The sequence below is a fragment of the Aythya ferina genome (assembly GCF_964211825.1).
Source record: "Aythya ferina genome assembly, chromosome: 14".
In the NCBI taxonomy this organism is placed as follows: Eukaryota; Metazoa; Chordata; class Aves; order Anseriformes; family Anatidae; genus Aythya; species Aythya ferina.
The window spans coordinates 1,902,760-2,120,311 of record NC_140312.1 but is presented as its reverse complement, the minus strand read 5'-3'; the positions used below and the strand labels follow the sequence as shown (position 1 = coordinate 2,120,311).

At 46.6% G+C, this 217,552-nt stretch overlaps 6 protein-coding genes and 5 long non-coding RNA genes across 20 annotated transcripts; 4 read left to right on the top strand and 7 right to left on the bottom strand.

Annotated features, from left to right (window-relative positions):
- Window positions 1-11,476: 11,476 nt before the first annotated feature.
- FNIP1 (folliculin interacting protein 1) lies at window positions 11,477-76,028 on the bottom strand. Of its 4 annotated transcripts, none has more exons than XM_084535851.1 (18): window positions 75,849-76,028; window positions 47,918-48,044; window positions 39,090-39,233; window positions 34,798-34,898; window positions 34,471-34,545; window positions 33,899-33,990; window positions 31,704-31,787; window positions 30,628-30,699; window positions 29,757-29,892; window positions 29,010-29,211; window positions 28,107-28,192; window positions 22,704-22,850; window positions 20,519-20,688; window positions 18,126-19,554; window positions 17,596-17,764; window positions 16,233-16,430; window positions 15,712-15,827; window positions 11,477-14,762 (listed from the first exon to the last, which is right to left on the bottom strand). In XM_084535851.1, the coding sequence occupies exons 1-18, from the start codon at window positions 75,935-75,937 to the stop codon at window positions 14,684-14,686; spliced, it is 3,516 nt and encodes a 1,171-aa protein (XP_084391977.1). In that variant the 5' UTR covers window positions 75,938-76,028; the 3' UTR covers window positions 11,477-14,683. The 4 variants fall into 4 exon arrangements, with proteins under 4 accessions (XP_084391977.1, XP_084391980.1, XP_084391979.1 ...); XM_084535854.1 differs by lacking the exon at window positions 75,849-76,028 and adding an exon at window positions 54,551-54,696; XM_084535853.1 differs by lacking the exon at window positions 75,849-76,028 and adding an exon at window positions 49,986-50,124.
- LOC311444593 lies at window positions 67,512-73,005 on the top strand. Its single transcript, XR_014697973.1, has 2 exons — window positions 67,512-70,021; window positions 72,711-73,005. It is a non-coding gene; the product is annotated as an uncharacterized lncRNA (long non-coding RNA).
- A 3,916-nt stretch (window positions 76,029-79,944) lies between the features above and the next one.
- On the bottom strand, window positions 79,945-90,634 carry MEIKIN (meiotic kinetochore factor). The gene is made up of 13 exons (XM_084535848.1): window positions 90,126-90,634; window positions 88,501-88,588; window positions 88,199-88,277; window positions 87,270-87,330; window positions 86,280-86,426; window positions 85,795-85,914; window positions 85,513-85,549; window positions 84,206-84,282; window positions 83,448-83,542; window positions 82,899-83,081; window positions 82,461-82,541; window positions 81,517-81,640; window positions 79,945-80,164 (listed from the first exon to the last, which is right to left on the bottom strand). Exons 1-13 carry the CDS (start codon window positions 90,286-90,288, stop codon window positions 80,121-80,123), a joined length of 1,299 nt encoding a protein of 432 aa, XP_084391974.1. The 5' UTR covers window positions 90,289-90,634; the 3' UTR covers window positions 79,945-80,120.
- A 472-nt stretch (window positions 90,635-91,106) lies between these two features.
- ACSL6 (acyl-CoA synthetase long chain family member 6) lies at window positions 91,107-138,796 on the bottom strand. Of its 2 annotated transcripts, none has more exons than XM_084535849.1 (21): window positions 138,705-138,796; window positions 118,951-119,171; window positions 117,264-117,378; window positions 116,331-116,395; window positions 116,004-116,105; window positions 115,762-115,861; window positions 115,060-115,238; window positions 114,534-114,566; window positions 113,285-113,336; window positions 109,565-109,638; window positions 106,708-106,785; window positions 104,265-104,399; window positions 103,321-103,455; window positions 101,847-101,942; window positions 101,029-101,101; window positions 100,779-100,867; window positions 100,080-100,196; window positions 99,682-99,825; window positions 98,760-98,861; window positions 98,055-98,126; window positions 91,107-95,925 (listed from the first exon to the last, which is right to left on the bottom strand). In XM_084535849.1, the coding sequence occupies exons 1-21, from the start codon at window positions 138,751-138,753 to the stop codon at window positions 95,785-95,787; spliced, it is 2,172 nt and encodes a 723-aa protein (XP_084391975.1). In that variant the 5' UTR covers window positions 138,754-138,796; the 3' UTR covers window positions 91,107-95,784. The 2 variants fall into 2 exon arrangements, with proteins under 2 accessions (XP_084391975.1, XP_084391976.1); XM_084535850.1 differs by lacking the exon at window positions 106,708-106,785 and adding an exon at window positions 106,574-106,651.
- On the bottom strand, window positions 131,721-138,057 carry LOC311444590. Its single transcript, XR_014697971.1, has 2 exons — window positions 136,513-138,057; window positions 131,721-136,341 (listed from the first exon to the last, which is right to left on the bottom strand). It is a non-coding gene; the product is annotated as an uncharacterized lncRNA (long non-coding RNA).
- A 4,789-nt stretch (window positions 138,797-143,585) lies between the features above and the next one.
- LOC311444591 lies at window positions 143,586-145,822 on the bottom strand. The gene is made up of 3 exons (XR_014697972.1): window positions 145,760-145,822; window positions 144,968-145,095; window positions 143,586-143,724 (listed from the first exon to the last, which is right to left on the bottom strand). It is a non-coding gene; the product is annotated as an uncharacterized lncRNA (long non-coding RNA).
- A 20,378-nt stretch (window positions 145,823-166,200) lies between these two features.
- Window positions 166,201-167,411, top strand: LOC311444384 (uncharacterized protein; the record flags this gene model as incomplete). The annotated part of the gene is made up of 4 exons (XM_084535502.1): window positions 166,201-166,335; window positions 166,427-166,450; window positions 166,702-166,863; window positions 167,125-167,411. 4 exons carry the CDS (start codon window positions 166,201-166,203, stop codon window positions 167,206-167,208), a joined length of 405 nt encoding a protein of 134 aa, XP_084391628.1. The 3' UTR covers window positions 167,209-167,411.
- A 4,170-nt stretch (window positions 167,412-171,581) lies between these two features.
- On the top strand, window positions 171,582-174,242 carry LOC311444805 (uncharacterized protein). The gene is made up of 4 exons (XM_084536188.1): window positions 171,582-171,800; window positions 171,887-171,916; window positions 172,736-172,864; window positions 173,904-174,242. Exons 1-4 carry the CDS (start codon window positions 171,648-171,650, stop codon window positions 174,096-174,098), a joined length of 507 nt encoding a protein of 168 aa, XP_084392314.1. The 5' UTR covers window positions 171,582-171,647; the 3' UTR covers window positions 174,099-174,242.
- Window positions 174,243-174,838: 596 nt separating this feature from the next.
- LOC311444407 lies at window positions 174,839-180,973 on the bottom strand. The gene is made up of 4 exons (XR_014697870.1): window positions 180,843-180,973; window positions 179,236-179,587; window positions 178,918-178,975; window positions 174,839-175,226 (listed from the first exon to the last, which is right to left on the bottom strand). It is a non-coding gene; the product is annotated as an uncharacterized lncRNA (long non-coding RNA).
- Window positions 180,974-181,091: 118 nt separating this feature from the next.
- LOC311444408 lies at window positions 181,092-182,733 on the top strand. Its single transcript, XR_014697871.1, has 2 exons — window positions 181,092-181,228; window positions 181,318-182,733. It is a non-coding gene; the product is annotated as an uncharacterized lncRNA (long non-coding RNA).
- A 6,039-nt stretch (window positions 182,734-188,772) lies between these two features.
- P4HA2 (prolyl 4-hydroxylase subunit alpha 2) lies at window positions 188,773-216,007 on the bottom strand. 6 transcript variants are annotated; one of them, XR_014697869.1, is made up of 16 exons: window positions 215,876-216,007; window positions 214,844-214,956; window positions 208,342-208,435; window positions 207,401-207,497; window positions 205,118-205,269; window positions 203,482-203,619; window positions 201,783-202,022; window positions 199,849-200,060; window positions 198,966-199,142; window positions 196,668-196,738; window positions 196,330-196,429; window positions 195,566-195,619; window positions 192,950-193,143; window positions 190,820-190,888; window positions 190,360-190,456; window positions 188,773-189,011 (listed from the first exon to the last, which is right to left on the bottom strand). XR_014697869.1 is itself a non-coding variant. In XM_084535524.1 (16 exons), the coding sequence occupies exons 3-16, from the start codon at window positions 208,415-208,417 to the stop codon at window positions 188,941-188,943; spliced, it is 1,614 nt and encodes a 537-aa protein (XP_084391650.1). In that variant the 5' UTR covers window positions 208,418-208,435; window positions 214,844-214,956; window positions 215,876-216,007; the 3' UTR covers window positions 188,773-188,940. The 6 variants fall into 6 exon arrangements, 5 of the variants coding, with proteins under 5 accessions (XP_084391650.1, XP_084391649.1, XP_084391651.1 ...); XM_084535524.1 differs by having other exon boundaries at window positions 193,084-193,143; XM_084535523.1 differs by having other exon boundaries at window positions 192,950-193,015.
- Window positions 216,008-217,552: the final 1,545 nt, after the last annotated feature.

Here is a 217,552-nt window from a genome sequence, read left to right as displayed (position 1 = left end):
GCATGGCCGCGTCGGGGTGCGCTCCCTGCGGCCGTTCCTGGCACCGTTTTCTGCGTTAATCCCGTTTGGGCGTCAAATAAAACACACTTCTCCCAGTCACGCAGCATTTCTGGGCAGGGGGCTTGTTCTTATCACTAGCATGATGTCTTCACTCCCATGGTCCTGCCCACAGTGTGTTCCACAACCACATTTAATAAAATACTTACACATTTAACAAAATAATGTCGATTGTCACCTTTATGGCTGTGGGTTCAGGTGCTGAGGGCTCAGGGCAGGCGTTGCACGACACCAGAGCCTCAAGCACTGCATGGCACAGGTTGGGCAGTGCCATGATGTGCACTCCCAGGATCCGGGTTTCAGCCCTAAAAAAGGCACTAAAATGGTTCAAAATGCCCCTGGGTTGGCAGCAGTGAGTAAAGGCCTGTTTCTGCATCCCCTGAAGGCCTGCATCTCCAGAAAGGGCTGCCCCTGGGGACCGCAGCCCTGGAAGACTTCCTTCCTCACGCCAAGTTTTATAAAGCCATGAGATGAAAGCCATGCAGGCACACAGCTTGTGTTTGTGCTTCAATGTCCTTTTTTTTTTCCTCTTTCCTTCCAAATAAACAAGAGTGTTCTTGTTTCTTCCCTTTCTCCAGTATTTCTTCCAGTTCTCTTTACCGCTTGCCCTTTATGGCACAATTGTCGTTGTTGTACTGAAGGACGTTAATGGCCATTCCACGCTGGTTCATAATATTTCTAGTGTTTCCTTCAAAGACAAATCTGAGGAAATTTGACATTTCCTTAACTGTAAACCTTTTTGGTGTTGTGCCTAGTACCATTGCAGGCACAACAACAGTTGAATGGATGGCCCTGGTCTTAAAAGCAACTATTCATCAGCTCACAAAGTCATTACACTGTTTCCGCTAGGGAGAAACGATATAAGATGCTCTATAGATTGACCATCAGGTAAGGAAAGAGTCTCGCTCCCATAAAGTCTACCACGACTATATTTTTTAGTTAATTTTGAACTGCAGTAATAAAATTACCATTCCTAAATACCATGCCTATTATTGTTCCAAAGGTCAGAAGTTTGTACAAGTCCTTTGGCAGAACATGTTATCCTTTTTCAACTTTAATAAATAAAATGTTATTTCCGGTAGTGTGGGAATCTTCCGAGATCCCCTGCCAGAAATCCAAATCGAGGAGAAGTGGAAAAGAATTGGAGCATGAAGCCTTCTTTATTAAATGATTATTGTTCATATTTTTTTTTCCTTCATGCTTTCTCTCTCTTTAACCAGAGATCTAAGAGCAAATCGAGCAATTTTTCTTTATCAGCTCAGTTTATAGTTAGGCATCATGTAAAAGATTAGTTAATAAGTCCCCAAGTGCAATTGGCTAGGAAAAAAACTTAATGGAAGACAGAACAAAACATGTAACCTGAAATCTACGCCATGGAAGTTCTCATGGATCTGTGATAATTTAAATCCTAATCCTGGCTGTTAGAAATTAACTCATTCTACCAGCTATTCTAGCTGTTTGGCATTTCTGCAACCAAAATAATGCAGAAATGGGTACTCGATTTGGGAATAAAATTAGTGGCCTAAGAATGCCTTTCTCTTTTTCCCACAAATTCTCTTACTTTTAGTACATCAGCCAGTGGACACGCATCGAGCAGTGTATATAGAGGTACCAACTAGGATCAAACGCTTCTATTCCCATTTAATTGCTCGGCTCAACTGGCTCGTGAAACAAGACTTTCCTCACTCCAAAAATACCTGAATTTGGATGTGTAATGGCTGTAATAGCTGCAATTATTCCAGGGGCTATTTCAGCTGTCAGGTTTATTTTCCCAAATATCTCGAGAACAATGGAAATGAGTGTCATGATCCTAACTGCTTACTGGTGTTACAGCTAATGTCTCCACATGGCGAAGCCTATGTATTTAAATACAATTAAGAGGCTTTCACAAGTGAGTAATTTCAGGGCTGGGATTAAAGGATGTGGTCAAGCAGGATGCCTGTTGTCTGTGTGGAAGGGAAAATCTACTTCCCTTTTGTCTGGATTGTATCACTACCCTAATTAAGCATCACCACATCATATTTTATTTATCAAAAAAACAATCATATGTGTAGCCGTACGTATAAGAAGCAAAGGTGTGCTGCTATTTATACAGATAGATCGCAGTCTAAGGAGATTAAATGTTTCTACTTCAAATGTCTGTGATTTTGGAAAGATCGGCTAAACTATGTAGTGCGTGGTCTCGTGCTGGTGTGTGCCTGCAGTCGTTCAGCATCACCGCCACTTGCAAACTTGCCTTTTCATCTCACACCTCTCACCATCATGCACACGTCCCCAGGTTCTTCAGGGTAAAAATCAATTTCCTCCCCTCTCCCAGTGGGAAAAATGCACAATCATCACACACCAAGATATTTTTTCTTGTATTTTCAAGTATTCTATACAATTCTCGTTCCCATGACATCTATTATAGTCTGCCAGTTTCCTTCTTTGCTCTCCAATATGGCTTTTAGGCTATCGGTTTTGATTTCTCAGCTTTAAAATAAATAAAGAAATAGATAGATAGATAAATAAATAAATAGATAAAAATCCCCTTCAGAGATTCATTCACATCATTGACAAAGGCTAGTTAAGGATGTGTTCACCACACCGCAAGGAAGGCACAAACTTATTCTCCGCCTGACTAGAGTAAAACAAAATGTTCTGGGGTCCCCCAATGGGAAGACACTGTTCAGACAGCTTTACCATGTTTGCTTATTCTGATGATTAATTTTCTGTGTTTGTTATGGCTCAGTAAAAGTGCCTGAAATGGTGAATGCACAGAGACAGTTGGGAATTTTGTGCAATTTTTCGCAGGGCAGTTACATTTCTGCAATGTTGCGACACCAACCGCCTACCCAGATAAGACTATTGACCTTCCTAAAACAGCCTTTTGCCACTCCAAATTTCAATTTCTGAAATTACATTCCAGAAATTGTAAGCTTGCACATCATTTTTGCAAAATGAGAAGTGAGTATGAAGCAGTCATTCCGTATCCTACCACTCACTTTGCCCCTTGCGAGGCACAGCTCCCCACTTTCAGTGCAAAGGGTCAAGGTAAAATGTCAGAATGCATTACAATTCTGAGATCTTTAACTTCATCTTTCTGCTGTATGATAACAAACATTTGAAACCTACAAACCCATCTTTCCTCTTCTCTTCAACTCAACACTAGCACAGGTTTCCTTTCCCACACACATTTTCCCCAAAGGCTGAAACTAGAGGACCGCTTACATGCCAGCAGCTATAGAGGTTGTCATCACAGCCAAACCTTTATTTTTCAGCCCTAATCATCGAGATGGGAACAAATGGGAAACCTAACGATTTTTAAATACAGGGCACATGATGTTTCTCTCCTTACACTTTGCCTCTGGTGACAATTTCCCTGGATTTTCATGCTCCCTGGTCCCTGCTGTTCCCCAGGAGCTGAGCGCTGGCGGTGGGCACGGGGACGGGGATGAGGAGCTGGAGCTGCTGTGGGTGAACGCATCCTGTGGAGACGGTGACCGGTCACTGCACCCTGGTTCTGGGCAGCTTTGGGCATTTTTTTCTTCTGAGGGCAGCCGGGGGCATCTCCATGGGCAGGGCTTCGTGGTGGGGATGGGAGCCAGCGAGCGGCCGCACTCCGGAGCCCCTCACACCAGGTGTTGTTTCGGGCAGTGCCTATGTGGCTGTGCCTTTGGGACCGCAGTCCCGTGCTAGGCACAGCCTGTAAAGCAAACAGCGAGTGAGGTTGTTTGCTGCTGGCTTGCTGACCTTGCTGTGAAAACAAAGATGCCCATTGACACGGAGCCTGAAACCTGCCAGCGAGGACGGGGAGCGCTGCTCGTATCAAAGCCCTACCGGCTGCCCCGTGGCCAGCAGCGCTTGCTAGCACACAGCTCCTCACCTGCCTCTGACATTTCCGTGTCCAAATGTGAAAAAGGCACCGTCGAGAGGTGCGTTGCCCTCTGGCGAGTCCCTCGAAAGGCTGGGCTGAAGTCAGAGGGGGACGGCTGGGTGCCCGCGGGGCTGCCAAAGGGCCGCGCGCCAAGGGCAGCAGCCAGGGCACCAGGCCCTGCTGTCTGCCCCGTAAAGCAGAGTAAGAACATACAAAACCATTCAAAATTGCTATAAAATACCGTCTGAAATAAAACCAGCTGATTTGCTCAGAGCCAGAAGTTTTTACCCCACCAGAGACACGCACCGTGGTGGAACAGCTCCGTTTCCTTCTGTCTGATCAGGCGCTTTTATCGAAGGGCTTGTCTTTCTCCTGCCATTTCACTCTTTGTGCACAAAACCTGGACGTATTTGATTCCAGCCTCAGCACTTTGCTGGCAAAAGCTAAAAGAGCATATGGACCTGTCTGGATATTTGAGGCATCCAGCAACAGCATACAGATGTCCAAGCTCTAGGCTGAAAAAAACGAAGACAGGGAGGGGGAGGAGGGGGAAAACCTGCCCTGACAGGAAGCAATCTGGAGCCAGTGACTCCACATTTGCATTTCCTTTGTTGTTGTAATCAAGTTAAAACCTTAGCTGAAAGATATTCCTCGTTTATAGGAAGCCCCGTGCCAAGAGCCACTAGAAAAGGAAGGGTGGGTGAGAGAATGGGTCTATAAAGCTGAACACCAAAAATCAAAAGAAGAACTGATTCTTTCCAGGGCTAACCCTGCACCAGCAATCAGTGGCCAATTTAACACATCTGATTCCAAAATCTGTCATTACTTCCTTAATTAATGAAAAATTACCGTAATTAATCTCTGGGTTCTGCTTAGAGTTGTACATTTAAAGGTTGCAAGATGATTTCACAAACGCTGGCGATTTCGCGACGGTGACCTGTTATAACCCGGAGAGAACAAGTAATGTTATTTGTATTTTTCTCCTGAGTAGTTATTTTCAGAGGCAAAAAGCCAAGCACTTGCATAACTCAATGTTATCCTTCCCTGCATCTCTGACATTTGCAAGTGGACAACGCTTTGGCTGACAACGCCGAGCCCACAGAAAACATGGTTTGCCTGCGGAGGGGAGCCAGTTCAAATATGATAAAGAGCAGAGTAAATAGGATTGCAGCCCTCCCCGCTTTTAAGCAAACGGAGTAATTCTCCGAGCATGTGGAAGAATAATAAACAACCCCCGCGCTGCCAAGCGCCAGGCCAGCAGTCTAGACTTTTTCTCAACTTGCAATCAACTCGATTAAGAAATTGCTAATAACTGCCTGACAAGCGATTTCTCCGCTTTGTGCAGCAGAAAACAGAAAATGTGCTCCCCGTCGGTGACACGCTACGAGAAGCACAACACCACTCGAACAGAGCCCAGGGCCGGGGAAGGCTGTCGGCATTTCCTCGCTGCTGGCATCAGCATCCGCGAACCCCTCGCAGCCACGGAGCCTTCTGTCTGTCACAAACGTCCGTAGGAAGAGACGTGGCCGGGTGTTTGTGTCCCTGCCCGTGTGTACAAACTATAATTTGATTACGAAGAAACCTTGCATAGTTGAGGAGGCTCAGAGCCGGCCTGGGAGCCAGGAATGCGCCGTGAACTCACTGCGAAGCTATGTAGGCCAAAATTCCCTCTATCATCCTCTGGTTTTAGTCACATCTCCATGCTGCTGGCCTGATTTCTCTGAGGAGCGGAGGCTTGAAAACAGCTCCCACTGACACGAGTGAGCTCGCAAGTTCTCAGCTCCTGCACGCTGCTAAATTTTGTCCCCAACACCGGGGCAGCCCTCGGCAGCTGCCTTTATCACCTCTCCACACGGTGACAGAGCTCCTCGTCATCCCCTCTGAGCTGCTCTCTGGTATTTAATGACCCCGTGGAGCTAATGAGGTGTTTGGTTCCCCCACGCAAGCACAACCACAGGGGTGCGATGGTATCAGGCGGCTCGGCGAAACCATTCGATCTCAGGCATGCAGAATATCCAGAAAGTTCCCATTTTTGGCATGGCGCTTTTGGCCTTCAATTGCAGAAGCGCGCAGCGTGCTCGCATGCCGTCAGCAGCACAGCAGAACAAACCGCCTTCTGCGAGCAAAATCCTGTTTATTTTTAACTCCGAGAAGACGTGCAGACGACTCTCCTTCCACTCGGTGTGGTTTTTCTGCCTTCCTCCCCTCGGCAAAGTCTCCCGGCAGTTCCGCCTCGCGGCAGATGCGGTGGCAGGAAGGCGACCAGCGGTGGCGGCCAGCGGTGGCCTCTGTCCCCATCCCTTGCAGCAGGCACCACGGGCTCCCTTCCACCTCCACCACCAAAGAGCCCTGACTATGTTTGTCCTTTCCCAGCTGCAGGGGGGATGCAGGAGGGTCAGGGCGCAGCACCAGCTCCCGGAGGAGCCGCTCACAGATCCTTCCAGCACACAGCATGGGCGCGATGCTCAACACAGACCCGGACATCCCACCCCAACCCCACAGAGGGAGCTGCCTCCCCAGGAGGCTTCACCCCAGGGGCAGAGCTGTGAGGGACAAGAGGCAGCGCCTGCAGCGTGCATCGCACCTGGGGGAAACAGGGGGGGAGAGGGAAGTGCTCCTCCGAGCTGCGCTTTCCAGGCAGCTCCCTCTGTGATTCTGCGATTCTGATTGCGCCCCTCGGGTTTTTGTGTGCTGCGACGCAGCCACTTGGGGGTCTCCTGGAACGAAAGGCAGCGCCGTGTGCGAGACACAGGAAGAGTTTCCCTGGCTGCAACCTGTAGGGAGCAAAGGACACCGAGGCGGAACAGAGGCTAGAGGAAGGGCAGGTGAACACATGAATCACGCGGTGACGCAAGGTCCTGAACGCACGGCTCCACCATGCACCATCCCTTGGAACTGGCTGCCACCTGAGCACAGAAATGCCCTCCTGTGGGCACCTGTGTGGAAGGGATTCCTCTTGCTGAGGGCAATACGGGCTGCCTTTCTCGCCTTTCTTTGCTTCGTGCTGCCATGCAGTGAATTGAGAAATTGGACAAGATCTATCGGGTGGGGCAGCAGTGATGACACCGAGGCAGAAGGAATTTATTTCCATTTTCAAGCACTCCACCTAGGAGAAAGCTGAGATGCAACCGTCCCCTGGCCTGAAATACTGAAGCAGCGATGGAGGCTGCCACCTGGGCGTCAGCAGAGCTACAGCTGCAGAGGTGTTTGGTGTTTCCATCAAAAGGGGAACGCAATGAAATTCGTGCAGAGCTCTGCCTGGCCTGGGGACACCCACTTCCAGAAGCACTGCGGCACCAAGAGTGGTATTGTCAAGGAAAGATGAATTTAATAATTGCATATGCAATGACTGCAATCAAACCAGCAAACTCTGACTCTCCTGGAGGAGCTGCCCTGCGAGCGCCCCAGGAAGGCTCAGCGGCATCCCAGCGAGCGGAGAGCCGGGGGTGTTACCAGCACGCATCTCAGCAGCTGAACTCTTCAAACCGTGCTAGTGACTAATGCTCTTCTCCGAGTCTTGGCCAGTGGGCAGATTCTTTCCACAGATGTCTGCCTTGCGTTTAAACAGTTGGGTTTCACTGCTGGCTTTGTCCAGGGCAGAGCTGCCTCTGCAGCAGAAGTGTTTTCTTTTACATAAACACTCGCAGTAGCAGTTGCTATTTTGTGAACTACTAATTGACTCTGTCTCCAGGAGGGAGTTACAAACGAGCTGCACTTTTTAAGAAGAGACCGAGAGAAATGGAAACAATTTGTGGGCTCGTAGTTAAAGAGACCTTGAGGTAGCAGGAACCACCCCGGAGATTTTTCCAGTTGCGGTCTCAAAGCGGGATGCACACAAATGGTAAAGGAGCTGCGACCGAGAGCAGCAGCGAGAGTAACTCAATAGGAAACTGAAGAAAGCAAAGCTCGACAGGAGCCTGCGCCCAGGAGGCAGAGGAGGGACGGGTGGGAAGCGCCAGCAGCACCAGGGCAGCTCCTGGGGCCTGGCACCGCCGGCGGTGAGCTGCCAGCAGCAGCACGAGGGGGAGGTGACAGCTCCACATCCCTCGGGGAAAAGTGGTCCAGAAATCCTTGGTGACACGGGCACGCTTCGGCAAGGAGGGGGCTGCAATCCTGCTGGAGAAAGTAATTTCCTCCCTGCGCCACCAAGACCGCCACACGCTGCAGTAATGACGCTCAGCTGCCTCCCCGCTTGATGGTCCAAAGGGGAAACAGCCGAGTCACAAATTAATTAGAGATGCCTAACGAGCTCCTGTGCTGACTGCAAGCGGTGAAAGCAGAGGGCAGACACCGCTGATGGAGGACGTTTCCCCTCCGACTGCCCCGGCTGAGCGTGTTACAAACCCGGGGCCTTCTCCCGTGCACACGCGGGCTCCCAGGAGCGCTGCCAAAAGCCGCGGCTCCTCGGCGGGGCGGGGGGCAACCTGCCCCAGGAAGCCGCATGCAGCGGGGTCAGCACTTTCCCAGCGAGCAAAGCCTGGGAAAACACAGGCGAGGATGTGACAGCCCATGACGACGTCTTTGAAAAGTTGTGTTTAGGTTAAGGACTGTTTCCCCTCCCAAAAGGGGAGTGGGAACGCACGGCTGCGAGGGGACGCAGTCGGCCAGAGGCAGCACGGAGCTCTCCAGCTGAGGATGGGGTCCCTGATTTTAATACCGAATCACTTCAGTTCTTAAAAAACTCTGTTTCCATGGGAAGAGCCGGGTTTATCCTAACCTATAATTTAAGGAATGGTTCGCAGATTTAAACCCTATTTTGCAAAATAAGAGGCTGATGGGTTTTGCAGCCTCACCAGTGTCAGAACAATGTCATGTGAAACGACAGAGATCAAGACCTTTATTAAACTGTTTGAGCTGCACAAGAAAAACAAGCCCGTGGAATAAAGTGCGGGATCATTAATTATTGCAGCACAAGGAGCACAGCTGTAATTATCTTGGTCGCCAAGAATATCTCCCTCCAGTTCTATCAGGCTTCCTGGCAATGCGTGCAAACAGGAGCCCTTGTTCTTTCTGCTCTTTTGGTAGTGATCAGAATTAGGCAGGATGTCTAGTTACAGCTGCTATTAATAAACCTACTCCTTGAAAACTTGGGGCTTAATTTCTTAGGATTCAGTGCGCCCAAGAAGCTGCTGGAAAACATAATTGCCTGTGGCTGTAATTCTGAAGTAATTGTGGAAGAATTACCATGTCTGTTCTTTTCGGAGGAATCTAAATTCTCCGAAGTGAGAAGTGGCTCTGGCAGGAAAAAAAATCAAGTGGGCAGCCCCTTTTGCACCCTGTTCCCCAGCTCACCCTTCGCAAGCACCTCGGTGGCGCGGTGCTGCCCACGCGGGGGCTGCTCAGCACCAAAGCTCGCGCCAGGGAGGTGAGGAGGGAAACGAGCCCCAGCTGAAAGGTCTGGTTACGGTGGTTGGAAACCAAACAAGAGCAGCCAAAGGCGGGCGGGCGGGGAAAGTTCCCCTCTCTCAGCGCTTCGGAAAGCGTGGGATGGGTGAAGCCTGGGAACAAAGCCCCCAGCACCGAGCATGGCCCTGCTGGTGGGGCCGGGGTGGGAGGTGCACCTCACCGGTAACATCTCCAAGCCCTGGGAGAGCTGCGTGCTGGCACTGCCTCTTTTCTGGACGTTTTTCTGGTGTGCAGTCCTTACGGGTGCTGGGAGCGCCCGGTGCCCTGCCGAGGCTGCCTGCCCCGGAGCGCAGCTGGAGCCGAAACGCGCGCGGTGACGCCCGCCCCGCAGAGCAGATGTCCTCAGCTCCAGCTGGGAACAAACAGCTGGAACAGGCGGAGGTTTAAAACACAGCTCTGCTGCTGTACAAATATTTTGGGTAATGAAAATAAACAAAGAAAGGAGCGTGACATGGGGCCGTGTGCTACTATGCTTCCAAGGCGGAGATGGGCTGCAAGAGAGCAGAGGACCCGTGCCAGACCCCAGAGGGTGGCACGAGGCCGAAGGCTCCCCGGGAGCAGCTCCTTTCCAGGGGCATTAACGCAGCCCGCGGGATGCACCCGGCCACGCGGGACACACAGCAGATGGTGCCCTGGCAGAAAATGCTGCCCAGACGTGGTACCTTGGGTCCTGCCAGGGCAAGGAGAGCTGCAGCACCTCCCCGACACGCTGCCCCTCACTGCTGCTCCCCGGCCCGTGTCCCAGGGGCACCCACGGCCCCTCGGGAGGCTCCGTGGTGGCAGAGCCCACGTTGCTGGGGAATCAGATGCTGTTCCAAAAGCCTGCAGAGATCCTACCAGGGTTTGTACTTTTGTTTCTTTGTCAAAGCTGAAAAAAGCAGCGATTCTGGGAAAACAGCATCTCCAGCAAGCTAGCGACACGTCCCAAATCCAAGCACTGATGCAGTTCGAATTGCCTGTAGCGATAGCAAAGATGATTTTGTTGTGCACAGGCAAGACAAGAAGAATACGCAGTTGGTGTACGAAGCCTGTAGCTGTTATTGTAGCACATGAAAAAAGTCAGGCGATGGCTGGAACAGAATGTGCACACTGCAGAGCATAAACAGAGGCGTTGCTTTCAGCACACAGCCTCGGAAAGACACGCGCATCCCCAGGGTGCGTGCTTGCATTTAACTCCAGTTACAAGGCCACTGTTTGGAATGGGAAATGTTCAAATCTGAGCATCACATTTGCAGAGACAACACAAGAGGGGTTCAGGACGAGCCGCCCAGCAGCACTGTGCTCGTGCAGACCTCAGCGAGGCCGCAAGCAGCCTCCCACCCTGTGCCCCCGGAGCGGTGCTGCTGTTATGGTGCCCTAAACTGCACAGGACAAAGCCACTGCTCCTCTGTGGAGCCGTGGGGAATTGCACAGGGTGTGCATGAAGGGTGCTGCAGCACTTGCACGCCTGCTTTTGGCCAGGCGGTGGTTAGTTAACTTCTCCTGTGCATCAGGAAAATCAAGGGAATTCCAGAAGAGGAGCAATACATGAAAAACCAGGGGCTAGTGAGTGCTGTATCCGTCTGGCTGGAGATCTAAGAGGGAAATCAGTTCTGGGCATTACCATCAGCATTTTCTGGATGCTGCAGCGATTCTATTGCTGAGTTTACTGCTAACAATCTCTGGCCAAACACCCACGTGGAGACACATGATCCGCGCTAACCTCGCGCATCCCCTGTCAGGAGGGCACCTCATGATCATTGCTCTGGTAACACCAAGTTCTCCGTGCAAAATTCTCTTCTCTTGTAGGGAAGTGATTACAAACACCCTGCTAGTGGGACACATTTTGGAGCGATGTGCAGCCCAGAGAGGAGCACTGCTTTATGCACACATCTCCTCCAGCATCAGCAAAGACGCTCGGGACCACCTTCCTATCTGATTGCCATTTTTTGCACCATCCCCATTCACAGCCAAGGGACAGCGAGCACAAACCTCCATCCGAAATGGCCAATTCCTTGATAGACCCCGAAGTAAACGGCTGCAGCACCACGAAGCAGACCCCAAAAGGGACGTGTCGGAAGAGGCGCACAGGTGTCAAGCTTGAGCTGCTTAAAGATTTTAGCATCACCAGCATGCTCTTACTGCAAGCATAAAAAAATACAGAAAATGTCCCAGGAATAAATTGACATACTGTATTTATTGCACAAATTTCCCCTAAAATTGGGAATGGTTATTATAATACAAGTGCACATCTTGGGAAATATATACAAAAACAGAAGAGAGAACAAGTATGTACATTTTACCCAGCATTTTACAAGTACCACCATCTAAATAATTTAGAGAAAGCAAAAAAATTGTCATAAAACATCTATAATATCTCATAGGGAAAACAGAGGCAAGGTGTAAAATCCTTTCTTTGAAATATTTTTTGTTCTTAGCAGCCCAGTGTTTGCCAATTGAAACAAAAAAAAAAACGTTTGCTAATTTTCGTGCCTAGTACACTTAGTTTTCAGCCAGAAAATTAAGACATGTTAATGGAGATTGATAATAGTGGAACAAAAGAAACCAAACGCATTAGTCGCCTATTCACATAAACAACTGTGATATACTTTTTAAAAGCCAACGCTACAGTCCTGTGAAAGATCCCTTTTTGTATTATTCACCCAATCGACACACGTACCACGTTGTTCACGTACCCGAGAAGTTCACTTCCAGAAAACCTCCCCAGCACACGACAGCTTCGTTCGCATTTTTCGCACGATGGCAATAAACAAACACCGCCGGCAGCCCCGGGCACACGGTGAGGAAGCCACATCCGTGGCCTCCTCTCCTCGGAGTGACCCAACAAATCATTGCAGTGATGGTAATGGGCTGCGTCAGGCAGAAGGCAGCAGAGGAGGATGCCACCGAGCACCAGCTCTCTTCTCAACGCCAATCTCAAGCTGTGCCAGGGCTTCTCGTGCTCCAGAGTCAAATCCGCTTCAAAGCACTACCCATGACTTGCCTACTGATGGTTACATGGAGAGCAGGATGCGTCCTGTCCCAGTGCACTGTAAGCACAACCGTGAGGTGGCAGGATGATGGTGCAGAGCTTCCCAACCAAGCCCTCAGGTTGAACAGATCCGAGCACATACCACAGGCAGCAGCAGCAGCCACCGGTGGCTCCGGCATCGGGACCACGGCACCAGCACCCGGCAGCACCAAGCCCGGCGGCTCCGCCACGATGAGGTTACGGCTGCAGATCCACGAACGACGTTCAGAATCAGAACTAGTGGCTACACCATGGCAAAGAGTTAAAAATTCGGATTCTGAGCTCAATCCTATATTTCATTAAAAACGTGTTTACACAACTGGGCCCCTGCATTCTGTGCTCATTCCAAAAGCCAGATGTAACACAATTGTGTGGCGAGGAGAGGACGCTTAAAGAATAGGGGAGAAACATTTCCTTAGATCACACAATAAACACAAGTTTCTTCCCTGCAGCAGTCAGCATTAGATTTTATATACAAAAGAGTTTTAAATGACACTGCCTGTATTGAAGTCGGGTTTGCTCGCTAACGTTGACTCAGTCCTGCACGGAAATTGGTGTGGGTTTGCCCATGTAGCTCTTCCCTGGAACAGAGTCTTGAGTTACAGATTTTAAATATCACTGAAAAAACACCCTGGGTGCAATCTGGCCCCAGCAAAGGAAGGAAGGAGAGTTTTGTCATTGACAGCAGCGGGGCAGGGATCTCTCCTATTGTTTTCAAGTTTATAAAATGGTTAAAATAGATTGTATGTAAAATAACTCTGCAAACAACAATAGAAGGCGTGCTATGCTATCGAAAATATGATTACAGAATGGCATATTTGTAGAATCACTTATGCAGTTCAGTGACCAAGTGAACGCGTATCTCCTACTCCTGTGGATAATCCATGAAGCTCAATATACTGAATGCAATCGATGAAAACAGAACCAAACATCAGCAACAGGAATTGGCTGCTAGGACAAATAAGCAAAGAAAAGCCCATAATGAAGTGTCCAGTTAAACTGAGGTAGTAGAGCCTTTGAAAACATAATCCACCTACCACTGGATATTTACATTACTTACACCAGATTGGTTCCATCAGCTATTCTTACAACTGTTGTATATACAGTGACAAAACGGTGATGGCTGAGTAAAGGAGAAATGCTGAGAATAAAATAAACAACATTTCCTGCTGGTAATTACACGAGTGAGTAGAAAAGGGATTAGAGCCATCTGCATCGAGAGTATACTTTGTCCAAAAATAATTTTGATATTACTACTCTATGGAGTAATCAATGTTCATTTTTTTTTTTGTAGAATGGTTTTAAAAAATATATCAATTAGTTACCTGAGCAATTAAGGGTAATAGTCTGTTCATTTTTTCCCCAATGCTTTGGTACAATTACTTCTAGCTCATTATTTCAATAGCTGGCTGACTGCTGTAAAAATAATATGATGTTGCAAGAACATTACAGACCGTAAAAAAGTTAGAGGTAATAGTCATGTCGTTCTGGGGGCCCCATGGGGAAACTTCAGCCAATGTTCTTTTTTTTTTTTTCCCTAACATTTTGATTATGTTGTCAAAAAAAGCATCACTTAATATAAAGCAACATTTAAACATTATAAACATTTAATACTGGTTACGACATCCAGCCAAGAAAGAGAATCTCCACCTTTAGCTCGCCCGTTGGCCTCTCCCTGCCTCCTCCCTGTCCCCCCACTATTCCCTCTCCTCAGGAGAAAGATCATAAATAGATTTTGGAGCTGAGTGTCATTCATTAATAAGCTTTTTACAAAACAAAACAGTCCCCCTCCAACCCTTGTTCTTCCTCTGGGAAGTCTCCAGAATTTGACTACCAGGTGAAAAAGTAGAAGCTGTTTACAAATCGTCGTAGCTTGAGAATTACAGATCTGAACACGATCCTCATCGATAGAAGCCGGTCTGAAGACAGCTGCTGCCTTCTCTTGGTAAGTTTATAATTGGCAATAGCATCAAATATTTCTCAAAGCAGTTCTTCCTTGCATTCCCCAGTATAAATTACAGTTAGCCATTGTGGCAGAAACTGATAAAAAAAATGCAGATCTTCAGCTTTCGCTAAAATCTTCACTTTTCCATGGTTGAAATCTTGGGCTTACTCAATTTCCTTTTTTTCCTTTCTTTATCCTTTTTTTTTTTTTTTTTTTTTTTTTTCCTACAAAAGACCAAGTGGGAGAGGAAAAGTCTCCAAGCGTTTGCACGATGTGCAGTCATATATGGAGATGGTGCAGCTCAGCGAGCAGGCTGTTTCGGCTGCTGCAAAGAGAAAGGATCCAGAACAAGTTGTCTTCCACTTTTGTTTCCAGGGGGAAGAGGTAAACGTCTGTGCCCTCTGGCATTTTAGAGCAGTATCTGGGCAACATACGGAGAGTGAGTGCTTGCTACAGCTGCCAGTAAAGGGAGGTCGCTGGATTCAATCCTGAAAGGAAGCAGAAGAGTCACATTTATCTGACCCAAAACACAGCTGGGCTGAGCAAGTGCCTTAGGAGCTCTGCTGCCTGCCCAAGCCCGAGTGTTTGTACCAGGGCTGTGAGCGTGCACAGCTCGGAGTGGCAGGACATCCCCCAGGTAGAATTAAAGCCAATCGTGCTCCTGTCCTAATGCAGTACTGCTGGCTGGGTTACAAATTCCAGCCACCGGGGTGTTTTAGCATCCAGCTGTGCCTGCTCAGACGGAGAGGTGACAGACCTGCACCGGCACCGCTGCGCTCTGCTCCTACCTGCCTCGCTTCTCACAGGGGCAACGAAGAGGTGAGGTGGCAGATGGAGGGAGGAGAACCAGCACATCCCCTCCTGCCCTCCAAGCAAGGGCTTGGGGAGCAAAGCACGGGAGCAGAGGGCCAGGCTCAACTCCTGCTGCCACCAGGGAGCCCTGGCACAGCGCTGCCGCTGCTCCCCGTCTCCAGCTCCGTGTGCCTTGCTGCTCACCCTGCTCTCCTGCACGGAGATATTCCGAGCCGTCCTATAAACACCCCATAAATAGCTCCTCTGCCTGCGCCCCACGCCCACGGAGACATATTATGTGCCTTACATGACACGGAGGGTGCTTTCTGCCATGCAGGGAAAGTCAACCTGGAGGACTCGGGTGCCCCCCGTTGCTCAGTGCTGACTGACCAACTGAGGGACGACTCCGATAAGCTCTGGAGTGCTGAGCCCAGCTTCCTGCCCGGAGGGAAGAGAGAGAGGCTGGGGGTTCCTCGGGATCAAGCAATGGCTAAGGAGAAGCCTGCAGCCATGGGTGATTTATGCCACACCACGGTTCCAGTCCCATTTAGGAATCCATTCTCTGTGCTTAGGACAAACCCAGGCGGAGGATTTGGCACCAGGAAACCCAGGGCAGCACTGCTCTGAGGAAGTTTGTGATCGTACCCCAGCACAACACCCAGCTCTTTGACGTGAACTCTCATCTGGCCCTTGAGATATTCAGACAGCATCTTGCTCTTGAAATAGAGCTCCTGCAGCCGATCTTCCAGGTGCATAACACACTAGAAAGCAAAGAAAGACGTCGTGTCAGGGACAGCACAGCGCCGTGGACAAACTGCACACAGCCCCAAAGCAGAACAGCCCAGACTCCACACATCTACTGCCTTCTCTCTGCCCGTGTCTAGGTGAATAATTAGTAACACATTAGCAGATATTTCTTTACTGGCAAGACTCCCACTTTTGAGCAGAAGTTTTTGATTGCTTTTTAAATCAGAATTAATGAGACAGCTGTCTTGGATACAGAGCAGGGTTTAAATAGACAGCTCAGGCAGCTACATCAGGGGATGTGCTGGCTACTAAAATTGTGGCTATGGACAACTGAACTACGCAACCTTACAACATCTTTAGCCTCTGAAGTGAAAGGATGTTTTAACAACATCACCCCCTCGATTTTCATTCATACTTACGAAGTTTGGAGACAAGTTATGCTTGTAAAGCTGCAGAGTGGAATGAAGCAGGTTAGAGACGAGGCTGGAGACTAACACTTCTTTTCCCAGCTTGTTATCGATCATCCGTCTCTGGCTACTGGCCACTTGCACCGTCCATTTGTCCGTGTCTGCAATAATGCAGACGGCTTCTGCAATCGGCTCATCCAGAACAGGGTGCTAGGAACAAAACAGAATAGCAGACCTCTGAGAACAGCAACTGGCAAGGTCTCCTCACAAAGCATCGCTACCCTGGACAGCAGGGGCAGCATCCCACACACTGCCTCACCTAAGGCACGGTAACGTGCTAAGGATTGTGCTCCATCCATTAAAAACAGAGCTTTATTGTAAGCAAGGCATGGTCTTGGAAGGACAGTTCTTATTAAACATTTTATTCCAGGCTTGAGAGCGTGGAACTGGCTGACAATTTTATCTTTTGGTATTTGATATAAAGAGTTCTGACTGAATGTAGGTAAAAATGAGGACGTTTAAAGCATATTTTCAAGTATATTGTTTGTATTTTGAACCCCTAAAACTGAAAGCACCAGAAACCCTACTTGCTTTTGAACACGGGTGTGTTCATGAGGTCAGCTCTGTTCCCACTTGGCACTGGTTTGCTGTGAGAGGAGGGCCAGCAGAGGGAGCACCCAGCTCAGCCTGCGCTCAGCTCGGCTCCCTCCAGCCTCCTCTTTGGAGGAGGAGCCAGGGAGGTTTTAAAAAGGGAGCTCCTGGAGCCCCAGTGCATCTTGTGGGCTCAACAAGCCCGCTCAGGACTCTCGTTTGATATCAATCTCTCCTCTCCCCACAAAGCCAGCACCCTCAGAAGCTGTGACAAGCCTGAAAGGAGCTGGTGTCCCTGCAGGACTGGGTGCTGCTGGTGGGCTCTCCGGGAGCAGCAGCAGGGTGGCCAGACGTGCACAGAAGGGGGATGTCCTGGGGGAGCACAGGGAGTTCAGCACTATTCTGCACAATTCCAAGGGAAACACAGCAGCCTCCATGTTTAATCTGGTTCAGCAGCATTGCATCCTGTGGGCACTCGGCTCTCAGCAGGCTGCAATGTCTGCAGGACTCCAATTTCTCTGTGGCTCAGCACAGAGATCCATCTTCCCAAAGCCAAAGGCCTCTCGGGTTTATTTAAGTTTTTGTGCTCCAGATTTGCAGGGCAATAACAATGTTTTTCAGATACATTAATTGAGAAACGAGAAAAAAAAATGGTGATCTGGGAGTGGAGACACCTGAAGAGAGCTGTGACTGTAAGCGTTTCCCCTTCCTGCAGATCTGTGGGTTTGAAAACATTTACCTTTCCTACTGCGACAAACACATTTACCAAATAGAGCTTAATTACCTGCACAGCGTGAGACAAATCTGACACCAAACAGTGCCTCAGCTTTTCATCACTTCCTATTCCTTGCAAAACAAAGTCTGGGACGTACGACGAACAGTAGCCACCTAGTAAGGATCTTCCAAAATTGGCGATACTGGGCTGGACAGAGTTCACTTCAACTAATTTTGACCTGCAAGGAAGGCATATCAGGGAGATGTACAATCGTATATACCAAATTCAGCTTTCAAAGAGGTTGCACTCGCACGTTTATCATACCTACTTTAACTTCCATTCAAGCACTTTTAAAAAACAAACATTTTAAAGTCAGCTTTTGCAGTCAGCCATTGTGGAAGAAAAGGATACGAGCCAAGATCACAAAGCACAATTAATATTTTTTTCCAGACCACTGATCTCTCCGTATTCTTTTACAACCAGCAAGCTCAAGAGATACTTTTCCAACCGCTGATGCCAAGTTAGCCTGCATTCCTCCCAACATGTGACATAAGAGGCTGCATCTTTTTTGGTCTCTGTTACTGCTGAATAGCACTTACCCGGGAAAAGGAATCTCATATTCTTCTGCCCAATCTTCCTGCTCTCCTCCGTAATAGTTACTGCTTGGCCTGGTTAGATCATGACCAGCATCCTCGCTTTCACTGTCACCCAGGGCACTATCCGAGCTCTCATTTCTTGGAATGTCCCAATCAATTCCCGGGGCGACCTTTTTCTCTGTGTTTTCTCTGTCCCCATGGGGGACACGAATAGAGATTTTCTCTCTTTGGTCCTGCTCAGCAAAGCAGATTTTGTACGTCTCCTGTTGAACAGAGTCCATAAATTTACAAAATTCGCTAGGTGGTTTGCTAGTCTTTGTACACAGGTTTTTAGAAAACTCTAAACTACTGTTGTGAGCAAGAAGGTCCGCAGCTGCTTGCCCTGGAATATCATCAATAGTCCGGGTTTCAATTGAACTGTCATCAGTAAAATATTCATCAAACAGACTCATGCTCTCAGCGTTGTATGGGTTTGGATTCCAGCTCTGATGCTCGTTAGCAACTTGAGGAAAGGGTTCAGTTGTCCCACAGTCTCTATTTTGGTCCTCACCAGTTTGTTTAGCTTCACAGTTCTGATCAGCAGACACTCCTCCTTCCTCCGCTGCTGGCGGGCTGTGATGCCTCGCAATTTGTTCCACTACTGCCTGACTTCTGAGCTCGATGTCTGAATCAGGTGACATGGAGTCTCCGATGAGGAAAGTCACCTTTGTCTGAGCTTCAGCAGCACTGCAAGGAAACGTATCGCAGAAGAGCTTATCCGGAGGCTTCTTTTCCACAGCTATACCGGGTGACCTTGTTGCACTGACTGCCTGGTTGCCCGATTCCAGCGGGTCTTCATCCCTCCACACGTTTACTGTTGGCTCCAAACCAGATTCTGTCGATACACGTTTTTCTGGTGAAGCCGCCCCTGCGCACACCACGCTGTCCAGGTTGGTGTCCAGGCAGGTTCTTGGTGGCTTAACATCAGCAGCATCTTCCTGGCAATCATCAGGAACAATAGTTCTGCTCTCGTCTGAAGACGTTTCCAGCTCTACCTTAGGAGTGTTTTGCGTGTCCTCTCTCTCTTGCTGTGAAACACCTTCTATGTTTTGTGCGAGGGAAATGGGACATTTGCAATATTTACAGCTACAGTTGGGAGTTCTCGTTTCTTCAGACTCCCTCGGCAGCAAGTTGCCCCTGTTCTTGTGCATTGTGACAAGCACGTACTCGGATTCTTCTACTTCTCCTTTCTCCAGCGTGGTCGTTATAACAGTTCCAGGCATGACTATGGCTTCATCTTCCCCATTTTCTAGAAGATGTGTCTCCTGAAGTTCTGAGCATCTGATGAAGTAAGTGAGGAAATAAAGCAATCTCTGTACCAGGTCATGCCTTTTGCCAACCACAACTGTTTTTGCTAATCTCACAGGTGATCCGATAGCCCCATACAAGTCACCTAGAACAGGAAATAAAACAGACAAATGTTTTGCATCTTTAAAACAAATGGTTCCTCTAACGGACAACTGTTGTCCATCTTTCAAAGGCCAAGCCCACAGCAGAAAAACACTGAATCAGAAGAGGACAGCTACACTAGTATTTTGGTTTTAATACAGAGAATTCTAACTAGGCTGCTGGTATGGTATGTAAGGTGACACGCTGGTAGGGAGACATCTGATCTCATCTATTAGGGAGCATTTGCACCACCTAACTTCGGTGCCTGGCTCTGGAGGCTGGTCTCCCAGGTTCCTTATATAGCTAGGGAAGAGAGGAGGCATCCGCTCTGAATTACCCTGGATAGTCTGGAAACTGGGCTGAACTTTTCCCTACCAAAAGCAAGCTGTCAGTAGACACAACCCTATGCCAAGAATGAAGGCAAAAAGTGTCAGTGGCAGGTGCCCAGCTGAAGCTGCCTTCTTTCCCTTCCCCTTGAGCCCTCCGATGGGTCATAAGGGTTTTTTGACAGCTTGGAAGACCGGGCTCCAGGTTCACCTTTGCCTGTTGTACTGACAGTATGGCCACTTTGAGGATGAATTTCTTCGATTTGTTCTTTCTAGAATCAGGCTTATTAATAGCAGCATCCCAAAATACCAAAACGGAGTTTCTTTATAGAGGGAGGAGAAGAGAACGACCAGGATCCTCCATCATCACCAGGGCAGGTGACCTTAAGAGACCTGGCTTAGACGACTAAAGAGGGCTTTACTTTTTGGGTGACATTTTATAGTTGCTAGTGCAAAAAAATAATACAGCATGTATAAAAAAATACAGTGAACACCTCTGAGCCTGAAATACACGCTCTTGTTTTGAGTGGGAAACCAAAAAGTTTGAACATGTGGGGGGAAAAGAAGCAAGGATCCATAAAATCACCCCACTCGTACCCACTTACACCGCGCTGTTACATGGTTTAGATGTTTGCCACGTACCGAGCTGTGCCCACAGCGGGTTGTAGGGGTGAGTTTTGGCCAGCATGTCCACGCTCTGGGAAGAATGCTTTTCCAGGAAGATTCGTATAGGTGGCTGGCCATTCGGCATGACCGTAGGGACCCAGGCCAGGTGGTTAGTCAGGACTGCAGTCAGTAAGGCTGGTAAGAACCTGAAAGAAAGATGTTCGACAGCATGTTTTCCAGGTGAACACTCAGCGTGTTAAACTGACAGCGCTTCCATGGTCTGCATGGATCCTGGATGGCAGAAACAGCCTAACAAAGGCAGAGGACTGAGCTTTGGTCCTCTCCCACACCTGCAGAGCTCTTTTTTAGAACACACATCTGAAGTAAAATGAAATAGTTTAAACTTGTGGCAACCCAGTTCCTCTCTTTGGCAATAATTATGAGACTTCCTATTTTGAAAGCTCTGTGTTGTAAAACACCTCAAAACCGACTTCTGCTGTTCACTGAAGACGACGGTGGCACTCTGTGGCCTCTGACATGACCGCTCCAAGCTGCAGGTCCCACATCCGTAAGGTCTGGGACTGTTAATGAGGAGGAAGGCTGTGATATTTGCTGTCATACCTGTAAAGCAGTTAGGTAATGTGTTGTTTCATAAAACTGTGATGCAATTTAAGCACGTATGGCTGCTCCTTTTCAGAACTACCACCCCCCAAGTTCTGTAACACCATCAGGAAAAGAAAGATAGCTCAGCCTGAAAGGCTCTGTCCTTAACCAGGCTAATCAGTTTTCACCAGCTAGACAAAAAACCTTTCTAAAAAGTGTTAATTATCTGATTTTCTGTACGGTAGAGCACAGTTTCTGCTGCCAAGGAGGACAGGACAGCCTTTCCCTCCCAGGCCCGCTTCCCTGCAGGACGAGCATGTGGCAGCTCAGCCCAAGATCCTCCCGCGCACCGACAGATGGTGCTGGCGGCTGCTGCAGCAGCTCCAGTGCCCAGGGAGGAAAACAGACAAACTTCACTGAGCCTCAAAATAACGCTGCTTGAATATTTTACAACTATCAGAATCCCTACGGCTTAAATTTAGCCCTGTTTCCTGAGCAGAGGCAGCCAGAAGAGGAAAGCAGACTTTTTTTTAAAATTAAAAAACCAGATTGCCAAGGATACAGGGCTTGATTTTCCTCTGGCTTCCATCAGTGTGAATCTTGCTATATTGAAAATAAACCAAACAAGCCCAAACAAATGGCCATTTAAATGTAAATAAGAAGCACAGAGCTCAGAGTGACAGGGACTGAAAGAGGCTAATCCTGGGGAAAAGCTTCCAGTGCAGTGGGAACTTGTTTTAGGAAGGTGCATTTGAACCCCCTCACAAATCCCTACACTTTCTCCCTCACACACTGCCCACTAACTGTGACCTCCCTGTCTGGGGGAGGGAAAAGATGACAAAATTACCCCTGGGTGGCGAAGCTGAAGGCCTCGAGGAGCAGCGGGTGCCACCTCCCCTGCAGCTGCACCTTCCCCACCGCACACCAGCACGTTCCCCTGAGCTAACAGCTGGGCTCTCTGCTCATCCCCACTCAGCTCCACATGTTTGTGCTCGTTTTAGGATTTTCAGTAGAGCCAAACACTTGAAAAACTTCCCCAATTCATGCCCTGGGGAAAAAAGATGAACTGTTGACAAAAGAGTAAATTTATCAGATTCTGCTGAGTTTACTGAGAGCATTCTCTCTCTCAGTTTTTAACAACTGCTCAGGGCTTTGTCCAGAGGGCAGAGAGGTGAATGCTAGCGAAGCAAACTATTTCTTTAGGGACATTTTACAGAAGTCAGGTTTAACAGCAATTTGCGGTCAGACAGCACTCCACACGTGGCTCTCTTTCTGAATGTCTAACCTTGCTCATCATATGATAACCGATTTTGAAAGGTAGATGAATGCATTTCACAAGGTATGTTCATCCCCTTCCAGACATACACACCCATCACGCGCTTCCTATGGACGCGTTTCAAATGTTTAGCCTTTACCAGGATTTAGAGGATTATGGAAGGAGGCATTTCATGGGGATACTTGCTTACTACACTTCTGTTTAAAAACTAAAGCATTTATGGATGGCCTTTTGGTTCTTTCTCACTTACTACCAAGATTTAAAAATTGATTTTAAAATTGTTTTTTTTTTTTTAAAAAAGACATAAACACATATACATGTAAAAACTGAAATCCACCATACTGGTTTTTAGCAGCATTTTCCATCAAGAAAGTGAATTCCTTCATGAAGCGATGGCACAGCTGGTTCTTCTCCGGTGTCCCCGACATCATAGTAAGCCAGACGGGCTCCCCGATCCGCGGCATCGTGTAGAGGTTGCAAATGGTCGTTCTAGGAAAAAAAGAATAAATCTGGAATTAAACCAAACAACAAAAGGCAGAGACGGAGATGGACGGAGATGAATGAGTTTTTGTTGTGGTTGCTTCCCTGCTTTCACTACGTTTCATTCAAAACACAGAACTCCTCCATAGCTGGTTTGTGACTAGTGTGAATTTATGTGCATCTGCTTTATAAAAATGCCTTATAAATGCTTTAAAAAAACTCCCCCCCTGCTCTAACAACCGGTGCATCTCCACCCCAAACCTACCAACGTGTGGCTTTGCAGGGAAGGGGCCCAGGTCCCTGCTTTAACTACAAACATATCAGCTACCCCACGGCTTCAAGGATTTTGCACCTACCCACATCCTTTTTGACTTCACAGAGACCAGTAAACGTATGGTTAAAACGCTGCCTTTGCAGTAAAAGGCCAGATTAAAACCCCTCAGATCACTGCCAAACTCCTGATCTAAACCAAACGATGGCTTTGCTCTGAGCACAACGCCTGTGTTACGACACTACACGGAGCTACATTTCCATCACACTAACAATATAAGCCTTAAAAAAAAAAAAAAAAAAAGAAAAAGAAAATCCAACAAAGGAAATGGCTGATCGATTCAGGTGTCTGCCCACCTCAGGTACTGCTTTTTCTAGAAGAGAGACTTTTGTGTTACAGGACACGGATTTACGTCTAGGAACGCCCCTGATTTATACAGATCCTCCTTGGACACGCTGGCCTGAAATTCACAGACACTTCCAGAACTGAGGCAATGGCTGAGCACGGCAGGCAGGCAAACGCTCTCGAGCAGCAGCTGCCAAACCTTCGGTGGCTGAGAGTTTAAAGTGAAAGCCTGCAGGAAGCAGAGCCCCGCGCGTGCTTGTGCACCGAGGCTGCGGCAGGACGGGACGGGGCGAGGAGGGCAGGTGGGAGAGAGGGGCTGGGCCCCTCTCTGCCTTAATTTTTTTCAGCATTTTTCATTAAAAACAACATCCATGCTACGTGCTGACAGCAGCCAAAATCAGCCCAGTCTTCCTTACAAGCCAGATTTTCTGACAGCTTCCCACTGGAGCAGGAGGAGAGGCAGGGACACCCCGGGGCTGGCTGGGGAGGGGGAAGCCGAGGCCAGGGTCGCATCCAGCAGCCCCCCAGCACCCGGCTCAGCATCGGGCACAGGCTGGGAACGCACAGCCTTGGTAGCAGAGAGCTGGGGCTGGAGGTGGGATTATTGAGAGAAAGCTTTCTGTTCACAGCCCATTAACTGGAGCGGAGGCTAAGGAGGCCCTAACAAAGGGAGAAACCCCAAGACTGGGAATTTCGGAGCTGGACGAGTTTCAAAGCCCAAGCCAAGTATCAAAATGTACAGCGCAGACGCAGCTGACCAGAGAAGCTGAAGATAAATGAACCAACTCAACCTAAAATAAAGCTGGTTTCTGCTTCCTATGCAAACTAACCGCGCCGAGCCTCTTGCAGCAGCTCCGCTGTTTGGAAAAAAGAAACTACTTCTAAACTAAACCCACCGTATTAAAATATTTGTTTTCGTTGAAAAGATAGACCGGGTCTTGTGATTCGTTATTTACTATTCTGGTAACCCTGGCTGCATCTGCAGCTGATAGTGTTTCCTCAGCGCGAGATCAGATTGCACTGGCGGGCGGCCAGCAGGCATGTGACTGCAGCGCAGGGAACCCTCGCTGCCGAGCAGCCTCGGCACACACCAAGGGCAAGGATTAATGCCTCCCAGCTCCGCGAGCAGGCGGGGAAACGCTCTCCTTCAGCTGCTAAAAAAAAAAAAAAAAAAGGAAAGAAAAAAAAAAAAAACAACAATAACAAACCAAAAGGAAAAATACCAAAAACCAGAACAATAAAAAAATGTAATAAAATAAAAAAAACACACTGCAGGAAGCTAACCAGATTAAAACCCACTAGGAATTAAAGCTGAAGTTGACCCCTCCCGACCATCTGCAGCAGCAGCCCCCTCCCCTCGCCGTGCTCCAGCACCCTGTCCCCATGCACACAGCAGACCCTGCTCTCATCGAGCTGCTGTGCATTCAAAATGGTTGAAATTTGGGAATGTTTCTTGGAGGCTGAACCCAGCATGGGCAGGAGCGAGGGCTGGTGGTGTGCAGGGGCTGGGGGGCTCCTCAGGAAGCACCTCTACACCTTGCACAGCTCAGCACCAACCAGCCGAATGAAAACAAGACCTGAACAACCTCCTCCCGGCAGCCCCCTGGGGTTTTGCCTGCCCCGCGGGTGCAGATGGCTGGGAGGAGAGCGGCACAGCCCAGCCCAGCCCTGCTGCCAGGCACGGGGCTGCTGCACTCAGCTTCCTGCTGCTGCGGGACGGATCTGCTGGTGCTGTAGGGCCCACGAGGCAGGAGCTGCTGGACAAGGGGCTGGGGACTCTCTGCAGCTCCCCGTCCCCACCAGCACAGCGCTGCTGCCCCCGGCGTGGTGCTGAGAGCTGCTCTGCTGCCCACCAGCTGCAATGTCATGACAAAGCCAAGCATCTCTTTGGGTATTGCTCCCAAAGTGAAAATACAACAGTGGTTTGTGACATAGACCAGCTGTGAATTTGCTCCCGACCCTCCTGCCCTCGATCTTTCCCCCCTTTTTTTTTTCTCCCCTTGAAAATAAGCTGCTTAAAAGTTACTGGCATAAAACAGGACCAAACGTGGCTGCCAGAAAGCGGAGAAAGGTGTTTCCCTAGGCCTGTGTTCAGGGCTTCCTTGCCAGTCTGCGTCTCTGCCACGCAGGTATGAGCCAGCTGCACACGCAGGGTTGTTGGTGTGCAGCACTGGCCTCGGGGACTGGGGCAGTCGCAATGTTTATTTCAGAAGTCATGTGTCTGCACATCTGACATCCAACGAGTTTTAAGCCTTTAAGTCAAGTGTTAATAGCTAAATCCATCGCTGCTTTACAGAGTGAGAAGTGTTGCAAAACGACTCATGGCGCAAGGGTGGGCCTGGGGCTGGGCACCGCGCTGATGGCAGACGTGGCGATAGCATCGGTTTGTGGAAGCAGTCTAAGCCTTTCAGGGAAAGCAGCTGTGTTTTCCTTTTTCCTTTGAAATTCCATTAAAAAAAAAAAAAGTCCTCCTTCCAAAGGGAAAAAAAAAAAAAAAGAACACCTGCAAGGAGTTAAAGCAGCACGGGATTATGTTTTAGAAACACCAGCCCACTGCAGTCAGCGCCCTTCTTCCCTCCAGCGGAATTTGCTTAAGAGGGTAGAAATCAACACAAGTCTCAGGTTCACCAAAGGACTCGAGCTCCTGACTTCCCCGTGACTTCAGTGGGAACGCAGACGCCTAAAGAGATAATAGTGGCCTAAATGGGTTTGCTGAACCCGTGCCAAAACAACTTTGCATCCAGCCTCTGGTATTTAAATACGCCTTTTTTTCTTACTATAGGCATATTGCTCTGCTTTGAAAGGCTCCTGCACGGTACAGGAAGGCTTTCCTTACGGTACAGAAAGGTTTTCCTATCATCACAAGACTTTCCTTTTGGTGAGCAGCCTGCAGTGCAGGGCTCGGGGCCGTGCCAGCCTGCAGGACCAGCCGGGGGCACGGGCTAGCGCTGCGTCAAAAAACGCAATCACCCAAGTCTGCCGCCCCGGGAAAACCATTTATACAAAATTAAACTGGGTTTAATTTACCTCGCTATGCTATTAAAGAGTAATATTTGTATCGCCATGGAAACCTCTGCACCAAGTGGCAGTTACACGCGTGCTCCCGGCGCGGGTTACGCAACAGCCGGGTCATGCGCGGGACCGCATCCTACAACGCTCGGCGAGACGAGACCAGACAGCCGACCCTGGAGGGGATGGATGGGACAGGACACGGGACGTTACCTCCCTGCCCTGCAGGGCACAGCCCCGTGAACCTCCCTTCGAGGAGGAAAAAGCCAGCACGGTGTTTTCAGGCTCATTTTTCCTGCTTTTGACTCTGGACACAGTGCCCCTCTCCACCGCCCCGAGAGCGTTTAGCTGGGGAGGAAAAGAAGGGACAAAGTCCACCGAATGTATCTGCGGGGGGGGAACGATCTGGGGGAAGTTTTGGGAAAACAGCTGGGCAGATGGTGTTATCAGGGGATGGGAATGCAAAGAAATTGCTCGGGGTGAGAAGGGGGAGGAGAGGAAGAGGGGGAGCAGAGAAGCCTGTGGCTGCTCAGAGTTGCTTAACCCGTCCCAGGCCCCCTGGGCAGAGTCTGCGGCTCTCAAAAGTTTCGTGCTCCCTCAGCTCCAGTTCTTGGCACAGCTCATCCCATCTCGTTCTTGCTGCGGGCCCACGTGCTCTCTGCCTTGCCTCCTGTCCCTGCCGAACACATCCTGTGCCCTCCCTCGACACTTCCCTGGGGAGAGGTTCTAAAAATAAAATAAAAAATACTGTGCCTTCCTCCTGCAACACCACCTAGTTCATGGCATCCAGGTAGCACGCAGAACTACAGAAAAATGGGTGAGAACGTGAAGTAAAATGCATCCTGATGACAATTTTCTTTGTAAAGCATCAGAGCCTTGTCTTGTGTAACGTCTTTAAGAAGTAGCTCGATGCTGGTTGTAAAAGGAAGCACGCTGCCACTCCCATCTGAGAGGAGATGAATCACTTGAAACAGACGGATTTCATTTTATTTCCCTCCCCATTACTTAAACTATGGAAAGAACACACGGTTAAATGCCAGGGATGTGCTTATCTGTGTTACTTCGTATAGTAACTGCTGAACAGAGACTCTCTGCAGGTACTGATAGCAAGAGATTACAGCAGTGCATTTTTCTGTGTGAAGACGATAGTCCTCCTTCTTAGTAGCTGGTTATCTGAAACTCATTTAGAGCAAAACTTAGAGCAGGGTAAAGGTCTTGTTTTGTTCATACATCAAGAAAATACCAACTAGAGGAGGATTTCCCTAACGTGGATTTGCAGTTCTTATCCCCCTCTCACTGGGTCTCAGTTTAAGAGGTGGCTGGGGGCTTCGTTACCACCTAACGCACAGAAAACCTTGGTCACTTACACCCTGCTCAGGCTCAACCCTTATGGATACAAGCACTTGACCAAATCTAAAACCACAAACAGAATAGACTGGCTTGCTATCACCAATACATTTATGGCACTTAAGTTTAACAGAAGACATTGGACATCGTACTTTTCTAGGTGTCAAGAGCATTTTCCTTTTCAGATAAGAACTCTAAGGGCTGAAAAATCCTGCACTGCGGAGGAGGTCCTTCTAAACCACTTCAGTGCTTTTGAAGAAACAGGCGTAAAAGACACAAGACAAACTGCTCACCTGAATTCATTCAGGGCATCAACAATTCTGTTATACGCCAAACTCCGCTGACTGGCATCAGCTGATCTACGACTCATTTTCATAGCCTTGAAAACAATCATTAAACAGATAAGTAACACCAGACATAGTTATAGAAGCACAGAAAATGGAAAACAAAGTCATGTGTTTGACTTTATCTTTCATGGAACCAGTCATGCAAATAATTTTTTTTTTTAAGTGATAAAATGATGGTAAAAGTGCCAACTTTCATATCTGAGGGAAGATAGGTGAGGCACATGCATTTGCAGCCTCTGATTCTTCAGTGCTTTTCATCATTCAAGGCATAAAAGAGGTCAAAGTTTTTATTGCAGTGGTGAAGTAACCACTAAGTATTTCCTAGAAGAGAGATTTGAAGCAAATCTAACCACATGTTTGAAAGTTTCCTACACATCAGAATCAGGGGCTTAAAACAAAAGGGGAAAAAAAAAAAAAACATAGGGAAAGTGAGAACTTGATACTTATTTACACTCTGGAATATCCTAGAGATAGGCTCTTATCCTGCAATCCACAATGTTCAGATATAGCTGAAGCAGGGAGGCAAAGGTGGCCTTAAAAGCACCTTTCCCAATGGCTGATCCTGGGCTTGCTGGGAACCAACGCAGCCTACTGACTGTTGTAGCTTTCAGCAATCCCTGCAGCACAATGCAACATGTCCTGTCCTCACCCCAAGCTTTGCTTCTGCTCGCAATAAGAAACATCAAAGATGTTGTGGAGCAAAGTTCCTTTCTGGTGCAGTTCCAATAGCAGGCAGCAAATTGATCTCTCTTTTGTAAACCAGTAACAAGAGTCAGAAATTAAATCTGAAAGGGCTGAGGGGGAACGTATAGCAACACAAGTGCAAGAATCAAGAGAGATTGCATTTACCTGTTCTATTGCACTCTTCAGTTTGTTCATGTGACTCTCAAAGAGTGGAAAATGTGAGAAGAAGAATTCATTAAATTTGTTGTTCTCATCTTCATCTCTTGAGAGTGAAAAAATAACTCCAATTGCTATCTTTTTCTTCCTAACAATTCCTGGGCTAGGACCAGAGCTGTCATCTGACAAGTTAAAGCTTTCATCCATGGACCTTGAAGCATAGAAAAAATAGAAAGTTAATGTAATCCACTGTTTAAAGTTGTACCTTGGTTTCCTGTGCAATTAAATTCTAGAACATTTAACTTCAATGAACACCATTTGTTTGCACGTGTTGTCAAAGCAGTAACACCCTTCAATAGCACCCATTTTGCAATTCTTTAAAAGCAATCATTAATTAATCCTGCAATCACAAAATCTGGAACCAGGTTCAAAGCATTTGTGGGATTAGAATATGGCATCCTACTTCTCCCTTACCTCTGCCAAGAATTTGAGTAGGATTTTAGGGCTTCTCATCCTCAAAAGTACAGCCTACAGGTTTATGTTTTGCTAAAGGTTTTCCCGTTAGTGCAAAACAGTGACTGGCATGAAGAAAATGGACACTGAAAAGATCAGGTATGGAACTGCAGCCTGACTTACACCTTTGTAAATACCTCACAGAAGTAACAGCAAGAAGAGGTGTACATATGCAAGAGCAGAATCAAGCTGACAATGGTGGGAAATTATGGGAAGCAACCCGCAGTATCACTCCCAGCTCACCATCGAGGGAAGACCCCGTTCTCCAAGCTGGTGGTCTGACTGCGACGCCACCGCCGCTGGTAGCTGCTGGCACAGCTCTTGTTAAACGAAGAGCCCGGAGATGGAAACGGAGTGATGAGCAGACTGCTCAGAGACGCTGCAATAACAAAAGCAGTAAATAAAAACCTCTCCAGGAGAAAGAATATTTGGAAAATAATACCAGCAACTTAACTATGACCCTGAACATAAACTGGTGTTGCTCATGAAGAGCCTTCTCTTTTGCTTATCAATGCTCCTTATCTAAAAACAACCGGTTTATAACAACATTAACAAGCTATACAAGCACTACAAGGGTGGGACAGTCCCGCAGTTGTATATAATAGCCAACTTACAGGCTGCACCTTGCTCATCAACCCCAAGCAGCGGGAAATAAATTCTTTGTAGATAGGAGTAACATTAATCACATCTTTTAAAGGTCTTTCCACCCCCAGTGCCCAATACCCTGAATGAGGGAGGGAGGGAGGGGTTCTTTGAAGGCAAACTCATGTTTTAGCATCAGTACCCTCCTCAATTTGGTAAAGACATAACAAGTGTTGTATAGAAATACTGCAAACTCATTTCAATATTTAATCTGGCTTGTTTATTTGCAGTATGCTTTAATAGACCGCACTGCTGTTCAGATTAGCTCTGTGACGTTCCTAATGGAATACCCTGGACGCCTAAGGTATTTGTCCATACGTATTATGTACACATTAAAGCTTATATATAACAAAAAAGAATGGTCACATTTCAGGAAAGCTATTTGATGATGTCTAGATGCCTCAGTAACAAGACAGATGACTACCTTAATATTTTCAGAGTCTATAGGGTTAATGCACAGAACTGACATTACCAGATCTCGCTATACCACTGTCTCTGTCCTCATTCTGCTCCCTCCCAGGCATATCCATAGGGTTGCTGTGAACTGTAAAACAAGGAGCACCAATTAGCAGGGGAATATACAGTTCCTTTCTTGTTTGCAGATCTCCGTGTAATTATTGAAACAAAAACATGCTCATTAATTCAGATCAACAGCACTGCACAAGGCCATCACCAAGAAAGGCTGCTTAGCTGAACAAGCCAAGGCACTTATTCGAAAAGCTCACATGTAATTTTCTGCAGTCCATACACCTACTTCAGTACAAACTGAACCAGGCTCACTTTCACTATTTCTTTACGTGGGTATTTTTTGATAAAATTTTAGTCTACCAAAAGGATGTTAGCCACATAGGTAATATTCAGTGTATACGCCAAAAAAAAACCCACACAAACCAGTATCAACAAGATTTCATTCATATACTGGCCTTTTCAGCTCCTATGTATATAATTTTAAAAGGATTTTACAATGATGTCTTGAAGAAAATAAATACTTTGAAATGGTGAGCAGTGTATTGGCTGTTCAGCTAAGCCATAAGCTATCCAGATTCACAATCTGCATATGCAGAAGATCAAAAGTGTATCAGGCTTAACAGACTAAAACGTGATGTATTTTACAAATGTGCCTGTGAAATAAAAGCTACTCAGCCATGGAAATAAGACCCAGACACTTAAAGCAAGAAAAATCCATTTTGTATCAAGCTAGGTTACTTTTAGATTTTAGTTGGTTTGAAACAAGTCCAGATCAAAATAGCTTGACGCTATTGCGAAATATTATTTCTAGAAAGATGAAATCCTGTATTAAATCTGTGTAAGTTTTTCAAACAAAACGAAGCAAAAAAGCAACCAAGCAGTCCCCAAAGAGGACTATTTAAATTCCTGCTGTCCTCTGGGGATTTAAAGCATGTACCCAAACAGTTAAGAGAGCAGAAATCACTGTCCCTTTTTGTATTAAATAAATAATAATCTTATTTCCAGGGCTGCACTACAAATCCACGTTTTGTCACCCCAGCTAGACTAGCCACACAGCACAGCACACAGCAAACTGCAAACCTGCAAAGAAAGAGGCGCTCCGGATCAGGCGGAGCGGACCTTGTTCAGAGAATGCCCGCCTAGGGCTGCAAAGCTGTGAAAGACCTACATGGCAAAACGTAAAATACACATGAAAGAATGAGGTTAGTAAAGCAGAACAGTCTGTAGGGAGGGGGCCAAGGGCAGGGAGAAGATATAAGCCAACATAAATGCAGACTAACGTACGCAGGAAAATAGCTCTTACACTTAACAAGAACGTTGAGTCAAGGAGTATGGCTTATAGCTGAAATCCACAGTACGTATAGAATAAAAATTATAGAGCCAGCTTTACACCGTCTCCCATATAAGGATGGGCTTCTGTCCACGGGCTTTTATTTATTTTATTTTTCTCTGTTGAAAATGATTAATTTATGCAGGCTCGAAGCCGAACTTGATCACAAACAGGAGATTCATCTCGGAGCACAATGTTTGTTTTAACATCCACACTGGGGGGGTGTCTGAGGAACGCCGTCGCTGAAGGCGATGGGGGAGGAAGGGAGGGAAGGCAGGAATAATTCGTCTTGGTGGAACCAAGAGAAAATTACAGGCCGAAGTAGCTGTTCTGAGAAGTACATCGGGGTAGTGAAATCGTATAGAAAATAAAACGTTAGCAGCCCTAGCGGTTTGGATTAAAAGTAACACGGGGGCATAGATCTACAAGGGGCAGAGTGTATTTACTGGACACAGAGCTGGAAAAAATAAACGGGTAGTTTTAATGAGTTAATTGCCAGTCCCTCTCCCAGATTCGAAGCTCCTGCTCCAAGTTTACTGACTGCAGAAAACGTGAAGGCTGCAGTGCCACAAAGCTCCCTTCCGTCCTCCTGGGTCTTCGCTCCTCATTAGAGGAAAGGCCATGACTAGCCCTTTTTTTTTTTTTAAACCAGCATAGCTAAAAAAAGCAGCTTGTAAATAGTTCCCAACCAAAACACATAGAGCCTTCTCCTATCACAGCCTGGCAAGAGTCGGCGAGTCAGGAGCAGCCTCTGGTATTTAGCAGAGTTGTCAGAAACGCTGCAGTTACAGATTAACCTCTGTGCCTGCCTTACCCAAGGTTCCCTCCGCGCCGAAATGGGAACTGTAAACAAACGCCCTCCGACAGCCTGAGAACCACAGGGCTCAGTTACAGACATTTCAGCATCCTCCTCCAGCAGCCCCCTCGCCGCTTCTCGTAGGTGCCCAGCAGTGCTCCTCCTGGGAGCACGCAGCTGGCACCCAGACCAGCTTTGGTCTGTGCCTGAGCTGCAGAAGAGCATTTAAGCTCAGGCTTAGCTTCAAGAATTCTACACCGTGAGTAGAAGTCAATGGGAAAGAGAGAAGTGGACGCTTGCATCCAACAAGAATTAGGACCATGGAAGAGCCAGAGACCCAGTTGGGGTAACAAAGTCATCAAATTCACTCCATACCTCCAACCCTAGAAAGGTAGATTTTACAGACAGCAATATTCTGTAATGTGTAAAAAGAAGTCCTTTATTCCACCTACTACAAAAGACACTTTGTTTGGAAAGCAGACCATCTAAGCCAAGGGAAAGGGAAGACGTGCTTCCACCTGAGCACTGAAGTACAGAATCTTTACTCTCAGCTCTACTGCCTGCATGGGGAAAAGCCAACATCTTTCACTCTGTTACCTAAAGCTTGTGAAGCTTCCACCTACAGCAATTCCACAACAGCTGAGAATCAAAGACTCCAAATCATTTTTCAAGACTGCTTAACTTCAAAGATCAGACCAAAAAAAACCAAAACACCACCATCCATCTAATCTGATCAAAAACTAAAGTGCAACTGTGCAAGGTTAACTTTGTACGGAATATGCAACCACATGTGCTAAGGTGGCCAGAGTACAGAAGGGAATGGAAATTATTAACAAAAACAAAATTGGGGAACTAAGCCAGGAAGAATCAGTCCTGCCTCATCTGAGATGTGCTGCTTAGAAGTTCTACAGATTGTTATTTTCCAACATATTTCTCTATGTATTTTCACATACACGTGCATAGCTGCATATATTAATCCTCTGTCAATTCCTTGAACTAATTTATTCTCCTCCTAATCTCATCAACATTAACTTTCTGTAAAGTTCTTATCTTCCCTGTTTTTTTATTTGATTCTACTTAGAAGACTTTCATATTCTAGAACCTGTGATTACTCAATGATAATAGGAAATAAAATCATTTTATAATTACCTATATTCCCGAGAAGTCCATTCATAATCGTACTGTGGTCAGGCTTTAACGTATTGCTGTCTTGATTAATGAACTCAAGACTGTCCTGCAACCTAAAAAATCCAGAAAATAAAACATACAGCAAAACCTGTGATTTGTGTTTCAGTTTAATACAGCATCACTTCATCATAGCTCAAATGGAACAGACAAGGTAAGAATGCAGACTTACACTAGAACAAGCCACATTCTGGGGTGGGTCAATTAACACACAGAAAGCAAAATATCAAACAGTCCAAAGCCTGATGTTTTTGTAACATCTTTTTCTTCATCTTGGACTGAATTCCCCAACTCCACTGTTCTGTTCTCATCCCGTTCTGTTCTCATCCCGTCTCCTCTGTACCTCACAATACCAAGCTCCAAAGGAATGGCTCATTCATTCGCTTAAAGCAAACTGAGGTGAAGACAACCACAAGGGAAAGGTGAGGAGACCCGTGGCAGGATATAACAGATGGCTATTTTTCCAAAAAGAGGTCTTCCATGTTTTTTACATTCATCTGGTCATAAGCAATAGATAGGATTTCTAACAGACTCACGTATTCAGACTTCCATAGATGCTGCTTCCAGTGCGAGCTGTGAAAACTTTGCTGAGCATGAGCTGAGGAGGTGAGCTAGAGGTCAAAACGGAAGATGTCAGTCAGAAGCAGTGCCACGACAGGCTTTTCATCTCCATTTCACAACCTTCCAGATTTTATAGACCTAAACACAACTTAACAACCTTTTGTGTACGAAGTGACATCAGAATAGCTTTAAAGCAAACCAGAAATTCCTTTTCATCTACACTTGCAGCATTCAGTTTATTCTAAATTGGCACTGAGGATTAAATCTGCTGAAATGACCAGCAGTAAAAAAATGCAACTTACCGGATCTGGTGAATTTTCAATGTGGAGCCCTTATAGCTCATGGCCACAGAGCCAAACATCATCTCTCCAAGCATGTTAGCATCTGAAGAGCACCGAGAACCCTGAAAAAAAATCCACTTGTTTTTAGGCATTTTAGAAGCACATTTCCATTTAAGGCAACATAAACAGAAGGAAAATAGACCTCATGTAAAAGATGAACATGCAAAATCTCTCTCTCTATAACACTGTCAAACACACTAAGTTGAACAGTTCAGTAAAGATAACGCTAGAACAGAAAGTGATCTTCAAATGGGCTGTGCAGCAAACCACTAAAATCATCCAACACACCTAACCCATCCAGGGCAGGGGGGCAGATTCAGGCTGCACTGAGCCAGGGGACCAAGAAGTGTAAAGGGTGTGATTACACACTTGGATGAAACAGAAGCAGTAAGCCCAAACCTCGTAACTGGCGGACAAGAGGCAGCACAAGTTCACTGATGATCTTACGCAGATTGCCCACTGGAGCCATGCTGGACCTGTGGTTTCTCAACAAATATTGATTTGTAACTTAGCCACGGATGGTGTTTTGTGCTTGATACATCTTTCTCTCTTGTTTCCTGGTGCTTTCTCCTGCGAAGGCACCAGGGAAGAGCTGCAGCTCTCCGAGCTGCATGCCGTGCTGGAGATGAGCATTTCCTGCTAGCTGGCTGGCCAGAGCCTGCTGTAAGGCACGCTGCCCAACTACAAAGGAGGAACGCCACTGCTCAGGATCACAGGCTAGATCAAACGCTGCAAACAAAACCCTAAAATTACAAGGTTACTCAGGGCAATCAACTGCAGACGACTGCTCAGATGACAGTCATCTAATTTGTATGCTGTCAATGCCTGAGATTACCGTCCCTTTATGCAGGGCTGTTTCTTCTCTAGGCTAGCAGCATGCTAGCACTGGCTCTCCATTTGTGCCTTGCCCTGATTAATTTGAAATGCTGTGGTCCTGCACTCACAGAGCTCAAGCAGCTCATACATGAGATACTTTGGTACTATGCAAGAGAGCAATACACCTCCTCTGAGGTGAGTGATAACTCAGATCACTGCCTCAGAGCAATCCTTCCAAAAAACGTTCCTAAAACCAGCCATGGAAATAACCTTGTTCTTGGAAAATGCTAGGTGACGTATCCCCGTACCCCTTATCAAAGCCCTGAACGCGCAGGATCCCCACTCGGATTCCTAAATAGGCTTGGAATATATCTCGATGTTTGCCCAGCGTCAGGCAGTGAGCTCATAGCACAATCAAGGACAGGGTGTCCACACCACGGATTCCTACCAGGAATAAGGAGTGATACGGAGACGACCACTCAATGCTAGCCCGCAGAACAAGGGCAAGAAGAAGGAAATGCTGATCGACCAAAAGGCAGCACACTTGTAACGCTCCCTAATTTCCAGCTCTTCTCAAGCACTCTCAATTAAGATGACAGTCCTTTAACAGACATCCTATTAACCTCTGAAGTCTGCTATCACTGCAAGAAAGATAGGGGAGAACTAAAAGGAGCAATCAGAGTTATAATAATGAGGATGTAATTGCAAGGTTTGCTCGTGTTCATATGACAAGGCAAAATCTGGTCGTCAGCTGAGTCACACAGAAATTTCCACCCTTACTTTCCAAGATACCTCCCTGCCTAACTGTCTGGGTGCACTGTAGGTAGGACTGGAAAAACTAGACTTGAATCAGTCAGCAGGACCCAGAAGCTCCAGGGAAGTGCAAGAATGAAATTTAATGGCTCTGGGAAACGATGGCTCTGTCAGCATCACGAAACCTCGACGCGAGGAAACTACCAATTATTACAGCCAAATATTCTGATTGCTATTTTTTACATCTGTCGCAGATCTCCAATTGAAGGCCTTGTTCTGAATAAATGTCGAGCCCTTGATGGTCAGTTTTGGTTTCTGCTTTCTGCTAGTGTGAAAATCTATTTCTACAGCTGAGGAAATAAATGCTTGAAAGTAAAATATTGATTTTCCTTGTCAAGAAACCAAATTAAAAAAAGCAAGTGAAAATCAGCTGCTTTCAAATTTAATTATAGGGGTTTCCCTTCCCTCTGAGAGACAGAGACAAGCAATGCTGAAGGCAAAGAGCGTGGTAAGATGCACCCATGGTCTCTTTCAGTCTCTTTTCATCTACACTTCATGGCAACTATTAAGCTATGCATAACAGAAGACGCACATCTTTAATGCACTCAATATGGAAACACTGCTGCAGCTCAACTCCTTGCCTTTAAATCTGCAAAATAAAGGTCACTTGAGACCAAAGTAGAGTGCAATCAGCTGAGGAAAGAGGTTAAATATTAAAAACTCAAATGAAAAATAGCCAAGGAGCATCTGGTAAAAAGGGCAGAACCTCCAGCATTGACAGCTTGGACACGAACCAATTCCCTAGGTCATATTTACAAGCTCACATTAAAAAAGATCATAAACCACCAGTAAGTGTTTGTTACTGCACATTACCATATTGGAGCTAGTAACATTTGCATTATTTGGAAATTACTTTTCTTAATATAACACCTCAAGCATTTACTATTCCATATGCTGTACATATTGTCCTATTAATAGCTAAGTACGTATATAAATCAAAAAGGCAATATGGAGATAATCTCAAATGTTGTGATCAACAGTTCTGGAAGACTTTCAGTCTTGAAAACATCAACAAGTAGGTACAGAAGAGGTAACGCTAGGGTAATAACGTCCAAAACCTTGGATTTCACCTTCCAAAGAACAATTAGAATTGCCCATCTCTTGTCAAAGTGTACTGAAACGAGGAAACAAAGAACTACGTAACCGTCCTATTAACATCGTATTACGTGGATTTCCATTTTATACCATTTAAAAAAGCAACAGAAGAACTTATAAATACTGCAAACCCATTAAGTAGCTTCTGAAGGTACAAAACAGAGCAGTTAGAAGACAGGAAATACCAGGCTGACGGACGCCTGGACAAACTTACTAGGGCCCTTTCATATCCATGATAAATTACGATACAGATTTTATCATGCAGTAAAAAACTCCTGTATTTATGGATCTCTGCTCACTTGCTGAGGAGGCCTGGAAGGAATACTGGCCTTGCAGTAAATAATTTACAGCAAATACTCTGCGGAAGACCAATTTAAGCTGGAAGATTCTCGCACACTTTCCGAGCCAGACACACGGCCATGCATCAGTTCACTTCGGTGAGATTTTGACTGGGAGATATGCATGAGGAAGTGAGGACTTAAAAGGGAAAACTTTCCACAACTTTAAAATACGCTGCCGTGCTAACCACTAAAATTAATTTCCTTTAATAATGTTGGACGTTGTTTGTAGAGAGGCTGCCCAGCAGGAGAGATTTCTGGCTAGTGGGGGGACGTCACTTTTCTTGGTCACACAATGCACAAAGGGGGTCACCCCGTGCTGGAAGAAAGTTCTTCCTTCCATCACCATGGCTAAATGCCCTTCCAGGAAGGGAGGAATGGAAAACAGACCTTCAGCCACCTTTTGAAACTGTAGAGAAGCATGTGATGTGAAAGAGAAAACAAGAAGAATCTGCAGCTCACCAAACACAGCGAGAGCTAGCAGGACAGTGGGAAAGTCAGCACCGAAAGCTTCTTCGTTTCTATCTACAGTAGATGAAGACATCAGTAGTACTGTACTTCAGAATACGTCGTGGAGATAGCAGCCTCCCTCAAACACACAATTACTTCATTACAAAGAGTGGAAGGGCTTAGTTCTATTTCAGGATGGCTTAATATAAAACACTTGTGATCCATGGAAGGGGAGATGACAGAAATATATCCGTGTCAGATGACTCTAGCTACTCCCAGAGCCAAAATCTCTTATGTAAAATGTAACTCAAGTGTGCTGAAACCCTCGTTATAAAGCTGTTACCCAGACTATCCTTTCACACCGCATATTTCTGTGTTGCTTCCCTGGCATTTAGCTATCAAGTAAAATACACTACCCCACTGGTACCCAGATGGGATATTTGCGCCAAGTCTGCTCGCACTGACTAAGCGTTATCACCCAGGTCACAGGAAAGAACAAACGTCCTGAAGAACCTTCTGCTATTGAAGAACCATCTGAGAGTCCCAGCTGGTTGGTTTTAAACTTGTTCAAACCCAAGGCTATAGAATTAAATAAGGATCAGCCAGAATCAAGTCTGATTTTGACTAGAAATTGCTCTCCCCAGCCAGCATTTAATTCCAAGTGTTTTAAAACATTCGGTACCTCACCTGTTGTACGTATTTGGCATTGTTATATAAAAAAAAAAAAGGAAGAGAACTCACCTGATATTTTGGGCATTGTTCTTTTGCATCAGAGAACGAGGAGGATGAATTGATTGAACTATCCAAGGAAGAAGAGCTGTCTCCTCCGGGCTTCAGTTGGCAACATTTCCCAAAAACTCGCACCTGAGCATCGCTGCAGAGTTTCTGAAACACACAACGTATGTGCCACACTGAGACCCCCAGCCACAAAATCACTGATTAGTGTGATGTTTATTGCACTTACCTGTCTGGGTAAAACATTTAAAGACATTTAACAGCTGAATGGGTTATGCACCAAGAAAATAGTTATCAGTATTTATTAGCATCTCTTGTAGCCTGGCTGTAGGAAAGAAAGCTGAGCTGGTTTACTTCCAGTTAGCCAGGAGCCAGCCCATCACTCCAACCCCATTTTCCCAAGCAGACATCCCTCTCTGAAGCTTTACCCATCTCTTTTTTAGGCCCAGGATTACGGGAAAGGAGGGCATCAAAGTGCTCAGAGGACAGCAACAATAGGCTCCACCTGTTGTCACCCCACTGCCTGTGCCCACTGGGGCAGAGGTGGCAGTGGTGTGACATGCACAGCCAGACCACGCCACAACACAGCTCCTGATGTACAGAAAAACACCCAGACTGGGAACGGTCGAGCCAGGGCAACACAGAATTTGGGAGAGATTCATGTGACTGGGCTAAGTGGGAAGAGAAGGCATTACTTTACGGATCTCTTCCTAGCTGTGTCCACGTCCCCGTGTCTTTCAGAGCAGTGGCACGGAGGAGACGCGTTCCTTTCCTTCTGTTTTCAGTATGAGCGCACCGTGAGGCTGAACACGACAGCTGAAAACCACAGCTGGTGTTACAGAGAAGCCAGAGGAGTTCCACAAAAGGAGGGAGAAATGGTCCAAGGGTGATTTCTGATGCGTGATTCAGACAGAAAGCACAGCAAAAAAGGGAGCTAGAAGGGCTCGGATGGAGCTGGAACTGAAATGTGGGATCACCTGGGTGTAGGAGTGCGACCCTACACACACATTACCATCAATACTGGCACTGGAGATGCTCCACCAATATTTTGTTTGAGATTCAAAAACCTTTGTGACTTCACCTGTGAATCCCAGCAGCCCGAGCAGGATCAGCCCACGTCCATGCCATTTACACCGGTATCAGGCAGCCCTCTGCACCTAGAGATCTCAAAGGACTTCTCGTATACTCATTAAACTTGGAAACACCCACGCAAGGTTGACATTATTTACATTTGCTAGTGCGCAGCACGGAGAGACAGAAATAGTCTACACGGCTTAAAACTACATAGTAACGCTGCCCTGAGACTTTCTCAATTAACATTTCCGATACAATCTCCCAACCAGGGAGAGCAAGCTGGAAGCAAAGAACACCGCAAGCAAGGTTCAAAGGAGAGATGGAAGCACCGACGTGCCATTACGGGGCACAGCTTCATCTCCGGGCTCACGGGTTTTCATCACGAGCTCCCACTTCAGGCAAGATCATAAGCATGTCTCAATTTTTAATAGCTAGAGAAAAAAAGGGCGGAATAGGGAAAGTGTGAAATACCCAGCTCGTAAGGGTGGTAACTTCATGTCTCCGCTGCACAGTCAGCCACACGTGGACAAGAAGGCTGCCCTGAGTGCTGGGGAGGGCTGGCAGATTTTGGTCAGGGACAGGATGGGGACCCCACGTGTCCATCCCGCGCTGTGCAGGTTGTTGGTTTGTCCGTTTGTCTTTTCCCCTGCTGTGTGGAACACCTTAGACACCAGGTGGCTTTTCCTTGGCCCTAACTATGGGAAGATTTAAGCAAAGCAGCAGAAATGTCAGGGATTATCGAGCTCCCCACTGAGCTGCTGCTGCAGTTATAGAGCTGCTGCCACAGAGAGCCCGGAGGAGAAATGTGCAGGCAGGTCAGCAGATCGGTGGCAGAGGGGAAGGAAGCATTCACCAGCCACCAAGTTCTGTGTTTTACTGCCTTGTGCACCCTCCACAGTAGGACCCTCTCATTACGACACGCTGCGAGGACGTTGGATTCCTGCAATACGTGGATTTGCTCATGGCAAGTATCTGTGGCTCGAGCACAGTGCACAATGGCTGGAACATGTGAATGATCATCATATGACTGCAGTAGGAACTCGTGAACTAGAATTGCATTTTATCTCTGACACAAACAACAATGTCCTAGGCTAGGCAAGCATCATGTGATAAAACCACATAAGATCCACAGGGTTACAGAAGCTTTTGCAGGCAAACCACATTTCAGCTTGCATTTTCCATCAGATGTTGAAAGTTCCCTCTAAAAAGCTCCTATTGTGAGCGAGCTTCCTTGAGACTGCAAAGCCAGTAAGTGCATTTCTACAAGTGACAAATGTCCTGTGCGCCTAAAGAACAGGCTTAGTTTGCAAATTACTGACATTTAACTAATTTCTTTTCCTTTCCACTGCATTTTTCTGCACAGCAGCTTTCCCCAGACCCACTGCTGGGTCTGGTATCTTGAGGTAAGAGTTGCCTAATCTGAATAGGAACCAGGAAAATAGTCACTTGGTATCTGCAGTGGCATTTAATGAACCAAGACTCCTGTGAGGCGTCTGTAAAGGTCAGGATCTTTCAGATACCCAACTTTTTGGAACCTCACAAACAGTAGATCCCTCCTAAAACACAAACCACTGGCAAACTTTGGTTGTTGTGCTGTTAAAAACTTACCACGTGCTCAAGAGTTACCTGCTGGACAGTGAGATCAAGTACCTGCAATGCCCCTCTCCTCCACAGTCACTGACTCCAAAGGTCAACGCAACGTTAGGTGCAACCACTCTCGAGCTAGTACGCCCCAAAGGAGTGGGGTTACTTGCATTCAGTATAACAGCTGAAACATATTCAAGCCAGGTTTCCAAAACTAAAACGGTAACCAAATTATTTAAGAACTGCATAAGGACAAATTTCAAAACTCTGCATTTTCTTTCCAAATATACAGTTGCAGCTCTCTAGGCACGGTGCTCCTGGAGTGCTCCGAAATGCACATTTTGCTGGAGAGCAGCACATCTGCTGGAAGGATGCTGCGGGCAGCTGCCGCTCCCGGCTGCCACGCTGCCTTCCCCGCTGCGGCCGTGTTCTTTGTTCCTTCTCTGCCAACCCTCTGCAGATACCCACAGCTCCAAAGACTTCCCGGCAGGCACAGTTCTTATATTAGAGGTCATAATTTGCTGCGAGTCTTGGAGACCTACCAGGTAGTACTGAAGGTAACGTACAGCAAATTGCCTTCATAGTAAGGCAGGGTACAAAATAGGTCTCTGCCACGGTTCTGCTTCTGGAATCTCTTTTCTGCACCTCTATCAGCAAAGACCTTTAACTCTTTGCCACCGTGTCTATAAATTCCCCAGTGAGTGGAAAGAACATGCACGGTGCTGTGCACAGGAGGAGGAGGCAGAGGAATTTCCACTGAGCAAGTTCTGGTTCGGGGATAACAAGACAGTGAAAAGGAGCCTGGTGCACTGAACTAAACCCAGTCTGCATGTGTGTGTGTGTTAGGGGCTGTGAGTGACAGAAGGAAAGAGAAATGTCATCGTATGTTTTATATTCCTCTACCTCTCTGCAGCAGCCGGTGCTCAAATACCACTGTGGCAGTGGCGACAGAGAAATCCATCTATTCAGATAAAGCCACCATTCTTCAGGAACTCTGTACCCCATTTCCAGAGCACATTATTCAGCAAAGGGAACTTCACAAAGCTGAAAAATTCCTCCAAAATTGATAAGTTAACTCCTTTGCTTTATTTTTTGGTCTAAATGTGTAGTTAAATGTGTGTTTCTGTCAAGGACAAGAGAGTAGCCTGAACAGGCACTCACTCTTTCCCTTTGAGTCCTGCTGTAAAAATCCAGGTATCTTTCTATCAGGGGCTGCTTTCTCACTGTTTCCAGAGTTGCCAAGTTCCTCTATTTGTCATCGGCGAGTGAAAGAAGTAAAAGGACAAGCTGCTGCTCCCCCACTGGCGTGCTGTTTCTGTAGAGAACAGGCAGAGCTCGGAAGGCAGGGCTCCTGCTCTCACAGCTGGGGGCTTTGTCTGCTGGCCCTGGCTCGCTGGAAACCTGTCCACTGGGAGCGAGATAGAGCCCAGAGTCTTGATTTCACACAACTCACCTAAAAGCAAAGGGCTCGCTATCCGATTACTAATCCCTCAAAGCAATTTACTGCTCACCATTTATCCAGTGCTGGAGTGTATTAGAACACGTGGCTAATCCCCGCTTGTTTAAATCAGCATGCCATTTTTCTGCTTTGGGATAAATGTGACATTTGGAGTGAAAGAAATTGCCGCAGTAGGAGATCAAATATCATCTGACCTTTCGGTTATGTTATCCCAAAGATAAAGACAACTAGGTTACATGGCAAAATGAACTTTTTGCTCTCCAAATCCAAACCCACTCTTTTTTTTTTTTTTTTTTTTAAGGCTGTACCTCCAGATCTCAAAGCGTGCACCCCTGGCCCTCTCTCTCGCTTTCACTTCTTCCAAACAAACAGCTTCTGAAAATCGTCTTCTGTCTCTGCATCCTGGAAACAAGCCACGGCCCTTTTCCGATTCATTGTCTTTCCCCCTTCCCAGCCAAACCACTCCAGCTCTGGATGTGAGCTCAGCACAGTGCACAGCTTGCCTCTTGCTTTCTTTTCTCCCTCCTCTTCCCCATTCTCATGGTCCCTCTGAACCCTTTCTTCCACACTTTCCTCTAGGCTGATCTTTAGACGTAGGAAATCTTCTAGCTCCTTACATGTCAACCAGCACCTCTCTTCAGTCAAATCCCTGGCAGTACACATCGCCTTGTTGTGGACAACACAAAAAGAAAACAAGCAGTTAAACCAGACAGCTAGAAACCAAACTTGTCCTCAAACTCATTCAGTTTAAGGAAAACACCAAGGCAAACTCCTCTCTCAGCTTCTTTATTTACTCCACACCTTGTGGACCACTCCTGGGGCATCCTTATCCTGTCTTAAGATCCCAGTTAACATCCCGGCCCAACCCAGTACAGACTGGCAGCCCTTTCTGTTTCAGCGGGTCCTTGCACCATTTCTGTGACATAACCTGTGCACACAGCAGCAGTGCAGTGAAGTACGCTCACAGTCTTTGCAAGGGTTCACATGAGCAGTGGTTGGCTTCGTGGTTGAGAAGCCAAGCACTCAGGCAAGGGCCAGGAAACGCAGGGTGAGGGCTGAAAGCTGGCCCAGCTGGTGCCTGCACCCCGAAGGAGCTGCCTGTCACGCCTGGCCTGCAATTCAGCCCTCAGAGGACCTGTGGGCTGAAAAGTGGGCAGGGAGCTCTGGGCTGGACCTTGCATGGACACGGCGAAACGAGCAGGGAGGTGAGATGGGTGAGGTGGTACGTGTGAGCAGGAGGCAGGCGGGGGGAAGTCACAGGAAAAAGAACAGACAGAAGTGAGTCTACCAGCAGAGATCTGTCACAGGCTGCAATACTGTCACCTGCGAATCAAGGAATCCAGCCTCACTAGGAACCAGACGCCTATCAGCACGAGGAACAGCCTCAGACTTTGTTCCCTAGCAGAGGATTTGGAAGAAACCCACCAGAGTGCAGCAGAGCTGCATCCCCATCCAGAGAGGCAGCCCCGGGGACGCGGCTGTCTGGGTGGGGACCACGGCGGTGAGCAAGGGCGGCAGCGGTGCCCACTTCTCCTGTCACATGCTGCCCTCGTACACCCAACATGCAAACGCCTGTGCTGAGACATCTGCTCATGATCTGGTGTCACAGGGCTGAAAAAGGCAGGCGAGCTCTTACGGGATCCCCTGACAAAGCTAAAAGAGGAGAGTTAGCTAATTTTCGGGTGTTTGCGGGGAAAGAGGCAGCTGTCCAGGCGCTGCAACCAGGTATCTGCTTGCAGAGCCCGGCTCATCATTGGCCATCCCCCGAAAAGTGGGGGAAGAACCTCTCGTGCTTCGGACCAAAAAAGGTGTGGGGCTCGCAGAGGGGAATCTGCCTCCCTCCACAAGCCAAGTGCCCACAGCTGCCGAGCGCGGCTCCGTCTGGGTGGAAATGCCTGGCACAGCCCGGGGCCAACATTCCCGGTGCCGAGTCACCCGGCGGCTTCGCAGCTTTGCTCGTGAAGCTTAACTCTATCGGGACCCGGGGAAAACACGGCGTCTCTGCAGCGTGTGGCAGGGCACGGGCACCTGCCGTATCAGCGTCCCCGAAATTAGAAGTGTGCTTAACGAGCCCACTGGGAAGCAGGGTTATTTACCAGTCATTCTCTCCTCAGTCCTGAAGTCCTGGGAAAAAAAGATGTATTTTACCATTGCTACAGAGACTCTAGAATTAAATCTCCAGCAAATTTACCACCTTTTAGCACAATTAAAATATTGTAACAGCAATACCAGCAACCTCTCGGCTGCCTTCTGTCTGCCTCTGCACAATAAGCTCTCTCCAAATTCTTGTTTACCTAATATTTAGCTTTATTGAAGACAAGAAGAGGCTGATTTAATGTCCAACGAAAACACAAAATCCTTATTTGTGTTATAATCACATGTCCCTCACAGAAAATATAGACTCGGTAATGCTTTATTAATTAAAGCCTAGCTTGGCGTGAGCACAAACTCTGTGGTTTTTACTCACCAAAAAGTTGAAGGCTAGTTTTATTTCTTTAAACATCTGCCTCTGGACAAGTTTGCCCTAATGCTCCTTGAGTTTTATAACTTTCCCTTATGGAATTCAAGCGACTGAGCCTTGGTGCTCTGCACGCACCTCCTGACATACACCGAGTTTAGATATGTAAAATATAAAATAGAGAAAAATGTATCAGATGTTGCTGCAGGCATACAACCCAAATTATAATTGCTTTCAATCAGACACTTGTTACACATCTCAGAAAAAACACAGGACAGGAACTGAAGAGCACAGCTGCCAGCACAGAGCAGACTGGCACGTGCTCGGCTCTCTGAGCTACACAAACTGCTCAGACTTTAAGCAGAACAGCCTGGCCACCGCTGGGCACTCTCACAACCTGCCCCTCGGTGTGTCTGTAAATCCAGAGGTATAAATCATGGTAGGAAATGGGGGGCGGGGGGAGAAGATGCAGAAAGCGCTGCCCTTTGTGGGCCACTAACAGATAGCCTTTCACAAGGGAGAGCGCCCGGCCCACACACACGTCTCGCTGCAAAAGGGCAAGAGTGCCTTGGAATGTGCTTAGAGCCAAGATCTGGCTTTGTACAGGCAGGGTGTGTCTTTGCTAATGAAAATCATGATAAAGAACGAGGAAAATAAACAATGTGATTCCTTGAAAATGGCCAGTGTGTACTGCTAGCTGTGCAAGGCTGTGCTCGGCTTGCAGCGAGCTGAGCCCAGGACTTGTGCACATTTTCACCTGCTTAATGTTTCTACTAATGCTAAGTTTTGTTTTATGAGGGAAGAATTGCCTGACATTACATTATCTGAGTGCTGCAGAAGGCAGATACCGTAGCAAGAAAAGGTTTTCGATATACTCTCTTTCCAAGTCTCTTAGTAGCACAAAGAAGAATGAAAATGTACCGACTTACCAGACACAATTAGGGGCACTTCAAATACTCTGGGAACAGTCTTTCTCCACCAGCCTCACATACTCGTATCAAAGGGAATGTGATCATAATTTATTCCCCCCCCCCCCCCGCCTTCCCCTTAATGAAGAAAATAAAGAGGAGATAATACGGAACCGTATTAGCCTCATTATCTGCTGTTTGTTCTGTTGCTACTGAGCTGCCACAGACAACTGGCTGTGAAATAACCCGAAACAATGAAGTTTGCAAGCTAACTGTGCAAGTACAGATCTATCTTAAAGAGGCTTTGGGCTCTCAAGAAATCAATTGAAATATAGCAAGCGGGTTCATGCTGCACAATGCCTTTCCTATTAATGAAGAAATGGTAATAAGCAAAGCCAGCAATTAATCACAATGAACCTCTTTAAGGATCTTCTTGAACATTTGTTCAACTTGCCTTACGTCACACATTCTCAAAAAGAACTAGGAAATCAGGCCCTCAATTCATAATATAACTGTGCTAGCACAGGCACGGTGCAAGCCTGGAAGCTGGTGCCTGATGACACACAAATCGGCTCCCCGAGGTTAGGAGATGTGGAAGAAGAGCTCAGAATCACGATGGGAAGCACCAGGCTGGCAGCATCCAGCAATGCGCTGGGGGAGTTTACAAAGCAGATGAAGAGCCTTCTTCTGGCTGCAATCCAATACCCAACACGAAAACCAGGGCTTGCAGGTAATGTATTATTTCGTGTTCTCCTGCTCACAGAACCCAGGAGGTCTTAGGGTTAAAAGCAGCTGTGATCATAAATGCCATTTCACGCAGTGCTTTCTGCTTGCAGAACTTAAAATGCTTTGCAAATGTTTGCAGAGATGGTGAAAGGGAAGTTCAAAGCAGTGAAATAAGTTGTCCAACCTCACACAACCACTTACAATAGCACTGTGGCTAGAAATTAATCTTCTGGCCAGAGCCCTTAGAAGGAAGTATCCTCCTCTGACTGCATCCATTACAGTTTCAATTAATAGATTACCATGCAAACCATGCCAAAAAAAAAAAAAAAAAGAAGTTTTCAAGTAACTTTGTGTGAGAGCCGTCAGCAAAGCATGGGAACAACAGTTGGCAAAAGCCAACCAAACAGGACATGAGAGGACATGGGACTGGGAGCACTTTCTGACTCAGAACACAGGTCCCGCAGCGGGAAGCGTCCATGTCATAAAAGCTTGTCAATAAACGTCAGATTATGCCCTGCCTCTGCCTCCTAGCATTTACATTAATATGGCTAATCCAGAACGTTTGTACTTTATCAGTCTTATATTAAAAAATACAGAATACAGCCACGTAAATCGCAATACTCACCGACACCGAAACGTCCTCGATTTTCCTTTTAGCGCTGGAGTCAAACAAGACATTCCGTCCTCTTCTCTCGCAGTCCTGATACACAATCAGTCGGATCTGACTTGGGTCAAACTCCGGCAAAGGCCAGCTTTAATTAAAAAACAGGACACCAAAGAGATCAAATTACTACAACTCTGTAATACACTGCTCTTTCTACATTATTTCTATATCCAACTTTATTAAAGCATAAAATCCAGCAAGTGCAATGTCATTTCATCAAACGCTTTGATCCTGTAGCCAGAATTGTGTCTTTTTGATTTTTTTTTTCCTACACTTGCAAGTAGCCAAATTACAGTGGCATGAAGGGCACCAGTCTGCTACAGCCATTGCACAAGGATGTGTGCGGTGTTACAGCTCTTGTGCTCTGTCTTGTGGTACTTAACGTTTTCCTCAAGTTCCAGGTTCCTGAAATCAAAGCCATAGGAGAACTGCAGTAACACACACGTACAGAGCTAACTGCAGCGTTATGAACGACATTGAGACCAGGATATATCTGTCACGATGCATGAGCAGACAACCACGCATAGCTTGGACCTGACTACACTCAGGTCCTTGCTATATTCAGAGCCAGAAATAATCTCCACTTAAGCCACCGTGATTCAAGGCCGTGTTCCTGCCCGGGTCAGCAGAACGCCCATGGCAGCCCTCTTCTAACACACCTATTCCCAAATTGCTCCGCAGGTGGTAAAATGCAGCAGGGCTCTCCCAAGTTTCTGCCTTCCCTCGTGCCGCTGACCTCGGAGGAGCTCTGCATCATCTTCAATTCCCAAGGCCCAGAACAAATGGCTTTCTATTCTAAGCAGAATGGAAAAGGACACGCGTTGTGACACCACAGGGTGTGTTTACAAACAAACAACAAAAACAATAATAGTAAAAAAAAAAAAAATAATCATCAAATATTGCCAACCAGCCCAGCAAGGGTTATTACCCTTGGGCCTGGGAATTCATTTTCGCTGCTACCTGCTCAGCGCTTGGCAGACAGGCAACAAGACGCCTGCTCTGTCCACGAAGCCAGGCGGAATCACCTTTCAGCTACTTACGAGCCATTTCCTAGATCAAGTGAAATTCTATCTTGCTTATCCCTGGCTTTTAGGCAAGCAGCATTAGCACGAAACACCAAGAAGTGAGAAATGAGAACCTGGAAATTTCCAGCCGCTAACGGAGGATAGCGGCTCCAAGTTTACGAGAAGGAGCAAAAGACTTTGAGCAAAAAGGCTCCTGTTAATGAGAATACAGAGTAAAGTAATCTTGGCATGCCAGACTCCAAGACCATGGTCAATTTTACTCTCCTCTGTCCTTCTAATTCACCAAGCAAAGTCGTGTTCTGTGTGCCCGTGCCTCAAGTCACCAGTAAGCTGTTGATGATTGTAGCCAACAACTTCTACAACAGGTCACAGCAGAGAATCAGTTTGATTGCCAAAGCCACGGATGCCCATCAGAAGTTTTTAAGACTGCCCAAGATAAATTCACAGGCCTTACAACTAGAGTAGTCCCAGCTAGGTCAAACTAAGCACCACTACATACAGTTACTCAGCCTCGAGAGAGGAAATCCATTTCCCAATCCTCTCAGCCCCACCATTTAGCAACCGAAGAGAAAAAACAGAAGCTGCAGAGGAGATAGTGTGCAACAAACGTCCAAAGCAACTTATTACAAGAAAAATGCTTGAGCAACTTGAAACTGAAATAACTTGGTTTAGCTTTGGGGGCAAAGAGCCCTGCACCCTCTCTGCTAGGGCACCGAAAGCAGTGTCCGCAGAGGGACACGGCCACGCGAAGAGCTGACTGCCACAATCCGAGCAAACCGTACCAAAACCCAAGCACGATGGCATGCTCAGAGCAGAGTTCACATTAGCAGGGGCCCCTGCTAACGAGCCCCATCTTGCAATTCAGAAAACGTAAGAAAACCAGCAGAGTTTGGGAGGGCTCCTCAGAGAGCCTGAGATGGAGGCGCATGAGGCTGCCGGCTATCCTGGCTTTCCGGGGAGCCATCTCCTCCTATTCTGAAATTACCAGAGGGCTGGAAACTCACCGCTCGAGGTAAGCCACTGGGGGTCCCATAAAGAAGCGGGATGTGACAGTAACAGCAAGCTGCTTGCCAAAAAGGTACTGCCACTTGCTCCACCCTTGCAGCACGTTTGAGTTTCCTTCACGCTGGGACAAAGGCCTGCCTTCCATTACCTCGTACTTCTGATATTTGACTTTGAAATTACTGGCAAAGAAGGGCAGTAGCTGTTCCAGATCTTAGGAAAGTCTACTTATAAAAAGCTCCAAGAGCAGATTACACACTAAGAGGAGAGAAAGCTAAATATAAAACCCTTGCTGTATTCGGAAACATATTTGATCAAGGTAACAAGAGCTTGTTTACTTCTCAGCTTCTTCACATGACATTTCCACTTTCTCTAGACAAGCATTTAGCAGATATTTCAAATCATAATTTGTGATAATTCCAAATCACCGCTATCTCTGTTACATAACGCGGTCCTCAAGCACGTCGCAGCCTTGCAAAAACATTCCCTGGCAATAGCGGGCCGCTTCCCAAAGCAGCAGAAACTTTGAGAGAGCTGGGGGAAAGTTCATTCAGACAGACAGTAAACACGGGCAGCCTGGCACCTCCGACTCGCCCCGACCACCTCCCACATTTGGGGAGGAAACGGAACACGGAGAGGCTTTGCTTTGGCTGTTGGCAGCTTGAAAGCAGCGTTAAGCTGGCTATCTGGATAGATTATCCCCAGAAACGCACAGATTCCTGCGTGCAATACGCAGGGCACGTTCTCAAAACAAATAGAACAGGGCAAAACTCCAGCGCCGCTCTTCAGCCGGATGAAAACTGACCTACATCTTCTGAACATAATTAGTTCTGCTTATAAATGGAAACTAACTTTGACATTTAGCTGGTGTTTTCTCGAGATTCTTGCAGAAATCTAGGAGATGGAGAGTCAAGTGCTCCAGTAACGCTAAGGAGAGGTGAGCCTCCACCTCCTGTGCTGTTCTGGCTCTAACAGCTGTCCTAACGAGGAGCTTCTCCTGCATCACCTGTCTGCTGTTGCACGGTCTTTCCTTGGAACTAATTACATCCAAAAAAATAAATTGCACCCTTTTCACCAGTGCCTTTGCCACGGTTAGCACTGTGAGGGCAGAAACAGCAATAAATGGTTTCTGAGCAGGATACTGGTCTTGTGGTGATCTCTACCAAACAGACAATAATTTGGCTGCTGGAGACCCCGAGGAGGAGACCCCGGCACCTCTCTGGGTACTGTGCCAGGGCAAAGCATTGCCTGGTGTTCGGGGAACTAATGATAATGAAAACAAGGCCTGGTGAATGCTATTTTAATGCATGTTCACACTTACACCCTACTATTGGTCAGCTCTTCTCTCTCTTTTGCCCCACTTTGTTCTGTCTTTTTGCACCTAACCTCCAGGAGTATCTGCAGTTTACACGAGCAGATCCTTTACGTGCTCTGCGACATCTCCACGAGTCGCCTGGCAAGCCAACTCCCAGTTCTCCCCAAGGATGGATTTTCTCATGCATCCAATTCCTGCAATTTATTACTGCCATGGCCATTTGTCAGCAAGAGGAAACTGAATGGCTTTAAACTGATACTACTACACTCCGGGCAAGTTTTAATAGTTGAAAAAGCAGACACAGAAATCCCTCGTTACCACGCCACCAATTAAAACACGAGGTTTTCGCCTGTAATGGAAAACAAATACATTCCTTCCTCCTTGCTTCCACTACAACACGAACAGCGCTTTTTCATTAAAATAAGGGTGTAGTTTAATACTATTTTTCCTTCTGCTCAAGACTTAACTTTTCAAACTATTTCACATTAACGCAACTTAGGTAGTGACTGATTACTTTTTAAACAATTAACAAATACTGTAGAATGCTAAACGAAGAACAACTGAAGCAAACTGATCAAAATATTAATCAGACAGGAATTGTGGAAGAGTTTTCTAAAAAGTAAAATTGCTCAAAACAAGACCCTGACTAATCATTGGAAAAGTAAGTTGCAACTATCTAACTATTGTTTTCCTACATCATGGTACCCATAGTTATAAAAATTGCCTGGTGATGAATCACTTCAAACTATTTTTAAATGCATCTACGCAGATGATATTTATAGTTTATGCTAGCTTATCTGTTCTGCATGTTTTTCATGTTAGCACCTTTTTAAAAGGCTGACAGGGACAGCCATGGCAGAGCAGACTGCAGGTCTACCTCGTCCGCGCCCCCCTCGTGGGCTGGGCTCAGCAAACCAGCAATAGTAAAACTGTGTGGAAGGAAATGCTTTCCTTCACTCCTCTCTGATGAGCAGCCGAAGAGAGGTCCAGGGATCCCGAGAGCTTATCTGGAACACCTGCACATGATGTTCTTCACCTCTGCTGTTACGGTGGTGCTTAGACTCAGGCAACTTCCACATAAGCATCCTTGTGTTGAAGAGCTTGAAACACGAGCCTGCTCCAAGTTGTTGCACTGGGACACTTCAGATGCCGATTATCCACGAGTTCCCCAGATGTTTACACTCACACAGAAGCACAATCACTCGCACATATATGTCCCAGTAGTATATAGGATCCTGCAGCTGCTTTGTTAAAGGGAAGGGTGAATGGAAGCACAAGGCAAACAGTCCTTGTCTAGCCCAACCACTGTACCATACAACCCTCACCTCCGAGATGCCTTCTGCAAGGGATTCCCTTCTTCTGCCCAAATTCCTCCACACATTTCTAATATCTGCTACTGGAATTTTTTCTTTGAGAAGACACAGTGAAAGTTGAGTCTACAGGACACGCAGGGAGGGTATTCTATACAATTTAATACCTTCTTATGCAGTTCAATAATTCCCTTATTATTTGACCACCATTAAACAAAGACAACAGTGTAAATCTTTCTGAAAGAGCACAACTAAATTGAAAACAGAGAAAACAGCAATGTATGGCAAGTTAACGATGCTTCCAGCTTTGGAAGACCATTCATTAACTGAGCATTTTTTTTAAAGAGGCATGGGCAAGTTATTTAATTTTTCATAGGAACACCTGAAATGCAAAAAAACATTATCAGGATTCACATGATAAGGACGATCCAGACTGCATCACTAATTTGCAGAGTTGGCATTTTCAGTGAGAGATTCCATGTAACTGCTAGTGACATGACATGGCCGTAAGGCTGGGAGGAGGAAGGAGATCCCTACGCTAGAGAAACCGCGGGCGTATACTTAGAAAAAAAATTTTGCGAGATAATTGTCTTTATAAGAGCTGAGGTCACTCCAGGGTGTTGTGGTGAATGCCTGCTGATTCTGCAGGGAAAGCTGGTGTTTGTGACTTGACCAAGGCCACCGCGGGAGCCTGTGACAACTGATTGCGAAGGAGCTTACCGAGCACTTCGGGTGACGCTGCCCTCTATCACTCTGACCTTAGCTGGGGTTTCGCAAAAGGCAAAGGATCTGTCTCTGGGTAGCCTGGAAGAGCTGACCGAGAGCGGATCGCCTCAGGGACAACCGCTCACCACGAGTGCCTGGTTCAGTGAGGATGTTTTTAAGGTTTAGCACGAGGAAATAATGTTGCTATGAAAATTTAAAAAAAGAATCCAAGCCACCTCCTTGCCATTTCTTGAAGGACGGATGAGGTGCCCACAGGCATCGCCACGCTGCAGAGGTCAGCTCTATGCTAACATCTATAAATCTGCCTCATTCAGTTACCAGCTTAGCAATCCTCACCTTGAATAGCTGCACTGCTTGAGATCCAGGAAACTTTTGCTGCTTGTGCTAAGCACCCTTTGTACACTAGGCACAGTCACTCAGATATTTCACACACGGTGTAAGAAACTTGGACCTAAACGTCAACTGCCTTCCACGGTCCCTGGCTCTGTCCAGTCCTGTAGCTGTATATGAAGCTGACTTTAGTTTGTTTTTATTTTTTCTCCCCCTCTACTAAGTCACTCGGCTCTCATTGAGATGCCTAATTTATTAAAGTCTAATACACGAGCCAGCTGCCGTTCCACAAGCAAAAAGGCGTAATTCATACAGGTTAGGTGCAGTCTAGTCAACACATTAATCATAACCTGCAGCGTGATATCAAAAATAAGTAGGCTGGAGGTTTTGTTAAAGGCGTGTAACACGTTCAGGAACTTTGCAACCTGCACGGCTTCGGGACTGGCAGTCAATTTTAGTAACTTGATAAAGTATTTTGGGGACTATTCCATGCGTGTCACTCAAAAAGCACCTGTTCGGTGTCTAGATGATTTAGGCACATATGTGGGTGCAAATATACGCGTGTATGCACACGCACAGGCTCCTGCTCTTACAAAATTCAGTAAAAATTTCTGTAAATTAATTTCACCAGAAGACAAACGAGAAACACCTCTTTTCGGTTAAATGCCCTAGTGCTACACACCGGCTTTCACATTATCCATCGCGCTCCCTTTTGCAAAATTACAAGGCAAGAACCCACCGAGGGCGATCCCTTTGCCGATACCCCCCTGGGGGCGGTGGGCACGGAGCTGTGGCAGGACCCTCAAACCCCTGAGGCAGCCGCAGCCTCGCTGGGCTCCCTCACGAACCCCTCTGAAGGGCTGCAGGAGCCGCGCGGCGCCCGTACCTGGGAAGCATCGCTGGACCCCCTGGCTCCCCGCCGCTCGGGGCAGTGCCGTGCCGAGCCGATCCGTGCCGATCCCAGCGGATCCCAGCCGATCTGAGCCGTGCCGAGCCCGGCCAGCAGCGGCCGCCAGCCCCGGCCGGGCTCCCGGAGCCGCGGGGCCGACGGCCCTGAGGCAGCCTCCCGGCAGCCGCCCCGCCCCGGCCCGCCCCGCCCGGCCCCTCAGGGGGCCAAAGGGGGGGGATCGGAGAGCTGAGGGAGCGGGGAGATGGCGCCCATCGGGGGCTCCCGGCCCTCTGAGGGTGTACATGGGGCTCTCTCCCCCACCCCGGGCCTGCCGCCAGCTGGAGGGCTTCCTGCTCGCGGTGTGGGAGACGTGATGTGCCTCACAGCGGTCTTGCCCAGCTTGGGTGTCTGTGGGGCTAACCGCCCGCCTCACGCTCTGTGTCCTCTTGGGACATCAGGCAGCAAATGGATACAGGCAGGGGAACAGCCCCACAGCTCCTGCTTCCCTTCTTTCATCTGACAGCCCACCACTGGCTTCGCCAGCACTGCAGCCACAGAAGGAGGGGGAGACCCACGGCTCTCCTGTCCACAACACAAAGCACGGGGCTATGGGCACACAACAGCTGAGCTCTGCCCCAAAATCCAGCAATGCTGGCACCCAGGTGCTGTCCCCCAGGCACTGAGCTCCTCTCCTGCACATCCCCTGGACTCAGCCTGTGAGAGGTCCCTAACCTACCTGCACCACAGGAGTTTTGCCATGGCCTTTTCTGTGGAAAAAATGTCTTCGTCTTTGGTGCTTTGCAAGGGTTTTGATGCAAAAGCAGTGAAACTATGACACAGAGACTTGGTTTCAAAGCCAGAACTATGATCTGCTGCGAGCACAGGTGTTTCAGGGGAAATTTCTCGTCGTTGAGGCCTTGATCCCACAAGGACGGACACCACAGGCTTGGCTTTTCGTGTGCGAGCAGTGCCAGGGAATTCAATGGGATTACTCACATGAGTAGGGCTAAGCATGTGCGTGACTGCAGGACCCATGCCTTAAAGCCAAGCCTTGCCTTTAAAGCTTAAAATGCCACCCCTTGGGACCTGGAAGCAGCAACGTTTGACCTCTGTCTGCTACCTTCGTGGTGCAGCGAAAGGAATGTGCCGTACACAGAAACCTCCTTTACCTGTGTGGCAAGCGCACTGCTCTCTAAAGGTTACTGATGTCAAAAGTGACCTTTTTCTTAGAGATGCAATAGTGAGAAGTTCAGTGTGATGTATTATGTAAACATTTATTTACAGGAGTAACATCTAAAGTTTCCATTTTACCTCAGGGTAACCCGATGCGCACTGAAGACAAGTGCTTTGAAAGCAGACCCAGCCTCCATCCAACAACTGACCAAGAAAAATTGTTGGAAGGAATTCCTGCTCAAACCCAGCCGCAAAGCCGATGGGCTGCGGGCTTCAGCCTCAGCCACACAACCAAACATTTATCGCTGGGGGAAGGACTGGTGCTGCTTGGAGCTGCTCCACCCCCAGACCCAAAAAATAGGCAGCCCTTTTTAAGACCAGATGCGCACCACGTGCTCCTCCAGGTGAGCACCCAGGCAGAGTGAACCTCCTGGTCAGAGCTGGACCAGGGGAGAGACCTGCTCAGAAATACCTGATGCTAAGTCTCTGAGGACAGGGAGATTTTCTGGGCACACCTGGAGGAACGTGGGGTATTTCAAAGCTGAGTCCAAGCCTGCACTCAGGTCCTAGGCTAGGATCTGAGATGGTGGCTCCTTATTAAACATAAGCCCAAATCCTCAAAACAGCACAGGAAAAGAAAAAAAAAATGTTACTTTCTTCATTTTATCCACAGGCACTTCTGAAAACTTAATTTAAAAGTACAGCAAAGGCTCATATGCAACTTTTGGGTATAAATCAACTGTTTTTAAAGTCAGCAGGCAACAGTTTGCTCCGACCACAGGCTAAAAAAGTAATGAAATGATTCATTTTTGTTCTCTGCTGCCTTAACAAGTTTTCTTAGTCTTTCTCCTGAAAGAAGGCTTCCCTCACACATGTTGTAAAAGCACACAACAAAGAACCAGTAACTAAGCCAAGAAATGTTTATTGCTTAGTAATGCATGAAGATAGGAGCTGGAAGCCACACCAGACAAAAAGAGAGAAAACCAATTAGGAGTTTATTTGAAATCTGACTAGAAATACTTGGATACCATTTCTCTACAAATATTTGCCTTAGTAGAATTACCACTGAGCTAGGCTTTAAAAAAATGTGCTTTCTGTGCATTTTTGTATCCCTGCAAGAAAAAATAAAATTCCACTGAATTCCTCAGTGCTGGAGAAGAAGAGTGGACAGCATTAAAAAAATAAAATAAAAAATAAAGCAGAAGCCCTCTGTATACAGGGAGCACATACCTGCACATACCACAGACAGGCACACACAAACACAAGCCCAGGCAAAGGTCAGTAAGAGCCAATACGACACGAAAGAGCACTGCACGTAGTCCATAGGTTTTTCAAAATCTAGGCACAATTTCCTTTAAAGCAAATCAGATTTTAAGGAAACGAGGTGCTTCTGATAAGCAATTTAGAAACAAGCAAACAAGCACGCGCTTAACACCGGAGCAAAGCTTATAAACTCTCTACCCGCAGGATTCTCACTAGCATCAGGTCTCATGACTGGGATAAACTGTCTTTACAGGAGGCTGAAAGGAGCATCAGCATAAATACAGATCTGTCTCGGAGCATTCCTGGAGGGTGTGATAGGGAACATTTATTTCTTGTAAGAATGTGGATACTGAGACCTCAGCAGCTCGACCGTCCCTTTACTGTTATAATTGTTCAAGTCCTGATAAAAGCTGCTTAAAATAAAAATAACCAGCAGAGTAAAAACCTGGTGCACGGTTAAGCTACTGGAACATTGGTGTTTGTTTTGTATCACATTTCCAATTGCGATCTCCTATAAATAAGCCACCAAACAAACCTCCATAATACCAACTGGTACTGCAAGACAAGAGGGCATTTTCCCCCCGCCAAACAGTTCTGGTATTGTGCACCCTCGGGTGTGCAGAGCAGAATAATCTTTCACTGCAGCTATTAAAAATAAATAGCTCAGCATTGTGCGTGTCTAATGAAAAGCTGGGGAGAAAATAGAGGCAGTGCACATTTCTCCTGATGCACACAAGTAGTTGCTGGAAATAAATAATTTGCTGAAAGCTCCCAGCATTGCCCATGCTAGCAGAGGAGGGCTCTGGGGGAAGTCCCCCTTCCTCCCCTAGCTGTGCTGTGGGATTCTGGAGATGTCAAAATAGGTTTTTCAATCTTTAAATCCAGATATAGAACTAACTTTTGTTTTCCACCCCCTCTTCAAAACACAGATGACACACGGCACGGGGGGACACGCAGCACCTAGCCTTGCCTGACACGTGGGAGTTTCCAGTAGACAACGAGGCGCGCTTCACACAAAAAACCCATCTCTATGCCACATGAGACACCTGATGCAACAGGAGTACTTGGTGAACAATCCTAAGATTCTCATCTTTAATACACAAACATTGAATTCTCTGAATTTGTCTTCAGCTTCAAGTCTTTAAGGCTTGTATTTTTCTTCCTATCAACTGTAAGGACCACGGCAGATTTTGTTTCTTTTTACACAACCGAAAACTCGAGGTTCTCACTGCGTTATTTCAGAATGAGGCACCGCACAAAGCTCTAAGGTGCACACACAAATCAGATGTGCTCCAGCTACGCCCAACACACCACGCGATTTCTGCTCCAACACCGAGTAATTTAACATGTTCAGATGGCCATTTCTAAAATCAGGCAGATGTCTCAAGAAATGAGCACCTTCTGCGTTCTAGCTTTTGAGCCTTCAAATGGCTGCTTTTTATTTTATTTTCTTGATGCTTTTCAAACCAGAAGCTGGGCAGCTGTGCACAGGAGGTCGAGCGGGGCTGGGTGCTGCTGTGCCTGTGCACCCCAGAGCAGCTCCCGGCCCCTGCTGGCCCCAGCACAGCCCCGAGCCCCCCGGCCTCGCAGGCCAGGATGACCCCTGGTGGATAGCTTCAGCTGGGAACACTGCACCCCGCAAACACCCAAGCAGCCACCGCTGCCAGGGCACGATGGCAATAACTCCGCTGAGGACCAGGGTGTGGGTGGCACGGCCCAGCCAGCCCCATACAATGCCCAGGAGCCCACCACGGTGTCGGGGTGGTGGGGGCACCCTGCTCATGGTGCTTAGGGCACCCTGCTGCACTCGTGGGAGCTTTTATGGGAAAGCATCGCCTCGGTGGTGAAAGTAATAGAGGCTGAACAGGCAGCTTGGAGCGCTCCTTGGCGGTAGTCCACCTCCATGTAATTGATTAAGGCGGCTGCACTTGTGACTGAGTGAGAACTGAGAGCCCAATAAATCTCCAGATAAGTATTTGCTGCTCAGATGTGGAAAGGGACTCTTAAGGACCCTTTGTAACTTGCTGCAACAGATGTTGAGAACATCCAGAGATCTCCCCGACCACTCGGGACAGCTTACTGTGCTCCCTCACCCAGCAGTTGCATTTTCAGATACAGCATCAAACGTGCAAGGACCTCAATTTCAAGACTTCAGCTCAGCCACCCCCTGCCCAAACTCGAATCATTCGCATTTCCCACAAATTTTGCCCAGTGTTTCCAGAAGTGTTCTCTTTCCCCATAGCCTGCTCTCATTTATCTGCACAGACAGCGCTGCTTTCTCTAAGGTTTATGTGAGCTTTTTTTTCTTTAAAAACAAGAAAAAAATGAAAGAAAAAAGCTGCAGCTGTTCAGGGTTCCTCAGAGAAGAAGGCAGACAGATGTAAGTAGTTTATTCTCCACGGATTCACGACGATCAGTGCATGAGCAGCATTTTACTCTGTCCCTCATGTGACTGTTTAATTAGGTGTTGATTCACTCAGTCATGAGACACAAGGAAACAGGGCTGCAAGCCCTAACGTCAAAGGAAAAGTAATGCCTGTTCTGCCAGTTTCTGTATTAGCAAAGCACAAAGGGGACATCCAGTTCTGAAAAGCAAAACTCATGTTTCCTTGCCCATAAGCCAAACCATCGGATCACTTCAACCCTTCCGCATGAAAAAGAAAACACCCTGAGCGACGCTGGAGGCGGCTGCTTGCAGAGCCCCCATTTTTCCCCCCCCAGGAGAGCTGAGACCAGGCTGAACGCCGTCCCTGCAGGCTTGGAGCTGAGCAAGCCCTGCAAGCAGGGTGCGCCCTTGTCTGGTGATCCAGGTCCAAGCTTCGGGACACAATGCCTGCCTTTTTGTTGTTGATTTATTTATTTTTTTTTTTAAAGGAATACTAGCCCTGCTGCTGTGCCTTCCTTCCTGGCTGTAACACCATTCCTTATTACCAAAGAGCTTTTCTGTTATGGGGTCCCGTTGCCACAGCAACAGGCTCTTAAAAATATCACAGAAATTTTCTGCACATGGTAAACCGATTTCCCAAACTCTGTGTATTTGTAATAGGAAAAGCTGGAGGACAATTATTTATATGAACTCGGTCCAGCCGAAGCTTGATGTACGGATAATCCCCAAATGCTGCTTGTAGCCTAAAGCCTGGGTTTGCACGCTGGACTTCAGCTTGTTATGTTACCAGGTCACTACCAGAGTCACACAAAATCATCAAAGATGATCATTTCTCCAGCAAAGGCTACCTTTAAATTCAGCGTGCCACCAAAATGCACTAAATGCCAAAAGCTTTTCTCCCACAGAACGTGACGTTAACCCTTCAGCAACATTTTCGATGTGTTTGCAGTCTCACCCTCACTTGGGTAGATCTTTCTCAAAAAAAAAAAAAAAAAAAAAAAAACAGCATTAGGCCCTGGATCAGCAACTTATTTAAAACACATGCCTAATGCTAAGCACATGAGCGGCTGCGTTGGGAGCAATGAGGCTCCTCACGTACTTAAAGCAAAGCACATGGCTGGGGCTGAGTGCTGACTCAGTCCCATTCCCCCCTCGGATTTCACCAAAACCCCGTCTCGGTTACAGGGGAACAACTGCAAAATGCGGGCAGAGGGTAACAGTACAAGGCAGTGTGAGGACCTAGCGCTTGTGGAACGAGATCCCGGCGTGTGTACGAGGTGCAGCACTACCTACAGCTGGGTAAAGCCACCGGTGCTAGCGTGGGGCACTCCCAGGAGCCAGCCACAGGGACACCACCGGGACAGCCCTGCTGCTTGTGACCCAGGCATCCTCCAACACCCATGTAAAGCCCATCACGATGCCCAGCCCAGGCCCTACAGCTCCAGTTTCTTGCTCCAGGGACAGCTCTGCACCGGGGAGCCCTCAGCCAGCCTCCTCTGCCAACCCCGCTGCACTTCAAGGCGAGTGCCAGGCCGACCCAGAGGCAACCACGCAGGACAGCAAAACTCCTCCACAGCCAGGAGGAGCAGGGAGCAGCCACGCGGAGGGCATCGTCCTGCAGGAGATGGGCTGCTCTCCAGGAGAGGAGCCTGCTCTGGCTCGGCTCCCGCTCGTGGCCGGAGCACCGCTCCCCTGCTGGCTCTGTGAGCCGAGTCGAGCCTGCTGTGCTCGTGGAAGGGCTGAGATCTCAGTTTGTGGAGCTACTGCAAGAGCCCTAAGACGGCTGCGAGGAGGCGAGACTGCTCAGCTCTCCAAGGCGAGAGTCATGCTGCTGGGTTGTTTTCCAAATTAAGCAGGCAAAGGTGACCTGAAACTATTTCAGGTAGATCTATATAGAGCAGACAGACACTGAAGGCACCGCTCGACTTCACTTTTATGTAACTCGTGAGGACATGAGGACAAATATAAAGCAGATGCTCAGACAAGCCACCCAGCCACACAACTTCATTTAACATTAGCTAAAAAAACAGCCTGGCACCCAGCACACACGCCAGGACCAGGAGGTTTTGGTGCCCCACCAGTGGGGGTCCCGCTGGTTTTCCAGGAGCTGCTCCATCACAAACCGAGCTGAACAAAGTCCCCTGCTGGGTCTGCAGCACTCGCCGCCGCTCACAGTTCTGCACCCTACTTTCCCGGTGTCCCCTTTGGTTTTCTAGGTCTTACTCCATGCTCACAGCCTTGGGTTTCTAAGAACAGTAGGACAGTGAAGGACTGCCCGCTGTCTCGTGATTCTTAAAGAAAAAAGAAAGGAAGAATTACAGCCTCGAGCACGTCAGGAGGTGGGACCAGCTCAGGGCTTCTCAGCCCTACCTCTGCCTTTTGGTAATTACTCACAGCTTAGGAGGGACACAGCAACTTCCAGATTAGCTACTCATACAGGATCCGCTGTTCTACCAGCCCTAAGACAAGCCCTTCAAGTTAAGGGACTGAAGCATTTAGAGGAGATAGATTACATACAAAATACATTGTCACTCTTTTTTGGATAGCATTTATTCAGAACAGATAAAGGGCCTAATTTTCATGATGAAACAGACAGCGAGTTTTTAAACTCGGGAGGTTCCTTCAGGGCAAAAATTGCAAAAGAACTCACATGAGATTCCAGGGCTATTTATCCCAAACCCTAATCCAAATCTAATCCAGATCCAGGCTCTTCAGGTCAGTACTATACAAAAATAGCCTTGAATGTCAGACATGCTGAGCAAGAGCGGAGCATGGCCAGAATGGGCTTTGCGCAACGTGTTTTAAGGAATCCCACTGCTGCCCCCATCCACTCCGAGGCATTCAGCGGCTCTTTTGTCCCCTGCATGTGATCCGTGCGCTTGGCTGGGGTCAATGAAAAGTCCAACAGGAGAGCGCTAGACCTGGAAAACAGCAGGGTTGGATCGCTGCTTTCTGCCTTGAACTTCTGATGGTGCTCTGCACACCGCCACGGTGCAAGGAAGACTATGCAAAGAACACGTGTTATGCTTTAAAATAGTTTAAGAGATCAAAACCAGAGAAAAATGGACTTGAAAAAAATACCGTGAGACAAGATTTTCAAAAACTTGGTAAACCTGAGACACCTGAGTAAAGGCTGATAGCCGGTGTCAGCCAGCCGAGCACCCAGCCTCCCAACTAAATTAACCTCCTTTAAAGGTGCCTTGAATCGAAGGCACAGCACGATTTTATAAACCAGGCTGGTGTGTAGCACTTACGCATGTATCAAAAGCACTTTTGTTGGTTGGATGCCTGTTCTGTATTTCTTCATGAGAAAGAGCCTCCAGTGATATTTTAATAGTCTCCAATGGGCAGGAATTTCTGGGTATTTGAGGCCTTCCAACACACACCTGTCCATCCAGGGGGACTTCCTGGTGCAGAACAGCTCAACTGGCCAAGTCTTACAGAAAATTCCACCTGACAGATCCATGCAAGCTCTGGGCATCTTTTGGGACCAGCCCACAAGGCTTTTCTTACTCCTAAAGCCTTGTTCTGTCTGCGATAAAGAAATGGCAGGTTCGGATCCACGTGCCCTCGCTGGGTATCGGCACCGAGGCCGAGCACACCCCTTCCTCGTCACGGGATCCTGCTGTGCGCAGCCTCCGACCCAGCTCTGCCTCACAGAGTCAACAGCAACACCTGATAAAGCCAGCACTGCCACCGGGAGAGGCTGCACTTCATCAACACCTACACTAAACGCATTTTTGGGAACCCTCTTTTTGACAGCTTTGGGGAGAACGGGGTGCGAGGCACTCCGGGACGGCACGGCCAGCCAGCAGGCACGGGGGGAGCAGCTCCAGCCTCCCAGAGGGGCTCCCCTGGGGCTGCAGCACTCCAAAAAGCCCTTCCCAGGCGAGCTGCGATCAGCTCAACATCACCACGTGCATCTTCTGCGGCTCACATACCGCAGCCTGACATGAGCAAAACCAGCAATTCCCTCCCCTCATCCCTACAGAGCGGCACGTCCACTCTGCGCCCTCACCCAAAAGCGTTTTCTGGCCTCATTTCTGCTCTCCCGACTCTGCCCGTCCACACGAGCATCTGTAAGATGTGGGGACTGGAAGAAACCTGGCGCTGCGGGTACCCCGCTGCGAAGCAGTACCCAGCCCCGCGGGAGGCTATTTATTCTGCTGCAGCAACAGGAAAGAAAGATCACGTGCAGGACAGCAAGAGCTGTCAGTGCCACCGGGATATTTCAGCCCGGGTTGGTTTTTTGTTTTGGAAAGGAGCTGTTGGCAAAGTAATCGCTCACTTGGCTCTTCCTTTCTCTTTTCCCTTCTCATTGCAGTGCATGTCATTTAAAGTGACACAGCAGTGACCCCAAACAGGATGCGCCCAACTGCTTGTGGCAGGAGGAGGAGGGGACACAACAGTGCCCTGGGGAAACCTCTAGAGAAGAGAGGCAGCACTGCAGGTCTCGGACAGGACAAAACTAAGAAAAGAAAAGAAAAAAGGAAAGGAAAGAGACCTGGCCTTTAACCCTTTTATTCCTCTGCATGTGCATACCAGTTTCCAAAGCAGAGGACCCAAGAGGGTCAGTGACAGGGTCAGGGAGAGCACCACAAGGCTCAGGGAATACCAAGCCCATCAAACACGTGCCCCGAGTCATGGCAGCACCCCTGGCTGCTTCCAGCTGCACTCACCTCCTGAGCACAGGGCAACTCCGAAACGCCACCACTTCATACTCCTTACACCCAGCTCAGCATTTCCAGCCTGAGTTTTCTCTGCTAAACACAGCAGCTGCTGTTGCTCATGTCACACCTTCCCCCATGCCCCCTGCACCTCTCGGTGCTGCTGCCCAGATGGGGAAGGAGCCCGGCCCATGGCCAGCAGCCGCCGGGCCCCTTTCCATCAGCAGAGCCCCACGGTGGGCTCCAGCTGCTCCCGGGCAGCGAGCGCTGCACCGAGCAGGCAGAGCACCATCACTTCTTGGCTGGTGGACAAGAGAAAGCGATCGAAAATAAAGATTAGTTTTCAAAAAAGTCTTCCCATCTCTTCCGCTGCCAACATCTCCGCTTATGTTTATTCAGCACCTATTAGCGCCATCAATCCTCACGCTGAAGGCTCACAACAATACTCCTCTGATCAAGGAGGGGAACGAGTCCATCCAGCATGATATTAGACAATTTCGGCCTACCTGCTGTGTACACACACACCCAATTTGGCTCTCTCACCGCCTGGGGGAACACACAAGGCCTTTCTACAAAGCAGCGGGCACTGTGCTGGCCGAGGCTCTCACTGCTCAGCCCTCTGCCTCGTGTCGCTGTGGCCGCACGCACGCTCTGGCCGCGGGCAGAAAGCGAAGATAGCAGGGAATGTTCTGAAGCACACACGGGTACGTACACACACGAGACAGAGATCTGAGGACAGGGTCCTTCTTGCTCTCTGGGACCTCTTTCCTTCCAGCCTACATCTCCTCTTGCTGAGCTCAAGGCTGAGACACCGAAAGCCTTCAAACCTCACCGAGTTATGCCGAAAGTGAGGACGCTCACCCCTTAGAGGACTGGGTCTTTTTGTATTTGTGTTAATTTCCATTTGTTTCTCTTTTAAAAATGTTAAATAGAGACAATCTCTTGTCAAACAAAGTGCCTATTCCCTCTCCGTCTGAGAACAACTCCACTCATGAAGTCCCTTCCCCTGGCACGGCTTTTCCTCCAGCATGGGCGTCACCGGTGTCACCTCCTAAGTGCAGTTTAGCTGATTTCTCTGGTGGCTACCTACAGAAAAGACCAGTCTTTAAACAAGCTTACACCAAATCCAAGTAAATAACTAAATAAAAATTACTTAGGAGGTGGTGTTAAAGGGAAAACGGCATTTAGCACATGCTCAGCTCCTGAAACCTTACCTTCTGACCCCAGCGTGGAAAAAAGGCTTACACAACACCCAGCCAGAAGCCACCTAGCAGCTCTGTGACTGCTTTCACCGACAAGGTAATGTGATGACACGTTTTAAATAGATATGCTTTCAGACTAACCAAAATAACCAATTTGGAGACAGCTGTAAATAGGATACTATGAAAAAAACACTAGAATTTGAAGCAGGTAAATTAAAGTCAGCCTTATACCAAATTGGTATTTCTGCTTATCTGAAAAAGGAAGCTTACTAAACATTTTGTTCACATAAAATATAATTTTGTTATAATCTCATAAAAATCTATCTTAATCTGTTTTGATTTTTTGCTCTATCAATTCCATACTTTGCCACTATGTCTGTTTTTGAGGGGAAAAAAAGAGACCATCAGTTCATGACCGGTGCCTCCTGCATGCCCGGGAGATGCACGCAGTTCAGAAACCAACGTGCTTGTTTTCACAGCTTCTTAACCCTCCACGCTGTCAGTGGAACAATTTCCTTTTCTACCAAGAAAGTAATTTCCAGTAACTCATAGCAACTGAAATATGTTTAGGTACTGAAGGGAAAAAAAAACACACACACACACAAACCAACACAGCACCTTTCTCTGCTTCAGTTTTGTGTCAGAGCTGGGACTGCCTTGCAATAGTAAGCCAGGCAGCACTGGAAGCCAATTCACTGTCCGAAGACTTGACGTGTTTCTTTCTGTCTGTCTTTAAGGGGGTAATGTTGCTCTTTTTCCTGTAGCAACAGGAAAATTCTGGCAGAAAAACTGCCTTACAGATTCTGATGTTCAGATAACGTCATTCAACGAGAACAAGCTTCTGAGGAGAGAGCGCTCACCCTGTGTTTTGCAACTTACGTTCCCCGTGCACACAACCACCCACAGTTCATCAGCTGTACCTACTTTTCATTAACACCTGAAGTAATACCACTTTCCTACCAATTCCTAGTAGACCAAGAGTAAATAAACCATTCAGCTGAACTCTCCCAATTGAAAGAACATCTTCTAGGTAGGTATTCCTGGGGGACATCACAGCCAATAAAATTTTTAACAATAATCTCATTTCCACCGGATAATTCATTCGTTTGCTAAATGCTCAAATGCTTTCTTATGACTTACCATCCTCTCTCACAGCTGCCCAAATCACAGCACACCGTGCTGAGCCCACAGCCTCTGGAGGCCTGTTTTTGCCTTGGGATAAAGCTGTGCAAGGAAGGCGTAGCAGGCAAGAGAAATCTGGGCAGACAGTGTGTATTTTAGTTCTAGATAGAAAGCAGAACCACCCAGCAAATGGAGATCTTGATATTCCAGTGCTCACAGTAACCCGGGAGTGGCCTTTCTGGTGGCTGTCCACAAAGCCACACAGCGGGTGTCACCTCCCAAGCCGCCCAGACTCTGCCTGTCCCCACATCCCTCCCAACGTGCCCGCCACAGTGCGTCGCCCGCCGGAGCACTGTGGCCACCAGGTGCCCGAGGGGACACCCAACAGCACCCGCACGATTTTCAGTACAGGTACAGAAACCGAGCTGGCTCACACTTCTGTTCTCACAACCTCCATCACACATGACCGAAAGCGACCAAAAGGTTCCGAAATTGCTAAGAGGGCAGCAGCAGCACTGCATAAGCCACCGCTTCCATAAGCACCGAGGCTAAAAACAAAAACAACACAAGCATACAGCAAGGCGACAGCTCCTGGGGGCAATGCTCAGACAAGACGCTTTCTCTGTTAAAACGGAAAATGACACAGGAATTTGGGCAAAGATACTGCTCTGGCTTGAACAGGCACAATGCCAGGATCTTAAGTAAGGGCTGAACCGAGCTCGAAGTTTCTTCATTTATCTACTAAAACAGATGGCAGAGAACTGCAACTTGGCTCCTGTTTCTTTCCAGTTATATATCACGCAAGCTGAAAGGGTAGAGGCTTTGTGATATAATAAAAAGTGTTAAGTTTTGTTGACATTTTAGCTGGGCCAAGGGAAAGACGCTGCTAACGAAGAACACATCTGGATTTGCGTCAAATACCACGAAGGGGCAGGGCACAAACAGTACCTGTGTTACAAGAAGTAAGACCATTTCTCTGATGGATTTTACTCATTTCAGGTCAAAATCGCCAGTGACGATGTTGTGGAAATATCCAGAGCTGATCAGTGGGGTGCAAGGATCATTTCCATGTGTCAAGACAGCTCCTTTCAGCAGCCCAGCGCTCCAGCTACCAATGTGGGGCTGCTGCTGGTTCACTCACCTGCTCAGGCTGGAGTGGACAGGAGGTGTCTGCAGCACAGCTTGCTGCAACTAAAGGCCATGGGCAGCACTGCAAAGAGCCCCTCACCTGTACAGAGGGAGGGTTTCTTCCAAGGCCGTAGTTTCAAAGAGCGAGAATGCACAAAAGGCTGAGGTTACCTAGGCTATTGCCCCAAAGCCATCAGGCAAGGCTGTTTAAAATAAAGAGCTTTTGGTGTAGTCAAGCTACTTAAGTCTCAAAGCTTAACCATTTGATATCAGTTACAAAATTACTTCTTTCGGAAAAGACAGAAAAATTCCAAAGTAAAAATTCCACTGTACTCGTGGCCACGTGCTGCACACACACACTGTTAAGATCCTATATGCAGTTTGTGTAGCATTTTTCTATAATTCACATGTTTGAACAAGTTTCTCTGTAGTGCATTGTGTTCTGAATAATAATATCTACAGAAGCTATCAGTTTCAGAAGAGGAAAAGGTGGAACTTCTTACGTAAAGGTGCAGAATTACCTCCATTAAAAGCTTTGGTAGAGCACCAAGCACCAGCACAATGCATTGTTGCAAAAATAAATAAATCATTTTTTGATACAAAGACTACATAGTAACCGTTCACACTTCCACCGGAGCAGAACACATCTGAGCAGGTATTTTTAGAAATAAGCGAGTAACCCTGCGGAAAGGACTGCCCCTCTTGAATGGGATCTTTATGGAGAAATTCCTTAAGCACAGCAACGCCGCGTGCATTTTGTGCGAGTTTCTCCAGAGTATTTCCCCTTCGTGAATCTGTTACTGCTCGGTGTAAGGTGGAGCAGCTGGTGCATTAGCAAGTCATTTACAAACGACTAAAATTACTTCCTGTTTTTAATGGGCACAACTTTTTTCCCCCCTCCAGCAAACAGTACACACAGGAAGGTTTTCTACGCGCACCACCCGCTCAGACTTTTTGTCAAGTGCTCGGAGAGGAGCTGTGCTCTCAGCTGATCCTGGAAGTCCACCGCAGCCACCCTGGATGTGCTAGCGAGACCGAGCTCTGCATTTTTCCTGCCGTTACTCACAAACATGTGATCTTGCAGACATTCTGCTCCAGATGTAGCAAGAGGAGAGCGCACAGCCACCGAGCACGAAACCACCGCGCGCGTTACTTTCCACTTGTACAGCACGTCTCTAAAGCGGTCGCTTCTTGCATTAAGCCAAAATTACAGCAGAAGTTTCAGGCTCCGAGTCACATTGGGCCAGTTTATTCCAGAACATAAGCCTGAATTTGTCCAAGCTGTCACTAGGAGTGTATGCTTACTCTGAAGTGTGCACCCACCAAAGGATAAACCCCTCTGAAAACACACGGAGGGCAACCTCTCAGTCACCAAAGCATCCGATCACTGTAGGAGAGCAAGGACTGGGACCTAGGTCAGGTAAAAACACCTTCAGTCACCAGAAGACAAATGGTGGAACTGCTTCAGAAGAGAAGGAAGAGCTCGCAGTGGACAAACCAGCACAGACACCTCTTTGTGCCCCTGCGACCTCGTCTAGAGGAGGAAGGAAAAATCGGCACCTGTAGCTCTGCAGAAACACCTCCTTTCAGTGCTTGCCAAGTCTTCTGTAAAGCACACATAAAGGAGCATTTTCATTCCAGCACAGCTACACGTACGCACAGGGACCGTGACCAGAAGCCTCCCACCGTGGCGATCAGGTGCCAGCTCACCTCGGCTCCACAGGAGCAGAGCCCGCCTCACGAGACCTCTATTTTATTTAATTTTTGGCAGCAGGGCCCCCTTCAGATGACAGGGGCATGGCCCAACCCATGGAGATCCCACTGCTGGAAGGCACCGCAGGGCCCACCCGCTGCAGCCTCTCCTCAGAACCATTTCTCCCTCAGAGGAAGGAGCTGAGGCGCTGGAAGGGGAACAGAGAACGCTGCCGCCCCGGGAGCAGCACGGCCGGCCGGCCTCTGGCACCTCGTGCCATCCGTGGCGAGGAAGCGGCCATGTTGCCTCACAGGGCTCTGAAGGCACCACCAGGGCCTTGTCAGCACATGAGGAACCGACATGAAGGGCGCTAAGGCGAGCTCAGGCAGGGCCTGGCACCCGACCGTCCCCAAAGCGTTTGGTCCCTGCGAGTTCTGCGGTCACACACCCCTCACACCACGGGGTTGCTGCTCCAAATTAACTCCTGGCATCACACAGTAACACAAGGACAGCCATCACGGCCAGCCTGCTGAAAACCTGCCTCATGGGGCAACGCTGCTCCTCCAGGCACCATAGCCCCGGCTCCAGGCCTGACGGACGTTTCTGACAGACTTTTCTGACAGACTTTTCTGACAGACTTTTCTCCAGGACACGCTGGATTCGGCAGCCTGTGCCCACCTGGAGAAGCACTGGGAGACCTCCAGACCTCCTTCTGGCTTGGAGATCTTCACCAGAAAGCGTCAAAAACCCTCCTGTCTCCAGAGGAGCTTACTGGCAGCGATTCATTTGCATCTTTCTCCTTCCTTGATGAAACTCGACTGAAAGCACTGGAAGGTATGTAAAAGCCCAGATGACAGGAAATGCAAAAACAGAATTTGGCAACACGAAGTCCTCTGGAAAACAGTGATATATTTCAAAACACAGGCCAAAGTCATCGTAGCAAGAGAGAAAACTGCACATAAATCAAACATCTATCAAAAACTGGCTGCACTCAAGCTAATGAACACAACCAAAAAGCCAAAAACTCTTCCAGAGATATTACAGAAGAGACAGACATAAAAAAAAAAAAAAAAAAAAAAAAACTTAAGGGACATTAAAAGGCAAAAATGGGCTTAATAAAAACACAAGAAAATTTCTGGATTTCTTAAAAATGATGGGACAACAGCTTTTAAGATTCATCAGATAACTGGAAATGATGAAAAGCAGGAGCTATTATAAAGCAAAGTCCAGCTAAAGCTCTTTTTGGAGGTGTTAAGGCTGTGAGGTGGTAATATTTCAGTAATTTTACAGCCCCGGTGAACAATTTGTGGAATGGCAGAAGTGAACAAATATCAACACACAGCATTTCACTAACAGCAGTTGTTGGCCAGACTGGCTGCCACGGAATAGCCTGAAAAAGCCTCGTGAGGTGCTGTTAGGCTAAGAAATTTGTAGCCTGTGCAGGATTAACGTGGCTGCATAAGAGACTTGACTCCCTGGGCTTGGGCAGGCTCTGGTGCAGCAGAAAAGCCCCTCACTGGGTGGACTGGGATACCTGGTTTGCTGCAGGTAAATCCAGTCGGAGCTCTGGCAGTGGTTTTACCAAGCCAAATCTCCGAGCTCCCTCAGACTTTGGGTCTGATGACACCACGGTGTCCACATGCTGCTAGTTCTGAACTCCTGAGGCTTCTAATAAAGCTGTACCTAAAAACTGCAGAGCAACACAGTAACCTTTGCTGGTTACCCCTGCTCTGAGCACAGGAGGAACAAACGCAAAATAGTCCCTGCAACGATACCACACCATTTACGTCAGCGCTAGCTACCTTCAGAAATAATGCGAGCGCTTACCAAGAAGTTCTGTGGGTAAAACTTTGACTGGAAAAAGAACGTAAAGACAACTTTCATGTTCCTCCTTTACCTTACTCCAGCCTCCTTCACAAAAAGTCCACCATAACGTGTTGCCAGCTGTCTCCAAATCCCTTTGCAGTTTAGATCACTCTAGAAGAAAGCAGCTCCTGGCTCAACAAGCAGTTATGCTGGTGTAAGAAAGCGCACAGCATTCATACCGTGCAAGGCCACCAGCTCTGCAGAGGAGCTGCCTGGTGAGGCACCCTTGTATCCCACTACCCACTTCCAACTCTAGGTTTATTGCAATTCCCTTGATGAATCCAGCTGCCAAAAGCTACGTGAAATGAAACAATTCTCAGGATACCACTTAAAGTCACTGCCACAGCGAAATAAAAGGAGTCTGGCCTGATGGGGGATACTTGCCTAGACAGACCCCAGGAAACACCACCTTGCAGCCAGCCTCAGGCCCTTCATATCTTGGGAAATGGCAAAACACCCATAAAGGAACAGCCCCTCTTACAGAAAGACCCCCAGAAAGCATTATTCTAGAATGACTGGAAATGGCCTTCTCCATGTAGAAAGTAACATTTAAAGTTACTTACTCCTGTATCTTCCCACTTGGAAAGCTGCTCTTGTCCTCAGAAATACCCAGAAACCCAAAGCAAGCCCCTAAAGGAAGAACGTGCCCAAAAAACCTCCATACGGTTGGTAAGACTCGAAACTAGAAGGGGTTCTTTCAAGCTTGAACAATTACCACACAGCTGTACCTCTACAACAGGTGCTTTAACAAGAGCAAAACAGAGTTTGCAAACATCAGTGGAATGCCCCTCGGGGTGAGATGGTTCTTTAGAGCTCCCTAGGTTAAAAAAAAAAAAAAAAGACACTGAAACTTTTATTGAGGTTCAGTGTAAAAAGAACTCCTAATTGATAATCCCGCTAACCTCTCGCTCGGTGGGAAGGATGTCTAGATATCCAAGAGAACAAGCACTGAAACTTGATGCACAGGATGGAAAGAAGCACTGACTTTCCACCCATAACCCCAAAACGTTCCAATACTGTAATTCCATACTACAGGAGCATCCCTCTCCCTCTGCAAGAGGTTAAGAGTGCTGCAACCCCAATTACTGTCTCAACAGACTCACCCTCACACAAAGATTCTGCTGCAGCCCTTACAGCTCTATTTACCATCAGAAATACTGTCCACAAATTTAACAAGTTAGGAAGAAATGTTTCTTAACAACAAAGACATAAACTGAGACCTCGCAGCAACTTCCTGAGCTTTGGGCTCATTCTATGGAGTGAATTTTGAAGAACAAAAGGATGGCCAAGGTCTCAGTGCTTTCACAGCTCCCTCCCCTCCAAAGCACTGAAGTGCACAGCGAGGAAGCCAAAAAAGAAATACCAGCTTGTAAGCAGCTTCTGTGGCAGTCGGGAATCCAAGAGCACGGTGGAACACCGTGTGAGCACGCACAACACTCAGCAGAAACCTGGGGCTGCTTCTGCTTAGCTTAAGGAAGGTTTTGAAAGATTGTGTCCACCTTACTGGGGAGATTGATCAGAAACAGGGTTTCTAATAGGGTTCATTTCATTGGTATTTAAAAATGTATCTACATTTTAGACACTTGCACAGCACACGATTCGTACAAACAGCTTTGTGTATTTTTATAACAGGAATACTTTGCCTCTGAAATTCTAGAGAAGAGCATACCTGGAATCTCATGTTCCTAATGACCGTAACAGCCCAAGCCTGGGCTCGGCTAGTCCCGTCTCCTGTCACCAGCAGCGGCCACTGCCAGATGCTACAACGCGGCCAGGGGATCCTATTTATAGCTGAAGTTGCCCTCGGGGAAAATCCACTCACGTGAGTATTATTTGCAGTAGACAGCTGGTACTCTACACCTTACAGCTTAAGGGGTTGTCTCTTCTCTAGAACACTTGCAGGTGTTCCTTGTAAACAGATTTTACTATTAAAACTTTGAATGTTTTTGCTCTTCCTGTGAGTGCCTCGCTGTGCAGAGACATTTCAGTGTAAGGACCCAGCCTGCCAACTGTCCTCAACCAAGCTGAAGGGCTGAACTACCAACATGTAGTGGATCTGTCGTGACTTCCTGACAGTGCTTCCATAACATAAATGGCTCCTGTATGTGGGGAGAAAAGATGGCAAACTGGGACATCAGCAAATGCTTTACAGCTGCTAACTCACTGGTCCCATCCCAGAGCTGTTAACTGCTCCAGCACCTAGCTCTGAAGGACCTCTGGTTTGGCTGGAGTCACTCTCAGCACCCAGAGCAGACAGAAAAATTCTAGGCAGGAAGAAAAAATACTAAAGAAAATACTTCGCGCCTAAAAAGCATTGTGTTATTTTTGAAATAACGTAAGCTCAGATAAGTAGAATTTATGCCCTAGTAAATTTTCACAATAAGCCTGAATGAAATGCAAAGTATATTCACAGACCAAAAAAAAGAAAAAAAGAATAAGCATCAAAATCATCCTGATATGTTTTGTTATACTGATATCGTTGCCAAAGTAGCTAGACTTTTAAACATATTAATCTCTAAATATATTAAGTGAATTCGTGTTTTTTATGGGTGTTCTAGAGCCTCCTCAATAAACGGACCACGCTTTCGCAGTGAAGGCAAACAACAATAACAGAGTTCACAATATTTGGAAAAAAAAAAAAAAAAGTTTTGTTATTTAGAACATAAGCAATAATAATATATGAACACAATTTTGTACCACTGAAACTGTTGAGAGTGTTGCCCTCATGTTTGCTGGAAACAGACTAAAAATCCAGAGCACTTGTTTGCAGTCTCTAAATTCACAGCCGTACTAAGTAATGGTCTGTGTTTTGTGCATTATCCAAAAGTTTCACCAGTAACTGATAAGGCCATATATAGTGAGGATTAACTCCAGACTTATCCCCATTTGGAAAACAAAAGAAGCCATTAGGCACCATGCCTAGAGGGCATCTGTATTAGTCCTCGAAATATAATACTTGGCCCTCGTAAGAAAGAGCCAGGTCTCGCACACCCCCCAGTCTCCGCCAGGAGAACCTTCAGCCTCCTCTTGGGATTTTACACAGGTCTGCCAAAAAATAACTAACAACTGCAAATTCGCTGGTTACTGGTTGACAGATCACATCACAAAGAGAAACGGCTCTGCGCAGGCGGAGGAGGGTAAGGCAGACGGCGTGACATATCTTTCTGAAAATTCACATCCAGTTTGGCACAGAATGATGCTTGTTGAGAGGGAAAAAGAGCCGCCTCCTTGCAGAGTACTCACTTTCGCTTCTTTCAACACAGGCGTGATCCCCACACTTCTGCCCCAGGGTCTGCATTGCAGCTGTTGAATTAACCGCCAGTCTCCACGCAAATTCATCCTTACCAGAAGTCTTAACAGGGTGGAAAAGGCACGGCAGTTATAGAGACCAGCCCTAGCCACCCTCCCCATCAAGGGTCCTGAGCCAAGTGTTAAGCTGGTTTCAAAAATTGGATGACATGGACGCAATTGTGAAGTTTTGTCTCTTAAAAAATAATACAAAAAAAGAAAAAAAAAAAAGGGGACCACCTTCCAGTAAGTGGCAGGGAGGCACAGGAGCAGCTGTGACCAGTGTCTGTGGAAGGCACGCTGCACCAGACCTCAGGCAGCGTCCAGCCACGTTTCCTGCCTGTGTGAGGACACCACGGACCCGTCGACAGCGGGATGCCTCGGATACTGAAGTTATGCTCCTGACCACCTGAACTGCTGTCTGAAATTCTACCAGGGCACTTAAGCATGCCACCACGCAAGCTGAGCGCGTCAGCCAGGTATCTCCCCTTACAGGGCAACCCAAGGGCTGGTCGTTTCTGAGCTTGTTGGGTAAGAAATGTCAGGACGAGCTGGAGGAGTGCTTTATGACATTGGCAGAAGGCTTTCAAGAAGCTCGCAACTCTTAGTAGCGAAGCGCGTTTGATTTGCATTCGAGTTGCAAACTTTGCACTTTTAAACGATTTTGCAGGCTACCTTTTGGCCACTCCAGCCAAGCCTGGGACCGCGTCGCCTTCCAGCGGAGCAATTATCTGGCTGGGCAACAGCAGCACCTCGTTTCGCAGCCGCAAAACGCTCCCGTCCCTACCCTCACCTCCGCACCCAGCCCTGGGCGACGTCTAGGCCCCGGTGCAGGGGTGCCGAGGGAAACGTCCCCCTGCACAGCAGGAATTTGGGGGGACCCCCAGAGCCCAGCGTGTCCCCAGCGAGGCCACCAAGGCGCAGGATGCTAAGACGGGGGCAGACCCCAAGCAGCCCCTGGGGCTCGGGACGGGCTCTCCTGGAGAAAATATTCCCTTTTTTAACGCCTGCCAGTGTCGTGCTTGGCACCTTTCGGTGGATCCCGTCGCGCTGCGGTTAAATCGCGACAAACCTCGCGGGTAAACCCCAATTTCGGCTCGGCTGCGGGGGCAAACTCGGCGTTTCCGAGCCCTCCCCTCCTTGCCCCCCTTTTTGAAGGCTGCTCCCTGCGGATCACGAGCCCGTGACAAGCGGCATGGCCGCCTCCTCGCCTCCACCCCCGAGAGCCCCGAGCATCCCCCGGGGCCCCACAGCGACCCCGGGGGCCTCACAGCGGGGTCTGGGGGGGCTCCAGCCCACGGCGTTGGGGGACCGAGCCCCGGGGCGAGGCTGAGGGGAAGCGGCGCCAGGAGGGGCCCGGAGAGGGCTGCGGGGGAAGGGGCGCTGCCGCCCTTCTTCCTCCCCTCCTCCTCTTCCTCCTCTTCCTCCTCAGCCCCTCAGCGGGTGCAGAAGTTCAGGGCTGTGGGTGAGGTGGGTGGGTAGGGGGGGGAAGCCCCGGCCCTCTCACCTGAAGACGCAATCGTCCCTCGCGTCCCTGGCGGGGGAGACGAGCCCGTGCTTCTTGTTGAAGAGCTTCTGGAACAGGGTGGGCGGCATCTTGGGGCCGCTGCCCCCCGGCCGTCGTCGCCGTCGCCACCGCCACCGCCCGCTGCTGCTGCTGCCGCTGCCCTCAACACCGCCCAACGCCGCCGCCGAGCTGCGCCGAGCTCCGTCCCCTCCCGGCGCCTGGTTCCGCCCGCCCGCCTCCATTCGGTGTCACAGTCATATGACGGCCATTAGTCACCCGCCGCGGCCAACAGGGGCGGGACGGGGAAGGAGCCGCGGCCCCCCGAGCCCGGCGGCAGCGCCCAGCGAGGCGAGGGGAACGCGGAGCCCCCGGCCGGGGGGTTGAGGGGAGAGCCCCGGGGATCCGCCGGGAGCAGGGCGAGGAGCGGCCCCGCTGCCTGCTGCCCGGGGAGAGGCGGTCGGAGCCCCCTTCAGAGCCTCTCGCAGCCCCGCTGAGGCTCCCCTGCCTTTCCCTCTTCTCCCTTAAAGCCTGGAGCTGCACGACCCCCGGTTTTGGACCTGCAGCTGCCCCACAAACGCGGTTTCTGCCCCCTTTTCTTCTCGCCCGGCTGGGGGCAGCTCGCAGCGGCTTCTCCCTTCCCGCAGCCTCAGCCCCAGCCCTCCCCGAGTCAAAGCGCCGGGCAGGAAGGCGGCCCGCAGGCATTTGCATGCAGAGGAAGCCATCATAACAAACACAACAGCCGGCTGGGCTGCAGAACGGCCCCGGGGACGCGGTGCGCTGCGGCTGGCTCCAGAACACCTAGAAGCCCCCAAAAAAGTTCATTAGCTTTTATAAAATCAAAAGGAACTGCAGATTTTTTTAATTATTATTATTTTTCGCAGAACTGTTTATTAATACAGCTTTAAACGAAAATGGCAACACTGGGTACAGTTAACAGTCTCCTTCACTGTCTCCCTCTGTAGACACAAGACCAGCAGAAAGTTAATTAATTAAGAACTGGGTAAACAGAAGCGATTCATTGCTTTCCCCTAGTTTAATTCCATTTTCTAAGGCAGCGTATGATGTAACATTAAATTAAAACACTTTTAAACAAGGATAGTTTAGTGGGTAACACGTGCAGGGGATCACTCTATAGATAGATGTAACCAGCCACCTGGAGGAACTCGGGCTGCTCACCTGCTAGAAGTTGATGATGATTATAACAGAAACCAGGAATTAACGTTCAGATGCATCTTTTCCCCTGTGCTCTGTATGCAGGATACACCTGCCTGCTGCAGATACACAGACGATTGATCTTCAGGCTTTCATATGGTGAAAGAATATAATACCTTCAAAGTCAGCACAGAAATGCAGTTTCAAATAAACCCTTCAAGTAGGGAATAATACAAAATCAAAGAATTTGGCCAGGAAATGCAACTGAGCTTTCAACAGTTCCATAATTTACAGCATTGAAGACAGAGCTAATCTCAAGTGCATTAAAATTCAAGTTGACAGCGTCTCTTTAAAATATTAATCTGTTCCCAAAGCTCCTAAATTAACAGCAAGGGATTCTGAGGCTTGGTTAACATACCTTCATCAAGGTAGCAGAGATGATGGACAGTAAGAGAAAATGAGATGAATATGATTAACCATCCATTTTCCTGTAAAAACCTCCCCACAGATAAATCCTTATACCTACACAAAAAACATGAATTTCTATTTATCTGTCCAGTCTGCATAGCCTTGGGCATTGGGCCTGGCCTGTCTTTAGAGATTACGGACCAAGATACGGAGCCTCTTGTGTATAAGGGCTTTACACTCCGACAGCAGCACACATACCCTGTAGCATTTCAGTGAAGGAGAAGAACCATCCTTCATCATCTCCAAGCACTTTGTCTCCCATAAGTACCATTTGGATCAAAAGTAACCGAAAAGTATTAATGAAAACCTTCTTAGAGTTTTTTTTGTATAATACATTTCCGAAACATTTGTCTACAATGCTGATTTTCCAGTGACAAAGCACTATCACAGCTCTTGCACAAACTGACTCACTGCGATTCCTTTCAAGCCATTAAGACTTCATCATGTCTAGGTCTGTGACAGAGCAGCCCTATTGATATCGAGCGGACTTCTTTCCTGAATCACTGCATAAATAAGCTCTTACCATCCATTAGCTGGCTGTGACCCGTAACTTTTATCCACTAACATGGAAGAGCCAGTTCCCACTGTGAATGAAATTTTATGTAGTCATTCTTCAGTTTGAAACCAAAACATGGGAAAATGCCTACCCTTTCAGAAAAGGGGAACAAGAGGGGATATTGTCGTAGCCTCAAAATGATGAAAATTTCCTTCCCTCGGGCAGAGTGCTAGCCTTGCAATTAATTATACTTTCTCTAAGAGTCAGACAAAAGATGAAAATAAGAAGCAGCACTTTCGTAACTGAAGGGAAGGACAAGATCGTGGTTCATGGTATTTCTGTCATCCTACATAACCCCATCACACTGAGAAAAAACAAAAGCAAAATTCGTCAGTTTTCAGGCTGTTCCAGCCAACCCCACATTTACAGAGTTGCTTTTTCCTCTTGCACTCTCCAATTAGTTTGTCAGCCTATTTCCTGAACAGAAACTAAAAATGCTTTGGAGACAAAATAAGTTTTTTCCTACGACTCCAAGAATAACCCTTACAATAGACACCTCCTTTATTCTGGATCATCCTTTACTTTGAACAATCATCTTAATCACAACTAATTAGATACGTAACTTAATTTTCCTTAAAGCTGTATCAGGGAGCTAACCTGCATCTCCTAGGAGCTCTACATTCTTGCATACCTAATTATCAGCAGCTTAGCATTTGTAAGAACAAGGATATCGATAATTAGAAGCTTTCCTGAGAGGGCTTCAACAAGTTACTGGCAAGTTACTTCCCTCTGCTAATGCTTAAAGGAAAAATAATGTAATGGCATCGTTTTTAACCTTGAGCCATACAATATATTTATACTGTATTTGTTTATAGACTAAACCTATAATGATAATACTGAGAAACAGATTTCACAGTGTCTAGAAATATAAACTTATTTTAAAACATGAAAAATCTTCCTTTATTTCTACAAAAGAGCCTGAGCAAGGGGTGTTGTTAGTGAGAACTTTGTAGGGACCCAAATTACTTTAACTTGCAGAAAATGCAAGTGGAGAATAGCTGAATGACATCTACAGATTAACAATCCACAAACTGAACGGGAAGCACTGGGAATCTAACCTATGTGCCATGGAGCACGAGCATAACTGCAAAATCCAGAACACCACCAGCCAGTGCTTGACACAATTCATCTAATTCATCTATGAAGGTGTTTTTTGTTTTTTGTTTTTTTGAATTCTTGTATTCATGTAAGGCACCTACTTGCTCTGCACAAGTCTGAAGCTACAAAAAGACACAAGCAGCTGGTCAGCTTTGGCTATCAGATAGGCCTTCTGAGCCTTTATCCACAGCTCATATCGCTCCTTATCCACAGGGCATCAGATCAACCTCTCTGCCAAGAAATTACATGGTATCACAGCATAAATTCAGTGTTGAGATTTCCCATCACACAAACAAGGCTCAACAGACTTATGAAGTTATTGCTTCACTGGGGAAATCCATCAGTATCAGCCCCAAATTTGCACCACAAAATAAAGGATCAGGTCCACTGATACCTGATATAAAGCAGTTCCAGCCTGCAGATACAATACAAAGTTAAGCCAAGAGCATAAAGAACTGCCATCATGGGAGACGTGCTTTCTCTACTTCTTGATGGAAAAAAAAAAAAAAAAAGAAAAGTAGGGAAGTAGAGAGCAACCTGGGAACATGATGGGGACAGGAGCCAAGAAATTGTAAGCTACAAATGATTGCTGTAAGCACCCCAAAACTGGGTATTCCTATCTCAAGCAGAGGTCACATCTTTAAATGCCAATAGCACTAAAAAAAAAATGTATCTATAAGTCTTGGCACAACAAGAGCCAAAAATAGATCCATTAATGCAATTTGGTCTGCTGTCCTTGAGTCACGCTTTTTAAAAATCTAAATGAACTGAAGAATCATCTTTATGGAGTTTTTAAAGAACAATGCCCAGAACAAGATCTAGTTGCTTGTACAAAAAATTTAATATTAAAGTGTACAAGTAAGGGATTTACAGACTTACTGCAAACAGTAGTTTCAGATAATGTATATGCCAAAAAATATGGCCATTAATTACTCATTAGTACTTCCGTTTCACCTCCCTTTGCTTCTTCTGTTGACTCCTGCTGAAACCCAGAAGCCTCATCTGCGTTTACATATCCAATTTTTGGTACTTGTAATAATATCTGGGAACAAAAACGACAAGTTAAATGATATTTTCAAGTGTAAGAGAAAGCTTATTACTCTGACAAGCTGTTGAAATGTTTAAGAAAGTTTATTTATTACTTGTTTGGAGTAACCTAAATCTTCTAAGTCAGTTGCCAGTGAGAAGAGAAAAACAGTTTTGAGCACACGTCCATTCCTAATGAAAAAAGAGTTATCACCCAAAAGACTCCTCAAGTAGAGATGGAAAGAACCAGCATACAGAAATCTCCTCACCCTTAAACAGTCGAAGTTAATTCTTGACTCCCAGATTCTTCTAGAGAAGTAGTAACAAAAGAACAACTTCTGTTCTGATAAAAACACTTTCTAAGATCCACTCGCCTCCCAAGTATGACCTATGGTCAGTATTGCCACAATTCTCTCAGGCACATGACCTTACATCCTTGTCACGCTGAGTTCCCTGATCTGTGCGGAAGCATCACATGATGGCCATTAGTTAACACACACACTTACAGCACTTCCCTGCATTCTAGATGCTGCACACACTCAAGCTGTGTTAAAGCAGGAGAATATCTGGAGCTAGGAACCTGCAACTCCATCGAAAACTTGTGCATATTCAGCATTTCTGAACGCTATTATGCTTATACAGCATCACTACTCTGAATTAAAACAGCATACGTGACTAATACAGCTTGCAGACACTGTCTGTAAAGAACAGTTTCAAATTTAGGAAGACATATGCCATCCAGTGGCGCACTGAGAAACTTCAAGAGAGATCAGAAAGGGAGGGAATTTTAACTCTGTGGTAGCAATGAGACAATTCTGTACACAGTTCTCATTCTTGTTTTAAAAAAATCTGGGAAGTGAAGAAAGGAGCTTCCCCCTGCGCTGAGGGTCTCAGAGAAGAGAACAGAAACCTTTAGGGAGAAATAGACAATCTTTAAAGAAAAACATAGCCTATTACATGAACTACTTTCAGAGGAAAAATGTGGATGCTGAAGAGCTCAGTTTAGCTAAGAAAGACATAAAATCTGCCAGCAGCTGAATGCTAAAGTCAGACATCTTCACCTTAGAAATAAGATAAAGGATAACAACTTACTAAACAAATTAATTTCTTTTCTAGGGAGTCTCCATATGAAGCTCAAAGCAATGAAGCTCAAAGTTGTGTTTAGGAGCAACTTGAAGATGAGCAGAAAGTGTTAGTGTAGTTTGTTTGTAAGTACTACTGTGGGTAAACAGCGTTAAGTCAGGATTTGAAGTTTTCATGGCGTTTTAACCTTTAATGCTGTGATTCTTCCAAATATTCAGATTTTTAAAAAAGCCTTTGAACACAAATAGTTATCATTTACAGTCAATCAATTCAATATTCCATTACCTTCAGGCACTCCTTTAGGAACGCAGAATGGTTTTCTGTTAACTGGAATTTGGTGACACCTGGAAGACCTGTGGCCTGGTGAAGTTCTCACAATGGAGCAGATTTCTTTTCCGTAACACAAAGGCTGAAAAAATCGTGACATTTCATTCACACAACTATTTAATAGTATTGTACACACTGGCACGTAGAGACTGGATTTAAGGAGTGCCATAACATTAGAACTCTTTTCTTCTGGACTCTGAAGATTATTTTCTTTTTCTGAGCTCAGAGATGCACAAACAATTTCTTCTGAATTTACATATGGACAGGTGCTATTCAGGAATAAGTTTTCCCCTGATGAGGCCGGTGACAAGCTAAGCTATAGCTCCATCAAAATACAAAACATGCAGCAATAACTGTCCAATGAAAGAACAGACAACAATTCAAATTAGATAACATTTGTTGGCTCATGTGAAAGATGTGCTATTGCTTCAAAAATGTGATTTAGGACTCCAGCCTCCTACTTTTTGTTTTCAGCCTAACAAGACCCTGATCTTCTCTATTTGTTAATCTAGTGCTCAAAAACTGAAGCTTGTTTGCATCAGTATATTAAGTTCTACAACTTAAATCCTTCCAAATCACCTGGTGCAAAATAAATTTATCTTTTTATTTAAAGTTTCCCTTTTTCTACAAAAATCACAGTTTGCTGACTTGTTGGGAGCTATGGCATGAAAGTAACAGAGACATTACTTCTACTCCCATACTGACAGAAGTGGTAGTACTACTTTTACTGACAGAAAATCCAAACTGGCATTTAAATAGCAAGGTTTTTTTTGGAAAGAAGAGGTAATGCAAGTAAGGCTAAGTGCTGCTTTTCCATTAGAAGATGTCATAAAAATGCAAAAAAAAAATCTAAGATTTTTGTTTTTAATCACTAAAAAAGGTATAGCAGGATACACACTCACATCTAGCTTTGCACGCTGAACATAATCAATGTTTTCCAGGGCTTTATTTTTCTCCATGATCAGCACAGTAGAATTCATTTGCTAAACAAAAACAGAGAAGAATTAAATACAAAATTCTTGTCTACTCATTATTATTCCTACAGTATTCCCTTAGTAGACTATACTGCTTTATAGCAGCCACATTAAAAATTACTAACAGTTCTTAGCACTTAAGTACTGAATTCCAGCTGTTTGCTTTTTGTCTCAGGCACTCCCAAATTAAGACGGAGAACCAGTTCATTGCAGCCCAGAAAAAATACTTTTGAGTTCCCCTTAAAAGTAGGGGATAAACCACTTCCTAACACTTTTCCTATTTAATTGCTACTTTTGCCGTGATTCAGAATTCTCACTTCAATTTTATGCCTTTATTCATCAGCAGAGCACAATGGAAATACTTACCACCACAGCATCTGTCTGTCTGGATGGCAGTGCTTCTGCTGGCATCCTCACTGATTTGGCTGAAACATTTGCTGGGACAGATTCAAGCTGACTGAGTGATGATGCATCATCTTCTAACGGATTAGAAAACTCTTCATTTCTCTTGCACTTCACCCCTTTGGGTTCAGCAGTCTGAATGTCAGGCTAAAGGATGAAACGATTATATTTCACATTCTAAAGCAAATCTTTACAGCCTGGTAAGCACTAACAAAAAGAATCTTAGTGTCATATTTGAGCTCTGCACAACTGGGTTGGTAGCAGTGACACAATCAGTCTGAAAAAACAGTGAGCCCAGGGAAACAGTGAGCCCAGGGGCACTACTGGAGCTATCCAGAAGTACAGGCAAGCCACAAGCTATGTCCTCACTCTGTGCCACTGCCTGCAAGCACTCCTTGCACGGGAACTACACTTGAATGCACATCAACAATTTTAGGTGGGGACTTCCACCTGTACAAGCAACAGGCAAGTCGTTTGTGTTATAACCTAGCTGCTTTACTGAACATCTTTCACCTTTCTTTCCGGTCCTATTCGTGAAGAACAGCGCATACCAGTTTTTAGGTCTGGAGTTCTCTCTCTTGCAGTTGTAATTTTACAGGCTTTTTTACCTGTGATAAATTTCCAACAAACAAATTAATTTTGAAACAAAGACCACAGCTACTCTTCAATCCATGTCTTACAGGATAGTTTTTAAATAGGGATTGTTCCAAAGCCACCCATACAAATACCTACTTCAACATAATTCTTATTCAACATAATTCTTTCTCCCTCCCCCCAACAGGGCAGCTTTACTCCTTTACTCTCCCTTTCCTTGAGGAAATAAGGTTGCTTATTAATTATATGCTCACGTGGTTATTTACTGCTACACACACATACTATGGGAGCAGAGGAATTGCATAATCACAGCAGTCTTTGCCAGTGGCAACTTCTGCTGCTATTATAGGCCAAATTAAGCAGAGGAAAATTATGTGGTGCCTGGGCCAGAGCCAGAACTGCATCAGTCACCTTTCTGAACTGTAGTTACAGGAGGGACTCCTCATACTGTTTGTGAAGGCTGATAGAAGCTCAGTTAAAGTAAGTAGTATGACTCTGAGAGTTTTGTTGTTGGGTAAGTTAAATAAGAAAATGAAGTTTCACTGAGCATCACAGGTGATTAAATATAACAATGCAGTTTTATTTTTTGGCATCCCCTAACGAGTTAGTTAGAACCAAGTCTTATCTGCATGAGATTTTCAACTCACACTTTCCCTTCTAGCTATCGTTGAGCTTACCTCGTGATACTTCACCCGCCAGAGTAGTTGAAACACTTAATTCTGAAGAACTATCAATGCATTTTGATGATCTCTTTCTAGGGGAAGAGAAAAAAAACAGTGAACTGTTCTGGATGAATGTTAATGTTCATAAAACAACATACACGGAAATCACAGGAAAATACAGAATGAGTGAAAGGGGTCTTTAAAATTACTAAACACACTTCACGGTTACTTGATAGGTTATGATCTATCATCAAGTAACAGCTTATTCTGAAGATACTTGCTATTTAAAAGCTACAAAAGACGGTCACTGAAGAAAAGTTCTCAGCATTGTAACATGCAAGGACAGGACATATTTAAGGAGGATGCAGGGGAAAACTTAGGATCACAATAAAATTCAGATTGAGTTGTGTAGAGATGTGTAACATAGTAAGATTGTATCAAGATCATTTACACGACATATGAACGGAAATGTGTGTGTGTAAAACTGAAAACAGCAGCACAAGCGTTGTAAGAAAGGATATCATTCCAAGAAACAAATATGAGGAACGTGAGTCTATGCCAGAAGCACAAGGCCTGCACTGTGACAAAGCCAGCATATAGAAGGTCATGCATTGTGATAAAACCACAGCACAGCTGATTTGCCAAAAGAAAACCTGGCATCCTAACGATGGGAGGACAGCAACAGGGTTGCAGCACATCACATATACCGTTCCTGTTAGGGAAAAATACAACCCCAATAAAACAAACAAAACAAAAATAACGGGCAGCAACCTGGCCTAAGATTTATGAAAGCTGAACTCAGCAAGATCCTGAAGCAAAGGTGGGCCCCCACGTTAGCTAATGACTCCCACAGAAAATAAAAGATCTACAAAAAGCTGATTTTGTCCTGAGCAAGCACTGAAAATAAGGAGCTGATAACAGGTGCTCCTCTCAGTCTGTACTTCACGGGTAATCCTGACCAGACCACCTGGGCATACACACCTCGTGTTTTCAACTGAATGAAATCTGACAAATGGAGTACAAGTGGATAAAAGCAACTTATTCAGGGATTATGCAGATAAACATCAACTTCCATAAAGTCCTGTGCTGAGTTTTCTTTCACCAATTTCCCTACAGTTGCAGTACTCAAAGAGAAGTCCATAAAGCAAACTCATACCTGCTTGTCTTAATGCATCAATTTGAAAGTTAGTGGGGACACAGGCAGTTGAAACTCACCAGAAGTGTTTGCAGGATCACATGCTTATTCATACTGTCCAAAATATCATTTAAAAGAGGAAAAACCTAAGAATTCAGGTGCATCAAAAGTCTGCTTTGCAGATTACCTTGTGTATTGGTCTTGAAAATCTTCCAATACAGGTTCTGAAAAACACAAAATCTAAACTTTAAAAGAAAAAGCTAAGCAAGCCAGACAGTGTGTATGCTAATAAATTGTAAGTTATAAAGCAAAATATTAAAAGCAAACATAGAACTCCAGCAAGAAGCTATTCCCCATTACTCAGGCATGTCTTAATAAAATGATAAATACACATTTCATACAAGTCCCTTGTATTACAGTGAAATTTGTTTATGGATATATATTATTTAGTATTGTAGAAAATAATTACCTAATATTGCTGAAAGATTTGAGATCTGTGGTATCTTATCTATGGCCACTGCTTTGCTGGAGTCCAGGAGCGTGGAGTTCTTGTATATAATGAAGTCCTCAAAGTAAGGATTACTTCTCCCTGGACATAGAAGATATAAATGCAAGCTTCCCATACTAAAATTGAGTGAGTTACTAAAATTTTGACCAAACTGACAGAAATCTCATTTGCAAGACAACCTTATTAGCTGGTCATTACCTTCAAACAGCTTGTCTTAACAGCAAATACTTTAAGCTTACAGTACAATTCAAATTAGATCAGGTCCCAATTCACTCTGGATTGGAAGATCAGATGTACAGTTTCCACATTAAGCACAGTTTGGCTCATGGCAAAAATCTGTCCTGGTGCATCACACCAACAGAGACCACTAGTCTTTCTATTGTAGATAGTTCCCTGATTTTTTTTTGGCATCAAACAATTCAGAAAAAAAACAACAGAAGTCTCACCTAAACCTTCCTCATCTCTGAAAGTTTCAGGGGATGGACAACTGTTCAGGCTTTCACTTGCACCTGTGTTATAATCTTCATTTGAATCTGTATCTAAACACTCCAGGAGAAATGTTGAAACGCCTGTGGGAAGAGTCATTCCTGTATCTGTAGAGAGAGGCAAAAAAAAAGGATTCCAGATCTTGTGCAAACCATCATGACTTCCTTAGCTAAATTCCACTCCCGTGACAAGTTAAATATTACCAATTCAATGTTTTTATACTGATTCATAATACAGTTAAAAACAAAGGACATCCTGATACCTGTTTTATATTACCATAAGCTATCAGAAGACACCTTCCTTATCCAAGGCTCACTAGAAATACCTGAAGAATTTAGCCTCTGTTAAACCTCAGCCAGATTTATCTTCTGAAGAACCATTTAGAAACAAGCTTTTAAAAATGAGTGTTTGAGTAAATTGAAGAACTCATGTCAACAAGTAGTTCTGTCAACAACGAAACCGAGATCATGTGGTTTCACCAGGCTGGACTCAAGACAGTCTCAGGTGTTGTAGCCTTCCCCTCAGCAGGTAATATTAATAGCCTCTTCCCCATTCCTCCCCCCTTTTTTCCTAATGAATAAGCTAGACAGTTCTCTCAGAAGATTTTAAAATAAACACAGGCACAGGAAGTTTGAGATCAGTAGCTTTTTGAATTGCTAGAAGTATGCTGGCCATGCAAAAGACCTTAAAAACAAGGTACACTCACCTGCTTGGAATATTTCCTGTGCTTTTTGGCTGCCTACAGCCAAGTCATGTGAACCAAGCACATGCTGAAATAAGAGGCAGAAGTCTAGCCAAAGATCACAACACCTCTACTGTTTCATAACATACAAGAACAGCACACCAATACTTTTCTAGAAATACCATTACAATTCAATGATGATTTTTTACATTTAGTTTTATACAGATACAAGGTATTCTGTAATAAAACATAGCATCACCATACTCACCCGAAGTAACATCAGCATTTTTCAGACTGTCTCTACTTTCAAAGTTGATTATCAGAGATTCCTGAAATTAAATGACCAATACAAACAACTTAAGAAAACTGGACAAACAAATGCAGTTACACGTATTCCTGCATTAACAGACACTAAGAAACTTCCTGTCTGGTACTTTATCGCCTAAACTCACTCTTCAGAGCATAATTTGCAGCACTGTTTTCATGTGCCATCAATGAATCTGCAAGCTGACTTACAGTTCTAAAATCCATACCCAATACCCATTAATTTGATCCTACAGTCTTTGCTGGGTGAGAATTCCAGTGACATACTGACATCAGCTGAAGTTATACGTAAGAACAGTGGAGTTATGACTTTCCTTGTCTTGATTTTTAGTTAGGCACAACTCATGTTTTCAGCATCCCAGACTGGTCCTACAAACACAGACAACTATACATGGTTTACACAACGTATTCTATGAAACATTTGCAGGACGTGGAAATTGGCAGACTCTAAGTGAAAGCTATTATTTTTTTTTTTTTGAAGAAAAATACTTTAATCACTATTGCTTAAGTCCCTTGTAGAAGATTTCAGTTCAAACACATGTGATGACCTATTTTTTATGCAACTGCAGCATTAACTGTCCTGGAACAGTTCTGCTCAGTCGAAATTCTTTGTTCCAGTTGTACAAATGTGGGGAATAGCACAACAGTGGCTTGCCAAAGACAATTTGTGTTGCTGTTCTGCCATGCTACCAATAGCACCAACAGCTTCTATGCTGGCAAAACCACAGGAAAATGCCACCAAACTAGAGGACCACATTATGGCTGGGAAATGTGTGCACGCATGTATGTAACTCACAAGAAGCTCTGCTTGAGTAGAGAAAGAATTTAACGTCACTTTTCAGTGTTAGGTAAATACCAAAGCAGCTTTCTCACCTCCGGCAGTACAGTGCTGTCTTCTATATTCTCCTCATTTTTTTCCAAGCCTGGTATTTCTTTGACATTCACTTGTATGCTGCATTTGAGAAAGCAGAACAGAGTTCAGCTCAATACATGGAGCTAGAGGAAGCTGACATAAACTAAAAAATGTGTTTATGAGCTGTCAACAACTAGCCTGAGAAGTATCAGTTTGCCAGGAATTCAGACTGTGCATCTCCAAGAGGCATCTCATAGAGGCAAAACAATATAAATTATTAGGTAGCGTTAATTATGGTGCATTTAAACATATTCTAACAGACCTTTGGTTGGATGAATGGCTCACTTCGGTGGCTTCAAGACCTTCTTTAATTTTTGGTAAGGTTTTCACACTGGATTTTCCTTTCAGGCCTAGGGAACGAGAAGTATTTAGTTTGGCAGTTTGAGTTTTAATGTTAGAATTTAACTGAATATTTCTAATTACAACACCTTTAAGTATCTTAATCTCTCTTGTCCATGCTCACAACAGTTTTTGACCCTATTTTTTCACAAATATAGCAAAGTCTAGAATTGGTTTATTATTTCTACCCAAGCTTTTTTTTCATCAGCCTATCAACAAGACCAAAAAACAGCAGCAGGTGTTTTAGAAATCTGTTAATTGAAAGGAAAACAGACCACCTTGGAAGTGACCTTTGCTATACCAAGCCCAAAAGAACTTTGAGTCTAAACTGGCTTTAAATGGAGTTTATTAGTAGCATCATAATCTACATACTTCTACATAAAAATTGGTCCTCACTGTATATAACCCAAAGGTGATGACAAAATTACTTAAGAAACAGCAAATTACTTAAGAAGCAGGCCAGGCTGGATGGGGCTTTGAGCAACCTGGGCTAGCGGGAGGTATCCCTGACAGTGACAGGGGGGTTGAATTAGATGATCTTTGAGGTCCCTTCCAACCCAAGCCATTCTGTAATTCTCTGATACGTATCAGAGACACATTTTAGTATCTTCAAGCTAATTTTAGAGGTTTCAGAGCTTTATGCTTTATTTTCAGTAGCCTAGAGTTCGAAATAGCCTACCTAGAGTCGCACATTTAGGACAGCAAGTTAACAAAGCATCTCCATGCTAAGAAACACATCTGAGCGCTGCATTGCCCTAGCATCGTACAGGACCCTTCAGCTAAAACTCCCTGGGTTTCAGGGCTGGACAATGTATGCTCAGGACTCACCCCTTCCCCTCTTTCTTCCACATACACCCAAGTATAAGCAAACAGACCCCAGCAGCTGCCTGCTGTACAAGAGAACCACACACGGCCACGAGCACATGCCAGCAGAGCATGGCCAAGACCAGAAGCGATGCTCACTGCACCCTTTAAACTCTGTAAATTCCTTTAAACTCTTACCCATAGACCACGGAGACATCCCACACTGACCTTCCCCATTTATGTTAGCAAGTCCCAAGACTCCTGTCAGTTTTTAATCCCGTTCTGACCACATTTTTTTCCTTAAAGCCTCCAAATCCTAACGGGAGATGGGCAAACTTCTACACTACTGTGAGGCCGCTCCTTTCGAGGAACAGCTTTACGCAAATTTTTAAAGCCTCTTTCCAGAGGTGGGCAAGGGCTTTGTCATGCTGTCTCCAGAGGAAGTGGTTCGCTGGCCAAAAATAGAGAAAGAAGTCCCTTCAGAAACAGAAAACTCCTTTTTATTGCTCACTAATGGCTAGGACAGAGCAGAGGGCCATGCCTCCTGCCCTGCTCCTCCCAAGCCGTGAGGCAGAGGCAGCACCAACCTGCTCGGCCCACAACGAGCACAATAAACCCAAACCAAGCGACCCCAGCGCCCCAACCTGCCTCCCAAACTGCCCCAAAACCCTCAATTTTGGGCCAAACCCCGCGCCCCCCCCCCGCCCCCGCCATGGCGGCGGGGAAGGAGCCGGCGCCGCTTACAGCCGGGCTGCGGCCCGCGGGGCGCCGCGCTCCCGAACAGCCGCCGCCGGCAGGGCTGCAGCGGCCCGGGCCGCCTCAGGGCAGCCGCCCCGCCGGGCAGCGGGGACGAGCAGCGCTTCTTCCGCGGAGCCTTGCCGCCGCCCGGCCTCCGGTACCGCTCCATTCCCCTCAGGGGAGCACCGGGGCCGCCCTCTCCACAGCCACCCGGCCACCTCCAACCGCCCCCGGGCGTCGTTGGGCTGGGACAGTCGGAGCCCGGGTCGCATGCGCGGAGCCCGGAGCCCCCCCGGTCCCTCTCGGTCCCTCTCGGTCCCCTCCGTGAGGGCAGCAGCCCCCGGGGGTGCTCGGTGTGGGGTCAGGGGGGCGCCCGGCTCGGCTCCACCGGGGCTGAGGTGGCTGCGGAGGAGCGGGGAGGGGTGAATTTTCCTGGGCGTTGCATCAATAAACGTGGGGCCTGAGGGGGATTTGTGCCGGCAGGGGGAGAAATCAACGGCCCGGGGGGGTGTGAGGGAGAAATGGAAGCTGAGGGGAGCTGCCCCCGGCTGGGCGCGCCCCTAGGCTCAGCCCTGGGTTCCTCAGGCTACGGCCGGCTGGGAGGTGCTGGCAGGCTGCAGCTGTAAAGCCAGCGCCAGGCGCTGGTTTCTGGCGAAAAGTGAATCACCAAAAAGTACCATTTCCCATGAAACTTCCCGCCCCGTCCCACTCTTCCGTCTGGTGGCTTTGGCTTGAGGGCTCTGACCGTGACTAACAAACCTGCAGGTGGATTTAGGTCGGCGACATGCCCCGCAGGCAGAATCCTTACCTTATATTCCCTTTGGTGATCAGACCAGATGCTTCAGTTTGTGGTTACAGAGCAGAGGAATCTCGTTCCTTCTTTAACAAGGCACAATAAAATAATAAAGGCACAATAATAAAATAATCCCTTGGCATTGCTGGGTGAGCAGCGAAGGGATAGGATGGAACTGCACGTAAAAACTGGAATGGAGACTGAATGCTTTTAAAGTTTATTGTTTTAGACACATAGTCTGAAAAAATACTATGCATTCCCAATTGTCAATTCATATTAAACAAGCATATACATTTTGTTATATTATTATTGATTTAAAATAATAAAAAAAAAAAAGAAACCATTACAGAAAGACTGCTGCATCTTCAGAGGACTTTGCAACTATTTTTTTTGTAGAAGATTGCTAAAATCAATCTCAGGTTCCAATATTCCTTTGGTCGTTATTTTATTATTTTTTTTTACAACGCGTTTCGTATAGGCACACATTCTGAATTACTTCATACAGAGGACAGAGTGCTGGAGTAACAACAGATTTTAAAAAAGAGATTTTATTGTATGTCAGTCAATGAGAAAATCTTAGGAGCAGTTCTGAGAAATGTGACAGTTTAATTCTTTACAAAAGTTTCCATAGCTGACTTTTTGATATACATGCTAATATACCAAAACGGAAAAATTTACAGTTAATTATTTTTTTTTTTACACAAATGTATATGTTCTATTTTGATCCCTTCACTTTCAGTCAAAAATAGAATAGGCAACACTTAGGAAAGTGCCTCATTTGTTTGCTGCTTGTACTTTGCTAAAATATATAACAAAAGCTGAAATGAAGTGAAGGGCTTAAAGGGGCTCTAGATGCCTCAGAAAACATTTTATTTTGGAACAATTCCACAGATCTGAAGTTGTATTCCTCCCAGTTACTACAGGTATCCAGATCTCTCCTCCAAAAAGAATAGGTTCAGCTTCATCATTTAACAGGAGAAAGTACAGAGTAGAAACCATTAAATGTGCAAAGTACTGAAGAATGTTAATTCCAAGAAGAAACAAAAATCTAATTCTGGTATCAACTTTTTTTCCCCCCCACAGACAAAACCAAAATGAGATATAGAAACAAAGAGTATGCAGATAGAATTGCCTCTAAATAAAATGCTTTGCCAAATTTTACATAAGGCATCAAGAGATCTTTAAGTAATCCATTACCATGCAAAAATAGTATATTATTTCCCAGTTTACATTCATCTTGTAGCAATTTATTTACATATAGATCACCAGTTTGTGCTTTTAACACATGGAAAATAATAATAATAATAATAACATTAGTTGATTTGTTTCATTCCAGAAGATTGTGTAAGTCAGATTATTTTGTTATAAGCAAAAAAAAATAAAAAAAATCATATCCATGGCAAAAAATGACATTGGACTTTACTGATGCGGATACATACTTACTAATAGTGATGATAGATTACAAAATAGTACTTTATCAATAAACAACTCACCATTTCTCTCTTACCTGATTTATATCAACTATTTTAACCTGGAAATGTGCCTTTCAGGACAGAATAATTCTGTGCATTTCTGCCAACGTGGCATTAAGACCATTAAGACTGTCTCATGGTTTCTGTGCACACTTGTGTGTGTCTTTGACCATTTCTGTGGCAGAATGGTATTTTGTCTGTGCAATATATTGAGCAAAGAACATACAAAATATATAACGAAGCAATATTCTCTTCCTGGAAACAGTATGTTACTCTGATTTTCATATACAAGCACTGGAGGCAGTCTTCCAGTGATTTCACAGGCATAGCACCAGGCCCAGGAAGAACCTCCCATTTTTAACAAGTAAGAGAATACAGAAAGTCGCAATCTGCAGCACACATACTACCAAGCCTTCTGGGGAAAGGGGCTGTAAAATTACTTTGTCACACTTGACTGCTCAAGGCAAAGGTGTTTTTGCACAAATCCCACCTGCAGTACCAGAGCAGAGCTGTGCTGATTTCAGCGGGCTGGTTGTATTTTCTCATGTACTTGGTTGCAGAATAAATGCCGTAACGACAGTAGTTAAAAACAGTCATCTTTAAGCCATCAAGAGTAGAGCTGTTTACAGAGAAGCGTAACATGCATTGCTGTTTGTGCAATGGCTCTTGAGTCTCAACTCCTTAAATAAGAAGTGTATTAGAAATTAATTTTGTAATTGGTTATCTTGAGGAAAAAAAAAAAAATAAACTGGTTCCTGGACAACCCTGGGGGTTTCCTTGGTGGTCACAAGAAGTAGATCAGTTCAAGAGAGCTCAAAGAAAAACAAACATTCCTGGAATTTGAAGAGAAGCATGTTTATGCCTAGCACATGCCTTGTGCATGTACTCATGGCAAGTTTTAATCTCTTGCAAAATTTGTTATGGTTATGGTGAGAGAGTCATCGGCAGAGGAAAATCTGATTACACAAGAAAGTAATAGAGACAGCTCTTAGTTTATTCGAACAGCTTTCCACAAGCTCTGAAAATAATCACACTTCAGAAGTGAATTTCTCTCAAATTTCTCTCAAATTTTGCTTCATCCTATTGTGGTCCATATTTTTCCTTTTATTATCGAGTAACAAAGCAGCATTACACGCTTACAGATAACAGCCATCCAAGCCTTAAGTAAACTCGTGCTGGGAGCTTCCCTTCTTGTACAGAGTTCAGTGGTCCAGAAAAGTCTGGTAAACTGAAATCACCTTAGGAGAAAAGTGAATTCAATTCAGGTGGTAGAAAAAGGTCAGTGGAAAACAGCTTTTCTATACTTTCTTTGATGCCTAGTTACCTTTATTTTAACTCAAGGGAGGGAATTGTACTGAGTCTAGGTCTTCCTTGCTTTGAAGCTTGTGACTGCGGTCTTTTGGCTGACACAGACAGGAGACGGACTAGACTCCTCAGAGATTAAACTCCTATGTGACCTGACCTAAAGAGCCAGATTCTGTACAGTTATTCATGCCACACACCCAAACTCCCCAGAAATGCTGTTGCTGTGTATATTGGAAAAAAAATGAACGTACAATACCATCTGGTCACAGCAGTGATATTTCTGACTTGCCTTGGACTGATATGAATCATTACACTGGAATCAAATGAGGAATCGGGCACAAAAGGGACTCAGACAAACACTTCCACATTTGATAGTTCAGATTGCCTTGTTCTGTGAGTGATTATGCTAACAGATACAATTTCCTTCGTACCACTTTGTTCTGAAATTACTGCAATAAATCAGTCTTTGTGTAAAACTAACTCATTAACTCAATTTATTTAATTTTTAAAGCATGCAATGGAATTTCAGAGGGAAAATGAGAGATAATTCAGATTAATAATTTAATCTTTTAGCTTCAAAAGCCTACAATGGATTCCAGTCTAAGAGAAAAAAATGTGTGCTCTCATTGTCCTAGCAAGGAAGATTTAGCAGGCACAGCTCCATGCCAGCACGCTCTGGTGCAACAAACAGCAGCTATTAACATACACGGATATGCGCAGGACCCTGTTCACAGGAGGAAGCCACCAACAGTCCCAGTATTCACAGTACCTGACATTACACTTTCCTGTTTGCTTTGTACTGTGCTTTACATCAGGAGAGAGCTCCAGCATCTGTTCCTGTTCCACTGGGGACTCGACCCCTTCCAACGGCTGCGGCTGGTTGTGAATCCAAGGCTTCATCCCGAAGTTTGCTGCTTTTCCCAGAGAGGCCACTGGCAGTGATGTCAGTGGGAACCAAGGCATCAGAATGTGGGGATGTTTCCCTAGCAGCCCTTTCTGCAGCCATGTCCAGGGCTCTACCATGCCATGTCACCTTGCAACCGAAATGGCTCTCACAGCCCGTCCGGAGCAGTGTTTCTTTGCCATCCCAATGTGCCCGAGGATATGCTCCATCTCCATAGTGCTGTTCTGAAAGGGAGCTGGCCCGACCGGACTATGCATTATTAGCAGCATGTAAAGTAATAAATTAGGGACCGAGAGCACATGGGTTAATGCAAGCTCAACTGCACTGGCTCTCGTGCAGGCTTTTTTGCTTTGCTCAGCTCCACAGAGCCAGCAGCACTCCAGCAGCCTTTGAGTCGCTGGGATGCCCACGAGGGCTGTGCTGGAGGAGGCCCTGGGGAGAAGTCAGCATGCCGTGGGTGGGCTGGGTTTGGATGGAGAGGAATAGGGGGACTTCTACCCTACTGCTTGCTAGAGTGTTCTTATAACCTCAAGGTAATACTAATCCCTTAGGTGCAGTATACTACTAGGCCTGTTAAGTACAAATACCAGGAGATTTGTTCCTATTTCTATTCTGGTTGTTAGGTCATTAATGATTAAATCAAATCGATGTAATTTACGTCCTGGAAAATATAAAAACTATCACTTAATATATAAACCAATATCCAGCTTGAAGTTCCAGATCAGGGAAAATAGGCTTTCACCATCAATCACTGATAGCTTGAGGTAGACCACATTATTGAATTATGCACAATTTTAGTCTCTAACATGTTAGGTTATATACAATCAAATATCAACAGACATACCTGAAGTTTTCCCTAGTTTAATTTGAAATATTTGTAGTTGTTAATAAGATAAGTTTCCATAATTTACTTGGTCATGGATTGAAATTGCTGTATATTTCGTGGCAACTTAGCATAATTCTTGGTAGTGCCCTACTGTGTACATAGAGTAAAAATTGTATCACACCTGATGAAAAAAAAAAAAAAAGGAAAAGGGAAAACATGGTTAGTGGTGAAATCCTAAAACAAAAGGCTCAAATGTAAGATTCAGATGCTTATCCGTTTCAGCTGTGTCATTCTGGCTCTGTACTTTTGAGTATTACTCTAATATTGCTACAAAGTCCATTATTCAGAAGATTCTTCCTATGGTTTCAGATGGAGATGCTGGAATATAGCTCTTCTATTTGTTTTTTGAAGTAATCTCTCAGTTCTGGTCTCTTAGCCTTTAACGTTGGTGTCAACAAACCGTTTTGTACTGAGAACATATCAGAGTGAATGTAAATGGCTTTTACCTGGAATGAAAAAAGGGATATATTTGTAGCAGAGATCACAGGCACCACACTCTGTGAGCATGACTTCGTACAGCACCTTGTCCCTCCTGAATTCCTGGGACCCTTCGACAGGCCCCCAGGATTTCCCTCAAGTGCCCAGGTGGTGACACCAAATCCTGCCACCACAGCTGGCCTGTTCCTGCACTGGCCTGCCCCCTGGAAGGGACACACCGAAAAATGGAGAACACAAATCTCTTCTCTGCATGAAACCAAAGCCAAAACCTGGGGAGGCAGAGCACCAGGGACAGCATTGCCACATGTGATATCGTGACAGCAGCTTCACACAGCTGAAAAACGACACAAGAGAGGAGAGGGGAGGAGAAGAAACATCATGCTAAGGAACATCACCTTTCTGAAGAGCAAATCAAACTGCAAAGAAAGCAAGCACCACTGATTTGGTCTTGCAAAATTACCACGCAGCTTTGCAGGCACAAGGAATGTGCAGGAGGATCGTCTCTAAAAGAAAAGAATTGATGGTGTCCTACGGGCTAATTAAAACGATGTGAAATCTCCTGTCCCGGGCAAACAATGCCACAGGGCTGCCCTCAGTGGCTGTAGTGTCAGAGCCCACCAGGGAGCCTGCAGCGCCGGTAGGAGCCAGCTCATGGGAACAAGCAGAAAGCTGCTGCGTGGCTGGTCACAGGCCACCGAGTTCAGGCAAATTCCCCAGCCATCTGCTGCTTTGTTGATTTCCCAAACCAGGCTGTCTAGCATATTGGTAGCTTGGGAGTTGCAGGAATATAGGTTGAGGATCAGTTTTAAAATCCCTTTTATGTTATGTGATTCATTTTTTCCCCTGTAAGCTTTGTTGACCAGTGCCTTCCCCAGGGGACATCCTTCCCAAAATCAGCATTGATAAAAATCAGTGCTTCCTCCGCTTTCTGCAACCAATTTCAGAGAGTCTGCTCCCTGGAAACAGCTGGCTACAGAAGCCAGAGCTGTCTTTTCACAGCCCAAGGTCCCAGCTCAGGACCCTGGTGCTGTGGACAAGGACAGAGACAAGAGAGTGGCCCTTCTATGTGTAAGGGATCCCCTCCTACAAAATCACTGGCCATATGATCTGGCTCAAGGGTGGGTTTTAAGATTACCTATTGCGACAAAGATCTAATTTTGAAGCCCTTTAGTTCTGAAGTGCAAAACATTTCTTCTTAATTGTAAGATGGCAAGGCTTTCCTCACTACTTTATGAGCTGCAAAATGCTGATAGAGTAGATGGATTGAGAATATTTCATACTGTGAATGCCACAGCAGGAGCAAACCAGACTTATTACCACAAATGTGCGCTGTAAGCCATGCTTATATTGAATTTCCTTTTAAAATTAATTTCTTTTTAATATCATTTCATTTTCATGTATAACAGGGAAATGAAGAATAACAAGTTTATGTTTAATGTTGCTTCTGCTCCACTCAGATATGGTGAATTACTCATTGGAGTTACCACCCAGAAACAGACTACACAAAAGCAAAAAGCCCCTTGCTACTTATATGTATTGATTAAGATGTTCATTATTTTAACAGAAATATGTTATTTACATGTTTTTTACTGTATTTTTAATGCTATATATTTCATTATTGATTTCACATCTCTCCTTCTGAAGTGTTTGTTGCTCTTTTGCAGGAATATTTACACAAGCATCAGAAAAGGATTAGTGCACAGGCTGAAAATAAACAAAACAGCAGCATTTCCTATGGCAATTATAAAAAGAAAAAAAAAAAGGCAATTACAGCCCCATTTTCTTACGGTGGGAGAAGAATCAGAGTCCTCCAGGTATTCATCTTGAGCCCTGCCTATCAGACTGGAGACATGACCCCATGCACCTGGGTTGGATTTTTACCTCTGCACCCACAACTTCCACTAAATTTAATTCAAATGTCAAGCATGACTGGAAGGCGAAATCATGGCATGTATATTTTTCAAGGGAACAAATTGAGCTTGTCAGTGTTAAACCTCTTTTTTTACAAGACCTTGTATGCCAGCTACAGGAAGAATATGCAATAACACAACAAATGCTACAAATCTGTTCAACATACACAGACCAATCCATCGCCCGTCTGACCACAGTGAACAATGTATTAATTATTTCCTTTTACCTGCTCAAAGGAGTGAAGTCCGCTCTCCTTACCTAACCGTACCATGTCTTCCATTATTGCTTTCTTCAGTTCCTGGGTTAAAACACACAAATTCCCCATGAGATATCAGAAACAACCTCACATGCAGTTAATACCACTGGTCATCATTAAACGTGTTTCTGAGGAAAGTTCAAGTGCCTTATTGACAGCACATAATTAGTGAATACTCTAATAAAGCAAGGTACAAACATTAAAACAAAGTGTGGTGACGTTAACTCTTTCCTCAGTAGGAAATGTACAGTTAGTACATCCACACAGCGAAGGGCTGAGGGGTGGATGTTAAATCTGCAATCCTACAGCCACTTGCCAGACTCAGAGGCAGAATTACTCCCCACAGACACCCATGGGGGGACCCAGCAGCACCGGTGTTTGGTGCTGTGATCCGGCTCAGTGAGCCAGTGTTGGAGCAAGGCTGGGATCCTTCATTAACACCTACACGAGCACAGCCTCTCCTGCTGCTGTACTGTTCCCTGCCGGGCAGACACCAAGACCCCAAGGCCCACAGCACCGCGCCCCAGTCAGCCCTGCCTAGAAGATGGCTCCTCAGGGCTGGCTTCCCGTGACAGGACAGTTCGTGCTACTGCGACCACCAGTAGCAGAGACCACCTCTGACGAGGTTACACACAATGACACAAGGCCGGACTGCCGACAGATACAAAAACAAACCTTGTTTTTACAGAGTTCTGAGTATGTTCCATCAAACCCTCTTTTCTTTGCCCAGCCTGGCATAACTTCGGAGTCTGGCACCACAATTCCCACCAGGAAGGCCTGCAGGTGAAAGAGAGCAGCAGTTTCAGGCAAAGGCTGAGCCACATTTAAGGCACCATGCTGAAGTGAATGCGTAAGTGGGTTGAATTTGCTGTTTATCCCTTCTTGCCCAATTACATCAGTATTTGCTGTCGTGTTGTAGTGAGGTTCACTTTGGTGTCTGTGCCTTTTTCTCAGATGAAATGGTTCTCCATGAGCGTTCCTGTATTTGCCAAAATTTTTTAATGCCTTCGTTTGGGTTTGTGTTCTGCTTGGGCACTAGTTAAATTACTTACATTTTTCACACATAAGTCAAAGCAGAAGATTGCCTGTGCCATTTGTACACAGGCACTTAGTGGGCCTGGGAGTCTCAGGCAAGCCGTGAGGCCAAGGGAGGCCTCACCTCTGAGGGCAATCTGCCTGGAGGGATGAGTTGTGATGGTTTCAGGAGCTGTACATGTTTGTACAAATACACAAATAAACCATCGTTGCTGCATATGCAGCTGTAAGCAGTCTTGGGATGAGATCAGTGAAAACAGGCAGGCAGTGGTCATGGAGCAGCAGTGGCTTAGTCTTCATCTGGTTTACCAATGCTAGCATGGCAAAGGAAGGCTTTAGAGACCCAAAAGGTGACACCAAAGCTAATTTTAAGGTGTGAATTTTGGCCACAACATCCCTCAAGCTGCTTAGGGTCACGGCAGCAGCTCAGCTCCAGAACTGGAGAGATGTTGGGGCACAAGTGTGGCATGACCCACCCACACTGTCCCCCCCATTCACGCCCAGCCCTCTGACTAATAATTACAAGGAACAAAAAAAGATTTTCTGAAAACCTCATTTTTACCTGCAGGCTGTCTCCATGGACATAGATCTGGGCAACAGGATCACTACGGATATAGATATTCTCTATCTTCTCTGGTGCAATATATTCTCCCTGAGCAAGTTTAAATATATGCTTTTTCCGGTCAATAATTTTAAGAGTCCCATTCTGTTAGGAGAAAAGAAAGAAATGACAGTTCCCAGAGAAGTTATTTAATCACAGAGGCTTGGTAAACAGTATGCTCTAAACAGCGCTGTTTAAATTGTCAGAAAATGCTTCACTGATGCATTGAAATTATTCTGAAAAAAAGAAAAAATAGCTTAATCCTTTGTAAACATATATCTACTTGGAAACTTCAATACTTGAAAATTTATGTGGGATAATAAGATTGACATGAGAATGAGCAGGTGGTCAGTACGCACAGGTAACCATTTCCCAATGTCTCCAGTGTGAAGCCAGCCCTCCTGGTCCAGTGCCTCAGTCGTCTTCTCCTCATCTTTCAGATAACCCTTGAAAACATTCGGTCCTTTCACACATATCTGCAAAACAGTCAGAGTTGCTAATAAATTATTTTATTATTCTGCTGTAATTGCTGACAAGCTAAGTAGTAATTCACTGATACTGAAATATGTTAAAGGTTGATTTAATGACTGCGCTCCATGAAACTAAAATATATGGAGTTATAAAATTACCTGTGGATGTTTTTCAGACTAGTGGATATATGTACTAGGGAATGAAAAAGTGACTTATTTAAAGATGATTTTCATTCATTTTGCAGTTAAAACCAAAAAAGTTATATCAATAAATTTAATTTCTATGCGATATTTAAAAACAAAAGTAATGTAGAAATCATAGAAATTTGGGTCCTTCTGGCTGGACTAATTAATTCAGTCTTAGCTTTTAAAGTAATCAGCCATGACATTGGCTGAAGGTACTGTTGTGGCCCTCTGCTAATGAATGCTTCGCTGCTCTGTTGGTGAATTGATGTTTTCCTTCTAGGATGTAACATGCAATAAATCTGCAACTGTACACCTTGAAAAGGTAAAATGCTTCCATAACTACATTGTGACTTAGTAAGGGTTTAACTAGTGTGAATTTTATATTATAATATGCATTGCTACCTCTCCTTCTCCTTTGGAAGCAAAATAATTCAGCTCTTCCACATCCTTCAGTCTGATTAAGTTGCAGGGCAAAGGGGCTCCTACATGACCTGGAAATCAAAGACTGCAAGTCACTTGTCAGCTCTCTCACAGACATTTTATCAGCATTTCATTAGTAGTTGCTTGCATGGTTGTAGATACACTTGATTTTCTTGCAGGAATTGCGTCTGTGTGCAGAAATAATTTGGAAAAGGTGGAAGAAAATAGCTACCTGATGTCCAGTCACCTGGGGTGGTGAAGGTGCACCCAGCTGTGCACTCTGTTTGGCCGTAACCTTCATAGACCTGGCAAAGAAACAGGCACCTCTGAAGCAGCGCGTGTGGTTGCACCGCTGCAGAACACAGTGCTGGGAACTGTCCTGCAAACTAACCCTGCCTGCTGCAATGCACAGCAACAGCTTTAACACACAGGTGCTTTCCCTGGCCCCTACTGTATACAAAATTACCTCTACCTTGCTATTAATCACTGTTGCTGTGTAGAGCTGAAAATAGTGTGAAGACAAGTTCAGCAATTAGTTTTAAAGCCAAGAAGTATGTTACTCTGCAAAAGGGAGGTGTTGGTGGGGAAAAAAAGTGTTATTTTTCTGGGACATTTTGAAAACACACCTTTTAATGTTTTTACACTTCATTTTAGGCTCTTGAATGAGGCCTTTTAGTTGCTTGGTGCTTCCCAATCAGAGAGAAATAACGCAGAGGAGATCTGAACCGGGTTACATGGCCACCTGAAGATTACCATTCCCCATTTATATATAGAACAAACCTCATGAAGTTCCTAGCACATGCACAGGCCTGCTTAATTGCACAGTCAACCAAATGCTGGGACAGGTGGGATGACTTGATGCTTTGTGCTGGCAGCTGCCCGCAGCGACAGAAGCGCCTGCCTGCCCAAGGCCACCGGCTGTCCCCTGCTGCCCCGCCGCCGCGGGGACACCAGGCTGTTGTGGCCACAAACCCTGCTGTCACGACAGATGCTGGCAGTCCTGAGGTCCCAGCCCAGCTCCCCATCTCCCCACGGGCACCCCCGGCTCACCTGGCACCCGAGGGCTGCCCGCAGGAAGCCCAGGACGGTGGGAGAGGCAGGGGCAGCGCCGGTCACTATCATGCGGACACAGCCGCCGAGGCTCGCCTGCTCAAACACCAGAAAATGAAATCAGAAATACATCACGGATCAGGACAGATGGCAAAAACCAGGCGTATTTCTCATGCAGAGCTTGCACAAAATGGCCCCGCGTCTGCTCCCTCTAGAGCAGATTCAGCCGTGCTGTGGAAATGTGAACTGACCCTGAACCTTGCCTCAGGAATAAAAAGCCAGCTAAATTTTAAAAGCAGTAACTCTGCCCTTCAGGCAGAACTAATGCCAAAGACACAGCTCTTGCTCTGTCAGATCCTTCCTGTGCTGGGGGCGAGCATCCAACGCTCTCCCTTTTTAAGGGAAATGACTTTCCAATACTTGTGAAAGTTACCACACCCATTCCCATGCCAACTTTTACTTCTCCCCCCCACTTCATTTCCTTTTTCTAAGAGTAAAACGAAGCAAGCACAAGACAAAACAGCTCCTGACTGGCACGTGGGCTCCCCAGCTTCCAGAGCACCCTGTGGCCCCGCTGCCCTCAGCACCACGAGCCCTGCTCTCTGCACACTGCGGTCATCTAATCCACAGATGAAAGACACGGTCAGTTTCTGCAGTTAAAAATAAAGTGGCGTGTCTTCAGATAAGTTATCCAATTAAAAAGTGAAGTAATCAGAGCCTCCTACAGCAGTACAGCGCCTGGAAAACCTGGTTTAAAGCTATTTTATTTTATTTTAATTACCAAGGGGATGTATGGCACGCAGCAGGGCACTCTGATTTCTTTCCCCTGTTGTTAAATAAAGATTTACACATGCATTTTTCTCTACATCCTTATTCTTGTTTTCCTAGGAAAACAAGCAGTTTTCAATATGCCCAGCTGAAACCCATCCCTAAATCCAATCGTTATCTGTAGAGAATTTGCAGGGAGCTTTGGAGCCACATCCCTTCGATCAGTCACTCCTCCTTCCCCCTCCTGACCACCTTCCTGAGTTTCATCCCCTCCGGGAGGACACAGGAGCTGCTGAATGCCCTCATCTCCCCCACCCCTTGGCAGGGTGTGAGAGGGGAGAAACCCTTCACCTGTGGGGCATGGGCAGAGCCCAGGTTACAGAGGAAGAGCAAAACACCCTGAGAGCAATGCTGCTGAGTCCATCACCTATCCAAATGCAGCCTCTGGCATCGTGCTGTGCCTTAAACACAGCTTCAGACCTCAGAACGAATATATAAACAAAAACAGAAACGTAGCAAAAGTTAATGGAATGACAAACTGCGCTTCATTTCCTTTTTCTATTCAATTTTCACTCTGCAATTTGCCAGTGAGCAGCAATTGGCCCCAGCTCGCTGCAGACAAGCAGATCACACCAACTTCAAGGAAAACCAGTCGTTACTAGAAAAAATGACAGTTCTTTGACTTTTGACTTCAGAAATTCCTTACCTGTATTTTATTAAAGAACAGCTTGTCCCACAGGCTGTCGTTTCTGATGATCCCATTTCGGACTTCTGCTTTTTTCCTCTTGGCGGCAAACTCCAGAATCCAGCGCTTCAGGGAGGTGTCTGCCTGGCTGAAGATCTGGGCGGTGGGAGGGAGAAAGCATCACAGACTCAGTGCCACCATCTCCTGCTTGTACAGTTACAGCTACACGGCTCTGCTGGTGCCAGCAGGGTGCAGGAACAGCAGAAATACGGTTAAATAAGATGGCACTGTGGCTTTGCTGGGGTAAGGAAGGGGGAACCTGAACCCTGACTTTACACACTTAACTGCGGGGGAAAGTCAGCCCAGTAGCTTGTGCTTTAAGCCCATCTTTAAAGGATAAATCTTCTGAGGAAGAAATATTCATTCCCTGCTGCTCAAACAGAGAAGACAATGACCAGACATCTTTCTAACATAGTTTTCAAAACCATCTTTTTGTTTAAAAAAAATATCTAGATGCAGAAGCCAACCTCACATTTACACTGCCTAAATCTTTCTCATCGTTTTGCAGGTCCCAGTTTTGAGCTGTCATTGCCAACAGAAAGATCCCAGTTCCAAAGCCTGTCGAAGGGCACGAAGCATCTCAGTGCGTGCAGGTTTGACTGGTGTTGCCCTGCCGAGAAAATGCCTCTTCTCCAGCAGTGCCACTGGCAACCTCAGAGAGAGCAGGGCAAGGGTCTAGCACAGCGGGGTTCCTTATAGCCACGTCTGCTCTCTGTGCCACACCACATAACACAGCCCCACAGATCGGAGCAGCTCTATCACTTACACAGGGTAAGAACGTGTTTGCAATAAGGCAGGAACAGTATCACCTGCCAGGGAAATCCCCAGGACCGAGGGAACCCTTTCAGATATGCACTCGAGGGACATAAACGTCACTATTACAAGAAGAACAAAATGAAGCTCACCTTGTCGTACATCCTGTTTAACAGCCGCGGCACGACGGGGAAGATGGTGGGACGCAGAGCCTTCATGTCGTCGGATAAGAGGCGGATGTCTCCTTGGAAGAACCCAATCCGCCCCCCGTGGCAGTACACTACGGACTGTGACGGGAAGAAAAAAGACCCCGTGTAACCTCTTTGCTTCTAATTCCCGTGGTTCAGCATCCCTCCCAAACGCAGAAACGCCCTTCCTGAAATCCTGCTCTCCAGCATGGCAAAAATGGTGCTTTAGAAGTATATATATAAAATTCACAGACAATTTTGCACTGAATGGAAACGTACACGTAGTTCTGGGCACTTATCAGAATTTCAGCACCCACCAAATTTGCCACTGTCTGGAAAAGCAAGGAGCCGAAGCTTTGGGAAGGGGTTTTCCCTGAGGTAGGGTCAGACCCGGGTCCAGACTTCACCCCTGAAGCCTGGACCTACCCCTGCAGCTCACGGCATGAAGACTTAAGGTTGGTAAAGAAACGCATATTAAGAAACGTTGTGAAACACAGTGAGCAGCAGAAGGTTTTTAGATGTTAATACTTTAGTTTTGTTTAAACATACCGATACAGACTACGTTAGCAATACAGTGCCTGATCCTGTATCCCAGAAATAGGCGCCTGCTTCTTAAAAGGTGCTTTGCTCGCACAGATCCAGAAGTTTCATATTTGGCAAGAAAAGAGGCCACTTGTTCATCAGATGAGAAAAGAGCTGGACGGGCAGTAGAGCTGTGATGAGCCAGCTGGCAGCGGAAGGGCAGCCCTGGTAGCCGGTTACTACCTTGCTAAAACTGGAAGGATGTGGTTTGTGCACCCACTTGAGTGCGTTTAGGGATGAGCATCCCTGTCCAGCTTGGACAGGGAGTGTGTCCTCGGCCAGGCACCCACGGTGCTGGGAGCTGAGCCCAGCCCCACTGAGCTGTGTGCTATCCCACAAGGCTGGAAGATGGTGAAAGCATCAGCTCCTGCTGGAGCACTCTGCTCCCCCAGCAGCCAAAACGGCTGAACATGCCTTAAGAGACACCTAAGTTTTTCTGTGCTGCGCCCAAAAGCCTGCCACAGCAACCGGAGCGCTCTCCCTGCGTTGTCAGCCAGCGAGAGGCTCCCTGTCCGTGGGCCGAAACCACAGGAATTTCATATGTGTGATGTGGGTTTAACAGGCATCGCACTGCCAAATCGTGTGCTACACTGCACAGGCATGTGAAGAAAAAGAAAACAAAAAGGAAAATAACATCACTGCGGGCTCACTGGGAATTGCGAGTGACTAGCAGAAAGCTTTAACGAACTGATCCAAGTTTAACTGTAAGTTCCAGGAACTAAGAATGCCAGCTAAAACCAGGGAAGTTGATATGGTCTTTGCTGTGCAGAATAATTCTGGGAACAATTTCTTAGCCCTTTTGAAAAATCTCTATATTAATGAGCTTTTTCAGGAAAGGGTAAACCTTCCTTAACCTTTGAACTGCCTGCTTTTGGAGGGCTGCTCCTGTCCGTCTGGCAGCATCCTGTGAAAGGAGGTGATTTCAAAGGCTTCTATTTTTTTACCCCATCAGATGACTTTTTAATAATTACATTCTTATTAGCTAGCAACGAGGTTTGCCTGAGCAGCGGTGGCATACTGACCAACTTGCCTCTTAAAATTAGGCTTTCAAGCAAAAATATGCCGGCTGCAATTCCCCAAATCTTTCATGGGCTTTCAGCTCCAATTTGCAAATGTTTTAACGTGGCAGAATGTATTATTTCTGGCACATTACTGAGAAGCGGAAGGCTCGTATTGGGATGCCTGTCTGACTAGAAAGCACGCTTCCAGCCCAGAACAGCCCTCCCTGAGAAAACACAGAGCCATAGCTGAATCCAGACCCACTGCTCACACACTGAATCGGTTTCCAGCCCCCAGCTTTTCGGGCTGTAGAGCTGATGTGCTCCTCTCACCTGACCTGCACAGCACGCCAACCACAGCACGAATTTTCACCTGTCTTTTCAGACAGAGATGCAAAAAGGCAGCTCTGCAGGCTGGCGAGAACAATGGTGCAGAATTGGGTTTGCTCCCACGATCGCTGACCCTAGAGGGCTTTGCGAGGCTGCAGGTGACTCCTGCCCGCTGACCAGGGGCCGTTTCCCAAACCCACAGCTTGGGAAACGCTCCCGGCACTGCTCCGGCCCCGGTGTTACCACGTGGCACTTCTGGAGTACAAGCTTTTTTAGTGCTACGAGATATCGCTGGTTATTTAGTATTTTATTTATTTTTTTTGGTGTGGAAAAAGGCGATTTCCACTGACGCTAGGACCTTACCTGTACCATTCTCTCAAACATGTGTGCTAAAGGCAAATAGGAAATGTGTACATCCTCACAAGTAGGAGACCACTGACTCTGGAAGAAAGCACAAGGAGCCCCACGAGGCCTCGTCAGTTCAGGCAGTTTCTTACCTGTATAACTCGTTCAAACATGTGAGCCAGAGGCAGGAAGGAGATGAGCACATCGTCCTGTCTCGGAAAGATCACTTTCTGCAGGTGGAGGGCATGGGAGACAGAAAGGAAAGAAACACTGACAGGAAGACAACAAGAAAGTCATAAAACGGTAAAAAGAAAAATGGCACCAGAGGAGCAAAAAGGGGAGAGATCATCGAGAGAGGAAGGGAGCAGCGCACGAAGTGAAGCGTTAAAGCCACAGCGTCAATGAGCTACGTTAGCAGGAGGAGTACAGAGCACGGAGATGGACACACAGGGCAGCGGAGAGGCTCTCCACGGCGAAGGCACGCCGTGTCCACACAGCTCGTGCTGGAAACAGGCGCTCACCCCGACAGACAGCCCTGCTGTCTGCCACGAGGTGCTCAGGCCACGCTTTGCACTCTCGGATTCGTGCAGACCTGCTGGAGCCTCCCCGAAATCAGCAGGGCTCCGTGGACGCATCATTTTTCCAGAGCCCGTCAGAGATTCCCAGCATTATTTCAGTCAAAGAGAAAAGATTTCTCCTCCCCCCCCCCCCTTAGGTTAATCATTGATTTGAGGCAGGGTATGTTGGATCACTTAGCTGCAGAAATTAACGATTTCTGTTAGTGTTTCTCATCATTTTATCGATTCGAATGCGATTTTAAGTGCATTATCACTGCCCCACAGACGGGTGCAGCAGGGAAAAGGAAGGCAAAAAAGTTATGCAAAAAAAATACGTAACCAAAGACTTCGGTTTGCCAAGGTTTTAATTCTGTCTCTGAGGCTGGACTTAGCAGTGGCCCCAAGAGCCTTACTTGGTCCATGCCCCGAAGGAAAGCAACCTGTCTGCCTGCATTTCCAAGGCTAAGGCTTGCCACAACATTATGGATTAGAAAAACTGAAAGCTTCATTACCCACTGACTTGCACCAAGGCCAGTGGTTAGTGGAAAATGGGTATAAAAGCTCTGGGCTCCTGGTATTAGCAGTTTATACCCACTTTGCATCTCCACTGCTGTGACGGAATCGGTACTCCGTGGCCTGGGACACGGCGGTGGACGGAGGAGCACCACGTCCTTCCTCGGGAGATGTTTTACTGGGGTTAAATCTGGGCAAGTCAGCTTTGGGCACGCTCTCCCGACCATTACCTAGTGAAGTCAAACAGGATTGACCACCCAGGTGTTTTCAGCATCCCGATCCTTATTATGTGTCAATCTGATCTGCAGATCTATTTATATATTATTCCAAATTGGCCTCGTTTTCTGCACGCGCCGTAACGTAAAACCATTAGCATCACTAGCTACGCTGCTCTTTTTGCACTGCTTTCAGTGCCCAGACAATAAATGGCTTGTTTTGAAACTGGAGCAAAACGCTGCCATTTGCTAATATTTCACAGTTGGCACAGCTGTCCAGTTAAACAGATAAAATGAAAACAGCTTCTTGGCTTTTGAGAGTAATGTTGTAATAAAGCTCTAAGTTCACGTATTTTTTTCCGTTTATGGAAATCACTGCACTAAGGAAAACTGTCACAGAAGTATGTAAGCCCCTCAGATTTCGGTATCTGTATTTCACTACCTGATACTGCTGTCAAGTGTTTTGCACTTTGCTTGACTTTATTGCCGCAGTCAGACATTGCCCTTCCCGTGCAGGTTGGCTGCAGACGTTTGCACCGTGGCCAGCAGTGCCCTGGTGCCCGAAGCTTTGGGTTGACAGCCACACACACCAGACTTACGTCTGAATCTGATCCCTTGGAGATTAATCAAAGAATCCCATTGCCGTCACTGAACACTGAATCCATCTCTGTGGGCCAGTCCTGGAAGACGCCACGTTCCCTCAGCTCCCTGCAAAGTGGTTATCTTCCAAAATAAACGCTCCTGCCCTTTGAGTCTCAGAGACATCCAGGCATCAGCTTCCCTTTGCGCGTCTCGCTGCCTCCGAAGCCAGAAAAGCTCCGCACCACGAACCCTGAGGGCTTGCTGTGGTGAACACAGTGACATTTCCTACGGCAAGTTACCGGAGTCACCTCCCTACGAGCGCTCGAACAGAGGAGCTCAGGGGGTTTCATGTCATGTGTCCACATTTCTTTACAACGGTGTCCTGGAAATCTCAGAAAACTTGAGGATTGAGATAATAAGGCTGCAGTATCTCCAGCACCAACCATAAAACAAACAAGGGATTTGCTGTAATAAATTGTGCATCCCATGTGTATGCTGCTGCTTTACAGAATTGCCCATTTACTATGAAAAACTACATTATTTGTATTTGATAAGCGCAAGCTGCATATAATTCTTTATATGATTTGCTAAAGCAAATGTGCTTCCTATACTATTTCTAAACAGAACTTTACATGTTGCATGAACCATATTATACATCTATTTGACCAGTGCTGTGTTTTTTTTTCTTTTTAAATGTATATCCAAAACTAAAGTATACTTTATATTAAATTGACCATTCTGTTAAAAATAAATAAATAAATAAATAAATATTTAAGTAAGTTCCCATATACATACACACTTAACATGCAGAAAGCTTTCAAATAAAGGTTGGGATGTTGCACGGGCATCCCCAGGAGCGGGCACTACTCTCTCAGGCACCAGTCACAGCTGTGCAGGATTTGCAGGAGCCAGCATTGCTCCTCTGCAGCACTTTGCACCCTGCAGCCCCAGGGAGCCCGTGCTGGTAGCATGGGGATGTGATGCCCACCAGCACTGCAAACTCGGACCTCCTCCCACTGCTGTGAATTTGGCCCCGAGTAAGAGAAATCTGGGCTGTTATCCAGAGGGGCACATCCCCAGCCCTTGCAGGGACACCGCTCAACCCCACACTCCGCACACATTCTCTACGTCAGGGTATTCACCTCCGTCACTTTCAAAAAGCCTGAAAAATCGGCCACCACGTTCCCATGAGTCAGCATAGCACCTTTGGGGTTTCCTGAAAGGAAATAGAGAGGGTGATTTTAAAAGCCAGCAGGTCATTTCCAAAAGCTTTAAAAAAACAAAAAAAAAAAAAAAGGAAATTGTTAAAATGTTAATTTTAAATGGATTTTAAAGCCTGTGTAATTTTCAGTCATTCATGTGCAGTAACATTTACCAAAGACACTTATTGCAATGTTCAGAAATTAGTAAAATACTGCAAACACACTATAACATGAATATTTTTCTGTGGGAGACACTGAACAAGGGTTTCCACCAGAAGCGAGGTGCACACACAAGGCAGGGCTCCATCCACAACGCCCTGCCCGAAGCGCTGCATCCTCCTGTCCCAGCACTGTCACTTTGCATCACCCTCAAAGGGTTTATTTCAGAAAAGAAGGTGTAGCTCAGCTTAAATAATGATTACAGAATCACCCTCCCCCTGCAGCGTGTTTTTAAGCAGATTGCATTAATTTGGTCACGCTGCTGCAGCGCTGCACCGGGTGGAGGCAGAGCGAGGAGCTTCAGCTGCAGGCACCCTGCGTGGCCCCGGTACGGTGCGCACGGGGACACGTGCCAGGAGCTTTGTGATGCTGCTAATGACAGATGCAGCAGCCTCAGAAAAACTGTAAGTCAGCCAGATTTTGAGGCTTTTGGCAGTGCTGAGCCCTGTGCCCTGCAGCCTCGCTGACACTGCTTCACTCCTGGCGCTCCAATGGTTAAATAAAGACGCAAGTGAAAATAATGATTACTGCACACGTTTATTGCAGGGCGTTTTGAACACAACACAGTTTACAAAAAAAATCCGTACTCGGTGTTCCAAGTGCCTTTGAATAACTCAGTCCCGGATCCTTAGAGCTGAACGCAGTGCACAGGAGGCTGTTTGGTCTCGCGTACATCCGTCTTCCTCCAACGCTCCCAGGAGGAGCTGGAGCTGGCATCTCTGCCAACAGCTCACGCCCCAGCACCTTGCACACAGGCTCACCAGGTTGAGATTTGAGGCACTTATTTTCACAGCTAGGTGCAAATCCAGCCACTTTTTTTCCAGCCCCCAAAGCTCGAGCCAAGGCCCGTTGTTTGTACATGCACGCTGACCACCCAGAAATTGCTCGTGGTGTTCTGGCTGCGTCTGGCCACGGGTGTTTGCTCAGCCTCAGTGGGTGTGAGCATCTCTTTGCCTGCAGGCACGCTCAGCGCTGCTGTGGGAATTTCTCTGGCTTTGCTAATGGGATATCACAAATTGCAACTCTGTCAGCTCGGCCGTCCTGCGCCCTGACACAGCTCCACAGGCTCCTTGGGAGGTTCCTCGGGTGCTTTGAGACCCCGGGCTCTTCATCAGGAGAAATCCAGAGCAGACCGTGCTGCCACCAGGGAGGGGAAACCTTCAGGGCCGGAGGATTCCTGTGAATTTTCACCCTCTTTAGTTCCTCTGGCTGTTTAGGAGTTAAAGGAATAAGTGCCCCTTGCCACGAGCCGTTTCCCAGAATGACCACTTCTGGAAGAAAAGACTTCATGGCACTGCTTGTTCTTTCTTAAAAGTCCATGCCACATCTCTGACACTGCTCTTAAGCTTGAGTTTCCTCATAAAGACACAGCTTGTCCAGCCTGCGATGGAAACGGGAGCACGGCGATCCCGGTCGGGTAATGGTCGGTATGGCAGCTTCTCTTTATCTCAGTGCCAAGCTGCTTTGTCAATTTGACAATGAAGAAACTTTTTCCACATTACTAAATGGGTCTTTCCAATAGCACCTCCAGCGCTGTCCTGGTGCTGTGCTCTGTCAGTATGTCGGGACACAGACACCTTCCACCCCCAGGGACCCTCCACTGCCAGGCTGTGCAGCTGGGAAGCATTTTTTATCCAACCAGTTACAGAAGAGTCCTTGTGGAAATGGCTTTTCTGGAGCAGCTGGCAAGCAAAATTATATCCTGATGTTTTGGGGGCATCTGTGCACCTTTGGTCTGTCTGTGAGTGCCGATGATTTCTTGGTGCAACAATGAGACTCCACCTCGTGCTCCCAATCTCTCCCTTGTCCTTGTGGAGGCAAGTGGGCAGCTGAGCCTAGCAATGAAAGAAAAGCATGTGTTCAAATCCACTTCTGGTGCTTTTTTTCTTTTCTTTTCTTGATAAACAGCTAAAATTGCTCCCAACTCCACAATTTCCACGTTAAAAACTCTACAGCAAAGATTGGTTTCACATCACATGAGTATACTTGGAACCCTTCAGAACAGAAAAAGCCCTTGGGAACATGTTTCTTGGAATAAAATTCTAAATCTGGTCATTAAAAATATCCTAGCATGGTCTATACAAAAGCCAGGCATTTTACAACCAAAACAGAGCATGGAAAATGGGTCAGAGCATTGATACAAGGCCTGAAAAAAAAAAAAAACAAAAAACAAAAAACAGAAACAGAAGGTGATGTGCAAAGCACGGGGATGGGGTGGTGCTTCATGAAGCTTCCCATTGCTCTGGGAGAATTTAGTCTGCAGATGGCACACAAACTGGGCTTTGGGTGGGAGAAAGCGAAGGGGCTCCCTGGCTGTCCTATTTCTGTAACATCAGACACGGTGCCAGGAAATGTAAAAAGCCAGAAACTGGCCCATGACTGCACTGCAAATAAATAAATAAATAAATAAACAAATAAATAATAATAATAATAATAATAATAAACTTTTCTATTAGAATAAAGTCTAACTTAGAAAATAAAATATCAATAAAAAGATGCAATTTGAACAAGTAATTCAACTGGACTTTAACATCAGCCCTCTCTCGTTAGGTTCCCACCACCAAGGCTGAGCAGTCAGGCTCCTTTCACACCGTGCACTGCATTGTGTGGCCCGAAATGCACAGATCTCAAAAGCCCTCCAAGTAAAACGATGTACGAAGGCAAAAGCAAACACAGCTTTTTAACACAAACAGAGCAGCAAGGGGTTGTACTTGATAAAAGCCACTTACCCAACTGCAATATTGATCTTCTCCCAGAGGCGGGCGATGTTTCGGGCTCTGCAGGTGTCAAACAGCACCTCCTGCCTCCTAAACCAGCGGGGCCAAATCCTGGGTGCTCTGCGGCAGCACCAAGCGCTAGGCAGTCCTGAGAGCCCAGGGGAACCTGGAAGAGCTGCTCCAGGGGTCCCCGGAGCCTGGTCTTCCCCTGCAGGGAAGGAAAACGCTCTCCCAAGCGCTCACGCCTCGTGTATCTGAGCTCTGCTGTCTCTTTGTCTGCCTGTGTAACTTGTTGGTGGGTGGCAGGGAGTTTGACTTCCATGTCTGCCCCGAGCAGGAGAACGACCTGCTCGTCCTCTGCCAGGACACCAGGGCTTGGCCGGGGACGCCGGTGAAAAACAGAAAGCTCTGGACGAGCATTTCTCTTTTTAAACATCTGCAGAAGATAAATATCCTCCAGCCAAGGGCCTCGTATCTGCATTGCAAAACAGGAGGCAGAAACGTGGGCAGATTTCCAGACAACCGCAAAATCGTACTGCCCAAGTGTGTGTCAGGGGATTCCAGCTGCAATCTACAGAAACGTAGGTATACCCAGATGCTAAAATACACACAGATACCATTGTCGTGTCAGTACAGCAGCATGTTTGCACATTTTGATGTGGTATTAATAACAAATCCGATAATCTATTCCACTATTTCATGAATAAAATGCCCATTCCTTTACCTGTAGTGCCACTAGTAAAACAGACAATTGATAGATCTTCTGGTCGAGGAGGCTAGGAACATGAGGAAAAAAAAAGAAAATCACATCAATCAAATGCACAAGGGGTAGAATGTTGTCACTGTATAAACATAAAGATCAAACCAATTATACTTCAGCTCTGCTATAAAATGCTTTCCTTGCCCTTGGCAAATCTCTTTTATCAGGTGTCTTCACTTGACGCAGACCCTATTCCTCCCTGATGATCTGCTCCAGCTGCATTAAGGTTGTGCTTTAGCGTAACAAGGCTTTGATGGAAGGTTTGCACCTCAGAACATGCCCCAACACTTCTTAGTGCAAAAATTCCACCTCCTTAAAAAGCTGAGGTATCTGTATTGTATCTGATATCAGTAAGAGTATTTGTTAGAAATATGGCCACACAGGAGACAGTAACAAACGGTGTTTGCTATTCCTAGGGTTTTGATATCAGCCATAACTGATATTTCAGCATTTTGAAAATGTGCATTTTTTTTCTGTCTTTCTTATTTTTTTTTCTACTGGTGATTGTGTAGCCACAATCTCCACCCTGCCACCAGCATTTTTAAAGGCACTGTCAGTACCCGTGGGTGTCTGGGAAAATTTAATTCACTGACGTCCAGATAAATGCTGGAAAAGTGTGGTTAACCACAAGAGGGGACAACTAGCTGAAGCTTCTGGTGGCTCACATTCCCAGTAGCATCTCTGCATTCTCAGCACCACGGTGTGTGCCATTTTGGGTCACCAATGATAAAATAAATGGCCTGAAAATTAGAAGCCTCTTCTGAAAGCTTTGTAAGAGTATGAGCACCCTTGGTGAAAATATCAATGCAGTTTTCCAAAAAGAAAGTATTGCCAAGTATTTGAGTGAAAGACACCCTGCCACACAGCCAGTGCTACAAACACATCCCACTGGCGCCACCGGGGTAAGGCAGCGGAATTAGCGTGGCTTAACACTGGCATTTAATTACTGTCCTGCTAACACGTTCAGCAAGGATGAATTATCTCATTTAAGAGTCCCAGGCGGAGCGTATGAAGCAAACACCGCACATCTCCAGTGCACAGCACTGCCAGCCCCTGAGCTCCCCGGCTGCCTCTACACAGAGGGGGTTGTGGCATGCTGCCCTGACCCACACACGCCTGCTTCTGCCCAGAGCAGCTCGTCCCTCGTTAGTGAAACGAGTTTGACACAGTCAGCTGCAATCCTGAGTGGGAAAGCCAGCGTGACAGCACTCACCACAGGCGCATGTCGACTCTCCCGGCCGCAATCCTGAAAGAGATTAAAGTAACACAAATGATTTCCACTACCATTCATGTGGTGCAACCCACTTGCTAATCTGCAAACCACTAAGGGAGAGCAGGAGCCAGAGCAGAAATCTTTGCGGCTAGCACTTAGGTCATCCTTTGTGTCCTAAGCTAACTGCAAAGGTATCCCTGGATTCACGCAGGGCTTGGGCTGGTTGAGCTGGAGCCAGGCTGTTTCATAAGAAGCGTGAGGACATAAGCCTACAAGGAGGAGGACTCTGTCTCAACCAGGCTCAAAGAGCAGCTGATGTCTTATTTGAGCAGGGAAGTTTAAAACATTGGCTCTCCTGTTAATAAGGGATAATACTACGGAGAACTGCACTGAGCCACGCATCAATATCAACAGCCACGAGCCCCAGAGGCTGAACCTGCCACGCAGTTCACAAGTCCCAGCATTTTTTACTGCCTCTTTGCAGAAAATACAAAGTGTATGGAAAGGAGGGGGACAGCAGCCTCACCTCCACCTCCTGCATGGTCTGGATGCGGACCCCACAGCGCCTTCCCCTCTCCAACAACTCCTTCTCAAATGGGTCCATCAGGATGATGGAGCTGAGACCCGGCGTTTCTCTCCTCTCCACGTGGTCGAGGAGCGTTCTGGCTTTTTCAGGTTTGTCACAAATGACTGTGGAAATGTCAGCTGGAAGGAAAGCAGCCAAACAAGTTGTTTTCAGTAAATCTTTTTTTAACACAAGACTGGCTGCTCGCTCATAGCTAACATCATGTCAGCGCTGGTACTCACTTTGGGTTCATATCAGAGCTCCTAGACTATACCATATTTCTCTTAGAAAGCCACTGCAATTTTAGCTAGCATAAATCAACACTGAAGCTGTAGCTGACACCAAGGAGTAGTCTGGGATTCAGCTCAAAATGCCAAAATTACACACCGTGTGGGCTAGGAAATCTAGGAGGCAAAACGTGAGGAAGTGCAGCAGTGGGGAGCCCTGCAGCAATTCCTCCCACAGCTGAGCACGACCAGGCATGGAAAGTACGGGGGGTGGCCCTGACTTGGTGTTGGGTCACAGTGGCCCCCAAAAAACCTCTCCAAGTGACTTTAAGACACTTGGTGAGTGAAACCACCCATCTTTCGGGAAGCAGAAGGAAACTGACCATTCCAAGCAACAAGGCTGTTTCTGAGAAGATTATGTTGATTTTGTTTTTACCTGTGTTGACGATGTAACGAATGGCTCCGGGACCCAAGGTGTCATAGAGGGGAACCACCACCATGGAGTAGGTGTAGCAAGCCAGCTCAGAAATGATCCACTGCCAGGGGACATCAAAGCACAGAGGTGAGAAGGGGGAGGTGGGAACAGATTTAACACACTTGAGAGCGAGCTTCAGACATAAAGCAAGCTCACAAGGCAGGAACATTAGCAAGGCAGCATCAAGTTAAAATAAATCTCACCTCTGGGCGGTTTTGAGCAAAGACCCCAATGAACTGCTTGGTGCATGGCTTGCAGCCCTGCTGCAGCAGCCCCGAGCCCAGAGCTTCTGCTCTTTCAGCCACCTGGAAGTCAGAGAGAAAAAGGTCCACAAAAAAGCAGAACACAAGCAGCAGCAATTAAAGAGAAGACTTAGCTGTGTGGGCAGGCTCTCCCATTACTTCATCGGCTATCTAAAAACCCAATTTTTCACTTTATTGCTAGCCTAGGATGCCTGTTCACCCATTCCTTTGCAGTAAGGGCAAGAGCACCAGGGGATGGGGCTCCGGGGGGGCTCACTTCCAGCTCACCTCTCTGTATGACAGCCACTGGTACGGCTGCTTGGGCTTCCTGAACCCCAGGCAGGGGCCGTTTTCTGCAAGACACAACCAGAGACAGCGGAGTTAGGGGGCAGAGCTGGGAGCTGGTGCCCGGTGTCGTGGGGCTGCAGCAGAGCCCTGGGAAAACAAAGCTGTCAATACCGGGGTGGGACGAAGCTCACAGCGAGCACCATTAGCCCAAATGCCAGCTCCTGAAGCTTTCCTTGCCTTTTGATATCAACGCTTCAAAGTGAAAACTGCTGTTTTTAACACAGCCACTTGGGAGAAGGGCAAGACAGTACACGGCACTATGTGACAGGAGTACTTGAGGAGTTTAGTTCATCTGCTGACTACTTGCCTGCACAAAAACCCACCCCTCCGTGCACCTACTGGGCTCCTGATCTACCTCTGTCTCGTGGGGTGGAATATTTGTGTTCCGCTGAGGCTTTTGGTGGTACCAGAAATAATAACCTGGTAACAACACCGGTGTGTTCAGCAAGGCGGGACATCGCAAGCAGCAGACACAGATCCCTAATGATTACTCAGTTATTCAGTTATCAGTAGAAGAGACACTGAAGCTCTTTGGGCACCTAGGGCCAGGTAAGTGCTGAAGCTCTCCTGGCCCAGCTCCCACAGATAACAGTGCTGCAAAAGGCAGGGGGAAGCATGGCAGGGAGGAGTGGGGTAGGAGCAAACCTGCACCCAGACTCTAACCTCTTTTGGCCTCCAACACTCTCCATGGGCCTCCCCCAATTTTCCCCCTTCCTGCACTGTTTGGGCTTTAAAAACATTCTCAGCCTCCCACGTTTTGGGCCTCTGAAGTCTTTCAGTGACCAAAATGTTAGGGCCTCATACTCTCATTAGGTCTCTACACTTTTGGGGCCTCCCACATGCTCTGAGCCTCCCCACAACCGTGCTTCTCACCGGAGATGCTGAATCCCCTCCTGAAGACCTCGTACATGGTCCTGGCATCGTCGTAGTAGTGCGTCAGCAGCTGCGGGCTGTCCCCGATCACCGAGCGGCGTGCCCCGTCCAGGCCCTGCGTGACAGACGACATGGCACCACGACACGACACGGCACCACGACACGGCACAGCCCTCAGCACCGCCTGGTGCTGCCTCTACGTCCACTGCTGTGTTCCTGCCCTGGCACCCAGGGTTGCCAGAGGGGTGTGATGTGAACCACAGCACCCATGTAACGTGGGGAGCCGTGTCACAGGGACGAGCGCTTGTCCTTGCTTGTCGGCAGAGGACGTGGCTGGTATTCCCCAAAGAGATCCAAGGAGTTCTAAATCTCCAGATAACATGAGGAAAATAAATAAATAAATAAATAAATAAATAATAATAATAAAAAATAAATTAAAATAAAAACAAAACAAAATAAAAATAAATTAAATTAGATTAAAATAAAATAAAAATAAAAATAAAATAAAATAAAATGCTGGGCTCAAATTATGCTGGATGGAGCTGGGACGTTTGGGCTGGTGAGGATGATGGAGTGGGGACACCCTGGGGGGAGTGATCGCTCCGGGCTCTGCAGGTCCCCAGAACCACAGGCACCTTGTCAAGGACATCCAGACCAAAAGGAAGGACATAATGCAAACTCAGGCCACCAGGAGATAACGGCAGGAAGATAAAAGCAGGGCTGACGCCACAGGCAGCCAGATAAGGAGGGAAAAGACAAGGAGCCGTTCCTAGTGGCTCTCCCAGAGGTGGGGTAGGACGGGCAAACAGATGCCACCATCGCTGTCACACAGCAATTGAACAGTGCTGCGAGTCAGAAGGGAGGCTCGGTAAAGCCCCATCCACAAGGGGAAATTTTCTGAGAAAATCTAAATTCCTCCCACCCTTTTAAAAAGTGGTTGGAATTAAAGACAGTCAGGTTTCACAGGGGGCACAGGAGAAGACTTTGAATTCTTGCCTTAGAGTTTCAGATATGAATTTAAGTTGAAACGATTTTCATAAATATTTCTCCTCCTGAAAACGGAGCAGCTTCATTAAACTTTAAGGCCTCTTAAAAGTCTGAAAATTAATAACTCCTCAGCCTCACCCATGGATCTGGGTATATTTTCTTATCATTGCAGAACTAGCAGCAGCCTGCACCAGGAAGAGGAGCTGACCGAGAGGTCTCAATGCTGTTGCAGGGACAAGGGGTTGTGGATGTGTCCCTGTAAATGTGCTGCTGTAATTTTCAATCATTGGAGGTAAAGCAAAGTCAAGATCAAAATGTTACTGAAAATCCAAGCGAATAAATTAATGAGCTAGTTTTTCACTTTACAGAAGAAGGTGAATTAAGGAGTGAAATAATCCTTGGCCCAGTGCACCATGTGGCTGATTACAAGGTGAGGCTGGGGAGCTCAAAAAGAATAAAAGCACCTCCCAGCACCCACTGTGGTCTCTGGTGGAGGCACCTCTGGGTGCCTCTGGCCCAGCCCCACTCCCCCAGCACATGTCCAGGCGGCTGCTGAAGACCCCAAGGAGGAGACCCCAGCACCCCTCTGGGTACCGTGCCGGGGCTCCATCACCCACAGAGCACAGAAATGCTGCCTGGACGTCCCCCTCTTGCAAACCCCGGGTGATATCCAGCCTCCCCCGTGCCACCCCAGCCTCACCTCGACCTCCTCCGACTGCATCCGCAGGTCGCAGGGCGGCTTCACGGCCTTGGGCCGGCTGGCGAACCAGTAGGCCACGACGGCCGCGAAGGCACCGATGCCCACCAGCGCCGTGGTGGGCAGGTTGCGGAAAAACTGGCTGAGGTCATCGAATTCGGGGAGCCGCAGGCTCCGCAGGATTTCCTGAGCTTGCATCTTCTCCACGAGCGACACGGCAAACTCTGCAAGAGCCAAGAGGGGAGCCTCTTCAGCCGCTGCCAATGCACCGCTCTGCCGCCTTGCGGGGCTGCCCGCCGGAAAATAATTAACGTGAGGAGAACGGCGTCCATGGAAGAGGTGCAAGAGGAGAGGGAACATCCCTGAGAGATCCCTAAAGGACACCCGAGCACTGGCAGCACAGCCACGCAGTTATATGCATCAGGGTGCTGAGCTGAGCCCTGGGATCTGGCTAGGAGCACAGCGGGGAAGCCGAGCACTCCTGCTCAGGACACTGGGGTCAGGCCATGCGGTGCCATCTCCAGCCCATGGCACACGTGGAGCAGGGCACAGCCAGCATGGCTCGGAGCACAAAACGCTGCGCAGACATGCTCCCAAGCACCGCTTTTTCTTTGTTTATGCCAGCTTCGCGTTCTCAGCTTCGAGCTCCTTATGGTTTATGTCAGGCTAAATTATAGGTGATTCGAGCCAAAGAGAGTTTCACAGCATCGCTTCAAAGTTTCTTGGAAAAAAAAACCACCCGGGAGTGCCGGCTGGGGATAAGGGAGCACCGGGTATCAGGCTGGGCGCAGGCACCGCCGGGTCCCACCCTGCACCACCCTGGCTGCTCCGGGGGGCCCATGCCAGAGCCCCACTTGGGCACAGCCCTGGCACGGAGAGGATCACACCTCAGCTGGTGGCAGGCAGGCGAGGGGACAAGTTTTGGGGCACAGGACGGCAGCACTTGATCCCCAGCTCTCTCCCTTTGTACCTGCCCGCGTGGCTTTGCTGCGGGTACGAGGAGGGCGGCTCGGCCAGGCGAGGCCGTGCTCCAGGGACTGGTGGTGGGGTACTGGGTGAACACGAGGCATTTTAAAGAACTTGTATGTGCAGTAACAGCCCTGTATCAGCTCCCTGCCAGGGAGCCTGTAGCAACTGCCAGCCCTGCGAGAGACAAGCCAAGCAGATGCTGCAAGGAGGGGGGGAATCCAAACAGTTAAGGTTTCCTGTTAAGCCCCACGGCGCTATTTATGACTCTACCAGCAGTCAAGATCTTAAAGAAAAAGCTTTTCTGCCACAGGAGCCCGGGCAGCCCCTTCCCCTCGCCCTCTGGTCTCGCTCCAGCTCACAGAGGCACCGAGTGATGAATGGAGGGGCTTCGCCCCCACGGGGCTCGGGGCCCCCCGCACAAAAGCACCACTGACGTTAACACAAACCAGCTTTTTTCCTCCTGGGAACAGTGTCTGGGACATGCTGAAGGTCAGGACTACCCGCTCACAGCCCTTCCCCGTATTCATGCAGAGCGAGCTCCGGAGGCTGCCTTGTGCCAGCTCACAAATGCCCCCCCCTGCACCGGGCTGTGGGGGAAGTTTTCAATTTTGCAGAGCACAAAGACACAGAGAACAGCTAAACTCGCCAACTGGGCTAAAGGTGGGAGCAGCACCTCTCCCTTCTGGGGGCTCTGGCCCTGTCCTCCCCATGGGCCAGATCCTGCAGCTGCCCAGCTCCCCCCCAGCCCCTCCAGGACCAATTGCGATGATCACAGCAAATAAAGCAGCATCTCGGTGATGTTTCTGGGCAGTGCCCACCCAGGGTGTAATTTTCTCCTGAGCTTTGAGCATCTCTCAATACATCTGCTCATCTGGTACAACCTGGCTGCAACGACGGCAGGATGAACGGAGCTGGAGCACCGGTCTCTCCCCTCACGGTACTTCTCTGCACCAGCTGATGAAAAGCAGCTTGCAAAACACATCAGAACAAGCAGGCTAAAAAATTAAGGGAGCTCTTCATTTACAAATGAGTTAGCTATTTGTGCAAAAGGATTTGGGTTAGTTGCACTTAGAACTGCCTGCTCCCAGAAACACAATCAGTCCCACCAAAACTTGCCGCGGTTACTGGTTACACTCAAAACTTGAGAAGACTCCATCCGCATCAGCCTAGGAGCAGTGATTTGCAGCCACCTGTGCAGCCAAGCTGAAAGCAGAAGTCTCTGGGAAATGGGAAAGCAGCAGCAGTGCTGGCACAGGGGCACCAGTGCTGGGCCCTCCTGCACATCCATCCCAGTACAGGGCACTAATGGGCACGGGGAGCTCACAGCACCAGCAAGAGCATTGCAAGAGCCAGGGTTGTAGTAAAAAGAACAAGTGTTGGCAGCCAGACCCGACAGCACACCAGAACACAAGTATTGCTGTTATAATACGGGTAATGGGGGACGTGTGATCACACCTTCCCTCGCTGACTTCGCATCCCTCTGACATATGTTAGGGTGAGATTTACATCAGTACCTGGATTTGGGAAAAAAAAGTCATCTAAAGACATCAAAAAATGTGCTTTTCAACTCTGGAAAAGACAGGATGCTTTCACACAGAAATAAGGATGGCTTGTGATTACCAGGAGGTATTCGGCTTGAGCAAAGAGAGGGGCACAGCACAGTCTGGGTTTGCACAGACTTTTTTTTTCTTCCTACTGCAGCAGCAAGAGTGCTAGGATCCCTGGGAGAGCTAAATACAGATGCCAGCATGGCAAGTAGGACCACACAGTCATCTGCTTGTATTCTCCTCTTTTCATTTAATAATCTAAGTTCAATGATGACTCAGTACAGAAACTGAAGGCAGGACCCTGCTCCTAGGATAAAGCTTACCCCGTGCAGGGGACAGCCCAGCACCTCTGGTTCCTCCCATCCACCCAAGACCTGTAGCTTCACCCACTGACCCCGGTTTCCAAACACAGTTGATTTTGGCACTACAAAGCTCACCTGGCTTGGCTTTTGCAACAGTTAATCTTGATTTTCCATCCCCAGGTGCCTCACGATGAGCCCGAACTTGATGGGCTCGGAGCAGCAAGCCTGCCTCGGGACGGGGGCCAGGAGAGGGGCTCAGGCGTGTCTGAGAGGAGCCGCGCTGCCGGGCACCCTGCTGCCAGGACAGGTTGTGCCTCCCTTGCCTGTATTCCTCCTATAAATCATGTAATTAAAAATAGTAGTAATATGAATGAAAAAAATCAGCACAGTCCCTGGGTCTGGTTTCCTACTAGCACCACAGCATCACACGTGGGAGCACACTGTGAGCAGCCGCTGCTGTCACCCTGGTCTCCTCAGCAGGATGCTCTCTGCACCACTTCTCTGGCAGTTCTGCCCCATTTCTGTCACCTGCGGTGAATCCTCAGCCCTGCAATGAGCCCTGGATGCTCGGGCTGTGAAGTGGTACCTCTCACCCACAGGGGAGCTATGGAAAACAGCCCTGAGAGCTTCACATGGAAGCACCAATACGGGCATTTGCTCCACACCGCATCACCACTTGTGGAGTACCCCCATGGCAGAGAAAAGAGACACAAACACGAAAAACAAACAACCAAAAAAGCTTTTGAAAAAGGACAAACCCGGCTTATTTGCTAGGAGTTAAGAGCTGTCTGTGAGAGGTCTGGGGCTGGCCACAGCATGCCTGACACCTCCAGAACAGCGCGTGGATGGGGGCGAAAAGGGCTCCTGCAGCGGGGCTCTGGCCAGCTAGAAGAGGCGCTGTGCTCTGCACTGCCAGCCAGCTTTCTGAGCAGCAGGCACCGCGGCGGCGGTTCCGAAATATTTTTCTGGCACGCAGGATACAAACGGCACTATTGTGTGAGTCGGTTTTGATCTGATCCTGCTGGAAGTGATGCTGTAACTGGAGATTTGGCGGCACGAACCCGCGTGGGAACAGGCTCAGACTGCTGCTGTGTGCATGATGTGTGCACAGGGAAGCTTTGCTCACCCCATGCAGCCGAGCACTTGCACCCACGCAGGCTGTGCCATCATCCTGCTGCCTACTTGGGAAGGAGAACACCTCATGAGGTGGCCTCACCAGCCCACCACACATCCCCAGCGGGTGGGAATGGGGTGGGATGACCTGTTTTGTGCTGGAAACAGGCAAAGTTTCTATGGCTCTCCCTCTATCCGAGCACAAAAAAAAGGCCATTTGCCCGCGGCTGCACAGGATCAGCCGGGGCTGGCTGCGGCTCAGCTGCTCCCTCCCCGGGGCTGTGGCACCAGCAGCCGCCCTCTTTCTCCAAGGACACGGAGTCTCCAGGATCTCAGCTGTCCCAGTCCCAGGAGGCAGATGTAGAGGAACCTCCCTCCAGTGGAGCAGCACAAGATTTCCGTGCTCTGAAAGCTGCCTTGTCCCTCGTTCCGGCTCCATGGGCCCCAGACTGAGATTGCTGATCCCAAAACAGGGTCAGTGGCAAAAGCTCTGCTCAAGGAGGCACAGCAGAAGCTGAGTGGGATTATCAGCCAGTGCAAGGTTAAGACTGCCTAAAATTTCCTTAGATGTTACCTGCTTCTGCTCCTGTGCAGTGGCATGGTCCACTACAGGGCTTCTCCCTTGCCTTCAGACAGCTCACACTGAAGCCAGCTCCTTGTGGCTTCCTTGTGATGTATCATTGCTTTGATCTTTGGGACACTATATTAACATCAAAACTGTTCTTTCTGTTAAAAAAAAATGCCCCCAACCCACCAAAACCAGATCAAAACAAGCTCTTCCACGTGCTTGATTTTACCAACTGTGAGCAAAACTGGTGATTTCCAAGTACATAAAACACAATTACCATTCTTTACTTACACTATACCTAATTCTTTGCAGGGTCAAATCACAAAGATGTATTTCGTTCCAGAATCAAAGCAAAAGTACCAGCCCTCATGGTTGCATTACAGCTCAGTGAGTCAAGATTCAAAATGGGAATAAAAAAAAAACAATTTGGGGGGGGATTATTACACTGGGACTCAGCATACGGAGCAAGAGGCAACTGATGCAGGGCACGGATTTGCTCTTGGACAACTATTTCCATTGCTAGTGAACAAGGGAGGAGAGGGACGCAGCGCTGGTGAGGTGCAGCATCTCTCCAGGGACACCAGAGCAGCACCCAGCGAGCAAGAAATGAAAGAGAAGCACGATGCGAGTCTTATTTTTACTAAATGAAAAACGTCCTTCTCCCCTCCCTTTGGGAATCAGACACATCCAATCTGCTCGGCTGGCCTCCTGCCAGCGGGACTATTAAAGGCTGACGTTTTGATGGTACGCAAGCCTCTTCAGCCCCAATTGCTTTTGTGCCGCAGAGCCGGGGGCTCAGATGGATGGAGCAGGGCTGGGGGAGCCACGAGGCCACCTCCTGCCACCCCCCTCAGCCAGTACAGCGGTTATCTGCCTTGGAAAGGGGGCGTCACATCCAGGCCAAGCCTCTTTGATCTGCTGAGAGGAATCAGGCAAATAAAGTTCACGGCGAGGGAGCCGGCGATGCTTTGTGTGACCTTTGGTTACTGCGGGGAGAGGATGCAGAGGGACGAAGGGGAGCGGGGCAGAATGGGGCCGGGCATCAGTCTGGGCTGGTGGTGTAAGGACCGGTTCCTAGGGGAGGTGGGCAGGCTCATGCTGGGTGCAGAAAGCCTGCTTCCAACATAGGGCTTCCAAAGCACTTTCTAAGGTACTTACATGTGTGTTTGTATGTCTACGTACGTGTATATACACACATACACACGTGTATCACATGTATCACTTTGGGGGAGTGAGACTTCACACTAGTGCTCCTGCAGAGATGTCTCACGCTCCTGCACCGTGTTCCTGAGCAAACTCCTCCTCAACAAGGATCTGGTGCACGAGCAGCACGGCTCCTCCGCAGCACCCCGCACAGCACCGCGCCGCTGGGGACATCGCCCAGCCCCGCCGTGCCACCAGCATCCTCAAACCAGCGCCGAAGGACAGGAGCAGACAAAGGACACAAATCTCCAGGCAACCCGCAGGAGCGGCACTGGCCTCCCGCTCCCAGCCCTGCTGAGAAATGCATTTGCAAGGAAACGCATTTGCAAGACACAAGGGCCTTGCAACCATCCTCTAAAAAGGGAAAAATGCTAACAAGGGGCTCCGTGTCCTGACGGGCCAATTTTACAGAAGGAGCACAATGATCACAGCATAAACAGAAGTATTTAAAGTATCTAAAATATCTACAGCATACCAGCCACTTGCCAGGAGAAATTACTCGATGAATAATTCAGAGGCTGTGTGGGGATCTTACTTTACGTGCCCGTAACGCTGCAGAGAGCAAAGCCCACCGCCGGCCAGCAGCACCCCACGGCCTCGTCCCTCTGTGTCCGTGCCACCTAATTGCCAACAACACCAAACCCTCCCCGGAAAGCTTCGTCCTCCACTGCTCGCCTCCCCGCCGTGCTCAGGAACAGCTCACAGATGGGAACCAGCCTAAAAATACGTCTGGCACCACGAGCGGCTCGGCGCAGCGGTGCTCTGGAGCCACCGTGGCTGAGGAGTGCAGGAAGGCTGAGGCTGTGGGGCTGGTCCCAGTCTGCCACTGCTCCGATGGGGAAGGGCATGGAAGCCCTGCAAATATTTCAAGATGCCCACCAGAAGGGGAAAGCTCATGGGCTCAGAGCTCATCTCTGAAGCCTACCAGACCTGAAGGCGCGGCGAGGAAGCGACTCACCTCCGTGCTGAAGCGCCCTCCGCCTCATCGCGAGGTAACGTGCTGCAGCCACAGGGCTCTGGGCTTTCAGGGGACAAAGCTCAGTGGTGCCTGGCCTATTTCTGTCCCCATCACAATGCTGCAACCCTCTTGTGCCAACACAACGTCTGCGTGCTCAGCCCACGCGGGCTCAGGCGGCTCCTCCAACCCAGCCAGACCAAACACAAACCCCAAAGCCGGGTGTGCTTCTGGCTCTTTGGTCTCTTGCCTGTGCTCGACGCAAACCCCAGAAATCCTCATCCATAACTTCACCCTGGGAAACCGCAGCCCGCAGGCTGTCTGCACCCTCTCAGCACCACGGAGGTGCCAGGAGCACCTGGAAGAGCTGAGCTGGAGGTGCCAACCTGGGGGTTTGCTGGGGCTCGCCCTGCCTGCAGCCCCCGTTTGGTGCAGGGCTGTCTCCTGTCCCGGCACTGCACCGCGTGCTGCTCCTGCCAGGGCTGGGCTTCAGTCCTGGGAGCTGCTTCCAGAGAGTCTGCAAACCCTCCCTGAGCACCCCGGTTGTTTGCAAATCCTATTTCTTGTGAAGGAGACTTGTTTTACTTTTTATTTTTGAGTGGCATTGACGCTCGATTGTCCTGTATACTATATGGTGCTCGGATGCCGCGTGGCAGGCAGAGAACAAACAGCTTAAATAACTGCATAAAAATAGTTATCTGGGGCACAGCACAAAGAGAAGCCCTGAATAGGGAGGGAAAAGCCTTCTGCACCCGCGGCAGCCAGCTCTGCAGAGCAGGGAAGACGGAGGTGGCTTTCTGCACACAGCCCGGTGGCTCGCTGCCAGGTTAAGTTTTGCTCTTTGCCTGCAAACATCGGCTGGATTTAAGCAAACCCTAGCGCTGCCTTTAGAGGCCAAGTTCCAGCTCAGGACCTCAGAAACCCAACTTGTTTCCCAGCACGGCGCAGGGCATTGCACAGGCACACGGGCTCCAACTGCAGCACCCAGCACGCGTCTGCCCTGGGGACGTTCGGCTTCAGACCTTGCTAATTCCCACCTCAGTGCTCTGGTTTCTGTGCTTTTAATGAAGAGCACACCTTTAATTGCTCGGTGGAGGCTGTAATTTGCAGCAGTGCTGCTTACCTCAGCCTCAGCTGCACCCGCACTTCCAACCCTAACCCAGGGGCATCCCTTCCGTGCTCCTGCAGACCCCGCTCCCCGTGGATGGATCCACACTGCCAGCGTGTGCGAGGCTGGCAGAAGGGACACGGGGGGTGAAGGGAGGCCAGGAGGCAGGAGCTGGCTCTGGCTGCTCTCCTGGTGCGTGCACTGCTTGCACAGGGGCTGGGGGACCCAAACCTGCTGGATGTGCCACGGGGCTCCCCCCCACAGGTGGGTGCTCTCCTCCGCCTTACGGAGACCTCCTGCCCCCCAGGCACCAGCTGACAGCATTTTCTGAATCCCAAAATAAGTGCCCTGCATGACCACCACGCTATATTTGGGCAAGCATGGCAGCCCTGGCAGCACAGCACCCGAAGTGACGCAGAAACCTAAACAAGCTGCTAACAAAAACCTTCCCTGAGGCTGAAGAGAGCGCAATGGCACGCTCGGCGTTAGTCCTGCAGGGGATGGAGACGGACAGAAGCGTTTTGTACAGCGCTTCTCAGCGAGGCATGAGCCTCACCGACAGCTCAGTCTGTACCGAAACTGCCTTGGTCGAATCCTAATTTTGTGTCTCATTCTGTAATACTGAAAGTTCTGTAGGAAGCGGGTGCAGAAGGGCTGAGCCAAGCTGTAGCCGTGAAGCGTGGTCACCTGCGTGCGGCGCGCTCCTGGAGCTGGGCTCGGGGCTGCCTGCAGGATGCTGCCGTGCCACGGAGCTGCACCTGCTGCTGCAGGACACCTGCCACATAACAGCTCAGCACAGCGCTTATTATTATCAGGAGCGATGCTCTTTAAGCCAATATTACAGCTTCAAGAGCTCCCGAACTGACCGACCTGCCAGCGCAGTAAGGACAGACACAGAAACACCCGGACAGACAAAAATCTTCCATGCGTTGTGCCAAGCATGTGCCCATGAAGGCAGCGCCGTGGCTGTCACTGGAACCCGAAGCTGGAAAACTACACTGAAAATGGCAGCTTAAAAAAGTAACAGTCGTGTCATGATCCAACTATAATAAATACAGTTGTATCCCTCCCAGTAAGCCGTCTATAATTAGATCAGGTTAATTACCAACCAAGTGCCCTGCAAATTGCAGAGCTTTCTGCAGGACCCTGTGTGCGCAGAGGGGAAGGAGCAAAGACCTCGAGGTGCACCCAAAACGAGCAGGGCTGCATCCTGCCCCCGTGCTTGTGCAACACGAGTGCCAGAACCATGCCAGCTTTACCCCAAACCAACCAGCAGCTGGAGGTGGCTTTGAAAATAGCTCGGAGCTCCTCTGGCAACTCAGCAGTGGAGGAAGGGGCAAGAAAACAAGGCTTACGGGAGTCACTTGCCAAAAGACCCGAAGGCAAGCAACTGGCAGACGGGGAGGCTCTGCACCACCACGGCTGGGGCGGGCAGGAGGAGCAGGCACAGCACAGCCTCCGCACGGAGCTGCCGCATCCTGCCCGCCTGCCTGGGCCCCTCGCCAGCCCCCGTGGGCATCGCCACCACCCCGTGCCTGCAACCAGCCCCAGCTTCTCAAAATAATCTCTGCATGGTTTCTGCACACGAGGATATCACGGTGCCATTAAAGGAACACTGCATTGCTTCCTCTCTTGTGTGTGAGGTCAGCGAAAGCTGGCCGTTCTCTGTAGAAATTGCTTTAGGGACTGCTCTCACTGCACCATAAAACCACAAATAACCGGGTCTGGCAAATAACTGGGCAGGTTTTGAGGATGCCCTGCAGCTCCGCACAGGCATGGCAGCAGTACCGACCTGCCACGCTGTCATCCTGCAGGAGCAAAGCCCTCTGCCCTCCTGGAACATCCCCAAACTCCTGGCAGCACCCTCCTCACATCCCCGACCCGTCCCCAATGGCAGGCACACACCAAAGCAACGCAGCAAGGGGTATTTCACGGCCACAGGTAAGGTTTGCACATCCTGTGCTTAACCTCCAGGGAGCACCCCAACGAGCGTCTGCACCCCACGCACAGGCAGGCTTCTCAGATGGGGCACCCGCACGTTTGTGTGCTGGAAGGCAGTGTGAAACCTCAGCGTTTCGAAATGGATCATGCATAAATTTAACGCTTGCAACCCACGGTGCCTGCAAAGCTTTGGCAAAGACACATCACCGCCTGTACCAGGAGATCCCAGCCAGCTTCCCCGCGGCCAGGCCGGCACGGACAGACCCACAGATGGCTACAGCCATCACAGAGAGCTTGTCTTGAACTCAGGGTGCTAAAAACTCAATACACACACAGCCTAGAAACCCGCAGGGTGTCAGACACAATGAAACGAGCTTGCCAGTCTCCTGCTATTCAAAGCAAGCCGTGATACCCAAACCAGGGCCAGGAGCTTTGGGGAATAAAGCACAAACTGATGGCTCCAGCTGAGCCCTCCCAGGCAGCCCCAGGAAGCAGCACCCCTGCGTTAAGTGACCTTGTCCCCAGCACGTGGCCGGGGCAGCGCTGCACCCACGAGGTGCTCCAAGGCACAGGGCTGGAGCCCCGGGCTGGATGGAGAAGCCACCGCCGCTCCTGTGGCTGCAGCTCCCAGCCCGCACGGGGCTGTGAAATTCAGCCAGAGCTAGGGCTGCAGCATTCCCCCCTTTAAGGCTTTTAGGAACATCTGAAAAAACAGGAAACTGCAAAAGCCACAAACCCTTTTGGCCACTTGCGCTTCATCCCCATCCTGCCGGCAGCACCACCGGGCTCTCCCCTGGAGCAGCCCCGAGCAGCGCAGCCCAAACCACCGCTTCCAGCAGCAGCAGCAGCAGCAGTGCCCGCTCCCTCTCTGCAGCCCGGTTTTGTTTTGCTCAGCCCCATTTTGGCAGTTTTGTTTTGCTCAGCACCCAGAGCTCCGCACACCCCAGATGGAGCAGGGGCCGCGGGGACTTCCCCCACGCTGCTCGCAGCCCCCTGGGGTGCTCGCAGGGCCGGAGCCAGCTGCATGTAGAGCCAACACATCGCGACCAAGCAGCAGCAGCAGCAGTAGCAGCAGCAAACTCACCAGCGGCAGCAGGCCAGCCGGCCGTCCTTCGCTCCCTTCCCAGGCAGTCAGCTCATGGTTGGGGCTGCCGCCGCCAGCGCGCCCGTCCACGTACTTGTTGAAGAACTGCTGACTCCAGGACGTCCCACCCCCTTCCCATCTGCAAACTGCCGAAAGAAGTTAAGCTTGGCTAATATCAGCTTAGTCCGTATTAGCGCAGCGGCAGCGCCCGCCTGTAACCCTTGAGGCACTGGAGATCCGCAGCTGGGATCCTCAGCCCGGCTGCGGGAGGGTGCGCGGGGCTTGCTCGCTGCAAGGCTCCCCCCGGTGCTGGGGGCTGTGGGGTTCGGACACGTCTATTTGTCAGCCCTCCCAAAAGCTTTACAGCTCCTAGGGGAATCCAGGTGAGGTTTTAGGGTGTAAAACTACAAAGCCTTCCTGCAAGTACTTGGTTTAAAATGAAAGTAGCACCCTTTTTTCTTTTTCTTTTATTTTTTTTTTTTCTCTCTGAGAAATCCCATCACGAAATGAAGTTTTACAGTGCCTGACAATGATAAAGTCTGTGCTGCCAGTCCTGGTCCACTAAATTAAAAACTTCTGAGCCATAGTAGAATAAATGTGAACCACATGAATCAATAACACACTAAGGGGATATAACTACGGCCAACATATTAAAAGCAAAGCAAAAAACAGCATCTGAGCCCCAAATAGGTTCTGTTATGTTACGCTGCTAACAAAAGCTTCACAATTCACTAATGCTGCCTCTCTGCAGAGTCCTCAAAGAACTCTGAGCATTCATGAATAAAGGGGCACAGATATTTAATGAGATTTTGGGCAAGTAAAACATGATGTATTTGGTTCAGCTGTGGCTATTCTGCAATTAGGCTTAATTTATCAAATTGCCAGAGCAAGCCTGGGAGCACCAGCCTAAATGGCCTGCTGGTGTAAATCAGCATCACATCGCTGCCTTCGTAGGAGCTCAGCAATTTTCACCAGCTCTGGTCCTTGCCCCATCATTTCTTATGAGCTACAGCCAGGGCAGGAGCTTGGTAATCAGCAAATAGCTCCGGTTGGGAGCAGCCCCATCGTTTTCCACCAAGAGATTTATGGAGCAGAGCAATCAGGAGAGTGTTTTAGAAGAATATCTTCCCTTTTTCAGGTGGGCCACTGAGGAAAGCTGCAGATCCAGGCGGCTTCTGCTCCTGGAGAAGCTGCCAAAAGCTGGCCGTCACCTTAGCAAGTTAAGTAGCAGGGGTGTCTGTACTCTGCAGGTACAAAGGAAATAAGACTTCACCTCTTGTGCTGATTACTGCTCAGGGTAAAGCCCAGGGAGATCCAACTACCAGTAAAATCAATGCGAAGGCTTCAAAGGACCGTTATGTGTTTTGGCTGACACCCCATCTGTTCAGTAAAAAAATAATTAAAAAAAAGTGATATCGTAAAGTCACGGTGCTTTTAGTGCTCGTGACCGAACACAACATGAAAGAAAAGTATTGTCGGAGAGAGAAACCTATTGAATTTCTCTGTGCTTTTACACTTTATCAAAGTTAATGAGAAACACAGATTAAGGCTGAGTTTTGAACCGAGCGATGCTTATGGCCAGGAGGATGCAGCGCCGACCGAGCAGCTAACCGAGGCTGCACACCAGGAAACCACAGCCAGAGGTGCAGCCGCTGCTCCTTTCATCCCACGCAGCACTTTGAGACCATGAGGATAACACCCCAAAAACCAGTACCTGGTCTTTCAGGACATCCTGTAGCACAGGGCAATAACTTTCTTAAGGGCCATCCATGGAAAATGCTGCCCTGACCATGATTAAGTGCAGAAAACAGCAGCTGATGAAAATAATGAGTCACCTCAAACTGAGAGACTGCACCTTTATGTTTGACTATTTAGCAGGCTCTTTTTCCTTCCCATGACTTTTGGTCAGACGTTATGCTTGTATTGATTATGCAGTGTGTATTTCTGACTACTTGCAAAGAGCATCAGGAAGGAAAAACGCTGTATGAACAGAGGATCAATTCAAGAATTAGGCGTGCTAATATGAGCCTACCAGACCAGTGTTTGTGACCCTCCTCCTACCAGCCCTCAGTTTCCACACACTGCAAGGATGCTGATGAGTGGCAAGGGAAAAAAATAAACCCACAATGATGATTTGGTTGCTGATGCATCTCTTCCCGGCTGCCACCCAAAAAACACCTTCCAGGTGCCGAGAAGTGGAGCATCCATTTTGTGGCTGAGCACAGTGGGTAGGGCCCTGCACAGCTCCTGCCCGGCTGTGTGGTGCTGCTGCCCAGCACTACACCAGAAAGTGAGGGAAAAGGATGTGTGGGCATCACCACAAGGGAGGTTTTTGAGAAATCTGGGGCTGGGCCGTGCTTGGAGGTGTTCCTGGATACCCAAAGTTAAATACTTCACTGAACTGATTGCTTTTCTTTCGGTAGTAATAGCAGGTGGTTGTACTGTTTGAACGCTTTAAAACACTTGGATTATGTTTCAGGATCTTTGCTGTTGATTTAGTTTGGGGAGATCTTTTAAACTTTAAATTAAACAGCAATTAGCTAGCTGTGGTTTTGTTTCTAGTGAGTTCTGCTTTCTGATTTTCACACCATGTAGCATGCCCTACGTTTGTGTTCCTGATATGAGTGCGACTTGCTTTTATCCAAACTCTCCTATTTTCACAGATATCCTCAAGTCATCTCGAAAACGTTTCTGTTCGTGCCGATTTCAGCAGACTCTCCCCAGATCTCTACAAATGCACACAAACAAATTTACAGTCCAGAGACACGTGGGAGCTCTGCCTCCCTTCCTTGCTGTTGGGCTCTTCTTCACCAGCACTTTCCCCTTTCCAGCCTTCAGAGCCTCCTTTCTGGATGTTTTAAGATGTCTTTCTCTACAACATTTCTGTTTCTTGCCCTCCTTGCTCTGCCTGGAGCAAGGCTTCAAAGAGTTAAGGTGGAGGGGGGGCCCTCATCCTCAGCCCCTTCCTCCGTCTCAATGGCTGGGAGCTTTTGCCTTTTCAAATGTGTTTAACCAAATAAAGCGAATAGAGGATATGCAAATGCCTTTTCCCAAGCGAAACACAGGCCTGAATTGTTGCTGGCAGGTCACAGCATCACACCACCCTCAGCAGCCTCTCAGCTGAAGGGATTTGCTTGGCCTCTGCGGCAGCCGGGAGCGGCAGCCAGGAGGAGGCCGCACACAAATCCCCCTTTCAGGCAGCTCCAGACGAGGGCCGGGGCACCACGCAGCGCCGAGGTCACTGGGGATCGCTCACCCCACGTCCCCAGCTGGCCTCTGACCCCGTCCCATCACAGCCAAGCAGAAACCGGAGCCAAAAATGGAATTATTTCATAAAAACCGCCCTGGCACGCACGGCAGCGATGTGGGGTGTGCCAGGGAGGGGCCCTCCAATGGCACCGATTGAACGCAATGGAAGCCACTTTGTGAAGCTTTCATGTTCATCAGGCTGACGGTACAAGGCAGGCAACCCTTCAAAGCAGCTGGCAGGAGTTATCTGAACATTTTTCAGGATAAAAGCGACCTTGCCTTAGCTCATCTCCAGTTACAAATAACGGTTTTGCCTAAAACTGAACTGTACTGCACATAGAAGCTAAAACATATTTAGAACTCCAAGAGGGATTCTGATATATATATATTTTTCCCCATCATTAAAACAATTTTCAAAAGATGTCTAAATAATGTTCTTTCCACTTGCTATACCTAAATACTGCTCTATGCAGAATTCTGAAAAAAAAAAGACATTGATCATCATTCACATCATTTGTTATTTCAGCGCAAACGTGGCTCAGACCAAGTCATTTAAATCAACAAAGTAATGGTTCACTCTCTTCCTAGGTATGTTTCCAAAGGGGAAAAATAAAAAAAGGAAAGAAAAAAGGCATTAATCAGCTTGGTAATGTCAGCATGCCAGCCAAGTGAATGCGCGGCGGCTCTCGCGTGGTGCCACCTAGCAGACACAGGCGGCACGATGTGGCTGTCCCACCCCATCCCATCCCAGGCAGGGTCTCCATCCCCAACCACATCAAGGGGTTGATTTTTTTTTTAATTTTTTTTTTTAAATTTCCAAACAGAAGCACTGCTAGGGCTGCAAGACCCCTGCAGTCATCGGTCTTGACTCCCAGCTTAGCAGCAGCGACACCTGCCCTGCTGGTAGATCTGATCCAAAGGGTTTGGCAACCTGGGAGAAGAGCTGGGGATTGCTCTGGAGGCAACGGGGAGACGCTGACAAATCCTTCCCTGGGATAACTCAGCCCCCATGGCTCTCCAAGGGAAGCAAAGGAGAACAAATGGATCGGCTCAGCCACTGCTCTGGCACCCAGCAAGGCAGGATCTGGACTGGTCACAGGCCAAATTGGGTTGAAGTTTAGATTTCAGAGTAACAACGTCTAGAACAGTTACTCTGCCACGCAGGGACCATTGGTCCTGGTGCCAAACACCACCACTGTCCCGAGGGAGAAAAGCTAAATAATGAAACCCAGACATCCCTGGGTCACCTTGATCTCACCAAGGCCAACCCACCTTACACTGATTTTGCAGTGTTACTTAGCAGTAATGAAGTGGAAACTGCTTCCCTGTGGTGTGGCCTGTCTTCAGATCATATCTACACCACAGCAGCCGCACGGTTGAGCAAATGGAAATGTGAGCTGCATTCTTGCAACACCATCGCACAGAGATCTAGATGTAAAAACTTTTCCTCCCTTCGCTGGGGGTTTCCCGATGAGATGGTGTTTTCCACTGAACGATACGTTTCTTTGAGAAGCTTCCTGTGCTGCAAAGGAAGGTGGCTTGGACGAGATGGTTGGATTTATCTTCTTTCCACATTTTGGAAAGCGGTGTGCTGCACAGGGGGCAAGGCTGACCAGCACCCTGCTGGCTGACAGCCCCCACCGAGCTGGGGTTGCGTTTTGAGACGGATTGGATTTTCCAAGGCATCTGCAGCACTCGGCAGCAGCATCACTGCCCGTAAAACCCCACGGGTGGGGTGGGCAAAGCGTGGCCACAGCCCCAGAGCTCGGTGACCAGCCCCAGGCTCTGTGTGATGAGCAGGAGCACAGCTCCCCACGCGGCTCTGAAGCTCTCTTCTAGCTGAAAATCCCCTCTCGTCCCCCTGCCTTCCCCTTCTCATCACCAGCCACCAAGTTTTCCATCGTGCAGTCTCCAGTCTGAAGGTTAAATGATTTTATCTATATGCAGAGCGTATGGAAGAAGCCAAAAGCCAAAATTCCTCCTTCCTCCTGCCTCCACCGGCCACAGGTCACCTTGAAGGCTCTGTGACAATGTTTACAGTGAGAGGAGCATCCGACACAGTGAGCGTCTTGTCATCAATAAGCGCTGATAGCGCACACTACGACAATCAATCTGAGCTCAGCAAAACATCTACCCATGTCACGCTGTAGGGAAACAACGCTCAGTTCCTCAGAGGCTCCAGAAAAAGGATTTGCAAGGACTCGGAATCAGCGCGTCTGGAAAGAAAAGTCCCTTGGGAGCCAGGCTGGGCTCACAGCAAGCTACAGGGAAACTCAGAAAGAAGCGTGAGGAATCCCACTCTTAAGGTGGGGTTTTGTGGATTTAGTAATAAAATTCAAGCCTATTAATCCACAGTACAAAGCCAGGTGCTCTCTGGCACACCTCACTCCGCTGCATCTGACCAGGTCCCATGGTCAGAGGGTATCTGGGTTCATGGGCACTGCCAGCCCTTGTTGAGAGGGAGAGGAGCAGAGAGGCCAAAGCAGTTTGGACACCAGGACCTTCTCCGGAGGGCTGAGGGCAGCAGCAGAGCACAGAGCACATCGCTCCCCATAGACCCAGTGCTTGCAGCCCTGAAAAATGGCATGGGGACAGCTCAGGCCCTGGTGCCAGGGGCCTGCAGGGCTTTGGCTTCGCTCAGCAGCACAAGGGACATGAAGAGCAGCCATGAGAAAACCTCATTACTTGTATTGATCCATCGCCAAAGGAGCGCACGCAGAGCACTTAAAAATACAAATTGTATTAATAGATGCTCTTCTTTCTTCTTCCTTGATGATAAAAAAAGAAGGTGATTAAGCCGATCGTTTTGTTTGGGTCTGCGTGGAGGACTAATCTAGCAAAGCTGAGATGAAAGCCATGGGAACAGAGCCGCGCTTGGTGCCTGTGTCCTGCTGCTTCTCTCTTACCCCGACCTGCCGCCAGGTTGCTTGCAATGGTGTAGCATGGAGGAAGGAAGATGCTGATATTCCTCTCAAATTCCTCATAGAAATGTAATAAAAAGGAAAGGTTTAAACCCAGTGGTGCTCTGCAGCATTTGGTGACGCGAAAACCACGGCAGTTGTACCCTTACTGGAGCGATGTGGTATTTCTTTGTCCCTGGCTTGCTCCCAAGTCAGCTTTCCTACATCCACGGGTATTCAGTTAATTCAGTTTACCATCTGTCTTCAAAGCTTTTCTCCTCTTTTCATTACTTGAATATATTTATTATATCCATAGTAGAGTGAAGACAAAAACCAAATCAATGTCTAGATTAGTCCAGAGCAGCAGAGAAAAATTGCTGTGCGCTGCCTTCCCCCCGCAAGCAAGCAGAGAAATCCAGAAACATTTCCTCTTTCCTTTTGATGTTATCTAGCAACTGTTCAAACAGGAAAGTAATAGAGAGACGGAGAATAAAAGCAACTAAATATATCCCATCAAATGACAGAGGTTTGCCTCCCCTGCAGCAGGAGCACTCCATGGGTTGGTCTGAGCAGCCCTGGGCATCTGCTGTTTCCCCACACAAAGCGTAGCAGGAACCGTTCCTTACCCCGAGACCTACATTTTGGGGCATCCTCAAGGACTCCTGTGTCACAGTGCAAGAACAGGATTTAGAAGCGGGGCTGTACAAATCCTGAAGCGCCACATTAACCTTCTGCTTCCTTCACAAGCACACACTGACAAATATTTGGGGATGTAGCAGTGGTGGCGGGGCAGAGCCTCCTCCTTGTGTCTCCACAGGTCCTGCTTGGCCAGCAGGAGTCAGGGGAGCACAGGGCCCCCCTCTGTGCTGAGTGGCAGGGCTGACGCAGGGACGCAGTCACATGAGGTGAGGAGGGAAGAGAAGAGCAGGGAAGTCTCCGGGATTCCCTGTTTTTACTCAAGGGGAGAGGAGCAGGGGACTCAGCTGTAACCTCATCATGCTTCAGCCAAACCAGTCCCAAGGCTCCCTGGGGCAGGGGTTGTTGTTAGGCTCGTTTGCTCTTACATCAAGCCAGGTAACAAAGCTCATCTGCACATTAGGAAATCTCTGTCTTTGTCCTTCTCTGACTTACACCTTTATTTCACTGAGGTGAGCACTACAGACCCATCCTCAACTACTCAAAACCTTTGTAAAGCAGCAAGAAATTCACTTAAAATAACCTAGAGTGCTGTACTGGGCTGTGATGGCCACCCAAGAGCACCTCATGTTCTGCAAATCAGCACAGGCACCGCGTTTCCTTGGCAGCACGGAGCAGTGCCTACGGGATGGAGCCACCAGAAGACTGAGACCACGAGCAAGAGCAGCAGCCAGAGCATGCAGCTGAGCAAACGTGGCACTGCCGGGTCGGATAGAGCCCCCCTGTGCCAACGGGATCCATCTCCCTTAGGTGAGTTGTGCTGTGTCTGCCAGAGGCAATAGTGGCACATCTGTCTTCCAAGGACACCTATTCCGTAGATCACGTTAGGCTGAAGTCCCCACCCACACTAAAATCAAACGGGCAAGGAACTAAGGGAGGCCACGAGCCAGGGCAGTGCCCGAATGGATGAATGCTTTGGGACAGCAGGAGACAAGAGGGAGATGCATTTGGATGCAGCAGAGCGAGCACCGAGACGGGAGGCACGGGGACGCGCTGGGATCGATGCCGCAGGGTGCGTGTGGAGGCCTGGGAGCAGGTCCTGGCCCACGAGAGGCATCCCCAGCCCGCCCTCCTCTCCTCCTGTTGTCATAAACAAGGCTGCCTGAGCCGGTAATGGAGCTCAGAGCAGTCCCTGGGGCCCCGGGCCCAAAATACTGTAACAAACACTTGCCTGCAGCCTCCCAGCCAAGTCCTGCTTTCTGATTCACCCATCTAATTCCCTTTGGGCAAAATTAGCGCCGCATGAGTTTTGGTACAGCTCGGAAGCAGCTGATTCAAGCTGCTGATATAAGCAACTGTAAACCCACCGACTTTATGGGAGCTGCCAGGATATTTTCAAAGACAAAATGCAGGCCAGCAATACTGGGGTCCCTATTATTTTCAGGGTGAAACATTCCTTTTCAGAGTCAGAAGCAGCAAGCAGACATGCACATAAACAATCGCTGTATGTTTTCCATTCTTGGTGCTACCCAGCAGAATATTTACCTAATAACGCGAAGATGCTGTCTTTAAAAATCATTTTCCCTTTTGTACTTCTTCCCCTTGGAAGTCTGCTTGTTTAGAGGAAAGCTGTTGGACAAAGGGGAAATAGCACGGGCATTGAACCTCACCTTCCTTTGGAAAAGGCACCGCTCCCGGATTCAAAGCACCCACACCTGAGCGAGTGCAGCAGACCGCTTAAAGCTGAACCCCTCAACACCTGCCAGAGAGCCTCCTATCTCAGACCTGCAGTCATTTTCTAACCCAGACACGCTTTGAAGCGCCGTGCCTGCCCACAGACAATGGGATTTGAACACAACCCCCTGCCCAGCGGGTACAGCGCACGAGCACGCACACGCATCCACGAGCACACGGACACAGCCACGAGCACACGCACCCCTAGCAGCACACCCACGCACGCTGCCCTATTTCCCAGCCCCACTCCAAATAAATCACCGGACCGAGAACCCCGTGGGACATAATAAATCTGGGGGCAGCTTGGGGCGGGGGATGAAGCAGCGCGCCCGGCCGAGCCCCCAACCGCGCATCCCCAACCCCGGAGCCGCCCCCCTCCGCTCGCCGGCTGCCGCGAGGATGTCGCGATAGCCCGGCCCTGTCGCGATATAGCGGCGGGGGCACTCACCCAGCAGCAGGCAGCCGGAGCCGGCGGAGCCCAGCAGCGGGCCGAGCATGCCTGCGGCGCTCCCCGCTCCGCGCACTGCGGCGCGCTCACTGCGCAGCCCGGCGCGCTCCCCCGGCACAGGGCGGTATTTTTAGCAGCCCCCCTCCTTCTCTTCTTTCTCCTCCTCCTCTCCCCATCCCGGCGAGCCCTCCGGCTTCGTCTTGCCAGGGCCGGAGCATCCCTTCCTTCCCTGAACGCGCAAAGAGGGCATCAGGGGAGGGGAGAGGAAGGGGGGGGGAAACTTTGCTCCGCCATGGCTGGTGCTTCCCCTTCCTGGGCCGAGGGAATCTCTGCTGCACAGGAGCGGTCCTGAAAGCCCTGCCCAGCTGAAATAGCGAAATACCTCCAGCTCCAGTGCCTAGGAGACGGATGAGCATCGCTTCCAGATATTTTTAACGTCTTAAAACGCAGTGAATGGCTGTGCACAAAAGGAGATAAAACGCGCTAGCGATGGCAAATAACGTGAGGGGGGTGTGGGGAGACAGCAGATTTATGTTCTTAGGGATTCCACCTTTCCCCCAACAAGCTGGCAGCAGAAAATTAATCTGGGCTCCATGGTAAGAGAAAGGCTTTGCAGAAAAAAGGCTTTACATGGCTGTGCCAGCAGTGACTCCAATGTTACATCCCCTGGTAATCACAGCGCCGGGGGGTAAAGTGGGTCAGGAATGGCACAGGGAAGAACATGCACCACAGCCTTGTTCTTCAGCCTTCTGAGCGAGTAACATGGCAGATCTGCAAGGCAGGCAGAACTGGCTCAAAGCTGTGATGTGCAGCTGCTTAACTCTTTGTGAGCATGGAGCAAGGTTCACCAAGGAAATCCCTGCATGTATGAGGAATTAACACTTGTTCAGCACTGATTATAGCTGTCCAGGGTATACGCTTCCTTAGAAAATAAAGGCTTTCGGTTTTCTTTAAGGTGAGAATGGAGCTGACATAAATGAAGAATTTCCATTTGAAGGGAAAAGACATTTTTCAAGTGTGGTTTCTGATTCACTGTGAAAAGGACTTTAAAAAAAAAATCCTGCATACGAAAGACTAAACTGATGTCACTTGCATTGGTGTCACTGCTGCCCACTCTTGCAACCTGTTAGGAAATTGCCACATCCAACTGCTCGAGTAAAGTGGGCTTCCGAGATCCTTGGTCTCAAAGCAAAAAGACATCATCAAGTGTGCTAACAAGTAATTGTGCAGCAATTGACTTTAGCCACACCTGGTGTCAAAATCAAACAAAACAGCTATGAAATTGGACTTGGAAAATCATCTCTGCTGCTATACAGCCTATTTTAATTATGAGCTGTTGTCTAGCCTCTTGCTGATATCTTATTTCTAGATAAGGAAGAACATTTTCTACCCCACTTTGTACGTTCCTTCCCTGCAGCAAGTTTTGTGTGCTTGAAGACTGTCAGCAGATCTTGTTTTCCACAAGCAACCAAAATCCCACAGCCACTATGTCTGAGAAAGCCCAGACTTCCCCCAAACCACCGGTGCTATTTGCTGAGCCCTGCTTCTAGCTAATGGAAGTTTGCAGGAGCCCAGAAATGGCAATACTGGAGCTGATGGATAGGACAAGTTAAATCATCCTAATCACATGGGATCGCTTGGCTTTTCAGGCAATGGATCTTTTAAAATAATATTTCTCTAGGGAAGTGGAGGGAGTAGCAGGAACTGGTTAAAGTCCACCAGCTCCCAGAACTCCGCTAGGCTTTACAGCAAAGATTGGCACATGTAGTTGTGTACTGAGTCCTGAAAACACCTTTCCTGCTCCTGGCAGAGAAGTGAAGATCACTGACACAACAGCTACCACCTGGACCTCTGGGCACCCACAGGGTGTCTGCCTGTGCCCTGTAAGGAAGAGCTTTCCTGACCTCATCAGTTCCTGGAGCAGCTCCTCCGATCTCTATGTAGATTTTAAAAAAATGGTGACATCCTGTGTTTCACCACAAGCTTCCTGCCTCTGTGCATGTAAACCCTCTAGTTCTTGACTTGTATTTTATGCCTTTAGTAGATTTCTGCTTCTCTGTACACTAGACCCCAGGGCAAACTTAGCCCAACTGATCACAAGGTCCATCTGAGGTCATTTTCAGAAGTTGCTCACACCCCTGTAGCAGCCTATTTTGGTGCTCTCACTCATCATGTCCCTCATTAGGATGATACCAATGGAGATTTTGTTTCTAGAGGTGTCAGTGACAGACACCTGTCATGATGCTGAAATTTTCCCCACTGAGAAGCCACTCAGGATCTTACTCAGAACTCATGAGTCACAGAAGTGTCCAAAATTGCTACAACACCAGAGCCATCTCTGCTGCGGAGGCCATACCTAACACCACCAGGAGATTTAAACCAGTAACAGACCAACAATAATCTTAATATCCACACCAGAGAACAACATCACAAAAGATCAGCCAGGACTTTGTGCTCACATTCCTCTCTAAGCTATGAGAAGTTTTCAAATTCATTCCCAAACCTGTCACTACCAGAAGATCCTTCTACTCCATTACATCACAGCTTGGTCTGGGTTGCAGGAAATATAAACTACACCAAATCCTTGTGAATAAACAAATTCAAAGTGCTTCCTACTTCACACAATTAGGTGCAACAACATTAGTCTAAAAGAAGATATATCCTTTTCTTATTTCTTGATACTCTTCTGTGCCCATTCAATAATCTGATGCAATTTAGTTGCCCCCAAGTAACATTAATACAAAAAAAGCTTCTTAGAAAGTGTTTCATTCTGATAAGTTTTGTTTTTAAAGATGTGTAATCTTTCAAGCTATAACTTGTTAAATTTCTATTTCAGGTTTTTCAATCTCTCCTCACCCCCAACCAGCTGGTAAACAGTTACTATGGCAGCACCTAATGCAGTGACTCAGCACTCCCCCACATCTCAGTATCAGCTGTCTGCCCTTCTGGTTTCTTATGATGGTAATCATGCCCTCTTTTCTGTCTCATTGCAGAATTATCAGATCACGTTGCCCTTGTATAATTCAACATCAGTTGAGGCAATCAATGCAAGAATCTGCTAAGTAAAGATGCTATTCAGGATGCTATTTCAGCTTTCCTTTTCTGTTGATTCAAAAGATGTTTGATGGTATTCCAATCATGTCTCAGTGTTTCTCTGGAGCTTTATATTACCCCTTGCCAAGCAAGCTAGTCTAATATCAAACCATTATGTGCCCTGCTCCAAAATGTCTCAAGCCTGTTCAGTGAGCAGAAACTCCCTCTCCTTTTGTTGCTGTTCAGAGCTCCTTGCTTTCTGTTCCTGGGCAGGGATTTTTTTCCCCCCCTTCATTTACCTTGACTTGCAAGTTGGTTTGACACCTTGAGTTTTCACCTTGATCCTTCATCTGGTGTTTATTTGTGAACTGATTGGCCAGTTCACATTATTACCGGCAGGGCTACTGCTCACATGAAGGGAGAAACCACAAGTTTTAATCTATACCTTAAAGCAAATTGTGGAGAAGAGGAATCCACAACATCACCCAATTTGCCATATCTAAAAGCATGAGAAGGCTTTTGTGAGTCAATTTAGAAACAAGTAATTTTGATAACGGGAACCCCAAAAGCCTGTAGCTTTCCATCTTATGATTACCTTGTCCCAGAGCTAGAAAAATGTGAACCACCTCATCAGGTCTTTTCTTGAAGTTGAGATATTTGCTTTACCCCCACCTGCTATCAGTGATAGAGGCGAGTCTCCATCAGCTGGCTCAGGACCTCAACCAAGCCCATTTCTTGACTTCCACTTTCCAGAACTACGCCTCACAGACTTTCTGGAAAAAAAATAACACACGTACCTGTGGGAAGGGCTACAGCACTTTCCTGCTGGACTCTTTGAATCGCCGACAGCTTGGGCTCCCCCCGCAGCTCAGGAGCCGCCCCCCGGCGCTGCAGCACCACGGACAGCGGCGGCGCCCGGCCCCGCGCCCACCCCGGGGCCCCGGCCCTGGGCTCGGCTCTGCCCTGCGCTGCTCCCCCTGCTCCTGGGCCTGGCTCTTCTCCAGCCAGCCTTCCTTTCCACCTGTGGAAGAGAGTAGGGTTGAGTCCCTGCGCTATCTACCCGCGGTCACCTCGTACGGAGGGATTTGGGCAGAGCTGGGGAGCGGCACAGTGTTGGGGTGGGCTGATGATGTGTTTGCTGTGGGCACAGCACGCAGGTCTGTGCTGGTTGGCAGCCCAAATCAAGAAGAAGTGATGGGATTGACAGCGTAGTAAATCTGCTTTGCATACCATAGCCAAAAGAACAGTACAAAGCGCTGCTAAAATCCATATAACCACACTGTTTGGTGCCAGCTCCCCTTATTTTTGTGACTTTGAACATTTAAGAAGGGTATTTTGGCTAGATGAAGAGATAAGATCAGCCCTTTGAACTCAAATGTAAGTCATCCCCCAAGTGAAACAGAGCAAAGGCTTCCTCTACACACTACATTGATACCCAACACATCCTAAGGTTTTGTATTATCAATTTTGATTGAAAACTTTTGGATTTGTTGACAGCTTTTGTTTCAGCTATGATGCACACCAACAGCAGCAGTTTTATTGGCAAGAGAAGACTTACTGTGTGAATACAGCAGGGTCAGCTGCTCCCTACAAGCCAGGAACCATGCTCAACGTAGATGAAGGGCAGGGGCCTCAGCAGCCAGGGTGCAGTCTCTTGGTACCCGAGCACAGCAAGCAGGGCTAGGGATGACAACCCAGCACCAAGCCCATCAGTAACTGTGCGGTGATGAAGCAGGTCTGTGGCAAGTCAGGAAGTCCATCCACAGATTAGGGTCCAAATCACCTGGGCGCATGGTCAGGGAGAGGCATGACTGCAGCTGAGCTGGAGAACAGCACTTCTGCAACACCAGCAGAAACTGCAAAGACCCCAAGGCTGAGCTTAAATGGGCTGGGTCCATGGGCAGGGTGTGGGCAGAGGCCCAGCTGAGGTTGGTCAGGGCCATCAAAGCCTGTTAGTGCCCCTGCAGCTCTGACAGGTGCAAACTTTCTGCAGAAAGAAAAAAAAAAAAAAAAGTTATTTCTTAACCTTGTAGCTCTGCTTGGTATAATGAGGGTCCCACCTGATGTAGGAACAGTGTTAATAAACTGACTTTTATCTGTTAAGCTTTCACAGTAAAGACATTTAATTTGGTAAATGCACATATGCACACAAATCGTAATTCTTGGACTCTGAAGCAATTTACAAAGGGAGAATTTCTAATATCTCTCCTTAATTTCATTTTCTTTAACCTATGCACAAGTGTCAGCTGAGATGAATGATGTAGTGACAAAAATCTTCCTGGCTGCAAGAAAAGGCTGGAGACAAAACCATTATTTAACTATTCACAGGAAAAGTCAGTGGCTTGCCTATGCAAATGAAGAAAAATAGATTGTTTCATTCTGAGGACACAAAAACACCAGCAGGTATCAGACTAGAAGTGATGCAATGCCCTCCTTTATTGATTTGTTTCTGTTCACGTGCCTTCATTATCATGAACTCTCTGAGCTACTCCTGGTAGGGTTTTGCAAGGAGAGAGCGGATGCCTGTTCAGAGGGCTCCAGCTACAAAAACAAAGTCAAAACTTACAAGAGCTTTTTGAGAACAATGCATTCTAGCCCTGCTCTTCCTACATTACAGTGAGAAATGAGAAAAAAAGTGGTACTATTCTGGGTTTTCCGGAACAAATTAAGATATCAGAGTTGGACAGAACAGTTGTTTAATCTCGTAACCCTTCATGCCAGCTATGCTGCAATCACATAAGGCAAAAAAGAGATATTCAGCTTAACTTCTTGTGGCGTAGAGGACATACTTACAGCCTGAATCCAGAAGACTCCTGTCAATGAACAGGAGCACACTTTTATCTTACTTAGGCTGGTCAGTAGATTAATTCTCTTGAGGCAAATTATGTTACACCTCTATCTGGCAGTAAAGCATCAACTCCCTTGTATAAATAGAAACATACATTGCAATGACCTTTGTGCCTCTGTTAGATTAATTCTCCTTGGATTTGGATAATGGAGAAACACAGATACGGTGATTTGGGTTGTGGCTAATGGGTCGCACCTCTTGAGTAAAGAAATGACAAAGCTAATGCCTTAGCCCATGTGAAAGTGTCACCTTCTGACAGTATTGTAACTCAAATCGAAGTGGAGTTTTAAAGAATAATATTTACATATTTATTTATTTATTTTCTCACAGGTTTAAGGTGAAGGATTCATAGGAGCATGACAATTTTATTCTGTTAAATTACCCTTGCTTCTCTTTCTCTTCTTCATCAGGCCGTGGAGGAATCTCAGGAGGAGGGTGAACAGGGAGCTGAGGCAGGTCTGTTGACACCAGTGTTTGCAGCATTGTGCAGGCAATGAGGTTGTGCTGTGACTGTAAAGTGACAGGTCATATACGCTGGTGACTCAATGAAGTGTCGATCGTATTATTTAAAAAGCGACCAGGCTCCTTTTATGCTGTAAATGTTACACAGAGAAGCAAAGCACTTCACTTCCCCAGCCTAGGCAAGCACAGAGATCCCTCATGGCTGAATTTTGCTGTTGATCAATGATGTGACCTTGCCAACAGCAGCAGGCTGGCAGAGCATGCCAGTGATCTTTCTGCTTTGTTTTCTCCTGTAGTAATCCTTTTTGCCCCTCTATTTTTGAGTAAGCTGCCATCTGCTGTCATAGCTCAAGCAGACACACAGTGCTGGGGACTGAGCCAATGCCAGTAAAAGCAGCAGAAGTCAAAGAGCAGCAGAAACATCCCATTGAAGGTGCAGGTTGAAATGCTTTTTGTATGACTTCTTATTACTATTTCTTTCATACATTTATTCATGATTTAATATATTTAGATTGTACTGAAATGGAGCATCTTTCAAACAAGAGCCCACAGCGTTTTCATTGCAGACAATGAGATATTTACTGGGGCTTTTTGTGCTGTTTCTCCACTTGCTATGAATGACTGCCAGCTGTTTATTTATGTTGGTTTAATTAGAAGATAGAAAGAATAGGTCACATAAGTTTTGTAACAATAAGGTTAAGAATTTAGAAACCTGTTCAAAATTGAAGATAAATGAGATGTGAATATCAAGGCTGAGTCTGAACTTGGTGGTCACTCTAGAAGCACTGTAAGAGCATCAGTGTGGAGTCCGGTGGTGCCACCTGGAAAGAACAGATCAGTGTTAGCAACATAACAGCAAAAATGGCTGTGAAATCTTTCATTACTGTTTGGAATCAAAGAATATATCCTGCAGTGGAATAAATTCCACTGTATGGTCTAACAATGTAAATGTAACAGAAATGAATCCTTATTTGAATGCATGGATGGAGAACTGAACGTGTAAAATAGAACATGAACAAAACCAAAAGGATAAAGTGTTTGCCTGACGTCAGTCAAACTAAAGGGAAAATGTCATTGTATGATATAGTTACTTCAGAAGAACTACGCACAGCAGCATGTGTCATCAGCAGGACTAAAAGCCAGAATTAACAGTACAAAGGACCGGCATTGTGTAATGTCATCTGGATGTAATTTCAGAAAGCATGCAGTGATATCAATTACTCTCTGAAGCTGAGTAGGAAATGTTCTAGGATGATTTTGCTATGTTCGAATCACAGAATCATCCAGGTTGAAAAAGATCTTCAAGACCAAGTCTAGCCATCTAAGTGATGATGAGTGGCTGGGGAAGCACAGGAATCTCGGTGTTGGTAAGCACAGACATAGGCGTGGGAACACAGCATCACTAAAAACAGCAAGGGGCTCTACATGAGTCTTACTCTGCCCAGGATCTCAGAAAAAAAAAACTATGCTTAGGTTCAAAATAGTGTTAAATTTACAGAAAATAACATTATTTGCGGCATTAAATACAACAATCAGATGTAACATTTGTCTTGGAGTTTTCTTATATCACCAAGGGCCATCTGTCAGGAAGACATCACAAGGAAAGATCTTTCTGTGTAGTCCGTATCTCACACCTTTTCCTTAAATACCCACTGCTGCTCATAGCACACTGGGTCATGACAGACCTTTGATCTGCCTGATTCATCTAGTCTTTTACATTCTTTGGTAAAGTTAGTATGCTCTTTAGTAGTAGCTCAAAAAGCTGAGGGCCATCTCATGCTCGCTAATTACATTTAGACATTCGTATTGAATGACATGCAAGAAGCTATTGCATTTACTATATACAGCAGATGAATAATTCACTTCATTAATGACCTCAGGAATATTTCTTTTGACCTGGTCTTTTTATACCCAACAGGAGAGATGGTAACTCAAGTAATTTCACTGCTGCTAAGGCAACAGAAACAAAGGATGGTGCTGCCAGACAGCCAAATGCTCATAGTGTAGTTAAAACCACCCAGAAATTCAGAGTGGTCAGTGTGCCAGTTAGATGGGAGCCAAGAGCCCATCATCAAGTAATTTTAAAATGAAACAGCTACTTTGTGGAGGGCTCCAAAATGCATGGTCACGTTTCTGAAACCTGTCTTTCCACCCGCAAATCTGTAAGCACTAATGCAGTGATGCTCTCTGTGAAAGCAAAGTTGCAGGCACTCAGATATTGCTTGTGTCAGCTTTAGTATAACCCATAATTTTAGAAAGTGTCTCAGGTTATACCTCCCAAACTGGAGACCACTGCAGAAGCAGTAGCAATCATTCCTGAAAACCATGGGCTCAGAGAGCAGAAACACGAAGAGACTTTGATACCTAAGTGGACACTAAAGTGACTGTGGAGTTGTGAGAAACCTCAAAATTACGCTCTTTGCTCCTGTTTCTTGGGCTTCAGCAGTGACCTAACTTATCCCACGGGGCTGTGCTTATTCACACACTTACCGGTGGTGATTTTCTTGGAAGAGGAAATAGCAATACAACATTAGGTTTATTTGAGCAGAGTTTGAAATAATGGAACCAAAAGGAGGAAGTTGGTTAGTGAAATGAAAATGGACAAAATTAACAGGGGAACAAAATAAAAAAAAAAAAGAGAGAGAGTTATTTTTGTCTACTCTCTATGAAAGAAAAGCAGAAACACGAGCAGGTAAATTCTGGGATTACTCCTTTCTCCCAGGCGGCACTGAGAGTTTCAGACAGAATTTCTATTTTCGCATGCCTGCACAAATACATGACGACATTATGATGTAGCTATTGATACAGATTTTGGGGGCTTTCATAGTCAGCAAGTAGAAACATGCCCGAGCCGAGTTTGTATGGTTGAGCATAAGTGAAACATTGCAGTGCTGAGTTTAAGGACGGATGATATAGGTGTGCTGGAAAATCAAGTGGTCTAAGAAATGCATAGAAGGCTTTGATTTCCATCTATGTTAGAATTTGGAAAACACCTCCTGGATGCTAAAGCAATTACTTGTCTTCAGGCACGCTAAATACCTTGAGAACTTCTAAGCCAGGATAAGGCTTTCCCTACAGGGTGATGTTTTCCTCTCTTCCCCGACGAGAGGGAAAGCAGCTGGAGCTGCCAACAGGCGGCACAGGAGCAGGGAGGATGTTGTGTTTCCTATGACACTTCTGGCCAACGGTGATAAAGGCACTGCTTGCTGCTTGCTTCCAAATGACATCATTATAGCCCCAGCCTAAATCTCTTTTCCCACACGTGGAAAAAAATGAAACGCTGCATTTTATTAGATGATCAAGTGAGATACCTATTTCTCCCCACCCAGGTGGGGAAAAACAGGGTGAAATCCTCCCAGCAGTGTCAAGTATTCCCTTCCTTTCTCCTTTGAATGCCCTGAGCACGACTGGCTTTGATTTCCCAGCACTGCATCGTTGCCGTCAGCCCGCTAGCAGCGGCGGGGTGCTGCCACGCAGTGTGGCCTCTCCACCACTCCACCACAGGCACCGGCTTTGTGCGACTGTCTCCATGGCTTGGTGGGACAAACATTATCAGAGTCACAGAGAAAAAATTTTGTTTGAAGTGTGTGACAGACAAATTGTCGTTGCATTGCTTAAAAATAGCACAGCAACTCTAAACAGTGACGTTGCTCTCAGCTGATCTGGATATGCCAGGATGTGATTAAACTCACAGGAAGGATCTTGCAGCTACCGTGGATCCAGGAAGCAATTTGAGATGCTTTGCTCCACAAACTTCATTCAGGGCTCTCTAACGTCTGACTCCCAGTGTTTTTCTTCGTGAGGCATTGCTGATCGTGCAGAAACTCCTGCCCGAGAGGGTTCTGCCCGCAGCTGTGCAGCAGCCGGAGTGCAGCCACCACAGCCTTGCTCCAGGTGGGACGGCGAAACGTGACCCGGGGGATGAAATTGGGTTTTGCTGCCGCACAGAGACTTCTCTTTTTGGTTTCACTCATGGTTTTGACAACTACAAAACAAAACAGTAGTGGAACCATGATGATTTATCCCATATAACTCACAATGCTTTTCAGTTAGCTGCCTGAATCAGAAAAATGTGATTTCTATTTCCTAGCAGTTAGAGAAGGGAAAATTTTAAAGTAAATGGGACACTCATTGTATACTGCCTGGTTCACAAAGCGGGAAATAATAGCTAAGTTACCTTAATTTAAATAAAACCAGGGAAATACAGGTCAGAAGAATTTGGTCGTTCTTTGGAGGCTACCTACCTGTAAGTGAGAAGAATCATAAAATCACAGAATCAGAGAATAAGTAAGGTTGGAAAAGACCTCCGAGATCATCTGTTCCAACCACCCCTACCACCAATGTCGCCCACTAAACCATGTTCCCAAGCACCACGTCCAACCTTTCCTTGAACACCCCCAGGGACGGTGACGCCACCACCTCCCTGGGCAACCCGTCCTAGTGCCTGACTGCTCTTTCTGAGAAGAAGCATCTCGTCATTTCCAACCTGAACCTCCCCTGGTGTAACTTGAGACCATTCTCTCTAGTCCTATCACTTGGTATCTGTGAGAAGAGGCCGACCCACAGCTCCCCACAACTTCCTTTCAGGTAGCTGTAGAGAGCAATAATGCTGAGCCTCCTCTTCTCCAGACTAAACAACCCCAGTTCCCTCAGCCACTCCTTATAGGATTTGTGTTCCAGAAAGTTATTTTGATTTTGCCAGAGATTTCTATGAATAAGATGGATAAAAAGTAAGAAACGTATGTGATATAGCTTGAAAAGTGATATTTCTTTCATAATTTAGCTTAGAACCATGTCCAAAAATAACAATAAAATAACAAAAAATAACACGTGTTAAAGATATCCTTTATCTTAAGGACTAAACTTCCATACCCTGCCCTTTCCTGCAATGTGTGCCAAACTCAGTTGGTTTGTGTTCAGCTGTGCACCTGCACCATGCCCAAGAGCAGTAGATGCCCAGGAGGGATGGGGACACATCAGCCTACGTGCTAGGTGCATGTCACCAGCTCCCACACAACCAGAGGCATTTTTTCCAAGGTGCTGAATCCCATCGGTTTTAGCAAGTGTGCAGATCTCTCATAACACAATTTCAAAAGATGCACCTTTTCCCTTTTTTGGTGAGCCTCATGCACTGCCTGTTATTTCTTTGCTGGCAGATTTACCAACATGTAACCTTCAGGCTGAAATTTTCCGCCTTGACTGAGTGGTTATCTTAAAGATGTCAGACAAGGTAGTTGTTTCTAAAAATAGGCCTAAGGGGAAAAAAAAAAAAAAAAAAAAAAAAAAAAAAAAGTTGCTTCGTAAGACTGAAAACATAAAAACAACCTTTTGTTTGAAGTCTCTCTGACCTTATATAGTGCAGTTCACCCAGTTCCTAACCATACGATGAACTGTGACTCAGCAAGGTGTTTTGCCTGGGACTTCTGTTTTGCTTGATAAAACATTCAAAATTAGATAGGGAAAAGCTGCCTAAAAGGATTATTACGGTAGTGAAGCAACCGCTTAAAAATTAGAAAATGCTAAAACAGGACAACTGCTGGAGGCCAATAAGTCCAGCCTGAGCAAATATGGGGCTGAAAAAACCTTTCATGGGAAAAATTGTATGAAGTAGAACTGAAAAAGTTAGACAGCCTGACATAATGAGAGCAATTCAGGGCTGCAAAAGCAACCTTCATTTTAGGATTTCCTTGTTTTTAAGGGTTTAACTTAGTTCTTATTAGCAATAATGTATAAAAAGTGGTCATCCAGTAAAAGATTCATTACACAGACAACAGGAAAAGGTAATGTTTTTTTAATCAGTTACCTGATCAGCTTTATCCCAAACTGTTATGAAATTGTAAAAGATGAATAGGTAAAATCCCTGACAGCAAGGATCGAATCATCAAATTTGGATTTATGACAATAGTTAAAATAGTTTCTTTCTTAGTTTTGTAGAAAAAAAATGTTTTTCCACTCTCTTTGCAGTTACTGTGCATAGGCGGCATCCTTCCTTGGAAACAGAAACCACCAACTGCCTCCTGCTATCAGCTCAGAATCACTGGCTCACCACCACTGGGAATGAGGAATTTCCATTCCCTTCCCACTGCCGCCTGACTCCCGGTGTGCCTGAGGCTTCTTCCTTCAACATCAAGATGGATTTTGAAAAACATTGTTGATATTGGTCTGATGATCATCAGACTGTTATCCTGAGCTGGGGTTCTTTCATATTTATTACGTAAAATATCCCAATGCTTTTGCCCAGACAACTTGCTGCAGTAAAATCCATCTTGTCTGCCAGATATAGGACATGGAGCTTCACTGATTTGTGTCTGGGGACTTACCATGATGAGGGGATTATGTTTTTCCCCAGTTCTATTGGAAATGCCTTGCATGCAGGTAGTGCCAATGCAGCCATCTCAAGCTCGTGTCATGAAAAGTATTTATAAACAGAAGCCCTCACTGTACTTCCTGCATACAGCTACTTTCAAAATGTTCAAAACCTGCTCTGGGCATTGGGAGACCCATGCCAACCCATCTTCCACACCTGAGGCTGTGGTTTGTATTTTTAGGATCTGAAATTGGCCCGCGGCCTTCCAGCTGCCACAGCCTAGAAGCCGCCACATGGCTTGGAAGGGCCCGTTCAAAAACCCAGTTCAGAGATGGGAATCTGGGGACACACCAGAAATGGCTGTTAAAGCACTCATCAAAGCATTACGATACACAGATCAGACCTCAAAAAGATTTTGCTGAGGGTACAGAAAAGCACTTGCTACCAGCACCCGTGGTTGTTATGACAAGGTCTCTGTAAACCTTCCATAGAAAACTGGGAATAAAATCTGTGTAACATAAACCAGTTTTCTGACATGGATATTTCTGGTACTCTTTTATTCCCTCAGGAGTTTGGTTGGTCAAACACAATTAACAGGATCTTCAGCTCACCTTAATGGGATGCTGAATGTGAGGGTAATCCAATCTCTCAGAAGATCTGTGCTGCAGTGGGTGCAGTACATTACCCCTTAATTCATCTGTTTTGTCATCTAGTTTCCAGTCACACCGTCACCATGGAGGAAAGCAAACACCTTCCTACATGATTGCTTGTCATGGAGAATGATGACAGGTGTGGGGAGGACTCACTTGGGACTTGGGTTATGTACTGAAACACGAGGGTTTTCTTCAGTACATACTCTGTTCGTGTTATACTGATAGCGTGGAATTAATACAATACGCCAATTTCAGAGAAATTAATTTTATCTTGTAAGCATGAAGTTCAGTTTGGAGTCAGAAGAGAGGCCATCCTTCCTCCCCCCATGTCGTCTGGCACCACTGCAGGACCGGAAAAGCCCTTCTGACTTTGCTCATCAGCTGTGGTTTGTGGCACAAAGTGACAGCCCCGTTTCACCCCCATGCCCAGGCTGCCGTGGGTGCTGGCCCCTGAATCCACCGCTGCCCCCGCACCATCCCCAGCCCGCGCTGCCGCGGTCCATTGAACGTTCTCCCCATCTGCAGGCTCCACTGGCTGAGCACACAGAAAAATTCAGGCACTGACGTCATGGCCGGCGATGACTGCGCATAAATCCTCCTCTGCACCACTCCCCAATATAGGTCAATACCAAAAGTTTGCCACAGGTTTGTTATTTCCTAGAAGGGCTTTTTTGCAGGTTTCATAGAATAGACTGGTACATTATTTTGTAAGGAATCCGTAGCTTCGTACATAGCAAAAGTTGGTACCGTGGTCGGATGCTCACTATTTTACAAAACATTATTGCAGTTTGAAGTTAAAGGCTTTAATAAATACTACACATCTCGTAGGACAACCTATCAGATTTATTTGTAGGTGATAATCTGTATGTTGACCATGTAGCCCTCTGTAACTGATTATGTTTTTTGAGGCTCTTCCTTTACCACCAACACACAGCTGTTCTTACTCATCTATTGCAGAATTTGGAGCAAAGATTCTGTAAACCAGGATGTACGTAGGAGATCTGGTCAAGAAAATACAGTAGTCTTTGTGTTTCGTAGAAAAAAAAATGATAAATATTTAGATAAGATAGCCATAACTTGGTCTGAGAGACATGGTGCAACTCCTTACTTTAGTTCCTAAGGCTCTCTGCAATGACAGCGGCTGGTTGCCAACAAACCTGGAAAACCCAGAGAACTGTGGATATTCCTGGGAGTGGAGAAAGGTAAACATAGGATGGGGACAGGAGAATGGCAAGGAGCTTGCAGAGCAACAAGGCATGAGGTGTGACACAGAAGCAAATGATCAAAAGAACAAATACAAAATGGCCAAGCAGCAGCAAAGGATTGCAAATATCAGCAGTGCTTGCCTGTTGTGTTCTTGTGTGCATTTTGTTTGTTTGTTTGTTTCATGCTTTACATTTTGTAAATGTGCACGTGCTTCTTCTGGGACATATTAGCAGGCTGCACAAAAGTAAGCCATGACAGTGATTTATTCTGTCCTTCATTTCCCTGGAAACCTAAGTGTCTCACTCCTGTAATGCAAAAGCCTTTTCCCAATGAAGCACATCCTTCACAATGATGACGGTGACACCAGACGGCGACACTGCTTTTCCATAACCTCTTCATCGCAGCTATTTGCTTACTCTAACAATCTAGATTGAGTCCAATAAAGTAATCATCAAACTCATAGTCCTGGTATTTATCTCAGATTTTCATTCCAGAGTTTAGCACTGGTTGTGCTTTTTTTTTTTTTTTTTCTGCCAAGTGTCTTGATTTCAGGACAGTGTGAGTAACTGCTTTACGCTGGCCTGCTGTAAATCACTTGATGCATTTTATGTATTTTACCAATCCTTTTTACACCTACTGGTTTTCCTCCCAAACCATTCATTTATCTCTGCATGGTCTCTTTATCCTGCCCAAGCTTTCAGCCAGCCTGCACACAGGAGCCACTGCCTCTGCCTGAAAGAATGTCCAGAACACCCAGAAAACATCCTGAAATATTAACGACCCTGACAGCTGCACTAAAAAACTGGGGAATTACCAGAGGAGTGTCATTGTTTACAGCAGGAATGTGGAAGGAATTGTCGAGGCCAAAATATTAATAAAATTATGAGGAATCTGTTGCTCATTGCTGGAAACTACCCCTTAGTTGAAACTCTATAGATAGGATGGAATTCTGAGGTGGATGGAAGAAAGTGTACTGACATTGTGATTTGATAATGTGCTATACTAGGAGACATGCTCTCGCCATTACATTTTTAAAGGCTGTGCAATGTCCCAGTGTTGCCTACAAAGTGCTTGTCCTGGTATAATTTTTTTTTCATGCCCCAAAGGGAGAAAAGCAGGTTGTTACAGCAGAGTTGACATCTCAGGAGATAAATGTATTTAATGATGTTAAAAAAAACATCTTAGAAAGTGAAAAATGAAAAATTTATGTGTGACTTGAACACAGGAGCTACACCAAGAGGGAGCATTCAGTTCCCTGAACTGTAGGTTAACGAAGCACCCACACATAGGCTAAGAAGTGAGCGTTGCTCACCCCAAAGATCCCCTTCCCTATGGTCCATCCGGAATAACACCACAGCCTGTCCTTGGGACAAGCTGATTTTAAAACCTCTTTCGGTTTCTGGAGGGTAATAACCAAAAAAGGGCAAAGCTGATCATGTCAAATTATAATGTTTGAGAAAAACGGTACTCTCTTTGGATTTTTCTTTGGTTAGTAGAAAAAAAAATACTGAAATTGTTACTCAAGACTACATCATACTCTCATAAGCAAACCAGGGAAAAATAAGTGAAATTGCTATATTAGGCATATATATACTTAAGTTCTCAAAAGAGCAGCTATGCAACAATTTCCCATCAGCTTGCAAAGCTCTGGACAACCCCTGCTCTAGGACTCTGGTCTGGCTCTTGCACTCATCATGATTTTACTTAGCAGTACCAGACGAAAGAGCAAAGTACACCCTAAAAGAAAAAAGTGGATGTCAGAGTGTGTACACCTGCTTCTTGCTCTGGATGTGAGCTCAGGATGGGGAAAACACCAGGAGATTGCATTGCCTTCCCAGGAGAAGTCCATAACCTCACCCACCACCTGCGAGCACATTTTCAATAGCCCAGGAAGTAAAAAATATCCTGCTAACATTCTGATACAGAGACTGTATTTCCAGACCCTCAGTGACACGTGGACAAATACTGCTCGGTGCCCATTGTCCCACGGAGCCCACGACCAGATTGGGTCCTTGCCAGGGCTGCTGTGCCCGTGGCAGATCTTCCTTTAAATTAGACCAAAGGGAACAACTGTTCTTACAAAAGACGGTTGCTTTGTATTCACAGTCCAGAAAGCTTCTGAATCATTGTTTATCAAGTTTCCCCCTCTGAGATTCGCAATTAGCATGTCCGGTGCATTGGCAGCTCTGCCCATATTTAATGGGATCTGCTCGCCGCTTTCCCTGCAGTTTCAGGGAAAAGCTCCCTCCCTGCCTGCCTGCCTGGCTGAAGGGGGCACTCGGTCCTGGCAGCGGGATCTGGATGGTAGGACATGACAGGAGGAGCTGGGATTTTAGTATCAGGTAACAACCTTTGCTTATGCAGACTTCCTCGTTTGCTATGTCAGCTCAGCCAGCTGTGAAACCTGCCCTGATGCTGTGGTGCCTTTCCTAAGAACCTGGACACCTTGGTATGTCTGGCTGATGGGCAGCCTGATGCAGAGTCAAGCTGCACTTACACTCTTGATTTTGTAAATGCTCCGAGTTGCTAATATATTCCAGACTTTGTTCACAGAATTCCCTGTAGAAACTGCACTGAATACTTCTGGTAGTTTTAAGAGAAATCTTAAAATATATAAATATTACAGTCTTGAGCACTATAACCCTAGTTTTCTGGGAGAGTCTGTATATTTTCTTTACATCACCTTCAAACTTCTAAAAGTGCTGAAGAAGAACACAAGATTTAGTTCTCCACCACCTGCACTTGTGTGTATACATGTCTATCAAGATCTGTGAGCAGATCCTCTACTAACTTCACACCAGGGCACAAATCTCTACTTACACTTTATCTATATTAGCGCTGTCGTACAGCTCGCCTTGGAAGTACAGAAGGGGTTCAGATACAGATTTCTACACCAAGATTGCTTCTGATATAGAAAGTACGCAGACTTAATCATTTGAATAACCAGCAGATTCCATTCTTCAGGTAAATCTTCCCCGCCTCCCCTCTAGCATGAGCATGTTTGTGGTGAGATATTAATCATTTCCTCCAGCCAGCTCTGTGTATATAAGGGAAGCCAAGGGCAGAGCCACACACAGTTCACCAAGCTGAAGTGCAGAGCTGACTTCGCAATGCTGGCCCAGCTCGTGGCTCTGCTGACCCTGGGGGTGCTCTGCAGCTCTGCACCGATGCAAAGAACCGAGACTGCAGGAGCCTCGCAGCCGGACCACTGCTTCAGTGGATCCGTCATCAAAGAGCTTCTCGACACTGTGAGGAGGAATGGAACAGTGATAGAAGTAACAGTAAGTTACACCTCGTGGCTTGCACCTGGCTGCTTTCTATTCCAAGATTTGTCTGAAAGTTGCTAACTGCATTTTCTCTTTGGCCAGGGTCTTGTTGTCGAACCTAGGGATCATAAGGTAAGAACCTGCATACATCTCTTCTATTTAAAATTGTTGTCTCAAATCCCCAAGTCTCTTTTTCACTTCACAAACTGTGATAGCACTGAGATTGCACCAGAAATCCAGGGAAATGCAAAGTGGATGCAACAGCTTTCAGAAGGCTGCTGCCCCTGCTACTGTCCTTCAAATGGCTTGCAGTGGGCACTGGCATCCTCTCTGCTCTGAACCCAAAATCTTAGTTCAAAGTTACTATTTGGTCTGTATCCCATACAGACCCCTTAATTCACTGATCTGTGTTCTCCTGCAGTCTCATGGAAAGAAGGAGCTTTTTACAGAGGAGAGGAGCAGCACAAGTGTGAGGAAGGAGCCCACCTCCTAATTTAATTGAACAGGAGGCAAAGAGCATCCCTCTGGCTGTCAGGGAGAAAGGTTTAAAATACTGACCAGTAGCAACCATTACTTGTATTTCACTGAGACAATTCCATTTTATTTTCAAGGAGATATGATAGCAAGAAATACATTCCTAACTCAGGGTTGACTTTCCTTTCTCTTGAGGCATATTCACCCTGTTCGACACTTGAAGGTTTAACATGTCCAGGTTGTAGTGGCACCTGCAGCTCCTCCTGAAGGCAGTGCTTTTTAAAATTATTATTATTATTATTATTATTATTATTATTATTATTATTATTATTAAACACATTTTCAAACAAAAATTATAGCTTTTACCATGTTTTTCTAAGTTTGGTGTCCATTAAATTGCTGAATACAAATTCAGGGGTTGTGTTTGAAAATGCAGTTTTTAATTTTGGTAGGTTATTATTTTTCTTGGGTGTCTAAATCCCCAGGATATGATGTGTTATGTATGTGGTACTGACATCTCACACAGCTGTTGAAGATAACTGTGTGCAATTCTTTTAAATGCAGAAATGTGTGTACGAGAGCCTGAATATATTTGTGAAGTCCTTGGAAGGAAATGGGGCGAAGAACAAAAATACCGTCACCCAACTGTCCAAACTTTACGAGTGCAAAAACTTCTTCTCTGAAGTAAGTTTGACTTAGTGCTACTCAACAGCAGAGCATTCAGTTACGGCTCCCAGTAAGAGCACCCCTGGGGGACACAGCTTCTGGGACGGGCACTGCTTTGGCTGCAGTAGGCACTGGGAATCTCAACTGATAATTAAGAAGGGCATAAAGGTGCCTGCTTTCTTCCTTAAAGCATTATCCCCTAAGGAAGCACATGCTGCTACTTTCACCTCTATAATCTTAATTGTATGAAAGATAATGATATGAAAAACAACCAGACATGAATGGTAACTGCAGCAGCTCGGGACACCCTTAGCACGTGCCCGATCAGCTGCCACCTGCACGACGTAGTGGGGCTCTGAGCTCCAGGGCCTGGCTCCCTGAGCCCCCCGAAACGCGCTCTGTGAGCGTCTGAAAGAAATGAATGTATCAAATAGCACAGAGTTAAATGTGATACTCCTATTCAAGTTACTAAGTTGTGCTCTTATTTTATTTTTATTTTTAAGGACCCTAATGAAAAATGTGAGACTGCAGAAGTATCAAGAGGTATATTCACAAAAACATTGGAAAATTTCTTGCAACACCTCAATGAGCAAATTTAAAATGAGCCAGACCAGAAGGACTACAGAAAACCCAAGAAGAAATGAAGGACCATAACTCTACTGCAAATGAAAATGTGATTCTATTATCAACTTATTCTCAGGAATATGCCTATGGAATGTTTTTAGACAGAGGTATACATTGTATGTATATTTATATATTTTTATATATAAATGACATTATGAGAGCAGGCATGTCCTCTCTAATGAAGGAACATGTTGCTCAGTTAAAAGACTGAGATATTTTAAATAAGATTTAAATATTTTATATACTCCTAATAGTTTAACTGACGCTGTGTCGGTCCATAAGGAAAAACTTGTTTGGTTGCTTGTCTATTTATTTATTTATTTATTTATAAATTGTGGGTATTTTGATAAATATTTATTGTGATGTTGATGTATTTAATTATGTTGTTTAAGAACCTATTTTTTATCAGTGTGTGAGGAGGGCTCTGTGGATGCCCTTTCATTTCCCTCTCACCCTACTTCTCTGTCACACCATCCCCAGCTGCATCCCCTGGGCTCAGCTTTGCCCAAGTGCTCTCGGAGCCAGGGCAGAGCCACCCTGTGGGATGGGGACGGGGATGGGGATGGACCCCCAGGGGCCTCCGGACCCCTGCAGCAGCCTCGGGATGGAGGAGGTCGAGGTCTGCGTCCCCACCTGCTCCTCCCTCAGTGTTTTGACCCGATGGCTTAAACCACTGCATGGTTTATTTTTGACTAAGCAAGTGGTGTCACCCAAATCTAACCACATTCTGCACAATACAAATGCAAACACTCCTCTGGCAACCTTGGCTGCTGTTCCTCAGCATCTGCCCGGCTGACACGAGGTGTTTCCCACGTCCCCGGTGAGCTGACTCCATTGAGATGAATTAGGTAATAGCTGTTTTTCAAATTGTTTGAGTATCCATGGCTATGGGAAGGACTTAACAGGTGTGCATGCTGTGTTTAGATTCTGCAAGTTAATATTTAATAAAATGATATTCGAGAGGAATGCCACTGCTCCAGCTGGGCTGTGAGGACGCACGCCACGCGTTGCATGCATTGGCTTCACCTTTACTAACTGTCTGTAACCCTTCATGAAAGCTGGTGGATTTTTACAGAAATAAACTTTCCAGAACTCAGCACCTGTGCCTTTGCCTTTCTTTCTGAGCTGCGCTGGGGAGCGGGCACGGGCTGGGGGCTCCCTGGGGCTGTGGCCACCGGGCTGGCAGGGGGGAGGGAGCTTTTTGTGGCCATCGGGGGGCTGAGGGGCCAGAAAACTCCCCCAGAGCATCAGAACCACAGCCACCACAGGGGAAGTAAGCAGAGAAAATAATAATAACAATAATAACAATAATAACAATAATAACAATAATAACAATAATAACAATAATAACAATAATATATATAATATATATAATATATATAATATATATAATATATATGTAATGCATAATACATAATACACAATATATATTTTTATTATATTATATTATATTATATTATATTATATTATATTATATTATATTATATATTACATTATAATATATATATTACATAATATACAATATATAATATTATATATAATAAATAATGTATAATAGTATATAGTATATAGTATATATGTAACCCTATATATTTATGTAATGAATATATATTGTTATTACTATTATTTCAATTTTTTATTATTATTTTCCCCTCTGACAGCTCTGTGCGGTGGCCATGGGATGCCCCCCCCCACACACACCCCCTGCAGCCCCCCAGGCAAGCCCCATGTCCGGGGTGCTGGTTCTGGTCCTGGTGCTGGTGCTGGGCTTTTCCCACAGGAGCTGCAGTGTGGCCCCAGCCCCAGCCTCCTTCCCAAACCCCCCACCCTCAGCAGAAGCCCCAGCCCTCGGGGGTCTTGCTGGCACTACAGAAGTTCAGGGAATAGCGAGAGGGGCCCTGAAGAGAGTCCTGCTGCTACCAAACGTCAGCGGTTTTTGCTAGCACTGAAGTGTTTAATTGTTCACATATGTTATCTTAAATTGCACTTCCTTATTTTACGTTAAATCTTAAATTCACTTTTCAGACAAATGGGAAGTCATGGAATCGTGGGAGTATGAAAAGGAGGAAAAGTCAGTGTTATAAGTAGAAAACATTACTAACGCTCAGCATTCTCAGCACAGCACTCCAGGAAACTTTGACAAACAAAAGGGAAAAGTGAAGCGTTAATAACAGAGCCAACGCTGGGCTGGTTCCAGACAAAGCAGAGCCTGCAGACAGCCGTACCCAGCGGCGGGCGCTCCTCTGGGGCCTGCGGTGCTCCCCGAGATGCTCAGCATCCTCCTCGCTGCCCCGCTGGGCTCAGAGGAGCCCCAGCCCCTCGGCAGCCCCAGGGAAAGGCCGATTTTGCCAGCGTTTCCAAGAGCCCTGCCCTTATCCCCGATCCCACACAGCAGCTTGTAAATAACCCGAATACCGCTGAACCTACCGGCAGAGCGAAGTGCAAACAGGGGCGCAGGGAATGCCCAGATTCAAGAGGGTGGCACACTCACGTCCCTGGCACGACTGCCCCGCTGTGCTGGCACAGGCACCGGCGCTTGGTGACCACAACTGCTGCATCATTGTTTTATCGCGCTGATAAGCATCTTGCATCATCGCAGCACAATAAAACACGCATGCCTTCAAACCTTAGCTAAGCTGCGGAGCTCCAACTCTTAGCTAAGCAGCTGCAGGCTTGCTCACAGAGGAAGCAGTCTTTTATTGTACAATTTTTGCTGCTTGCTCCCATCAGCAGCAGGAAAGGCGAGTGCCTGCGATCCAGTGGGGAAGAGAGTGGGCAGTGGGGCAGGTCGCATAGGCAGAGGCACACTCTACTTTTAGGATATGTAGGTGTGAGCTATGTGGAGCACTCTCTGATAAGCAAAAATTACTCACAGCTGTGCCATTCCTTGCAGGGTCCCAACCCAGGCACAACCTCGAGGCCACGTTTTGCAGCTCGTGCCCCATTTCCCAGGCAGGGCAGGGTGGCTGAGATGGAGCAGATCCCCATCACCCAGGGCAGTGCAAGCGTGCTCCTGACGGAGGCTCCCCGGGCACAGAGCCATCAGAAAGCACCTTGCACATGGATCTGCTGCTCCCGTGCTTCTTCCCTCCCCTCTCTCCTCTGCTGTTTGAGCACTGCTTTGAGGGACATCATTTCTTCACCCCAAGTATAAGCCAGATGGACAGAAGCGGCACCACTGCCCCAGTGGGGATGGTGGTGATGCATTCATGGCTAGGTGAAGGCAGCCTGCACTCTGTCAAGTTGTAGTCAGCAGCTAAATCTGGATTAATACTCTTCAAGGGTAATTTCCCTGCTTTCTTTCTTGAAGCATTTGGTGGATTACTCATTTTCCCTCATTAAAGTGCTTTATTTTTGTTCTTCAGTTCTCATTAGTCATTTATCAGGACTGACAAACTGTTTTTATTTTCTGCAGAACACGGTCGTGCCTTCACACAAAAGTTTGGAACACAGTCCATTTCTCAGTAATATGAGGTGGTTTTGCAACTGAAAAAAAAACAATGAATTGTCCCTCTCTGGTGACCCGCTCCCCAGCGCCAAATCTGAGGTGGTCAGCGGGTGGGGCGATGTGCCTGCAAACACCCATTACAAACTGTTTGGATTGATCATCTGCGTTTCTCTCGGCCGCGCAGGGTTTCAGACGGGTGCCTTCTCAGGCTGTGAATCACCGCTGCTGAACACGGCCTGGCTCTTTGCCTGCTCTCCAGCTGCTGCCAAAGCCACCGCACACATCTGAGAGCAGCTGAAGGGTGCGGGGGGCGTGGGGCCACGGCTGCTCCCCCAGAGCACGCGGGGTCTTGGGGAGCTCGGGAGGACCGACACCACAGATTCAAGCTCAGGGATGTCCCTTAATTGCTCTCCGTGGATGGAGGATTTTAGAAATTGCAGGCGTGTTTCCGGCCAGAAAATAGGAACGGGTGTTTTGTGTTGATGGCTGAGGTTTTTGGGTTTTGGCTTGCTCGGGAGGGGTGTGCCCTGGCCTCTGCTGCCAGGGCCGGGGGCGGACGCATGCATGCACTAATGTCTGCCGGCCCACGTGCAGCACCCCGCAGTCCCGGGGCTGGACAGGCACAGGGAATGCCCAGGAAATCTCTTGTGGCAGAAAAGACAGCTGTTTGTTTTTGGAATTTCACAGTGAAATGACTGAGGGTGACGAGGCACCGAACAGGCTGCCCTCGGGAGCTGGGGCTGCCCCGTCCCCAGCAGTGCCCACGGCCAGGCTGGGGGGGCTGGGGGCAGCCTGGGCTGGGGGTAGGGGGCACGATCAGGGCAGGGGGAGGCACTGGTGGGCTTCAAGATCCCTTCATACCTGTGATTTTAGGATTCTATGAAATTCAGAACTTACCCCTATTTTTGCTTGAAAAGTAAGGAAATCATCATGGCTCTCCGGTAAAACATCTCGTCAAGCAAGCAGGGAGATTTTCCTTGTTTCTCAAAGTTGGTGAGCTACAAAAAAGCCCATGAGTCCAAGAGCAGCTGAGCCTGCTAAATCCCCCTTAGGACAGAGATTGCCCTGGCAGAGCCTCCAAAGGACAGAGGCAGGGGGTCTGGAGGCTGTGATGTGACCAGTGAGCTGGCCTGGGACTCATTTCTGAGCCCATTCATCTGTACAATACTCTGCTGGCCCTCTGAAGGAAGGACATGCCGCTGTGACTCACAGGTTTGTTTTTTTTGAGTAACTACAGAGGAAGTAATAAAACCCGTGGAGATCTCTTTTTTTAATTAACCAAAAAGTCCTCCTGTGCCCAGGGACTATTCCCAAATGCACAGCCCCTGCTTGGTGATCTGCCCATCTCGGACCCGCGCTCCGAGGGCCGCTTTCCAGGGACACCAGCCCACTGTCCAGACGCCTGGACGTGACCCAGCGACCACAGAGTACGAAATGTGAAAGGAATGTCCTGGGGCTGGGGAGCAGAGCTGTGCATCTGCTGCAGATGCACTGGCTGAGCGCAGCCCCCAGCAGCAGCAGCTTTCCTTTCTGCTGCCTCTGAGCAGCCCTGGGTACTGCCCCGCACTGCTTGGAGAAGCATGGTTTCCTTCCTTCTGCCGAGGCAGACCACAAAAGATGTAATACTCTTAACTCCTTCTAGTGCTGAGATGAGGAGGTGTCGATGCTGGTCTGCAAAGAGCCTTATAAATGTTAAAATATATTTCAGCCTCCCACATTCAGGATTATTTCAGGGTGGAAGAGACACAGAGAAGGGCCAAGGAGGGGAACGGGGAGCTCATCGTGGCAGGAGCTGTCGGTTTGTTCTGCCTAGCTGTGCACGAGAACCACTGAAAGCTATAAATATTGCAGGGGCAAGGATTTGGGGAGAAATACAAACATTTCCAGGTTGCACAAGAATGCATAGACACAAGCTTGACACAAGTGTGAAGAGGATACTCAGCGGAGTGAGAGGGGCCATTGATCAATCTTCTCATAGAGCAGTGAGAGCAAGAAAATCATGTTGAAGTGCCATAAACGAATAAAATTACTTCAAAAAGGCTGCTTTCCCCTAGAATGACAAGAGCATCTCACGAGAGGTGCTCACATCTGCCTTCAGCTGGCCCAACTCCCACTGGAGCAGTTTACATGTGGTGATGAGCATATAATGATCAGACACAGATACATACAGTGATCATGGTATTGACCCAGAGGTTCTCCAACAAACCCTTTGCAGGGTGAATTTTGGTCGGAGGAGCATCCTGCACCATCACTGCATGCCAGTCGTACAGAGCCCAGCTCCCAAAAACAAAGGCCACTATCCCTCTGCACTCAGAAACCTGACAACTCCCATTCATTTTCAGTTAATTTCTTTGCAAATTATTTTTTTTTTAATTTGCTCAGTTAATTTTCTATTAGGCCTTCAGCTATCCCTTAACGGGCCAGGCCATTTTCTGCTCGTTAATTTAATTTGGTGTCTGACGAGGACGGGGATCCTTCGGGTGGCTCTGCCCCATGAAATCATATCGGCGGAGTCATATCGGAGCTCGCATCTCATTCGTGCAAATCTTCCTCGGATTTTTTGGCGGAGGTGGAGGTGGTCAGGGAACTCCCCACGCCCCGGCAGCATCCCACAGCAGCTATCCCCTCGCTGCAGGAAAGGAAAGAAAGGTCAGCGCTGATCCTGCCATGAGATGAGCAGAGTGGTCACAGCGGTTTCAGTTCTGACTGGTTGCAAATGAGTCAGTGTGTTAGAGACCAACTGATCAGTGTACGTACATGAGCACACCACAAGTTCCATCCTCCTTTCTGATTTTATCAGCTTTCTTTTTCTTTTTTTTTTTTTTTTTTCCATCCTGGCTGCAATCTAAGAACGCATTTGCATGCCATTAGCTGCTATAAAAAGAATAAAGAGAACAAGGTGGGGTTCCGACACAGCACTTCTGTTTTTTCCAGCAGTAAAAGTCCATCCTGCCTACTCCTTTCCCTTCTGCTCTTCCTACAGAGGTTTCTGGTTTCTTCAGTCAGCTGTGAGAAAAAAAAAAAAAACTAATTTGCTGGTGCTCACTGATAGGAAGTTTAGCTGCAGCCCTGATTCCCCCTGCCTCTTCCAAGAGGTGAGATTTTTCCACGTGAAACTGGCTACGCTGTACAGTACCAGAACGTGCACTTGTCCACGCAATATCTGTGACCCGTTGGTTCCCTTTAAAGCATTCCTAATTCTGATTTCTCTCCCCAGCCTCAGCAGGGCCAGGGATGTGCAGAGCCCTGGCCCACCCGCTCTCTAGGAAGGGAACAGACGGGGACGAGGGTCTGAGCCCCGGGGGCAGTTCTGGTTTCCAACAAGTGTGGTACACAGGGGCCCAGGACGCTGTGCTCATCTTATCCCCAAACTCAATAAATCAGAGGAACATGGTTTTCTTTAAGAAACCAGCTAAGCACGATGGGGACTGGTGTTCCCTTCCCCCCTGCTCACCTGCAATTGGACTGAATTGATGCTCGTCCCTTGCCAGCACAAGGCAAAGCTGACCTTCCTCTGGTCACCACCACAATAACGCACAGTGGCCCGACCTCAGCTCTGGGGACTACAGGGAAACCTGGGAACATCCAGCAAGCTGGGACTCCAGCAAGGCAGGAAAACTGCCACAGCCCCTGTGCCAGCAGAGGCAGGGCGTGCGGGAGGGGAGCAGAGTCTGCTCCGCACCCTGTCTCTGTCTCCAGAAGGACTCCTCCAGCTCCAGCCAAGGGACTGTCCCTGCTCTGCCACAGGGATGACTGCTTGCTTTGCTTGGCAAACAGTCATCAAAATGACAGAAAGACCTGAAGCATCAACCAAACAAACGCTAAAAAAATTGCCAGTTAGGTAGAAAAACTGTGGGACTGACACACAGGACCTGTGCGCCCTGAGTGGGGGCACGCTGTGCCGGGCACATCAACGCGGGGTGCCCCTTGCCCAAACCTCCTGTGGACAGGGCACGGGAAGGTGCCAGCAGGATGGATTCACATCCTCCAGAGAGCACCTGGCTCACAGAGTCTCACAGGGTCTCTGGAGGGTCTCATTTTGTCATTCGGACATGAGCATGGCACCACTGGGTTAGCCACGGGTTCCTTAGGACAACAATATCGAATGAGGCAGAAGCATTAACTAGGGTAAAAGTAAAGATGAGCTATAATATCAGGTAGAGTAAATGTAAATGTGAAGATCTGGGTGATGTTCAGGTAGCCCTGGTTTATCTGCCACTAATCCTTTTAGCATCTTAAGTTTTTTTTTCAGCATCTGAAACCATATTAGCCTCAAACTTCTGAACTACATAGCGCCCACTGAATTACGGGGGATCTTTATTTTAGAAACATGTAGTTTCCCCCGTCAGATAAGAAAGTAACAACTTCCACTCTACAGGTGACTTCTCGCCTTCAGTCTGAGCATATTTGCGGTGAGCTATTAATCATTTCCTCGCACGGTGCATGTATAAAAGGAAGCCAGGAGCCAGCCGGCCCCAGCCAAGAAGGGGAGCGCGGCGCCTCACCACAATGCTGCCGCTGCTCTGCCTGGTGCTGAGCTGCTGGGCGCTGGGTGCCTCGGTCCCTGTGACACCAGCCACGGGGCCAGCCTGCGTTGCCAGCTCCCTCCTGAAGGAAACCATCAGCAACATTGAGAAGCTCCAGGTTACCTCCGTTCCGTTTGCTTTTCGCCGCACAACCGGCTTTTTGTTCTGGTGGCGCATCTGCTAATGTGGTTTTTATCAATCTCTTGCAGGGCAACACAGAAATCTCACCTCCGGTAAGACTGCTTTTCAGCTCATGTTGCAGTGCCGGTTGCTGGTGGTGTGGCTTGTGTGCTTTTTGAGGCAGAAGGGGGACCTGGTGGCTGCCAAAGCTCATCCTTTGACAGGCTCTTGTGCCGTCAAAAGAGGTGTCCCACTGGGTTATATCATTTTGGGTAGCAGGCATTTCAGCTCCGTTAGTGGGATGCTTCTTGCACCGGTGATACGATAAAGAAAAGACAGGAATGACCAACGTTTGTTGTTGCAGAATAACATAATTCTCAGGGAGGAGTGGAAAGGGAGTGTCATCACCTATCTGGAGGAATTTATTAAAGTCCTGGAAAACCGCAAGGAGCATCCACTGGAGATACAAGTTGCCCAGGAACTGCGGAGCATCCACGCTGCTGGAAAGAGATGCTACGGGTCGATGGTATGCTTGGGATGGACTTTCTGCTCACTGTTTTGTGGTGCTTAGATTACTATAAGAGATATCCCAGTGTTTGTCCAGGTTGCAGTGAAATGCGTGCATGGTTAAAGCATGCAGCTGCCTCCTGGTTGGAGTTAAAATTATTGGACTTAAAATTATTTTTTAAAGAAGTATTAAAAAAAAAAACCTACAGTCAAGAAACAAAATGCATCTTGTGTGTCCAAATTATGCTTCTTAAACCCTTCTTTCTCTCTGTCCCCCCAGAAACTTGAGGAGGATCCAGAAGAAGAGGACTTTTACAGTACTTTGGATTATTTATTGAGGTTCCTGAACCACAATGGCCACTAGGAGAAACCAGCACTGTCTTCAAAGATGATTGAAGTGCCCCTGGTCCAGCCTGCTGGGAGACCCCAGCTTTGTGTGTCCTCGTTTGGGTATCCTCACTCTAATGAGCAAGGCTACTGGGAGCCCTATTTATTCCTGTATTTACCTATATTTATTTATTTTATTTATTTGCAGAAATGTCGTGTTATTTATTTTTGCAATGCAGAGATGCAATAATTATTTAACTCAGGAAACCCTTATTTATTGGTGTGTGTGCAGAGGGCTCTGTGGATGCTGCCTCCTTTCCCTCACACCCTTATTTCTCTCGCACTATTCCCAGCCACATCCCCGGGGCTCAGCACCACCCGAGTGCTCTCGGAGCCGTCCGGTCCCAGCAGACCCTCACAAAGTCAGATTTCCACCTCTGGGCTCAGCCCCTCTTGCCTTCTGAACACAAGTTTTGCATCTTGTTAGAAGAGTCAGTTGTAATTGTCAGAGGAGAGTCTTGTGCGAGGATGCAACTCTTACTCCTTGAATTATGCTTAAGTGCTTATCTTAACCAAAGTGAGGAACGTTACTGTTACCGAGGCCATGACAATCACTTTAAAATGTGAAAACTGGGAGGTGCAAATTGTGGGGATGTGGCTGTTTGAACAGACCTGTGTGCTGCCAAGACACCACGCAGGTAAATAATCAGGGAACTTTTATGCAGAACTCTATGAATGTAAGCGAACTCTAAGAGAATCTATGCAAAATAAAACTCTTGCACAAATGTGTAACTATCATCATTTTCTTTGTTTTATGGTGGTTTAAGGAAGATTCAATCTAAAAATGTTTGACTGGTCCAATCGGGGTCTTCTCATGGTGAGGTTATGGCAGTTTCGGGGGGGTATTGTACCCAAAAACACACAGAAACTGTAGAGATGATTAATTCCTCTGTGTAGCAGCTTACGAGGAGGTCCAGACACCACATAACACCACTTTTGTTTTCAAATCAGGGTAGACGTAGGGCCTAAATAGTGGGTCGTGGTTTTGGTTCTTCCTTCCTTTGCTCTCACTTCGTGGCAGACAGCTCGCTGCAGCAGCTCTCCTTTCCCCCCCAGTGGATATTCCGATGGCAGGGAGCTTCGCCCACGCAGAAGGAAGCGAAGGGGCAGCGCAGACCTCGTTTGGGGCAGGATGGAAAGGGAGGCACAGCACCAGCCCACAGCTGTGCCCGCAGCACCGCGCCTGTGCCTTCCCCTCCGGGGGGATTCTCCGGCTGGAATTTCACCATCCTGGCCCAACACCATCACCTGCTTCTGCAGGTTTCGCCGTGCACCTGGAAAAAGTTCCCCCAAGATCCCTGATTCACAGGGGATTTAGCCCACAGCAGTGATTGTAGGAGCCGTGCTGTGCCTGTGGAATCCCCGATCCCCACGCAGCCCTCAGCAAAAGGCAGATTGGAGGGGCAGAACCTGCAGCAGTTACTTAAGGGAGCTGACATGTTTGAGGAATTAGTTGGTATTTTTAATAACACCTGGAGAGAAATTCCTTCAGGGCTGGGGAAGGGCAGACACGGTAGTCATTGTATCAACAGGGGAAAAAACAGTAGGTTCAGTCATCATCACCCGCCCTCCCCTGAATATTTGAGAATAAATCAATTAATGAATACCTACAAAAAATACTGCGTGCTTAGAAAAAGAGCCTCAAGGTGTCAATGGCTTCACATCCCGTGAGGGGGAATCAGGCAGTGGGTGTATGGGTGTATGGGATGGTGCCCAAGAGCTGCCCCGGGGGGGCTTGTCCCCCAGCCCCAATTTAGGCTGAGGAGCCGATCAGGCTGCACGCTCTGTGTGGGTGGCTCACAGCCCAGCACCTCGCTGTTTGCTGGGGTGCTGTCCTCAGGGAGCAGCCAACCGCACCGGGGCTAAATGAGGAATAAATCTGAGCAGCGGCACCTTGGGGGAGGCTGTGGGGGGAGCACCGACTAAATAAGCATTAGCGAAGAGCCACGGTTGCAAAAAGGTGATCTGATTTTTTTCCAATCGCGTGCAAAGAGCCATGGTTGCAAAAAGATGATTTTTACAATTACATGCAAAATATATATATATATATATTTCCAGCCTTCCAGGGAGGGAGAGGATGCCCCGAGAGGGACCAGCACCCTGCGGGATGCGCGGGGGGAAGGCGCCGAGAGCTCAGCTCGCTCCCCAGCCTTTGCACGGGTTTGCAAGCACCTGCGGTAAAGCAGCGGGTTGGGGGGCTCCGGGAGGGGCTGGGGCTGGCAGGGCCCCCCTCCCGGGTCCGTGCCGAGCCCGGGACCCCCCCCACGAGCGGCTCCTTTTGTCCCCGGCAGCCCCTAGGGGGCAGCCCCGTCCCGGCGGCTCCGCGCTGTCAGCGGGAGATGCTGAGCCTCACATCAGAGAAAGGGAGATCATTTCATGGGTTTTACATGCCAGTTTTGCACGTTTAAACATTGCTTTCAATGCCCCTTTTTAATCACCTCTACATGCTGTTGGACAGGAGCCTGCAGGTCCCAAAGGCTCCTTGGTGTCCCATCAGCATTACTGGGAAACGAGGGGCCTGGGCACCAGGGAGCATTTCCACGAGCAGTTTGATACTAAAATTTTACATTTTAAGAGAGTGAATCGGGGTCTTTGATAGAGAGGGGAACCCAAGCAGGACTGGGCAGTGCAGCTGTACAAGAACCTTTCATGCAGTGCTGGAAGAGGGGAACAGCCTGCCCTGCAAACCAGGCACCTTAAATGAGCAGCGAAGCAATGGGAACAAAGGGAACATGCAGATGGGTGCTTATAGCAGGGGCACTGCAAAACATCCCAACAAAGGACTCAAAACAGCACCCTGTCCCAAACTTTCATATTGCATTTATAGGACTGCAAAGTGAAAGGTGTGCCTGACCCAACAGTAAAGTTTTGCCTTATGAAATCCAGAAAAAAACGATCTGCCACTTCTGCACCTCATCAGACGCTTTGCATGAAATACCACCTCTAAAAAAAAAAAAACAAACAGATTTAGAGAAGAAACTAGAACATGTGGGAAATATTTGGGCCAGACCTCCAGCTGGCACAGGCTGATACGGATATTTGCAAAGCTCTGGGCTGATGTGCTGCAGCTGAGAGCCTGGCTCCTTGCTAAACCCGTCCGAGCAGCACTTGCCAAGCATATTTTTTTCTGGCATTGCCAAATGCCTCCCTTACAGCTTTCTGCTGAAGTCAGAGCTGCTGTTGAGCAAACAAGAAGGTGAGGCAGCACGAGCCATGCAGCATCCCCAGGCAGACACAGACTACCAGACCATCAGGTACGTTTGGCCCCGAAGCTGGTTGTTACTAATTTCCCTTTTCACACTGCTTCTTGATGGCCAGAAGTGATTCCTCACCGAGCCCTCCCTTGGGTGATACTTCTTGTATGAACCATATTCGTTGCAACCCATTATGGAACAACTAGATTTATGTATTTTTTATTTTTTTTTTTTAATTTAGAGCCGCATTATCTCAGAGTTATCTAAGCCCTGCTTCTGCAATTGCTCTCATGATATTGCTCCTCAAACACCAAGTTATCTGGAAGTGCCCTCTCTCATGTGGTTACCCCACCCTTAGCTGACTGAGCCGAGGAGCCGCAGCCCGCAGGGGAGTGGGGAGAGCTCGGCCGCCTCCTGCTGCATCCCACCCCGAGCACCACTGGGTGGGTGCCTGTGGTGTTCCGCTTGGGTTTTGGCCCCTTTCCCCCCTCGCTCACATATTCCCATAAAAGCAAGGACCTCACTGCTCCTGCAAAGCGCCACACAAGTGCCCAAGTGCGATGAGAGAAGCGGTGAAGGTTTCCCCCAGAATGATAAGCTGCAGCTGACAGCTGAGAATGAAGATTTATGCAGCACTGTCAGGAAAATTAGCGATGTCAGGATAAGGTCCAGTCATCACTCTAAGTAATTACGATGAACAAACCACCTTCTGCTTTATTGTCAGGTCAGAGAAAAAGCATTTCCCCCAGAAAATGTTTTGCAAGGCAGTGCTATGCATCGGTGTGCACCCCTGCTCCCACACTCCCACAGGGTCATGCTGAGAGATGCAGAGATCCTCTGACAAGAAAAAATGATCTTCATGGCTGTGTTACTCCAACTTCCTTAGATGTTAGTAAGTTTTACAATAACTTGCACATCGTTAGTGCCCTTGTACATCGCTCTTCCTTGCATGGAAGCATTGCCCTGGAGTTAGCGTCTTTAAGAAGTTTGCTGGAACACTAATCACAAATGCTTCTCAAATGAGATATGTTGCTAATTCGACAGCTCAAGTTGTTGTCTATTTCCTATTTTATTGATTCATAACTGAGATAAGATAGTAATCACATCCTGCCCTTACTAAGCTTCTCTATATAAGTGAGCCTAGCATCTGCCAAGGGAGAGGAGCTTGAACTCAAGGCAGATTTCAGACCAAACTTGAGCTCCCAGATACAACACCATTAAAATGTATCTTTACATGTTCTTGTTACTGCTCAGCTGTAGGGCATCCAGTTACTTTATTCCTCCGAAAGAAATGCCATTTCTGCAGAAGATCAATAAAACTACAATAATTGACGAAATAATTTGCTTACTGAACTCTACGAATTCATCTTCAAATGTAAATAATTTTCCGCTTCCCCCACCCCAGGCTTGATTTTTGAGATGATTTAAAATTTGTAACACGCTGATTTCTGTCTTTTTCAGGACTTTTTCCACACACCGACCAGCCTAACGGTAAGGAGCTGCTATTTCTTATTCTATTCTCCAAGGAGACTCATGGATTATAAGCTTAATGTATAACCTCTGGGAGGAGAGGTCTGAGGACATTTAAAGGCAACATGTAGAACAGCAGCTAAGAGAGGGATTGCTGGGCTGGCAAAGAGCTGTGGTTCTGGGAGCCGTGAGGGAATGGGAAGGGGGCTCTGAACCCAAAAATTTGTTCTAAGAGGGGCACAGAGCTGCTGCTGATGGGAAGAGCACCGGCTGGCTCAGGGGACAGACTTTCCTCTACAAGTCAGCAGCGCTCCTCTTGCTTTCTGAACGCATCACGCCCTATTTTTAAAAGATTGCTTGACTTTGGCTAGTCCTAACTGCTCTCCGTTACAAATGGCATGCCTTTCTTCAGTTTTCTAAGTTCTTTGTAATGCTTTTCAGGAGAAATTTCTGTTGATGTTTGTAAGACCTGTTCACTAACTGATGCAATATAAAGGAAAATGCTCAAAGCAGCTATCTGTAAACATCCTATACCTACAGAAAACAAAGAAACAAACAAACAACTCTCTCTGATTTCAATGGAATTGGATCAAATTTGAAATGTTGTCAAATTCACCACCAGCAGAAACTGGAGCACTTTTATTGTAAAGTTTGTGGTTGTAATAGTTACGAATACTGCACTTATAATATGATTTCTTAAAAAGGTATGAAAAAGAGTTCAGATAAAAGAAGTTCAGATTTCCAGAGAAAATTATAGTTGGTGAAATATGGTTTATTACCAGTTCCTTTGTTCTTCTTTCTGTAAACTAGAACACCATTTGCTCTCCCTTTTTCTCCTAGACCACAGACTGTGCACACAATAACACCGACAAGTTTATTAAAGAGCTAAAAAAACTGAACCTATCTGTGTGTATGACCATAGTTTCAAAAGATATGAAAGAGCTAGAAAACATCTGTTCAGTTCTGAAGGTAAGCTTTTGTTATTGATTTGATTTTAGTTTCAAACATTTTCCTGCAGTTATCAGTTTATCCAGGTTGGGGATTTATCCACTTGGGGATTGTTTTCAATGTCTCATTAGTTCTCTTGGACACATGCAAAGCAATCTCAGACACTGCAAACAGTGGATCTTTCCCAGCCAGGCAAGGCTGCTGCAGCCCTTGGATTGCACCAGTTTTCACATATGATGGTGGATAAGGCATGAGCCTTTAGTTAAGTCTATGGATATGCTGAGAAGACATCACCACCAAGGTTCCCTAAAATTTACTTTCCCTGAAGGAATTAGAGGGCATTAGTGGAAGTTGTTCAGTAATGTGTCACCTGTCACACGATTTCTTGCTCACTTTTTGGTAAACTCTAAGTCAATGTTTTGAGATCTGGTAGCCAAGAAATTGTTCTTCCTTTTTAATTTTGGACCAGCTGTAGCTCCATGGAAGGATATCAAGGTTTGTCTATCATGCACAAACTCATTCTTATACAGATGATATCAATATTTAGACCTGCAGTAATTATGATGATTTATTAGGTTCAAAAAGAGAGAAAGACAAAACAAGGTGGTGGAAAAGAGATTTCACATGTATTCTCAAAGTGGCTATACTTGCTGACCTGAAACAGGCTTCTTTTTGGAAGAAAAACAGATATGCATCAGTTTGCTTAATGCCTGCAAGTTGCAGACGAAACCGATACCCAGATGCTGAGCTCCACACTGCTGCAGCTGAAACCTCAGTGTTAAGAACAAGCAGGCTGGGATGCTGCTGGGACCACACAGCACATCCTGGGCTCCCTTTGTGTCTCCAGGATTTGGATATTATAAGGGAAATTGGATATTATAAGTAAAATACTCTGACCTGTCTTAAATCTGCAAGGTGAAGTTATCTGAGACCAGTGAATGGCAGCTGGCCTGCTTCTAGCTCTGTACCAGTGAGTTGGGGAGGTCCTGGAGAACATGCAGCATTTGGGTGGAATTGTTCGTGACTCTTGTATCAACCAGCATCTACTCTTCTTCCTTAGAAAAAAACAACCCATGAAAATAACTGCAAAGATATGGAAGCGGATTTCTCAACATTTAAAACTAATCTGGAAGAATTCTTGAAATGGGTCAACGAGACGCTCAAGTGCAACAGCACTGTGAGAAACGAGGTGGATCTGTACGCCAACAACTGCACCTGCCCTCGCCTGCGGACGTACCCCAAGAGGTGGCCCTAGGAGAGGTCCCATGGGCAGCACTGGGGCCGGCTGGGGATGGGGAACAAGAGATGCCTTTTACAAACCAGAATCTGTGCTAAGTGTTAATGCAAGTGGGTGATTGTAAATTGTACACAGCAATAAAAACCTTTCATGCCAAGCTCAGCCAAGTGTTGTCATTTGTATCACTCAGTTACCAAACATGAAATTGAGCTCACCAGGGATGCAGAGAAAGGCATGAGGCTCGTGGGTTTTGGCACGTAGGGACAGAAGAAGTGTCCACTTGCTTTAGCTGGGGCTGGGAAGTGATCCCACAGTGGGTGGGGGGGTTCAGGTCTGTGGTGCCCAGCGGGAATTGATGGGACCCAGCACAGCCCTGTCCTCAAGACTTGAGGAACACAGGGAACCCAGACTGCTGGCATCTCTAAATCTGGGTAGAAACGCAGTTTGCCATGACAACGAGCCAAAAGACAACTGGCACATACCGTAGAGGAACTAGCTGCCATCAGTTCATAACCCGATGTTCTTCTAACAAAAGGCTGAGATAGGATTCGAAATTACTGTGACAAAACGTGACTGAGTCACTGAATGGTCTTCTAACCCAGAATCACTGCAAATAACTGTTTGCTAGGTATAACTTATCTTGGTGCTTAGACATTTGCTGCCATTGAATGTGCTTCGCCCCTCTGGCACTCATGGCCTACCCAGCTTCTATGAGTTTTGGACAAGGATATGTGTCAAGTCACTAACAATAATGGAAATGACTCATAATGAAAGTAGGATTTATCACAAGTAAAAATATAGAAAATTCATATGCAGACACAAACCAGAAGGTTCACACTATTTCCCATAAAGCCTTAATCACTAACCAGTATCTAGAGTGGGATGTCAGAACTGATTTTTGTAGCTTACTGAGTGATGGTGAGAGGGAGAGACACGGTATGTATAGTACGCAGACAGAAAACCTGCTGAATTGCCATGCTACAGTTCAAACATAAGTAAAACCTCAAACCATCAGGCATCTCCAGGTTAAACCATTTGGGATGGGATTGGCGGGCCTGTTTAGCTGTCTGCATCCTTCTGCATCCAATGTAAAATGAGCATTTTGGAAACACCCACACCACGGTGATGTTTGGAAGCTGACAATAACTGTTCCAAAAAAAAAAAAAACAAAAAAAAAAACAGAAAGCAATCAAAGAGCACTTAGTTTAGCTTCACAAACCCTAGAGATGAAATAAATACTGTCCAACACTATGAGAAAAAACAGAATGAATCCTCAGAAGTGCCTGGAGCCAGTCTGTTCGAATACACATTTCACTGATTCATACCCATTTCACATTCACTGATCCATATTAGCAGAATCCGTTGGCATTCATTTGCGGATCCTTTTCTAAGAATCACAAATGTGACAGAAACACAGAAAGTATGCACCAGTCAATGTATGAACCAGGGATGACAGAAGAAACTTGTTTTTATCAGAAAGACATTTATTCTGGAGGAGTCCATGGTTTTAAGGAGTTCATAGTGGAGACTATAAATCTATTACCTCCTACGGTCAGGTTTGCTGAGCTAGGTCTGGGTTTTTCCTCAGAGCACCCAGTCTGCCCCTGCAGCTCTCCAAGACATTAGTTTTAACTTAATTAAATTTAATTTTTAAAATTCTGGACATGATGCTTGGGCTTACCTCTGAAACGATGGTATTATGATATGCCATTGACCTTGTCAGAAAGTCCCATAGCATCCCCAGCATGATTCATTCTTGTTTTAAGTTCGTAAAGAGGTAAAACCACAGCCACCCACTGCCCACTCATAGCTCGAGCTTATTATCTCTGTACAGATATTTACTTCTCAACACATACACCTGCAGCCCCTGCACCAAGAAAAAGAAACCAATTCAGAATTAAACCTTAACCATTTATATCGGGTATGTAGCAGCAGTTCCTTCTTTATGGATGCATTAGTTCTGCCTAGGTTAGCAGAACTAATTAATAATAATTAAATAATAATAATTAATAAGTTAGCAGTATGACAGTCAGTGTTTAACTTCTTCCCCCATGAACAAGAGCGATTTGTATAACAAAAATGACTACTTTGTGAGAACTGGGCCTTGCTTTTGCTCGGAAACCATCCAAGCCGCAAAGCACAGAAAAGCTCCACGACGCCGGGTAGGGAAAACAGTAAAATCCCAGCTTATTACACAAGGACAACACTCAGGGACTTAACCTCAACTTGCAAACTAATAAAATTTCATTCAGAATTGCAGATGAGAAATTTAAGGTGATCTACCCAGTAACTTGCAGTAGTTTCACATTCTGTTTCAGCACCACCTTATTTCCAGAGAAATTCTGTGTGTGATTTCCAGATCACACGTGGGAAGTGTGTGTCATCCCAACTGTCCCGTTCATCTTATTCATCAGTCACCTGGATGATGGCACCGAGTGGCTGACACCCCAGGGGGCCGTGCTGCTGTTCAGAGGGACCTGCAGAGGCTGGAAGGTTTGGCTGAGAGGGACCTCGTGAAGTTCGACAAGGGCAAGTGCAAAGGCTGGGCTGCTCTCCCCTCTCCCCCCTCCTGTGAGAAGTGTTGGGGCACACAGGTTTGGGAGATCCCCAAGGATGGAGGCTCCACCACCTTTCTGGGCAGCCTGTGCACTTTTTATCCCTGTTCAGCACTTTTATCCCAATAGTTCCAGTCCTACCCCAGCTCCTGCCTTGCGTTATCAACCCCTACAAGCAGCGCACAGCAGCAGCTGAAGCACGTAACATTCATAAAGCACTGCAGAGAGCTCTCACATCCCGACCAGGAGCTTTAAGTGGAAACAAGTAATACTGCAAGTTTCTGTTCCAACAGATGAATCAGACTTCTGGTGCAAATTATACGAGCAGCCCAGCCCTCCCTTCCTGCTGTCCCTACACTTGCTCTGGGCACCCCACGTCACCGTCTCACAGTGGTCAGCCGAGAGCGGGGCAAACAGTAAAATGGAAGGGAATCAGACCCAGCACTTGCATGGACACACAAACCGTGGGATTTAGCAGGAAAACTGGCCTTCCTTTACTTTCTCATGTCATCTAAAACCCATTAGGTACAATTATAACCAAGGAGGACTTTCACTGAGGCTGCCTGTGGTTTGCACCCACTGAGCAGGGCTGGCCTCACACTTGGGGTGAGGAAAAGGTCCCTGGGGACAGAGATGGCCCCAGCCCCTGGCGAGCCACAAACCCTCAAGATCAGGGCCATGCCTGGCATCCCACACGCTTCTACAGGGTAAAAGAACCAAGCATTTAACCAAGCAAAAAATTAATTCTACCCCACCGCCCCACATCTGGATCTTAACATCTTAATCAGAGTACGTATCCCATAATAAAACAACCACAGCTGGGCAGAACTGTTAAAAACAAAGACTCTGATGCAGGTTGCTCTTAATGTCAATGATTCTATGGAAAAATGAAGAGGTCTCTTTTAGAATGGTCACCAAAATCATCTACCACCATGGCAATCTGAAAGTACCTGCTGCAGTGATGTTAGGGAGAAGACTTGCACACACCTAGCCCACGGGATTTTACCCAAAGACACAGCCAGACACACCTTCAGCACTGAAATTATTTCTTTCTTCCCATAACTTTATCAAAGAGTGAGGAAACAGGACAGACACTGAGGTTACAGTACCTATTTATCACAGCTGAAATATTTCTAGCTTTTTTTTTTCCTCTTTAAAGATAGAGCTGTTAGCCACATCCTTGAGTCATGAATGCAGAAAGCTGTAGTGGGCAAAGAGCATGGTTCTTATTAAAAGGTGCCATACTTTTCTCTAACAATAGCACTAGTAACCACCTTACAGAATGGAAAAATCATTAAAAAATACCTTACTAAGAAACAAGTGAAGGGGAGAAATGTCAAGCATTAAATCATTTGTTTGCGTTAACGCTCCATCAGTAATCCACAGACTAGAACCATGGCTGCCATCGCCAGGAACCACGTGTGACAGGTATGAAAGAATTCACTTGAAAATGAAATTTGAAAAGACTTGAGGTCTGCAGAACCCCCGCCTAATTCTGCTCAGAAACAATCCTGAAATCACCCCATTTCTCCATATCCAATTTCCTAAGTTATTTGAATCTTCATCCAGACTTCGAGACTTTTCAAGCACAACGCTCTGAGCATTCTCAAAGGCGATGGAAAAAAAAAAAAAAAAATCTGGATCTCATGTTCTTGGCAGCAGCACAATCTTAATTCTAACAACTTCCATAAGTGCTGGGCTCGTGTGTCCTAAAGCATATTTGATCTGTGATACACTTCACATGTGAGGTTTTTAAAGTTTTATGGCTTGTTATGAATGTTTTTTCCCCACCCTCACGACAGGGCCTGAATGCTCCGTGCAGGACAGCACCCAGCGGGGCCCTCCCTGCCTACAGGGCCTGGCTGAGCACCCACAGGCAGAGCAGAGGGGTGGGAGCATCCTGCCCCTGCCTCCCTCCCCCTCAGCTCTCTGTCAAAACGCCACCCGTGTCACCGCCTGGACGCTCTCCTGGGGTGTCCCAGAAGATTTCTGGTACTCGTCTCCAGCCCACGCCTGTGGGTGCCTGACACCTGCATCCCCTCTGCAAATCCAGCACCGTGCTCTTGGAAAGCCACCATCCCCCTTCCAAACCCAATTGCAATTTTGAAGTATAAAACTAGTGGTTCTTCCTCAGCTCAAATACTGCCTTCCAAAAACTGCATATTTCAACTGAATGGTGAAAAAACCTCATGGTTGGTGCTAATCACATTCCCACCAGCCAGAAGGGAGGCCGCCTCAGTGCCCCTGGCAATCTCCAAGTGGTGTAATGGAAATACACTTACCTTTTGGCTTCGCCTTGGTGACAAGGTGCTGCATGGAGCAGTCACTTACACCCACAGTCTATAGTAAGAGGAGTTTAAGAAGTATTTTAGCTTTTGAGAAGTTATAAAGGAAGGCTTATTAGCTTGAAAATAGAAAAGAGAGAGGTGTGATGTAGCGAGAGAGACCTCCCTCTGATAAAAAGCCTGCGGTGAGGCTGTGGTTGCAGAGCAGCAGGAGCTGAAAGCGCACGCAGTGGTCATTGCCTTGCCTCAGCTTCCTGTGCAGTCCAGGCTTCACTCCCAGAAAAGGGTCATAAAATGCAACGAGGATGAACTTACCGCAGTTTCCCAGCTGAATGCCATGCTGCAGCAGGGACCAGCAGCAGGATGTGGCCGTGCAGCATCCCCACACTATGCCGTGGTCGGAGGGTCTCGGCACGATGCCTGCTCCCCATCCCCGCAGGGCTGTCCCGTGCTGCCAGCTCTGCTCTGCGGGCTGGAAATCCAGCAGAGTGCAACTTCCAGAAGCTCAAGCGACTTCTTTGTTCTGTGATCTAGCCAGGACTCAGATCACTCATCAGAAACGTCCCTTATCCTACTGTTACTCAGCCAAACCTCTCGTTTCTGCAGAGCACGTCCTTACGCAGCCGCCCTTCTGCTTCTGCTGCTCCTCAATAACGACAGCGTTTCCCTATTTGAATTAAAACACATAAAAATGCAAAGTTAGGTATTAACTATTTGCACTATGACCATTACTTATAAGCAACGCTGTTCAAGTTATACTTGATCGATTTAATAATGCAACATCTCAGGAGTTTACACGTCTACAACCAATCCACTTCACCCAAAAAGTTCTGCTCATGCCTGACACTTGCAGAAGTGAGGGCTGCTCCGTCACAGAACACCTCTAGCAGAAGACACCATTTAAAAAAAAAAAAAAAAAAAAAAAAAAACATCATTGCCAGCTCCAAATGGTTTCTTCAAGCACTGCTTTGCTGCCGGGGTGGGTCTCCTTTATGACAAAAAACTCTTGACAGTAAAATTCCACCTTCGTTGCCACCTCATTTTAATGGAATTTTGATACTGGCTTCTACATGCAAATCCCAGCCAGGCTCAGACATCGAGCTGCAGGCCTGCAACAAGCAGCTGGAAAAGAATGGGATCAGTCCCCTGGGAATAAGCAGGGGTTGCCCACTGCCTCCACGGGAAGCCCCCAGCCAGACCCCCAGGTCCTTGCTGCCCGCGTATTCTGGGAACGCAGGGACACAGGTGAGCGATGCCGGTGGCTTCTGGAGCTAAATGTTGCTGAGAATGGAAGTCAGCAATGACTTGCTTCGATGTGCTGCACACCCCAGGTTTCAGGTGTGCGGGCACCGCAGGGTGACTCAGTTCAGCCCCAGGGCACAGGATCCCTGCAAAGTATCTTTTGGTTAAAATAAGGGTGCGTACAGACCTTGTTCCCAAACACACTGAATCACCCAGGACCTGTGCTGCCCCTTTCCCCCAGAGCTGCTCTCGCTGCTGCTCGGCCACCCTCGGGTAGGCTCCGGCTGCTGGGCGCTCACTGCTCGCTGCTCCCAGAGCTGCCGTGCAAACAACAGCGGCAGCAAGAATATTTCTCTCTCTCTTTTTCCTGTCCTCTGTGAACTTTCATTTGCAAAGGTCTCCTTGCCCTTCAGATGCTGGTCTTCTGCCAGCTCAGAGAGGAGCTCTGTGACTTCCCTTTGCATGTAGAACATCCACGGGTTTTCCTCTCTCACACTTTGAGGGCAGTCGTTCCAACAGCCCTCAAGCTCTGGGCATCTGGGGCCCTCCTCAGCCCAGCACCTCCACGTGCAGCACTTGTCCTGGGACTGGGATGCGGCAGGGGCTGTGATGTCTGGATGGGGAGCCATGGGGTCCCTCTGCCCCCGGTTATAAAAGCAGCTGAAATACCTTGTACTTACCACGAGTAACAAGCCAAGGAGATGAGGGCACTTCTATTTTCCTGCCCCCTTCACAAGGATACCCCATCAGCTCGCTGTGCAGCAGTGAAAACAAGGACTCTGTTTTCAATGTCACTCGGGGTATTTTAACATCTACTTTTTTAATAAAAGTGTTTTAAATAAGGGCAAGCTGTTTTCGAGGAAACAACCCCTCCCTGCCAAGCACTCAACGCTCTTTCTCAGCCTGCTTGAGTCACAGGCTGCAGCTGATGCCCAGCTCGCCCAGCTGGGTGCCATCAGACCTGGGTTCCTCTGCAGCACCCGCCCATGGCACCGCTGCTTGCAGGGGATGCTCGCTGCTGGGAGCCCTGGCGAGCTGAGGTGGTTGAGGCAGCAGGAAAAAATGGGTTTATGTCCTTTCTGGATGTTGTGGGTGTAGCCTCTCTGTTCTGTTTCTTTTTGGCACCAGAACAGGTTCGTGTTGTTTTGTTTACAGAGGCTGTCCCCATGCCCAGGACTTACTCATGTGTCTGTCTTCAAATTTAAGCCTGGTGCGGTAGGAATGGAAAAGTGTCACACTGGAAATAACCTGCAAAGGACCAACTTCAAAGGAAGTGATCAGTGAATAACGATGTGAGAAAAATTAAACCCAAATTGCAGACCGGTGTGACTTTGCATTCAGAAAATAGATGGGTCAAGTGTTCGACTAAGAGGCAACATTACCTACGGATTAGCAGCCCAGGGCATTTTTCTTATGACACCAGCATGGGTTTGAAAATCCTTATTTTGAGCAGATAGATAATTCTTGGCAACCTCCTCCTGAAAGACACATGAAGAGTTTGATCTTGCAAATGTGAAGGAGAAAGGTGGAAAGGACACAGCGCTGCCAAAGGAAGCTCGGGTGCGTTTGCAGCACTGAGCCCCAGACCCCCCAGCGGGGGACAGAGCTGCTCAGCCCCCCAGAGCATGGCTATAGCACCAACCCAACCACTGCCCTGTGCTGCTTGTGCTCTGCTCCATGCACCCGGTCCCGGTGCTGAGCAGTGCTGAGCTCTCCCAGCCCAGCCGATGGGGCGGGAGATGCGGTTGCCTCTATCTGTGCATCGAGCCAGCGCTTCAAGAACACCCAGTCCCTGGCAGTGGCTGCTCTGAACACCACCACCTCATGTCAAGCGGGTTTTCTGAAGTATTTCCTAGAAACCAAATGCTTCCTCAGCCGTTTCCCCTGTTTTCAGTTCTTGCGGTAGTTTCTGCACGAGTCCATGCTGGTGGAAACCAGGCAGCTGTCACCAACCTGCCACAGAATCAGAGAAAACGACGTGCTCACGGGCTGAGCAGCAGCACCGCTCACCCCAGCCCCAGGTGTGATGTCTGGTCCGAAGGGAGGGAAGGTGCTCACAAGTCACCTGGGGCTCTGACAGCTTCTACCTCGCCAGGAAGCGCTGGATTCAGCCTGTCCTGGGGATGTGGAGCTCGCCCTGCTGCTGGAAGCTGCTGCAAGGCCCTAGGAGAGGCAAAGCCCAGGCTGGCAGCAGCAACAAGCTTGAACTATAGGAGCCAGGACTGCTGCGGGGAGCGCAGGGCTTTGGGGTGTGCCAGCCCTGCTGCAGGCAGATGGGGCTTGGTGGTTTTTTTGTTGTTTGTTTGTTTGTTTGTTTAATTGAATCTCCCAGCTCGGTGTAAGGCAGGCTTCTGACTTTGTGAACTTGGAGCTGCTGTTTCTGAAACACATCAAAGTGCAACCGCAGCCATGGCCGTGCACTGACAGGAGATGAGCATCAAGTGAAGGAAAAGAGGCACTGATTGCAAAGATTATTTGTAAGCAGCTTCTGGTCTGTGTGAAGCTACGAGCCTGTGGTTTCCCAGGTATGAGCTAAAAATGGCTTTTAATCATTAAAGCATTTCCTCCTAACTGTTCTCTAATTCTTTTATTGACTGACATTTCAGAACAAAGGCAAGCCTTCATCGTGCAAACACTCGTACACATCCCGGACCTGCTCGTAGGCGTGGAAGGGTTTGTGGGACTAAAGAGGACAGACGTGGCACAAGCATCCCTGCAGCAGAGGTCCCGCTGCTGAGGGCGCTGCTGGGTGCTCGCCCTGCAGAGCAGCCACCCCAGGTGTCCAGGGAGCCCCTGATGAAAACGTGGTGCAGCCCCATTCCTGCTCCTGTGGCACTTCAGGTCAGCATCTCTCCTCCTTAGCAGCTGCATGCTTTCTGCAAGTGGGGCACACAAATACCCAGAAGGACGCCTCTTTTGCCAGGACTGCATCTTGAAGCTTTTCTCTTCAATTTCAGAGATAGGGACTCCAAGCACAGAGGTGGCAGTGCACAAAAGCAGCAAATTTAGAAGTTTAAAAACTCTTCATGTTCCCATAATTTACTCTTATTGAAACAACACTTTGGGGCTGAAGTATGAGTTTATGTGAAACCACAAACCAGAAGGCCCCACTGGAATTCCTTTGCATACATTTTCAGCAGTGCAGAGGGAAGGCAAGCGAGAAAGGAAGTGCTGCTGCCAGGCCTCAGCTTTCACACAGCTCTGGTTTTATTTGCAGAGCTGCTGCAATAATTTAAACGTTTCATCCCCCTCTGTGTTTGCAGGGTGCTGGCAGGTTCCTGGACACATGGGGGGCAGCAGCAGCTGGGCTCCCCCCAGGGAGCAGCGCTGTCCGGGCAGCTGCATTGCCACAGGAACCCCACCTGGGTCATCCTCCCTCCTGTTTTCACTTGCTGGGAAAGGTGCAAAACCAATGACACTTTTACTCACCTTACTTTTTTTAAATATTAAAAAAAAAAAAAAAGGTTTAACAGTAAGAGCAGTGCCACAGCTCTACATGACAGAAGCAGGCCCAAGCACCCACACACCCCAGCACTCACTTCACTTTTAGCAGCCTCCGGGGGCAGGTCAGGACCAAGGAGGATGGAAATACTGCTCCAAAGCCAAGGCACCAGCTGTCCCTGGGGACACAGCCGACTCCCTGCTGTCCCATAGTGTGGGGCCAGGGCCAGAGCCCCCTCTGCTACAGCCCCCAGGGCTGGCGGCCCCACTCCATGCCCCAGCACGGTCCCGGCCCACTGTTGTTTTCCTCCGTGTTTAAATGCACCCACGTTCACAAGTATGTTTCTTGTGTATCACTTCAAAACCAAACACAACTCACCATTTCCTATTTCCTGTGAGTGAAACGATGCTCGTTATCTAGAAAAGCCAGGTTATCGCATAGAGCAGGGCGCACAGACAACAAAGCGGAGCGGCGCTGCCTGTGCAAAGCCTCCCACCGAAAGCACTGAGGGGCCGATGTTTTTCTGTCACAAAACGATTCAGGTGCTCAGGTCTTACTCAGACACCATTCCCAGTCACTGAGAAATCTGAATTCCTGTGCAGGGTGCGAGCACAGGCACGGCTCCCCTCCGGCGACTGACAGGACACACAGAGACTGTGCTCAGCCCCATGGCGTGCTGACTGCAGCCAGCATCGTGTGGGATCGAGGGAAGCTACCAGAAAACATCTGAGGCCTTCACACGATGGAGGACACCCCAAAGAGGCTCTGCAGTGAGGGTGCTGCCCCACAGATGTGCACAGAGGCCACCCAGCCCAGGGACGGGAGCTGGGGACAGCCTGGCTCCCCCTGACACAGCCGTGCTGCGCTGCTCAGCACCGCTCCGGTGTAACACAGGGGTGGAGGCAAAACGAGACCCAAGAGCATGAGGAATTTAGCACTTTTGAGGAAGTGAGAGACTAGGGCTGTGTGTGGTATTCGGGCTTACAAATTCACCTATCTCACTGAGTCAGAGGTGTTTCATCCGTGTCTCTCATTCAAGAGCTAAGATGAAAGCGAAGGAAGCCGCCGTAGACCCAGTGCAAACACCACGCTGTGAGGCCACGGCGGCAGGGCCTGGAGGAGATGGCAGCACCCCAGGTCTGCCACCAAGGGACTGGCGGTGCCACATATGTGGCCGTGTGGCTGGTAGTGGCCACACATCGCTGGCGGTGGCCCACTGCTGTGCTCAGAGGAAAGCAGGGACACAGGGCTGGAGGCAGAGAGACGAGCGGCCCCACAGGCCCAGCGCATCTGCAGCAGATGGGGTGGGTGCCAGAGGCTTCTCCGGCTCCTCCTTTCAGAGGATGTGGCACTTGGAGAGCGCTCTGGCCTGTAGATGAGGATTGCTGCACCCCAGGGGACCATGGCTTCGTGAGTCACTCCAGCCCCGGGCCAGCCAAGCAGGGAACGCTCAAAAGGTTCACGAGGTCCCCTCGGGTCACTGATCCCCAGCTGGCAGACTGGATGCAAAACGTGACGCCTCCGATCTTCCACAGTCTTTGCAGTTACAGACTACAGACACTGACAGCAATGTGCTCTGCAGCTATAAGGAGTGATAAAGCACTCCAAGGCCCGAAAAGATTAACGCCTGGACAAGCGGCCATCTGCATTTGCTCAGCTTGCTCTCGTCTAATTGCACATCACCACCAGGCTTCAGCCACCGCAGGGCTCTCACCTTCCCACAGCAGCACAAGGCTAATGGCATCACGGCTCTGTTCGACAACATCAAACATCACAGCTCTCTTCTACAACACCATGGCTCTGTTCTGCAGCTGGGGCCTGGCACAGCAAGTGCTGAAGGAGAAACCCTCCCAGCCTGGGGCCAGAGGGGACTCCCACTAGATTTGACTCTATTTTTCATCAACAGCCCGTCAACAGCACCACAGTGAAGGTCTCCTGTTCTGGCCCAGCTCCCGTTAAGAGAAGTGCCTGAAAGCAGGAACACAAAGATGCTCCAAGCAAGAGCTCAGCCAGGGGCTCACCCAGACCCCAGCCCTTCTTGCAGCAGACCGAGCGTGGCAGCACTCAACCATTCTCAGGTCAAAGAAAGGAAAAATGAGCAGGTCTGAAATGGTCATTTAATGAATGCTCCTCAGCAGTGCCCCAGGATGAGCAAGGGAGCTAGAAATGCCCTGGGTTATGCTGAGGGTACATTCAAGGTCTGCCATTGCCAGCCCACCCAAAAACACTTGGTAAAGTATATTTTTTAGCCCCCCAAAACCTGTTGGATAACAGTTTCACCCCCACTCTGGTTTGCCAGCAGAGCCCTGCATGGCTCCATGGCTGAAGCACGGCTGGGAGGTCCCTTCCCCACGGTTCTGCCAAGGCTTTGCAAATGATGCTTCACGGTGGCGATGCTGTGGGCAAAATGACAGACCAGAAGGTTACAGGGTGCAGGCTGTCCAACTGTGCCATGAGGTGAGCTTCCAAGAGGCAGTGCAGGGGAAGGCACGATTCTCCTCCTGCCTGCACCAGCAATCCAGAGGGTACATGCAAGGGGCTGGAGGCAGCCTTGGGGCTTCAAGTAGCCCACAATATTGAGCATCCTTCCCACAGCCCCAAATCATGAAAATCCTCAAGGTATGAAACTCGCTTTCATTATCCTTCCTTAATAGGCTTTACTCATGCTCTTCCCACAGCAGGTAAACACACACAGTGCTAGGCAGGCACAAAACAATTCCCAGCTTTGAATACTTAGAGTACGAGGTCAGCAACCTTGCTCATAGGGCTCATTTTGTCACAGCTAAACCTTTTCTCCAGGCACCACCCTATACATTTTAGCCTGGATGCTGGTTTTCCCCTCTAAGGTGATTACATAGCAGATGTTTTTCCACTGTAACAGGAAAGCAGCAGCTTCTAAGGCAGAAGACAAGATCAAGTACTTCGCTGAGTCTACACAGCTAAAGATTTATGCTTTAGGTGGTTTCCTAACCCAATTGGAGGGCTGCATTACTGCTCAGTGACACACCGTGTGTCCACACAGTTGCAACCAGGCCAGGGGTTAAGAAACCACATGCTCAAATTGGATGCAGATTACTGGCATGGGCTGGGGGTGGTTCTTCTTATGACTACAGAAGGCATGATAAGAGACCATCTTTCCATGAGAGCTCACATGCTATCTGCTTTCATCAGCACCTATCACGTAGAGCACTGCCTTACAGACTGTGTCAACAAGTAGCTAATAGACAGCCTGAAGACCTCTGAGAGATCTCCTCTGAAAGATCCCCAAGCACTCCCAAGTGTCTGGCAGGCACTTGTCTACAGCAAGCCTTTGCAATGTGAATATCTGTATTCAATACTTAAACCCTGTGGGAAAAAAAGTCAACAACATGTCAGAAGACACTTTCGCAGTCTAAACCCAACTATTGAGTACCTACCGTACCAGTGATATGTTTACAAGAGCTCCCTGTCACTGGATGAAGAAAAATATATTTATTCCAGCATAAAGTTCTTCTCAAGACCAAAATGCACAAACATGCCTGGGAGGTTACAGAATGCCCCAAACTCAATCTGCTGTTTTCTCTAAAATAGCTATTTTTCTTCAGCTTAGATTAGCAGCAAGCCTATCTTGCATACGACATAAGAAGAGCCTTAGCATTCAAGCAGTTCTGCAACCACACTTCTCCCATCCTACTGAGGGATGGTCTGAATAATGGTAGACGACTCAGAATAAAACATGCTTTTTCCTAGAGAAAACAAGCAAGCAAAATTCACTTTAAAGGTTCAGCATGATACAACTCTGTTAACAATGGTATTTGCAAGCCAGCTACAGTTTCAGAAGTAGATTCGGTACAGATTCTTGGCCAGAGTCCTGACGTGAACTTTATCTGTCAACGTGGTAAGTTAACAGAAAGTCTAAGTAGATTCTTCTTCCTCCCTCTGGAATCCAAAATTGTCCAACTAGAGATTGTGGGTTTGGCTTATTCTCAGTTCATCTTCACATCTGTGAGGCTGTCATATGTCAAACACTTCGTTGTAAACTTGGGAAATAAGGAGTTCTGCTTTATGTTGTGCTGAGAGATTTTACTAAGAAACCTAGAGGTCAGAAATGAAATATTCTGAGCAGTTAGCCAACAACCACAACATTCATGGCAAGCAACAGAGTGCTGTGAGAGATTAGAGAGCAACTATTAAACTATGTCCTGCAGAAGGGAAACTTGCTGGACTGCATCAAGTCTGAGGGCAGGTAACATGGGATCTTTTAGGTTATTAGGAGAAATACACAGCTTTTTCTGCTTCTCAGCTTAAAGTAAGGAAGCTATAATTTACTCTGCTTTGAGAGAAGATAAGATCCCATTTAAGTGAGTTTAACATTTTGCTAGCAACACAACTGTCCTACTGACTTCAAGTTCAGTAGGTGTTGTGCTCTGCCAGATCAAGCGCTCTCATGGTAAAAATGCAGGGTCTCACCAAAACTGCCTGCTCTTAGAATCAAGAATAGTCAAGACTGCTGAAAAGGCCTTCAGGTCTCTTTTAACTGCTTGCATCAAGTCCAGATAGCCCCTCAATATAAGACTAACAACACTGGGCAGGGCTTCTCATGAGTATTGTACTGAGATCACTTGTCCCACTGGCCCGAAGTGCGCAGCTTGTCTGCCCTCATGTATTAACAATACGTTGTACCATGAGTTAAATACACAAGTTAAGCTTTCCAGCTTCAGCAGAAGGTGCAAGAGTTGTGTTGTGCTCTAGCCTAAATAAAGCATTGTCCAAAACAACATCTTTCTAAAAGCAAAGGACAACAAAGCAACAGACCTTCAGTGAAGGACAAAGCTAATGCCCGCTGCTCCCTGAACCAAAGCACTGATGGACTCATTAGGGACAAAACAGAAAACCATTTTTTTTGGAAAGCACATTTATTTGTTTCAAAACTCATGATCCATAGAAATACAATAAAATCAACATGTACACAACTTAAAAACTTTGGTTCAAAGAAATATTTAACATCTAAAACTTCTGAGGTACAAAAGGCACAAGACCAGGCACCCAAAAACACCGAATCGCCCACAGCATTGTTTGCACCATTACTACAGAGGAAGTTGAGGGTCGAAAACTGGTAAAATAAGGGGGGAGGGAGGGTGGGGAATGGGACACGGAGACTGAGAAATAACAGCAACCAAAACACAAGCATGTGTACAAAGCCATTTACTTTCACTCCAAGTGTTACATATTTTATCCTCTTTGGGTAAAGTGCCAGGAATCTTGGGAAAAAAGATGGATCATTTCTTAGAAATGAACTGGAAGAACGAACAGTAGAAAAGGAGATGAAGAAACAGAGGCCTGCAGCAGGTTAGATTTCAGTCAACTTCTGTTCTCCCACAAGGTCTTAAAAATTCATTTCCTCTTTCGTGAAACCATTTATTTGAAACTGTGGAACAAAGATGTGAAATGAGTTACCACCATGCACCCAGTCTGTACGTATTACTGCAACCCAGAGTGGGACTTCAGGTAAAGCCTTATACCTGCTTATACCTCTTTACCCATCCAATGGTGAGCGGGAAGATTCAGAGTGCTGGGGAAGAAAAGATCTTCCCAATTGCACAACTGGGCAACAGGAACAAAGCAGTGTGTCGTGGGTCTGGTGTCATTTTCAGAGCACTGTGCTCTGGCAACTCCAGGGGAATGCCATGGAGGCTGTGGGAGGTGGGTACAGGACCAAAGGAGGTGAGTCACAGTGACCAAACAGATGGACAAAGTAGGAAACAGCCCCTTGTTGACAGACTATGGACATCTCAGGCAAACAAGAGGTGGCATTTATCTCCTATTAGCCATGCCTATCAGAATGTTTGCTTCCAGGAAGCATGGTAGCACTCATCTGATCAGATAACATGAGCAAAAAAGTTCTTGGGCAAGCTAAAGGGGGAGAGTGCTACAGGGAAAAATCTAAAAATAAAAAAGCAATACTACCTGTTTTTTTTTCCTAGTACATACTGTATTTCATATAAAAAAAAAAATTCTTCTGTCACTTTCTAGGCAAGTGGCTCAATTAACTGGCACGTTGTTGTGGCTGAAGAGATTCCCTGTACATATAATCCTGAGATAACCTCTGCAGAAGTACTCAGGCCCCTTTTAACTGTTTATTCATGCCCTTAAACCACAAAGTAAGGTAAACGTGAATGTTTGCAAGGACCTCTTTCACAGTTAGAACTATGCACAAGTTTTGTAGGAACAGGCCTGATTCTAATCAGCTGATACTTCAAGTCATCCTGATGCCGCTATAGATCACAGTGATAGGACAAGTGATAACAGCTTTAAACTAAAAAGGGGTAGATTTAGATTAGATATTAGGAATAAATTCTTTATTATGAAGGTAGTAAGGCACCAAAACAGGCTGCCCAAGGACACCCCATCCCTGGAAGCGTTCAAGGCCAGGCTGGATGCGGCTTTGAAGAGCCTGGTCTAGTAGAAGGTGTTGCTGCCCATGGCAGGGGGGTTAGAATTAAGTGATCTGTAAGCGAAAGCACTCTATGACTCTATACTACTCAAACCCAGTGACACTTTTACAGGCTTTGTGTTATCATTGCCCACAAAAAGATGCTCTCACTAGAAAAAGTGATAGCTTACTGCTACACAGATGGTGTGAGTTTTCATTATTGACAAGTAATTCCTAAAGTTAAAACAGCAACACCTAGGTTATTAAATGCTGTTATAAGAGTACAGTATATCACCACCTTTGTATGCATACAAGGTTTTGTTCTTAAAAGAATGTTACTTACCCCATTTACATCCTACTAATACTGGACAAGCTGCATGCCTTGTTCTATAATCACCCTCTCCACTTCTGAAAAGATTGTACCAAAACACTGCTGTTCCCTGCAAACACAAATCAGTTTGAGATTAGACAGAACCCACCCCGCTTAATTATTCAGGTTACAGTAAGGGGGAAGAGGGGTAAGCACCCAAGAACCCATTTTCAGGCTCTTACAAAGCACTTCAGCACAGGTCACCTATAGCAGCGCACAAACTTAGGAAAAAAAACATCTAATCCCAGCTCTAGTTCAGCCATGTTCACCACAGAGTGAACACAATCCTTATTTGTTAAGAACACCTCTACACAAACTGTTCACATTAGACACTGCCACATTCGCTGACTTAAATGGATACCGGATGCCAGACCGTACTCAGAAGGACAGTAAAAGGAGAAGAGAACAAGCTACACACATGAAGAGACTTTACCTTCTTGGGCCATATCGCTGCCCCGAAGTCTGGGAAAACTGTAGCTCCTCCAGCTTCTACATCGCTCATCTGAGAAAACAAAGTGAGCAAACTGACCATTTACAACACTTCTGAACATACAGTCCCACAAGCTTAAGCGCCCCATACCCTAACAGATTTCTACTGGCACCTGTCTACTAAAGAAGAAAGGATGCACTTCCATCAGCAAGAACTGCAAACCCTGCTATTCCAGCTGAAGGCTTTTGTTCAGCACGTCTTCTAGATTATGAATAATCTATTACACAAAGTAGCCATTAAAAGTTGTGTACCTGCAATGTTCCAGAGTACTAGCTTGTTAACAAGGGAGAAGACTTCAGAGGAAGTCTGTTTCAAGAATTTCATTCTGGTTTATGATCCAATTAGGAAACTAAGTGTCTGTTAAACCACACATTTCCTCATAAATTGAAACCGTGTCCTTGGAACTTATTTTCATAATTTAGTTTATGTGTCTTGGTCAACCACTTCAGAAACTATAAACCATTAGAAAAATCTCACTTTTCCTCTCTGTTTCTATGCTGTTCAATGACTTCATGCCACTTCAAGTGCTTTATGCATCTCAAGCTTTAATACATATAGCAATGTATAGTTCTAAAGAAATGCTTACATCTTTACACTTTGCTCTTCTACACTGCAATGAATTTAGCCCTATTGAATTTATCATTTATGGTGGATTCACCTTAAGCTCTACTGACTTTATTCAAAACCCAAAGTTACTGGAAAGACTCCCATTAAAATAGAAAGTCTTACCACAGTTTCAGTAAGTTTTTGATGAGGTACTAATTACAAGAAACAGCTGACTCAGATCCAACTCCCACCAAATTTAAAACAATCATGAATGTAATCCCCCAAGTCCCCCATATTCTCTACTGTAACTTGGATTTCTGTTTAAAGCAGATGTTATTACCACTCTGGTGTCCTCCTGCTTGGTACCTACAATAAAAGGGCACAAGATGCCATAGGTGCACAGTGTTTTGTCCCTTCCAACTAGAAAGCACGTGCATGCAACTTTGCCAGTTAATACCTACATCTTAGCAACAAACCACTCTTTAGTAGGGACATTGGTACAAGTATGATATGTTCTACTTGGACACACAAAGGGTAAATTGCCTTTGACCATGTACAACTGGCAGAGAATACGATGCAGAGCACTCAGAATCAAGATTTGTCCAAAAAGTCTGCGAAGGAAGAAAGATTGAGGCAATTGAATTAAAGCCTCTTAGCAGCAGTATCTCACAGCTGTTTATCTTATTCTGACTCATTTCAGAGATTTTTCTGCACTTGAAAGTACTTTTGATTCTGTTTTGAGATGCACTTTGCACTCAGAATACTAGCTCAGCCATAATGATCTCATCACAATTTATATTTGAAGTTATCACTCAAAAGTTAGATCTAGCTGATTAGGTGGTCCTAATTAACCATATAGTTGAGTAGAAGTTGATCGAGTATCGTCAGAACAAGACTACTGTGAAAACATTAGGCCACTAGTATCAGTGCCAAGTAAGTGCCAGTGAGGATCTCAGTGTACATGGTCTGTAGGCTGTATAACGCATGCAACTAATGGATCTTTGCAGTTCTGCAGTTATAACCCCTTCCCCAGCTGCACCAAGTTTATTAGCTATGTCTCCTCCATTTACTGAAGCAACAGCTGTGCAAGAGCAATTCTGGCTTTGGACAAGAAGTTAAAATGGAGGCTGACAGACCACAGCATCAAGTGCTGTCAAACACTGGTGGAAGAACGTGACTCTCAGCCATTTACTGTGAGGCAGTCAAGTTCTCAAACAGAGCAACATATGAGTAACCCACATACTCACCTTTGAGAAATAAACCACATTCCTTTCTCCCACCAGTGGGAATCCAATGAAACCAAAGATTTCATTGTAGAGTAGCCAAAAGGGGAAAGTGGGCCCTACTCAAGTTTTCTGCCCTGAGAACATCAATTCTATTAACTCAAATGGGACAGCACCTGATGCTGTAAGGATAAGTACGACCCTATTTCCAGATATCAGGAAATCTCTGCAAATAAACTGTACCAGCTGTAAACAAGATGCTGCTAAAAGTTACACTCAATGCATAAAGGATCATCATACTTACATAGTTTAAAAAAGTGGCCACACGATTTCCAGTCCCTAACCGCTTGAAAGCATCTGGCTCATCTTTCTATAAAATTAAATAAGAATAACTGCAAACTTCAAGCTCACAGACAGCAGACAAACAGAGGTACTTACATAGTTAAGAAACGTCGCTAGCCTATTTCCTTCCGATTTGAGTGTGCTGTCAAAGGGTCGCTGTAACAGACAACAACTTTAACCCACGTTCCAAACTGGCTCACACTAGAGTTATGTGTAGCTCTGAGGCAGAACCTTAGACTCAATTTAGAGTCAGAATAAAGATGGGACTTCACCCAGGGTAGCACTAAAGCCATTGGAAATTGCAGCCACAGTGCCCAATGCATGCACATTGCACTTGGATGCTACAAGGAGAAATAGCAATGAAGCAATTCTCAGGGCATTAGAGTAGAAGCAATGCTTTCTGGGCCTGCAGCACAGATGCCAAGTGACCTGAAAGTTATCACCAGGCATGGACTGTACTGGACACTGGTCCAAAGTCAACAGCTGAGGTGAATATGAAAAATTCAACACGAACATGCTTTAGGTAAAACACTAGATTCTCGTTAAATGCAGTACTGATTCTCAGAGAAGTAACGTCATGAGAAAAGGAAATGCATTTCTCACTAGCAGCGATGAATTAGAACAGCAGTAATCAACTTCTCTCAGGTGGTTGCCTATCTACAATTAAGGACCACATCAAAAAGATCAAAGAGTTTTTACTCTGCAGAAAGTGTTTTGAGTTTCATTTGTTTAAGTATGAGATCATATTGGTGCCAGTTTAGAAGCAGAAAACATCTAGAATCCCAGTACATCTCTGTTCCCTTCAAAAATGCAATTAAAGGTTTATTTATATTACTAATAGTCAGGAATTAATTTAAGCTAAGTGACATTAAGGTGCACTCTTCTACACAAAAACAATCATCTTCAACAGTCAAAAAAGCAGGAATTGGTATCAGGAAAAACAAACAGCAAGGAAAGCCACCATCCTTAAGGCATAGTTCAGTCTACTTGAATATTTCAAGAAATAAAAGGTCTTTCCTGAAATGGGTTCAAAATGTAACTTTGTGCATCAGTACATGCAAATTTAATTTAAAAGCCAACACGACAGCACAGATATGGGTCTCCCTTTTTTCCACCACCTCTGCCAGACCCTGGTCCAGCCATGCATTTCTGAACTTTGATAATATCAAAAGATCTTTTGGTAACTTTTGAGCAACCAGTGTAATCTCCAAGTTGTAATATGCAGTTAAAGTGTCTCAATTTGAGAGCTGTAAGGAAACAAAAAGCTGCGAGGCCGATCAGATGGTGAGACACAGCAATGCCTCTGGATTACAACACTGAAATCTGTGATGCACAGAGAGCCTGGCGGACCAGTCCAAAGCCATGGCAAATTCCACAATTGCCTTGCTTTAACCGATGACTGCAGCCAAGGTTATGTTCCAAATGAAGCTCTGTCCCAGCTGCCTAATCCAAAAGTAAAGACCATACTGGCCAATTTGATGTCTGAGGTCCTGGAGTTCAAAGGCTCTAAAGAGAATTTAAGAGCATTTGCTTGACTCAGGAAACGAAGCAGCGTTAAAGTTAACAGCAAAATTCTCTCAACAGGCCAAAGCTAACGAATATGAGCTTCCACAGCACTGAAAATCGGGATTGATTTTTTTTTTTTTAATAGTGCTATGTAAGGTAGCTACAATTCCATACTCACTTATTGGGCTGCTCTATGGCTGCAGCAACCCATTCTACCAGGTAAAAACCACCAGAATAGTCCGCATTAAGATAGATTCAATTGAAGGCATGGCTCTTACTTGAAAACAAGGCATCATAAATGGATTTTGTATTTGTAAGCACTGGTCACCATAGCTCTCCGGAATGACTGGAGTTCCAAAACCATTTTAGGGTAGTGATGAAGAATTTGTTACTCCTCTCCTCTCTTGCAGCTAAGCAGAGCTGTCACTTACCAGGTAGAGCCCTCTAGTGCCTGGTATAGATCCAGCAAGTACCAGCTCCAAGTTTTCCTGCTTTCACCATAGCACAGCCATCCTGGATACAGCTGACAAAGCCCTCTTCACAGCCCCCGTAGCTGTAGCCACATTAAGGGTTTTGCCAGAATGGCTCTAAAACTCAGATTTCCATAAAAGCTACTTTTTAAAAGCAAAGTGGGAGGATGTCTCCTGCCCGGCCAGTTCCTGCAAAGTGCTTTAACATACCCAGCAAAGGAGGACTCAACCCTGCTAAACTCATAAGCCTCATGGAACAACTCAGATTCACAACTCAAAGCTTGCAGACCTAAGTTTCCTAATAAAGTAATGGAAAGAGCACATACAACTGCTGTATGAGTTAACATCTCTACACTGCGCAAGGAACCAAAGGGCCAAAGATAAGCAGAGGCAGGCAGATTTGTTCTTTGTTCTCTCTCGAACTCTCAGCATCAGAGCAGGGAGTGTGAAAGCTTTCCAGAGGTCATTATTCATCCCATGCAACTGGGCTACATGTTGAGTGTTTTAGTATACAAGGCATTTTAATAAGGGTTTCAACAGTTCTCAGAATAACCTGTTCCCAATGCCACCCAACCCCAAGAAATAATTAAGAGCAATCTTACCCTAGAAAAATCGAAGTGCGGTTCATACTGCCCTCCCATTCCATAATTAGCAACCTATAGCAAGGAAGAAAACACTGTCAACTGCAAATGACTGCTGCAGAAGATAACTCTCAAAAATCTAAAACATTGTTTGAAAAACAGTACTTTGTGGCAAAGATTGTTATCTATAACACACTTAACCCTATTTTTCTTTAGATTACCAGAAATGAGGTATGCAGATGAAAAACATCTTAAGCGCTCTTTCCCTTTCATAGTTTAAGGTTCCACTGAGAAGAAGCATTCAGTGCTGAGAAACTTTAACAGCAGCACTCTTTACCTATCACTACAACAGCCTATTTAACACAAACGAGCCACCATAGTTTTATTACAACCGTTCTCCCTCCTCTGAAGAGACAGAATCTGAGCATATGTATTTTACTAGCTTTTGCAGGCTTCAAAAGTGTCAGGCATTTCCCTCAAAACAAACTGGTAAATCAGATTTATGTGCAAAGTTATCTGGTATTCTTTAGATAGCCTCCATTTGTCTCTGCCTGTCACACAAAGGGAAGGCATCCACCTGGCAGGTCCTTACAGCCAAGGACATCCCTGCTAGTCTTCATGAGCTCCTTACCCATTTCCTGGGAACCTATGTGTTCAGTCAGCAGACAACAGAACCCCTAGGAGGAGCTAAGATCCATGCCTACACTTGTTTGTGCAAGTAGTACACCATCCTGACCAAGAAGTAGTTGTTAGATTTCATCCTGGTAAGAATCAAGCGTACTGACCTGCAACAGTTCAGCTGTTTTCACTGTTAACCCTGTGATCTGCTGCATTCGTTGGTTCACCTTACCCACAACAGGATCATCATCTTCCTCCAGCCATGAGCTAGGACAAGGGAAAGGGATAGGAAAGATGTAAACATTATTTTAGAACACAAGCCACAACCACCCATTTCCCAAAGGACAGGGATTTCTTCTGTCCTCAGTTACATGGCTGAGCCATTTACCATGCATTTGTTGTGCAAGCTTTTGGTACATGCAGTGCACTTTGTATTCAGCTGTAGGTAGCAGATTAGGGCTCTTAAATGCAGCAATCTTAGAGCTGAATTCTTCTCTATGCTTACCTTTTTGATACCCTGTAGCTAGCCACTGTAAGGACACCGGTTTTGGGATCACGTACTGTGGCTCGTGCCAGCTGTGTCAAAAAAATCCCAAGTGGGAAGAAGCATGTCAACTATAGGTTAAAAATATATAATTTTTCTTAATCAACATCAGCAGCTGATCTGTCAGATTTCAATATATCAAAGGATTGAAAGTAAAGCTCTAGCCTAGACTTTGTTCCAATTTCATACTAGAATCACACATGCAGAAATGCCAGTGCAATGCATCACCTGCAGCTGATCTGGAAAAAGAACCCAACTGACTGCACAAGCCATGATATTCATTAAATCCATAAGTACTCTGTGCAGAACAGCTATGGTTTTTTAAGGTACTTTTGAAACAGCTGGAGTCAATGTTAGCAAGAGGGAACAACAACAAAAGTTAACAACATATGAAGCTTAAGTTCTTGGCAGAAAGAAAATTATTGGATGCTACAGAAATTTAATCAGCCTGTTCCTCATGTGAAGTGGGAAAAAACAGCCTCATTCTCAGATGAAAAATAACAACGGGTGAAAACTTCTGCAGAATGAGCTACAAGTTATGGGGCACGCAGATCCAGTGGTAGAGGACCCCTGAGGACAAGTTTCAACATGATCATGCTCAGATTTTTCCAATTGAAAAATGCGTGGAACACCATCTCAGTGACAGCTTGAGATATTGGTACAACACCAGGAAGGTAATTCTTCAAAAGTACAGCTCACCTACACATTGTGAACAGCAAGTAATGCATCACTGTCAGGCCACGTCACTATAATTATAGGAAAAGTTTGTAACTTGGCAAAACTGATCAGATTTGCCGTGGTGTCAAAGCAATTGACTACTACTAGCTTAACGGGTCACTTTGCTTTCGTACTTGCAACTGAGATCGAGAACTGGGACACTCCTTTGTTTAACTGCAAAGTCAGACCACATTTAAATTTAACTCCTGCAAACCACAAACACTTAAAACCATGCCTTCTTCCTTCCACTAATTATAGCTCCCAGAAAACCTTAACTGCACATCCTGAAAAAAAATGCAAATATTTCCTTCATTTTTTCCTCAATTAGATGCCAACCAACCTTACAACCCACATTAACTGTCTTGTCCCTATACCAGAGTTCTTGGCAAAGCTACTCCCGTAATTCTGACTCAGTTATTTTGCTCCAGATTTCTCCTGCATAAATCATAACAGAAGAGCCAGGATTACTGAATGTTGGTCTTCACTTACGCAGTGAAGCAGAGCTTTTGGGATACAATTTAGCTTTCCAAACTTTTCATTATGCTGCCATTTTTGAGCTTGTACATGCTTGCTTGATTTCTGCACTGAGCATTTGATCTAATGGCGTATCTTTGTCTGTTCAGGCTTCCACACCAATAAAATTAAGAATTTTCTTGACCCTTTCCAGTGCTGAGCAGCTGACAAAAGTCAGCTCTGATGTATTGCCTGTAAAGTTGGAACTGTTTTTTGGAACTGGAGTAAGTGATTGCATTTTGCAAAACAAGCATGAAAGCCTACTTGAATATCACGTACAGATGTTGCTTTTCTACAAGAGAAAAAAATATTGGCAAGTGTAAACTGCAGATAATGTTAAGTGCCTAGAACTAAGAGCAGAAGTTTCTTGTAAATACATTTTAGAACAAAGGAAGCACTCAACTTTCCAAGCCCAATACTAACATACTACTTCAGAGTTCTGTCTGAAAGCTTCCATGATTACTAACTAAAGTTTCCTGGCTGAAATTAAGCTGTATTTATTAATGACCATTTCATCACAGGACTTGCATTTTCCATTCTTTCAGTAGTGCTGCAGAATTCAAAACTATTCCTACAGCACAGCTAGACAGATTTTGAAAAAAAATAACTTAATAAAATAGTTGCTTTTTTAATGAAAAATTTATCAGAATCATAAGACTACAATATTTGCCTAGTGTTACAGGGACTGACCCCAGTCCTACCAAATGTAGATGATATGAAGAGTTCCTCTGACATTAGTGGCATATGCAAAACTATTAGAAAGTTTTAAGACTTTCCGTAAGTAAAAAATTCCTAAGCCATTTACTGAGAATTTTGCACATTTAACTGCAGCATCACATAAATGCCTTCAGGAGCCTGGTCTTCTTGGTCCTACATCACCTGGCAGTTTCAAAATCATTCCCTTTAGGTTCACAGCTGCAGTGTATTATCAGTAGTATGAAATCAAGTCTCCCAAATCCTTTGCCTACTCTTTGGTAATAGATTAAAGCACTGAGTATGTAGGCAATAGTGAGATGAAAGGAAGCTTACCCTTGGCTTAGCCAGCTGTTTAATTTTCTCAATTTCTTCATCAGACATGACATCATAATATCGTACAATATGAGGGCTATCCCATTCATCTTCTTCCTTAAAGGGAGCTATGAGCAGGTGAGGGTTTCTGTTTCCATTGTGGTACCTACAGAAGAGCCTTTTCTGTCTTCGAGGAGTCTGAAACAAGACGCTACGTAAAACACATTGTTTGCTCAACCACTTTTCATGAATTTAAAACAGGCAAGAAAAAGTGTGCTTTATTTCACAAATACTGGAAAAGCGGTCAGCTGACAGCTAATTTGAAGTAAGCCTGAGTGATTCAGCAATTTTCTGTGAAAACGTGCACTCAAGATACCACCAAACACATGACACATTAATTCTTGGAAAGTTAAATCATAACAGGCTACAAATTAGACAAATACAATAAATACATGAATAACCGGTGGTAAAAAAAAAAAAAAAAGTATCTGGTTCTTATAATTACAACTATGCAGGGGAATAAATTGATTCCTCCCCCTGCACTGAAATTAAAGCCAGGTTTGAAGAGAGGTACCAGAAACTGGTTGGTTGAACTGACTACAAGGGATACAGTCAAGATACATGCATGCCTCCTGCTATATCAATACAGCCAGCATTTGAAATTGGTTATGAGTTTGTCTATTCAGCAGTTTTCAATAACCTTTAAGAAGTCCACCTAAGAGCTGTTTTTCTGTATAGGATTTACAGTAGCTTAAGAAAGAGTTGGGGACATAAGGTACAAATCTCATCCTGGTCAGAATTACGTTTAGATTTTCTGAAAAAAATAACAAATTTAGTAACACGCATCAGCGAGCTCAATCATCCTTATGCAAAGACAGTCTGAAAAGCCTTGCCTTTCTCTTACCATTTTCACCCCTTCCCCTCGGCAAAGGGCCTCATAGATATCACGCTCTGGCAAGTAGTCAAGAGGCCTCTCGTATGCACCACTTTGCACCACTGGTTCTGTTGCTGCCGTTGTCTTGTTTAATGAGCTCTCTCTTGACTTCTCTTCTCTCTCCTTCTCCACCAGCTTCTCAAAATACCGCAGATTACTGCCTGCTCTCTCATGAGTGCTGTCTTCATTGGGAAAAAACACAGGATCAGCAACTTATGCATATCTCAGGAACTGTTAACACAAACAAGCTTTTGCATCAGTAATTCTCCCCTTCCTAAAACATTATTAGACAACCAAATGCAATGGTTCCAGTCTGCATTGTAAAACCAGCACTAGGAAGTTTCTGTCCCTGCAAATGGAAGCTAGGCACATTCCTGCAAAATAGTTTCTGGAAGGACCTATCACAAAACATGCTTTTCAGGGAGAAAAAAAAGAGGTTTTAGTCTTCACCACCATCCTGTTCTTCAAACTTGGCCTGCCTAGTTCCACCCAGGAGAAGACAGCCAAGCAAAGATCAAGCCAGTCTACTTGGCTGCACCCTTCTCCATTATACTTCTCACCTGCACTGCACAAGCACGCTTTAATCCAGGACTCCAGTGGAGTCCCAGCCACAAACATCAGTCCCAAAGGCTTCCTGGAGTGTTTGGAAGCTCAGAAGTTAAGCATTACCATTTACCAGCTTATCTATAGAATCCATTTGGTGTTTATAACAGGCTTATAAGGGAGGTGTCCTGGACCACTAGCATCATTAGACCTATCACTAGTGATTATCGACGTTGGTATGAATCAATAAACCTCATCAACACATGGTTTTAACCATCTATTATACCTGACAAAGAAGAAAATTTCCTATTCATCACTAGATTTCTGGACACTAGCACCTAGAACAGTTTTCTGACTGCTTCTGACCTTCCCAAGCTCATTGTGTTTCTTATTTAACTAACCCAGAAGGCCAAAGAAGTTACCACTCCTTGGAGAACAGGCTAATATTGGCTAGCTGAAGGTTAGCCTCAAGCAGAGGAAGCTGCTACTCCCAGATGGGACTGCCAAGTCTGTTCCACTGTTCGGTGCTGATAAGGATTTGTGTTCTGCTATTAGTGCTAAACATTATTGCAGAAGGAACTGGATTCAATACATATTCATATTCCTGTAAATTTTAATCTGTGAATTCCAATGTCTGCAGATGTTAGAATGATCTTTACCCTTCACCCCCCCAATAAAACAGCTTCATCTACTCTCAGGATGCAGCCAGCATCTAGATTAAGAACCACAGCTGATTTAAAAAACATACAAATGTATAAGACAGTAACATTAGATGTTAATTCTAATTGAAGAGGATAAACCTTCCCAACCCAAGAAGTAGGTAGAGTTGTATTGGAAGGACTGCTTATCTGCTTACTCATAAGAAAGCTAGAAACAGACCAGAGATAAAAGCAGGCTTTAAGAAACTTGATCTATGATCTCATTACTCAGAAATGCACTTTAAGATCTCATAGAATTCACTTGGCATCAAAGAGTACTTGCACAGAAGAATAACGAGAAATAAGAGGTCAGTAGGACTTGACAGAAGAGGTAGTACTCCCCCTGAGTCCATGGCAGCCTTTGTCTACACTTGGGACTTTAAACCCAGGCTTTAACTGTTACCAAATGCACCTCAGTACACCAAAGCACTGGTACCAGTCAGACACATTTAGTCTTTAGGTAATAACAGCATAGACTATAGGATGGCTTGCAGAAGATATTTCATGTAAAAGTAGACTTTTTTCCCCGTAACATATGTTTATTACAAGTCATCTGGCAGGATATCCTTCCAGTCAGCTCACCAATACATATGGACAAGGACTGTTCTTGGCTGTTGCTGGCAATGCTTCCCAGTACCAGCATATCGGGTCTTTTGTTCTTACCAAGGGATATCAGGCGCCTTGTGAGCTCCATGGCTCTGTGTAAGTCCCCAAACTGGAAAACAGCATAGCTGAGATAATCTAGGATCTCCACTTTACTGACAGTAGTGTCCTCCCCCTCATCGTGCTGTTTTAAGGCTTGTTCCATCCAGAGCACTGTGTGATAGTAGTCTCCATCGTTGTAAGCAGTCTTGCCCATACCAAAGCAGTCACTCACTGTCAAAGATGATTTATATTTTGTTCCTAATAACAAAAAGAAAAATTAGTTAGCAATCCACACAGAAGCATCCTTGCCTTCAAACATTGAAAAATACCTATAAACACAATTTATCACCCATAAAAGGCTTCTAAAAAAGCATTAGCAATATTTTACATTCTGTACCAAACTGATCACCTTCAGGAATTATATTCCATCATAATTCTGTGGCATTCCTCTCTTTGGAAACCATGAAAAGTTTAACAAAATTAGTGTTATGCTGTTCTGTTGTCAACCAAGACAGAGTGGACTAAGAGCAAACTTTACTGAAACCAAGTTAACACGGGTGACAGGAGAAGCCTGGCTATACACAGAGCTAATTTGTTTGCTCTTCACTTGAGATGTATACTTGTGCATACAAGCAAGCTGATTGGCATTTAGGCAGGCTAGGTATCCATTTGACTGTTTAGCTGCATACAGATTTCCGGTTGCTCCAGATCAACAGATGCATAGATATGACTTCATTTTAAGTTCACTCTTAATAACCTACATAACAAACTGTTTCGGAAACAACTGCCCACACTCTAATGAAGTCTATTCAGTTTGTAAATAGTTACTGAACAAGGTTATGGTTGCTAGCAAATGTCTTACAAGCAGGAATCACAAAGTCACTCAGCTGCCAGAACACAAACACAGAATCACTGAACCAGTAAGGTTGGAAGAGACCTCTGAACCATCTGGTCCAACCACCCCCCTACCACCAATGTCACCCACTAAACCATGTCCCCATGCACCACATCCAACCTGTCCTTAAACACCTCCAGGGACGGTGACTCTACCACCTCCCTGGGCAACCCATTCTAATGCCTGACCACTCTGAGAAGAAAAATATCGATTTCCAACCTGAACCTCCCTGGCGCAACTTGAGGCCATGCCCTCATCCTAAATAACATCACAATATCACAAATACCATCTGTGTAGCTCCCAGAACATCTTTCTGTGGCAGGTACTGTTAGCCCCCATTTCACAGATAAAGACCAGGAGCCAAGTGATTCAGCCAAGCCTCACTGGAAGATCACAAAACAAGAACAGAGTCAAGCTTTGGAAGAGCCATCAGAGCAATGAGTTACGGAGCATCTCCTTCCCCCAATTCCTAAGCTCTCAGGGGCAGGAGGTTGCCACGTTATTTGCCTACACAGTAACCAGCACAAGCAAGTTTGTCTGTTGCTTTGGTATGGTGATTACAAAAAAAATAATCAGTATTTCCTTTTAAAACAATAGAAATAAAACACATGCTACTGGAGCTGGTCACTGCAGATCATGGCTCCCTGCCTTGGGTGGGACCAACCTCTGGGCTGTTCTCAAAACACCAAAATAAACACAACCACAAGTGCCTGAGCTGCACAGTTTCAGAGCCACAGTCCTTCATCACTACTGAAAAAGGACTTTGAGAGTTGGAGGATGTCTGTTTCCTTCTCTTTAAAGAGGAGACCTTTGTACACTTGCCTGGTAAGTTTCCTCGAGACAGCGTTTCGGGATCCAGCTTGTACGTGTCCTGCAGGCGCATCAGAGCCTTTGCAGCTCCAGTCTCATCTTCTTCAGTTGGAAAAAACTGACGTTGAATTGTGAGATTTGCAATAAAGCCTTACATTAAAAGGAAAAGATTATGTTACTTCCATGGTTTGAATAAGCATCAGTTCAAGACAACACAGGAGAAATACCTACTTTTTTGTAATTCTGAGATTCAGGTAACTTAGCTTTGAAGTCTCTCATTAGGCTCTTGATTTATTTAAGCTTTGCTTTCTGTCCCATTTTAAGGAACAGTTTGTGGGCAAATGACAAGAGTTAAATAACTATCAACACAGTTTACTTGTGCCACGTAACTACTGAAGTACAATGTGAATCCAATAATCTCCAGTTTTCTCAGTCTCCTTCCAGCACAGAAAATTAAATTTTCATCAGCTCTCCTTCTGAAATATCCAGAGACAACTGCAAATCATAGCACTGGACAATGATCTCAGATTTTTTCAACGTATAAAGACTTCTCATATCTCAGCTCAGGACAGAAACCCTGATCCAGGAAACCCTAAACAGGAGCAGAATCTTACTTGTTAAGAGGCTTTTAAATCTGGCAAGTAAGAACAGGCAACATTTTATGCAGTGCATTTCATTTAGGAATAAGTATTATCAAGGTTGTATAGCAGGTTGGTTGGCTGAGAAGGGGAGGTAATCAACCAAAGAAAAAACTCAGCCATTTCTAGCCATGCAACAAGCAAACTGGAAAAGGGAGTCTTAAAAAAGAATTAGGGACAGAAGTATTCAGTTGAATTAAGTATTTTATTTCTCTCCAGGATGACTATTCAAAAAAAAAAAAAAAAACAATAAAAATATTGGCTGGGAAAAAGCTTCAACTGCAGAGGAGAAAGGGAAAACATGCAGTTCTGCCTGAAAAACATACCTTCATCCCCCTTACTTTCAAGAGGTCCAGTAAAAATAAACTTGCATTTAAGAAAATAAGCTTAAGGAAGCAAATTCAAGCAGACATTAACAATATGATGCAAGAGCAAAGATTAGTTGTGGAAACTTTTGATTTAGAAGGATAAGTTTACAGATAGCAGTTGTATAATACCCAGTTATGAATCAAATCTTGCCAACTGTTAGTGATGGAGCTGACAAGAATTCCTTAACCAGCTCACTGCAGGTCTCATTTTGATTCTTAAGTCTTTATCTACTGATCAACATGGTTTATAAGCAATGACTGCTTACAGAAGCAGCAGATTGGGAAGACAGATGAGTAAGCTTTTACACAGAGGGATATGAAACTCAATAAAAGGCATAAAACCTTTGCTAACACAACTGGCCATTTCAGTATATCCCATTCTCCTGTCTCAAACAGCACAAACCACCCAGACATAAGGTGCCTATTGCACTTAACAGCTTCTGAGCCTCGGCTCTGTCTGGTTCAAGCACCAAGTTCACTGGTTAGCCAAGCAAGTGAAGCAAGAGGCCAGCCATTAGTTTAACTTTCAAACAAACTTGGCAACAGTAAACCACAGCTGAGTTCGCAACTTTCCAGAAGATGACAGGAAGCAGCAGCGCTGTAAGGCTACCTCCCACCAGCACCTGCCCTGTAGCTCCTTACCGTTCGTTGTATCCTGAAGAACCAGGTTCTCTAATTCCAGCCAATCCGTATTTAAACGCTTCACCAACTTGTACGCATTTACAGGGTGTGCCAGATACCCTTCTGGATCAGAGGTTGATTTGCTAGTCAGTACGTCCATTTTTTCAGCCCAGCTGGAAAGAGAATCGCATGCCTCAGTCTGAAAACGATTTATGAATGCATGTCTTCCTCCTTAAGTTACCCTAATTACACCACTAGAATCAATTTATTGCTGCTTTTGCCATCATAACCAGCTGTCAAGCTTTCCACTTTACGAGGATAAAGTGAAGTACAATTTATGTTTTAAATCACAATATTCTTTTAAAGGAATTTATTTCCCTGCTTTTTATTTTAAATCTTACTACAGTAGACACGTAGCTCTTGAAGTCTAAGCCATCAGTTTTCAGCACGTTGCACTTCAGAAAATAAAAGTTATATATAGAGCAAAAACACTGACTATAATTTAATCCATCTTTGTAAAAATACAAATAGCACCCCAGAGCTTTTTAGCTTTATGGAAAATAAAGCCCAATCATTGATTTTCAGACTGGAAACCCTCAGGTAGAGTACATAAAGAGTGCTGTTAGTCACCTAGCATGCACCAGTCAGCTTCAAAGCAGTAGTGGGATGCCATGCTTTGCTGCCAGTTATATCACTGATGCTATACTGAGAATTTCTTCTGCTGCTCTTCATATGATCCCTTAATAGAAAGGTCTGCCCAGGCTGTGTTCCTCTCTCCAGTACTCAATAGGAAGAAAACACTGCTGAGATAAGCTAATAATGAACATTAGAAACCCCTTCAAGTCTGATCTCAAACCCAGTAAGCCATGAATGAACTACAGTTGCAAACATTTTTTTATAAGCATCGCCACATATCCCCATACTGCCTGGCTTATTCTGTGAACCGTGATGTTGCAACAGAAAGCAAAACTAAGATTACTCACAGATCATTTGCAGGGATATCAGATTAACAATATATTGACACAAGTCTCACTTGCATTCAATTTTTTTTTTAATCTGGCTTTCACTACTTCTAATACTTATTTTGCAAAGCAGTAAGAAGTTGAAGTTCTACTCTACTCACATCACAATATTTTGAACCATACATCTGTAGAATAATTAGACACAGTAGTGAAAAATGTTACCCTGTTCAATGTTGAAATTTAGCACCTTTATTACAAAGTGTTTTGGGTGCCAAAGCTCAAATATTTTAACAGTGGCAGAATACTCTTGCTTATTTATAAGCAAGAATACAGTCAGCTGAACACGTAACACAAAGAAATCTCTTTTGATGGACTGACACATGCGAGTGTGTGTTGTTTTTTTTTTTTTAAAGACCAGTTTATACATGTACATAGATTAAACTCACATCCTCTTTAATCACGCTTGAACAGGAGACACCTTTTCTTCAGAAGGGTAGCTTTTCAAGAAATGAATACTTATGCATACATAAGTGATGAGGAATTCATATCATTTCACTGCTTCATAACCCTATCCCCACCCTACAGTCCCAAAGGGAAATCAAACAGCCAGATATAGTCTGGAGTTCATAAAGACTTTGGAAAGCATGGCTCCAGCTACAGGCACAGAACTCTCCTGAACCTGGACCTCATACTATTCTAGTGTCACGCCTTGTTAGGTATTACTTTTAGCTAGGTAAGCAACAGTCTTCCTAAGGCACATAGAAAGTATCAGTTGTCAGCAAGAACCTTTCATCTGATCTGAGCCACCAGGATAATCTGAGCTGTGCTATAGTCGGGTCAGCAACTGAAGAGAGGCAGGCAAGAGCACTCTCCCTGAGAGCAAAGGCAACACAGGAGGGAAGCCAGGTTCAGTGTGCACTCCACTACACAGCGCAGCTGATGTTTGGCCATTGCATCAGGGCATCAGCACCACTTACAAGCTAGCAGAGCACTGGCAGCCGCATGCATTCAACTCACACAAACAAAGCTGCTGATTGACACAGGTGTCTTCTCCACAGGAGTACTGTGATGGCACAGGGACAGGGAAAGAAGCAGAAAGGCACCAGTAGACAGTCACTAAACAGGCTAAGCACAAAAAATATCTGAAGCAGGGCCCCCTCTGTAGGTTTAGGGGAATAAGTTACATGCAGCTTACTACCCATGTTCTCACTGATAGCTTATTGAGGAAATGCTAACCAGAACTAACAGCTATGACTGGCAATAGGAAGGTGTAGTTTAATCCAACACCACAGGTTCTGCATTTTGTTACCCCCCCCACCATTATGCAAACTTCTCCCCCTACCTTTTAATCTGAGACAGCTTGGCCTCTTCTGCTCGGATGTATTCTTTTAAAGACTGCACCAAGTCTTTCTCTGCATAAATGAGATCTGTCATTTGACCTGAAAACAGAATACGACCAAGTGTTAATCACACACAAGAGAAGTTTTCCAGCAGCAGACAAGACAGACATCAGATGCTGTAGAGCTATTAAAACCAACAAAGAACAGAAATTTAAGATGCGCAGTTTAAAGCTTGTATATGTAGTAGATTTGGGGACTTAAAAGTCCAGCATTCAAATCTCAACCTCAGTTGCCCATACAGCTTTACTGTGACTGTTTTACTGCCTCTGAATTACTTTTAGTACTATAATTGTATGCCAGACAATCAAAAGAAAGGTTTGACATTGACACAGCTATTGAGTCAAAGCAATAAAAGATGCAAATAGTTGCCATAAAATCTGTTCTACATATGGATGCAGACAAGGTCACACTAGTAAGTTACTAGTCAACTATTAGTATCACTTAAAGTTACAGCGTTTCAATATGGCGTTTCAAACTAAGTTAATCTGAAATTCCTCTATTTATGGACTGAAACATAGTCTCACCTAATTAGCATTAGTGGAAATTGCCAAGCTTATCAATCCAAAGTACTACAACAAGCTTTGCTTTTCAAAGGCCAACCACTGAAGGACTCAATGTGATCTACAAACCCAACAGCAGCTTTAGTTTCAGCATTGCAATGCAATAATTAAGTACATGGAAGTCAGCAGGATGCTTTTTCAGAGATAAGAAATTCAGGAACAGGCAAGCAGAACAGTATTAAGGATGTTGAAGAGTTACTTTCCCTGATGAGGCGAGTGTTTGATAGGGCCATGTGAGGAAAGTCATGAAATTCAACTGCAAGGATTAACAGTTTTGGCAATCTCAGCTGCATCCTAACATTGTGCATTGGTTCTTTCCATACCTATTGAAGTGAAGAACTCTGCTTCTGTATGACAGATCAAGAAGACAAGGAACACCAACTGCAAACAGGGCTTCATCTTCTAGACAGCTTAAACCTGTAACATATTCAAAGGAAAAGGGATTGAAAAGGATTAACTTATTCTTGAGGAAAAACAAGGCATTAATCTTCACCTTCAAGCATTGCACCCTCATGAAAGTTATTTAGGTCATTGAAATACTGAGCCGTAACCAGTAAAGCTTGAAAAACTCTTCCTCATGCTGAGGAGCTCTTATTTAAGACAGTCTCAGATATCTGAAATACTCTAAGGGACTTGCACAGAAGACATGCTCAAACTATGGATGCAACAAGCCATGTATTTGCTGACACAAACAGTGAAAACCACCTGCAAATGCAACTCAATGCCTTCAAATTCACAGCTGGAAAGTGAGAGTATACAAAGTTCTATCTTCCAGCAATAATAAAGGTCTAAATCTAATGGTCAGACTTGCAGCATGCTAGGAAACTGTTATATAAAAGCTGTCTAGAAATTCAAATAGTGAGGAAGCCAAATAAAGAAATACAGCAAATGTGTAGAGTAGAAGTGGCAGCAAACGCTGGAAAAGTTGAAAGAAAAATTCCAGCTTTGCTTATTCAAACACACTGTCCTAGCACGCTGGCCTCTGGGCACAGCTCTTGACTTTCACGTCTCCAAAGCTGCGCCAGTTCAGAACCCCACCTCCTTGAGATGGGGGCAGAAAGCCGACTGCTACGCTTCTACAAGCACAGCATGGGCACGAGGAGAACCAGCCTGGGCAGCAGGCAGATGACAAGCGGGGTGAGGGATGCAAAATCCATGCAGGAGAACTTCCTGGGAGCTGTAATTCCTCATGCAGACCTGATGTCTGCCTGTTCCAGTGCATTTAGGAGGATCCTATGCTGCTCTTAGATCCAGAGGCCAGCCCACAGCTCGCTCCGGAGCTGCAGTTCACTGAGCAGGGACAGCCACCAGCACCAGCCCTCGGGAGCCACGGGAGCTGCCATAACACCCCCACAGCAACAACAGTTCTCCTGAGTGTAACTGCACCAATTCCCAGTTCCTACCCATTGTAACTGGGTAAACACTTTGGTGGCTGGAAGTGACCGCACATGACCTGCTGTTAATCAAAAATACATTAACAGCAATCACTTACCTGGGGCAACAGGCACTCACATCTGATGAGAAAGGGGTATGGAGGGAAAAAGGGAAGGGAAAAGAGATGGAGAACTGAAGTTTCAGCAATGCAATAAGTGGGAAGCATTAAAATAGGGTAATTCCAGACAACTCTTGCTCACTGTTCCCTTGAGCTCCATGTTTGCCTGCACAACATAAGACAGGAGCTGGCAGGTTCCTTCAGTGTTGTATTGTGCTTTGTGCTCAAAAAAAGTCCTAAACCTCAGTCAGGCTCCTTGGTACCATGGACATGAGCAGGCACACCACTGATACGACCATCACTAAGAACATTACAAACAGCTCTGACATGTATTATCACATTGCAAGATGACTTAACTTTTTTTTTCTATTGATTGCTTCAGAAGTCTACATGAGAAATCAGAAACATTTACCACAACAGTTTGCGAGCATGAGTAAGCAGGAAAGCAGTGTCTGGGAGCATCAGAAGAGGTCTTCTCCTTTCCCAGTTTTCTCACCCCCCTGCAAACCGCATATTCCCCAACGGCTTGTTTAAGTTAGCTCACAACTAGTACATGGGTAATGTGAGAACCAAGCGAAGCCGAATGAGTGGTGCCACGCAGAGGTCTGCCAGCACTAAAAGCCACAGTAAGTGATATAGCAGAAAGCACAGCGAGTCAAGAGCGCTTGGGAAGTACATCGGTCGGGATATATTCAGCCAGAACTGTCCATCTGCAGGGTCTGTTCTCGTCTCACGGAGTGTTTTTTTGGATGCACTACACAAAGCCTGGCAAAACAATTATGAGGGAGCCTTCCAGCTAAAACAACACAGCTTCGCGTTCTCCCTGCACCTCCCCACCATGTTCTCTCATGGCTCAGGATATCTGCCAAGAAGAACACTTACTACAGCTAGCAGCTTGTCTTTATAGCAGATCTTTAACAGCTTTGCCATCCTACTCAGATTTACTCGAGTCAATAAACAGAAACCCTCAGTAAACAGCGAAATCAGCTCTTGCTTGAATAAGCCGGACACCTGGCTGCAGGGTTTGCAGATTGTTTGTACACATTCTTTTCGCAGCTGTTATTCAGAAAGCCAGCAAGAAATAACAAATTACAGGAGGCTGAAAGTGATGTCATAACCACTTTCTTGGAGAGCACGAGTGTGCGTGCACACACGCACGTGTGCGCCCACCCCACTACAGCTAACCCGTCTGCTACCAAAGAGGGGAAGAGCCAGAAGGGGCTTTAGCACCTCAATAACTACGATCGAGACATTTATAAAACCAGTGTTTATTCAGAGGATGGAAAACCTCAGTTGCACAGAAATGCCTGAACTCCACAGATAAGAGGTCTGTGTAGGACAAGCACTGCCTACATTCCTGGATTTTCCAGCATCGTCAGGTAACAGGCATGTCATGCTGCACAGGTGGATTTAAGATTTCCATCTATTTCAGTGAGAACACCCACATTCCCTCGCAGCAGACTTCAGAGGACTTGCACAGGCCCTCTAGGCTCAGTTCAGCACTGAGGTGAGAAGAAAACCCCCGAGCAGGAGGCACACGTTGCCTTGGGAGCTCAGATCTTACAGCACTTTGCTCCTCGCCACCAAGCGCTCGCACCGCCCGAGGGACCGCTCTCGCTGCTGCATGAAGCCTTCCCGGTGACAGACAGCTCTACATACACCGACATATTTCATGCTTTGCTCCTTTCCTTGAAGGTGCCAGCCAGCAGAGCAAAAAAGCCAACTGACTGGATATTGTATAAACACTTTCTAGGTCTGTGAGCCCTCAATGAATCATCGCTCCCACTGGAAAGAGTACCGTCAGCCTGCAGAGAGCACTGGCAGAAGGAAAAAAGTTCTAGACCAAATAGACCAGGATGGATTTTTTCTCCATGAGTTAGACTGAGTCCTTCATTGAATACGCTAAAAATTCTCAAGAAATAAGAAAACGGACCTGACCTGTGAACATTTGCAGGTCTACCAAGCTAGAACACCACAAAACCCCTCTCCTCCTCTTCACCTCACAAAAAAGTTTTGACATGTATTGTTTGGTTGGAGTGGAAGCATATATAATTATATAAGGGGACTATTTACTTTCTGCAGCTTTTTAAAATGCCCAATTAGTAGCACACACTGTCCTAACCCTCATCTTCTGTTAACTGTCTCATGGCTGATTATTCACTCCCAGATGTCAGCTTTTCCCTTCCCAGACAAGGTTACGCTCAGAAGAACAAAACCCAAGGCAGAAGCAGCGTTCCAATTCCTTGACAGCCTAATTAGAAAGACGGAACAAAAGCAAGCGCCTTATTCAGGCCCCAAATTAGCAGACACCTCATGCAGAAGAATTAAGTGGAACTGACATAAGATCAGCCTGGGCAATTTGAAGACTACATTGCACCCCTTATCATTGCGTATTAGAATGACAGATCAGGCTAGAGTGTGACACTTGCTGTGATGTGAACTCTCATTGCAACCACATGAGCTCCAGGAAAAAAAAAACATCACAATAGTCTTCCACCCCCCAGATGTGACAGGACTCCCTTTGTGCCCATAGCCAGGCACAAATACACTGCTCAGACCCTTCAAATACAGGGCATTTCTCAATGCCTACACTACATCTCTCAAAATGTAAAAATACACCAGCATGCCAGGTGTTTCTTATACACACAAGATTTTACCTAAATTCAGTTTCCAGAAGCCAACATCATACATTTCCAACTGCAGTGCCTGGGCATAGAGGGTCTGCAGTCCCTCACTCAGACCCCAAAGCTCCCAGCCCACCCTGCAGAGCTACAAGTATTTCCCTGCCTTGCCAATCTGCTTCTCTCAAAAGTGCCTGTGCTACTCGAGATGCCAAGAAGTCCAAGATCCAAATCGAGTTCTCTCACCACTGACTCCCCCCCTACATTTCACTAGGTAAACTTTTACAGATATTCAGAGTCTAAGCTTATTCCAGTGAAGCCAAATCAAACTTTAATGTATTCCTAACAGTTTCCTATTTCTTCAATTTTTTTTTCAGAGCACAGAGCAATGGTTTCTTCCCAGCAGTTACGGTACACTACTCCTCCCTAGTTTGCTTCTGCTCTCCCAGACCGAAACCCACGCTTTGCTACAGGGGAATAAAGCATGCAAAAAAAAAAAAAAAAAAGAAGAAACAAAGTGTAACATATCATTTTCCTAAATTACAGTAAACCATCAGAGTGCAACAACTTACAAGCTGATGACAAATAAGGGTCACAGCCTGCCTCTTCTTCTGTGCTTGCCTATGCTATTAAATGCACCTGGAAAACCACAGCTAAAATAGCTGCTTCTGTGTTGTATCTAAATTTAAAGTATCGTGGTGCAAGCTAACAAGCAAGCCACTATTCCAAAGCCACCTCAGGCCCCCGATGAGTTCTCAGTGCGTACACAGCTGAGGCCCACGTGCCAGGCTCTGAAGAATGGTCCGTCCTCGAGCAGCAATTTGAGGTTGGACTCTTGGACGAGCCAAGGCTTGTCTTGGGCTTCCCACCCACTGCAGCTGGCTTCATCCCCTTTCCCCTCCACAAGAAAAAAAGCTTCAAAAGTAGGCCACAACTTTCTGTCAGTCTTGATAGCTACATATACAGCTAATTACATTTAATTGGAGACTCCTGCAAGACTCCTTACAAACTTATTTAAAGCCAGAAGATGGTCTGAATTGTAAATACATTTTCAGGATGCTGTCAAGAAAGAAATTCTCTTGATACTGCTATAAGAAAATCAGCCATAGAAACATCCAGCTTGGAGCAGTAAGATCTTGCAGCCAGCAGATGATGGCAGCTATAAAACTAATTAAAATTAAATAGCAAGGAAACATTAATTTTATCCTAATAAAGCAAAGTTTTACTGCTTGCAGATGATGGAAAAAAGTGGTAGGGGTTAAAATCTATTACCCAGCTGTAGTCAGATGCTGCAACACTCAACCACTCCCAGCCCCAGAAGTATGACCTTAAATGCCTATCAGCGCCCCACCCAGGCACACCTTCACCCTCGCGACAGGATTTCCAACACCATCAGCACAGCACACAGCTCCCTTCCTACAAACAGCTAGCTCTTGGTCACACCCAGGGAAAGAGAAAAGGCATTGCTTCCTTCCAGCATTCGGTGCCTCCTCACAAGTGAGCTCTTCTTCCTCATGCAACTGCTTCCCAGCTCCTTCCCTCAGTACACTCTGAGTTTTCCGCTCAAAGCTGCTTATGCCTACATCACTACCTTTCTTGCCAAAGGCTTAATATGCATCTGAAAACAATTATAATTGCCTAACAAATAATATAACATGATTCCCTTGTACTTTTCAAGGCAAGCCAAAAGGAAAAAAGCCGTTCATTTGCACACATTAACGAGGATAAAGGACATCCATGCAGAACTGCATGCATTTTTTGAACATGAAGTGGTTTGTATTATCCTTAGCTGTAACACCCTTAGAAAGTATAAGCATCTGGATTAACTTCCACTTTTTTAAACCATAGCAAAAACATTTATTCTGCACTCCAGCAGACAAGAAAATTCATGCAAATCTAAAGCATAGCAAACCTGCCTGCATCTTACTCCGCAGTGCCTGCGAGCTCATCAGACATGAAGCAGCCTAGAGCCAAACCCCACATTGTTACTGGAGACAAGACAGCAGGACTGCATGCTTTTTTCCCCACTGAAGCTTGTTCTATAGCATTAAAATTCAGACTTCATTTTTCTGTGCAGAGCCCATAGTTTTAGTATATCATAATGCTTAAGATAGCCTCCCATATGCTCAAATAACATTAAAAATCTTCCTATTCAGAAAGATTTTTTTATATGACAGGTCTGTGGTCAGTGAGGTATTCCCTTCAACTGATAACAGCAGCTGAATTAAAATGAAGACATTATCTCAGAGATGTGGGGGCTGAATCTCAGATCACCCTAGAACATGCCTCCTAACATACCCCAGGTCCTTGTTTCACAGACATATAGAAAGCCATACACAAAAATCAGAACTAGCTATAGAAAGAGCTATGTTTACAGCTTGCTTCTTTGGAAGCTTGCCAATATGCACAGTATGGAAATTACAAACAGACTAAATTCCTGACTTAAATCTAGAATGAAAAACTTAGACTGAACAGTAAATCATGCTCCCCCTGCTGTTACTGTCTTTGAAATACACAATCACATCCATGGCTTGTACTTCCTGCACTGGAAAGGGCTATATTAAAAAGAATCTCAAAAAATTATGCCAAAAGCAAGAAGCAAAATTCCTGCCTGTTAATGTCACAGCAATGCCAATTTACAGCTGTTACCTAGGGCTCTGCCTGTAAGACTCAAGCGGCGGTTATTGGTAGCAATTTACATTTACAACGTACCTGCAAGATTGTTTCCTAGGTCCTTGATGCCCAAAAGCTGAAGTATCAGCCTGGAGAAGATGGCTGCAGTGGTCTCAGGGGTCTGTCAGATCAGCTTCACGCTCACAACACACCTATAAGATTAAGGAGCAAGAAGTTTTATTACGAAACACCTTCTGGGAAAGCCTGACTCAGGGCGATCACCAGCGAGGAACAGCAGCAGCACGAAGCCAGAGGGCTCCAAAACATGGCCTGTACGTACATGTCCTTCTTCCTCCCAGCTTGTAACGAAGTTCTGTGTGTCCTGAGGCTGGATTATTCCTGGCTGCCCTTGGAGGCGTGCTGCTGCAGCTCTGGCACCAGCCCGCAGCCGCCGGGGCTGCCCCAAAATCTCCCTCCCGTACCCGCTGCTGCCTGCCTCCAGCTCAGCATCGCTGCCCAACCGGTGACAGCAGTGAGAGGATTTCCCAAAAAAAACAAGTCTCGTGTTAAACCAGGAGGAGATAAGAGTGGAAGAAGCAAGTTCTGATGCCTGTATGTAGCTGAAGACGCCGTGTGCTTCATCTCAAAATGACAGCAGACTGCAAATACGCAGGGAGCCGGTCAGCGCAGCTGTGACCCCACAGCTCACATCTGAACCCCAGGGCAGGGAAAAGGGGAACCAGCCCAGCATGGAGAAGGGGAAGCAGCCCCCCAGCTGTTGGTGTTTTGGGAACGGGGCTGTCCCTGCCGTGTCTCCTCACAGCCCTGGCTCCTTGCCCCGGCTCCCTCCAGGCCGCCCGCCGGAGGCCTCGGACTCTCCCTCGCTCCCCGGGCAGCACCGGCCAACACCGGGCGTGGGGAGCCGCAGGTGGCTCGAGGCGGGGATTTTGATTAAAAAAAGGGAAAATCAAGAAGTAGGGAGGAAGACACAAAGCGATATTCACACGAACACCGTTGCCCCCCCCCACCCCACAACCCCACAGCAAGACCTGGGGGGTGCGGACACCCTGGCCGCGCTCCCGGCCCCTTCGCGTGCCCGAGACCCCTCCAGCAACCCCATCCCCGGCTCACCGCGCCCCCAGCCCGTCCTCCCGTCTGTCTGTCCGTCTGTCCGTCCTTCCTGCCGTCTGTCCGCTCCCCCTCCGGGCCCGGCCCGGCCCGGCCCCGCTGCTCTTGAGCCGCCGCCGCTGCGAGAGCCGCGCCCCCCGCCCCGCCCGCCCGCCGTAATGCCGCGAGTAGCGGCCCCGCCGCCGCCTCAGGGCCCGGCCATGGCTCTCCACAGGGCGCTGAGGGCTCAGCCCCGGATCTAGGATCCCCTCTGCCCCCCGGTCTTGCCACCTATAACGGTGTTTTTCCTCATAAAAGCTGCCCGCCCGCCTCCCGGTGCCGGCGCTGGGGGTTGCTGCTCCTCCACCACAGCGAAAGCAGCGTGTGGTGGGGGCATCGCCGTCGCCTGGCACTGCCCCGTAGGCCTTGTGGCAGCTGAAAATGTGTTTTGAAAGGGGAATTAGGGTATATTTTGTGTCCTCACCCTGTTCCCTACGTACAAGTTGGTTCCACGCGGCCTGGGCTTGGCCCTGGGATCTCCCCACGGCTGTGGGTGAGGATGGAGTCAGGCACTGGGACACAGACAGAGCCGAAGCAAAGCCAGCAAAGGTCATTCCCCAGCTCGCCAAGGGCATCCAATTTACATTTTTTCCCCTACACAGACTGATACACCAATTAAAAGTGACTTTCATTACCAAACATCATTAAATCTTAGCCCAGAATACCGTCTTTTAAATGTGAAGTACAGTCAGGAACTCAGTCAGACCATACAGAGCACAGGACCGAGCAGCCTCTTGCTTTCCAGATTTCACTGGATTTCATCACCAAAACACACACTGAACAGAAATCTAGCGAAATGTGACTGAGAAAGCAAGACTTTGGGAGATGACTCATATCAGAATGCATAGAGAAAGTGGAAAAAATAAGGAAATAAATATCTACCATAAGGGTATAATTTCACTGAAGCTTTTAGCAACTGCTAATATCATAAACCATAATAAAGGGGTCCAGCTGTCCTGTCACCAAAACTTACTAAAAGGCTCCACACGCTGCACATATGTGCACTTTGTGCATTAGCATTTATTTGGGTATAGTTAATTTCCATCGCATATTTACAAAAGATTACATTACTGTCAGTGACAGAAGCAATCTGTAAGGCTGTGACTGTACTCAACATATTAGCGCATTTTAGAGACTGTACAAACAGCATTAGTCTTCAGAGATAATGATGTGATTTAGAGCCAGAATTTTTATCCAGTTCTGATCCTTTTTTTTAACCTATTTTTTGACAAACTTTTTGTTCTTATGTTATGGAGAAATAGATTTCCCCCCCCTATTTTAGTGGAAAGGACTAAAAGAGTTTTTAGAGGGAACATGAGAACACTAATCTGTCTTTTCTCTTGCAAATAACCGACTGTACAGTCCTTTTGACTGTGTATAAAGACAATACAATGCAGTATTAGCACAAAGCACCTCGACTATCCAATGTTTCTAAGTCCTGTATCATGTTATCCTTATAATGCACCAGTTTTGCTCTAGCTATATTTGCCTTGAAATTCTTCCTTTACATAAAGCTGCTGAGTTTGCTGAGTGGCCTTGGCTGGGAGCAGGAGCATGTGTCAGGTTAAAAACAGCTCCTTTGCTGCTGCCCTGGAGAGGGGGGAGAGATTTCTGGTCCGAGAGGAGAAGGAGGCACTGCCC

Coding starts and splice junctions, on each gene's coding strand:
- MEIKIN (XM_084535848.1), bottom strand. CDS start 90,288: ATGGAGCGGTACCGGAGGCCGGGCGGCGGCAAGGCTCCGCGGAAGAAG. Junction 86,427..87,269: donor AAATGCTGATGTTACTTCGG/GTGAGTATGGTG, acceptor CTCTCTCTACAG/ATACAGGAATGACTCTTCCC. Junction 83,082..83,447: donor GAATAGGACCGGAAAGAAAG/GTGAAAGATGTT, acceptor TTCATCCTTTAG/CCTGACATTCAGACTGCTGA.
- FNIP1 (XM_084535851.1), bottom strand. CDS start 75,937: ATGCCGCCCACCCTGTTCCAGAAGCTCTTCAACAAGAAGCACGGGCTC. Junction 39,234..47,917: donor TCGAGGACGTTTCGGTGTCG/GTGAGTATTGCG, acceptor TGTGTGTTTCAG/AAACTCTGCAGCGATGCTCA. Junction 17,765..18,125: donor TATGAGATTCCTTTTCCCGG/GTAAGTGCTATT, acceptor CCTTCCTTGCAG/GTCAAAATTAGTTGAAGTGA.
- LOC311444805 (XM_084536188.1), top strand. CDS start 171,648: ATGTATCTTTACATGTTCTTGTTACTGCTCAGCTGTAGGGCATCCAGT. Junction 171,801..171,886: donor CTACGAATTCATCTTCAAAT/GTAAATAATTTT, acceptor TGTCTTTTTCAG/GACTTTTTCCACACACCGAC. Junction 172,865..173,903: donor ACATCTGTTCAGTTCTGAAG/GTAAGCTTTTGT, acceptor CTTCTTCCTTAG/AAAAAAACAACCCATGAAAA.
- ACSL6 (XM_084535849.1), bottom strand. CDS start 138,753: ATGCTCGGCCCGCTGCTGGGCTCCGCCGGCTCCGGCTGCCTGCTGCTG. Junction 113,337..114,533: donor AGAGTCGACATGCGCCTGTG/GTGAGTGCTGTC, acceptor TCATGTTCCTAG/CCTCCTCGACCAGAAGATCT. Junction 99,826..100,079: donor ACATTGGGAAATGGTTACCT/GTGCGTACTGAC, acceptor TTCTCCTAACAG/AATGGGACTCTTAAAATTAT.
- P4HA2 (XM_084535523.1), bottom strand. CDS start 208,417: ATGAAGCCCTGTTTGCAGTTGGTGTTCCTTGTCTTCTTGATCTGTCAT. Junction 202,023..203,481: donor GTCTCGAGGAAACTTACCAG/GCAAGTGTACAA, acceptor TTTTGTTATTAG/GAACAAAATATAAATCATCT. Junction 196,739..198,965: donor AACAGCTGGCTAAGCCAAGG/GTAAGCTTCCTT, acceptor TTTTTGACACAG/CTGGCACGAGCCACAGTACG.